Source organism: Telopea speciosissima, chromosome 1, assembly GCF_018873765.1.
Source record: "Telopea speciosissima isolate NSW1024214 ecotype Mountain lineage chromosome 1, Tspe_v1, whole genome shotgun sequence".
NCBI lineage: Eukaryota > Viridiplantae > Streptophyta > Magnoliopsida > Proteales > Proteaceae > Telopea > Telopea speciosissima.
Genome location: NC_057916.1, coordinates 8168887 through 8457244, shown reverse-complemented (window position 1 = coordinate 8457244; position 288358 = coordinate 8168887). Strand labels below are relative to the sequence as shown.

General features: G+C 39.1%; 9 protein-coding genes, 3 long non-coding RNA genes and 2 pseudogenes across 19 annotated transcripts; 10 read left to right on the top strand and 4 right to left on the bottom strand.

Annotated features, from left to right (window-relative positions):
* The window catches only part of LOC122655041, a 15383-nt pseudogene extending 2797 nt beyond the window's left edge, over positions 1-12586 (top strand).
* A 450-nt stretch (positions 12587-13036) lies between these two features.
* Positions 13037-21264, top strand: LOC122654948 (aquaporin PIP2-4-like). The gene is made up of 6 exons (XM_043849238.1): positions 13037-13073; positions 13161-13285; positions 19304-19471; positions 19597-19661; positions 21023-21074; positions 21229-21264. The coding sequence occupies exons 1-6, from the start codon at positions 13037-13039 to the stop codon at positions 21262-21264; spliced, it is 483 nt and encodes a 160-aa protein (XP_043705173.1).
* An 8164-nt stretch (positions 21265-29428) lies between these two features.
* Positions 29429-31346, top strand: LOC122654847 (annotated as a pseudogene).
* Positions 31347-47347: 16001 nt separating this feature from the next.
* LOC122658944 (protein SEMI-ROLLED LEAF 2-like) lies at positions 47348-66193 on the top strand. The gene is made up of 3 exons (XM_043854115.1): positions 47348-47409; positions 65687-65884; positions 66056-66193. The coding sequence occupies exons 1-3, from the start codon at positions 47371-47373 to the stop codon at positions 66065-66067; spliced, it is 249 nt and encodes an 82-aa protein (XP_043710050.1). The 5' UTR covers positions 47348-47370; the 3' UTR covers positions 66068-66193.
* Positions 66194-97093: 30900 nt separating this feature from the next.
* On the top strand, positions 97094-170708 carry LOC122642961 (ABC transporter C family member 3-like). Of its 5 annotated transcripts, none has more exons than XM_043836603.1 (10): positions 97094-98970; positions 99292-99378; positions 99463-100113; positions 129590-129754; positions 132768-133062; positions 133155-133363; positions 133521-133826; positions 166202-166265; positions 166475-166714; positions 170584-170708. In XM_043836603.1, exons 1-10 carry the CDS (start codon positions 97339-97341, stop codon positions 170682-170684), a joined length of 3750 nt encoding a protein of 1249 aa, XP_043692538.1. In that variant the 5' UTR covers positions 97094-97338; the 3' UTR covers positions 170685-170708. The 5 variants fall into 5 exon arrangements, with proteins under 5 accessions (XP_043692538.1, XP_043692544.1, XP_043692552.1 ...); XM_043836617.1 differs by lacking the exons at positions 97094-98970; positions 99292-99378; positions 99463-100113; ... (1 more) ...; positions 166475-166714; positions 170584-170708 and adding exons at positions 126083-128373; positions 128696-128782; positions 128865-129515; ... (1 more) ...; positions 134543-134782; positions 134915-135073; XM_043836586.1 differs by lacking the exons at positions 97094-98970; positions 99292-99378; positions 99463-100113; ... (2 more) ...; positions 133155-133363; positions 133521-133826 and adding exons at positions 158631-160618; positions 160942-161028; positions 161109-161759; ... (2 more) ...; positions 165094-165302; positions 165458-165763.
* On the top strand, positions 138369-153091 carry LOC122642994 (polygalacturonase-1 non-catalytic subunit beta-like). 3 transcript variants are annotated; one of them, XM_043836641.1, is made up of 4 exons: positions 138812-138912; positions 138996-139066; positions 141017-141021; positions 152354-153091. In XM_043836641.1, the coding sequence occupies exons 1-4, from the start codon at positions 138902-138904 to the stop codon at positions 152984-152986; spliced, it is 720 nt and encodes a 239-aa protein (XP_043692576.1). In that variant the 5' UTR covers positions 138812-138901; the 3' UTR covers positions 152987-153091. The 3 variants fall into 3 exon arrangements, with proteins under 3 accessions (XP_043692562.1, XP_043692576.1, XP_043692568.1); XM_043836627.1 differs by lacking the exons at positions 138812-138912; positions 138996-139066; positions 141017-141021 and adding an exon at positions 138369-138538 and having other exon boundaries at positions 152012-153091; XM_043836633.1 differs by lacking the exons at positions 138812-138912; positions 138996-139066; positions 141017-141021 and adding an exon at positions 151856-151916 and having other exon boundaries at positions 152012-153091.
* Positions 138703-139096, bottom strand: LOC122643018. Its single transcript, XR_006330146.1, has 2 exons — positions 139011-139096; positions 138703-138926 (listed from the first exon to the last, which is right to left on the bottom strand). It is a non-coding gene; the product is annotated as an uncharacterized LOC122643018 (long non-coding RNA).
* Positions 170709-171489: 781 nt separating the features above from the next.
* Positions 171490-172837, bottom strand: LOC122641329 (polygalacturonase non-catalytic subunit AroGP2-like). Its single transcript, XM_043834538.1, has 2 exons — positions 172702-172837; positions 171490-172592 (listed from the first exon to the last, which is right to left on the bottom strand). Exons 1-2 carry the CDS (start codon positions 172750-172752, stop codon positions 171615-171617), a joined length of 1029 nt encoding a protein of 342 aa, XP_043690473.1. The 5' UTR covers positions 172753-172837; the 3' UTR covers positions 171490-171614.
* LOC122641337 lies at positions 171730-186087 on the top strand. The gene is made up of 3 exons (XR_006329887.1): positions 171730-171799; positions 181427-181436; positions 186078-186087. It is a non-coding gene; the product is annotated as an uncharacterized LOC122641337 (long non-coding RNA).
* Positions 174936-237719, bottom strand: LOC122641316 (general transcription factor 3C polypeptide 3). Of its 2 annotated transcripts, XM_043834519.1 has the most exons (18): positions 237378-237719; positions 235971-236067; positions 234110-234217; positions 230975-231156; positions 230575-230770; positions 226147-226404; positions 225678-225824; positions 218845-218923; positions 211080-211193; positions 210744-210913; positions 208904-209025; positions 195133-195256; positions 194965-195033; positions 194605-194731; positions 194289-194400; positions 186462-186652; positions 186242-186354; positions 174936-175278 (listed from the first exon to the last, which is right to left on the bottom strand). In XM_043834519.1, the coding sequence occupies exons 1-18, from the start codon at positions 237701-237703 to the stop codon at positions 175012-175014; spliced, it is 2802 nt and encodes a 933-aa protein (XP_043690454.1). In that variant the 5' UTR covers positions 237704-237719; the 3' UTR covers positions 174936-175011. The 2 variants fall into 2 exon arrangements, with proteins under 2 accessions (XP_043690454.1, XP_043690462.1); XM_043834527.1 differs by lacking the exons at positions 186242-186354; positions 186462-186652 and having other exon boundaries at positions 175061-175278.
* Positions 194611-202357, top strand: LOC122641342. The gene is made up of 3 exons (XR_006329890.1): positions 194611-194754; positions 199717-199722; positions 202346-202357. It is a non-coding gene; the product is annotated as an uncharacterized LOC122641342 (long non-coding RNA).
* Positions 237720-242406: 4687 nt separating the features above from the next.
* On the top strand, positions 242407-245847 carry LOC122644592. The gene is made up of 6 exons (XM_043837975.1): positions 242407-242810; positions 243851-243946; positions 244041-244089; positions 244940-245085; positions 245547-245557; positions 245628-245847. Exons 1-4 carry the CDS (start codon positions 242451-242453, stop codon positions 245083-245085), a joined length of 651 nt encoding a protein of 216 aa, XP_043693910.1. The 5' UTR covers positions 242407-242450; the 3' UTR covers positions 245547-245557; positions 245628-245847.
* Positions 245848-247518: 1671 nt separating this feature from the next.
* LOC122648624 (protein BEARSKIN2-like) lies at positions 247519-250884 on the bottom strand. The gene is made up of 3 exons (XM_043841834.1): positions 250722-250884; positions 249579-249856; positions 247519-248321 (listed from the first exon to the last, which is right to left on the bottom strand). The coding sequence occupies exons 1-3, from the start codon at positions 250882-250884 to the stop codon at positions 247680-247682; spliced, it is 1083 nt and encodes a 360-aa protein (XP_043697769.1). The 3' UTR covers positions 247519-247679.
* A 10266-nt stretch (positions 250885-261150) lies between these two features.
* Positions 261151-261960, top strand: LOC122654608. Its single transcript, XM_043848814.1, has 2 exons — positions 261151-261526; positions 261809-261960. Exons 1-2 carry the CDS (start codon positions 261151-261153, stop codon positions 261958-261960), a joined length of 528 nt encoding a protein of 175 aa, XP_043704749.1.
* The last annotated feature ends 26398 nt before the right edge of the window (positions 261961-288358 follow it).

Genomic DNA, 288358 nt, shown 5'->3' with positions numbered 1-288358 from the left:
CTTTGCAATGACAAACACAAGACCTCACTGACTAAGCCAGTCGGTCTCTCCCTCTCTCTCAAGTTCCTAAAGTTAATGTTTTGTGGATGCCATCCTACATAGCATGGAAGGTTTATTTCCAAGGATTGGCTTCTCTTTGTTAATTTTTTTAAAAATATATCTCAAATGGTGTGCCATATTAGATACTCAATTCTTCTCTCTTTCCCTTTCCCTCACATCCCCAAAACAAAAATTCAGGAATATCCGTATTTCTTCAGCTGATCTGCAGCCAAATGTTCCTTTGGGATCCTACATTATGCCTCTGCACCTGTATTTTCTTCCAAATGTTGGCTTTGCTTTGTCATGGGCTGGTGAAGCGCAACATGAATTTTCCCATGAAATGATGCTTGTGCTACCTACAATTCGAGCTTATAGATATGACATTATATTAAGATGTTAACACTAGCACTGTAAATTCTGGAGAACTATAGTAGATGTCGGTTAGAGGGAAAAGCTTGCTTGAAGCTATCTAGCCAAAGAGAAAATGTAGAACCGTAGGACATAAGGTTCTCTCTCTCTCTCCATAGAAGAAACAGATTAACCAGAGCTCAATTCCCTTTCAGAACTCCCTCTTAGTCAAAGAGATAATGTAGAAGTAGAACCGTAGGACATCAGGTTATATCTCTCTCTCTTTCCATAGAAGAAACAGATTTATCAGAGCTTAATTTTCTTTCAGATCTCCCTCTTAGTCAATGTATGTGACAGTTCCACAGCAAATACCCTACTAAATCTGTGGCCATGGAAACAAAGGAGAGAGAGGCTCTTTAAAGGTGGGTCAGAAGTAACCTGTTTATAGGAATTCCACTGACACATTTGGATAGATAACAGCTCAGTATAGATAATGTGAGCCTAGAGTAGATAAAACGGCTCTAGAACCCTAGCATCTCTGCCAAGAAAGTTGGAATGTCTAAGCATGTGGAACTGATAAAGGGACCTTCTTGGTTTATTTTAGCTGATCATATTTAGTTTTTATCTATTGTGCTTCTTTGCGGCCTTATGCAATAATCAACCAAGTTGTGCCTTCTTTAGTTACGCTATATGAATGCTTCATGGAGGGAGAGATTACAAAGTAAATTTGAAATTAGGCCATTGCGAATTTTGCCTTTACCAGCTAAAATATAATGCAAGTCTACCTCTTTGTCTGAAAGTATAGTAAGTTGTGGTTTCAATTTACATTTTGTGAATGCTATCGATGTATTATGGATGGAGACACTCAAAAACTCTGATCAATGTTATCTGGTACATTGAAGCAGGAATGTCCATTGAAATGTGTACTTATATGGTTGTCAATTCACCTGTTTGTTGATCATGCATATATGTCTTACTAAAACATTGTCATTGTTTAAAAATGAATATAAAAAGAATGTTCTCTTTCGGATTTCTTGTGTTGTTCAAACTGTTCTAGATATTTTCGAGCTTTTCTTTGTAATTCCTTAACTTTTAAATCATTTAAGCACTTTATGGTAGAAATGCAAAGTAAGAATTTTCTCCATCAGGATTATTTAGCAATTAATGCTTTGCTTTGTTATTTTATAATCAGACAGCAATGTATGCTTCTAATTTTTTGACTGGGTGTTTCAAAATCACTGATTGAGAATTCCAGAACTCTTATGTTGCCTACAAATATGCATGAAAGATTGAGATTAATTCGAAATGCTTGGAAGGGAGAGGGGTAACCCAATCAGTAGTTGTAAGTCAGCATTCTTCTGTTTCGATTTTTTTATGTGGGGGTTGGGTTATTCTGCAATTATGTTAATGCATATGTACCTTCGCTTTTCTCTTTCTTCATCATTTCTGTCAATTACATATTATAGCTTAATTTACAAAGTACATAAATTGTATGATTGTGCCTATTTTTTACTTCTTTTCTCCTTTATTGATCTCCTCTTTGCTTTAACTCTGATGTGAGCTACTTTAGTTTTCAGAGAATTACAGAATGCCAGAGTATGTCAAAGAAGAAAGTTAGGAATGCTACAAAGGTACAAACTTTCCAAGTTTTATCCATGTTACGATATAATAATCAAGATGCGTAGAATCCATTCATTATTTTCTTTTCTCTCCCTCTTTATTCAATCAGGTAAAGTAGAGAACCTAAGTTGAAGTATTGAACAGGAGGAAAGAAGGATATTTTCCCCCTTACCATACTGATGTTTGGTTTGATGATGGCAGGAGCATCGAGTTCATGTTCTCAGGCATTGATGCAGATCTCACCTTAGACCTTATTGGGCCATTGGAATGGCAATCGGTGTCTCCTGTGCTGGGTGCTGCCTGGTAATCATCCCATCTCTTTGCTTTTATCCCAGTTATTCCTTTTTCTTCGCAGATTTTATTGTGATTGTGCTTGTTTTGGTTGAATTTCTTAGACTTTTCCGTACAACAACTCCTATAATGGGATTTATATTACGGGAAGTAGTTTCATAGGTGCTGCAATTAAAATTTGTTTGCTTTTGTTTCTCTGAATTTGATTGGGTTTGATAATTTATGTGACTGTTCTTTAGCCTATAAATGCTCCTACGTGAATAAAATTCATTCTGCTTGATGGTACAATCTTTACCAGATTTTATTCTGATTTCACTGGCTTTGATTGAATTTCTTAGACTTTTTCCTGTCTCAACTGCTATGGGGAATTTATATTACAGGAAGTAGTTCGATTGGTGCTGCTATTAAAGCTCCATGCATTACTTTGAAGAATTTCTCATTAGACTTTTTTAAGAGGGATGTGATTCTTCAGGTCTCTTAAACAAGACTGATGCTTGTATGAGTGAAGGCATGGTTTTAGGTATCGGTCTTGGATCAGCCATATTAGAGGTAAATGTCCGTAGCAAGCAAGTCCAACAAGAAGGCTATAGTAGATGCAGCCTCATGGATGTTCAATTTTGTCACTTTTTTCAGGATTATCATTGTCAATAAAGCATTGATTTATAGTGTTTTCTCTGTTTTATCCTTAAAACATCAAGTATCAACTTGCCTTGTCCACCTACGGCTTCCTTCAACTCTCTCTCTTTGATTTATTTATAGTGCTTTATCTGTTTTATCCTTAATACATCAAGTATTTGGTTGATTTAGGAAATTAAATTCTTAAAATTATTGTCAAGTTCGTGTTGACTCATTTCATAATGATGTTGATCAAGTTATGTTAAATTATGGAACACGAAGAAGATGCATTTACTTGTGTAATTGAAAAGTGACATTGTTGGCACCTTAAATCTTGGCACCACTCTTTTAAAATTTTGGATAAGGGTCATAGATGTTTATGTGGGTTGCAAGTAGAATTTAAAAAATAGGTGAATCAGCAGAGACAGATTCAAATTTCTTTCGTGTTTGCTTGGCCAAATGGACCCAGAATTTGAATTAATACAAGACATACAAGTGATTCTGACATCCTTTTACAAAAGAAAAAGGAATCTCTGTTTCCTCTTATATTTTTACTTTCCTTTTCCTTTGATGTAGGATGATTAATCCAACTGAGGAGGTAGCTGAGGCAAGGTTGAAATATCTACAGGTAAGTGGCTGAGGAAGGTTCCTTCTGAGCTCTTGTATCCTTGTTTGAGATAGACTCATCTATCTTCTTGTTACATGGTGTTTATAAAAACAGAGTAGTCCTACTTATGATTTTAACGTCCTGGATAATGATGTCTTGCTGTGCAATTTTTTTGAAGGATGCTCCATATGAACGAAAAATTGTCAAATGAGAAAATTACTTGGATACCCCCTAGACTATTGCCTGTTTTCTTACTATCCCCAACTTTTCAAACAATTACTTGACACCCCTGAAATCTGACGGTGTTAGGTTGCTGTTAGTGTTTGAATGAAAAAGTCCATTTTACCCTTATCACATATTCAATAGAAAACAGTGAAATTGACAGATTTACCCCACCACCTCTACCCCGTACTGCATTGCATCTGCAAGTCTGCAACATGACTGTTCAAACAATTACTTGACACCCTAATCGATTTCAGAAAAAAAATCCTCTTTTCTTAAACAAATTTCAAATCAAAATAACCCAAAACCCTTAATCGAATTTCAGGTTGAAACCCTTAATCGGTTTTTTTTTCCGTCTTTGTTAAATCCTTTTACTCTGGTTAGGTCTCAATTTTGCCTTTTTCCTCTTCACATTCATCCCGAGTTTTGTGTTCCTTGAATTTCAAAGTCATAGATAAACCATTATTTGGTGTCTTATTCCTCAAATTTCTGCTGCACATGATTGGCATAATTGATGAAAGATATTAACCAGAGTGTTGGCTTTAAGCCTTGGTTTCTACGTTCCTTGAATTTGAGGAGTGAACATGTGTCGTGTGCAGTTCAGAAATGTTGATATAAGATGGGTAGAACATTTTGCGCGGGAGGAGACCTTTGGGTTCAATTTTTAGGGGGAGCATGCCTCATCCATCCCAGGTCTCTCTGCTCCAACAACTCCTTTGTCTTTGAAAGAAACAACAATGAAAACGATAACAAGATGCTGCAGTAAGGAATGATGATGTGTATCGTCAATTAGAGAAACTGGATTTCCTGATTGCTGCTAAGATTCTTTTCACCATGCCTCTAATGAATAAGAATTTGCATATGATACTTTAGAAGGTTGAATTGGCTCCATTTCAGCTGATGGTTCCAAGGGTTTTCTCAACGAAGCTTTGCTTCGGCCTTTCCGGCTTGACAGTGAAGAGGAGACGAGGAACCCCCAGAGATGGATGCGAGAGTACAGGCGGTGTCGGCTCCATTTTGGGCTTAATCTTCGAGGATGCCCTAATGGTTTTTGAAACCGCAGCCATGGCTGCCGGTTTTTTAATAATAAGAAGAAATCTGTCCAAGTAATTGTTTGAAAAATTGGGGATAGTCTGTCCAAGTAATTGTTTGAAAACATGGGGATAGTAAGAAAATGGGCAATAGTCTAGGGGGTGTCCAAGTAATTTTCTCTTGTTAAATTGTGTGAATATGCTGCCAAGAACCCCCTCCGAATTCCAAAGGTACTCCCTTCTTTCAACATAATTTAACCTCCTTTCGTTATTTCCGTATCAATGGTTTCTACTTGGAGGTTATTTTGGTCCCCTTTTCTTTGCTGTAGATAGCCAAGTATCTTGGACAAAGGTGCTCAAAAGAATTGAGGTCTGAGCATATCAAATATATCAGTATTATCACAGAGGCATACCATAAACTGCTTTGCATATGAAAGGAGCAGATGTAAGTTTCATGGTTTTCTTTTACCCTCTTATCTTTCTTGATTTTTACTTTAATTTTAGTTGTGGAATACAGTTTTTTTTAAGTGAAAAAACAAAAAACAAAATAAGTTTATTTAGGACTTAATGTTCTTATGAAACTAGTCTCATTTCCTATTTTCTTAGAACTTCCAAGTCCAACTACTGTTAGTTCCGTTTCTGGCTCAAGGCAACTCAAGAAGTGTATTCAGTCTCATTTGCTTGACCCGGACTTGGTGTCATTTAAATATTCCCCTCATTTGGAATTATGGAGTAGGTTTCAAGATTTTTTTTTCTTTCCTTTTTGTTCTTACTACTTTATTTAGGGAAGATTTTATCCATAAATTCTTGATACTGTATCTATTTTAGTTGCCGGAAGGTGGGTCTGTTTGCATTCTTTTGCTGCAAGGCCATAGGTGATAGTTCTTTGGCATTATCTCAAATATATTTCTCATGTATGCATTTTGTTCTATAGGGCATACTTCGCTCTCAGTCTACTGATTGTTCTAATTGAACTCTTGGACTTTGGGACTCCACAAAGCAAGACAGTGTTCGTATTCTAGGATGCAAAACCTTGACCAGATTCATTCATAGTCAGGTGATTTTGGGATGTAATTGGCATCGTTTTCTAATATGTTACTTATATATCTTGCTACTTTTTCTTTGAATTATACAAACTGGTTAATCCCTTCAAGACTTCAATGTAAGTGTTGTGTTTGCTCTTAACAATCTGTTGTTGAGAAATCAGGAGATTTTTCTGCTTGGTGAAACATCCATTCAGTGGAGAAATTGATCTTAAATTACATTTCCCCCCCATTGTTGGTAGACTGTATTGACATTTTTCTTGTTCTTTTGGTTGTGGTGGAAAACATAGAGTTTCCTCATATTGAAGGGAAGTGCAAAGATCAAACAATTGAAAGAAAAAGATATAAACTTTGAACATTTAACAGCTTGATAGGCATTCTGCACTTATAGATGCACGTATTTATTTTTCTTTTTCTTCCATTCTTTGAAATTTTGTAACTGGAAACTTAATCACCCATATCGCCAGAGTATAACTATAATACACTTGTGAGAGAAGAAAATATGATTAGTTTTAGAAAGTCTAATCAAGAGTTATGAGATTATGTCCGATTTGGAAGCACCATGTTTGACTTGCCATTTCATACATGGAAACTTCTTAACCATGTTTACAAATAAATTCCTTAACTCCTTGTCTCCACAAGCTCCCCTCCTGTTTGGCCACACGTGCACGTTTACTAGTATGTAGATATAACTTCTTTTTTTTTTGTGGGGGGGGGGTTGGATTGGTTTACATTTGCTATAAAGGGATCCTCTTCAATCACTTGATCTAAAAGTGAAGCATTTTTTTGAGCATCTGATTGGATTTGGGATGATGCTTGGATTGTGGATTTGTGCTAACAGTTTGTGAAGTGCTTGCTTACTAGGATCAGATGCCATCAAGTTATGGATTTGGTTTTTGTCCTTAACAAAGTTTCTGAATTTTGTTTTACTTCTCTCATTTGATGTGTATTTGGCATTGCTTTCCTCTTTTTTTCCCCAACAATGAACTTTATTTTAGTATTTTATGTCTCATTTTTTGAGTGTTGATTCCACCTTTCATGCTTACTTTTTTCTAATAAATGAACAATGAACAGACTTCTTTTATGATTTTACTCTCTTCTTTACTTGTACGGTTACTTCTCCATATGTTTTATGCTGGTTTTGTTCTTACCTTTGTGCATGAACAGGCAGATGGAAGTTATGCTCACAATATTTAGAAATTGATTCCTAGAGTATGCATGCTTGCACGTGAGCCTGGGGAGGAATATAGCAAGGGGAAATTACTTGGACACCCCCTAGACTATTGCCCATTTTCTTACTATCCCCCCTTTTTTACACAATTACTTGAACACCCCTGCATTTTACCATTTCTTTCAAGTAGGTCCTGTCCGTTAGTTTAGTGATGATGTCATCGGTTAAGTTTTTTTGTAATGCCTAAACTGACCCTTTTACCCTCTTCCTCCTCCTACAACCTTCCGATTTCAGATTCAAATCCTAATCGATTTCAGAAAAAATTCTTTATTCTTAAACAAATTTAAAATTAAAATAACCCAAATCCTTCTTCTTCCTGCAACCCAACGATTTCATATTCAAACCCTAATCGATTTCAGAAAAAATTTTATTTCTAAAAAAATTTCAAATCAAAATAACCCAAAACCCTTAATCGATTTCAGATTCAAACCCTAATAAATCTCTTTCTGCCACACGGCTCATACCCCTTTCAGTTCCAGCAATTTTTTTCTGATTCAGAAAATCAAACATCTCCGATAGGCTCTCACCGAGAGAGACGCCAATAGTAACACTGAACGGTGCGAAAGGACCAGATCTCTCAATCGAGTTGGAATGCTTTCCACTCAGCTTCTTAATTTTCCGATTTGAAGCTGAGGATCTAATGTAGTCCTAGATAGGTAAGAGACCTACTAGGAGCCAAACAACCGGATCAAATAACAAAAGAAACAAAGGGGCTGCTGGTTCTGCAGTTTCAGTAGGACAGAATTGCAGTTTTAGGTCAAATCTAGGGCTTAGGTTAGGATAATGGAAAGGGGGCTTAGGGGGTATGGCTAGGCAGGTTTATAGGACTCTAATAATGTAGGTATTATAGAGTTTTAAGTGTTTTGAAAATTCTGTAAAACTGGACAGCAAGATCTAGGGTTTAATGGAGTTAGGGTTTATGGGATTCAAACAAAAAATAAAGGGGATCAATTGGGGGAAAGGATTAGAGGGTTAGAAGAAGAAATTGGGTGTCAAACTTACTGGAGATTCCATTGGCAACAGCTTGAACAGATGTGAAGGATAGAACCACCTTCGAATTGAAGAAGATTCTCCCAGCCGTCATGGCGTAAGGAGTCAACCGGATTCCACCAGTCCCTTTCCACCTTGATAGAACCACAAGGATGCATACTCACAAGGAGCACAGGAGCAGCAACAATGGCAGCCAACAAGCAAAAACTTTTTTCATTAATCAAATTCGTGTTCAATGCTTTGCCCCCTTACAACCTTATATAAAAGACTCAAAAATAGACTTCTACTATAAAAAGGAAAGGCCTAACCCTATCCCTAACCTATTAGGTAACTTAAACTGACTAGAAAACTAAAATACTAAAGGAAATAGACTCAAAACATGGCTGGACTTATAGAGTCCTAATCCAGCCCAACTTACATCACATGACCACTTAACCAAGTCACATGATCACTTAAATTGAACCAATTGGATGCAACCAATTTGAACCGGTTCAATAAGAAAACATAAAAATAAACTAAGTATTGGGCTAATCTCGTATGCAACCTATGTACCCCTAGTTTAGGCTCATTAAAGTGGCCTAATACATAGAAAACCCTTGGGAACAAAGGCCCAACATGTATATAACCCAACCCTAGGCCTATTTCTAAAGAAATTAGCCAATATCTATGATGAACCTGCATCAGGATCACTTTCTTCTTCTTCGTTGGCGTCGTCTCTTACTTCGAATTATGCAGAATACTGCACAAGCTTGGTTTATGGAGGGACCGAGTAATACTGATCAGAAGGAATCCTCGTCTCTGCTCGCCGATTGGAACTCTTACGCGGCCACAAAAGCTTCGGAAGAGACTGAATCCTCCAGCTTAGGGTTTGATCTCGAAGCAGCTGTAAAAACTGCCAACGTCACCGGAACTTTTAACGTGTAAGCGCAAATCTTAAACCACCAATGATATTTTGGCTTTTTAGCATATATATATATTTCAGTTTTACTTCTCTTTCATGGTCTGTTCTAGAGATATGACTTTGTCTCACTTTCCTGTTAGGGACATTTTGAATTCCGCTGGTCTCTACTTGCTTTTGCTCTAGATTCTGGGTTTGTTTTCCTGGTAGGATGTTCCTGGTTGTTTGCTTCGTTTTTCTCCAGTGTCTGCAAATCGCCACAGCAGCGGAAAATGGTTCAACAATGAAAGGGGTGGGTTACAGCAGGTGGTGTGGTTGTAGTAAGAAGAAGAAGAAGAAGAAGAAGCAGGGTAAATAGGTAATTTTAATTTCACTGTTTTCTATTGAATATGTGATAAGGGTAAAATGGACTTTTCCATTCAACCACTAACAGCAGACTAACAACGTCAGGTTTCAGGGGGTGTCAAGTAATTGTTTGAAAATTTGGGTATTGTAAGAAAAATGGCAATAGACTAGGGGGTGTACAAGTAATTTTCCCTATAGCAAGTGCTGTTTGAGGGCATCAAGTTTGCAATGCCTTTCAGCCATGGTATTTGGTGGATTTTTTTTTTTTTGGGTTGTAATGTTTTCTTGTTAGCGCAACATGAGCACAATCATTTTTGAAATTTACCCCCATCTAATTCCTCATCGAGTCAAATTGACTTTTTCACATTTCAGGTGTGGTTTATGGCAGATTTTTCACATGTTCTTGATGGTTTTGATGAGGTGATTAGTATTCTAATGCTTTAGTATGTGTAGGCAATTGGACCCAGTGTTTTATGACTTGTTTCCTGCCACAATATGAAGAAATTGAGCTTTGAAGCTAGTAGCTGGACAATGAAAACAGGTTAAAGTTAGAAGCAACAATGTAGAAATGTTTTAATAGAGGAATGATTAGGGGTTGTGGAGGGTACTTTCTACAACGAGAGTAGTTTCTTCTGAAATAACTTTAGTTGTAGCTCATATCTTGTTTCTTGGGCTGGCATTCCAAGACTTCACACTCTTGTTAGATTTTTGACATGTTAACTCATATTGATGCACGTTTGACATAGTATGGGTGTGTCTGCAGACTGCATTTAATTCTAGGAGATCATTCAGTTTGATATGTATGCATCTAACATTATCTGCGTCTGACGCTAACACATGTAATAGTAGTTACATAGGATCAACAGTTTGTAAACCCGTAGTAAGATATGATTAAAGCATGCTCATTCATGTATATATGCGAGTCTGATAATCAAGTTTCTCTACTTGTGAATATGCTTCCAATTTAAGCTTCTGTTTGTACAACTCAAAATTTTGGCTATTTTAAGTTTAATTGGGTTCCTCAATCATGAATTTCTTTTGATTTAAGGATTTGTACTTTGCGCTGATTGTGCATGCCACACTGGATAACTACGAACCAGATATAAATCTTGTAGATGATGGTGAAAGGGGGGAACCAGATCACAATTGGTTTGATGAAGTAGTTAGATGTGAAGCAAGGGGTCGTGTTGGTGTTGATAGTGATACCAGCCTGAGCTACCTCAGGCCAAGATGAGAAAAAAAGATTGCACTCTATTGACTCGGTAATAATGAGCAACCCCACATGTTTAACTCCAAAAATGAGGTCCTTCAGTGTCATATTCTTGATTCTTTATGCATTTTTCTGGTGGAACTTTTTTCTTTCCATTCCAAAGATAAAAAAAATAATGTAGTGGACTGTGGTTAATACATTGGTTTACTTGCACAACAGAGAAGAGATTGAAAATGCATAAATCTGTGCTCAAATTTATGTTAAGAAAATAGTAGAATTGGCCAAGGAGAGTACGACAATGCACCAGGTTTTAGATCCAATGTTCGCTTACTTTGATAATGGGAAGCACTGGGCTCCTCGGCAAGGGTTAGCTATGGTTGTGTTCTGTATGATATGTGCTACTTTATGGAGATTGCAGGTATTTTGGTGCCTTTTCTATTCTCTCTCTCGCTAAAACTTCTTTTTCATTATACTTGATGTGTGATATTCATGTTTTTTTGCCAGTTGGATGGTGTAGGAGCTTTACAAATGATTTGTAATTAGGCTTCTGATATGAATTCTTCACGATCTGCAGGAAGCTGCTTATTGACAATATCAACCTTCAATTTCATGTTTTAATTCTCTTTCTCATGCATTCTGTTTTTTTTTTTTTAATAAATAAATTTTGTTTTATTAGAAGTGAGATAAGCTATGTAGACATAAAGTAACTTTAATCTTCTCTTTAATTGCTATGGAAATTTTTTCTTTAAGTCGTTAATCACTATGTATATATTTTTTGAACCTCATCACTGCCACAACTTTTTCTTTTGGCCACACCAAGGCATTCCATTTGTTTGAGTTACCGTTTCAGAAGCTCATGTGATACAGTTTAACAATCCTATCCAAACTTCTGAACCATCTCTTTTATTCATTAGTTATAATTACTTACAAATAATGTGGCCCCAATATATAATTATCTGCATACTGTTCATTTCTTATGTATTTTTTACCTGATTTATTTATTTATTTTTATCTTTATTGTTGCCCGATGATCATACAGTAGGGTTGAGCATTGGGCTTCCTGGTTCTATTTGGTCTTGTTCCTTGTGAGTCTTATATTCTAATTTCTAAGCATTGATTTTTCGGTTTAACAACATCTTTATTCTCATTTGAAATTCTCACATTTCATGTTTATACATCTCTGTAGCCGACTTATTCCCCCTCCAAATATTTCTTCCTTATCTGAATCTTATAATATTTGTTTATTTTTACTCCAATTTTGGTTCTCTGCATTGCTTACATATAGGAATTGAGCAGTTGATTCTAGCTGTTGTCATTCGACATCTGATCACAAAAATGTTGCACATGATCCGCAAATTAAATCTGATATTGTTCAGATTGCTAACGCTTTGGCTCGACAACTCAGAACACGAGCCGTAGTCTCTGAAATTGGGATTATTAGTGATCTAAGCAGGCATTTGTGGAAGTCTCTTCAGGCAACAGTTGAATTGGTAGTACAACAAGAGTCAAATTTGAACATTTCACTCCAGACCTTCATTGAAGATTGCTTATTGGAAATTGCTAAAGGAGTAAGTGCAATGCATATTCGCCGCAACCTGCTCTCCCCTCCGAATTGCAAACTCTGTTAAGATTCGCTTCCCTCTGTACTCGTCGCAACCAGCTATCCCCTCCGAATTGCAGAAGACCAAACCGTTTTTCTGCTTCCATCATCAATGTCACTTCAACTCCTTCTTCGAAGCTGAGGAGGTGGTTCTTCGCATCCACCAACGAAAGCCCTCCTCCTGTTTCCGAGACCAGGTTAACCCAACCACAGAAGAAGAAAGAAGTTCCGCTCAATTTCGAAAACATCAGAACCGAAGGTAGAAGAAATTGATTCAGGAAAACAGGCCTGTCCTGCGCATCTTCTTCTACGCCGAATCCCTCCCTTAATATAGCAGCCAGGACAGTGGTTTCTTCTATGTTTAATTGCTTGTAATTTAATAATCTCTGTTCTTTCCTATGATGCAGTGTTCAAAGTTCTTGTTTCATTCCTGAGGGAAATTACTTCGTCGCTACTTATTGGGACAATCGGGTTTTTTGATCGCCGCCTCAATTGAATTTCTTCCTTTTTCCTCTTTTCTCTTCGTTGGTTACTCGTTTAGGTTGTTTTCTGATGTTTTTTTGTTGAATTTTTAAAGGCCCGAGCCCAACCCTAAAGGTCCAGCTCCACCTAGTGCACTTCACCTTATTAACCAAGCATAGCTCAAACCTGCAGCCCTGCACTGCAAAAAAAGTTTTCAGACGGAGAAGCCATCATCGTCGTAGTTGAAACGCTGAGGTTTTCTCGTTGAGGTTCTCTACTTCACTCGGACCAGCATCTCTAGCGACCGCCATTTTCATTTCATTCAAGCCTGCTTCACTGTAACTCGAACTTATCCCTATTTCCTTATTTGTTTTTAATTTTTTGGTATTCTTCTTATTTCCTTCTCGACGCTTGGCCCCTCATAACTGCTGCTCAAATTTTCTCTTATAATCCAGGACATAACTATGATATCTTGGTTTGTTTCATGATCTTCATCCTCGTTTACTGCACTGCCATCTCTGGTGGGTAATCCATTTTTTTTTATTTTTTCTCTGTTTTCTATTGTTTGCAATTTGATTATAAACAGTTGTGTGTGTTTGTGTTTGTAGGAGGGCATATTAACCCAGCAGTGACGTTTGTCCTTTTCTTAGCCCGTACAGTGTCACTAATCTGTGCTGTGATGTACATCGTGGTAGAATGCTTGGGTGCAATGTGTGGTGTAGGGCTAGTAAAGGTGTTGAGAGAACAACTAGTTGATTAATGCTTAAGTGATTAATCCTATCACTTAGCCCTTTATTTATAGTAATAGAATCAAAGAGTACAACTCCTAATCAAAGTAGGAATGCTAATAACAGAAATAGAAACAACTAGGAATGCACACTCCTAGTCAAACTAGGAGTGCTCCCCTTGTCTATTCGAATAGAGATCGACAAGGGGAAAAATACAGAAATAAAAGGCAAATTACAGAATAATAAAAACAGAAAATAAAGAGGGAGAAAGTGGGAGATAAAGTGGGAAAAAGGACCAGAATACCCCTACGGTATTCTGGCCCATATATTCTAACACTTCCCCTCAAGTTGGTGCAAAGATGTCGCACATGCCCAACTTGGCTAGAAAAGGACGAAACACTTTGCCACTCCACCCTTTGTGAACACATCACCAGTTGATCAAGAGACTTCACATAGGGAACAAAGATTAGTCCATTCAAGTTTCTCCTTGATGAAATGTCGGTCTACCTCCACATGTTTTGTACGATCATGTTGGACAGGATTATGAGCGATGCTTATGGCAGCCTTATTGTCACAATATAACATCATTGGAAGTTGGACAGAACCCCAATATCTTGCAACAACCCTTTAAGCCACAACAATTCACAGATGCCATGCGCCATTGCACGAAATTCAGCCTCAAGACTGACCTAGCCACCACATTCTCGTTTACTTACGCCAGGTGACGAGGTTACCTCCTACAAAAGAGCAATATCCGAGATGGACTTCCGATCACATGAACCAGCCCAATCTGCATCAGTGTATGCTTCAACCTTCAGATGACCATTGGAAGATAAAAGAATTCCTTGTCCCGGAGCAGACTTCAAGTATCGTAAGATGCGAAGAACCACCTCCATATGAGAAGAATAAGGGTCATGCATAAACTGGCTGACCATACTAACTGCAATGGCAATGTGTGGCGAGTGTGAGATAGGTAGATAAGTTTGCCGACCAACCGGCGATAACGACCTTTGTCAACGGTGTGCCTTCTTTCTCCTTGAGTCTTGTCGTAGCTTCATGGGAGTGTCGAAGGATGACACCCTAGCAGCCCGTTCGATAGTAGATCCAGGACATAATTTCTCTGAGACAGAAATATGCCCTTTGAAGAGCGCGCAACCTCTATCCCTAGAAAATATTTTAGAGTCCCCAGATCCTTAATTTCAAACTCACGGCTAAGAAACAGCTTCAACCTTTTTATCTCATCACCATCATTGCCGGTCACTACAATATCATCAACATAAACTATGAGGAGAGTAACCCTATCACCCATACGTTTGATGAACAAGGTATGATCAGCATTGCTTTGCTGGTAGCCCACTGAAAGCATAGCCCTGTGAAATCTACCGAACCAAGCTCTTGGTGACTGCTTCAAGCCATAGAGTGCACGCTTCAGTTGACAAACCTTACCCTTGGTAGCAGGACTTGAAAAACCTGGAGGAATGTCCATATATACCTCTTCTCTTAGTTCACCATGGAGGAAGGCATTCTTCACATCCAACTGCTGAAGATCCCATCCAAGGTTCACAGCATAGGATAGCAATACCCTGACAGTATTGAGTTTTGCTACTGGTGCGAAAGTCTCCTGGTAGTCAATGCCATATGTCTGAGTGAAGCCTTTAGCAACTAGACATGCCTTGTACCGATCCACTGTACCATCTGCCTTCTGCTTGACCACAAACACCCATTTACAACCCACTGGTTTTTTTCCTGGAGGAAGAACTACAAGATCCCACGTATTGTTTTTGTTCAATGCTCTCATTTCTTCCAACATTGCTGCCTTCCACTTCCCATCTGTAGATGCTTCCTGCCAATTTTTAGGAATGGAAACAGAAGAAAGGGAGGAAACAAAAGTACGAAAAGAAGGAGAAAGAGAACTATAAGAAACAAAACGGGAAATAGGATGTAAAGTGCAGGTCCTGGTACCTTTGTGATGTGGGATGGGTAGATCAGAAGAGGAGGGCTCACCAGGAGGAGGATCTGGATCCTGAGGCGGCAACTGGATGGGTATCGGTGCTGCAGTAGACTGATTCTGCCCTCTGTTAGAACATCTCCGGTTATAAGTGAGAATGGTGGAATTGTCAATGGTCCTCTGAAAGTTACGAATGGTCCTCTGTACTGGAGTCAGCTCCCCCTGAGTAGGAACATTACCACCACCTATTTCCAAGGTCTCCCCTTGTATTGGAATCCCCCCAGGTGATGGGACAGCAGCCTCGGGAGGCTGGACAGCAGCTACTGGAGGCTGGGCAGCAGCCATGGGAGGCCGGACAGCAACCTCGGGAGGCTGGACAGCAGCCATGGGAGGCTGGACAGCAACCTCGGGAGGCTGGACAGCAGTTATGGGAGGCTGGTTGGTGGCTATAGGTGATGCTGGGAAGGGAAACCCAAGAGGATGAACCACATCTTCACTAGAGTGCTCCCCCTGAAGAGGCGGGGAAGAATAATAGGAAAGGGTTTCATGGAAAACCACATCCATACTGACCATAGTACGGCGGGTAGGAGGGTGGTAACACTTGTAACCTTTCTGGGTTGGAGAATAACCCAAAAAAATACACCTTAACCCCCGGGGTTCAAGTTTGCCAGGGGAATGAGTATCCCTAGCATAACAGACACAACCAAAGACCTTGGGAGGGACCACAAAAGAAGAATCACCAAGTAAAAGGTCAGCGGGGCTACGGGAATCCAGAACCCGTGAAGGTAACTTATTAATAAGGTAAGCTGCAGTGAGAACAGCATCACCTCAATATTGGGATGGAACATGGCGAGCAAACATTAAAGCCTTGGCCACTTCCAATAAGTGGCGATTCTTTCTTTCAGCCACACCATTTTGGGCTGGGGTATCAACACAACTAGTCGATGTAGAATCCACGATCGCAAGTCTTCGTTGAAATTGGGATTTTTATATTCATGCCATTATCACTCCGTAAAACCTTAAGAGTGGCCTGGAATTGGAGTCCGGATCATTTTATGAAAATGTTGAAAGCAAGAAAAAACTTGGTTTTTAGATCAAGAAGATAAATCCAAGTATTACGAGAATGACAATCAATAAATGAGACAAACCAACGGTGGCGAAATAGAGGTCTTACGACTAGGTCCCCAAACATCCGAATGCACCAAATTAAAACAGGAAGAACTCCTTTTATTTGATAAAGAAAAAGTTGCACGTGTCTGTTTGGCCGGAACACAAGCCTCACAAAAAAAGTTATCCTTATTACATTTGGTGACTAAAGAAGGAAATAAATGTGCTAAAATTCCTAATGGAGGGTGACCTAATCTAGAGTGCCATTGGTAAAGTTCAGAAGAGACTAAGGAGTTCTGATGTAGTGGAGAAGTTACCGGTGGAGAGAGATGACCATCATCAAGCAGATACAGCCCACCGTGAACTTTACCCAATCCAATCGTCTTCCCAGACGCCAGATCCTGAAAAACACAATGGGAAGGAAAAAAGGTTACCTTGCAGTTAAGATCACGAGTAATACTACTAATGGAAAGGAGGTTAGTAGTAAAATTAGGGATATGTAAAACAGAAGACAAAGGGAGGTTTGAAGTGCAGTTGATGATCCCTTTTCCAGAGATAGAGGAAAGGGAACCATCAGCCACTTTGACCTTGTCTTTCCCAGAAGTGGGAGAGTATCTATAAAATAAGCTAGAAGAGCCAGTTATGTGATCTGTAGCTCCGGAATCAATTATCCAGGGATGGGAAGCTACAGAAGCACAATGACCACCAAAAGGGATACCTGACCGGGCAAAATAAGAACCTGAAGGAGCCGAGGAATTGGCAGTAGCAGCGGAAGTAGTAGAGGCCGCAACAGCGGAAGACCTGAGTACACGCAGGAAAGCCTGTAGATCATCCTGGGATAGACCAATGTCCGTAGTTGGGGCTGTAGCAACAGATTCAGATTGATGGGCCTTGCTCTTAGGTTTTTTCTTGGCAGCCCGCTTGGCTTCAAAGTCAGCCGGTTTCCCATGAAGCTTCCAGCATTTGTCCTTGGTGTGATAAGGCTTGTGACAGTGGTCACATGTAATAGGACTGGAAGTAGAACTACCAACAGATAACGTACCAATAGGGGCAGCAGCCTGGAGAGCTGATCTGTCGAAACAGGAGGATGTAACATAGCAGCCCTGCGGTTTTCTTCTGAAGAGACCAGGGCATAGGATTGTTCAAGTGTGGGAAAAGGTGAATGGCCCAACACCTGAACACGTATCTGGTCATATTCAACATTCAACCCAGCCAAGAAGTCATAAACCCGAATCTTGTCAACATGCTTCTTATATGCAACTATGTTGGCAGCGGTATCAGGGTGATAATCGGAAAAATGGTCCAATTGCTGCCAGAGGCTGCGGAGAGTGGCATAATATTTAGACACAGTTAGGTCCCCTTGAGTAGTATGAAGAACCTTCTTGCGAAGCTCATAAACCTGAGCATCATTACCAAGCTGCCCATATGTCTCCTTACATGCTGCCCAAATCTGAGAAGCCGTATCAAGTAAAAGAAAACCCTGTGCAAGATCCGAAGTCATAGAACCAACCAAATAGGACATAAGAAGACCATTGTGGGCTAGCCATTTAGTCCGGGCAGCACCCGGGGTAGTCGGCATAGGAATAATCCCATCAATATAATCAGTGAGGCCACGACCAGCAATAGCAAAAGAGGCTGATCGAGACCATAGAAGATAGTTGCTGCCGTCTAACTTGATAGGGTTAGTGTGGAGATCACGAAAATCAGACTTGTCATTGGTAACCTGATCAGATGTGGCAGTGGAAATATCAGTGGAGTCACCCATAGTGCAGAGAGGAGCTGATCAGCAGAGAAAGCCACTGAAGTAGCCAAACAAGGGATGGAAAACACACCACCCAAAAAAGCAGCAGCAAACAAGGAGCCCTCCCCAATATTGATTAAGTTAGGGTTTGGAAGAAACCCAAAAAAAAACAATCGATGGGGGGAGAGGAAACCAAAACTATGCTGCAGATGAAGCCAGGTGAATCAGTCCAAGAGCCGGCAGGGTATGCCTTTGATGAAGAATAAAACCAAAAACAAACAGCAACTGTAATCAGCCCTAATCCCAATATCAATAAGGCTCAGGGTTTTGTTGTAGGAAAACCCGAAAATAAGAGATCGAGTGGGAGAAGGGGTCTTGAACCAATATGAGGCTGGAAAACAGCAGTCCAGTGTCGCACAACAACTGTAATCAGCCCTAATCCCAATATCGATAAGGCTCAGGGTTTTGTTGTAGGAAAACCCTGAAAATAAGAGATCGAGTGGGAGAAGGGGTCTTCAGTACCAATATGAGGCTGGAAAACAGCAGTCCAGTGTCGCAGAAGTGCTCCAATATAGGGAGAAGCAGTCCCAATAAACTCAGGCCTGATCTGCAATAAAATATGGAAGCTCCAATTTCCGCAAGAGGGAACCAGCAGCAGCCATCGAACAGGAAAATTAGGTCATGAATTAGGGGGAAAAAAAAAAAAAAAAAAGGGAGGTGAGAAGGGGCAGCAACTAGATCATAAGATCACCTCTGTAGTGCTGCCCTTAGAAAAGGAGAAGAAGCAAGGAGAAGGAAGAGAAAAGAGATCGAGAGAGAGGGGAAAGAGAAGAGAACACGATGGGAGGGTGGGAAAAAAATTTAGGTTAGATCAATTCGTAGCTCTGATACCATGTTGAGAGAACAACTAGTTGATTAATGCTTAAGTGATTAATCCTATCACTTAGCCCTTTATTTATAGTAATAGAATCAAAGAGTACAACTCCTAATCAAAGTAGGAATGCTAATAACAGAAATAGAAACAACTAGGAATGCACACTCCTAGTCAAACTAGGAGTGCTCCCCTTGTCTATTCTAATAGAGATCGACAAGGGGAAAAATACAGAAATAAAAGGCAAATTACAGAATAATAAAAACAGAAAATAAAGAGGGAGAAAGTGGGAGATAAAGTGGGAAAAAGGACCAGAATACCCATACGGTATTCTGGCCCATATATTCTAACAAAAGGCCTTACAAAAATCCTATGTGCAGTATGGTTGCGGGGCGAACAAGATCGCCAATGGCTACAGAAAAGGTGTGGGTTTGGCAGCTCAAATTATTGGCACCTTCGTCCTTGTCTACATTGTTTTCTCTGCTACTGATCCCAAGAGAAGTCCTAGAGACTCCCATGTCCCTGTAAGTTCACCTGTTTTACTTGAAAAACAGAGTATTATTAGAAGCGATATAGAAATCATTCTCAATTCTCTTGTTAACCCACATAGAAAATGTTCTAATTGTGAACTTTTGCTTTGGATTTACAGGTATTGGCACTACTTCCATTTGGGTTTGCAGTTTTGTTCCCCCCTTTGGTGGGTGGCACAACCAGGTTTTTTGATCGCCTCAACAATTGAATTTCTTCCTTCTTCCACTTTTCTCTTCTTTATTTTTTAGTCATTTCCTTGCAGTGCGCATTCTAATTTGCGCTATTTTGAAGTGAAGATCGTAATCTAATCTTTAAGCATTTCGTTATATGTGTGAAACTTGATAGGTTTTTTAGAACCAATTCGAGATTAAAATCCTTAGTTGACCTTGCAAGATGTATGTAAAATTGTGTGTGGTGATTTTACGTACACGAGTCGTACGAAACTACAGTTGGCATGTATCTCTGATGTCACCTGCTCTATATAAATATTTTCCATTGACCATTTTTGGTTTGCTCCCTTTCAAATCAACTCTATTTTCTCTTCTCTCTCTCTTTCTTTGTTCATCAGAAGCAATATAGGAAGGATCAGATTTTTGAAATATCATTTTTGAAGTTGTAGAAAGGGCTGAAAAAGATGAGATTTCTCTATAGCCATTACTCTTTTCCAAGGCAAATGTGACCAAAATTAGGCTGGAGCTGTGTCCGTATAACAATGATTAACATCTATTTAGCTAGAATGATGACAAAGCTTAATTCTATTCATGTGGTAAGCTAGGGTGATTCTAACATGTTTTAGGCTGGAGGTCATGGGTAAGAGATTCGTTGACAATATGTGACATTTTAGAGAAACCAGGGGGGTAGACGGCTGCATCAGGTGCATCATTCTTGGGTTTCCCAACTTCCACTAATGATTCAGTGGACTCGCTAGGCATGGATGGGTTTTTTTTTTTTATATTATTTTTATGATCCGACTTTTCATCGTTATTCCTATCAGAAAACTGCTATTATCAGCCTGTTTCCTCTTCTTTAATAAACTCACTAGTACTTTAAAGCAACAGCTGATCACTGGTTTACTCAGCCTATATGCCTTATGTTTGCCTATTATATTAGGTCTCAATAGCAGCTCTATGTAAAATTTTATTTTCCAATGCTCTCTATAGGCTCTGAAGCATGATGGAACTGTTCAATTCTTTCTTTCTAATATTAATTCTTTGGTATAGTTCTTTTTATGTATGTCTCATTTCAGGGCAAGTAAAGTGCAAATTGTTCTATATTTTCTCAATTGACAGGTTGAAACAACTGCGTCTGACCTCTAAAGGGAGCAGTTATTGGTTGTGAAAATTTCAGAGCTTGAAGCCAGATAGATCATATTGTGAATCAAGTAACTGGGTTGAACCTTCTGTAGGACTTTGTGGTTGCTTGGCCAAATGGACCAAGAATCTGAATTAATACAAGACATACAAGTGATTCAGACATCCTTTTACAAAAGAAAAAGGAATCTCTGTTTCCTCTTAAATTTTTACTTTCCTTTTCCTTTGATGTAGGATGATTAATCCAACTGAGGAGGTAGCTGAGGCAAGGTTGAAATATCTGCAGGTAAGTGGCTGAAGAAGGTTCCTTCTGAGCTCTTGTATCCTTGTTTGAGATAGACTCATCTATCTTCTTGTTACATGGTGTTTATAAAAACAGAGTAATCCTACATATCTTTTTAACATCCTGGATAATGGTGTCTTGCTGTGTAATTTTTTAGAAGTGTGCTCCATATGAATGGAAAATTGTTAAATGAGAAAATTACTTGGACACCCCCTAGACCATTGCCTATTTTCTTACTATCCCCAACTTTTCAAACAATTACTTGACACCCCCTGAAATCTGACGGTGTTAGTTTGCTGTTAGAGGTTGAATGAAAAAGTCCATTTTAACATTATCACATATTCAATAGAAAACAGTGAAATTGACAGATTTACCCCACCGCCCAACCCCCTGAACGGAAAATTGTTAAATTAGAAAATTACTTGGACATCCCCTAGACTATTTCCTGTTTTCTTACTATCCTCAACTTTTCAAACAATTACTTGACATCCCCTGAAATCTGACGGTGTTAGTTTGCTGTTAGTGGTTGAATGAAGAAGTCCATTTTACTCTTATCACATATTCAATAGAAAACTGTGAAATTGACAAATTTACCCCACCGCCCCTACCCCGTACTGCATTGCATCTGCAAGTCTGCAACATGACTGTTCAAACAATTACTTGACACCCTAATCGATTTCAGAAAAAGAATCCTCTTTTCTTAAACAAATTTCAAATCAAAATAACCCAAAACCGTTAATCGATTTCCCCCCCCCCCTTCTTTGTTAAATCCTTATACTGTGATTAGGTCTCAATTTTGCCTTTTTCCTCTTCACATTCATCATGAGTTTTGTGTTGAATTTCAAAGTCATAGATAAACCATTATTTGGTGTCTTATTCCTCAAATTTCTGCTGCACATGATTGGCATAATTGATGAAAGATATTAACCAGGGCGTTGGTTTTAAGCCTTGGTTTCTTCGTTCCTTGAATTTGAGGAGTGAACATGTGTCATGTGCAGTTCAGAAATGTTGATATAAGATGGGTAGAACATTTTACGTGGGAGGAGACCTTTGGGTCCAATTTTTAGGGGTAGCACGCCTCATCCATCCTAGGCCTCTCTGCTCCAACAACTCCATTTTCTTCGAAAGAAACAACAATGAAAACGATAACAAGATGCTGCAATAAGGGATGATGATGTGTATCATCAATTAGAGAAACTGGATTTCATGACTGCTGCTAAAATTCTTTTCACCATGCCTCCAAAGAAAAAGAATTTGCATATGATACTTTAGAAGGTTGAATTGGCTCCAGAGACAGATGCGAGAGTACAGGTGGTGTCGGCTCCATTTCGGGCTTAATCTTCGAGGATGCCCTATTGGTTTTTGAAACAGCAGCCATGGCTGCTGGTTTTTTTTTGGACGCAGGAAGAAGAAGAAGAAGAAGAAGAAGGGGGTAAATCTGTCCAACTAATTGTTTGAAAAATTGGGGATGGTAAGAAAACGAGCAATAGTCTAGGGGGTGTCCGAAGTAATTTTCTCTTGTTAAATTGTGTGAATATGCTGCCAAGAACCCCCTCCGAATTCCAAAGGTACTCCTTTCTTTCAACATAATGTAACCTCCTTTCGTTATTTCCGTAGCAATGGTTTCTACTTGGAGGTTATTTTGGTCTCCTTTTCTTCGTTGTAGGCTGCCAAGTATCTTGAACAAAGGTGCACAAAAGAATTGAGGTCTGAGCATGTCAAATATATCAGTATTATCACAGAGGCATACCATAAACTGCTTTGCATATGGAAGGAGTAGATGTAAGTGTAATGGTTTTCTTTTTGCCTCTTATCTTTCTTGATTTTTTTACTATAATTGTAGTTGTGGAATACAGTTTTTTTTAATTAAAAAAAGAAAAAAGGAGAAAAGTTTACTTGGAACTTAATGTTCTTATGAAACTAGTCTCATTTCTTATTTTCTTAGAACTTCCAAGTCCAACTACTGTTAGTTCCGTTTCTGGCTCAAGGCAACTCAAGAAGTGAATTCAGTCTCATTTGCTTGACCCGGATTTGGTGTCATTTAAATATTCCCCTCATTTGGACTTATAGAGTAGTTTTCAATATTTTTTTTTCTTTCCTTTTTGTTCTTACTACTTTATTTAGGGAAGATTTTATCCATAAATTCTTGTTATATCTATTTTAGTTGCCAGAAGGTGGGTCTGTTTGCATTCTTTTGCTGCTAGGCCATAGGTGGTAGTTCTTTGGTATCTCAAATATATTTCTCATGTATGCATTTTGTTCTATAGGGCATACTTCGCTCTCAGTCTACTGATTGTTGTAATTGAACTCTTGGACTTTGGGACTCCACAAAGCAGCAAGACAGTGTTCGTATTCTAGGATGCAAAATCTTGACCAGATTCATTCATAGTCAGGTGATTTTGGGATGTAATTGGCATCGTTTTCTAATATGTTACTTATATATCTTGCTAATTTTTCTTTGCATTATACAAACTGGTTAATCCGTTCAAGACTTTAATGTAAGTGTTGTGTGTGCTCTTAACAATCTGTTGTTGAGAAATCAGGAGATTTTTCTGCTTGGTGAAACATCCATTCAGTGGAGAAATTGATCTTAAATTATATTTTCCCCCCATTGTTAGTAGACTGTGTTGACATTTTTCTTGTTCTTATTGGTTGTGGTGGAAAACATAGAGTTTCCTCATATTGAAGGGAAATGCAAAGATCAAGCAATTGGAAGAAAAAGATATAAACTTTGAACATTTAACAGCTTGATTGGCATTCTGCACTTATAGATGCACATATATATATTTTTTTCTTCCATTCTTTGAATTTTTGTAACGGGAAACTTAATCACCCATATCGCCAGAGTATAACTATAATACTTTTTTTTTTGGTAAACTAGTATAACTATAATACACTTGTGAGAGAAGACAATATGATTAGTTTTAGAAAGTCTAATCAAGAGTTATGAGATTATGTCCAATTTGGAAGCACCACGTTTGACTTGCCATTTCATACATGGAAACCTCTTAACCATGTTTACAAATTAATTCCTTAACTCCTTGTCTCCACAAGCTCCCCTCCTGTTTGGCCACACGTGTATTTGCATGTGCACGTTTAGTAGTGTATATATATATATATTTTTTTTTGAGGGGGGAGGGGTTTGGATTGGTTTACAATTGTTATAAAGGGATCCTCTTCAATCACTTGATCTAAAAGTGGAGCATTCTTTTGAGCATCTGATTGGATTTGGGATGATGCTTGGATTGTGGATTTGTGCTAACAGTTTGTGAAGTGCTTGCTTACTTGGATCAGATGCCATCAAGTTATGGATTTAGTTTTTGTCCTTAACAAAGTTTCTGAATTTTGTTTTACTTCTCTTATTTGATGTGTATTTGGCATTGCTTTCCTCTTTTTTTCTCCAACAATGAACTTTATTTTAGTATTTTATGTCTCATTTTTTGAGTGTTGATTCCGCTTTTCATGCTTACTTTTTTCTAATAAATGAAGCATGAACAGGCAGATGGAAGTTATGCTCACAATATTGAGAAATTGGTTGCTAGAGTATGCATGCTTGCACGTGAGCCTGGGGAGGAATATAGCAAGGGGAAAATTACTTGGACACCCCCTAGACTATTGCCCATTTTCTTACTATCCCCCCTTTTTCAAACAATTACTTGAACACCCCCTGCATTTTACCATTTCTTTCAAGTAGGTCCTGTCCGTTAGTTTAGTGATGATGTCATCGGTTAAATTTTTTGTAATGCCTAAACTGACCCTTTTATCCTCTTCCTCCTGTAAGCCTCCGATTTCAGGTTCAAATCCTAATCCATTTCAGAAAAAATTCTTTGTTCTTAAACAAATTTCAAATTAAAATAACACAAATCCTTCTTCCTGCAACACACGGATTTCATATTCAAACCCTAATCGATTTCAGAAAAAATTTCATTTCTTAAACAAATTTCAAATCAAAATAACCCAAAACCCTTAATCAATTTCAGATTCAAACCCTAATAAATCTCTTTCTGGCACACGGCTCATACCCCTTTCAGTTCCAGCAATTTTTTCCGATTCGGAAAATCAAACATCTCTGATAGGCTCTCACGGAGAGAGACGGCATTAATAACACTGAACGGTGCGAAAGGACCAGATCTTTCACTCGAATTGGAACGCTTTCCACTCAGCTTCTTAATTTTCTGATTCGAAGCTGAGGATCACTTTCTTCTTCTTTGTTGGTGTCGTCTCTTACTACAAATAATGCAGAATACTGCACCAGCTCGGTTTATGGAGGGACCGAGTAATACTGATCAGAAGGAGTCCTCGTCTCTGCTTGCCAATTGGAACTCTTACGCGGCCTTGAAAGATTTGGAAGAGACTGAATCCTCCAGCTTAGGGTTTGATCTCGAAGCAGCTGTAAGAACTGCCAACGTTACCGGAACTTTTAACGTGTAAGCGCAAATCTTAAACCACCAATGATATTTTGGCTTTTTAGTATATATATATTTCAGTTTTACTTCTCTTTCAAGGTCTGTTCTAGAGATATGACTTTGTCTCGCTTTCCTGTTAGGGACTTTTTGAATTCCGCTGGTCTCTACTTGCTTTTGCTCTAGATTCTGGATTTGTTTTCCTGGTAGGATGTTCCTGGTTGTTTGCTTCGTTTTTCTCCGGTGTCTGCAAATCGCCACAGCAGCAGCAAATGGTTCAAGAATGAAAAGGGTGGGTTACAACAGGAGGTGTGGTTGCTGTAAGAAGAAGAAGAAGAAGGGTAAGTAGGTAATTTTAATTTCACTGTTTTCTATTGAATATGTGATAAGGGTAAAATGGACTGTTCCATTCAACCACTAACAGCAGACTAACAACGTCAGGTTTCGGGGGGTGTCAAGTAATTGTTTCAAAATTTGGGTATTTTAAGAAAAATGGCAATAGTCTAGGGGGTGTACAAGTAATTTTCCCTATAGCAAGTGCTGTTTGAGGGCATCAAGTTTGCAATGCCTTTGAGCCATGGTAGTTGGTGGATTTTTTTTTTTGGTTGTAATGTTTTGTTGTTAGCGCAACATGAGCACATTCATTTTTTAAATTTACCTCCATTTAATTCCTCATTGAGTCAAATTGATTTTTCACATTTCAGGTGTGGTTTATGGCAGATTTTTCACATGTTCTTGATGGTTTTGATGAGGTGAGTGGTTTTCTAATGCTTTAGTATGTGTTGGCAATTGGACCCAGTGTTTTATGACTTGTTTCCTGGTGCAATATGAAGAAATTGAGCTTTGGAGCTAGTAGCTGCACAAGGAAAACAGGTTAAAGTTAGAAGCAACAATGTGGAAATGTTTTAATAGAGGAATGATTAGGGGCTGTGGTGTGTACTTTCCACAACGAGAGTAGTTTCTTCTGAAATTACTTTAGGTGTAGCTCATTTCTTGTTTCTAGGGCTGGCATTTCAAGACTTCACACTCTTGTTAGATTTTTGACATGTTTACTCATATTGATGCACGTTTGACATAGTATGGGTGTGTCTGCAAACTGCATTTAGTTCTAGGAGATCATTGAGTTTGATATGTGTCCATTTAACATTATCTGCATCTTCTGGATCAACAGTTTGTAAACCCGTAGCAAGTTATGATTAAAGCCTGCGCATTCATGTATATATGCGAGTCTGATAATCAAGTCTCTGTACTTGTGAATATACTTCCAATTTAAGCTTCTGTTTGTACATCTCAAAATTAAGTTTAATTGGGTTCCTCAATCATGAATTTCTTTTGATTTAAGGATTTATACTTTGCGTAGATTGTGCATGCCACACTGGATAACTACGAACCAGATATAAATCTTGTAGATGATGGTGAAAGGGGGGAGCCAGATCACAATTGGGTTGATGAAGTAGTTAGATGTGAAGCAAGGGGTGGTGTTGGTGTTGGTAGTGATCTCAGCCTGAGCTACCTTAGGCCAAGACGAGAAAAAAAAGATTGCACTCTATTGACTTGGTAATAATGATTAGTTTTCTAACTGTTCATGGTGAATGGTTACTTGGTTTCTCTGCTCTATTCCTTAAAATTATATGCAACTGTCTATTATAGATAAGTGTTCCTGTTATAGGTATTTCTAATTTCTTCATTTATGTTTATGTTCATTCAATTGGGGTAAAGTGTTTCAGAAGCATAAATTTTTGTTGTATATATTCATATTGTGATAGTATGTATTTTTTCACATCTTCATTTTTGTTTGGCTTGGGCACTTCCACAAGTGAAATTGTTGGTTCCAGTACTTTTTCATGCCTTAAGTGCTTATCTTATTTTGGTTTCTCAAGTTCACTTGTCTCTTTTATTTTTTTAAAATCTATCTAGTTTGCTTCTCTAGGAATTCTTGTTTATTAGTTATCCCCTTCTTTTTTGTTTTTTTTTTTGGAGGGTAGTGCTTTATCAAAATTTTGTCTTTGGGCTTCTTGGTACTTAACTCTAGTTACTGTTTTAACTGGTAAAGGATTCTATTGCATTTTGTATTTATTTGTCTCAGATTTTCACATTGAATGCCTGTAATTATTCCTGAAATTGGTCAATTGTTATGTTCTCATACAACTCTGCGTCTCCCCACCTTTTTTTGGTTCTTATAGAGGTTTTCTAACGGGACATGGATAGCTTTTAATTTATTCTACAATGTGAACTGATAGATTTTTACCAAGAAAAGAACTGATAGATTGGGTGGGGGGTTTTACTAACCACCCTGATATGAGGTTACCATTTTGCTTTGACATTTTGGTAACGGGGGTGTCAAAAAATAGGGTTCTAACCCCATAGAAACAACCTAATAGATTCACGATAGGATACCTTTAGTCCAATTATGCCACTGTTATGGAATTCTCGATAATGGGTGTTGATATAGTAGTATTGGGAGTCCATTTGCTTCTGTGTTATATCTCTTGCCCCCCCCCCCCACCCCACCCCACCCCACCCCCAAAATAGCTCCATAATATTGTCAAACCAATTTGAGATTATGATTTGTGTCACATTGTGCACAGGTGAAGCGATTGATGGTCTTTGCAATGACAAACACAAAACCTCACTGACTAAGCCAGCCGGTCTCTCCCTCTCTCAAGTTCCTAAGGTTAATGTTTTGTGGATGCCATCCTACATAGCATGGAAGGTTTATTTCCAAGGATTGGCTTCTCTTTGTTAATTTTTTTAAAAATATATCTCAAATGGTGTGCCATATTAGATACTCAATTCTTCTCTTTTTCCCTTTCCCTCTCATCCCCAAAACAAAAATTCTGGAATCTCTGTATTTCTTCCTTATCTGAATCTTATAATATTTGTTTATTTTTACTCAAATTTTGGTTCTCTGCATTGCTTACACACAGGAAATGAGCAGTTGATTCTAGCTGCTGTCATTCGACATCTGGATCACAAAAATGTTGCACATGATCTGCAAATTAAATCTGATATTGTTCAGATTGCTAACGGTTTGGCTCGACAACTCAGAACACGAGCCGTAGTCTCTTAAATTGGGATTATTAGTGATCTAAGCAGGCATTTGTGGAAGTCTCTTCAGGCAACAGTTGAATTGGTAGGACAGCAAGAGTCAAACTTGAACATTTTCACTCCAGAACTTCATTGAAGACTGCTTATTGGAAATTGCTAAAGGAGTAAGTGCTATGCATATTCGCCGCAACCTGTTCTCCCCTCCGAATTGTAAACTCTGTTTAGATTCGCTTCCCTCTATACTCGCTGCAACCTGCTCTCCCCTCCAAATTGCAGAAGACCAAACCCTTTTTCTGCTTCCATCATCAATGTCACTTCAACTCCTCCTTCGAAGCTGAGGAGGTGGTTTTTCTCATCCACCAACGAAAGCCCTCCTCCTGTTTCCGAGACCAGGTTAACCCAACTACAGAAGTAGAAAGAAGTTCCACTCAATTTTGAAAACGTCAGAACCGAAGGTAGAAGAAATTGATTCAGAAAAGCAGGCCTGTCCTGCGCATCTTCTTCTACCCCCAATCCCTCCCTTACTATAGCAGCCATCATAGTGCTTTCTTCTATGTTTAACTGCTTGCAATTTAATAATCTCTGTTCTTTCCTATGGCGCAGAGTTCAAAGTTCTTGTTTCAGTCCCGAGGGAAATTACTTTGTCACTACTTCTTGGGACAACCGGGTTTTTTGATCGCTGCGTCAATTGAATTTCTTCCTTCTTCCTCTTTTCTCTTCGTTGCTTACTCGTTGAGGGTTTTTTCTGATGTTTTTTTGTTGAATTTTTAACAGGCACAAGACCAACCCTAAAGGTCCGGCTCCACCTGGTGCACTTCACCTAATTCAACCAATCAAAGCTCAAACCTGCAGCCCTGCACTGCAAAAAAACTTCCAGGACTTAACTATGATATCTGGTTTTGTTTCATGATCTTCATCCTTGTTTACTGCACCGCCATCTCTGGTGGATAATCCATTTTCTTGCCTCTTTCTCTGTTTTCTGTTGTTTACAATTTGATTATAAATAGTTGTGTGTGTTTGTGTTTACAGGATGGCATATTAACCCAGCAGTGACGTTTGGGCTTTTCTTAGTCCGTAAAGTGTCACTAATCATGCTGTGATGTACATTGTGGCAGAGTGCTTGGGTGCAATGTGTGGTGTAGGGCTAGTAGAGGCCTTCCAAAAGTCTTACTATGTGCAGTATGGGGGTGGGACGAAGGAGATCGCCGATGGCTACAGAAAAGGTGTGGGTTTGGCAGCTCAAATTATTGGCACCTTCGTCCTTGTCTACATTGTTTTCTCTGCTACTGATCTCTAGAGAAGTGCCAGAGACTCCCATGTCCCTGTAAGTTCACCCGTTTTACTTGGAAACTAGAGTATTATTAGAAGCGATATAGAAATCATTCTCAATTCTCTTGTTAACCCACATGGAAAACGTTCTAAATGAGAACTTTTGCTTTGGATTTATAGGTATTGGCACCACTTCCAATTGGGTTTGCAGTTTTGTTCCCCCCCTTTGGTGGGTGGGACAACCAGGTTTTTTGATCGCCTCCACAATTGAATTTCTTCCTTCTTCCTCTTTTCTCTTCTTTATTTTTTAGTCATTCCCTTGCAGTGCACATTCTAATTTGCGCTATTTTGAAGTGAAGATCGTAATCTAATCTTTACGCATTTCGTTATATGTGTGAAACTTGATAGGTTTTTAGAACCAATTCGAGATTAAAATCCTTAGTTGACCTGGTAAGATGTATGTAAAATTGTGCTTGGTTATTATGCAGCTTACGTAGTCGTACGAAACTACAGTTGGCATGTATCTCTGTTGTCACCTCCTCTATATAAACATTTCCATTGATTGTTTTTGGTTTGCTCCCTTTCAAATCAACTCTATTTTCTCTTCTCCCTCTCTTTCTTTGTTCATCAGATGCACTATAGGAAGGATCAGATTTTTGAAATATCCGTTTTGAAGGTGTAGAAAGGGCTGAAAAAAGATGAGAGTTCTTTATAGCCATTACTCTTTTCCAAGGCAAATGTGACCAAGATAAGCCTGGAGCTGTGTCCGTATAACAATGATTAACTTCTATTTAGCTAGAATAATGAAGAAGCTTAATTCTATTCATGTGGTAAGCTAGGGTGATTCTAACAATGTTTTTAGGCTGGACGCCATGGGTAAGAGATTCCTTGACAATATGTGACATTTTAGAGAAACTAGGGGGTTAGACTCGCTAGGCATGATTTTATTATTATTGTTATGATCCGAGTTTTCATCGTTATTCCTATCAGAAAACTGATGTTATCAGCCTGTTTTCTCTTCTTTAATAAATACTTTAAAGCAACAGCCGATCACTGGTTTACTCAGTATTCTTTTTCTTATTAAAAGAATTACATGCCATATGTTTGCCTATTATATTAGGTCTGAATAGCAGCTCTATGTGAAATTTTATTTTGCAATTCTCTCTATAAGCTTTGAAGCATGATGGAAATGTTCAATTCTTTCTTTCTAATATTAATTCTGTGTTATAGTTCTTTTTATGTATGTCTCATTTGAGGGCAAGTTAAGTGCAAATTGTTCTATATTTTCTCAATTGACAGGTTGAAACAGCTGCGTCTGAAAGTGAGCAGTTATTGCTTGTGAAAATTTCAGAGCTTGAAGCCAGGTATATCATATAGTAAATCAAGTAACTGGGTTGAACCTTCTGTAGGACTTCATGTTTGCTTGGCCAAATGGACCAAGAATCTGAATTAATACATGATATAAAAGTGATTCTGACATCCTTTTACAAAAGAAAAAGGAATCTCTGTTTCCTCTTATATTTTTACTTTCCTTTTCATTTGATGTAGAATGTAATCCAACTGAGGAGGTAGCTGAGGCAAGGTTGAAATATCTGCAGGTAAGTGGCTGAGGAAGGTTCCTTCTGAGCTCTTCTGAATTGAAAGGTACCACATGATTTTGTGATAGAAACACTTACTTTCCCAGTTAAGAGAGAGAGAGAGAGAGAGTACATATACAGATGTGTTTTCCTATCTAGTTTGTAGGGTTGTCATGTATCCTTGTTTGAGATAAACTCATCTATCTTCTTGTTACATGGTGTTTATAAAAATAGATTAGTCCTACTTATCTTTTTAACATCCAGGATAATGATGTCTTGCTGTGTAATTTTGTAGAAGGATGCTCCAAATGAACGGAAAATTGTTAAATTATGTGAATATGTTGAACACCCTCTGAATTCCAAAGTTATTCCCTTCTTTCAACATAATTTAACCTACTTGGAGGTTATTTTGGTCTCCTTTTCTTTGCTATAGACTGCCAAGTATCTTTAACAAAGGTGCTCAAAAGAATTGAGGTTTGAACATATCAAATATATCAGTATTATCACAGAGGCATACCATAAACTGCTGTGCATATGCAAGGAGCAGATGTAAGTGTAATGGTGTTCTTTTCTCCTCTTATCTTTCTTGATTTTTTACTTTAATTTAGTTGTGGAATAATTTTTTTTAATTAAATAAAGAAAAAGAAAATAAGTTTATTTAGGACTTAATGTTCTTATGAAACTAGTCTCATTTCCTATTTTCTTAGAACTTTCAACTACTGTTAGTTCCGTTTCTGACTCAAGAAGTGAATTCAGTCTCATTTGCTTCGTCCCAGATTTTGTTTCTTGCTGTGTAATTTTTTCGAAGGGTGCTCCATATGAACGGAAAATTGTTAAAAGACAAAATTACTTGGACACCCCCTAGACTATTGCCTGTTTTCTTACTATCCCCAACTTTTCAAACAATTACTTGACACCCCCTGAAATCTGACGGTGTTAGTTTGCTGTTAGTGGTTGAATGAAAAAGTCCATTTTACCCTTATCACATATTCAATAGAAAACAGTAAAATTGACAGATTTACCCCACCACCCTACTCCCTAAACGGAAAATTGTTAAGTGAGAAAATTACTTGGACACCCCCTAGACTATTTCTTGTTTTCTTACTATCCCCAAATTTTTGAACAATTACTTGACATCCCCTGAAATCTGACGGTGTTAGTTTTCTGTTAGTGGTTGAATGATGAAGTCCATTTTACCCTTATCACATATTCAATAGAAAACAGTGAAATTTACAAATTTACCCCACCGCCCCTACCCCGTATTGCATTGCATCTGCAATTCTGCAACATGACTGTTCAAACAATTACTTGACACCCTAATTGATTTCAGAAAAAAAATCCTCTTTTCTTAAGCAAATTTCAAATAAAAATAACCCAAGACCGTTAATCGATTTTTTTTTTCTTCTTTGTTAAATCCTTATACTGTGGTTAGGTCTTAATTTTGCCTTTTTCCTCTTCACATTCATCACGAATTTTGTGTTCCTTGAATTTCAAAGTCATAGATAAACCATTATTTGGTGTCTTATTCCTCTAATTTCTGCTGCACATGATTGGCATAATTGATGAAAGATATTAACCAGAGCGTTGGTTTAAAGCCTAGGTTTCTTCGTTCCTTGACTTTGAGGAGTGAACATGTGTCATGTGCAGTTCAGAAATGTTGATATAAGATGGGTAGAACATTTTGCGTGGGAGGAGACCTTTGGGTCCAATTTTTAGGGGTAGCACGCCTTATCCATCCTAGGCCTCTCTGCTCCAACAACTCCATTGTCTTCGAAAGAAACAACAATGAAAACGATAACAAGATGCTGCAATAAGGGATAATGTTGTGTATCATCAATTAGAGAAACTGGATTTCATGACTGCTGCTAAAATTCTTTTCACCATGCCTCCAAAGAAAAAGAATTTGCATATGATACTTTAGAAGGTTGAATCGGCTCCAGAGACGGATGCGAGAGTACAGGCGGTGTCGGCTCCATTTCGGGCTTAATATTCGAGGATGCCCTATTGGTTTTTGAAACAACAGCCATGGCTGCCCTTTATTTTTTTTGGATGCAGGAAGAAGAAGAAGAAGAAGAGGGGGGGGTAAATCTGTCCAAGTAATTGTTTGAATAATTGAGGATAGTAAGAAAACGAGGAATAGTCTAGGGGGTGTCCAAGTAATTTTCTCTTGTTAAATTGTGTGAATATCCTGCCAAGAACCCCCTCCGAATTCCAAAGGTACTCCTTTCTTTCAACATAATTTAACCTCCTTTCGTTATTTCCGTAGCAATGGTTTCTACTTGGAGGTTATTTTGGTCTCCTTTTCTTTGTTGTAGGCTGCCAAGTATCTTGAACAAAGGTGCTCAAAAGAATTGAGGTCTGGGCATATCAAATATATCAGTATTATCACAGAGGCATACCATAAACTGCTTTGCATATGGAAGGAGCAGATGTAAGTGTAATGGTTTTTTTTTTCCCTGTTATCTTTCTTGATTTTTTACTTTAATTTTAGTTGTGGAATACTGTTTTTTTTAATTAAAATAAGAAAAAAGAAAATAAGTTTATTTAGGAGTTAATGTTCTTATGAAACTAGTCTCATTTCCTATTTTCTTAGAACTTCCAAGTCCAACTACTGTTAGTTCCGTTTCTGGCTCAAGGCAACTCAAGAAGTGAATTCAGTCTCATTTGCTTGGCCCGGATTTGGTGTCATTTAAATATTCCCCTCATTTGGACTTATGGAGTAGTTTTCAGTATTTTTTCTCTTTGCTTTTTGTTCTTACTACTTTATTTAGGGAAGATTTTATCCATAAATTCTTGATACTGTATCTATTTTAGTTGCCGGAAGGTGGGTCTGTTTGCATTCTTTTGCTGCTAGGCCATAGGTGGTAGTTCTTTGGCATTACCTCAAATATTTTTCTCATGTATGCATTTTGTTCTATAGGGCATACTTTGCTCTCCGTCTACTGATTGTTGTAATTGAACTCTTGGACTTTGGGACTCCACAAAGCAGCAAGACATTGTTCGTATTCTAGGATGCAAAACCTTGACCAGATTCATTCATAGTCAAGTGATTTTGGGATGTAATTGGCATCGTTTTCTAATAAGGTATGTATATTTCTTGCTAATTTTTCTTTGCATTACACAAACTGGTTAATCCCTTCAAGACTTCAATGTAAGTGTTGTGTTTGCTCTTAACAATCTGTTGTTGAGAAATCAGGAGATTTTTCTGCTTGATGAAACATCCATTCGGTGGAGAAACTGATCTTTAATTACATTCCCCCCCATTGTTGGTAGACTGTGTTGACATTTTTCTTGTTCTTATTGGTTGTGATGGAAAACATCGAGTTCGCTCATGTGAAACCCCATATTTCAGAAACCCTGAGTTTCAACCTTATGGGTAAAATAGTAATTTCATCTCATGGGTATTATGGTAATTATGCTATATGATTAATTAGAATTTTTTTTTTTTTTGGGTGAATAAAAATTTCATTACCAAAAGAGAGAAGAAAGGAGAAATACAAAGGGCCCCACAGCAGGAGGGCCAAACCAGCCAGCCTAAGCAATTGCCGGAGCAACCAAGGAAATATTGGAGAGACCCCAGGACTGAACAATGGTCCTGTTCCTAGGGGAGTCTATACAAGAAGAGGGGGGAAGAAGAGATAACTTTGCTTTAATTTCAAAGGAGATGGAGTCCCAAATCTTTTGGTAAGTCCGAGAGTTGGAAGTCCATTTTCTCAAATTTCGCTCCATCCAGATATGGTTGAGGGTAGCACAAAAGGCCAACTTCCCGACCGCGTCACAAGTGGTGGACCCAACAAAAGTCATATCAATCCAAATCCATTCTCTGGAGAAGGGAAGGATGCGTCTTCTGCAGGCCAGCATTTGTGAAGGACTCCCTTCCAAATTGCGATGAGCAGATTGGGCATTCAAAGAAGAGGTGGTTCAGTCTTCATCGTTGTTCCAAAGAGAGGCAAGGTGCACGAGAGACTAAGATCCGGCGGCTGCGAAGAAAAGCTTGAGTAGGGAGACAGCTTGTTGAAGACTCTCCAGGCGTGAAGCAGTGCCTAGGAATGTGGTGCCTGAACCAAAGAAGTCTGTGCCAAGAAACCAAAGGGCCTTTCAGACGAATAAGATCCCAGGCAGCCTTTGAAGAGAAGGAGCAAGAGCTGTTAGAGGACCAAGTAACACAATCTCCTCTAGAAGCAGCTCTTCGAGTAACCGAGTGTAGCTCATTCCAGAAAGGGGTGAGGATGGGGCCAGATGTTAGAGGAGCCCACCCATTGTGATGAAGAATATCGGCCACCAAAGAAAGTCTATGAAGGCCTGAGTAATTAGTGGATTTTGGAGTAACCCGGTGAAGGAGAATTCCCATAGGATGCCAGTTGTCAAGCCAGAGGTAAGTAGATTGACCATTACCAATGCTGGAGCGAATGACTTGAAGGACCAAGGGCCGGCTGGCAAGGATTTTCCTCCAAACCCAAGAAGCATCAGGAAGAGCGGGAGCAATCCAGATGGAATTGTGGCGAATGGGCCCCGAGTAGATCCAATCCACCCAAATGCTCTTTTTTTTTAGGCTATCTTCTATAGAAGCTTGATGATGCCAGCTGAGTTCACTTCTTTAATACGCCGAATACCCAACCCCCCTTCCTTCTTGGGAAGGCACACAACAGCCCAGCTCAAGGGATGAAGGAACCTTGTGGCGTCAGTGCCCTTCCAAAGGAAGGAAGCCATAAGAGGCTTCCAAAACAGATCTGATGAGGACCAACCTGCCAGCATAAGAAAGAAGCTTGCTTTTCCAGAGCTGAAGTCTCTTCCGGATCATATCCAGCAAAGGAGTACAATGGTGAGCAGAGAGCCTAGCAGGGATCAAAGGAATTCCCAAGTATTTGACAGGCAGCTGACCCTCAAGGAACCCAGAGATGGCGAGGAAGCCGGCTTTGTCTATTTCAGAAACTCCAGCAAAGAAGATGAGAGTCTTGGAGGGGTTGATGCGAAGCCCTGATAACTCTTTGAATTGATGGAGGCAAAGCAAGATAGACTCTAAGGAGGCAATTGATGCCTTGGAGAAAATCATCAAGTCATCAAGAAATGCCAAGTGAGTGAGCTTTAGGCCTTTACACTTTGGCAAAGGAATGATGAGCTCTTGGTCGATCTGCAAGTCTGAATTTGCCTGGAAAGGATTTCCATGGCAATAGTAAACAAGTAAGGGGAGAGAGGGCAGCCTTGTCGAATCCCCACAGAAGCTCCAAAGTACCCTGCCGGACTGCCATTGACCAAAACTGAGAACTTTGGGGAAGAGATGCAAGAGCTGATCCAGTGAACAAAGGGTAAAGGAAACCCCATTTGAGTAATCACTTGAGCAATGTAATCCCATCTAAGAGAATCAAAAGCTTTGTGGATGTCAATCTTCAGGAGCAACAACGGAGAGTGATTCTTTCTATCAAAGCCTCTGACAATATCATTACACAGAAGGATGTTATCAGAGATGTTCCTGCCAGGGATGAAGGCTGTTTGGTTGTCACTCACCAATAGGTCCACCACACTCTTGAGTCTTCTAGCAAGAATTTTTGCAATAAATTTGTACAGAAGATTACAAAGGGCAATGGGCCTAAAGTCATTCATGGCGACAGCACCTTCCTTTTTGGGTATGAGACAGAGGAAGGTGTGATTGATCCCATTAACTTGGTTGGGATTAAGGAAGAAGCTCTCAATGGCAGCAATAAGGTCGGCTTTGATGATGTCCCAAGCAGCTAGAAAGAACCCCATACTAAAGCCATCCGGGCCAGGAGCTCCATTAACCTTGAGGGAGTGGATAGCTTTCACAATTTCTTCTTCTTTGGGGATAGCACTTAAGGATTCCAAAAATTCTGGAGCAACGAACTTGTTGAGCAAATGGTTAGGTATAGGGATTTGATCCTGTTGAGGCCCAGAGAAAATACCTTTAAAGTGCTGCATCGCTAGATCTTTAATATCCTCGACAGTGTTAACAAGAGAGCCATCCTGTCTCAGAGAGCTGGATAATAGAGTTAGCATTAACTCGGCTTTGTGCACCGGTGGAAATAAGTGAGTTAGAGTCACCCAAATCCAGCCACTTGATTCTAGATTTTTGCTTGAGAAAGCTTTCTTCCCTTGCTAGCAAGGTGGAGAGCTGGATAGAGACCTCTTTTTCTTCAACAGCAAGGGATTCATTGAGCAAATCAGACTGCAGCCTAGATTGAATGGAAGCAAGTCTGTCCTTACCCTCTTTAACTTGAACAGTAATGTTGCCAAAGATGTTTAGGTTCCAGTCCTTTAGGGCAGCCTTGACATTCTTGAGCCTCTTAGAGAAGGCTATAAGAGGGGTAGAGAAGGCATGGACAGGCTTTTGCCAAGCTTCAAGGACAACCGGGAGAAAGGTTGGATGAGAAGACCACATGTCAAAATATTTGAAGGGTTTGGGGCCAAAGGAAGAAAAGGGCTGGTTAGCAATTGAGATGGGAGAGTGATCAGAGATGCCTGGGTTTTCAAAAGAAGCATGGGAAGAAGGGAAGGAGTTAAGCCACTCTTCATTGACCAGAAATCGATCAAGCTTGTAAGCAATTCTGCTGTTTCCAGACCTTTTATTGCTCCAGGTAAGGGGAAATCCACTCCATCTGAGATCATTAACAGCTATGTCTTCAATGCTATCATTAAAAACATTCATAGCATCCGGGTCAATATGGTAACGCCTTGCTTTTCATTACAGTAGCGGATGATGTTGAAGTCTCCTCCAAGACCCCAAGGCTGGGATCCAATTTGGCTAGCAAGGGACCTGAGATCAGCCCACAAAGAAGTCCTAAGAGCAGGACAGTTTTCAGCATAAATAACTGAGAATAAGGAGTCGGAGAATTTGGTATGAAGGTATTAAGAGGAGGAAGCAGAGAGAGAAATAGTAATTTTTTTGGGATCCCACAGAAGCCAAATACGGCCATTGGTGTGGTGGATGTAGTTGGAAAGCAGAGACCAACCAGGAGCAACTGAGGCTAGGATTTTGGAAGAGTTGGGCTCCTTAACATGGGTTTCCAAGAGGCAACAAAAACTTGAACAAGAAGATCTAATGCGGGAACGAACAGCAGCCTGCTTCGCGGGAGAGTTGAGCCCACGAGTGTTCCAGACAATGCCGTGAATCATTAGGATAGAGGTTGCAGGGGCAGCGAAGGCTCAAGGAGCCTGGTCAGCACAGCACGAGACCTAGTTTCACTATGGTGCCGCCGGCGATAAGAGCTACCATAGGGTGCGATGGGAGGGGGAGGAGGGGGGAGGTGGGCAAGAGATGAAACAGGGGAGCTGCAAGGAGCGGGTGAAGAAGATGATGGGTTCATCGGACATGCGCCAGGTCCCAAAAGAGAGATTAGACCCGCCCGAGAGGAAGAAGAACTTAAGTTTGGACAACCCGACCCATTGGAGGAGTTGGGCAAAGGGGCAGATGGGTCTGGGTTAAAAGAACCCGGTTCAAAAGGATTAGCAGACAGCGGAGAGCCCAAAAGGCCACAAGAGGAGGAAGGTCAACTAGAAGGGGCCCCACATGAGCTAGGTCAGCAAGAGTTGGGGTCGCGGGGTTCGATAAAGCAGGAGAAAAAAGAGAGAGGGTTGCTTCGGAATCAGGCAGGGGCGAACCACAATCACCATAGATCAAAGGAGTAGCAGAGCAGCTCAGAGGAGCAGTCGAGGACTTAGAAGCCAGATCAACACCGTTTTCTAAGCCAAAGCCAAGAATAGAAGGCTCGACAGTAGGATCTCCTGCCATACGAGATCTGCTGCGATCAATAGTAGGATCTCCTGCCATACGAGATCTGCTGCGAGGAAGTATCTCAAACTGGGGTTTCTCGGGGCACGAAAGGAGCTCTGCAACTTCAGTCGACGCCAGGAGACTGAAACGATTTTGACCATCAGCCCAGGGCTTCTGCAACGATTGAGACAGCTCATTGGTGCTTTCCGATGGCTTCTTCTTCTTCCGCCGCTGGTTCCGGTGCCGGGACCTGGATCGGGAACGACCGCGGGAGCTAGAGGGAGCAACCTTGGAGTGGAGGTTTATCGTCTCGACTCCACCATTAGCCGATATCGCAACTCTATCCAAGGGAACTATACTAGCGCTAGCAGGTCCATCGCCAACCAAAGAGACTGAGTTGCATCGGGGATTAGGGCCATCAGCTTCCAGGGGTTTGACGATCGGAGTGCAATGTTGGGAGTCATGGCCAAAGGTTTTACAGACCAGGCACTGAGGAGGCATCTAATCATAGTGCACTTCCTGTTCAAAAGATTGGCCCTCTCCTTCATTTACAGTGATGAACGAAGGCAGGGTCTCAGCAGCAGAAACTTCAACACAAATTCTCGCGAAGGCTAGACGATCCTTCCTGCGAGTGTGCAAATCAGAGAACAAAGGGTTTCCAAAGGCTGAGCCGATCAGACTAAGGCCATCAGTGCACCAGAAATGAAGAGGCAAGCCTGGTAAAGTGATCCACAGAGGAATGGATGAAAGGTCCAGCCGTCGAAGTTGAATTTGTCGAGTCCATTAACGCAAGAAGATAGGCCTTTTACCCACCAGCCAGGGACCTCCTTCCAGGGCACGAGACTTGTCAAGAGAGGAGGAGAATTTAAAAATGAAGAAACCATTGTCTAGCAGAAAGGTATCCAGAGTACCTTGGGGGCGCCATTGCTTGGAAAGAGACAATTTGACTATGGGAAAAGGAGGACGAGGCCCCAGAAAGTTACCCACAAGGCAATCTTCCCATAGCTTAGCTTCATTCAAGAGCAGGTCAGGAGGACAGAAGACCACCTTCGAAGAGCCAGCAGAAGAAGAAGGAACAAAATGCAGAGGGAGTCCATCAGAGGGAGAGGAGGAGCCTGCCACGACGATGGTACTCCAGGGAAGGGGCTGGGAAACCTGGGGATGAAGAGTAGGAACAGGGGGAGGAGAGGGAGAAACAGGGGCAGAACCGGGGGAAGCCATACTAGGAAGAGAGGACGAGGGGAGGATCAGGAAACCTGCCGGAGGGACCGGCAGGGAGAGACAGATGGAAGGGAGGAGCTCATGTTCAGGACTAATCACCTTGGATGATTCAAGTTACTGGGTAGGTAACCATGAGCCTAGTTGTTACTTGGTAGTCAGGCGCCTTCAGGTGCACTCATGTTGCCTCATATAGACTAGGTACTATCATTTCTAAGACAGCATGAGTTCATGAATACCGACGAGTCATGCTCTGAACTTCACATTTTTCTTTTGTGGATAATTTAGCGCTCCTTGTCCTTGTGTCTCCTCTCTAAGGTTTTATGGTGGTTCTTTGGCATTTCTAATTAGAATTTATTATTTGTCATTAAATGTGTTTTAATGCAAAAAGTAATGTTTTATAAAATTTTAGGTTTTATGTACATACACGTAGTCATAGCTTATTGGTGTGTAGTTGCTTTGTTTGTGGGAGGTACATGGTTCAATTCTTGTGTGCAACACATTAAGTTTAATTTTTTGTTTATTTTAGAATTATTATCAAAATTGAGGTAAATTCAATTTAGAAGGAGAGAAGTTCGGCCAGCTTGGTGGAAGGAGCCCCTTATGGGCCCCACCTTGAGATTTCGTGACTTGATGCAAAAAAAAAAAAAAGAAAGGAATAAACAATGATGATAATACAATATAAAAAAAAAAAAGAAAAAGAGGAGAGAGTAGACTATAGGGCAGATTACTTGGAAGAAAACAAATCCAATTGGGAGATTTAGGGAAATTAGAGATAAATTAGGAATCAAAGGGAAATTAGAGATAAATTAGGAATCAAGTGGTTGACTAACTTGAGATAAATTGAGATAAACTAGGAACAACCGAGAGAGAAGGAACGAGAGTCATCGCACATAAGAAGGAAAATAGAGATAAGAAGAGAGAGGGAGAGAGAGAGTGAGTTAGAGATTAGAGAGAGAGTGAGTTGGAGATAAACAAGAAAGAGGAACTGACTAGCCGTTTAAGAGGAGATATAAATATAAGGGTGGACTCCAAGGAAACCCCAAACCTAGATCGTGGGAGTAAGGAAAGAAAGGAAAAGAAGAAGAAGAGAAAAGGAAGAAAGATAGAAGAAGTGAAAGCTTAGAGAGTTCAAGTAAATTTGGGGCTGCACAAACAAAGAGTAAGTTCTTCTAAACCTAATTTAATTTTTGCCTAGGGTAGGAGGGCCTAGATTAATTTTATAAGATCGTATTCTAAGACCTTGTATTGCGTCTTTAGCAAGGATGATAAACTTTGGGAGATTGTGATTCTTGATATTTTCTGCACAAATTTTTCTGTGCACCGTTTTTGTAAAAATCAGAGTTTTTAAACGGCTTTGGATTAGGATTTTAAATTTATATGGTTACAAAATAGACTGATAGACCTTCCTATGCATGTATTTTAAGACCCTAATCCATTCTGGAAGTGCATGTATTTTGGGTATTACATTGAGGTTAATGTATTTCTGTCCAGCGCACTTGTCTGTCCTTGTGACTATTTTTTGGGTTACCTATGGGCCAAATCTGAAGATGACTCCTTCTGATGAAACGTGGCCCTATAACTCTAGTTTCACCCATAAAAAGATCCAATTGAATTGAATTCTGGAAGATGGAAAAATTATATTTTTACTGTTCTGTACTCAATCCTGAGTGCAGGTTTTGTTATAGTTTTGAACCCGAGTTGTGCTCAATTTTGAGCAGACTTAGAGACCTTAAATTAGGTTTATGCCTTTTGATGATTTGTGAATTTATAAGTCTAGTTTAACATATAAAAAACTGAGAGCCATTATTGTAGACACCGATTTTTGTCACCCCCTCTGGCGATGATGACGACGGGACACGGACGATGGACGATGAACCTTCCCTCTTTCCAGACCCCGAAACACCTGGCCCATGAACCCCGAAACATTTTTAACCTAAAAAGGCCCATTTCAGGCCCAAAAATAAAGGGGAAAAGGCACTGCGCTCCCACGGCGACATGGGGATCCTTCCCACGGCACCGTGGAGACGTGTACCTGATTTCCACGGCGCCATGAGGGGGTGTGACATCAGCTTGCTGATGTCACCCACGGTGCCGTGGAAAAGTCTCCCACGGCGCCATGGACACCTCCATGGTGCCGTGGAGGACTTATCCTGCCAGGAGAGAGAGGGGGCCCCTCCCTATAAATAGGAGGGTCCCCTCCCTCATTTCCTAAGGATTCTTGGGTAGAGAGACCCTCCCCAAGTGATTTCCACCCTCCTTTTCTCCATTTTCACCCTTCTTTCCTCTCTTTCTCTTATGAGAAGTGTGAGTGAGTGAAGCCTTCTTCGACGTGGATAGATCCTTTGATTATCCCTTCGAGCATAGAGCATTTTCGCTCATAGGCATTGTTATCCCGTCAGTGTACGGCTAACAATCAAAACTCCTTGTTACGGACGTTATTCTGTCCATTTGTTCCCCATCAAATCACTTGAAAGAACTGTTGCTTTGCCCAGAAGGAATCGACGTCAGTCCATTTGTCCATCTCCCCTGAGCCAAGGGAATATAACCATACAGGTATAATTATTGCATTCTTGTTGTTTTAATGTAGTCCTTTCGTATTTCCTCGCTTTAGTCTGTGTCTTTCATATACGTAAAATAGTTTATTATGTTCTAGTTCAATTTATAACATCTGAATGTAGCTCATAATATCTCCCATCCCCGTAATAAAAGAGAGAGAACATTCGTCCTTATGTAGCATCCACTACAGAGAGACCGGCTTCGGCCGGGCGAGGTGGGTGCCTAACACCTTCCCACACTCGTAACCTGACCCCTTACCCGAACCTTTGGGTCAGACCGTATGTAGTCACGTAGTCCGATTCCATTCACAACGGATAGGGTTACACTTAATGGGTCCTAGGCCCTAACCCTAGGTGGTGACTTCACATTATGTTAGTATATATTATGCATGATCCCAATCCCCTAATATCATTCTTAAACATCGACAATATCACCCGGCATCATTATGCCAGCACCCCCGCCTAAGGCTGAGGAACCCTCGTCCAACATCGAGGACCACGGTACTTACAATTATAATTTTTAACGATTTATTAAGGCACTTTTAGTGCACAAAGGTCATTCTGTTTAGTAGAAAAAGTTCCTGTCAGTACCCTAGTTTTGGCTTGGATTTGAAGGACCTTGGAGGCTTATTCTGGAGATGAGTCCTTCTTATGAATCATGGTATTTTAAGTCTAGTTTAATGGTATATAATTTTTATAACTATTGAATGTCTATGTTAAAAGTTATGGCATTAGGAAGTAACTATGTGCAGAATGGGACAGAATCTGAGAAGATTAATATGATGTGATAGGTGAGGATATCTAGGGATTGTACATTGTACGGGAGAGGAACTAAAGACTTGGTAAAACTGTAATTCTATTCAAGTACCAAAGTGAGTATAATCATGGATTTGACATGGCTTAATATGCCTCTTATACTATGTTATATGAGTGAACCATTATCTCTTATATTTCAGATGTTTTGTGATTGTTTACGATGTTTACAAGCATTGGATTTTTGTTTTATGCTTTAATATGATTGACATGCCATGTATGTATCATGAGTTTAGAATTATATGATGTGATGAAACACCATGACAACATGTGATAGAACCTCATTCAGAATATAAGAAAGAATTGGACATAAGGTCCTAGAATCAGACATTTAGAATTCAGACCTAGAACCCAGACTGCACCCCTTTCCAGCCGGGGGTTAGGTGCTGGATGAGGACACCAGAATAGAATTGAGGATAAGACCTCCCATAGGGGAGCACACTCCAAAACCAAAACCAGATCCCCACAGGGGAGCGTACTTGATCCCAGACCCGGTTCGGTCAGCCGGGGTAAAAGAGAAATGACTCCCGGTAGTGTTCAGCCGGGTAATGCAAGAAATGGCAACCGTCAATTCAGCGGTCGTGTTCCTTACCTTTACTAGAAGTGCACATGCAGTAGAACCAAACAGAATTGCATTAATGTATCTAGTTTTTACCGTAGTTCATGCATTGTTTGTATGTATAAGTTATGCCTATTAATGCATGTATTATCTATGCTTTGTCTCGCTGGGCTGTTTGAGCTCACCCCTTTATTTTTTAGACACAGATGATGGAACATGTCAGTGCACAGACTGCACAGGTGACCAGGAGCAGCAGGATGGCGATTATGATGCTTGATAGACTTGAAGATTTGAATAATGGATATTAGGATACTTTATTGATTGATTTTGGATTTAATGGTTGGATGTAGCACAATTTGACTTGGATACTGTTTATTTTCTTTTATGTTAGCTCTTATGCTTGTGGGATGAACATATAATGATTACTTGGAATTGCCACCAGACTTGGATGAAAACATATATTTATTCGATGATATGTTGCTTGATAATCTTCCGCATAGTTAGAAAAGGTGACATGCTTGTATGCTAATAAAAAAAAAATTTCAGCCAACTTTTAGACACATGCTAAGTTAAGAAACCGATCATAAGATCACCGCCCGCGAGGGTTGTACTCATACTCTTATCCCGGGTTTGGGTCGTCACACCTCGTAATGAAGGGAAGTGCAAAAATCAAGCAATTGGAAGAAAAAGATATAAACTTTGAACATTTAACAGCTTGATTGGCATTCAGCACTTATAGATGCACATATTTATTTTTCTTTTTCTTCCATTCTTTGAATTTTTGTAATGGGAAACTTAATCACCCATATCGCCAGAGTATAACTATAATACACTTATGAGAGAAGAAAATATGATTAGTTTTAGAAAGTCTAATCAAGAGTTCTGAGATTATGTCCAATTTGGAAGCACCACGTTTGACTTGCCATTTCATACATGGAAACCTTTTAACCATGTTTACAAATTAATTCCTTAACTCCTTGTCTCCACAAGCTCCCCTCCTGTTTGGCCACACGTGCATGTTTAGTAGTATATATATATATATTTTTTTGGAGGGGGGGGGTGTGGATTGGTTTACAATTGTTATAAAGGGATCCTCTTCCATCACTTGATCTAAAAGTGGAGCATTCTTTTGAGCATCTGATTGGATTTGGGATGATGCTTAGATTGTGGATTTGTGCTAACAGTTTGTGAAGTGCTTGCTTACTTGGATCAGATGCCATCAAGTTATGGATTTGGTTTTTGTCCTTAACAAAGTTTCTTAATTTTGTTTTAATTCTCTCATTTGATGTGTATTTGGCATTGCTTTCCTCGTTTTTCCCCCAACATTGAACTTTATTTTAGTATTTTATGTCTAATTTTTTGAGTGTTGATTCCGCCTTTCATGCTTACTTTTTTCTAATAAATGAACAATGAACAGACTTCTTTTATGATTTTACTCTCATCTTTACTTGTACGGTTACTTCTCCATATGGTTTATGCTGGTTCTGTTCTTACCTTTGTGCATGAACAGGCAGATGGAAGTTATGCTCACAATATTGAGAAATTGGTTCCTAGAGTATGCATGCTTGCACGTGAGCCTGGGGAGGAATATAGCAAGGGGAAAATTACTTGGACACCCCCCTAGACTAGAGCCCGTTTTCTTACTATCCCTCCTTTTTCAAACAATTACTTGAACACCCTCTGCATTTTACCATTTCTTTCAAGTAGGTCCTGTCCTTTAGTTTAGTGATGATGCCATCAGTTAAATTTTTTGTAATGCCTAAACTGACCCTTTTACCCTCTTCCTCCTCCTGCAACCCTTCGATTTCAGAAATTTTTTTTTGTTCTTAAACAAATTTCAATTTAAAATAACCCAAATCCTTCTTCTTCCTGCAACCCACCGATTTCATATTCAAACCCTAATCGATTTCAGAAAAAATTTCATTTCTTAAACATATTTCAAATCAAAATAACACAAAACTCTTAATCGATTTCAGATTCAAACCCTAATAATCTCTTTCTGCCACACGGCTCATACCCCTTTCAGTTCCAGCAATTTTTTCCGATTCGGAAAATCAAACATCTTCGATAGGCTCTCACCGAGAGTGATGGCATTAATTACACTGAACGGTGCGAAAGGACCAGATCTCTCACTCGAGTTGGAACGCTTTCCACTCAGCTTCTTAATTTTCCGATTCGAAGCTGGGGATCGCTTTCTTCTTCTTCGTTGGCGTCATCTCTTACTTCGAAATATGCAGAATACTGCACAATCTTGGTTTATGGAGGGACCGAGTAATACTGATCAGAAGGAATCCTCGTCTCTGCTTGCCGATTGGAACTCTTACGCGGCCTTGAAAGCTTCGGAAGAGACTGAATCCTCCAGCTTAGGGTTTGATCTTGAAGCCACTGTAAGAACTGCCAACTTCACCGGAACTTTTAATGTGTCAGCGCAACTTAAACCACCAATGATATTTTGGCTTTTTAGGATATATATATATATATGTATATATGCAGTTTTACTTCTCTTTCATGGTCTGTTCTAGAGATATGACTTTGTCTCACTTGCCTGTTAGGGACTTTTTGAATTCCGCTGGTCTCTCCTTGCTTTTGCTCTAGATTCTGGATTTGTTTTCCTGGTAGGATGTTCCTGGTTGTTTGCTTCATTTTTCTCCGGTGTCTGCAATTCTCCACAGCAGCAGCAAATGGTTTAACAATGAAAGGGGTGGGTTACAGCAGGAGGTGTGGTTGCAGTAAGAAGAAGAAGAAGAAGAAGGGTAAATAGGTAATTTTAATTTCACTGTTTTCTATTGCATACGTGATAAGGGTAAAATGGACTTTTCCATTCAACCATTAACAGCAGACTAACAACGTCAGGTTTCAGGGGGTGTCAAGTAATTGTTTGAAAATTTGGGTATTTTAAGAAAAATGGCAATAGTCTAGGGTGTGTACAAGTAATTTTCCCTATAGCAAGTGCTGTTTGAGGGCATCAAGTTTGCAATGCCTTTCAGCCATCTTAGTTGGTGGATTTTTTTTTTTTTTGGTTGTACTGTTTTCTTGTTAGCGCAACATGAGCACAATCATTTTTGAAATTTACCTGCATCTAATTCCTCATTGAGTCAAATTGATTTTTCACATTTCAGGTGTGGTTTATGGCAGATTTTTCACATGTTCTTGATGGTTTTGATGAGGTGAGTGGTTTTCTAATGCTTTAGTATGTGTTGGCAATTGGACCCAGTGTTTTTTGACTTGTTTTCTTGCACAATATAAAGAAATTGAGCTTTGGAGCTAGAAGCTGCGCAAGGAAAACAGGTTAAAGTTAGAAGCAACAATGTGGAAATGTTTTAATAGAGGAATGATTAGGGGCTGTGGTGGGTACTTTTCACAACGAGAGTAGTTTCTTCTGAAGTAACTTTAGGTGTAGCTCATTTCTTGTTTCTAGGGCTGGCATTCCAAGACTTCACACTCTTGTAAGATTTTTGACATGTTAACACATATTGATGCACGTTTGACATAGTATGGGTGTGTCTGCAGACTGCATTTAGTTATAGGAGATCATTGAGTTTGATATGTATCCATCTAACATCATCTGTGTCTGCCACTAACACATGTAATAGTAGTTACATAGGATCAATAGTTTGTAAACCCGTAGCAAGTTATGATTAAAGCACGCGCATTCATGTATCTATGTGAGTCTGATAATCAAGTCTCTCTACTTGTGAATATACTTCCAATTTAAGCTTCTGTTTGTACATCCCATAATTTTGGCTATTTAAGTTTAATTGGGTTGCTCAATCATGAATTTATTTTGATTTAAGGATTTATACTTTGCGCAGATTGTGCATGCCACACTGGACAACTACGAACCAGATATAAATCTTGTAGATGATGGTGAAAGGGGGGAGCCAGATCACAATTGGGTTGATGTAGTTGTTAGATGTGAAGCAAGGGGTGGTGTTGGTGTTGGTAGTGATCTCAGCCTGAGCTACCTTAGGCCAAGACTTGAAAAATAAGATTTCACTCGATTGACTCGGTAATTATGGTTAGTTTTTTAACTGTTCATGGTGAATGGTTACTTGGTTTCTCTGCTCTATTCCTTAAAATTATATGCAACTGTCTATTATAGATAAGTGTTCCTGTTATAGGTATTTCTAATTTCTTCATTTATGTTTATGTTCATTCAATTGGGGTAAAATGTTTCAGAAGCATAAATTTTTGTTGTATATATTCACATTGTGATAGTATGTATTTGTTCACTTCTTCATTTTTGTTTGGCTTGGGCACTTCCACAAGTGAAATTGTTGGTTCCAGTACTTTTTCATGCCTTAAGTGCTTTTCTTATTTTGGTTTCTCAAGTTCAATTGTCTCTTTTATTTTTTTAAATCTATCTCGTTTGCTTCTCTAGGAAATCTTTTTATGAGTTGTCCCCTTCTTTTTTTTTTTTTTTTGGAGTAGTGCTTTATCAAAATTTTGTCTTTGGGCTTCTTGGTACTTAACTCTATTTACTGTTTTAACTGGTGAAGGATTCTATTGCATTTTGTATTTATTTGTCTTAGATTTTCACGATGTATGCCTGTAATTAATCCTGAAATTGGTCAATTGTTATGTTCTCATACAACTCCGCGTCTCCCCACCTTTTTTTTTGGTTCTTATAGAGGTTTTCTAACGGGACATGGATAGCTTTTAATTTATTCTACAATGTGAACTGATGGATTTTTACCAAAAAAAGAACTGATAGATTGGGTGGGGGGTTTTACTATCCACTCTGATATGAGGTTATCATTTTGTTTTGACATTTTGGTAATGGGGGTGTCAAAAAATAGGGGTCGAACCCCATAGAAACAACCTAATAGGTTCACGATAGGGTACCTTTAGTCCAATTATGCCACTGTTATGGAATTCTTGATAATGGGTGTTCATATAACAGTATTGGGAGTCCATTTGCTTCTGTGTTAAATAGGTCATCACTTGCCCCCCCATCCCACCCCCAAAATAACTCCATAATATCGTCAAACCAATTTGATTATGATTTGTGTCACATTGTGCACAGGTGAAGCGATTGATGGCTTTGCAATGACAAACACAAGACCTCACTGACTAAGCCAGCCAGTCTCTCTCTCTCTCTCAAGTTCCTAAGGTTAATTTTTTGTGGATGCCATCCTACATAGCATGGAAGGTTTATTTCCAAGGATTAGCTTCTCTTTGTTAATTTTTTTAAAAATATATCTCAAATGGTGTGCCATATTAGATACTCATTTCTTCTCTTTTTCCCTTTCCCTCACATGCCCAAAACAAAAATTCTGGAATCTCTGTATTTCTTCAGCTGATCTGCAGCCAAATGTTCCTTTGGGATACTACATCATGCCTCTGCACCTGTATTTTCTTTCAAATGTTGGCTTTGCTTTGTCATGGGCTGGTGTAGCGCAACATGAATTTTCCCATGAAATGAAGCTTGTGCTACCTACAATTTTATTCATGAAAGTATTTCAGATCAAGATGAATTCGAGCTTATTGGTATGACGTTATATTAAGATGTTAACAGCCATGCCTCTACTTGGTCTGTTGAGCCTACCACTGTAAATTCTGGAGAACTATAGTAGATGTCGGTTAGAGGGAAAAGCTTGCTTGAAGCTGGCTAGCCAAAGAGAAAATGTAGAACCGTAGGACATAAGGTTCTCTCTCTCTCTCTCCATAGAAGAAACAGATTAACCAGTGCTCAATTCCCTTTCAGAACTCCCTGTTAGTTAAAGAGATAATGTAGAAGTAGAACCGTAGGACATAAGGTTATATCTCTCTCTCTCTCTCTCCATAGAAGAAACAGATTTATCAGACCTCAATTTTCTTTCAGATCTCCCTCTTAGTCAATGTATGTGACAGTTCCACAGCAAATTCCCAACTGAATCTGTGGCCATGGAAACAAAGGAGAGAGAGGCTCTTGAAAGGTGGGTTAGAAGCAACCTGTTTATAGGAAGTCCACTGACACATTTGGATAGATAACCACTCAGTATAGATAATGTGAGCCTAGGAGTAGATAAAATGGCTCTAGAACCCTAGCATCTCTGCCAAGAAAGTCGGAATGTCTAAGCATGTGGAACCAATAAAGGGACGTTCTTGGTTTATTTTTGCTGATCACATTTATCTTTTATCTATTGTGCTTCTTTTCGGCCTTATGCAATAATCAACCAAGTTGTGTCTTCTTTAGTTACGCTATATGAATGCTTCATGGAGGGAGAGATTACAAAGTAAATTTGAAATTAGGCTATTGCGAATTTTGCCTTTACCAGCGAAAATATAATGCAAGACTACCTCTTTGTCTGAAAGTATAGTAAGTTGTGGTTTCAATTTACATTTTGTGAATGCTATCGATGTATTATGGATGGAGGCACTCAAAAACTCTGATCAGTGATGAGACAGAAGATGGGTTCTCTGTCTGCTCTTCCGTTACCAGGTAATCTCCTTTTTCTCTTTCAGATAAATCAATGTATTTATTTTAATTATCAAATGTGGAACCTTTATTTGTGTATTTCTACGATTACATCGCTACACGGGGAACAATCGATTAATTTATGGATGGGAATATACTGTCTCGACACTTGTAAAATTTATTTTCCTTTTTTTTTTTTTTTAAATTTTTTATTTTTAAAGTATGTATATAGCTTAATGAAATGTTTTACTTTCTATTCTGATTAGATCTGGACGTTGTTATTGGTTTTTGATTTACAGATACTGGGTTCTTCTGGGTTTTTGGTATATGTCATAACTGTCGATACTATGATTGCAGCTTTCGAGTTTTCAATTTAGTTGATTTAATTGCTGATTCTTTTCTCAGACGTGATGTCTGCGTTTGGGTTTCTCGTGGTTTTTGATAATTTAAGTTATTGGGTGCGTAAGTCTCAGCATCTGGACATTGATCTAATTTATTTATTTTGTGTGTTCCTCTGAATTTTTTTTTCTTCTTTATATTCTATACAAATGTCTATACCTTGATTGCAGCTTTGGGGTTTTCAGTTTGGTTGATTATTGGATTGATTTTGATCTACGTTAGTTCAGTTTTGTTGGTTCTTAGATTATTCTCTCAGACGGGATCTTTGTATTTGGGTTTCTTTGTTTCTGAAAATTTTAAGTTATCGGTTGACTTGGAAAGTGGGGCAGTGGAAACTTCAATCACTGCCCGTAGATTGGTACTCACTATTCATTTTGAACCAATTCTGGGTTTTCAAAAGGTTGTGGTTTGCATAAATACTCTGACTGCATCTTTGGTTTTGAATTTTATAGATTTTTTTAGGTTGATTTTGTTCTCTGGGTTGGATTTATAGGCTCTCTGATTCTTCTATCACTTGAATCTCTGGAGTTTGGGTTTTCCTTTTTGAAAATGTTAAGTGTTTGGGTAATAATGATAATGAAAGATAGTGTTTTGGCAAACATGGGTGAAAGATAGTGTTTTGCCCGGTGATCATACAGTAGGGTTGAGCATTGGGCTTCCTGGTTCTATTTGGTCTTGTTCCTTGTGAGTCTTATATTCTAATTTCTAAGCATTGATTTTTAGGTTTAACAACATCTTTATTCTCATTTGAAATTCTCACATTTCATGTTTATACGTCTCTGTACCCGACTTATTCTCCCTCGAAATTTTTCTTCCTTAGCTGAATCTTATAATATTTGTTTATTTTTACTCCAATTTTGGTTGTCTCTGCATTGCTTACATACAGGAAATGAGCAGTTGATTCTAGCTGCTGTCATTCGACATCTGGATCACAAAAATGTTGCACATGATCCACAAATTAAATCTGATATTATTCAGATTGCTAACGCTTTGGCTCGACAACTCAGAACAAGAGCCGTAGTCTCTGAAATTGGGATTATCAGTGATCTAAACAGGCATTTGAGGAAGTCTGCAACAGTTGAATTGGTAGGACAGCAAGAGTCAAACTTGAACATTTCACTCCAGAACTTCATTGAAGACTGCTTATTGGAAATTGCTAAAGGAAGTGTTATGCATATTCGCTGCAACCTGCTGTCACCTCCGAATTGCAGACTCTGTTAAGATTCGCTTCCCTCTATACTCGCCGCAACCTGCTATCCCCTCCGAATTACAGAAGACCAAACCCTTTTTCTGCTTCCATCATCAATGTCACTTCAACTCGTTCTTCGAAGCTGAGGAGGTGGTTCTTCTCATCCACCAACGAAAGCCCTCCTCCTGTTTCCGAGACCAGGTTAACCCAACCACAGAAGAAGAAAGAAGTTCCGCTCAATTTTGACAACATGAGAACCGGAGGCAGAAGAAATTGATTCAGGAAAGCAGGCCTGCCTGCGCATCTTCTTCTACCCCCAATCCCTCCCTTACTATAGCAGCCATCACAGTGCGCTTTCTTCTAAGTTTAACTGCTTGCAATTTAATAATCTCTGTTCTTTCCTATGGCACAGAGTTCAAAATTCTTGTTTCAGTCCCGGGGGAAATTACTTCGTCGCTACTTCTTGGGACAACCGGGTTTTTTGATCGCTGCTTCAATTGAATTTCTTCCTTCTTCCTCTTTTCTCTTTGTTGCTTACTCGTTGAGGTTGTTTTCTGATGTTTTTTTGTTGAATTTTTAACAGGCCCAAGACCAACCCTAAAGGTCCGGCTCCACCTGGTGCACTTCACCTAATTCAACCAATCAAAGCTCAAACCTGCAGCCCTGCACTGAAAAAAAACTTTCTGGACATAACTATGATTTCTAGTTTTGTTTCTTGATCTTCATCCTCGTTTACTGCACCGCCATCTCTGTTAGGTAATCCATTTTCTTGCTTCTTTCTCTGTTTTATGTTGTTTACAATTTGATTATAAACAGTTGTGTGTGTTTGTGTTTACAGGAGGGCATATTAACCCAGCAGTGATGTTTGGGCTTCTCTTAGCCCGTAAAGTGTCAGGAATCATGCTGTGATGTACATCGTGGCAGAGTGCTTGGGTGCAATGTGTGGTGTAGGGCTAGTAGAGGCCTTCCAAAAGTCTTACTATGTGCAGTATGGTGGTGGGGCAAAGGAGATCGCCGATGGCTACAGAAAAGGTGTGGGTTTGGCAGCTCAAATTATTGGCACCTTCGTCCTTGTCTACATTCTTTTCTTTGCTACTGATCCCTAGAGAAGTGCCAGAGACTCCCATGTCCCTGTAAGAGTTGAGTTTCAGATTAGGGAAACAATGGAGAAGGAAGGAAGATGTTAGAGAAGAAGGAGACAAGAGAGGGAAGAAGAGAGAGTTACGGTTCAAAGTTGTGTGTGTTAGAGAGACTTCTCCAACCCACCTATATTGCTCAAATAGAATTACTAAAAGTATTACAATCACCTCCCTAGGGAGGTAAAAGGTAAAAAGACATAAAAAGTTAAAAATACATAATAAGGGAACTAGTTAGAAGTCTAGTTCCTGAACTACCCCTGATACATATTTACTATCAACTCTAACACTCCCCCTCAAGCTGGAGAATATATATTATGCATTCCCAGCTTGCTTAGAAGGATATTAAACTGAGGAGAGCCAAGAGCTTTGGTGAGGATATCTGCCAACTGATCACCAGTCTTCACAAAGGGAGTACAAATGCAGCCAGAGTCTATCTTCTCCTTGATGAAGTGTCTATCAACCTCTATGTGCTTGGTTCGGTCATGTTGAACAGATTGTGGGCAATCGATGGCTGCCTTGTTATCACAAGAGAGTCTCATAGGACCTTCATGTCAAATCCCAGCTCTGAACAAGTCTTCTCAACCATATAAGTTCACAAACTCCATGGGCCATAGCTCTAAATTCTGCCTCTACCTGGATCTAGCTACAACATGCTGTTTTTGCTTCTCCATGTAACCAAATTACCCCCAACAAAGGTGCAATAACCGGAAGTAGATCTCCTGTCGTAATGGAGCCAGCCAATCAAGATCTGTGAAACCTTCCACTTTCAAGTGGTTATGTCGCATACAACAATCCTTTCCCTGGAGAAGACTTCAAATATCTAAGAATACGGTAAACGGCATCCAAGTGGCCACTCTTGGGAGCATGCATGAATTGGCTCACTACTCCCACTGCATAGGAGATATCTGGACGTGTCATGGCAAGATAGATAAGCTTCCCCACTAGCCTTTGGTACTTTCCCGCATCCACTAGAGAAGAACCACAATCTTCTCCTAGTTTATGATTTTGCTCAATAGGAGAATTGGCTGGTTTGCAGCCCAACATTCCAGTCTCTGTCAACAAGTCAAGAACAAACTTCCGTTGACATATATTAATTCCTTTCTTGGTCCTTGATACTTCAATGCCTAAGAAATACTTCAAGGGACCCAAGTCTTTAATTTCAAACTGTCGTGCCAAGTAACTCTTCAGGTTATCTATCTCAACTATATCATCTCCTGTGACCACAATATCATCAACATAAACAATAAGGGCTGTAATGGTACCATGGCCCCTCTTAGTAAAGAGAGTATGATCAGCTTGGCTCGGGAATATCCATTCTTTAGAACGGCTTGCAAAGCGCTCAAACCATGCCTTTGGTATCGTTGAGACCATATAATGCCTTCGAGGAGACACACCTTCCCTTCAATGATGGCAGTTTGAAGCCTGAGGAGTTTGCATGTACACTTCCTCTTCCAAATCCCCATGGAGAAAGGCATTCTTCACATCCAACTGGTATAATGGCCATTCTTTATTGGCAGCCAATGACAAAAGAACTCTAATTGAGTTGTGTTTGGCAACCGGAGCAAATGTCTCCTGATAGTCAATTCCATAGACTTGACTGTATCCCTTAGCCACCAACCTTGCTTTGTATCTCTCAACACTCCCATTAGATTTGTACTTGATTGTGTAGACCCATCTGCATCCAACAGGGACACGTCCCTTAGGAAGATCCACCAGTTGCCAAGTACCATTCTTCTCAAGTGCCATCATTTCCTCAGACATAGCTTGTCTCCATTTTGGGTCAGACATAGCATCAATAACATTTTTGGGAGTAGAAGCAGCAGAGAGGGCAGTAACAAAGGCAAGACCTGTAGGAGAAAGAGCATCATAGGAAACAAACTGGGCTATAGGATTAGTACAAGCTCTTTTCCCTTTGGAACAGCAATAGGGAGGTCTAAATCACATAAAGAAGGAGAAGGGAGATCACCGAATTAGAAGAGTGGATCTCGGTTGTGGATCTGGATCCAAAGAGGACTCTTGGTAGGTCTTCTTTCTTTCATTATGCAAGCCTTCACCTTTTCGTATGTAATGTGGTAATCTTTCTCCTTACTAGACCACTGGCGCTTCACAACCACCGAATCGATATGCACATCATCCGATTCACGAGACTTCCCAATGTCAAACATAAAGGGAGAGATAGGTAGTGGGTAATGGAGAGAATCAGCCTGTTCATTCCCACAATTCTCCCCCTGAAGAGGATGCTGAGATGGGGCAAAAAAAGGAATAGATTCAAGGAAGGTGACATCTTTAGAGGTAAAGCACCGGCGAGAAGAAGCATGGTAGCACCGGTAACCTTTAGAAGTAGAAGAGTAGCCAAGAAAAAGACACTTGAGGGCTTTGGGATCAAGTTTTGTGCGATGTGATTTGTTAACATGCACATAACAAACACAGCCAAAGATTTTAGGAGGAAGAGAGAAAGCAGAAACCTGTGGAGATAAGATGTCTAAGGGAGATTTGAAACCAAGAAGTTTGGTTGGCATGCGATTGATGAGGAAAGAAGCAGAGAAGAGCAGCAGACCAAAAGTCTTGGGAACATGCATACCAAACAAGAGACTACGGGTGACCTCCAATAAATGGCGATTTTTCCTCTCAGCAACCCCATTTTGTTGGGGTGTGTCAACACACGCTAACTGATGGAGAATGCCATTCTTAGTAAAGAAAGCTTGGAGACCACTAAATGGCGATTTTTCCTCTCAGCAACCCCATTTTGTTGGGGTGTGTCAACACACGCTAACTGATGGAGAATGCCATTCTTAGTAAAGAAAGCTTGGAGACCACTAAACATATATTCTCCCCCTTTATCAGACCGGACAACTTTGATACGAGTATCAAACTGAGTAAGGATCATTTGATAAAAATTCTGAAATGCCTCACAAACATCACTCTTATTTTTCAGAAGAACAGTCCAAGTGGCACGAGAAAAATCATCAACAAAAGAGACAAAGTAACGAAAGCCAAATAAAGAAGTAGTGGGAGAAGGTCCCCAAACATCAGTATGTATAATATGGAAAGGAGCAGCAGTTCTATTACCATGATATAGATAAGAGGAGCGACAATGTTTGGCCAACATACATGGTTCACATTCAAAAACATGGGAAGATGCAACAGAAGAAAATAAGTGAGGTAAATGTTTCCTCATTACAACAAAAGATGGATGGCCTAGACGCCGATGCCATAACATAACAGACTCCGCTGAACTACTGTCATCACGTCCACACACATAGGACTGAGCTGTGGGTACACTAGGATAAAAAAGGTAAAGGCCTTTCTCCTCACGTCCGCTACCAATAATCCTCTTCGTCACCAAATCCTGAAAGAGACAGTGAGAAGGAAAAAAGGTGACACAACATTGAGGGATTTAGTCAAGTGACTTACGGATAAAAGGTTAACAAGAAGGTTAGGAACATGAAGAACTCGAGGTAAGGGAAATAAAGGAGGTAACAGGGATACTACCTTTACCAGATATCGAGGAAAGGGATCCATCAGCTATCCCGACTTTATCCTTACCAGAGCAAATGGTATAGGTATCATAAGTAGAGGACATACCAGTCATGTGGTCGATGGCACCGAGTCAATGACCCAAGACCGGGCTGCGATAGAGGTCGTAGCGAGACTGCAAGGCCGAGGACGAAGATGAGCTGGCCACGGTAGATGCAGGAGATGTGCTCAATCGGGCTATAATCCGGCGGATCGTGTCAACCAAGATAGGATCATCCTGTGGAGCATCTGCGCGATCGTCACGGAGCGAGCTCGAGCTCCCCTCTACGACCACCACGACTACGTGTGCTAGGGGGCGACCATGAAGGGACCAACACCTATCCTTGGTGTGCCCAGTTCTCCCACAAATCACATTTAAACCTGTCTCTCCCAACTCCACTGGCACCAATTGTCTCTACTACACTGGCTGCCTCACGAGTGGGCCCTGGCCTCTACTACCCCCAAGGGTGTCTCGAAAAAACTGGAATTGAGAGCCGACTTGTCATGAGATGATGCTTGATGTGGAGTCCATAGTGACACGGCGAGTCTCCTCACTCTGTAGGTAACTACGAGACCTCACTAAGAGATGGAAGAGGAGATCGGCCTAAGAGTTGGAGCGGATGGGTTCATAGTCGGTTCGAGACCACCAGTAAAGTGAACACCCGCTCCCTTTCAAAGGTCCGATACACCTTCGCTTCATCCGCCGGGTTAATCAAATGGAGGTCCCTGTGAGTGGTCATATTCTTCCAAAAGACTAAGGAAGGCATGATAGTACTCGAGAGATAGTTCTCCCCTTGCCGCATGGAATGAATCTTTTGGTGCAGCTGATACACTTTGGCAGAGTCACCCACTCTGTCATAGGCCTGAGAGACACTATCCCAGATGGCCTTGGCAGTCTCCTTTCTTATAAATCTTCTCCCAATCTCGGGCTTCATGGAGAAGATCAACCATATGCATGATGTAGAGTTCTCGCCTCCCATTTCTCATAAGTAGGTGCATTCGGCTCTGGAGGCTTGATAGCACCTGTGATGTACCCAAGCTTCCTTTGCTCCTAAGGGAAAGTTTCACGGAATGTGACCAGTCCAAGTAATTTGTCTCATCAAGTTTCACAAAGGAAAGTGAAATCGTGTGCTTTCATAGCAAATTGAGGAGAAGGGACAGTATACCAGGTCCCGAAATCTCGAGAATCAGCCATTGTTGAGTGGGAGTACACACTCTACCCAAATAATAAAAAAACTTCCAAACAGTCCGATAACACGAACCAAGCTGAAGTAAAGGCAGCCTTGTAGAGGCACAAGTAAAGGAAAAAGCGAGAAAAAGGGGCTTCACCCTAGCATTCACCAAGAAATAACATATCCGAAACAATCTTAAGGCCCTCACACAGTGATGTTAAACATTTCAAGAAAGGCAAAGCAATACATAGCAGTCGGAAATAAGAGGAGCAGAAAATGCAGTGAGAAATTGCAGTCCCGATATTACCTAGGCGGAAAACAGAGATTCCACGAAAGAGAGTATTGCTCAGCGAGAGTGGAAGATTGAAACCAAGGCCGATGGGATGAAAAGAACACCCTTGGGTGATTCTATGGAGCCATTCCAAGGTGAAACCAAGGCCGAGAGAGAGAGAACCAGGGGCTCGAACTTGAAGTGGCGGTAATAGTTGCAGGGTGATGGAATGGCTTCAAAACTTCATAATAGCTTCTACCAAGCTCAAAGAACACCTCCAAACAGCTGAGTAGGTTATTTCCAACCTATTTCATACTTCTATACCACAGATTTTTTACATTGGTAGCTTCTCTTTGAAACCCTTTGAATCCTAGGATTCCAAAGAGAAGAAAAGAATAGAGAAGAGCAACCAAATATGACTCTCAAACCAACCTGCTTTGATACCAAGTTGAGTTTCAGATTAGGGAAACAATGGAGAAGGAAGGAAGATGTTAGAGAAGAAGGAGACAAGAGAGGGAAGAAGAGAGAGTTACGGTTCAAAGTTGTGTGTGTTAGAGAGACTTCTCCAACCCACCTATATTGCTCAAATAGAATTACTAAAAGTATTACAATCACCTCCCTAGGGAGGTAAAAGGTAAAAAGACATAAAAAGTTAAAAATACATAATAAGGGAACTAGTTAGAAGTCTAGTTCCTGAACTACCCCTGATACATATTTACTATCAACTCTAACAGTAAGTTCACCTGTTTTACTTGGAAAACAGAGTATTATTAGAAGTGATACAGAAATCATTCTCAATTCTCTTGTTAACCCACATGGAAAACGTTCTAATTGAGAACTTTTGCTTTGGATTTACAGGTATTGGCACCACTTCCAATTGGGTTTGCAGTTTTCTTCCCCCCCTTTGGTGGGTGAGACAACTAGGTTTTTTGATCGCCTCCACAATTGAATTTCTTCCTTCTTCCTCTTTTCTCTTCTTTATTTTTTAGTCATTCCGTTTCAGTGCACATTCTAATTTGCGCTATTTTGAAGTGAAGATCGTAATCTAATCTTTACGCATTTCGTTATATGTGTGAAACTTCACACCCCGGCCCGGTTATTAAGGGTCAAGTGTGGCGGGATGTCTCTGACATCCAACCAATCCCCAAGGATCACAAGTGCAGTACCCTATTCACAATCATTGCTTGATGACATACGAATCGAGGCGCGGAAACAATTTAATTAATAGAGATAACATCATTAGTAAGAGAAGTCTAAATGATATTTCATTTATATAAATGATAAGGCTTGTGATACAACTATACAGTTCTCAAAGGTAGCACAGAGTAAAAGTATACAAGAAACTATACTATAACTATATAAAGCATTTATAAAGCATAAAAGAGTGGGGAGGTAGCCTGGACTATCAGGCCAAGATCAGGAGATTGCACAATCATCACGTGCGCACGAAGTATCGTGCACTTCAAACTCTAGCGCCACAAAGCCAACATTAGAAGTAATTAAATCACCTGAGAAATAAAGATATCCACAGGGGTGAGCTCTCCACTGAGCCCAGTAAGGGGGAGGGGAAGCACACATACACAGTAAATCATAATGCATGTCCTAATTAGTATGCTCCTAGCACAGTTCTAAGTCTCATGAGGTTTAAGTACTACGAGTAGTAGATGCTAGCCTCGAAGAGAACCCGCCAGAAAGCACGACACAAGGCAAACCTAACCCGACAAACCCCAATGACCAACCGGAAAGCATGACACAAGGCAGCCTCAGACGCTCGGCCACCCGAGCGAAACCATTCTACTACTACGAGGACCCGCCAGATCGGTACGACACCAGTGCAATGGACCCGACAAACCCTTAATGACCAACCCCGCCTCGCTTATTCCCACAATGAGCGACACGCTAATATGGGACGAAGATGGCACCCTGGCATGTCCCTTCTACCGTACTTCACGGTTGTCAACACCTTTCCTGGCTTGGTAAGGGCGTAGTATCGGGTTATAAATAACAACCTAACCCAAAGGCAATCTAATTACGATGTTACAATCATGGATTGAGTTATAGAGTACTGATTTCCATCATCAATAATTTCACATAAATAATATATCAGTGCAATGCAATGCAGCATGCTCATATGCAACCTAGTTCACAGTGCATTCTAATGCATTAAAAACAAGCTAGGAAACTATATGTCTCAGATACAGTTACAATGATGCATGGCATGACAATCAGCACAACATAGAAATTAAGATGATAAATACACAGAAATTAAAGTCAAGATCCCCTTACCTGTAGTTGTAGCTAGCCTAGGTGAATAAACTCCAATAGGCAGGCAAGAACAGACGAAGACAGTCCTAAATATGAGACAAGAATATTATAGATTAGTTATAGAAGGAATTCTAGGTCAGATACCCACCAACAATCCAACAAACCGACTAAAAAATAGTAAAAACAGCCCTAAACAACATACCAAACACCATGCAATAGGTTCTGGGATGGTCCAAGGTCAAGTCCCAAGGGGTCTAGGTCATAAGGGCACAAAAATGGGGGAGCCGGATGCAGACTTCCAGGGAGCCGGTCAACCGCCCCTGGGCCTGCAACTCCATCCGGGAGTGTGTCCGAATTTGGGGTTTTTCCTTTTTTTGGGTAGATCTTCACATGCAAGGAAGAAACTAAGTGTTTTAACATTATATAAAGGTGGGTCTACCTATATGGGAGTTCAATTTCATAAATAACTTCATAATTTTGGTAATTAATCAATTAAACCTAATTAATTAGTTTAGGGTTTATAAATTGCTATCAAGAACAACAATACAACTTTCAGACTTGGTAATTTCCCAAATTTCAGGTCTTAGAGAGTCAAAAACTGTTTCAAATCAGTCTAATTATGCTCGATTTCACAACCCAAGCTTGGTCTCCAAGCTTTAATGGTAGAAATTCTTAATAAAGTGAACTAGAGATGGAGAAGAAGGGGAATAAAGAGGAAGACAACAAGTATCCAAGGCTTACCTCAGTTATAGGAACAGATTTAGAGTGCAGGCAGCTTTCTAATGGAGATTCTTGGTTCAGCTCCAAGTGTTGAAGACAAGCCCTAAGGTAAGCTTCCCTTTTCTCCCTCTCTTCTTCTCTTCTCTTTTCCTCTTTCTTTCCTTCTCTCCCAAGTTGGAACGAATTTCTTTAGCTCCCTTAGACTTGTGAATAGTGATCAATTGGAAACTCTTTTGATATTTATCTAACTACTTAAGCACTAAGGGGTAGAATGGTCATTTGGTTATAAATTATTTCTAAAATTAATTCTTTTGTATTTACTACCTTAATTCAGCCATAGAATGATGTCATGCGACATTAAAGGTCATCTGAACACGGGTAATTGTCTGGAACAGCATTCCCCACTAGGGAACTGGGTCCCACGGGGTCAATTTTACTAAAATACCTTTCTAACCCTATTTGGTCGTACAAAACGTTATATAAATATATTTTAAATTATACTTACATTGAGTTTAATTAAGGGGGAGGCCCTACAGCCTGTCCAGCCAGTAGACCCGGCACAAGTAGCTCTGGTCGGGGTCCCACAAGGTAAAAATTGCTATTCTGCCCCTAATAGACTAATTAATTAAAAATACAATATACATACATATAAAATGGGATTCTTACCTGGGATTCGGCCTAAGACAGAGAGAGGCTTCGCAGGCCATCATTCCAGCATGCCAAGCTTATGTGTTGTCTTCCGCTAGACACCTCAGACTCATTTAAGGCCACGGTAGTTGGCTGATCGGAATGCCTTTACAGACGAGTCATGAGATAGGTCTGAATTTCTTAATCAAGACGGCCCACAACTTAGAGGCTAGTATGGGCAAAGTTGAACCAGAACTTGAAATCACACAGATTCTAAAAGTTCAAATTTATTCAAAAATTTGACCGGGTTTCACATGATAGGTTTTTAGAACCAATTCGAGATTAAAATCCTTAGTTGGCCCGACAAGATGTATGTAAAATTGTGCTTGGTAATTATGCAGCTTACGTAGTCGTACGAAACTATAGTTGGCATGTATCTCTGTTGTCACCTCCTCTATATAAATATTTTCCGTTGACTGTTTTTGGTTTGCTCCCTTTCAAATCAACTCTATTTTCTCTTCTCCCTCTCTTTCTTTGTTCATCAGAGGCAATATAGGAAGGATCAGATTTTTTAAATATCCGTTTCGAAGATGTAGAAAAGGCTGAAAAAAGGTGAGAGTTCTTTATAGCCATTACTCTTTTCCAAGGCAAATGTGACCAAAATAAGTCTGGAGCTGTGTCCATATAACAATGATTTAACTTCTATTTAGCTAGAATAATGAAGAAGCTTAATTCTATTCATGTGGTAAGCTAGGGTGATTCTAACAATGTTTTTAGGCTGGAGGCCATGGGTAAGAGATTCCTTGACAATACGTGACATTTTAGAGAAACCAGGGGGGTAGACTCCCTAGGCATGGATGGATTTTCTTTTATTATTATTGTTATGATCCGAGTTTTCATCGTTATTCCTATCAGAAAACTGGTGTTATCAGACTGTTTCCTCTTCTTTAATAAACTCACTACTACTTTAAAGCAACAGCCGATCACTGGTTTACTCAATATTCTTTTTCTTATTAAAAGAATTATATGCCATGTTTGCCTATTATATTAGATCTCAATAGCAGCTCTATGTGAAATTTTATTTTCCAATTATCTCTATAAGCTCTTAAGCATGATGGAACTGTTCAATTCTTTCTTTCTAATATTAATTTTGTGTTATAGTTCTTTTTATGTATGTCTCATTTGAGGGCAAGTTAAGTGCAAATTGTTCTACATTTTCTCAATTGACAGGTGGAAACAGCTGCGTCTGAAAGGGAGCAGTTATTGCTTGTGAAAATTTCAGAGCTTGAAGCCAGGTAGATCATATAATGAATCAAGTAACTGGGTTGAACCTTTTGTAAGACTTCATGTTTGCATGGCCAAATGGACCAAGAATCTGAATTAATACAAGACATTAAAGTGATTCTGACATCCTTTTACAAAAGAAAAAGGAATCTCTCTTTCCTCTTATATTTTTACTTTCCTTTTCCTTTGATGTAGAATGATTAATCCAACTGAGGAGGTAGCTGAGGCAAGGTTGAAATATCTGCAGGTAAGTGGCTGAGGAAGGTTCCTTCTGAGCTCTTCTGAATTGAAGGTAGCACATGATTTTGTGATAGAAACACTGACTTTCCCAGTTAAGAGAGAGAGAGAGAGAGAGAGAGTACATATACAGATGTGTTTTCCTATCTAGTTTGTAGGGTTGTCATGTATCCTTGTTTGAGATAAACTCATCTATCTTCTTGTTACATGGTGTTTATAAAGATAGAGTAGTCCTACTTATCTTTTTAACATCCAGGATAATGATATCTTGCTGTGTAATTTTGTAGAAGGGTGCTCCAAATGAACGGAAAATTGTTAAATTGTGTGAATATGCTGCCAAGAACCCCCTCCGAATTCAAAAATTACTCCCTTCTTTCAACATAAATTAACCTACTTGGAGGATATTTTGGTCTCCTTTTCTTTGCTGTAGATTGTCAAGTATCTTTAACAAAGGTGCTCGAAAGAATTGAGGTTTGAGCATATCGAATATATCAGTATTATCACAGAGGCATACCATAAACTGCTGTGCATATGCAAGGAGCAGATGTAAGTGTAATGGTTTTCTTTTCTCCTCTCATCTTTCTTGATTTTTTACTTTAATTTAGTTGTGGAATAATTTTTTTTTAATTGAGAAAAGAAAAAGAAAATAAGTTTATTTAGGACTTAATGTTCTTATGAAACTAGTCTCATTTCCTATTTTCTTAGAACTTTCAACTACTGTTAGTTCCGTTTCTGACTCAAGGCAACTCAAGAAGTGAATTCCGTCTCATTTGCTTGACCCAGATTTGGTGTCATTTAAATATTCCCCTCATTTGGACTTATTGTGTAGTTTTCAAGATTTTTTTTTTCTTTTCTTTTTTGTTCTTACTACTTTATTTGGGGAAGATTTTGTCCAAAAGTTCTTCATACTGTATCTATTTTTGTAACCGGAAGGTGAGTCTGTTTGCATTCTTTTGCTGCTAGGCCATAGGTGGTAGTTCTTTGGCATTATCTCAAATATATTTCTCATGTATGCATTTTGTTCTATAGGGCATACTTCGCTCTCAGTCTACTGATTGTTGTAATTGAACTCTTGGACATTGGGACGCCACAAAGCAAGACAGTGTTCGTATTCTAGGATGCAAAACTTTGACCAGATGCATTCTTAGTCAGGTGATTTTGGGATGGAATTGGCATCGTTTTCTAGTAAGTTACTTATATATCTTGCTACTTTTTCTTTGCATTATACAAACTGGTTAATCCCTTCAAGACTTCAATGTAAGTGTTGTGTTTGCTCTTAACAATCTTTTGTTGAGAAATCAGGAGATTTTTCTGCTTGGTGATTTAGTGGAGAAATTGATCTTAAATTACATTTTTCACCCATTGTTGGTAGACTGTGTCGACTTTTTTCTTGTTCTTATTGGTTGTGGTGGAATACATGGAGATTCCTCGTATTGAAGGGAAGTGCAAAGATCAAGCAATTGGAAGAAAAAGATATAAATTTGAAAAACTAACAGCTTGATATGCATTCTGCACTTATAGATGCACATATTTATTTTTCTTTTTCTTCCATTATTCGTGTCAAATTGATTTTTCACATTTCAGGTGTGGTTTATGGCAGATTTTTCACATGTTCTTGATGTTTTATGACTTGTTTCCTGGCACAATACGAAGAAATTGAGCTTTGGCGCTAGTAGCTACACAAGGAAAACAGGTTAAAGTTAGAACCAACAATGTGGAAATGTTTTAATAGTGGAATGATTAGGGGCTGTGGTGGATACTTTCTACAACAAGACTACAAGAGTAGTTTCTTCTGAAATAACTTTAGGTGTAGCTCATATCTTTTTTCTAGGGCTTGCATTCCAAGACTTCACACTCTTGTTAGATTTTTGCCATGTTTACTCATATTGATGCACGTTTGACATAGTATGGGTGTGTTTGCAGACTGCATTTTGTTCTAGGAGATCATTGAGTTTGATATGTATCCATCTAACATTATCTGCGTCTGACGCTAACACATGTAATAGTAGTTACATAGGATCAACAGTTTGTAAACCCGTAGCAAGTTATGATTAATGCATGCGCATTCATGTATATATGCGAGTCTGATAATCAAGTCTCTCTACTTGTGAATATACTTCCAATTTAAGCTTCTGTTTGTACATCTCAAAATCTTGCTATTTTAAGTTTAATTGGGTTCCTCAATCATGAATTTGTTTTGATTTAAGGATTTATACTTTGCGCAGATTGTGCATGCCACACTGGATAACTATGAACCAGATATAAATCTTGTAGATGATGGTGAAAGGGGGGAGCCAGATCACAATGGGGTTGATGAAGTAGTTAGATGTGAAGCAAGGGGTGGTGTTGGTGTTGGTAGTGATCTCAGCCTGAGCTACCTTAGGCCAAGACGAGAAGAAAAAAGATTGCACTATATTGGCTCGGTAATAATGAGCAACCCCCACATGTTTAACTCCAAAAATGAGGTCCTTCAGTATTATATTCTTGATTCTTTATGCATTTTCCTGTTGGAACTTTTTTCTTTCCATTGCTCCGAAGATAAAAAAAATAATGTAGTGGACTGTGGTTAATACATTGGTTTACTTGCACAACAGAGAAGAAATTGAAAATCCATAAATATGTGCTCAAATTTGTGTTCAGAAAATAGTAGAATTGGCCAAGGAGAGTACGACAATGTACCAGGTTTTAGATCCAATGTTCGCTTACTTTGACAATGGGAAGCATTGGGCTCCTTGGCAGGGGGTAGCTATGGTTGTGTTCTGTCTGATATGTGCTACTTTATGGACACTGCAGGTATTTTGGTGCCTTTTTTATTCTCTCTCTCGCTAAAACTTCTTTTTCGTTATACTTGATGTGTGATATTGATGTTCTTTTGCCAGTTGGATGGTGTAGGAGTTTTACAGATGATTTGTAATTAGGCTTCTGGTATGAATTCTTCATGATCTGCAGGAAGCTGCTTATTGACAAGATCAACCTTCAATTTTATGTTTTATTTCTCTCTCTCTCATGCATTTTTTTTTATAAATAAATTTTGTTTTCTTAGAAGTGAGACAAGCTATGCAGACATAAAGTAACTTTGAATCTTCTCTTTAATTGCTATGGAAAATTTTTCTTTAAGTCGTTAACCACTATGAAGAAATTTTTTCGACCTCATCACTGCCACAACTTTTTCTTTTGGCCACACCGAGGCATTCCATTTATTTGAGTTACTGTTTCAGAAGCTCATGTGATACAGTTTTAACAATCCTATCCATACTTCTGTACCATCTCTTTTAATCATTAGTTATAATTACTTACAAATAATGTGGCCCAAATATATAATTATCTACTTACTGTTCATTTCTTATGTATTTTTTACCTGATTTATTTATTTATTTTTATCTTTATTGTTGCCCGGTGATAATACAGTAGGGTTGAGTATTTGGCTTCCTGGTTCTATTTGGTCTTGTTCCTTATGAGTCTTATATTCTAATATCTAAGCATTGATTTTTAGGTTTAACAACATCTTTATTCTCATTTGAAATTCTCACATTTCATGTATATACATCTCTGTACCCGACTTATTCCCCCTCCAAATATTTCTTCCTTATCTGAATCTTATAATATTTGTTTATTTTTACTCCAATTTTGGTTGTCTCTGCATTGCTTACATACAGGAAATGTGCAGTTGATTCTAGCTGCTGTCATTCGACATCTGGATCACAAAAATGTTGCACATGATCCGCAAATTAAATCTGATATTGTTCAGATTGTAACGCTTTGGCTCAACAACTCAGAACACAAGCCGTAGTCTCTGAAATTGGGATTATCAATTATCTCAGCCGGCATTTGAGGAAGTCTCTTCAGGCAACAGTTGAATTGGTAGGACAGCAAGAGTCAAACTTGAACATTTCACTCCAGACCTTCATTGAAGACCGCTTATTGGAAATTGCTAAAGGAGTAAGTGCTATGCATATTCGCCGCAACCTGCTCTCACCTCCGAATTGCAAACTCTGTTAAGATTCGCTTCCCTCTATACTCGCTGCAACCTTCTCTCCCCTCCGAATTGCAGAAGACCAAACCCTTTTTCTGCTTTCATCATCAATGTCACTTCAACTCCTTCTTCGAAGCTGAGGAGGTAGTTCTTCTCATCCACCAACGAAAGCCCTCCTTCTGTTTTCGAGACTAGGTTAACCCAACCACAAAAGAAGAAAGAAGTTCCGCTCCATGTCGAACACATCAGAACTGCAGGTAGTAGAAATTGATTCAAGAAAACAGGCATGTCCTGCGCATCTTCTTCTACCCCCAATCCCTCCCTTAATATGGCAGTCATCACAGTGGTTTCTTCTATGTTTAATTGCTTGGAATATAATAGTCTCTGTTCTTTCCTATGGCATAGAGTTCGAAGTTCTTGTTTCAGTCCCAAGGGAAATTACTTCGTCGGTACTTATTAGGACAACCGGGTTTTGTGATCGCCACCCCCAATTAAATTTCTTCCTTTTTCCTCTTTTCTCTTCGTTGGTTATTTGTGTAGGTTGTTTTCTGATGTTTTTTTGTTGAATTTTTAACAGGCTTGAGCCCAACCCTAAAGTTCCGACTCCCCCTGGTGCACTTCACCTTGTTAACCAATCAAAGCTCAAACCTGCAGCCCTGCACTGCAAAAAAAATTTCAGCCGCAGAAGCAGCCATCATCGTCGTCATCGAAACAGTGTGGTTTTCTCGTTGAGGTTCTCTACTTCACTCGGACCTGCATCTCTAGCGACCGCCATTTTCATTTCATTAAGACTGCTTCATTCTAACTCGAACTCATCCCAATTTTCTTATTTGTTTTTAATTTTTTGGTAATCTTTTTATTTCCTTCTCGACGCTTGGCACCTCATAACTGCTGCTCAAATTTCCTCTTATAATCCAGGCCATAACTATGATCTATGGTTTTGTTTGATGATCTTCATCCTCGTTTACTGCACCGCCATCTTGGGTGGGTAATCCATTTTTTTGCTTCTTTCTCTGTTTTCTATTGTTTGCAATTTTATTACAAACAGTTGTGTGTGTTTGTGTTTACAGAAGGGCTTATTAACCATGCAGTGACGTTTTTGCTTTTCTGAGCCCGTAAAGTGTCAGTAATCCGTGCTTTGATGTACATCGTGGCAGAATGCTTGGGTGCAATGTGTGGTGTAGGCCTTACAAAAGTCATACTATGTGCAGTATGCATGTGGGGCGAACAAGATTGCCGATGGCTACAGAAAAGGTGTGGGTTTGGCAGCTCAAATTATTGGCACCTTCGTCCTTGTCTATATTGTTTTCTCTGCTACTGATACCAAGAGAAGTGCCAGAGACTCCCATGTCCCTGTAAGTTCACCTGTTTTACTTGGAAAACAGAGTATTATTAGAAGCGATATAGAAATCATTCTCAATTCTCTTGTTAACCCACATGGACAACGTTCTAATTTAGAACTTTTACTTTGGATTTACAGGTATTTGCACTACTTCCAATTGGGTTTGCAGTGTTGTTCCCCCCTTTGGTGGGTGGCACAACCAGGTTTTTTGATCGCCTCAACAATTGAATTTCTTCCTTCTTCCACTTTTCTCTTCTTTATTTTTTAATCATTTTCTCGCAGTGTGCATTCTAATTTGCGCTATTTTGAAGTGAAGATTGTAATCTAATCTTTAAGCATTTCGTTATATGTGTGATACGTGATAGGTTTCTTAGAAGCAATTCGAGATCAAATTCCTTAGTTGACCTGCCAAGATGTATGTAAAATTGTGCGTGGTGATTTTACGTACACGAGTCGTACGAAACTACAATTGGCATGTATCTTTGATGTCACCTCCTCTATATAAATATTTTCCATTGACCATTTGTGGTTTGCTCCCTTTCAAATCAACTCTATTGTCTCTTCTCTCTCTCTCTTTCTTTGTTCATCAGAAGCAATATAGGAAGGATCCGATTTTTGAAATATCATTTTTGAAGTTGTAGAAAGGGCTGAAAAAAGATGAGATTTCTTTATAGCCATTACTCTTTTCCAAGGCAAATGTGACCAAAATTAGGCTGGAGCTGTGTCCGTATAACAATGATTAACATCTATTTAGTTAGAATAATGAAGAAGCTTAATTCTATTCATGTGGTAAGCTAGGGTGATTCTAACAGGTTTTAGGCTAGAGGTCATGGGTGTGCTAGGGTGATTCTAACAGGTTTTAGTATAGAGGTCATGGGTAAGAGATTCCTTGACAATATGTGACATTTGAGAGAAACCTGCATCAGGTGCATCATTCTTGGGTTTCCCAACTTCCACTAATGATTCGGTGGACTCCCTAGGCATGGATGGGTTTTTCTTTATTATTATTGTTATGATCCGAGTTTTCATCGCTATTCCTATCAGAAAACTGCTGTTATCAGCCTGTTTCCTCTTCTTTAATAAACTCACTAGTACTTTAAAGCAACAGCCGATCACTGGTTTACTCAGCCTATCAGAAAACTGCTATTATCAGCCTATATGCCTTATGTTTGCCTATTATATTAGGTCTCAATAGCACCTCTATGTGAAATTTTATTTTCCAAAACTCTTTATAAGCTCTGAAGCATGATGGAACTGTTCAATTCTTTTTTTCTAATATTAATTCTTCGTTATTGTTCTTTTTATGTATGTCTCATTTGAGGGCAAGTTAAGTGCAAATTGTTCTATATTTTCTCAATTGAGAGGTTGAAACAGCTGCGTCTGAACTCTGAAAGGGAGCAGTTATTGGTTGTGAAAATTTCAGAGCTTGAATTCAGGTAGATCATATTGTGAATCAAGTAACTGGGTTGAACCTTCTGTAGGACTTCGTGTTTGTTTGGCCAAATGGACCAAGAATCTGAATTAATACAAAACATACAAGTGATTCTGACACCTTTTACAAAAGAAAAAGGAATCTCTGTTTCCTCTTATATTTTTAGTTTCTTTTTCCTTTGATGTAGGATGATTAATCCAACTGAGGAGGTAGCTGAGGAAGATTCCTTCTGAGCTCTTGCATCCTTGTTTGAGATAGACTCATCTATGGTCTTGTTACATAGTGTTTATAAAAACAGAGTAGTCCTACTTATCTTTTTAACATCCAGGATAATGATGTCTTGCTGTGTAATTTTTTTGAAGGGTGCTCAATATGAACGGAAAATTGTGAAATGAGAAAATTACTTGGACACCCCTAGACTATTGCCTGTTTTCTTACTATCCCCAACTTTTCAAACAATTACTTGACACCCCCTGAAATCTGACGGTATTAGTTTGCTGTTACTTGTTGAATGAAAAAGTCCATTTTACCCTTATCAAAATTTCAATAGAAAACTGTGAAATAGGCAGATTTACCCCACCGCCCCTACCCCCTACTGCATTGCATCTGCAAGTCTGCAGCATGACTGTTCAAACAATTACTTGACACCCTAATCGATTTCAGAAAAAATCCTCTTTTCTTAAACAAATTTCAAATCAAAATAACCCAAAACCCTTAATCAATTTTTTTTTTCTTTATTAAATCCTTCTGCTTTATTTAGGGAAGATTTTATCCATAAATTCTTGTTACTGTAGCTATTTTAGTTGCTGGAAGGTGGGTCTGTTTGCATTCTTTTGTTGCGGGGCCATAGGTGGTAGTTCTTTGGCATTATCTCAAATATATTTCTCATGTATGCATTTTGTTCTATAGGGCATACTTCGCTCTCAGTCTACTGATTGTTGTACTTTAACTCTTGGACTTTGGGACTCCACAAAGCAAGACAGTGTTGGTATTCTAGGATGCAAAACCTCGACCAGCTTCATTCATAGTCAGGTGATTTTGGGATGTAATTAGCATCGTTTTCTTATAAGTTTTTTATTTTTATTTTTTTTTAACCCGAATATTTCCTGGGACCCGGGCTTGCCCCTAAGCTTTTATTAGAAACTTGAGAAAAAAATAAAGCATACAGGGGGGGACATTCGCCTTACCCCAACCCACGGCCTCAAGAGGACACTCCACTCAGGACAGTCTAAACTCCCCATACAAGAGTATAAAAAAACATCCTTAACATCGGAGGATAGGCAAACCAGCTTTGTCCTCACTTATAATTATTTGGAGCTGGCCCACCGGCATGCTCCCTGTCTGAAACCTGGCAGATGTCTCCATATCACAGGAATACTTGGCTAACCAATCAGCCGCTTTGTTGCTCTCTCGGTACGCAAACACTACACAGGCCCGTGTGGACACCACTAACTCTTGAATCTCCTTATAATAGTACCATCGGCCCCACAGGCTGCACTTTTTTTTTTTACCCCGAACTTCTCTGGGACCCGGGCCAGCCCCTAAATTTTATTAAGACAAAAAAGAATAAAGAATATAGGGGGGGACATCCCGCCTTACCCCAGCCCAAAGCAAATCAGCTCACAAGAACAAAACCAAGCCCTAAGCTCTAAGGACCTGCAGGCCCTCTTTATCCTCCCTCACTATACATTGAAAGCCGCCTAGCGGCAAGTTTTCCAGCTGGAAGGTTATGGAACATTGCGAGACACAAGCCGGCTTTGCCAGCCAGTCAGTAGCCCTGTTGCTCTCCCTGTAAGCAAAGGCCACAGTCGCCCTCGTCGCTTCAATCAGCTGGAGGATCTCATCGAACCAGTACCATCCCTGCCACAGCTACACCTTTTATGATTTATCTGTCTAACCATGGTATCCGAGTCTGAGTGAACAATCACATCCTTGTACCCCAGATCATGGCATAATCGAAGGCCGTCCCTCAAAGCTCTCAGCTTTGCAATAACATTAGTGCACCTCCCATAGCTGTTAGAAAAGGCTGCCAGGATTGCTCCCTCATTGTTTCGGATGACCCTGTGAAACCCGCAAAAAAAAAAGAAAAAAAAAAAAAAAAGAACTTTTGGAACCTGTGTGATTTAGGTTCTGGTTCAACTTTGGCCATGCTAGCCCCTAAGTTGTGGGTCGTCTCGATTGAGAAATCGAAACCTATCTCATGACTCGTCTGTAAAGGCATTCCGATCAGCCAACCGTTCCGGAGTTACCTGTGCCGGATCTGTTGCCTGGAGGCAATGCAGAGGCTCTCCCTCGATTAAAATTATTGTAAGTGTAATTTACATATATTTTTATTTATTGATGTACGACCAAATAGAAATTCAGGGGTATTTTAGTCAATTGCCCCTGTGGGACCCGATTCCGCGATGGGAATCTTTATTGCTAAACGATTACCCATGTTCGGATGATCTTTGATGTAGTCGGCATCATGTTATGGTTAGAATAACCTATAGAAACAGATTTAAAACTATAAATAGCTTTTAAAATCAATTTTAGAAATGATTTATAACCAAAGGACAGAATTGCCCCTTAGTGGTTAAGTACTATATATAGATATCTATTTTAACTTAACTATTCACAAATCACAAACAAGTCTAAGGGAGCTAAAGAAATTCGTTCCAGCTTGGGAGAGAAGGAAAGAAAGAGGAAAAGAGAAGAGAAGAAGGGAGAGGAAGAAGCTTACACTTAGGGCTTGTCTTCCATACTTAGGATTAAGCTTGGATTCTCTATTGGAAGGCTAAATTGCACAAAAGAAGGGCTGCCTGCATCTGTTTTCACTTTTGAAATTCAGGTAGGCCATGCTTCTGTACATATTCCACCTTCCTCTTCCTCTAATCTTCAACATATTAGGCCTAATTGAATTCCTGCCATTAAAGCTCTAAATCTGAGCTCAAATACTAGGAATTCTACCCAATTTCCTGCTGTTCTAGTGCTAATTGGGTTCAGCCATGCCTGAACCTTCATGGCTGTACCTCTAATGAGCCTATTTGCTGATGCTTAATGGCAAATTATGAACCTAAGCTAACCAATTTGAGATTTAATGATGAGATTTCTAAATTTGGGAACCAAATATCAAATTGGAACCCCAAAAAGGAAGACCCACCTTGAAATTGGCTTGGAACACCAAATTTGACCCATGCATGCAAGGATCTGGCCAATTTAAGCCAAAACCCCAAATTCGGCCAAACTCCAGGATCTTTATTGCGGAGGCTAAGGGGCGGTCGACCGGCTCATTTGGAAGTACGCATCCATTTGCCCCTTTTTGTGTGATTGTGGGACTGATTCCTTAGGGTTTAACCTAGACTATTACCCTTACTGATATATGATGTTTTGATGTTTATTTAGGATTATTTTACTCCATTTTTTGTGAGGATTACTTGGCCTTTTGGGTTTCTATCTGACTAGGTTATCAACTATCTCAGGTAATGGGATTTGACCTTAATTTCCTGCGTGTTTATCACATTAATTTTAACTTTATCTTGAATGCCATGCTACGTGCATCATTACCTCTATACCTGGGCGTGTAGTTTTCTAGCTTTTATTTAATGCGTTAATTGCATGTAAAATAGGTTACAAAGACATCTTGCATTGCATTTGCATTGATTATTTATATGATGTGAATTTATGATGATGGAATTCGGTAATTTATAACTCGGATCTACTTGCCTCATCGTGTTTAGGCTTGTTGATAGGTTGATATTCATTACCCAGTACTGCGCCCCTTACCAACAGGGGGAAAGGTGTTGGACAACCCGTGGCAGACACCGATGTGTTAGTTCCGGGATGCCATCTTTTGTCTCATGTTAGCGGGTCCCTAATTTCGTTGTGGGAATAAACAGGCAGGGTTGGTCATTTGGGGGTCTGTCGGGGTCCGATGTGTTAGTTCCAGAACTGGCGGGTCCTCACCGTGGTAGAATGGTTTCGCTCGGGTGACCGAAGGGTTAGTTCTGGGACCGAGGTTAGCATCTATCACTAGTAGTAGTACTTATACCTCATGAGACTTATTAACTATGCTAGGAGCATACTAGTTAGGACATGCATCATGATTTACTGTGTATGTATGCTTCCCCTCCCCCTTACTGGGCTCAGTTGAGAGCTCACCCCTGTGGATATCCTTATTTTTCAGGTGATTTAGTTACTTTTAATGATGGATTTGCGGCGCTGGAGTTTGAAGTACACGATACTTCGTGCGCACGTGATGATTGCGCAATCTCCTGATCTTGGCCTGACAGTCTAGGCTACCTCCCCACTCTTTTATGCTTTATAAACACTTTGTATAGATATAATATAGTTCGTGTATAATTTTACCATGTAGTACCTTTGAGAAATGTATAGTAGTAGCACAAGCTTTATTCTTTATATAAATGAAATATCACATAGATTCCTCTTACTACTGATGTTACCTTTATTATTTAATTGTTTCCGCTGCCTCTGATTACTGTATCTGTGAGCAATGATTATGAATAGGGTACTGCACTTGTGATCCTTGGGGATTGGTTGGATGTCAGAGACATCCCGCCATACCTGGCCCTTAATAACCGGGCCGGGGTGTGACAGACCCCCCCTCCCCCTCCATCTCCAGGATTGCCCCAACAGGCCCCATTAACATTAAGCTTAACAACGACTGAAGGGGGACACCAATAGACAGGGAAGGGCCGTGTGGCTTTGACCGGAGCTACTACTAGCTCAAACCACTGCCGACAAGATGAACGGTCCTGACAAGATATGCTCTCTAATATGATCTGAATCAATGTTATCTAACACCTCCTGCCTCCAGGAGCCGTTCGAGGCCATGGCATCTTTGACCCGCAGCCCCACATCAACTACAAGGCCGTTATCCACAGTGTTTAAAAGCGGGCCAAAGCCCGTCCAGTTATCTAGCCAGAAAAGAATGTTACCTGCCCCTAGTAACCATCTGGAATTATTCAACAGTAGGTCCTTGTGAGCCAAAGTGTGCCGTTAAGATTTTGAACCAGTCACAGCCGTCTCTGCAAGTGCCACATGCTGATTTTTAAAAAACTTGGCTTTAAAAAATTCACTCCATAAAGATTGCTCCCCAAGGACCCTCCACAACCCTTTTAGCCTTAGTGAAAGGCCGACATCCTCCAGCAACCTGATTCCCAAACCACCTTCCTCAGCCGTTCTGCAGACTCTCTGCCAACTGACCCAATGCCATCTCTTCCCCCAGTCCGAGCTGCCCTAGAGGAAGTCAGCAAAGATTCTATAAATGCGTCGAGTGACTGCTTTGGGTGGAGTCAACGTAGAAAGAACATGTATAGGGATTGATGAAAGCACATGCTTCAACAAAGTGATCCTGCCTCCTGTCGACAATAGCTTTTCCTGCCAGCTGGTAACCTTGTTTCTAATCTTTTTAATCAAACCCTCAAACAGGTATATCTTCAGTCTTCCCGAATGGAGGAGTGCCCCCAAGTAAGTGATAGGGAGGGACTTCCTTAGAGAAACCAGTAACCTTCCCTACCATGCGGGCCCTAACAGGAGATGCCAACCTGCTCAAGACAAAACAGCTCTTCTGCTTATTGATAAGCTGACCCGAGAAACCTTCATATCTGCTGAGCATCCCCAGGATCTGCTTAAGTGAGCCCTTAAGCACCCTTGAAAAAATGATAGTGTCATCCGCAAAGAGGCAGTGAGAAACCCCCGGGCACCCTCTAGGCAGCTTGTAGTAAGTAGCATGCCCCTCTACAAATAGGTTTCTAATACCCCTGCTAAGAACCTCTTCTACAATGATGAACAGGGTAGGTGAGAGGGGGTCACCTTGCCTCACCCCTCTAGTTGATTTAAAGAAGCCCGCCTTTTTTCCCCCCCAGCACTGTTGAGAACCAGCAATTAACCACCATCTTCTTGATCAAGCTGATCCAAGCATCAGAAAAGCCAAACTTAGAGAGCACCTGCCAAAAGAAGACCCATTCCAAGCAATCATAGGCCTTCGCCATGTCAAGCTTCAGGATTACATTGCCCCCTCTAGTTTTCCTGTTGATATCCTGTGTAGCCTCTTGACCAATAGATATGGAATCATGAATACTTCTGCCCAGCACAAACGCCCCTTGCTCCTCTGCAATGACAGACGGGAGGATACCTGCCAGCCTGGTTGCAAAAATCTTGGCAATAATCTTATAAGCAAAATTACAAAGACTTATAGGGTGGAGATCAGCCATTACCTTATGGTTTTCCTTCTTTGGAATAAGCACCAAGTTGGCAGAGGTAAAACTCCTTGGCAGCTCGCCCCCTGTAAAAAAGTCCTGGACAGCTGCCCAAACATCCTTGCCTACTACATCCCAGCATGCTGTGAAGAAATAACCTGAGAAGCCATCAGGGCCCGACGCACTCTCACAAGACAAGGAAAAGACTGCCCCCTTGACTTCCTCCAACGATGGTGATACAAGGAGCACAGCATTGTCAGCCTCTGAAACAACGCAAGGAATCACAGAAAGGAGATCTTCATCCACCACACAGCCAGCCCTACGAGGTAAAAATGTCTGCAAAATGCCGCACCGCCTCCGCCTGAATTCCCTCCGGGTCCGTGATCCATTCACCATCCCCCCCTTTAATTCTCTGGATATTAGCCTGCCTCCTTCGTACATTCACCATTGAGTGGAAGAACTTCGTGTTTCGATCCCCCTCCTTTAACCAAGTCACTCTGGACTTTTGCTTCCAGAAAATTTCCTGCTGTAAAAGAATTCTCTTGCAGATTGGCCTTTGCAGTCGAGCCTCTCTGGAAGCCTAGGAGACCTGCTGGTCGAAAGTTGCCTCAGCCCTACACACAAAGTCCTCTGCATCCCTGACCTTCTGGTGGATGTCGCCAAAAACCTCCTTTTTTCCACCTACGCAGTGCACTGCGAAGAAACTTCAACTTAAAAAACAGAGCATACAGAGGTGAGCCGGACACCGACCGTGCCCACTGTTCTCTAATAAAGTCATGAAAACTAGGGTGCCGGCACCATGAAGGAGAGACCCAGGGGCGCATGATCTGAGTAAGTCCTGTTGAAGTGTGTGAAACCCGGTCAAATTTCCGAATAAATTTGAACTTTTGGAATCTGTGTGATTTCAAGTTCTGGTTCAACTTTGCCCATACTAGCCTCTAAGTTGTGGGCCGTCTTGATTAAGAAATTCAGACCTATCTCATGACTCGTCTGTAAAGGCATTCCGATCAGCCAACTACCGTGGCCTTAAATGAGTCTGAGGTGTCTAGTGGAAGATAACACATAAGCTTGGTATGTTGGATTGAGGGCCTGCGAAGCCTCTCTCTGTCTTAGGCCGAATCCCAGATAAGAATCCCATTTTATATGTATATATGTTGTATTTTTAATTAATTAATGTATTAGGGGCAGAACAGTAATTTTTACCTTATGGGACCCCGCACCAGAGCTACCTGTGTCGGGTCTACTGGCTGGACAGGCTGCAGGACCTCCCCCTTAATTAAACTCAATGTAAGTATAATTTAAAATATATTTATATAACGTTTTGTACAACCAAATAAAGTTAGAAGGGTATTTTAGTAAAATTGCCTCTGTGGGACCCAGTTTCCCAGTGGGGAATGTAATTCCGGACAGTTACTCGTATCCGGATCATCCCTGATGTCGCATGACATCATTCTGTAGCTGGAATAAGGTAATAAATACAAAAGAATCAATTTTAGAAATAATTTATAACCAAATGACCATTCTGCCCCTTAGTGCTTAAGTTTCTATAAATATAACCCTCTTTACACTATTCATTATTCACCAACAAAGAGAAGAGGAACCAGAATCGTTCCACCCTTGGAGAATAAGAAAGAAAGAAGAAAAAGAGAAGACGAAGAAGGGAAATGAGAAGCATACCTTGGAAATTCATCCTAGACTTGAGTTGGAAGCTTAGAGACCTCCATTAGAGACCTTGGAGCATAAAGGCAAGGCTGCCATTGTCCCTTCTTGCTGCTGATTTCAGGTAAGCTCTGAGAATCCCTGCTGTTTCCATCTCCTCCTCCTCTAAATTTGATATAATTTCAGCCTAGACTATGCCTAAATAGATTTCTGCCATTAAAGCTTTTAATCCAAGCTTAAACAGTGAAAGTTCCACCTAATTTCTTACTGTTTAGTGCTGTTTAGGTTCAGCTATGCCTGAATCTTCATGGTTGTACCTCTAATCAGCCCAGTTGCTGTTTCTAATGCCAAACCATAAACCCTAAGTCAACTAATTTAGGCTTAAATTACGAAATCCCTAAATTAGGAAGCCAAATATGAAATTGGAACCCAAAATAGACTAACCCACCTTGAAATGGTATTAAAACACCAAATTTGACCCATGCATGTCAAGATCTGGCCATTTCAAGCAAAATCCCCAAATTCGGACACTGACCCGGATGCTGTTGCTGGCCTAGGGACGGTTGACCGGCTCCCTGGAAGTCTGCATCCGGCTCCCCTATTTTATGCCCTTATGACCTAGACCCCTTGGGACTTGACCTTGGACCATCCCAGAACCTATTGCATGGTGTTTGGTATGTTGTTTAGGGCTGTTTCTACTGTTTTCTAGTCGGTTTGTTGAATTGTTGGTGGGTAATCGACCTAGAATTCCTTCTATAACTAATCTATAATATTCTTATCTCATATTTAGGATGTTCTTGAGTCATTTCTTGCACGCTTTATTGAAGTTTATTCACCTAGGCTAGCTACTGACTACAGGTAAGGGGATTCGACCTTAATTTCTGCGTGTTTATCACATTAATTTCAACTTTATCTTGAATGCCATGCTCATGCATCATTACCTCTATACCGGAGTATGTAGTTTTCTAGCTTTTATTTAATGCATTAGACTGCATGTAAAATAGGTTGCACAAAGACATACTGCATTGCATTTGCATTGATTATTTATATGATGTGAATTTGGTAATTTATAACTCAGACCATGCTTGCCTCATCACGTTTAGACTGCACTGGGCTAGGTTGATATTCATTACCCAGTACTGCGCCCCTTACCAACAGGGGGAAAGGTGTTGGACAACCCGTGGCGAGACCGATGTGTTAGTTCCGGGATGCCATCTTACGTCCCGTGTTAGCGGGTCCCTAATTCCATTGTGGGAATAAACAGGCGGGGTTGGTCATTTGGGGGTCTGTCGGGTCCGATGTGTTAGTTCCGGGCTGGCGGGTCCTCACCGTGGTAGAATGGTTTCGCTCGGGTGACCGAAGGGTTAGTTCCGGGATCGAGGTTAGCATCTACCACTAGTAGTAGTACTTATACCCCATGAGACTTAGTATCTGTCTTTGAGAACATGTTCGTTTAGCACACGTGCATCATGGATTTATTGTGTTTGTATGCTTGTACCCCCCTTACTGGGCTCAGTTAAGAGCTCACCCCTGTGGATATCCTTATTTTTCAGGTGATTTAGTTACTTCTAATGTTGGATTTGCGGCTCTGGAGTTTGAAGTGCACGATACTTCGTGCGCACGTGATGATTGGGCAACCTCCTGATCTTGGCCTAATAGTCCATGCTACCTCCCCATTCTTTTATGCTTTATAAATGCTTTATATAGTTATAGAATAGATTCTTGTATACTTTTACTCTGTGCTACCTTTGAGAACTGTATAGTTGTATCACAAGCCTTATCATTTATATAAATGAAATATCGTTTAGACTTCTCTTACTAATGATGTTATCTCTATTAATTAAATTATTTCCGCTGCCTCTGATTACTGTATCTGTGAGCAATGATTGTGAATAGGGTACTGCACTTGTGAACCTTGGGGATTGGTTGGATGTCAGAGACATCCCGCCACACTTGGCCCTTAATAACCTGGCCGGGGTGTGACAAAGTGGGTGACAGAGCTCCTGGGAAAGGCGGCAAGCCAAGGAGTAGTAACCAGGAATCTGTCGAGTCTCGCCAACACTCTTCCCGCCCCAGCCTGATTGTTAGACCAAGTAAACATATTCCCAACATAGCCCACATCAACAAGGCCAACCCTGTTCACAAAAGAACCAAAGTCCTCAATAGAGAACGAACAAGCCAGCCTACTACCCAACTTCTCCAAAGGAGACAACACAACATTAAAATCACCCCCACTGCCCAAGGAAGAGAGACTTCCCCAGAGAACAGCTCCAACCTCTCCCACTAGGCCCTTCTCTCCACCACTGTGCATCGACTGTGGACAAAGGTAACAAGAAGCTTCCCTCTGCTAGGCTCCTCACACTCGAGAGTGATAAATTGGTCATGTTCCTCCACCACAGAGACTTTAAAAGTAGCCCTCCAGAAAACCCAAAATCTGTCCACCAAATGAAGGAAGTCGAAACCTATTTTTCAAAGCACAAAGCGCGCCTTCGAGACCTGAGCTTTAGGTTCAGCAATAGCAACCATATCCACCCTGTGCGTACTCATCAAAGACTTCAGCCGCCTAATCGTGGGCTTATTTCCAATCCCTCGTGCATTCCAGAAAACACAGCTCATAAGGAAACATTGCTGGGGGCAGCCACCGATCGCATCGATCTCGTCACCCGTCTTAGGGATCCCTCTCTGTGTTGTTTCCTCGTCTGATCTTTTTGATGATCTTCTTCCTGTCATACACCAATGCTGCCTCGAGAAAAGACGTTTTCGGGTGCACACGGCTATGAACACGACGTCCTGCTGGCGCCGACTGCTCCCAGCATCCAACCTCCCAAGAGTGTTGCGGACCTCTCTCCAAGAGTGGAGTGGAAAGCTCTCAAGTTGTCCAACGTAGCTTGTCAATCCGGCACCTATCCAGTGACCTCCGAGGTACACCCATCGTCTTTAGAACCTAAAGTCCAAATTCCTTTTTCAAAATATCGTTGTGGCCTGTCTCTATCAGCCTGCGAAAATATACGTTACGTGCCACTGCCCAATTCCAAAGAAGAATCACCTGTTGCCAGTGGGTCCATCATCGTCAAACAGTGGTCATACCTGCTGCCTGCTTCTATTAAGGCCACGTTGGCTTCTGAATCACGAATCTCACCATCCTCCCCGAGATGTGAAACATCTTCCACCTCAGGTTGTGCCACCCGAGGCCCCACGCCATCCCTGGCCACAACGACATCAACACATGGGTTCTTGTCTTCTACTGTTTCAGGTAAAATCACAAGTCGCTCCTCCTCACGAGGCATCGCAACACCCTTATCAACTGAATCCACAGGGTGACGATCCAAAGCTCCACCCGCAGGAACGGCATTACTGACCACCCCTGCCTGCTGAGGCGCAGCCCTCCACTGACCTCTCCTCCAGCGGGGAGGTCTCGGCAGTCCCAGAGCTGGCTCACCGGAGGTCCCTAAAACACCCCGAGATGACCTCTCGCTCCTTGGAATGAATACGCTTGCATTATCCCGGTCAGTCTGTCCTTCACGAGGAATGTCGACGACGGCAGCACCCACCACTGCACCTGCACCTGCACCAGTTGTCCTCCGGGCCACTCTCCTGCACTCTACATTTCTGTGACCAACCTTGGAGCAGATATCGTAGTAGTCCGGTCGACTCATAAATAATTTTCTGATAAAATCCTGAAGCCCCATACCCGATCCAGATTTTCGAGGGGAGAGAGTCAAGCAAAGTCGACCTCCACACACACCCTAGCAGCCACGGTCCTTGTGCGATTTACTGTAGCTCCATCAACACGCAAGACCTTCCCAACTGCACCCGCGATAGAGACAAGGTAATTTCCTTGATACAGATTGACTGGAAGCCCCGACATGGAGACCCAAAGTGGCGCCATCGGAGACTTCCAACTAGAGACGAATCCGGCGACCATCGCATGAACCGAAACAGAAAGCCTTGAATATGCAGTTGCGCCTTAAGCCAGACTTTAACAAAATCACCCTGAACCGCAAACTACAGCAACACATGTCGGGGATCCAGCGTCGAGACAAAGACTTCGCCCTGCAAGAAGAGAGCCTTACGGAGATGCTCCTTAATCTGAAACAGAGGAGGCTTGCCGTAACTGCATTTTGCCACCAGTGTAGTCGCAAAAGGCTTCGTAGAGGCGTCAAGTTCCTCCCTGGAAAAGATTGTTGTGAAACCCGTAAAAAAAAAAAATATTGAACTTTTGGAACCCGAGTGATTTCAGATTTTGGTTCAATATTTCCCTTGCTAACCTCAAGCTATGGGCAGCATCACATCTTTTTCCTGTGCTTGGCATGCTGGTTTGATGGCCTGCGAAGCCTCTCTCAGTCTTAGGCCGAATCTCAGGTAAGAATCCCATTTTATATGTATATATGTTGTATTTTTAATTAATTAGTATATTAGGGGCAGAATAGTAATTTTTACCTTGTGGGACCCCGCACCAGAGCTACCTGTGTCGGGTCTGCTGGCTAGACAGGCTGTAGGACCTCCCCCTTAATTAAATTCAATGTAAGTATAATTTAAAATATATTTATATAACGTTTTATACAACTAAATAGAGTTAAAAGGGTATTTTAGTAAAATTGCCTCTGTGGGACCCAGTTCCCCAGTGGGGAATGTAATTCCGGACAGTTACCCGTATCCGGAGCATCCCTAATGTCGCATGACATCATTCTGTAGCTGGAATAAGGTAATAAATACAAAAGAATCAATTTTAGAAATAATTTATAACCAAATGACCATTCTGCCCCTTAGTGGTTAAGTATCCTATATATATATAACTTCTCTTAAGTTATTTACAAACCACATTACAAGTTAGAGAAGCTGAAAAATCCGTTCCAGCTTAGAGAAGGAAGAAAGAAAAGGGAAAAGAGAAGAGAAGAACAAGGATTAGAGGCTGTTCTTGAAGGCTTACCACCTACAACTGAACTTGAACTTGAATCTCCATTAGAAGTGATTCCAGCATCTGTTCTGCCTCTAATTTTTGGTAAGCCCTAAAAACTCTTGTTGTTTCCTTCTCTTTCTCCTCTTAATTTACTGGATTTCAGTCCAAGTATACTAGAAATAAAAATTCTGCCATTAAAGCTCTAAGTTTGAGCTCAAGTAATAAGAATCTTTCCCAATTGCTTGCTATCCTAATTCTATTTAGGCTCAATTATACCTGAATTTCCATGGCAGTACCTCTAATAAGCCCAATTTCTGTCCCCAATGACTAGTCCATGAACCTTAGATAAGAAATTTAGGTTTAATTGAAGAAATTCCTAAATTAACTAACTAATTATGAAATTGGAACCCAAAATAGATTGACCCACCTTGAATTAATGTTAAAACTCCTAATTTGGGCCGTACGTGCAAAGATCCGGCCATTGAAGCAAAACCCCCAATTCGGACACGACCGGATCTTTGTTGCAAACTGAGGGGCGGTCAACCGGCTCACTGGAAGTCTACATCCGTGCCCCTTTTTGTGTGATTGTTGGATTGATTCCTTAGGGTTTGACCTAGACTATTACCCTCACTGATATATGATGTTTTGATGTTTATTTAGGATTGTTTTACTCCATTTTTTGTGAGGATTACTTGGCCTTTTGGGTTTCTAACTGACTAGGTTTATCGACTATCTCAGGTAAGGGGATTCGACCTTAATTTCCTGCGTGTTTATCACATTAATTTCAACTTTATGCTGAATGCCATGCTCATGCATCATTACCTCTATACTTGGAGCATGTAGTTTTCTAGCTTTTATTTAATGCATTAGACTGCATGTAAAATAGGTTGCACAAAGACATACTGCATTGCATTTGCATTTGCATTATTTATATGATGTGAATTTATGATGATGGAATTCGGTAATTTATAACTCGATATCTTGCCTCATCGTTTAGAAGCTATGACTGGCTAGGTTGATATTCATTACCCGATCTTGCGCCCCTTACCAACAGGGGGAAAGGTGTTGGGCAACCTGCGAGACCGATGTGTTAGTTCCGGGATGCCATCTTCTGTCTCATGTTAGCTGGTCCCTAATTCCGCTGTGGGAATAAACAGAGCGGGTTGGTCATTTGGGGGTCTGTCGGGGTCCGATGTGTTAGTTCCGGAACTGGCGGGTCCTCACCGTGGTAGAATGGTTTCGCTCGGGTGACCAAAGGGTTACTTCCGGGACCGAGGTTAGCATCTATCACTAGTAGTAGTACTTATACCCCATGAGACTTAGTATCTCGTCTTTGAACATGTTAGTTTAGCACATGCATCATGGATTTATTGTGTTTGTATACTTGTACCCCCCTTACTGGGCTCAGTTGAGAGCTCACCCCTATGGATATCCTTATTTTTCAGGTGATTTAGTTACTTCTAATGTTGGATTTGCGGCGATGGAGTTTTAAGTGCACGATACTTCGTGCGCACGTGATGATTGCGCAACCTCCTGATCTTGACCTGATAGTCCAGGCTACCTCCCCACTCTTTTATGCTTTAAAAATGCTTTATATAATTATAGTATAGTTTCTTGTATACTTTTACTCTGTGGTACCTTTGAGAACTGTATAGTTGTATCACAAGCCTTATATAAATGAAATATCACTTAGACTTCTCTTACTAATGATGCTATCTCTATTAATTAAATTGTTTTTGCTGCCTCTGATTACTATATCTGTGAGCAATGATTGTGAATAGGGTACTGCACTTGTGATCCTTGGGGGATTGGTTGGATGTCAGAGACATCCCGTCACACTTGGCCCTTATTAATTGGGCCGGGGTGTGACAATCGCAGGTTCACCAAAGTGCATAGAGGGCTTTTTGATTTCCACTTGGACAGGTGGCAGTGACGCAGATCTGGAAACCACCGCAGCAAAGGAAGCTGTCCCACCTGCAACAACCCCTGTGAGGGGAGGGGGATCAGGGGGGCGTGCCTCCCTAGGGGGGGGACCGCCATGACAGAAGCACGAGGAAAAAAACCTAGCCTACGCCATGGGAGCCAATCCTACGCACCCACCGAAAAAAATCCGATCTTATAAGTTATATATCTTGCTACTTTTTCTTTGAATTATACAAACTGGTTATAATCCCTTTAAGACTTCAATGTAAGTGTTGTATTTGCTCTTCACAATCTGTTGTTGAGAAATCAGGAGATTTTTCTGCTTGGTGAAACATCCATTCAGTGGAGAAACTGATCTTAAATAACATTTCCCCCCCCCCCACCCCCCATTGTTGGTAGACTGTGTTGACATTTTTCTTGTTCTTATTGGCTGTGGTGGAAAACATAGAGTTTCCTCGTATTGAAGGGAAGTGCAAAGATCAAGCAATTGGAAGAAAAAGATATAAACTTTAAACATTTAACAGCTTGATAGGCATTCTGCACTTATAGATGCACATATTTATTTTTCTTTTTCTTCCATTCTTTGAATTTTTGTAACTGGAAACTTAATCACCCATATCACCAGAGTATAACTATAATACACTTGTGAGATAAGAAAATCTGATTAGTTTTAGAAAGTCTAATCAAGAGTTATGGGATGTCCAACTTGGAAGTACCACGCTTGACTTGCCATTTCATACATGGAAACCTCTTAACCTTGTTTACAAATTAATTCCTTAACTCTTTGTCTCCACAAGCTCTCCTCCTGCTTGGCCACACGTGCACATTTAGATTGGTTTACAATTGTTATAAAGGGATCCTCTTCAATCACTTGATCTAAAAGTGGAGCATTCTTTTGAGCATCTGATTGGATTTGGGATGATGCTTGGATTGTGGATTTGTGCTAACAGTTTGTGAAGTGCTTGCTTACTTGCATCAGATGCCATCAAGTTATGGATTTGGTTTTTGTCCTTAACGAAGTTTCTGAATTTTGTTTTATTACTCCTCTCATTTGATGTGTATTGGGCATTGCTTTCCTCTTTTTTTCCCCAACAATGAACTTTATTTTAGTATTTTATGTCTAACTTTTTGAGTGTTGATTCCACCTTTCATGCTTACTGTTTTCTAATAAATGAACAATGAACAGACTTCTTTTATGATTTTACTCTCATCTTTACTTGTACGGTTACTTCTCCATATGTTTTATGCTGGTTCTGTTTTTACCTTTGTGCATGAACAGGCAGATGGAAGTTATGCTCACAATATTGAGAAATTGGTTCCTAGAGTATGCATGCTTGCACATGAGCCTAGGGAGGAATATAACAAGGGGAAAATTACTTGGACAGCTCCTAGACTATTGCCCATTTTCTTACTATCCCCCCTTTTTCAAACAATTACTTGAACACCCCCTGCATTTTACCATTTCTTTCAAGTAGGTCCTGTCCGTTAGTTTAGTGATGATGTCATCGGTTAAATTTTTTGTAATGCCTAAACTGACCCTTTCACCCTCTTCCTCCTCCTGCAACCCTCCGATTTCAGATTCAAATCCTAATCGATTTCAAAAAAAATTCTTTCTTCTTAAACAATTTCAAATTAAAATAACCCAAATCCTTCTTCTTCCTGCAACCCACCGATTTCATATTCAAACCCTAATCGATTTCAGAAAAAATTTCATTTCTTAAACAAATTTCAAATCAAAATAACCCAAAACCCTTAATTGATTTCAGATTCAGACCCTAATAAATCTCCTTCTGCCACATGGCTCATACCCCTTTCAGTTCCAGCAATTTTTTCCGATTCAGAAAATCAAATATCTCCGATAGGTTCTCACCGAGAGAGACGCCATTAATAATACTGAACGGTGCTTAAGGACCAGATCTCTCACTCGAGTTGGAACGCTTTCCACTCAGCTTCTTAATCTTCCAATTCGAAGCTGAGGATCGCTTTCTTCTTCTTCGTTGGCGTCGTCTCTTACTTCGAATTATGCAAAATACTGCACAAGCTTGGTTTATGGAGGGACCGAGTAATACTGATCAGAAGGAATCGTCGTCTCTGCTCACCGATTGGAACTCTTACGCGGCCTTGAAAGCTTCGGAAGAGACTGAATCCTCCAGCTCAGGGTTTGATCTCGAAGCCGCTGTAAGAACTGCCAACGTTACCAGAACTTTTAACGTGTAAGCACAAATCTTAAACTACCAATGTTATTTTGGCTTTTCAGTATATATATATATACGTTTTTTTCAGTTTTACTTCTCTTTCATGGTCTGTTCTAGTGATATGACTTTGTCTCACTTTCCTGTTAGGGACTTTTTGAATTCCGCTGGTCTCTACTTGCTTTTGCTCTAGATTCTGGATTTGTTTTCCTGGTAGGATGTTCCTGGTTGTGTGCTTCATTTTTTTCCGGTGGCTGCAAATTGCCACAGCAGTAGCAAATGGTTCAACAATGAAAGGGGGGGGGTTACAGCAGGAGGTGTGGTTGCAGTAAGAAGAAGATGAAGGGTAAATAGGTAATTTTAATTTCACTGTTTTCTATTGAATATGTGATAAGGGTAAAGTAGACTTTTCCATTCAACCACTAACAGCAGACTAACAACGTCAGGTTCAGGGGTGTCAAGTATTTGTTTGAAAATTTGGGTATTTTAAGTAAAATGGCAATAGTCTAGGGGGTGTACAAGTAATTTTCCCTAAAGCAAGTGCTGTTTGGGGACATCAAGTTTGCAATGCCTTTCAGCCATGGTAGTTGATGGATTTTTTTTTTGGTTGTAACGTTATTCTTGTTAGCGCAACTTGAGCATATTCATTTTTGAAATTTACCTTCATCTAATTCCTCATCGAGTCAAATTGATTTTTCACATTTCAGGTGTGGTTTATGGCAGATTTTTCACATGTTCTTGATGGTTTTGATGAGGTGAGTGGTTTTCTAATGCTTTAGTATGTGTTGGCAATTGGACCCAGTGTTTTATGACTTGTTTCCCGGCACAATATGAAGAAATTATGCTTTGGAGCTAGTAGCTGCAGAAGGAAAACAGGTTAAAGTTAGAAGCAACAATGTGGAAATGTTTTAATAGAGGAATGATTAGGGGCTGTGGTGGGTACTTTCCACAACGAGCGTAGTTTCTTCTGAAATAACTTTAGGTGTAGCTCATATCTTGTTTCTAGGGCTGGCATTCCAAGACTTCACACTCTTGTTAGATTTTTGACATGGTTACTCATATTGATGTACGTTTGACATAGTATGGGTGTGTCTGCAGACTGCATTTAGTTATAGGAGATCATGGAGTTTGATATGTATCCATCTAACATGTAATAGTAGTTAGATAGGATCAACAGTTTGTAAACCCGTAGCAAGTTATGATTAAAGCATGGGCATTCATGTATATATGCGAGTCTGATAATCAAGTCTCTCTACTTGTGAATATGCTTCCAATTTATGCTTCTATTTGTACATCTCAAAATTTTGGCTATTTTAAGTTTGATTGGGTTCCTCAATCATGAATTTCTTTTGATTTAAGGATTTATACTTTGGGCAGATCGTGCACTTGTGCATTAGTGGCGGGGGCATTCGGGTCGAAGTATTGTACTCCTGGAATTGCTGGCATCGGTCTTGGTCCTCCTCCTTGAATACTCGGGATGGGCAACAGAGGTGGTGGCGGCAGGTTCTCTTCAATCAGTGGACCAGATGACTGTCGCACCTGGGATGGGCCTGGTGGCAAAAGCATCGCCCTGGCTGCCTGCCGAGTGATTGGACCTCTCTCCACCCGACCTGCTCCGCGATTTGGGCTCCTTGTTGCCCTACTATTTCCTTGGCGGGAACTGTTTCCCCAATTAGTATCCATGTCACACGGCTGCTTTGTAACGTTCCCACAGACGGCGCCAATTTGTTGTGACAAATTCTGACTCGAGGTCCGGTCCACCTGGTCAGGTCGTCCTACACAGGCAAACCACAAGAAAGACAAAGAAGTGCCGGCCTGAGCCGGTTAGGACACTCCGATGCCTAAGTCAGAGCTTGCAACAGATAGAAATCTCAAGCTAAAGAGCTTAAGCTAGAAGAAGTGAAGTGAGTCCCATACCTAAGCTTGGCATGGCTATTTATAGCTTTGAGCTTCTAAACGGTACCCAAGCTTTACCTGTTTATGGATGATAATCTCAGTTTCAGGTCATCCTTGGTGGCATGATCTCTGGTCGACACGTGTGTGACCTAGGGTCATGCGGGAAGTGTGATTAGGGTCATGCGGAATGCATGTCCTCAATCTGACCGGAATCCCTCACTGGGTTGAGTTAACTGCCAACTCTGGTTAGTTGAGATTATCCTGAGGTCGATATCCCGACCCGAGCTCTTGGCGGCCGAGCCGGAGCTGACCTGTTTGTCCATGTGTAACGTGGGGATTGGTTCTGGTTAATTTTGACCTATCAGACCCAATACCCACCAAGGTATTTCATTGGGCTGAAGTGGAGGAGTGCTTTAAAGGCATTTCAGCCCAAGGGTACGGATGGATAGAGTGGTGAGGCTGATTTGGCAGCCAACCCCATTGGGTATTGTGCAGCTGAACTTTGATGGATGCTTTCTTAATAACCCAGGACCTTTTGGGGGTGGGTGAGGCTTTTAGATTGGCTAGTGGGGCCGTTGGTGGAATCTATTCCGGACCAACTGGAGAAGGAGATTCCACTCTGTTGTCCTTGAAAACTGGCTTGGAGCTGGTTATGTTAAGATGGTATGTTAGAAGGTTTGTAGAAGGAGATCGTGTAAATGTTGTTACTTGTACGGTTGATCATACTCAGGAAACCTTGGAGATTTGCACATTTAGTTGGACGAATTCCTCATCTTGTCTCTAGCCTGCATTGCTCTTTTCAATGACAGCCAAGAGTGGTCAATGAGATGGCTGATGAGTTGGCCAAGCAAGGTGTTTTACTTTTGAGATTCTTTTATGGGAATACCATTCCATTATGAGGTGTGGGCTTTTTATAGGGGGTGGGGGTGTAGTTCTTTGTTGTTGTATATTATCTGTGTTCTTGCCTCCTCGGAGGCCTGTTATACCATATTATCTTTCTTTTAATAAAATTTATGTTACTTGAAAAAAATATATTGTTAGTGTTACCAATTAAAGTGTTCCATATGTTTCAGATTCTTTTTGTCCTTCAAAATATATCCCTGATAGATATCTTCTGAACTTTTGATCCATGAGGAGCTTTCATTTATCTGTTGCTTGATATACTATTAGAGCTTGTGTGGGTATCCCTTATTCTAGGTACACCATACTTTTGCAACATCAGGGTCTGATGGTGCTTTCAATATTTGGGACAAGGACAGTAAACAGAGACTTAAGGTTTGGTTACCTTCTTTCTGTTTTATTCTTATCTAACCCCAATGGTTCTTATTGATTTCGTTGAATGGCAATTATTTTTACATGATATTTTTGACTACTAATTACCAGCCTGTTTGTGGAGAATAAGCAAACTCTTAATGAGAAGATGATGTAGAGAAGATTCACCAATATCTGTGGAATATGAGTTGGAACTAAGAAAGATGCTCACTTTGGATAATTCTCCTGGTGCATGGTCTGAAACCCAACCCTAAATTGAGATTAGGGCAGAATTTGCAAAGGCTCTAAAAGGACAGAATAGGCTAATTAGGAAACAAGAAACACTGACTACAGGAACTGGGTAGGCCACAGAACCAGCATATATGATTAGAAGATTAATGCAGAAATGAAGGAAATCGAAAGCTCATTAACAGAATAGGGATATTGTGTTACTCAAAACTACAAAGCTGTTTGGCCTGAAACTTGGGTTGAGTAACCCTTTAGATCAAACCTATCAATGGTTAAATAGGACAGATATCTCTGGCTAATAATAGCAGGGTGTGATCGGGACTGATATGGGAACTAACAGAACAGAGCAGGGGTGTGGAAAGTGGTAACAACAGGTGTTAAAGTAGTGTTCGAAGATCAGAACCAATAGAGAATGATATCAGAATGCTATATATGAAATATGAAGTAAAACTGATCACAGAAGAAAGAGAGATGATCAAAACAAACTATCTGAGCGATGGCCTGAAAACAAAGCTGTCAATGGTATGTGTTAGAGTGAAATAACTGACCTGATATGGTGGTATAATGAATTAGCATAGGAAAAATAAGGAGTTGCAGAAGTAACAATAGAATCCACCTTAACACACCATGGGTCTACATGGTTTTGCAGAGAACAACAGTTAGCTTTCAAGTCATACATATAAACTTTTGTTTTACATCTTATATATATATATTTTTGATGGAGTTTTACAGCTTATATTGACCTCTATATAAGGTGGGGTTCCAGATTTAGGCTGAATTATGAAACATTTAAACTTTCTATATTCTGAAATCCCCCCCCCCTTTGTTCTGCTCTCACCTCCCTTTGGGGTTTTGGTAATGAATTCTTTTATTCATCCAAAAAAAATAAATTTAGATACTACTTAAATCCTAAGAGAACAGGAATAGAAACTAAGTATAAGGTTCTGGAGCTTAGCTTGCAGGCTAAATCTTTAGCTAAATTCTCTAGTTGATAAAATAGAAAATCAGAAACAGAAACCAAAGGAAATAGGAAAATTGAAACTGGTGCTGCTGGTGGCTTAAAACTAGAAGGCATCTAGAAGCACACCCTGCCTAGGGCTTTCTAGCCCTTTACCCCTTGGCTGCAGCATAGACTCTCCCTGACTTGGAAATAGATGATGGGCATTATGGAGGCTAACTAGATTAATTTAACCCTTAGTTCTTGGATGGTCCTACTACTTGCCTGGGGTAATCCCGTCCTTGTAAGGTGGGAACATTATATTGTTCCTGACAGCTTGGGCCTACAGTCCACAATTCTAGGGTTTTGTGACAACCATTCTGTATCATATATACTCTCCTAGTTTTCAGCTTGGCGGTGATTGATGCTCTGGAGCTATCAAATGCAGCCTATATGACTCCACAATTAGTCTCAGTTTTATAAGTGTGGGACAAATTCCTACAGCTCCAATTAATCATGCCTTAAAGATCAGACAAGATAGAAAACGCTTTCTATTAGGGTCTAGATGGAAATACAGGGAAATGAAATTAGAGTGCTATGATAAAATTAGGGTGAGGGTTTTGAATTCTGGGCTAGTGGATTGTAAGTTGTAACAGCTTTCTGCCATGAATTGACAGGAGAAAGTGTATAATAATCATTCCAATGCTTGGGTGAAGCTTGGTTTAGACAAGGTCAAATTAGGTTTAATGGGTGCTGTGGATTTGGAACGATAAGTTGAGGATTTTATGATGAAAGCAGTGGAAAATTAGGGCTGAATCTGATTCTGTTATGACAGGCTGAAAATTGGACTGAATTTGATTCTGTTATGACAGGCTGAAAATATGAGGACAGTGAGAACTCAATCCCATGGCTAGGTTTATTATGGGGGATGAAAGTAGGATAATAGGTTGCTCTTAGCAGTTTGTGTGTGATGTATGGAGGGTAAGCTGCAAGGAAGAGGAGGGGGGTGATGAAGGTGGGATAGAGTTGTTAATGTGACAACACCAGAACTTGATATCAGTCCCTGTTACCCATGCAAGAATGCTCAGTCTGGATTATTGATCAAGTAGACGTGGATTGGGTGCATTATGGTGGGAGAAAGGAGGCGACGAAAGTCATAGGAGGGGCTGCAAAGGGACGATCCCCACCTGTCGTACGATCATTTACCCTTATTATATCATGAACTAAAATGATAAAATTTTAATACAATTTTAATGGCTTAAAAATGGGGGGGGGGGGGGTCTTCTGTTAAGGGTAAAAATTGTATTAAAATTTTATCATATTAGTTCATGATATAATAAGGGTAAATTTTTTTTTTACATTTCAAAACTAACACCTCACTAACACTGTCAGCCTTCATGGGTACGGATATAATTGTTCAAAAATGGGGAGTCATCTGTTAATGATTCAAACACAAGGGGAGGTATGTATAATTTGCTCTTAAATATATAGAGAATCTTGTTGTGACTATGGTAGGTGAAAAAAAAAATCACAACTTTACTTTTTTGGCCTTTTTGGTAAAATATTTTTCTTCAACATATAAATCGCATCATTTCACATGCTTTTTTGAAAAATATGCAATTTTTAATGATGATATAATGACAAGTCACTTTCAAATTATGTTGTAAATCCCTTTTGACCCATATATTAAATAACTCGCAGGAATAAGGCAAGGGGCAATCAAGAGAAAGCTAGAACTTCTTAGTTTACCATTTTTCTACCACAAGATACACCCTTAAATATATAATTAAAACTTGAAACAACCCTATCCTACAAATAAGAGTTGTGAGGAGATTAGATTCCCTTTGGCCATATGGTTCAACCCACTCTACAAGTCGTCCACCAAGTGCTTCGAAAGTGATGCTTGAGGATATATATTTTGGAAAAAATAACTCTGTCCAGGAGTGTGGCCTACGGCACTCCCATGAGTCTATCTCTCTTCTCCCCATATGAAAAGACACATTTGCCCCTTTGTTTTGAGGAGGAGAGAGATAGACACATGGGAGTGCTGGCTAAAACTAGTTCCCTGGTCTGGTTTCTCTTCATACTGTAGATTTAGTTAGCTGATAGTAGAAAAAAAGCGGCAGAAAGGGAAGAAGAACCAGGTTCAAGGGGTAATTGTGGTATTAAAAGCTTGAGAAGAGAAAAGGAGGTAATTTGATGTAGGTTTGGTGAAAATTTCCAATTGGTCTAAAATGCTTTATTTGGTAAAAAGGTTTTATACAACCGAACTAGTTGAATGAAATATTTGATGTAATGATGTTTTATATATAATTAAGAAGAATATTTTTTTGAAGAACCTAAGCCATAGGTTCTTGAGACCAGAGACTCAGAATAGCCTACTAGATGGTTCTCTATTGCAAATATTGAAATTGCAGAAATTTTTTGTGCAGAACCTAAGCCATAAGTTCTTGAGGTCAGAGACTCAGAATGGCCTCCTAGATGGTTGGTTGTCTATTGCAAATACTGAAATTGCCGCTCTAGGAACTGATTTTGAGATTTTCAGGTCAAATGCATTACCATGGAAGGAAAATTTTGAGAGGAGGGGAAATTCAGAAATTTAAACATTGCTTGCTATCAACAATTTAGACACAGGAAACATATATAACATTATTGTTATTACTTATTCGAGAAAATTTTTACGATAGATAATTAAGATACACCTAATGGAGCAACAAGCCGAATTTTATACTTTAGAAGCTTTACAGAAAAAGTTTTTTTGACTCACACGGTTTGGAAGGAATTTCTAACCGTATTTATACTTGGTATTCGGCTGTCTAGGCATAGGCTATACAACCCCCCCCCCCCCCAACCCCTTAAAATTTTCTTTATATTTCTTAAGTTTTTTTTTTTTTTTTTTTGGGTCTATCCTACCAATCTGTGCAATGGGACTTTAACTATCAATTACAAGAGAATCTACCACTACTGGGGAGGGGGGAGGCCAAGAGGGGTGCCTTAATTTGGTACAAATATACAACTAAGAAAGTCAATCCCTTGACCTCTTGGGGAGCGATGCACTTAACTGGTATGCCACCAACCAACTGACCAAGCGAATTGTTTGCATTTACTTCTTAGTTCAACACTTGAGTTACAATAAGATTTTTTGTATTAAAAATTGCTCACCCACAAGTTGTGTATGTGAATGATCCCTTTTCTTCAACATTTTAGGTGTTACAAAATTATTATATATTTAAAGGGAGAGCCGGAGAGGGGTTGCTGTGACATATACTAGAACGTAATTTCTCATCAATAAATGGGTGTTGATCGAATCATCCAATAGAAAAGTCTTAATGAAAAGAGAGTGTGGGTGAGATCCACGGATAGCCGGAAAGGAATCATAGGATGTGAAAGGGTATGTGAAGAAATCTACACACCGGCATCGTTGCAATCTTTTCCGCAGAACGCAGGATCCACCATCAGTTTCCTATTTCTAAGGATGTACGTGTCGCGATTCGCAACTGGGAGGGATACGGACCCCAACTTTCCTATTTGTTAGGAAGTACCTGCATTCCATTCCATTCCTGGGGTACGAACTATGAACCAGTAACTTTCCTATTGCTCAGGAAGTCAGGTGTTACGAGGCAAAGTCATAAATTCCCATTTCTTCCTTTGTAACTTAGAAATGCTTCCTCGCTCTGGTCACCGATAACTCCCACCACGTTTCAAGTTCTTTGAAGAGATTGAGAGAAAATTTTTTGGTTCGTTGGAGAAGTAAAATATTTTCCATCCAGATTCCAGAAACAAGGGAAGTTTGAAGCTTTTTCTTCGAGGTGCACATCTCTCTCTCTCTCTCTCTCTCTCTCTCTCTCTCTCTCTCTCTCTGAATTCTAGAGAACCAATGTGTGGCTAATCTAGTTGTAAGGTTTAAGACATTAAGGGTTGTGATCGTCAATGAAACATGACATCTGGTTGACTATAGAAAAGATAAAACTTTAAAGGAATAGAAGTGCAATCATGAAGAAACAATGTACAAAATTCCCATGTGAACACTTAAGACTCCGGACCCTATCCAGCGTGTCCAGTGAGTATTGGGTGCACTCAGCATGCATCCCAGTGCCTTGCTCACGAATCTTTATCTCCTCCAGTTTCCTGCCCAGGAAATTGGGGAACTAGGCTGGGCAGGAAACTGGAGAAGATAATTTTCTCCTGTTCACCCGTTGGATGCACTGGCATGTTGGAGAGGATTTGATTTCTCAATTTATTTCAACATAAATTATGGGAAAAGAATTCAACTAGCCTCGCATCTATCTATTAATAAAGATACTACCACGTACTTTTTCCTTGAAGTCCTTCCCTATTCCGTTTGTGATAAACAGGATAAGGTGAGAGAGAGAGAGAGCAACGAATTAAATAACCATTGAGGCTACATTAAGGCTGGTTTACTTCTTTCAGTTTTTTTTATCAAACAAAAAAACAAATTTCTCATGGGAGATATCCATTTTTATTTTTGTAGTTTCCAAAGAACCTTTGTCACACGAGTTGATTGATTTAGTCCTTAAGAAAGCTTACTGTCTTTATTATATGGGGGAAGTTTTCATACATGGCCGTGTAAACATGTACGGTCGTGTTCCCACCCATTAATTAATGCCTTGAAACTTCCACCCTCTATACGACTTACGCAGCCGTGTATGAAAACTTTTCACTTATTATATTATACACCTACTTGTTTAGTATTTATTGATTTTATTTTTTTTTTTTTGCATTTTGCTCCAACTTGTTAATTCTAGAAGAAAAAAAAAATATTGGTTTACTATTTAACTACAAAGTTTGTATTCTCTCTATTGATGTTCTTAATTGAACAAGTACTAAATCATATATAACCACAATTTTTTTTCAATTCTTATCTTCCTATAAAAAATTTATCTACTGTCTTTCTCTTTATATATTTTTAAACAGTTTCAATATTTTTTATTCATTAGCAGGTTCAACTATATCTAAGAGTGATTAAGAGACTCCAATATCGGGCTAAGTCTTTGTGTAACACAAGATGAAAATGGTTGGTATCTAAAAGCCAGAGCTTCTACAACATTATTGCAAATGGATCTACATCAATTCAAAAAATGGTAAAGTTGGTAGGAATTGTATTGGACCTGCCTGAGCTAAATCACCAAATCAAGAATAGAAGAAAATAAGATTTGCAAACATGGATGCTTTTGAAGAGTCAAAGAATGATATGCATATCTGGACTTTATCTTTTCAGTTTTCTACAACCACTTTCCTGCACGGGTTTTCTGCTTCTTCACACTTATTTGTGTTGTTAGTTTTATCCATTTCTTGGACTTGCAAGAGACACACAGTGCCTACCCTTGAAAATTCAAAACCAAAGTTAAAGAATACATATTTTTTGTACTGTTGGTCATCTCTTATATCTTGTATGAGTCTATCATTCTATTATCTTCTCCTATGTGTGTTAAACTACCTCTCTGGGTATAGACATGGTTGGTCTGATGTAAAGGTTTTTGCCCAGTTAGATTTTACATTCAGAACATTTACTTGGTTTGTGATCTCCGGTTACTTGCACATCCAATTCTCTCATTCAAGTGAGTGTAGGTTCCCCACTTTACTAAGAATTTGGTGTGCCTTTTACTTTCTAATGTCTTGTTCATATCTTGTTATACATCTTGGTTTGTACTGGAAAAATTCCTCCTTACCATTCCTACCATGGGTTTCCGATGGTATATCTGTTATTGCTGGATTGTTCTTTTGTTGTGCTGGATTGTTCGGTAAAGAGAGAGAAGACGCCGATCTTCATCTTGTGGAGCCTCTTTTGAAAAATAGTTCCAATATAAGCAATGATGACAATGGGAAAGAATCGAGTGTCGGTGGAGATAGTGTAACTCCTTATGCAAATGCCAATTTTCTTAGTATTTTTACTTTCAATTGGATGGGCCCTTTGATTGCGCTTGGGTATAATAAAACACTGGACCTTGAAGATGTTCCTCAACTTGACAATTATGATAGTGCCAATGTGGTGTTTGCTCGTTTTATAAATAAACTTGAATATGATGGTAATGGCAGTCAAGCAAGCACACTTAAGCTAGTGAAGGCATTGATTCTCTCAATATGGAAAGAAATTTTGTGGACGGCTCTATTATCCATTATATGCACATCGGCTTCTTATGTTGGACCATACCTTATTGATGTCTTTGTTCAGTATCTCAATAGCCATCACCAGACAAAATATAAAGGCTATGCGTTAGTGTTTATTTTCTTTCTTTCAAAGCTCATAAGGTGCATCTCAGAGAGGCATTTGTTCTTTCAATTGCGAATGATATCAATTAGGGTTCGTGCTGCCTTGTTCGCAATAATCTATAAGAAGTCTCTCAGGCTTTCAACCCTATCAAAGCAAGGCCACAGTAGTGGGGAGAATGCTAATGTATTGAATGTTGATGTTGAGAGGACTAGCCTTTTCAGTTGGTATTTGCACAATATATGGAGGGTGCCTGTTCAGGTTGTTCTAGCATTGTTGATCTTGTACAAAAGCATTGGGCTTGCTTCACTTGTAGCTTTTGTTTCTACAATGATTTTATTATTAGCAAATGTACCATTGGGAAAACTACAAGAGAAATTTCAAGGAGAATTGATGGATTCAAAAGATCGACGGATGAAGGTAACATCTGAGGCTCTAAGGAATATGAGGATTCTCAAGCTCCAAGGATGGGATATGAAGTTCTTGAATCAAATAATTAAGTTAAGGAACTTTGAATCAAGAAGGTTAAAAAAATTACTTTATTCATCAGCCATGATTGCCTTTGTCTACTTGTCTACTCCTATGTTTGTATCCATGGTTACTTTTGGGTTCTGTGTGCTTATAGGAATTCCGCTAGAGTCAGGGAAGATTCTATCTGCACTTGCTATTTTTGAGATATTGCAAGGGACCATTTATAATCTCCCAAAACTAATCTATATGGTAGTTCAAACTAAAGTTTCCCTCGATAGAATATCATCATTCCTCTGTCTCGATGATCTTCATACTAATATAGTACAAAAACTTCCAAGAGATAATGTTGAGGTTTCAGTTGAGATAGTTAAGGGAAATTTCTCTTGGGACCTTCATTCCTCTAATCTCACATTAAAAGATATCAATTTTCGAGTGTACCATGGTACAAGAGTAGCTATTTGTGGTTTTGTTGGGTCAGGAAAATCAAGTCTACTTTCATGCATATTGGGAGAAGTGCCAAAAATATCTGGATCGATTAAGTTGAATGGAACGAAGGCCTACGTTGCACAATCACCTTGGATACAGAGTGGCAAGATAGTAGATAATATATTGTTTGGAAAGGAGATGGATAAAGAAAGGTACAATATGATCCTTGAAGCATGTTCACTGAAAAAGGACTTAGAACTGTTTGCCTTTGGGGACCAGACTATCATAGGGGAGAGGGGGATCAATTTGAGTGGTGGGCAGAAGCAAAGGATCCAGATTGCACGTGCTTTGTACCATGATGCTGATATTTATCTTCTTGATGATCCTTTTAGTGCTGTGGATGCTCACACAGGAACTCATCTATTTAAGGTAGTTTCTCTTTGACTTTTATTTCCAAAGCTTTCCTTGATGAAATGGCTTGAAGCTATACATCTTGCTTACATCTCAATTTCATATAGCAAAAAATGATTTTGATCTAAAAGTTGATTTAAGAATAATGAAATCATGGTTTTTTGAACAAACAAGACATATAGACACATGATATTAAACGATGAATGTTCTTGGTTAACTCCTATGGTTTGGTGTTATCATTATGAAAAATAAAAGTATAACTATTTGGTTCTTTTAAGTAGTTGGAAATTTTTTTTTTTTTTGAATGCCTAAACGTTAACATCTGAACTTTTGTGACAGGAATGTTTATTAGGAATTTTGGGTTCAAAAACAGTAATTTATGTTACCCACCAAGTAGAGTTTTTACCTTCTGCTGATCTTATCTTGGTGAGAATATGTCATCTTTCTCTCCCGACTTCAATTCAGTTAACCTAGTTTGAGAGTAATTATTTACCTTCTCTTGTTTGGCAGGTTATGAGAGATGGAAAGATTACTCAAGCAGGAAAGTATGAAGAAATCCATAGTTCAGGAACTGACTTTATGGAATTAGTGGGTTCACATAAGAAAGGTTTGGCAGTCATTAACTCTGTCGAACGTCAAACTGCTTTGAATAGTTTAATTATTGATGAAGAAGATGCTAATATTCTGTGTAGCGAGAAGCTTATTAAAGATGATCAGGATAGTGAACCCAAAAACTACAAAACAGAAAAATCGAATCAATCGGAAGGACAACTTGTCCAAGAAGAAAAGAGAGAAAAGGGTGGAGTTGGTCTTTCAATATACTGGAAGTATGTTACTGCAGCATATAAAGGGGCTTTTGTTCCATTGATATTGCTGGCACAATTTTTTTTTCAGTTTCTCCTAATATTTAGTAACTACTGGATGGTGTCGGCTACTCCTGTTTCAGTGGATGTGATACCTTATGTTAGAGGAACAACTGTTATCTTTGTTTATGTTGCTTTGACTCTTGGAAGCTCTCTTTGTGTTCTTATAAGGTCCATGCTCATTGCAACTGTTGGATACAAGACAGCCACTCTGTTTTTTAACAAAATGCATTTGTGCATTTTTCGTGCTCCCATGTCATTTTTTGATTCTACTCCAAGTGGAAGGATTTTGAATCGGGTTAGTACATATCATCAGTTACTCCTGATCGAAATCGAAAGAATGTTGTTTGGTCACTATAAAATAAATTTTAATAAATTCTATTTTTGTATACAGGCATCCATAGATCAAAGTGCACTTGATACCTCTATTCCAAATCAAATTGAAGAATTTCTTATGTCACTCATAGAATTTTTGGGAACTACTATAGTGATGTCACAGGTTGCATGGCAAATGTTATTACTTTTTATTCCGATGGGTGTGATATGCATCTGGTATCAGGTAATTCTACAAATCACTTCCATTCCTCATGCTTAAAATTTCTATTCAAGCTCAACCATATTTTTCCAATGCTTAATAGTCTATTTAATATAAGCTTTTTTTGGTAGAATATAGGTTATAATATAAGTTGGTTCTTGCCTTGTTTAATTCTTTGAATATTGAATTTGCTTTGTTCACATTAAAATTGATTTAATGGTGGATGCAAATATGCTTGGGTGTGAAAGACGTGATTTAAACCTTAACATTCTTCTTAAATTTATAAAAAATAGGGTAAATTACATGTCACCCCCTGATTTTCAAACGAAACTCAGATCATCCCCTGGTTTTTGAAAAAACTCAAATCACCCCCTCTACAGTAATGGTGTTAGTGTGCTATTAGTTATTGGTGTGAAAGGACTATTTTACCTTGTACTAAAACATTAGAATTAAATTTACAATACTACCTTTCCTTCATCTTCAACATTGGTCAAGGATAGTTTAGGGATTTAAATTTATTTAATTGGCTGACATCATCACTTAATAGCATAAAACTAACGGTAGGGACTAATTTGTCATATTGGGATCTAAACCAAGGGGTGATTTGAGTTTTTTCAAAAATCAAGGGGTGATCTAAGTTTTGTTTGAAAACTAAGGGGTGACATGTAATTTACCCTAAAATATATGTAACAAATTCCTTTTCTCAATTACATATTTTCATGTAAATTAATACAGTTGTAATTTTCGTATACCAAAATTGTTTGAGAAGAAATTACCAAACAATATCAATGTTGTCAAAATGCTAAGTGCACCAAAAGCAACATGATGGTGCTTTTGATATACATAAAATATTTTAGATATGTTTGGATAAATATAAATGATCTTTTAGCTTGTCGGTAGCTCTCTCAGGTGGAGCCCATATTAAAAATAAGATTTATTTTTTATGGAATTAAAAATAAGATAATTATTAACAAAGTTAACAAAAAATAAATTAGTGAATAAATACTTAATTTTGCACTAGCTAAATAATTCAGGGAAGAAGAATGTTGCCCAGTCGTGTGGCCCTTGCACTAGCACAATGCCAATGAGGGGATGTGTAAGGGAAAAAAATTCTCTGTAGTGCACCGATCTTGGGGTGCACTACAGTTCGGGCTTGGTAGCTCGATACGTGGAAGATGCAACATCCAATGGTGCCGAGCTCGAGAAGAAAGACAGAAAAACAGGGTCAATCGAGCTCATACTGTTGGATGAAACATCTTCCATATGTCGAGCCCGAACTACAGTGCACCGCAAGATCGGTGCACAACAGAGGATCGATCAAGGGGTTTTTCATTTTGTGGGAGGTGGGATGGTCATTTCAGGGGCTGTGTCTGGGCGTAGGGGCCACGCGACCAGACAAAGTTCTTTTGCCCCAATATAAGTGGCCCATATTAAAAGTTGGAGAAATTAATTTTACTCTCTTGTATATACTTGGCCTATATTTACTGACATTCCATTACTCCAAACTTCTTTTTGTATTCTTCATAAAAATAAACTTCCACCCTTCTTTCTCACCAGATAATTCAAAATCCCTAAATTAACCTTCATGATGGTCCCCCTCCAGAATTATCTCCGCCCTCACCACCCTCCCATACCCTATGCACCACCTTCTCCATCGGTTCCACTAGGATACCTGTTAAGGTTCGGCATGTGGTACCGTCGCATGCTTCCTCTTCCAATTTGTTCTCTATATTTAGGACACGATAAGGTGCCATGGCCTTAAGACTCATTTCTGATGGTTGTGGCCATGATAGTAGGCAGCATAAACTCTAGCCGCAGCCGGTACAAGTTCAACACTCTATAGCATGGTTCATGGTTTGAGGAGTCGATATCGGATTGGATGTATTGGCTGATTCGTATTGGTATTCGTATCAGTATCATAGGAGATCGATATTGATTTCTGATCGATCCCATAATGGTGAATTGGTAAGGATAGAGGTAAAAAAAAATTAGGGCTCATGTTCTCTGTGCCGCAGCGCAGGCTGTGCCCAGGCACATGGGTCTGCCACTCAGGGGGCAGGGTGGTCATTGCGCCCATCCCTATGTGTCTGGGCACAGCCTGCGCCCCTTCCCAGAGAATATTCTCCCAAAAAACATAATAATAATAAGAAATATGAGCAAAACTGTCTTATCCAGACCTTAGTTAGTAAGTTCGGGAACGGCAATTGAACGGGAACGGATACGTACGGAAATTAAACGGACTAGACGGTAATAATACTTTTAAAAAATCCGGCTTCATAAAACGCATACGGTAATAATACGGTACGCGTTTAATACGGGTATAATATGGCATAGACGGCAATAATACTTTTAAAAAAACGGACATATATTCATTATATAACATGCATTCACCACCTAATAAACAAAATAATATCATGATTTTATTAACTAAAATAAACACAATAATATAATATGCTATATAACATCTCTAAGATTATCATTTAACATACCAAAATATCAATAATCTATAAGAAATGAATGTAGATTGTCTGAAAATGACATGAGCAAGTTGAAAGACCAGAGAAACAAGAGGAGAGTACAAGAGTTAAGTGCCGCTTTGTTGAACGGAGATGGCGAGGATGATTGGAGATGGAGGGCGGCTACTTTTGCCTGCTACGGTTGGATGTTCAACGCAAATCGAAAGGGACGAAAGGGAAAGTGAAATCGTTTCCCTAAATTCTAATCTTTTGGGTACTTTTTTTTTTAAAAAAAAAAACGTATAATACGCGTATTATATGAGTATAATACGCGTTTGATTAAAAAACACGTTTTTTTATAAAAATAAGGAAAAATATAGAGACGGGAGTATTATACGTTTAAAAATACAGGAACGCGTATAATACGCGTATGATACGCGAATTTACTAACTAAGATCCAGACCGATCAAATCTATATCAGCCGACATTACTAAAACCCCACTCCGTGGCATGTAGTCATCATCAGGATTTATTTTCTAGAATCTCATTTTTACTCTTGCAGCTTTGACATGTTCAGACGGATAGACAGCTAGAGGCTCCCCAATCCATGGTGCTGTCTGTCTAATTGATTTTTCCGACAAACATTCTGGTAGAATAGACGTTTACCGAAAGAAAAAAAAAAACAAATGAAAAAGAAGTTGATCCATAGACGGATTTCTGAATCTCGCTCTCAAACTTCTTTTCTGAGAAAAAAAAAAAAAGTTTAGAATAAGGGAGTTTGAGAAAATATGTCTATTGGAGAGTGATAAAAACTTTCCCTAATTACTTTAAAATAAAAAATTAAAAAAGTATTTTAAATTAATAAGTAATAAGTTAATAACTAATAAATAATTCTCAATAAAATAAATATTAAGAAATAAAAGAAAATATCCATTGCAAAACCTTGTCTTAGTAGTTTAATAATTTTTGATCATACAGGGGTGCGTAGTTGTTTTAGTCAAATCAGCCATTGGATTGTTCTTCCTTATTTGGATTAATCACAGATCAAGTTTTCAACCCAATCTCTATTGCTGGAAACAACATGTTTGGGCTTTCACCCCTATATTTTCAATGACTGAACTTAAGTTATCCAATATTACGAAGTTGAATTCTTAACAAATTAGGGCTCAAGTTTGATAGATAGATAGGTGATTATTTGAAAAAACCCACATCAACAAATTTCATCCCCAATGGAATTGCCATGTGACAGATATTTGGATGCATGAGATTAGTAAATACAACATTTAGGATATGGTCAATATTAAGTTTTTTTTTTTTTTTTTTTTGGGGGGGGGGTAAGTAACATCAAGTATTAGAGATATAATTCAGTCAACATCTAATGAATAGAAAATAGTAAGCATTCGAAAGTGAACAAGTGAAATAAATAAAATAAAATAAATTATTCTTATACAGTTTCTTCATGATGGTGTCACTATCAAGCATGTAAGAAGCTTATATTAAAAAATCCCTAATAAAAAAGACATGTATCATTTTTTTACTAATTATACATTTATTACACATTTTTTATATTGTACTTAATTTTTTTTTTTATGAATCTTGTTTTGTAGCAATACTACATATCTGCAGCACGAGAACTAACACGGCTATGTGGAGTATGTCAGGCCCCAATTATACAACATTTTACTGAATCTATTTTAGGTTCGACTACAATCAGGTGCTTTGATCAAGAAGAGAGGTTTATAAACACAAACCTCAAGCTGGTGGATGTATATTCTCGACCCAAATTTCATTTTTCTGGTGCGATGGAGTGGCTATGTTTCCGCATGGATATGTTAGCATCCGTCACATATGCAGTCTTTTTAGTTTTCTTGATCTCAGTGCCAAAGGGAGTTCTCAGTCCTGGTAAAAGTTGAACTAGAGATCTAATAAAATTATCCTTTAGAGCAACCATGTTTGATTTCTCATATGGAAGCATGATTTTTATTTTTTCTTTTCTTTTCTTTATTGAAGGTATTGCAGGTTTAGCAGTCACCTATGGGCTTAGATTTAGCATGCATGGGGTTATATGGGATCTTACTATGCTTGAGAATCAAATCATATCTGTTGAGAGAATATTGCAGTATGCCTACATCCCCAGTGAACCTTCTCTGTTGAAAGAAGAAAATAGGCCAAACCATGAATGGCTATCACAAGGGAAAATTGATATTGTTGATCTGCAAGTAATGCTCAATATAGATTCCTCATGTCTTTATCTCCCTACTTATTTCCTCACTTTATGGAATACTCCATTTGAAACCTAATTTACTAGATAATTCTTCCTTCTTTTTGGAATTCTATAAAGTGTCATGATTTGATAATTTAATATGCATGTAGGTCCGGTATGCCCCACACCTTCCTCTTGTCTTGCGAGGTCTCACATGCACTTTTCCCGGAGGGATGAAGATTGGCATCGTTGGACGAACGGGAAGTGGTAAATCAACTCTCGTTCAGGCTCTTTTTCGTATGGTTGAACCTGAAGTCGGTCAGATTTGGATAGATGGTATCAACATCTCTAATATCGGCCTTCATGACTTGCGATCAAGATTGAGCATCATCCCACAAGACCCCACAATGTTTGAGGGGTCTCTTAGAAGCAATCTTGACCCGCTTGAAGAGTACACTGATGAACAAATATGGGAGGTGAGATTATTTTTTTTTTCATTTGATGAATAATATCTAATTTGTGACAAACATAAGATGGACATATCATTTGCTTACTGATGATTCGCATGCCAAATAAACACGTCATAGTTAATTGGTTGGAAAATGTATTTCTATGAACTTCATTCCTGTGGTCTTCTTTTCATCTTTTGTTAATTTTTAAAATCCCTTATCCTAAGATGTTGAAATCATTTTATTAGATATAATGGATCACTTTTTGGGCAAAGTTTGGCCTAAGCGATTATCTTAGTTACAACATGGAAAGTGCACTACCATGTTTTCATTTTCCACTTCGTACCACTTGCTTGTTCATTTCATCTTTTGTTTAGTTCATCTTTAACAATTAATTTTATGTCATCTAGAATAATCAAGTAAGATAGTAAGTTGATATGGACTTTTTGTTTTTTTCTTAGGCTTTAAATAAATGTCAGCTTAGTGATGAAGTTAGAAAGAAGGAAGGGAAGCTTGATTCTGCAGGTTGGTTTCTTCTCATATTTTCTCTATATCAAAGTTTCTCAACATCAATTTATTCATGAATCATGACATCATTTTATGATGTATCAAACTTCTAGTGCCTAACCCAAACCTCCCTGCCCCCAGCCCCTTCTGTGACAAGTAAGAGATGAAAAGTTAATGAAAATAAGATCATGAGTAGCTAACCCATTTTCATATGGTGTCTGTCACAGTGGCTGAGAATGGGGAGAATTGGAGCATGGGTCAGAGGCAACTAATCTGTTTAGGACGAGCAATACTCAAGAGGAGCAAAGTATTAGTACTTGATGAAGCTACTGCATCCGTGGATACTACAACTGACTACCTCATTCAAAAAACACTAAGTCAAGAATTTTCAGGATCTACTGTCATCACAATTGCACATAGAATCACATCAATTCTTGATATTGATCTGGTCCTCCTTCTCGATAATGGTCAGTAACTAGTGATTATCAATACACCAAAATTGTATGGGTTAAGTTTGGTATTGTGTTTCCTCATCATTTTTTTTTTTAGTTCTTGTCTAATCAAATTGACATATTTTCTTGTCTTAAGCAGGCCTTGTAGTGGAATATGATTCTCCGGTCAAATTGCTAGAGATCAAGACCTCGTCATTTGCAAAGCTTGTTGAGGAGTATACTCGAAGATTTAGTTCCTAGTTTTGGGAAGGGTAAATAAATGAGTTTAAATTTTCAAAGTGAGGAGGTTGCATTGGAGGGAGATGCATTTCTATTTTGAGTAGAAAATAATTTGTAGGAAAATCGAGGCTGCATTAGAGGGAGGTACAGAAACTGTTGTCTTCAGTTTGCATGTCATGCTAAAGATCATACCATAACTTTTCACTCTGATATCAGATTGTCTTCATTTAATTTTTTTTTTCAAAAAAAAAACTAATCCAAATACCTTCACTTTTCATGTTTTGAGTTCCTCCAAATTTTGACTAGAAGGCATCCCAAAAAAAAATCCACAAAATTATTGCTATAACTTGAACATACAGATTTCAGCACATAAGAGCATCCTTCACCTTTGGCAACACCTTCTCACCTTGAGCAACACTACCTCATGCACAATAGGACTTACACCTGCCTTCTCATCATACCAAACACATTTTGCCACATCTAAGTCATGATGATGATGCCAACTTTATCACCCCTAGTATCAACTGTCAGCCAACTACAATGAAATGTTGATGCCTTGCCAATTGTAATAGCTCAACTCACGGCTATCAACCAATTCTCCGATTATGCCAACTAAGCCATCACAACCAACCAATTTGACATTTCAGCCATCTCGTTAATATTAATTAATACTTCCAAGCATCAACTAGGCTTAACCATATAAGCCCATATCTACTCAGCCTATGCTCTTTCAATGCACATGTCACATCAGCAATATGCCTGCCGGCCTCTCTATGCTCTGTTCCGCTCTATTCTATCTCACATGTCATCTACCAATGACCTTCCATAGAAATACCGAAGCCACTCTGTGAGTGTGTTGACCAACTAACCCTGTTGACAACAATGAAAACATCAATGTGCCATAACTCCCCAACATTTTATAATGAGTGCATGTGATATACCAATTAAGAATAGGCAACTCAAAAGACATAATTGGTCTTACAAATCAAGTCAAAAAATACACTAATATCAAGAACAAGACTGCTAAGGCCACAACTGGACTTAGGTAGAAATGGCAAATAAGCACATGAGTTAGAGATGCAGCGAGTGTGGGTAGAATACGATTCAGCCACGGTAGTCAATGGCATTCTAGCTTCTAATATTTCTTGGGAGTTCATTCAACGCTGGTGGTCTATTAAGGTTTATCTTAATTCCATTCAATGGCGTATCTCTCACTGTTACAGAGAAGGGAATGTCCCAGCAGATGTTCTTGCCAATCGGGTAGCATACACTAAGTGTTATACCCGCACCCCGGGAGTATAATTAATTATTAATTCTTCCCCGTGACGTGTAGTTATCACTGCCACGTATGCCGGTGAGTTTTTCTCACTGGTGGTCAAACCCAGCTATAAAATTATTGACCATAGTACGAGTTTGCCTGTGGAAACTAGTCGGGATCACAGAGGTTGCACCTTGACATGTCAGGGGTAAGTAGTTGACCAAGTTTGTTGTGTGCTTACTGCCCTCTCAAAGCCCTCGAAGTGTGGTCCAAAGGCCCTGACCTCTTATGGTGGGAACCACCTTCCTACTCGCATCGGAGGCAAGGTTACTGGCTGCCTCCGACCCTGCATCCAATGCTGCTAACAAGGACCCTTGTGGGTGAGACCCTGTGGCTAAGGTACTATTGGCGCCCTGCCATGTTTGACCCTACCCAAATAGACCCTAGGGTACACTATGAGGCCTTATCCAAACAGGCCATTAATAGTGGTTTTCTATAAGAGAGAGGTGGGTAGGACTATTCATTAGTCTTGGCTCATTTCTACCTAACCTAACCTAACCGTGCTTGAGAAGGGAGTTATGAGGAGAGAGGGCTAGCAAGGAGAAGGAAGGGAAGAAGAAGAAGGAAACAGCTGCTGAGTTTGGAGCTTTAAAGAGGGCACCTCGTGTGTACCTCAAACCAGGTAAGCCAAGTGCCCTTTTCCCCCCTTTTTCTCTCTTCCCCCTTGCTTGTTTGAGCTTGGGTGGTTCATTGGTTGCAGCCCCAAGATGGGGTTTTTCCTTTTGAAACCCAAAGGGTTAGCTTGAACCATGTTTGGTTTCCCCTTGTAGGATGCTGTCCTATTTTCCCCTACATCCTTTGAGATCTCCAACTGGGTCTCTTGGCCTAAGGTTCCAACCACCTAGGAACCCCAAAGCTGGACTCGAAGTTGTTGGCTCCTTTAAAACCCCCCTTAAATCTTTGAATGTTGGGTGTTTCTAAGACCCAAATAGACTCCAAGACACCCCTCCCTAGTCCCTTGAGGCTTAGAGAACCAAATGGGACAACCCTGGGCTTTTAAAGACCTTGAAATCACACTTGGGTTGCATCGGAGGCAAGACTGCGTGAGTCCGATGTTTGCCTCCGATGTGTCCTGAGCCTGCAGGGAAGGTCGGAGGCAAGGTCGGAGGCAAGACTGCGTGAGTCCGATGTTTGCCTCCGATGTGGCCTGAGCCTACAGGAAGGTCGGAGGCAAGGTTGGAGGCAAGCCTGCTGAGTCCGACGTTGCCTCCGATGCAGTTTTTAAGGCTTATAACTTATGTAAACTGTGGGGTTTCTCTATGAGGCCTCCCCTACACTCTCTCACACTCTTATTCACTTCTATAGGCGCCAACATATGTGCAATGGAGTGATTTTGAGCGGGAATCGTTGCACTTATACAAATTCTATTTGAAGTAATTGGTGAGTGGGTTTGGGTGACTGTTTGAGCTTGTTTACTATTGCTTATTCATGCATTTATGAATTATATTATGACATTATCATTCAAGCATGATTGCATATTTGCATTTATTTTTATTTGATGATGATGATTGATTAGGATGATATGGATTTGTGTTGGGTTACGGTGCCAGGAAATACTGGCACCGGAACCCCCGAATTACGTGGAATTGTATATTGCATCTCATTCTTGCCTGTATGCGTCGTGTTGTGCTGGTACCCGGGTGTTAGATGGAATGGGACGTTGACACACCCGGATGTACCTCTCAACACGATATGATTCATGTAGTATATCTGTGGTTAGGCTCAGTTCCCTATGCTACGACCCTTACCAACAGGGGTTTAGGTGTTGGGTAGCTAGAGCACCTGCTGCCTGTGGAGAGTTAGAGAGGCCAGGCCAGGGGTAGTAATGGTTATCGGGTCTGCCTCGGGTGGTGATGACTACGACCGCACGGGCTCCATAGTAATAATTGAGGTTGCATTGTGGTGAGAATGGAAGGATCCATAATGTCTTCTCGAGTTATTGCAGTAGCATATACCCATTGACTTAGCATTGTGTGTTAGGTGGTAAATGAATTAATAATAGCATGCACCATGGACTATTTGTGATTGTGTGATTGTGCATCCCCTTTTCTCTCTCACTAGCTCGGTGGAGCTAACCCCGTGTACACATTCTTTTTAGATTTGGATGCGGATGATACTGTGGAGCCGAGACCGTGACTAAGGATCATGGCGATGGTTGCCCATGATGATTGTGCCTATGGGCTATACTGTTACTTGGGATCGTTCCCGTTTTATTATTTTTGAGCATTGTGTTTTGTATAAACTTTTATGTTTTACCTTTTTGGTAGCTACTTGATGGTCATAGGAATTTTGTAACTATGTTACTTATTATTATTAACCAATGAACATCTTATAATTATTTCTTTTACGCTTTCACAAACTCTGACCTATCTTGGAATGTAATATTCCTTTGTCTTTCGCACTCTGATATTATTGTATTGTAATATTGGTTTATGACTGTGAGTTGGCCACTGCATCGAGATCCTGGCGGTGAGGTGGGATGACGCGTGTCACCCCAATCATACCCTGATATTGTATTTTATCCCTTGTCGGGATACGGGTGTGACAACATGGTATCAGAGCAATGATGCTCTGCACCAACCACAGTCTTGCGGACTCTTGATTTACTCTCCACAATTAGGTTCTAAATTAAAAATCTTCAAGAACATAAATGATTGTGTGCAGACATAGGAGAAGACTGATTGTGGTGAAACAAGGACTTAGAAGATAATAGATAACATGGAACTTAGGACTTGAACCATAGGCTGTTAAGCTACAACTATGTAATTGCTTGGTTGAGTCTTAAGTAGGTCATAGATGGGCAACTATATGTTAAAATTCATAAATAATAATGAATCAATTATAATCACCCACAATTATCAACAATAAATTAAACAAGAAAGAATTAAGTAAATACATAGAGATACATATAAGATTAATTACAAATATCAAATTGTTCCAAATTTTCTTGGGAGGCAATCACATCCTTCCTATTTCAACATTCATGATTTCATCTATTCCAATAAAAACATATGACTCCATCCTGCTCAATCAAGAGATACCAATCTAAACACCATAATTGTTCTAGATTCTCTGTTTGGGCATAACTGTGCCTTTCCCAACTCAGAATGCAAGACCCCATTTGTTCCAATTCGAAACATTTGATTCTGGTTATCTCAGATTAAATATACAAGTCTACCATTTCTAAAAGTTCCCAGTTGTTCATCCTAAGACAAGAACTAGAAGAACTGATCCGGGATAACTTCAATTTGTTGAGAGAAAGCTGGGCTAGTCATTTGCACCACCGCCACCACCGCGACCAAGAAAGGTGTTGATGTCATCTACCCCTCTCTCGATACCCTCTAGGCGCCGAGTCTGGTCGAAGAGTTGCTTCGTGACCTCATCGAAGTCATCCACCACTCGTAGGTTCAACCGCCTTATGGTCGTCAGAATGTCAATACCTCTCACCTGATGAAGGTATAGGGATTCCTTCTAGGTGAACAATAGGCCTTTGCTCCTCCAATGGACATGTTGATAACGCCGACCAACCGTGCTGCAGTGAAGGCTATAGGAACCCCCTTGACATATGAGACAACCCGATAATTTTGTATGCCCGGGTTCTCGGTGTCCAGATTTGTATAGAAATGGCGAATGAGTTTCAAGTAATTTGGTTCAGGAAGGTTGAGAATGTTGGTCCACCCCAATGCCTCAAATCTCTGCCCCACCTTGTAAGCTTGAGATCATCCAACACTACATCCCGCCCTTCCATTATATTTCTGAAGCGGAAGTAGTCTTGGTAAAGCTCTTGGTCCTCTATCTTTTGGAACCATAGTAAATCTAGGACAGTTGGTGCAATTTGTTCAACGCATGCACGTCGTGTTCTTGGAGCCATTGATTGTTTTAACCTGCAGTCAAAAGCCAAGTAGATAGCAAATTAATACCTTGAATGCTAAGGCCTAAGTAGATGATCAATGTAAGGTTATGGGGTTTAAAACCTAGCCTTTGATTCCTTTCCCAAGGCAATTAAGTTACAGCAGGATTCTTAGGCTAGAAATTTCTGATTTTTTTTATCAAATTGTGACCTAAGAAGTTGGGGAAAAAGGGAATGCATGGCCACTATGTGAATGCAATCATACATGATAGAGGTTAATAGCCATTTTATGCCTAGAAAGTAATATTTTATACAAAACAGTGGGTTCAAGCAAGAAATAGGTTTATTCAATCATGGAGCATGCCTTGAACTTCAAAGAAAATTTTCAGGTTTTGTGGTTGGAAGTTTGAATCTTGGGAAACAAGTAAATATGGTTTGTGACAACTCAGAGAATGTAAGCTAAGCCCTATCTAGTAAGACCGAATCAAATATGGCAAAAGAGAAGAGGAAAGATTCTAAGGATTTTATCAACAATCATGTATACAAGGAAATATGTTTGAAGATAAGACAATGTGATAATTTTCTATGAGATTTTATGGCATGTAAAAGAATTAGATTTGAACTTGGAGAGTTTTCCCAAAAGATTGTGAATTGAGAACTTTACCACAATCAAAACCTGAACATAATCCTAGTAAAATTCAACTAGACTTGACAAACATAGCAACAATCTCTAAAATGCTTGCAAAGACTTGAAAATTTATGAAAGATGCAATAATCAAACAAGGATCCAACAACTTAGTGCCATCGATCAAATAGGGCTTGATTTACACCTAAAAACCCTAGTTCCGGCCAATCAATTTTGGCATGGACTTGGTGTACATGGCTATGGGATTACAAGCAAAATCAAGACATGATCACAACTTGAGATGATTCATCCCAAATCCAAGAAAGAGAAAGTAAGAATGGGAAGAAAGCCATATCTTGAACAACTGAGAGTTGAACCTTGAGGCTTAAGATTATAAGAAAACCACCTAAGGGGAGCTTGAACGGAAGTCCCTATAGAGCTTTTTCTCCCTGCGGTTATGTCCTTTTCTTTGGAGCCAAAAATGAGTTTTAAAACTCGTGGCTCTGTTTTGTTAAAATTCTACGAACAAACGAACGAACGGATCCACTTGTCGTGAATCTGCTCCGCACAAAACTTGAAATTATCATTTTAAAACTGTGCGGATCAACGAACGGATCCACACTCATGCGTCCATCCGTAGATCCATTTGACTTCAACTCTCTCGGCCTTTGAGACTTCCGAGACCGAACGAACGAACGGATTTGCATTCCACATCTGCTCGTTAGTCCACTCTACCTATTTTCACGGAGGAGCCACGAATGCACCCGGAGTGCTGACGTCGCTCGTGAGTCCACCCGATTTTTCTTTTAAGATTTTGAGCCTATTTTGGAGACCTTTTGACCACACCTATATGTGATGATCATGTGCCTATACCCTAGATCGGACACCCCTGTTGTGTGACCCATTTGTGGGGACCACATAAGTCTAGTTAATACCTTGAAATTGAAAGAGGTTAGGACTTGTACCCGACTGGGCCAGCTAATAAGAACTAGCAGGCATTGGTAACCGCTGTGACTCCTCTCTTACCTAAAAGGAGAAGAGTTACCCTTGAGGATGAAGATCCATAGACCCTATGAATGTAAGGACTCAAACCTTATGGATAGGGAAACCTAAATCTATGCGGGTAGAGACCCTTAAGGGGGTGCGTAGAATCTAAACCTGTGGGTAGGTACTAGGAAAGGAAAGTAATAGGCTGGTTTGGGCTGTTTATTTGAGTAAGCCATGAAGGTCACATGTATTTGGAAGTCACTCATAACACCTCAAGCTAGTACGACTCTATTTGAACTTTACTTAGTCCATCCAAACCTTGTTTAGACTCATAGAGAAAGTCCTACACCGTGATTTGACTTTCCAAAGAAAAGACTTAGCGAACCGTACCTGAGAACTTCTTAATCTGGTGGATTGACCTAGATGACAGATATGTCCATAGGAATTTGAATGTAATTATTGAATCTATGCCTACATATTGGTGTGATAAATATATATATAGATATCCCTTAGAACCTTGGACTTGTGTGACTAGAGTGATTCTCTGGTACTACAAGTATGACTTACCTCGACCTTGCTGTGAAACTAGTTGGAGCCCTGACCTTGGTTGACCAAACCTTAGGGTAATGAATAATGAATTTAATGACCGAGTAGGTTAATTTATTGAGACCTGCTTGAAGAGTTGACTTGGACCAAAACTATTAAAGGGTTATTGGTTCTCGAAAGAGGACTGATGTGGACTCTTCCTTGTGGGATAACTGTGTAGTAGGTTTAAAGGTTGTGAAAGCTGAAACTGAAGGATGTAACAAGACCTTCTCCAACGACAGATATGAATGGGGTAATGGATCACCAAATGCGTTCCCTCCGTACTGGGAGTGAACAATAGGAGATTCCATCAATATTCCAAATCATTCTAAAGTTGGGTTAGGTAATGAGACAACTAGATGTGAAAGCCTTCAGAATGTAAACCCTATGTTGGGTCATGGACAGGTTAAATCCTGTAACCCAAGAATGACCAGAGTAGTGAAGGCTAGAGTGGTATCACCTGATCTGGAAGATCTAGGGAACCTTTGTTCCTTGAGACTTAACTTAGTAGTTGGAACCCTATTTTCCTAGGGTTATTGTGAACCACACCCCTGTGGTAATGTGACCCTGTGAGGAAAGGAGAATTGTGGAACCTGACTTGCTGTGACATGTAGGCACTGCCTCATCTTGACCCGACCTTTGACTTAGTTTAAGATGTGGGTGACTTGGAATGTTGTTATCCAACAGCCCTTATCACTTGAGACCTTAGCTGCCTCAAATTTCGGGGACGAAATTTCTTGTAAGGTGGGGAGAATGTTATACCCGCACCCCGGGAGTATAATTAATTATTAATTCTTTCCCGTGACGTGTAGTTATCACTGCCACGTATGCCGGTGAGTTTTTCTCACTGGTGGTCAAACCCAGCTATAAAATTATTGACCATAGTACGAGTTTGCCTGTGGAAACTAGTCGGGATCACAGAGGTTGCACCTTGACATGTCAGGGGTAAGTAGTTGACCAAATTTGTTGTGTGCTTACTGCCCTCTCAAAGCCCTCGAAGTGTGGTCCAAAGGCCCGGACCTCTTATGGTGGGAACCACCTTCCTACTCGCATCGGAGGTAAGGTTACTGGCTGCCTCCGACCCTGCATCCAATGCTGCTAACAAGGACCCTTGTGGGTGAGACCCTGTGGCTAAGGTACTATTGGCGCCCTGCCATGTTTAACCCTACCCAAATAGACCCTAGGGTACACTATGAGGCCTTATCCAAACAGGCCATTAATAGTGGTTTTCTATAAGAGAGAGGTGGGTAGGACTATTCATTAGTCTTGGCTCATTTCTACCTAACCTAACCTAACCGTGCTTGAGAAGGGAGTTATGAGGAGAGAGGGCTAGCAAGGAGAAGGAAGGGAAGAAGAAGAAGGAAACGGCTGCTGAGTTTGGAGCTTTAAAGAGGGCACCTCGTGTGTACCTCAAACCAGGTAAGCCAAGTGCCCTTTTCCCCCCTTTTTCTCTCTTCCCCCTTGCTCTTTTGAGCTTGGGTGGTTCGTTGGTTGCAGCCCCAAGATGGGGTTTTTCCTTTTGAAACCCAAAGGGTTAGCTTGAACCATGTTTGGTTTCCCCTTGTAGGATGCTGTCCTACTTTCCCCTACATCCTTTGAGATCTCCAACTGGGTCTCTTGGCCTAAGGTTCCAACCACCTAGGAACCCCAAAGCTGGACTCGGAGTTGTTGGCTCCTTTAAAACCCCCCTTAAATCTTTGAATGTTGGGTGTTTCTAAGACCCAAATAGACTCCAAGACACCCCTCCCTAGTCCCTTGAGGCTTAGAGAACCAAATGGGACAACCCTGGGCTTTTAAAGACCTTGAAATCACACTTGGGTTGCATCGGAGGCAAGACTGCGTGAGTCCGATGTTTGCCTCCGATGTGTCCTGAGCTTGCAGGGAAGGTCGGAGGCAAGACTGCCTGAGTCCGATGTTTGCCTCCGATGTGGCCTGAGCCTGCAGGAAGGTCGGAGGCAAGGTCGGAGGCAAGCCTGCTGAGTCCGACGTTGCCTCCGATGCAGTTTTTAAGGCTTATAACTTATGTAAACTGTGGGGTTTCTCTATGAGGCCTCCCCTACACTCTCTCACACTCTTATTCACTTCTATAGGCGCCAACATATGTGCAATGGAGTGATTTTGAGTGGGAATCGTTGCACTTATACAAATTCTATTTGAAGTAATTGGTGAGTGGGTTTGGGTGACTGTTTGAGCTTGTTTACTATTGCTTATTCATGCATTTATGAATTATATTATGACATTATCATTCAAGCATGATTGCATATTTGCATTTATTTTTATTTGATGATGATGATTGATTAGGATGATATGGATTTGTGTTGGGTTACGGTGCCAGGAAATACTGGCACCGGAACCCCCGAATTACGTGGAATTGTATATTGCATCTCATTCTTGCCTGTATGCGTCGTGTTGTGCTGGTACCCGGGTGTTAGATGGAATGGGACGTTGACACACCCGGATGTACCTCTCAACACGATATGATTCATGTAGTATATCTGTGGTTAGGCTCAGTTCCCTATGCTACGACCCTTACCAACAGGGGTTTAGGTGTTGGGTAGCTAGAGCACCTGCTGCCTGTGGAGAGTTAGAGAGGCCAGGCCAGGGGTAGTAATGGTTATCGGGGTCTGCCTCTGGGTGGTGATGACTACGACCGGCGCGGGCTCCATAGTAATAATTGAGGTTGCATTGTGGTGAGAATGGAAGGATCCATAATGTCTTCTCGAGTTATTGCAGTAGCATATACCCATTGACTTAGCATTGTGTGTTAGGTGGTAAATGAATTAATAATAGCATGCACCATGGACTATTTGTGATTGTGTGATTGTGCATCCCCTTTTCTCTCTCACTAGCTCGGTGGAGCTAACCCCCGTGTACACATTCTTTTTAGATTTGGATGCAGATGATACTGTGGAGCCAGAGACCGTGACTAAGGATCATGGCGATGGTTGCCCATGATGATTGTGCCTATGGGCTATACTGTTACTTGGGATCGTTCCCGTTTTATTATTTTTGAGCATTGTGTTTTGTATAAACTTTTATGTTTTACCTTTTTGGTAGCTACTTGATGGTCATAGGAATTTTGTAACTATGTTACTTATTATCATTAACCAATGAACATCTTATAGTTATTTCTTTTACGCTTTCACAAACTCTGACCTATCTTGGAATGTAATATTCCTTTGTCTTTCGCACTCTGATATTATTGTATTGTAATATTGGTTTATGACTGTGAGTTGGCCACTGCATCGAGATCCTGGCGGTGAGGTGGGATGACGCGTGTCACCCCAATCATACCCTGATATTGTATTTTATCCCTTGTCGGGATACGGGTGTGACACTAAGGCTACGGAGAGGTGGAATGATTTCCCATCTTTCATAGCACACTCGATTGATTGGGAAGCCACGGGCAGATCGTACTACCGCTTCTACTAATTTGTCTTGTTTTGGTTGAGACTTGGATCTTTTTCTGGCATATAACCTCTTGTACATATTTATCATTTCTTAATATACATGCTGACCTTTTAGCAAAAAAAGCAAATAAGCACAAGATATCATCTTGTGTCTCAAATAAATATATTCATACTGCCAAACATGGACTTGTCTAGATATCAATACCAATCTCAAAAGAAGACGTCTAAAGTCGTAAGCTTGAGCTCAATCATAAATTAAAGAGTTCGAATCAAAGGACTACTTACATAGTAATCAAAGATATAACCATTTAAACACAAGACTACTAAGGCCGTAGGTGGACTTATATAGAGAGATGCATCCCCCATAAGATGAAAAAAAAAACTTGGTCCTACAAAGAAAGGAACATGCCCCATAATATGAACCAATCTAAAACAAAAACTTAGTCTTATAGAAAGACACATCCCCCATAAGATGAATCAATCTTAAGCCAAAAACTGGACTTACATAGTAATCCAAATATATCATTCAAATTCAGTGATACCTATTGCTAATTAAGACAATGGTTTTATATAGGTATCACAATAATTTCAGTTTAAAGAAATCATTCTCTTCATGCTTACCTATACAACCTTGGGAGAAGTTTAGTAGTCCAGTAACATCTTTAGCTTGCCAAAAATATTACCACATGGCCACATTGCATAGAGCTGAATTTTTGTGGACAAATATACTCAAGATCCCATGCACATTTGTCAAGTTTTCCTCAAAATTTAATTGACCAAGTGGAAAAATAAATCTTTGAAATTTAGTAAAAAAAAAAGAAGCAATTTTTAAAAAAGAAATAAACAATTGAAAATATAAATGAATCTTCCAACATATGGGAGGATATATGCTCGAATATGAGTCTAAAATTTGACTTGTATCCAACCATAGACCAATTTCTAAATATCAATATGCTTGAATTAACCTGTTGCATCATCTATCCATGTCCATTACCGGGGAAAAAAATTATATCCATGTGCTAAAATTGGCGCCAGTTTAGAAATGCCCTCAAGTGCCTGCCGGTCTAAAAACTTTTGCCATAAAGCTTCTAAAACAGAAAATTTGGCATGTTGCTTCATTGGGCAAATCTTAATTATCTACTACCACATTTTCTTTGAATAACAATTGTGCTATCTTTTCTATGCCTAAAATTTTCTTGCCAATTCCTTCTATGAAAAAATTTCTGAATTTCCACTCCTCTCAAATTTTTCCTTCCATGGTCATGCATTTTAACCCAAAAGTCTCAATATTAGTTCCTACAGTGGCAATTTGAATTGTTCCAAGAACCAACCATATGGGAGATTATTTTGACTGAAAAAATGTATGGTGTAGGTTCGTCCCTTAAACTCTCTATATTCATAGTTGTAAAGGGAATGTACCTACCTATCACAAAAAATTAGGTTTCACATGATTAAAAAGGTTATACAAAAACTAGTGCAAGTCCAATAAGCTTATACCTAATTGCCATCAATGAAAAAAAATAGTTTATGGTTTGCTTAGCCAAATCCACTAATTATCTACATTGTGGAGGGCTCTTCCACAGAGATTATTTGTGTGGATGAGAAGGTCCCACTTTGGATCTGACCTATGTTTAAAAAAAATCAAAGCTCCATATCTATCATATGACCCACCATGATAGGGTTTCTGCCATTTCATTCCAATGGTTGCCCTAAGTCTATCAAAGTTGAACTGTCAACCAGCTTTTTGACATTACATCTCTACTAGGAAAATTAAAGTAGATTCCTTTAAAACCTCGTAAATGGGTGGATGATCTAAGATATCAACAAGTCCACAAAATTGAAGTTGTAACTGATCGAGCTGTTGTTACAAAAAAAAAAAAAACTGATCGAGCAACCTTATCATAGCAATAGCTTCTCAGAATTATCATTTTTTGTTTAGGAGGGAGGGAGGGGGGGAGGGGTGTTAAAGGTTAGTAAAAAAAGGGAAGGTAGAGAACCTTTTCCCAGATGATTACAATAAACAACTTAGACTGAGAAACCCAACCTTCGGCAATGTCATTTGCAATTCAGCAGGAACTACTCGGACCAACAAAAAACTTAAACAATTTAACTAGAGAAAATTAAAGTCCTTGAAGATTTTGTTTGCTTGCAAAAGCTAACCTTTACACGAATTGATGGTATTTTTGGTGTTTAAAATTTGAGGGCTAAAGAGCAGTTAACAGTATAATAAAGAGGCGGGTCCTCTACTGCCAAGCTGCCCCTACTGCCGTGTGTACCCTATATAAAGCAAGACAGCGCAAAGACTGCCTACCCCTGCTGAAGTTTTTCACCATTTAGGAAAATTTTGGAAATTACAGATTACATTTCCAATTAGGGTACTGACAAAAACTTTCCCCACCCCTCCTATTTTATTTTTATTTGTTGGCAATATAAATTTTCTGAGGAGAGTTTTCTTACATGACTGTGCATGGTATATGATCATACTTTCAACCGTTGGATGACATGATCGTGTATATTACACGACCCCTATCCCCATCCAACAATTGCAGGCACAATTGTATACCATGCACGACCGTGCACAAAATCTTTTACCATTTTCCCCCCGCCTTTCTATATAAATTCAAACGCTTGCCTCTCCATGCACCAAACCCAACTCATTCCCAAGGAAGGCACAAACCCAAATCTTTTGGTTCTCTATTTCAGTCCCACCATGATGTATCCTATTCTGTTGCTTCGACTTCTAATAGTAGCATACTTTAGTGTAAGAAAATGATGCTTTTCTCCTTTAATTTCAACATTGTATTGCGTGTTCCCTTTTTTATATCTTTCTTATTTGGTTGTTATTGTAGGTTTCTCAGGCTGCAAATTCTTTCTCACAGTACTGGGAAGAGCATATTGGTCTTCCATACCCTCCTCATTGGTTAGCTGCAAAGGCTTCTCCATTAAGCCTTGATCAGGCGGCAATGTTTATGAAACTTATGGAGGAAAATGAATTGTCTTCTCACCTGCATTCATTTTGTAAGCAAGCTAATATTGCTTGTTCTACAAATACACTAGTAAAGAAGACAACAGATGACACTACCCTACCACCAATAGCCCACTGGATTGCTGACAGAGTTGTTTATGAAACCTCTCCAAAGAACACACCCCTCTCGGTTGCCAAACAAGGGGGATTGCCGTTTTTTCGGGAGTCAATGGTGAAAGAAGGAGGTTTCATGCCTGTCCCTGATCTTAGAGACCCAATGTCATATAAATCATTCTTACCGCGATCTTTGGCATCGAAAATCCCATTTTCTTTATCTCGGATCAACGAATTAAAGAAGATTTTTGGTGTAGTGGATGAATCAAACATGAATGAGTATATTCAAAACACAATCGAGACATGTGAAAAGAAATCCATTTACGGGGAGCAGAACACCTGTGTGACTTCTGCTGAGGATCTTATCGATTTTGCTGTCAAGAAATTAGGGCATCATGTACGTATCTGGAGTACTGAGAGTATCGAAGGATCCTATGAGAATGTCACGATTGGAGCTATGAAACTCATATATGGAGACCTCTCGGAACCACCAGTTATATGTCATAGTCAGCCATTCCCATTTCAAGTCTACTATTGCCATATTTTACAGAAAGTAAAGCTATATGCGGTTGATATACAAGCTCGGAAGAAAGTGAATCATGCGATCATGGCATGCCACTATGACACATCAATTTGGAGTCCAAACCATCATGCTTTTAAGATGTTGGGTCATGGCCCTGGCTTAATTGAAGTTTGTCATTGGATAAATGAGAATGTAGTGGTATGGACAAAGACTCTAGGTTGAGCAACATTTGAAGATATGATTATCTGCCATTTCTCTCTCTCTCTATCTTTTTTTTTTTTTTTTTAGTGTGTGTACTTCTTATGCTATTTAAAATATAAATAATGGCATGTTATATGTTACTTTTTTATGCTATTTAAAGTAAAAATAATGGCCTATTTTGGCTTGCTTATTATGTCGTTTAAGTTTCAATATAGTTTGAAACTTGTTCAAATAAGAGATCATTTCGATTTCTATATCGAAGATATGCTTACAAAGTTCTTCCAACTTGTTGGTTGACACTAACACTAGATCCTTGCCCCTGAGAAATAAATCAGTATTTTCTGCTCAAGCTCCATCATGTTCTATTTACAACCTAACAATGTAGGGGTACTAATGGAACAAAAAAATTATGTCGAGCCATGAGCATCATTATTCCTTTAGAAAATGGTGGATGTAAGAATCCACAAAGGACCATCTCCTGCAAGTCACACGTTGTTTCTACCACATTGTTTCAAATGAAGTTATACCATAACATTCTTTTAAGAGAAAATTACTTGGACACCCCCTGTACTATGGCCATTTTGCTTACGATTACCAACGTTTGAAACAATTACTTGACACCCCCCGAAACTTGACGGTGTTAGTCTGTTGTTAGTGTTTAATTGAAAATGTCCATTTTACCCTTATCACCTATTCAAAAGAAAACAGTGAAATTGACAGATTTAACCCACCTTCTTCTTCTTCTTCTTCTTCTTCTTCCTCCTCCTCTTGCAACCCCACCACCCCTACCCCCTATGATTTCAAACCCTAATTGATTTCAAACCCCAATCGATTTCAGAAAATTTCTCTTTTCTTAAACAAATTTCAAATCAAAATAACCCAAAACCCTTAATCGATTTTCATATTAAGGGTTTGAACCTGAAAATCGATTAAGGGTTTGAATCTGAAGAATGGTGGATACTATTGTTGACGGCGATGGAGAAGGAGGAGTGGTAGCGGCAGATGTTCTCTCGGAGATAGAGGCGGAACAATGAAGGAAGCAATTGGGGGTTTCTCTCTCGTCAGGTTCGATTCTTCTCCACTGCTAAATGCTTTCAAATAAGACAAAGAAAATTAAGGAGATGTTTACAGATGCCTGCATTGGCTGAGAGTTCACACACAGCCATGGCTGCCGGTTTCTGAGAGTTCACACACAGCCATGCTGAAGCATGTAAGCAGACAATGGATATGCTCCAAAGCATTATAATTTATCACTTCACTAGATTTCAAATACGAATTATTAGTGATGTCCCCATGTGTATATAAGCCATTTTTTACATATACAGGAAACAAACCATGGCAGTTACCAAAAAAAAAAAGATAAAAAAGAAACAAACCATGGCTGTCGGTTTTTAGTGAACTCTCATATAAGCCATTTTTTACATGCATCAATCCAATCACCCACGAAAATGCAAGGTCTGCAAAAGGGTCTTGGATCAGGAAAGGCAATCACCCAAGAAAATGCAAGGTCTGCAAAAAGGGTTTCGGATCAGGAAAGGCTTTGGGAGTTCACATGAGAGTTCACACACAGCCATGGCTGCCGGTCTATTTTTTTTTTTTTTGGTTGCAGGGAAAGGCTTTGGGAGGTCACATGAGAGTTCACACACAGCCATGGCTGCCCTTTTTTTTTTTTTTGGTTGCAGGAAGAAGAAGAAGAAGAAGAAGAGAGGGGGGTAAATCTCTCACTTCAGTACCCTTTTAGGGTAGTTTAGGCATTACAAAAAATTTAACCGATGACATCATCACTAAACTAACAGACTTGACCGACTTGAAAGATATGGTAAATTGCAGGGGGTGTTCAAGTAATTGTTTCAGATGTTGGGGAGACTAAGGAAAATAGCCATAGTACAGGGAGTGTCCAAGTAATTTTTCCTTCTTTTAATTTGGTATTGGCATGGAACTGATTTAATATGGAATCATGTATAGTCATTGGCTTAATCAATAGTATCGTAATCTATATTTTTATTTATAGGGAAAAAGATCTCTGTCTGGGAGTGTGGCCTACGTCAGCACTCCCATGAGTCTATCTCTCTCCTCCCCATGTGAAAAGACACCTCTGCCCCCTTGTTTTAAGGAGGAGAGAGATAGACACATGGGAGTGCTGGCGTAGGCCACAATCCCGGACAGAAAACTGCTTCCCTTATACTTGATATTTAGAGAAATATACATTTACCTGGAGAAGTCTCTGCAAAAATTCAATGTAACCATATTTTAATATTTTGTTCTTCAATCTATAGCGCACATTTGGGTACAATTGAAGCATAGTGATGGGCAATATGGTAATTTAAACAAGGTTACTCTAAGAGTTAAATGATTGGGGTATTTCAATCGATTGTGATGCCATCTTGATTATGGACCAACCGGATTGGGTCCAAATCGAAGCAATATGGAAAATGAATTTATGTGATGCTAATAAGCAGGGATGTATGAATTTAATTTAACCCATGAGTCAAAATTAAATGCCTCTCTTAAGATTCTTTGTTGCAACCATCCACAGAAAACCGCACCCTTGTATACATTTTACTATTGTATTTGCAAATATTACATGAGCATAAAAATTACTGAATTTTACTTTGATCAAGTACCCAATCTAAATTTTACTAAATTTGTGAGAAATTTTTAAAAAAAATGGGAAAATGATGGGTGGGCTCCTAGATCTTGCATGTCGCGGATCAAGTAGAGCAGAAATTTTGTCATAACATGGGAAAATCAAGGACTACCAAAGGGAGCACCGGATTATATGGGAAGGCATGGACATAACAAAGAAAGATATGTTATTAGATGGGATGATAAATGATTGAATTTGAGGCTAATTTTTTACATTTACTAATTTAAATATTATTTATCAATTATTTTGAAAGTAAGTGTGACATGCATAAATATCCAAATCTTATGGGTGTTTTTATAGATACCTGATACCTCAGGAGGTACGTGTACAAAACTCAATATAATAAAATACTAAAAATGAAACGGATAGGTGAAATCCCCAAAATATTGATTAAAATATCCAAAAAAATGAAAGTATCGGATCGACCAATCCAACCGAATTTATCGATCCAGCGAATTGGAGGGGATAACGATTCACTGAAACCATGAATAATTATCACTTTCAATTCGCTGCCCACTCCAATTTCCTCCAATTCAAAATCATACACCACCATTTCTTTGTAACTTAAAATTGCTCGTTCTGCTCACCGGTCCAAGTTCTTTGAAGAGGTTGGAGGGGAAATTTTTTGGAAGTTAAAACGTTTTCCATCCAGATTCCAGAAAGATGGGATTGTTTGAAGCTTCTTCGTCAAGGTGCACACCTCTCTCTCTCTCTCACCAGTGTGTGATTCCTGTTTTCCTTCCATTCCGTTGAGTAGGATTGTGAACATAATATCCAATCCTTCCATGTTCTGTTTATGAAAAACAGAATAAGGAGACGATCAAAGTCACAAGCTAAAGTTGGGTCAAAAGTCACCCCAAGACAAATTTTCTGGTGCCTTACTACATTTCCTCCCTGTTGGTACAATCTAGTACCACCGATGGATCTTTATCCCCTCTAGTTCTTTGCCCAGTCCAGTTCCTCTAACAAGAGGGGTTGGAATGACCTGCCCAAACACTCTGCCTGGGTGGGGTTCACCACCCCCTATTGGAGGTACTGGGGAACTGGCCGAGCAGGGAATTGGAGGAAATAATTGTGTGAATCACACGGGGAATTAATTGTCAGTCATCCCCTATTTTATGGGGTTCCCAATACCAAAACATATTTATGAAGTGTTTTTATTTGAAATGTGAGCGATGTCCCTCACATACTGAGCCCGGATCCTCTCCAATGACATTTAACCACTAGAGTCAATCCACACCCCATGGATGGTGGGAGATCGGCTTTAGTGGTTAAATGTCATTGGAGAGGATCGCGGGGGGGGGGGGGGTTCACCAAACATGGGGTTCCCAATACCAAAACATATTTATGAAGTGTTTTTATTTGAAATATGAGCGATGTCCCTCACATACTGAGCCCGGATCCTCTCCAATGACATTTAACCACTAGAGTCAATCCACACCCCATGGATGGTCGGAGATCGGCTTTAGTGGTTAAATGTCATTGGAGAGGATCGCGGGGGTGGGGGGGGGGGGGGTGGGGGGATTCACATATTATGTTTGGGTAGAAAAATATGTGAAGGCCCTAAGGGGCAATAGGACTTTGATTCCCTTTCAATTTATGGAAAACTAAAAGCGTGTACCTGTAGTAGTAGTACTACATATGAGAGAGAGAGAGAGGTACATTGTGAAAGGGAAAGGAGGGTCACATGGATAAGCAAGTGTGGAAGGGAGTACGTAGAATTGATTGCTCCAACATGTTAATTCTAAAATATTGATTGGTTTGTTACTAAATTTCTATTCTTTCTATTGATGTTCTTAACTGAACATGGAATAAACCATATATAACTGCAACTTCTTTCAATTCTTATCTTTCTATAAAAATTTGCTAACTATCTTGCTCTTTATATATTTTAAACAGTTCATATATTATCTGTTCCTTAGCAGGTTCAACTACATCTAAGGATGATATTGAGACTCCAATATTGGGTTAAGTCTTTGTGCAACACATAAGATGGAAACGGTTGGTATATCTATTTAGAAACTTGAGCTTTTGCAACGGTTTTGCAATTGGGTCTGCATCAATTCAAAAAATTGTTAAGTGGATAGGATTCATATTGGAGACTTTCCTGAGATGAGTTATCAACAAAACATGGATGCTTTTGAAGAATCAAAAGATATGAATATATGGACTTTAATTTTTGAGCCTTCTACAACCATTTTCCTCCACGGATTTTCTGCTTCTTTACACTTATTTATGTTGTTATCTTTATCCATTTCTTGGGCTTGCAAGAGACGCACATTGCCTACCCTTGAAAACTTAAAACCAACATTGAAGAATACATACTTTTTATACTATTGGTCATCGCTTATATCTTGCATTGGTCTGTCAATGTTTGATCTTCTCCTATGCTTGTTAAACTTCCTCTCTGGGTATAGACATGGTTGGTCTAATCTAAAATATTTTGCCCAGTTGGATTTTGCATTCAGAACACTTACTTGGTTTGTGATCTCCTCTTACTTACACATCCAATTCTCTCATTCAAGTGAACGTAGGTTTCCCATTTTACTAAGGATTTGGTGGGCCTTTTACTTCCTCATCTCTTGTTCCTATCTTGTTATTCATCTTGGTTTGTATTGGAAACATTCGTCCTTACCATTCCTACTATGGGTCTCTGATGGTGTATCTGTTATAGCTGGTTTGTTATTTTGTTATGTTGGAATATATGGCAAAGGGAGAGAAGACGAAGACCTTCATCTTGTGGAGCCTCTTTTAAAAATTAGTTCCAGTCGAAGCAATGGTGACAATGATAAAGAATCAAGTGTCAGTGGGGATAGTGTAACTCCTTATGCAAATGCCAACCTTCTTAGTATTTTTACATTCGCTTGGATAGGTCCCTTGCTTGTACTTGGGTATAATAAAACATTGGATCTTGAAGATGTTCCTCAACTAGACAATAATGAAAGTGCCAATGTGGTGTTTGCACATTTTAGAAATAAACTTGAATATGATGGTAATGGCAGTGGTAATGACAGTCAAGTAAGCACACTCAGGCTGGTGAAGGCATTGATTCTCTCAACATGGAAAGAAATTCTATGGACAGCTCTATTATCTATTATATGCACATTGGCTTCTTATGTTGGACCATATCTTATTGATGCTTTTGTCCAGTATCTCAATAGCCATCACCAGACAAAATATAAAGGCTATGTACTAGTGTTTATTTTCTTCCTTTCAAAGCTCATTAGGTGCATCTCAGAGAGACACTTGTTCTTTCAACTGCGAATAATGTCAATTAGGGTCCGTGCTTCTTTGTTTGCAATAATCTATAAGAAGGGTCTCAGGCTTTCAAGCCAATCAAAGCAAGGCCACACTAGTGGGGAGAATACTAATTTAATGAGTGTTGATGTTGAGAGGACCGGCCTTTTCAGTTGGTACTTGCATGACATATGGAGGGTGCCTCTGAAGGTTGTTCTAGCATTATTGATCTTGTACAAGAGCATTGGGCTCGCTTCAGTTGTAGCTTTTGTTTCCACAATTATTTTGTTGTTTGCAAATGTACCATTAGGAAAACTACAAGAAAAATTTCAAGGGGAATTGATGGATTCAAAGGATCGACGAATGAAGGTGACATCTGAGGCTCTGAGGAATATGAGGATTATCAAGCTACAGGGTTGGGATATGAAGTTCTTAGCTCAGATAATTGAGCTCAGAAAATTTGAAACAAGAAAGTTAAAAAAATTACTTTATTCATCAGCAATGTTTGTCTTTGTCTACTTGTCTGCTCCCATGTTTGTATCCATGGTTACTTTTGGGTTTTGTGTGCTTAAAGGAATTCCACTAGAGTCCGGAAAGATTCTATCTGCACTTGCTACATTTGAAATATTTCAAGGGACCATTTATAATCTCCTAGACCTAATCTCTATGGTAGTTCAGACTAAAGTTTCCCTCAATAGAATATCATTATTCCTCTGCCTCGATGATCTTAATCCAAGTATAGTACAAAAGCTTCCGAGAGATAGTGTCAAGGTTGCAATAGAGATAGTCAAGGGGAATTTCTCTTGGGACCTTCATTCCCCTAATCTCACATTAAGAGATCTTAATTTTTGGGTGCACCATGGTATGAGAGTGGCTGTTTGTGGTTTTGTTGGATCAGGCAAATCAAGCCTACTTTCATGCATATTGGGAGAAGTGCCAAAGGTATCAGGAGCCATTAAGTTGAATGGGACAATGGCCTATGTCGCACAATCACCTTGGATACAGAGTGGCAAGATAGTAGATAATATATTGTTTGGTAAGGAGATGGACAAGGAAAGGTACAAGAAGATCCTCGAAGCTTGCTCATTGGAGAAGGACTTGGAATTGTTTGCCTTTGGGGACCAGACTATTATAGGGGAAAGGGGGATTAACCTAAGTGGTGGACAAAAGCAAAGAATCCAGATTGCACGTGCTTTGTACCATGATGCTGATATTTATCTTCTTGATGATCCTTTCAGTGCTGTAGATGCTCACACAGGAAGTCATCTAGTTAAGGTAGTTTCTCTTTAATCTATACTTTCAAAAATTTCCTTGATGAAATTGACTTAAGCTATACATCTCACGGCTCACGTCACAATTTCATATAGCAAAATCTTAATTTGATCTAAAAATTGATCTAAGAAGAATGAAATTATGGTTTTTTGAAGAAACAGACATATAGACACATGATATTGAGCAATGAATGTTCTTGCATAAAACCTGTAGGTTGGTGTTATCGTTATAAAATGAAGTTTTACATATAATTATTTGGCTTTTTTTAGGTACTTGGATATTATTTTTGAATGCCTAAATGTGAACATCTGAATTTTTGTGACAGGAATGTTTACTAGGAATTTCGGGTTCAAAAACAATAATTTATGTTACCCATCAAATAGAGTTTTTACCTTGTGCTGATCTTATCCTGGTGAGAATATGTCATCTTTCTTTCCGGTTTCCATTAAGTTATTTTAGTTTGATATTAATCATTTACTTTTCTTGTTTGGCAGGTTATGAGAGATGGAAAGATTACTCAAGTAGGAAAGTATGAGGAAATTTATAGTTTAGGAACTGATTTTATGGAATTAGTGGGTTCACATAAGAAAGGTTTGTCAGTTATTAATTCTATCGAGCGTCGTACTGCTTTGGGTAGTTTAATTATTGGTGAAGAAGATGATAATATTTTGTGTCACAAGAAGCCTATTCAAGATGATGAGGAAAGGGAACCCAAAAGCTACAACACAGAAAAACTGGTTCAATCAGAAGGACAACTTGTCCAAGAAGAAAAGAGAGAAAGGGGTGGAGTAGGTTTTTCAGTATATTGGAAGTATGTTACCGCTGCATATAAAGGGGCTTTTGTACCCTTCATATTGCTGGCACAAATTCTTTTTCAGTTTCTTCTAATATTTAGTAGTTATTGGATGGTGTTGGCTACTCCCGTTTCAGCAGATGCGATACCTTATGTTAAAGGAACCACCCTTATCTTTGTTTATGTTGCTTTGACTCTTGGAAGCTCTCTTTGTGTTCTTATAAGGTCCATGCTTATTGCAACTGTTGGATACAAGACGTCCACTTTGTTTTTTAATAAAATGCATTTATGCATTTTCCGTGCTCCTATGTCATTTTTTGATTCTACTCTGAGTGGAAGGATTCTAAATCGGGTTAGTAAATATCATTAGTTACTCCTGCTCGAGATCGAAATCAAATTTGAATAAACTCTATTTTTTGTATGCAGGCATCCATGGATCAAAGTGCACTTGATACCTCTATTCCAAATCAAATTGAAGAATTTCTTATGTCACTCATAGCATTTTTGGGAACTACTATAATAATGTCACAGGTTGCATGGCAAATGTTAATACTTTTTATTCCAATGAGTGTGATATGCATCTGGTACCAGGTAATTCTATAGCCACTTTCACTTCTCATGATTAAAATTAATTCAAGCTCAGCCATATTTTCCTTATGATTATTTATTTCTTTAAATACTGAATTTGTTTTGTTCACACCAAAATTGATTTAGTGTTTTGGATGCATATGTGTTTGGGTGTGAAAGTGATGATTTAAACTTTAATATTCTTCTTATATATATATATATATATATATATATATATATATATATATATATATATATATATATATATATATATATATATATATATATATATATATATATATATATTTATTTATATATGCAAGCAATCCATATATATATATATATGCAAGCAATCCATTTTCCCAATTACAAATTGATAAAAAAAAATTTGTAGTATTTTGTTTGCTCAAATTATTTTTGAAGAATGTTATCAAAATGAAAAGTGTACCAAAGGATGGCTTTTTATATACATAAAATATTATAGATATGTTTGGATAAACATATAAATGGTTTCTTTTGCTCTATTGGTAGCTCTGTCATTTGGAGCCCATATTAAAAATAATATAATAATTAACAACGTTAACAAATAATAAATTAATAAATAATTTCTCAATTTTGTAGTAGCTAAATAATTAATTAAAAGAAAATACTTGGCCTATATTTACTCAAAGCCCGCAACACCCTCCCATACCCTATGCACCACCTTCTCCATCGGTTCCACTAGGATACTACTTTAGTGTTGCGTGTGAAAACCTCCGGTACTTGGTTCGCCCGTGGATGAACCTGCAAAAACCAAGCAATGAGCGCAAGAGGGCCGGTGTGGCTCCGGCCTAGGACTCTCCGATGCTCAAGTCAGGTCTTCAACGCGACAGCGTAACTGCGTAGTAAAAAGCAAGATGTCGAACAGAGCTCCATACCTGGGTATTTATAGAGTATGGAGGAGATGAGACGGCGGGGAGAGTCCTAGTATGGTAGGAGTCCTTCTTTCGGAAGGTTCTCTCGCGTAGAGCGGAGTGGAGAGTTATTTTCGGGGTCGGACTCTTATTAAGGTAAGAGTCCATGTAGAGTATGATTCCGTGTTGCGCTGGGATCGTGGTTCGGTCCTTATCCCGTGATTCTCGGGATATGCTGACGTGGCCCGGAGATCCCCGGTGGGGTGCTATGAGTGCCTCCATGGAGTAGGGCTCGGTATACGAGGTCGGCCCGTGGGGTCGGCAATGGAGGTCGGCTAGGGAGGAGGTCGGTCTCGGCCATGAGGTCGGCTAGGAGTCCATGGCTGACCCTTATGATCTCGGCCTCAGCCACCGGCCAGCTCGCTCAAGCCAGGCTTTGTCAGGTGACATATCGGATATGGGGTCGGCCCAATTTCCTGCTCGGCCCAACTCGGTTCTCGGACTGAGGTCGGGTCGGCCACGTGGCAGACTCTGATAGGTGGGGTGTTTTATGCCTCATCATTTAGGATCGGCATTTTTCTGGAATTTGATATTTTTCATCCATAATTCTCGTTTCAACAAACACATGGCAATTTTTTCTGGAATCTGATCTTCACTCTTGCAGCTTTGACAAGTTCTGGTAGAATGTCATGAAGTTGGATCCATAGACCTGATTTTTTAATCTTATCTTGGTCTTTTACTTCTTTACCTTCTGTGTGTGTGTGTGTGTGTGTGTGTGTGTGTGTGGAGTGAATATTCTCCGAACCACCATGGTGGGCTTCAGATCACTCTGCCTCTGTATGAGGAATGTAGAAAGTTGCTGCAAAGAGGCCATTTCATAGATGATGATGCGGGTTACTCCCCAGTCACTCCAAATAGAGATTGGGTGTTCTTGCAACCTCCCTCTTTGAGTATTTTTGCAGCTATTCACAACACCGATCAGAGAAGGTGGTGACTGCAGCATGCTTGGGTGTTTCTTTTTAACTAGGCCCTCATTTGGTGGTGATCCCATGTGAGGTGCCGGAGTCTTGCAGAACCCATATGGCCAATCCTCATCCCCTCTGTGGGCTGTGGCTCTATCTCTATTCCCTCCTTCCACAGATGTACTGGAATCGGATGGAGAGAGTAGCGACGTGTGCTACTGTAAAAACTTCAACAGTTTTCCTACTTAATTTCCCTCAGCTAGGAGGGGGTTGTCGGAGGGGGCCATTGTAAGAGGTAATTTGGATATTTTGAATTACAAGAGGATAAAGAGAGGTGAAAATTTAGTTTTCGAGCGGGGGAATCAGAAAAAAGTTTTGACTAGGGCAGGTCACGATCGGCCAAGTATAGGGGAGTGATAAAAAAATTCCAGATAATTTTAAAATAATAAATTGGTAAACTATTTTAAATTTGTAAGTATTAAGGTAATAAATAATTTTCAATAAATAAATATTAAGGATTAAAGGAAAATATCCATTGTAAAAGCCTTGTCTTGATAGTTTAATAATTTCAGATCATACGGAGGGTCGTTGCTTTAGTCAAACCGAGCATTGGATTGTTATCCCTCATTTGGTTTAGTCATGCATCAAGTTTCAGACCAAACCTCTGTTGTAGGACATAATATGTTTGAACTTTAACCCCTATATCTTCAATGGCTGAACTTAAGTTACACAAAATTGCGAAAGCTGAATTCTTAACAATTTAGGGCTCAAATTTGATAGATGGATAAATGGTTATTTGAAAAATCCACATCAACAATTTTCAATCCCAATGGAATTGCCATGTGGTAGATATTTGGACACATGCAATTAGTAAATACAAAATTTGGAATATGGTCAACATTACGTGATATATATATAATTCAATCAACAACTAATGAATAGAAAATAGTAACCATTCAAAAGAGGACAATTGAAGTAAATAAAATAAAACTATATATTCTCCTATAGTTTCTTCCATGATGATGGTATCACTTCAAACATCTAAATGTAAGCCACTCACGTTAAGAAATCCCTAATAAAAAAAAAAAGACGACCTATATCATTTTATCACTAACTATACATTTATTATACATTTTTTACATTGTATCTAATTTTCTTTCTTTTATGAAAATTGTCTTGTAGCAATACTACATATCTGCAGCACGAGAACTAACACGACTATGTGGAGTATGCCAGGCTCCAATTATACAACATTTTGCTGAATCCATTTTAGGTTCAACCACAATCAGGTGCTTTGGTCAAGAAGAGAGGTTTATAGACACAAACCTCAGCCTGGTGGATGTGTATTCCCGACCCAAATTTCATTTCTCTGGTGCAATGGAGTGGTTATGCTTCCGCATGGATATGCTGGCATCTATCACATATGCCGTCTTTTTGGTTTTCTTGATCTCAGTGCCAAAGGGAGTACTTAGTCCTGGTAAAAGTTAAACTAGAAATCTAATAAAACTATACTTTTGGGCAACCATAGCATGATTTTGAATTTATTTTATTTTCTTCTCTCTATTGAAGGTGTTGCGGGTTTAGCAGTCACATATGGGCTTGGTTTCAGTATGTATGGAGTCATATGGGATCTTACCATGATTGAGAATAAAATCATATCTATTGGGAGAATACTACAATATACCAACATCCCTAGTGAACCTCCTCTGTTGATAGAAGAAAATAGGCCAAGTCATGAATGGCCATCTCAAGGGAAAGTTGATATTGTTGATCTGCAAGTAATGTCCAATATAGATTCCTCAAGTCTTTATCTCCCTACTTATTTTCTCATTTTATGGAATACACTTTTTTTGAAATCTAATGTTACTAGATAGTTCTTCTTATTCTTTGGAATTCTACAAAGCTTCATGATTTGATAATTTAAAATGTATGTAGGTCCGGTATGCCCCACACCTTCCTCTTGTCTTGCGAGGTCTCACATGCACTTTCCCTGGAGGGAGGAAGATTGGCATAGTTGGACGAACGGGAAGTGGTAAATCAACTCTCGTACAGACTCTCTTCCGTATGCTTGAACCTGAAGTCGGACAAATTTTGATAGATGGTATCAATATCTCTAAGACTGGCCTTCACGACTTACGATCAAGATTGAGCATCATTCCGCAGGACCCCACAATGTTTGAGGGGACTCTTAGAAGCAATCTTGATCCGCTTGAAGAGTACACTGATGAACAAATATGGGAGGTGGGCTTTATTTTTTATTTTTTTTTCATTTGATGAATAATATCTAATTTGTGACAAAGATAGGATGGACATATCTTCTGCTTACTGGTGATTCGTATACCAAACAAATGCGTCATATTTGGTTGGTTAAATGTATCTCTATGAACTCCATTCCTGTGGTCTTTTTTTTTTTTTTTTTTAATTTTAAAAATACTTTTTGCTGAGGTATTGAAATCGTTTCATTAGATGCAATGGATCATCTTTGGGCAAAGTTTAGCCTAAGCAATTCTCATAGTTACAACCTAGGAAGTGCAATGTTTTTACTGCTTTGTTTTTCATTTCAACTTGGCACCCCTTGCATGTTCATTTTATCTTTTGTTTCACTCATCTTTAACCATCAATTTTATGTCATATTGAATAATCGAGCAAAGTGGTAAGTTGACATGGAACTTTTGTTGATTCAGGTTTTAAACAAATGTCAGTTTGGTGATGAAGTTAAAAAGAAGGAAGGGAAGCTTTATTCTATAGGTTGGTTTTCTCATATTCGCCCTATATCAAAGTTTCTCAACATCAATTTATCCATGAATCAAGGCATTATTTTATGATATATCAAACTTTTAGTGAATAATCTAACGTCCTTGCCCCCAACCCCTTTTCTGACAAGAAATATGGGGAGAAAAATTAATGAAAATAAGATCCTTAATGGCTAATCTATTTTCATATGATGGCTGTCACAGTGACTGAGAATGGAGAGAATTGGAGCATGGGTCAAAGGCAATTAGTCTGTTTAGGGCGGGCATTACTCAAGAAAAACAAAGTGTTAGTACTTGATGAAGCTACTGCATCTGTGGATACTATGACTGACTATCTAATTCAACAAACGCTCAATCAAGAATTCTCAGGATCTACTATCATCACAATTGCACATAGGATAACATCAATTCTTGATATCGATCTGGTCCTCCTCCTCGATAATGGTTAGTAGTTATTGATTAATATACCCAAATCATATGAGTTAAGTTGAGTTTGGTAATATGTCTTAATATGTCTTTTCATCCTTTTTTAGTACTTGTCTAATCAAAATTGACATGTTTTCTTGTCTTAAACAGGCCTTGTATTGGAATATGATTCCCCAGCAAAATTGCTAGAGATCAAGACCTCGTCATTTGCAAAGCTTGTTAACGAGTATACTCAAAGATTTAGTTAGTTTTTGTAAAGCTAAATAAGTGAGTTTGAATTTTCAAAGTAAAGAGGTGTATTAGAGAGAGGTGCATTTCTATTTTAAGTAGACAAAAATTTATTGAGAAATCAAGGCTGCCAATAACCATTTGATTTGGCTTTGGCATTCAGTTGAAATATTGGGAGTAGAAATTAATATGAGAAGATTAAAAAGAGATGAAATTTTTTTCTTCATGCATGTCTATAAATCTTGCGAGAAGTTTTAGTAGTCTAGTGATATATTTAGGCTGCCACCAATATCTACAATGTGGCCCATTGAATAGAGATGAATTTTTGTGGACAAGTAGAGCTCTAGGTCCTATGCCTCACATATAAATTCTTAGTCAAAATAGAATTGTCTGAGTGGAAAATTAAATCTTTGACAATGCTTTTTTTAAAATGGACAGCTGAAAATACAATTGAATCTTCCAACATATGGGAGGTCATATTTTTTAATCCAAATGTAAAATTTGACATGTGGCCAACCCTAAACCCTTTTCTGAATATCAAGATAGTTGAAATTGTCACATCAGCCCTCCAAGTCTAAAACATGGTGCCGGTCTAGAGCTGCCCTCTAAAGCTTGCAAGTCAAAATATTTTTTGACATAAACTACTAGAACGGAAAACCTGGCCTATTGTTCCATTAGACATATCTTAATTTAAGAATGTTAATTTAGAACCAAAATCAAAACGACCGTGTAAAACCTAACTGAACCGAAATAAATCGATTCGGTGTATTTTTATTTTGAGTGTGACAAAAATAAAATTAGAGTGAGGTGCATTTTTATTTTGAGTACGACAAAAATTTGTAGGGAGATCAAGTCTGCCTGCAATCTTTTGAGTTGGGATTTGGCATTCAGTTGAAGTATTAAGTTTAGAAAAGAAGATAAAGGGGGGGGGGATAAATTATTCTCTTCATGCATGCCTATAAACCTCGGGAGAAGTTTTAGTAGTCCAATGACATCTTTAGACTGCCACAATTATTACCACATGGCACATTGCATAGCACTGAATTTTTGTGGATAAGTATAGCCCAATATCGCATGTACATTTGTCAAGTTTTTTGTTGAAATTGATTTGGCGAAGTGGAAAAATAAATCATTGAAATTCAGTAAACAAATGCAAATTTTTTTTAAAAAAAGAGGACAACTGAAAATATAAATGAATCTTCTTATGCATGGGAGGGTATATGCTCAAACCTGAGTCTAAAATTTGACTTGTGGCCAACCCTAGACCAAATTCTAAATATCTATATAGTTGAAATGCTGCATCACCTATCCATGTACTAAAATTTGGCTCTGGTCTGGAAATTCCCTGTAGAGTCTGGCAGCCTAAAAACTTTTGTCGTAAAGCTTCTAAAACAGGAAATTTGGCATGTTGCTCCATTAACCTCCCTACAAATTTTTTTTACCAATTCTTGCTAGGATAAGTTTCTAAATTTCTCCTCTTAAAAATTTCCTTCCAAGGTCATGCATTTTGACATGAAAGTCTCAAAATTGGTTCTTAGAGCGGCAATTTGAATTGTTTCTAGAGCCAACCATATGGGAGGTTATTATGACTAAAAAATGTATGGTATAGGTTCGTCACCTAAAAGTTTACCTTCTTAATTATATAAAACGCCAGCACAACAAATTTTCATTCACGTGTTTTTGTTTCAAAAGAATTCAAAACATCCAATTTTTGGTAAATTAGGAATGCTAGAGGAATTAAGTGATCTATAACCTCTTGAAAATGGAAGATTTGGATCCCTTCCATTGAATCCACTTTTCTTGTTTTTGTTTGCAATTACCTTTCTGAATAGAAAATATTTGTTGAGTTCACATTTTTGGATTGTGTACATTACATGTCATTGTTTTAGAGGGTATAATTGTAAAAGAGAATTTAATAATTTGGTTGCAATCAATGTTTTCTAGGGTTGCAATAGGGTCAGGTTGGGCCGGGCCTTTTAAAACCCCAGCCCAAACCTGAGCTCCCTTAGTTGGACCCAAGCCCGGTCGGGTCCTGACTCAGGGCCAGGAAAATCCAACCCTGACCCTTCTTCAGGGTCGAGCCGGGCTGATCCTAATTGACCCTAACCATGGGAGGGAAGGGAGATGCATAAGCTGGCCAAGCTAGGAAGAAAAAAAAACATGAAGAAGAAGACAGGGTCAGGTTGGGCTGGACCAGGCTCAGTCCAAGGTCTCAATCCTGGCCTAACCCGGTCCTAACTCAGGGCCAGGAATTCTCAACTCTGACCCGCCCTCAGGGCCAAGATATCTCAACCTAGGCCCTGTTTGGGCTTAGGGTAGGCTCAGGTCGTCAGGGCCAAACTTGCACCCCTTATTGTTTTCCTTGTCTAGCTACTCCCCTTGTGATAGACGACAAGAGTGTAATCCGTTTTTCTTAATATTCCCAAAAAATAAAAAGAGGTTTTCCTTATCACCTTTTTGGACAATAAATGCCCTTTCTTGAGTGGATAGAGGCTCCAATAGTTGGAGTAAAATATAAATTTTATTAGGGGAAATTGATCAGATCTACTAATTAAGAAAATTAATTATAAATTTACTTGGTTTCAAATTTGTTTTACAGTCAAATTTGTGACTGCTACTTAGTATCGGCAATAAATCTAAAAAAGTATCTAAAGGGTGACATTTAGATATTTGCACCTGTCAAAGATTACCCGACCTTACCTACATGTATATTTGAGGCGCCGTATGTTCTGGCTTTTGATCAAGGCTCGTTGATTTTCTACGTTCATAGTTGCAAGGGAATGTACCACTTGGAGGAAGTCCTTGGTCCCAATGAGACCTACCTATCATAAAAAATTAGGTCTCACATGATTAAAAAAGTCATACAAAACAAGTGCAGGTCCGATGTGTTTATACCTAATTGCCATAAATGAAAAAAAAAAAAAAAACAAAGAAGTACTTTCATGGTTGGCTTAGTCAATTCCACTAAATATCTATCTCGTGGAGAGCTCCTCTATGGTTCTGTCCTTGCATTTCAATGGTTGCCCCAAATTTATCAAAGCTGAATTGTCAACCAACATTTTGACATTACATCTCTACCTGGAAAAGTAGATTAATCTAAAACCTCACAAATGGATGGATGATCTTGACCATTAAGTCCACAAAATTTTAATTCTAACTGAGCTGCCCTTATAATAATAATAGGTTCCTCCATTCTCTCTTCTTCATATGAAATGACATCTCTGTGATGTATGATAATGTTATATCGCATCTCATGGATACACTTCCCTGTACTGCTAGCTCAGAATACCCTCTCCTATTGGAAAATTACAAAATACATTTAGCCGTTTAGGGTATTGACAAAGACTTCCCCCACTCTCTCCCTTTTTTATTTGTTGGCAAAATACAAAATTTTCCTTATATAAATTCACAAATCCGCCTCTCCATGCACCAAACTAAACTCATTCCCACAAAGGCACAAACCCAAATCTTTTCACTCTCTGTTTCAGTTCCACCATGACACATCCCATTCTATTGCTTGGATTTCTAATAGTACCATACTTTTATGTAAGAAAAATTATGTTTTTCTATTATCCATTCATTTCAACATGGTTATTGTTTGTTCTTTTTTTATCTTTCTTATTTGGTTGCTATTTTCTCCCATTAAATTGCAGGGTTCTTAGGCTGAAAATTCTTTCTCAAAGTACTGGGAAGAGCATATTGGTCTTCCACACCCTCCTCATTGGTTAGCTGCAAAGGCTTCTCCATTAAGCCTCTATCAGTCAGCAGTGTTTATGAAACTTATTGAGAAAAATAAATTGGCTTCTCACCTGCATTCATTTTGTACACAAGCTAATATTGCTTGTTCTACAAATACACTAGTGAAGAAGACAATAGATGACACAACCCTACCACCAATAGCCCAGTGGAATGGTGATAGAGTGGTTTATGAAACCTCTCCAAAGGACAAACCCCTCTCTGTTGACACAACCCTACCACCAATAGCCCAATGGAATGGTGATAGAGTGGTTTATGAAACCTCTCCAAAGGACACACCCCTCTCGGTTGCCAAACAAGGGGGATTGCCATTTTTTCGTGAGTCAATGGTGAAAGAAGGAAATGTCATGCCTGTCCCCGACCTAAGAGACCCAATGTCATATAAATCATTCTTACCGCGATCTCTGGCATCAAAAATTCCATTTTCTTTTGCTCGGATCAATGAATTAAAGAAGCTTTTTGGTGTGGTGAATGAATCAAACATGGATGAATATTTTCAAGGCACACTTGAGACATGTGAAAAGAGCCCCATTAGAGGCGAGGAAGGAAAGCACTTGTGTGACTTCCGCCGAGGATCTCATTGATTTTGTTATCGAGAAATTAGGGCACCATCTACAGGTATGGAGTACTGAAAGCGTCAAAGGATCTTATGAGAATGTCACAATTGGAGCTGTGAAATTTGTATATGGAAACCTCTCTGAACCACCAGCCTTATGTCATAGTCAGCCATTCCAATTTCAAGTCTATTTTTGCCATGTTTTACGAAAAGTAAAAGTATATACAGCTGATATACATGCTCGAAAGAAAGTGAATCATGCGATCATGGCATGCCACTATGACACATCAACTTGGAATCCAAACCATCATGCTTTTAAGTGGTTGGGTTTTGGCTCAGGCCAAATTGAAGTCTGTCATTGGATAAACGTGAATGCACTGGTGTGGACAAAGACTCTAGGTTGAGCAACATTTTGAAGATATAATTCTCTTCAAGTTCTCTTGTTTGTGCTATATGTTACTTCTTATGCTATTTAAAGTATAAACAATGGGGTATTATATGTTACTTTTTTTTATGCTATTTAAAAGTATAAATAATGGCCTATTTTGGCTTGCTTATTATATCGTTCAAGTTTCAATATAATTTTGTTTGAAACTTGTTCAAATTAGATCATTTCGGTTTCTATATCAAAGATATGCTTAATTTCGAAGTTCTTCCAATTTATTGATTGACACTAACACTAGATCTTTGCCCCTGAGAAATAAATCAGTATTTTCTACTCGAGCTCCATCCTGTCCTATTTACAACCTAACAATGTAGGGGTACTAATGGAACAAAACAAAATATGTCGAGCCATGATCATCATTATTCCTTTAGAAAATAGTGGATGTAAGAATCCACAAGTTTTCTACCACATTGTTTCAAACAAAGTTATACCATAACGTTCTTTTAATTTGGTATTGACATGAAATTGATTTAATATGAAATCATGAATAGTCATTGGCTTAATCAATAGAAAAACGATACATATCACCCGATATGAACGATACGATGCCGATACTTAGAACCATGACTTCAATCGACTATGATGCCATCTTGATTATGGACCAACCGGATTGGGTCCAAATCGAAGCAATATGGAAAATGAATTTATGTAATGCTAATAAGCAGGGATGTATGAATGTAATTTATCCCATGTGTCAAAATTAAATGCCTCTCTTAAGATTTGTTAACATCCACAGAAAACCGCACCCTTGTATACATTTTACTATTGTATTTGCAAATATTACTTGACCATAAAAATTACTGAATTTTACTTTTATCAAGTGCCCAATCCAAATTTCACTAAATTTGTGAGAAATTAAAAAAAAATGGGAAAATGATGGGTGGGCTCCTAGATCTTGCGTGCCACGGATCAAGTGGAGCTGCAATTTCGTAGATAGGTAGGCCTCAAGATCATCTACTCATCACATGTCAAGTTCTTACTAAATAGGAGTTGTTCATATGACAAAACAAAACATGGGAGAATAGAAGATTACCAAAGGGAGCACCAAATTATACGGGGAGGCATGGACATAACAAAGAAAGGTATGTTATTAGATGGGATGATAAATGATTGAATTTGAGGCTAATTTTTAACAGTCACTAATTTAAATATTATTTTTCAACCAAAAAAAATTTTAAATATTATTTATCAATTATTTCAAAAATAAGGATGATATGCGTAAATATCCAAATCTCATGGGTGTTTTTATAGATACCTGATATCTCAGGGGAGGTATGTGTAAAAAACTCAATATAATAAAATACTAAAAAATGAAACGGATCGGTAAAAAAATCGGTTAAATCCCCAAAATATCGATCAAAATATCCAAAAAAATGAAAGTATTGGATCCACCGATCCAGAGAACGATCCAGGAGTACCTTGCCAGATCGGTCTAATCTCAGATTCCGATCTGAGCTATCCGAGCCAAGATTACAAACCATGTTCAGACTACAGGTTCCAACGGAAACAGAACCATCACATTCCTATTTCTCAGGAAGAACGCGTCTCGCGACTCAGAGGATACGACGGACCCAAACTTTCTCAACTTTCCTATTTGCCAGGAAATACCTGCATTCCGGAGGTATGAACCACTCAACTTTCCTATTTCTCAGGAAGAAATCAGGAGCTAAAAGAAGCAAACACATACATATATATGCCCATTTCCCTTGAAACTTAGAAATGCTCCCTCTGCTCACCGATAACTTACCTAGGCTCTTCCACCATTTTCCAAGCAGGGGAAAATTTTTGATTCGTCGAAGAAAGTGCACCAAGAAATAAAAAGTTTTCCATTAAGATTCCAGAAACAGGGTATAATTTAAGCTTCTTCATCAAGGTGCACACCTCTCTCTCTCTCTATCTCTTGGAAGTGTTTTTTTTTTTTTTCCCTTTTTCCTCTTGTCATTTATCTTGACTTTTGTGAGAGGTTTACAGGTGTTCAAGCAAATTTCTCGTCAGAGATATCCATTTTTCTTTTCGTAATTTCCAAAGAACCTTTATCACATGAGTTGGATTGATTTAGTCCCTAAGAAAGCTTACAGCCTTTATTATATTACACACCTAATTTAGCCTTTTTTTATTTTTTTTTCCTGCATTTTGCTCCAACCTGTTAATTCTAAATCATATATAACTCCAACTTCTTCCAATTCTTATATTTCTATAAAAAATTTACCAACTTGTCTTCTCCTTATATATATATATTAAACAGTTTTTGTATTATCTGTTAATTAGTAGGTTCAACTGTTCAACCACATCTAAGGTGATATTGAGACTCCAATTTTGGGCTAAGTCTTTGTGTAACACATAAGATGGAAATGGTTGGTATCTAAAATTTGGATCTTCTACAACAATTTTGCAAATGCCTACATAAATGTTTTTGAAGAATTGATATGAATATCTAGACTTTATCCTTCTAGTTTTATACAACCACTTTCCTACACGGTTTTTCTATTTCTTCATACTTATTTGTGTTGTTAGTTTTATCCATTTCCTGGACACCGGTGCCTACCCTTTTTTTTTATGAAAAAGAAAAATAAATTACTAATTAAAGGATAAAATCCAAAACCAATGTTGAAGAATACATATTTTTTATGCTAATGGTCATCTCTTATATTGGTCTATCATTCTATGATTTTCTCTTGTGTATTAAACTACCTCTCTAGTATAGACATGATTGGCCTATGTAAAGGTTTTTGTTCAATTGGATTTTGCATTCAGAATATTAGTTTATATTGGAAACATTCGTCCTTACGATTCCTACTATGGGTTTCCAATGGTATATCTTTTATTTACTGGTTTGTTCTTTTGTTGTATTGGACTTTTCGGTCAAGGGAGAGAAGACGAAAAAGATCTTCATTTTGTGGAGCCTCTTTAGAAAATTAGTTTCAATAGAAGTAATGATGACACTGGGAAAGAATCAAGTATCGATCGAGATAGTATAACTCCTTATGCAAATTCCTATCTTCTTAGTATTTTTACTTTCGATTGGATGAGCTCCTTGATTGCACTCCAGTATAATAAAACACTGGACCTTGAAGATGTTCCTCAACTTGACAATTGTGATAGCGCCAATGTGGTGTTTGCTGGTTTTAGAAATAAACTTGAATATGATGGTAATGACAGTCAAGCAAGCACATTCAAGTTGAAGGTATTGAAAAATTCTATGGACTACTCTATTATCCATTATATGCACATCGGCTTCTTATGTTGGACCATACCTTATTGATACCTTTGTTCAATATCTCAATAGCCATCACCAAACAGAGCCACAGTAGTGGGGAGAAGGCTAATGTATTGAATGTTGATGGTGAGAGGACTCTTTTCAGTTGGTAGTTGCACATTATATGGAGGGTGCCTCTTCAGGTTGTTCTAGCAATATTCATCTTGTACAAGAGCATTGGGCTCTCTTCGCTCGTAGCTTGTGGTTCCACAATGATTTAATTGTTAGAAAAATGTCCCATTGAGGAAAGTATAGGAGAAATTTCAAGGGGAATTGATTGGTTTAAAAGATCGGCAGACGAAGGTGACATCTGAAGCTCTAAGGAATATAAGGATTATCAAGCTCCAGAGATTGGATATGAAGCTATTGCCTCAAATAATTGAGTTCATGAACTTTGAAATAAGAAGGTTAAAAAAATTACTTTATTCATTAGTTATGATTACCTTTGTCTATTTGTTTGCTCCCATGTTTGTATCCATGCTTACTTTTGGGTTATGTGTGCTTATAGGAATTCTATTAGAGTCGGGAAGATTCTCTCTGCACTTGCTACATTTGAGATATTGCAAGGAACCATTTATAATCTCCCAAAACTTATCTATATGGTAGTTCAAACTAAAGTTTCCCTCGATAAAATATCATCATTCCTCTTGTCTCGATGATCTTCATACGAATATAGTACAAAAGCTTCCAAGCGATAATGTTGAGGTTTCAGTTGAGATAGTCAAGGGGAATTTCTCTTGGGACCATCATTCCCCTAATCTCACATTAAAATATCTCAATTTCTGAGTGTATCATGGTATAAGAGTGGCTACTTGTGCTTTTGTTGGGTTAGGAAAGTTAAGTCTTCTTTTATGCATATTGGGAGAAGCGCCGAAAGTATGTGAAGAGATTAAGTTGGATGGAACGAAGGCCTATGTTGTACAATCACCTTGGATACAGAGTGGTAAGATAGTGAACAATATATTGTTTGAAAAGGAGATGGACAAAAAATGTACAATATGATCCTTGAAGCATGTTCATTGAAAAAGGTCTTACAATTATTTGCCTTTAGGGACCGGACTATCAGAAGGGAGAGAGGGATCAACTTGAGTAGTAGGCAGAAGCAAAGAATCCAGAATGCACGTGCTTTGTACCATGATGCTGATATTTATCTTCTTGAAGATCCTTTTAGTGTTGTGGATATTCACACATGAACTCATCTATTTAAGGTAATTTCTCTTTGACCTATATTTTCAAACCTTTGCTTGATGAAATTGGCTTGAAGCTATACATCTTGCTTACATTACAATTTCATATTGCAGAGACTGAATTTGATCTAAAAAGAGCAAAATCATGGTGTTTTGAACAAACAAGATATATAGACACCTGATATTAAGCGATGAATGTTCTTGGATAAATCACTTTGTTTGGTGTTATCGTTATAAAAATAAAAGTATAACTATTTGATTCTTTAAGGTAGATGAATTTTTTTTAAATGCCTAAAAATAAACATCTGAACTTTTGTGACAGGAATGTTTACTAGGAATTTTGGGGTAAAAAACATAATTTATGTTACCCACCAAGTCGAGTTATTATCTTCTCCTCAATCTTATCTTGGTGAGAATATATCATATTTCTTTCCTGACTTCAATTCAATTAACCTAGTTTGAGAGTGGTTGTTTACCTTTTCTTGTTTGGCAGGTTATGAGAGATGAAAGGATTACTGAAGTAGAAAAGTATGAAGAAATTCATAGTTCAGGAAGTGTATTTATGGAATTAGTGGGTTCACATAAGTAAGGTTTGGCAGTCATTAACTCTGTCGAAAGTCAGGCTACTTTGGATAGTTTAATTATTGATGAAGAATATGGTAATATTCTATGTAGCGAGAAGCTTATTCAAGATGATCAGGAAAGGGAACCAAAAAACTGCAAAATAGAAAAACCGGTTCAACAATTAGAAGGGCAATTTGTCCAAGAAAAAAAGAGAGATAATAGTGGTTCCTCTAACATAAGTATCACATTCGTTAAAATGGGAGTAGCCAACACCATCCAGTAATTACTAAATATTAGGAGAAGTTGAAAAAGAATTTGTGCCAGCAATATCAATGGTACAAAAGCCCCTTTATATGCAGCGGTAACATACTTCCAGTATATTGAAAGATCAACTATGAATTTCTTCATACTTTTCTTCAATATACTGGAAGTATGTTACCAATGCACATAAAGGGGCTTTTGTACCATTGATATTCTTGGCATAAATTCATTTTCAACTTCTCCTAATATTTAGTAATTACTGGATGGTGTTGGTTACTCCCGTTTCAATGGACGCGATACATTATGTTAAAGGAACCCTTTGTTTATGTTGTTTTGATTCTTGGAAGCTCGCTTTATGTTCTTATAAGGTCCATGCTCATTGCAATTGTTGGATACAAGATAGCTAGTCAGTTTTTAAACAAAATGCATTTGTGCATTTTTTGTACTCTCATGTTATTTTTTATTCTACTCTGAGTGGAAGAATTTTGAATCGGATTAATAAATATCATCAGTTACTCTTGAATCACCATAAATTAAATGTAAATAAACTCTATTTTTGTATACAAACATTCATAGATCAAAGTGCACTTTATACCTCTATTCCAAATCTTGAAGAATTTCTTAGCTCCCTCAGATAACTTTTGGCAACTACTACAGTAATGTCACAGATTACACGGAAATTTGATGCAAACTACAACTCTTTCATGGGATAGTACAATTGAAAAATACCACTTGAAATGTAGGATAAGCAAGTTAAACCAAAATTGACTCTCTCTCTCTCTCCTTAGATCTCAAAGATCATAATATTTTTAAATTAAAGCTCAGGAAAATGTAGTGCATTGGATTATTTAAAAGGTCTTACTAAGTCCCATTCTATAGCCACGATAGAGTTCTCAAAAAATGACCATGATTTTTGGAAGTTTAAAGTGCCGCAGATGTTTGTCACTTTATCGTGGACTTAACAGATGTCCATCAGGTTCCTATGGTCATTAATAGAGTTGTTTAACTCCAGCGGTCATATTAATGTCTCTTTATGTCGGACATTCATGATATCTTGCATACTTCTCTCAGATCTGGCCACTGAAGAGTGTTTGAACTCCACTCCTTTTCGCTTTGACATCTGCGAGTTACCTTGGATGGCCACGATGACTCACGAACTTCCTCTGTTATTGGTGAATCTTGATCTCTGGTCAAAAAGTGTAGTGGGGATCTTCGGAGGATTGTTTCAGCTTTAAAACGTGCCAGAAAGGTCTAAAAATACATATATCAATGTCAAAGACGCCTATGGAGCTCGTCGAGACCTTCGAATCGATATATATTTCAACATACGTTTAAATCTTGTGCGAATTAGACCGGGTGGGTCTTTTGGGCTTTTAGGAGCACTTCTATACTTTTCTGGGTTAGGGCTTTCTAATAAAAGGTTCTTATCTCGTTGAGAGGGTTAAGGTGAGGTTTTAAGGTTTGTAACTTGCTTCAAAAAAATAATGAAAAACAGTTCTATCGCCGACTGTGTTGTGTGTTTGTCTTCCTTTCTATTTTCGTTTTCTTCTGCAAAATCTCATTCTGGGCATTATTTTTCTAATACTTTAGATAGAGTTTTTTTTTTTATGAGAAAACTAAAAATATATTTTAAGTCTAAAATAAGTTTACAAAGAGTTTATAAACAAAAGATGATTATGAATCCGGGCTTTGCGAGCCCAGAAAAACGAGAGGGTTAACAAAAAATTGTTCTTAGTATGAACAAAACTAATACTGTTTATTTACACTCTCCTTTGCTCGGACATTTGTCTCTTTTCACGGTTGTCCGTGAGATAGAGGACATGAGTCGAAACCAATTACATTCTAATTTGGGGTATTATTCCATTAAGATTTAGGTGAGGTAATTAAGAGTTTTGAAGGCCATGAGAGATACACATAGGATTATAAATGAATCAACAAATTAAAAAACAAAATCCAATATCTATGGAGCTTGAAATCTTTATGATGCGTCCAAATCTTGAAGTCTTGAACCAATGATAGATTTAGGACTTAATGAAGCTTTCCAATAACATTATCCATAAGATGAACCACTATAAGGCCAAAACTTGGTCTTATAAAGAAATAATCATCTCCCATAATATGAATCAATTTTAAGCAAAAAATTGGATTTACATAGGCATCCATATATATCATTCAAATTCAATAATATCTATTGCCAAAACAATGGTCTTATATAAACATCACAATAAGTTCAGCTTAAAAAAACCATTCTCTTCATGTTTGCCTATACACCTTGGGAGAAGTTTTAGTTGTCCAATTGCATCTTTAGATTATCACAAATATTACCACGTGGCACATTGCATAGAGCTGAATTTTTGCGGACAAGTATATATACCCAAGATTCCATGGACATTTGTCAAGTTTTTGCCAAAATTGAATTGACCAAGTGGAAAAAATAGATCTTTGAAATTTAGTAAAAAAAATGCAATTTAAAAAAAAAGAAAATGGACAATTGAAAATAGAAATGTATCTTTCAATACATGGGGGGGGGGGGGGGATATGCTTGAATATAAATCTAAAATTTGACTTGTAGCCAACCGTAGACTAATTTCAAAATATCAATATGGTTGAAATTGCTCCATCACCTATCCATGTGTTAAAACTTGGTGCCAGTCAAAAAATGCCCTTTAGAGCCTGCTAGTCTAAAAACTTTTGCCATAAAGCTTCTAAAACAGATATTTTGGCATGTTGCTCCATTAGGGAATTTAGCTCGTCTCCAAGGAGCCCAGCACTCCCAGGGTGCTGCCAGCCGTTGGGCTGTGCCGCACACATCCTTAGGCGTGCATTGAGATGTGTACAACACAGCTCAACCACTGGATGCCCCCTGACAGCACGTTGGGCGCTGGGCTCCCTAGAGACGATCCTGATCCTCCATTAGGCATATCTTACTTATCTATTACCACATTTTCTTTGAATAACAATTATGCTATCTTTTCTATGCCTAAATTTGTTGTTATCAATTCCTGTTATGATAAGATCTCTAAATTCCCCTCCTCTCAAACTTTTCCTTCTATGGTCATGCATTTTTTCAACCTGGAAGTCTTAAAATTGGTTCCTAGAGCGGCAATTTGAATTGTTCCTTAAGCCAATCATATGGGAGGTTATTCTGACTAAAAAATGTATGGTGTAGGTTCATCATATAAAAGTTATCTTCTTGATTATACAAAACATCAGCACAACTTTTTTTTCATTCACGTGTTTTTGTTTTACAAAATTTCTAAAATCCAATTTTTGGAAAGTTAGGAATATTAGAGGAATTAAGTGATCTATAACCGGTTTGGATTCATTCCGATGAGTGTAGTTTTCTTAATTGTCTTTTCTTGTTTTTATTTGCAATTACCTTTTTGAATGGAAAATATTGTTGAGTTCACATTATGGATTGTGTATGGCACACATCATTGTTTTAGTGAGTAAAATGGGAATTTTGTTATGGGTAGAGTTGGACATAGAATTGAATTTTTTTCCTGTCCAGTACGGTTGTCCAGTTCTTTTCATAGGAAGACAGAAATAACGACTTAATCGCACTTGGGCAGTGTGTTCGGATAGGGGATTAGATCATCATTTTTGACCCTTTATGAAAGGAACCGAACAACTGTACCGGGCAACTGGGAATCAAAAGGATAATGATCCCATAGAGTTGAGTGGCGGAAAGGTACAATCATTATCCGACCTTACTTACATGTATAGTGAGGTGCCGAAGCTTCTAGCTTTTGATCAAGGACCGTAGCTAGACTCTCTATATTCGTAGTCAAACGTACCTCTTATGGGTTTATACCTAATTGCTATTAATGGAAGAAAAAAAAAAACCGATGAAGAAGCTTTTTTGTGGTTTGCTTAATCAAATCCACAAAATAAATATTTGGAGTCTTTATAGAGATTATTTGTGTGGATGGGATGGTCACTTTGGATTAGACACATAAAAAGAAAAAGGGAAAATTATGTTTACGATCCCAGTAGTTTGAAAAAATTACACTGATCCCTCTTAAAATTATGCCTCTCTCCCTCCAAAGGGGAAGTAAATGTAATTTTGAGAGAAATCAATGTAATTTTTTAAATTATAAAGGGTTTTTTGTTATTTTCTCAAAGAAAAAAAAATCAGACTCTATATTTATTGTATGGCTTACCATGATAATGTTTCAATCCTTACATTTCACTGGTTGCCCCAAGTCCATCACAGTTCAATTGTCAACCAATATTTTGACATAAGGTCCCCATTGGGAAAAGAAGATTCGTCTAAAACCTCGCAAATGCTTGGATGATCTTGGAAATCAAGTCCACAAAATTTAAGTTCTAACTACCTTGTCATAGAAATAGCTCTTCTTCCATCGCCAAATAATCACCATGTGTCAAATCAGACGGACCAAAATTTCTGGGCAGGTAGGGGTAAAGCAATCAAATTAACCAAATATAGGGGACAAGGACCTTACATCGTTAGCCATACTTGCATCAAATTACTTCCCTTACTCCTCCCAATAATTTAATACTAAAATTATCCTTTGGATTCTCTCCAGAATATCTGGTAATGTACTCAAGTGATAAAAATGGCATAGTCAGTTCATGAGGCTGTTGTCACTGCAGAGCCTTTGCGGGTTCTAGGGAGGGTTATAATGTACGCAGTCTTACCCCTGTTTTCACAGAAATACTATTTTCAGAGTAATGTACTCAAGTCATGTATACCATTAATTATTAAGTTCGATCTTGAAGCTTTTCTTTGATTACAATGATTAAGCTTTACATGAATTGATGGTATTTTGGTATTTAAAATTGAGGGCTAAAGAGCAGTTGGAAGTTTTCTTTGAGCATTTCACAGTATCATAAAAGTGAGGTTTTCACTTTTTCATAGGGAAATTTGGTTAATGACTGAATACATTTAGCAACTTAGGCCGCCTAGTTGGAAAACTGGATTTAAAAAACTCATTAAACTATTTCACTTGAGTAAAATGGTAAAAACCCTTGAGTCCTCCTATTTGATAGTTCATTGAAGGAAAATGAAACCCCAAGTCCTCTACAACTTGTCAATGATTAACAACTGGTACTCTTTTTGCATTTGATTATCAAATTATTTCGAAACCAAATGATGTACAAAATGGACTTGTATAGAACCTGTATTACAAGAAGAATACACATCTATTTAATCAATCACATTTCTGCTTTCCGGTTGATGAAACCATAATACACTTATTAAAAAAAAAAAAACTAGATAAACAATGAATAAACTTGATAAACTATGAATTCGTAACATATACAACAGAAGTTGAAATTTTCTATTAAACTTTTCAATGAAGAACAACAAATTGTTACGTTTTTCTATGTTTTCATATTTCTCTTTTCTATGGGTAATTATTAGCGTAATAAGGGTCTGTTATTTATCCAAACATAACAAGATAGCAACTACCTTCTTAAAAGTACTATTGGGGACACAATTGAAAAAAAATTCATGAGGACAAATGAGTGAAATCAAATTCATTGCTAAAAGTAGATAAACAAATTCAAAAAAATTAAAACTTTAAATAAATTTCTTAACTAAGGGTTAATTAGTAATTCAACACACGATTCATTCGCCCCTTCTTCCTCTTCCCAGGTGCTACACATTGAATATCAATCCCGGCGACCCCTTCATAATCTCTATCTCCGATAGCTTGCAGCGATCCCAATCAAGGAGGAAACAATTCCAGAGTTAAATCGTAATTTAGCACACGGTTCCTTCGCCCCTTCATCCACTTATTCCAGCCATTGATGAGAATCCCATCAGGTGTGGGTAAATAGTTGCCACGATCAAGTGAAGCCCTCAACTCCTGTGAATCAAATCCACCCATTAACCATTTTCTTCCTCTCAAGAAACAGATCAGATCCAAGGTTTAAAGAACAAAATATTCTAATAACAATAAAAGCCTACCCGGTGGTCTGCATTGTACCAGTCTCCGATCAAGACATTGAATTCTTGATGGGGAGGAGAGAAGGGAACCGGAATTACGACCCGATTGTTGATACGGACTGCTCCATACCCATCCGAGGCTTTCTGAAGAAGTAGCGAAGGGAAATAGAAAAAGCTTCCAATCTGATCCTTCACTTGAAAACTAAGTCCAGTTCTTCCCCGGCGTTATTGGGCAGTTCGTCCCTTCCACTCTGTCCTGCCATGAATTCCTCCTCTGTTGTACTCCATTCCTAAATAGTTTATAGAGAACAGAGAACAGAATATAGAGAAAGACATCAATTAATCACAATTTAACATCCAAATTAACTTAAAGACGATGGTTGCAGCGGCGATTTGGATGGTAGACGATTATGTGTCCGTTGAGAGAGATGGAGTATGCTGTGGAAAGACGTAAATGTCATTTAAATGTCAATTTAGAATATAATTATGAGATTCTAATAATAGAAACTGTAATGTCTAAATTGCCCCACCAATTGATCCTTTAATATCTCATTACTTATTACATACTAGTCTTTTCACAATTTTGTTATTGTTTCAAATGTAACCTACCATTGTTACATGAATAACAACCCTTTTTCTATATATTTTTACTCATTTATACTATCTATTATATTTAAAAATAAAAAAAACACGTGACTAGATTTGATTGACCGAACCACCAGGTTTTTTGAAAGGAAAACTTCGTTTTCCAACTTTAGTTAGGGTACTGACAAAAAAACTTTCCCCACCTCCCTTTTTTTAATTTGTTGGCAATAATTTTTTTTTACCCTTCTATATAAATTCAAACACATGCCTCTCCATCAACCAAACCCAACTCATTCCCACAAAGGCACAAACCCAAATATTTTCGTTTTTTAATTGTTTCAGTTCCACCATGACGTATCCCATTCTGTTGCTTGGACTTCTAATAGTAGCATACTTTAATGTAAGAAAAATGATGCATTTCCATTATTATTGTTTGTTCCTTTTCTTTATCTTTCTTATGTGGTTATTATCCCCCCCCCCCCAATTAAATTGCAGGGTTCTCAGGCTGAAAATTCCTTCTCACAATACTGGGAAGAACATATTGGTCTTCCAAACCCTCCTCATTCATTAGCTGCAAAGGCTTCTCCATTAAGCCTCTATCAGGTGACAGTATTTATGAAACTTATGGAGGAAAATGAATTGTCTTCTCACCTGCATTCATTTTGTATGCAAGCTAACATTGCTTGTTCTACAAATACGCTAGTGAAGAAGACAACAGATGACACAACCCTACCACCAATAGCCCAGTGGAATTCTGGAAGAGTGGTTTATGAAACCTCTCCAAAGGACACACCCCTCTCAGTTTCCAAACAAGGGGGATTGCCATATTTTCGTGAGTCAATGGTGAAAGAAGGAGGTTTCATGCCTATCCCTGATCTAAGAGACCCAATTTCATATAAATCATTCTTACCGCGAACTCTGGCATCGAAAATCCCATTTTCTTTAGCTCGGATCAACGAATTAAAGAAGATTTTTGGTGTAGTAGATGAATCAAACATGGATGAGTATATTCAAAACACCCTCGAGACATGTGAAAAGAGACACATTCAAGGTGAGCAGAATACATGTGTTACTTCTGCTGAGGATCTAATTGATTTTGTTGTCAAGAAGTTAGGGCACCATGTAGGTGTCTGGAGTACTGAGAGCATCGAAGGATCCTATGAGAATGTCACGATTGGAGCTGTGAAACTTATATATGGAAACCTCTCCGAACCACCAGTTATATGTCATAGTCAGCCATTCCCATTTCAAGTCTACTATTGCCATATTTTACAAAAAGTAAAACTATATGCAGTTGATATACATGCTCGGAAGAAAGTGAATCATGCGATCATGGCATGCCACTATGACACATCAATTTGGAGTCCAAACCATCATGCTTTTCAGATGTTGGGCTTTGGGCCTGGCCTAATTGAAGTTTGTCATTGGGTAAACGAGAATGTAGTAGTTTGGACAAAGACTCTAGGTTGAGCAGCATTTGAAGATATGATTATCTTCCAGTTCTCTTGTTTGTGTTAAATGTGTTACTACTTATGCTATTTGAAGGATAAATAATGACCTATTTTGGTCTACTTATTATGTCATTCAATATGTTACTGCTTATGCTATTTGAAGGATAAATAGTGACCTATTTTGTTCAATCTAGTTTCAATGGAATTTTGTTTGAGAGTTGTTCAAATTAGATTCTTTCGATTTCTATATAGAAGATATGCTTACAAAGTTCTTCTAACTTATTGATTGACACTAAATCTAGATCCTTGCCTCTTAAGAAATAAATTAATACTCTTTGCTCGACCTCCATCAAGTCCTATTTACAACCCAACAACATGAGGATTCTAGTGGAATAGTACAAACTATGTCAAGCCAAGAGCATCATTATTCCTCTGGAAAATGGTAGATGTAATAATCCACAATCGATCATGTCCTTCAAGTCACTTGTTTCTTTCTACCGCATTGTTTCAAACGAGCTTTTACCATAACATTCCTCAAATTCAAAAACCGACATGGAATTGATTCATTACGGTATCATGAATAGTCATTAATTGACTTAATCAATAGTATAGTAATTTATTTTTTTTCTATTTATATTATATTTAATATTTGGATGGATATGCAATTATTTGGATAAGTAAAAGATCGAGCTACCCAATGCACGAGGCTCCCAATATTGCAAGGTCTAGGAGTGGCAAATGTATGCAACCTTATCCCCCTGCTTTGCATTTATTTGGAGAAGTCTCTGCAAGAATTCAATTTAACCCATATTTTAATATTTTGTTCTTCGATTTTGCTGCATAATAATTGACAACTTGAAAAAATGAAAACCTAGCCCAACCTGACCCAATTGCTCTGCTACTACAAATTAATGATCAATTCTGCAACACATAAGGACATTGAAAGTTATAAATAAAAAAGGAAAGGGTTCCCTGAAAGGCAGCAATATCCATGCACTAGTGCGGGGGCCAATGGCAGCATGCACAGAAGCATTAATAGGGGTGGGATTTCCACCTTTCATGGGGGTGGGGCAGTCATTTTGCGCCCTTCTGTGTCTGGGTGCAGGAGCCACGCTGCCTTTCAGGCTTCTTTTTCCCAAATAAAAATTATACACCATGACAAGGCAACCTTTAAATATACACCAGTCAACTCAGTTGAACGAGTGGAACAAAAAAAATCGGCATGAAGGATTGTCTAAGATCATTGGGGAAGTTATTAAGAAAGTAATGACGAAGAAGCATGCTCTAAGTTTTTGATTCATTTGATATAGGGGTGCATGTTTGGCCCTGTTGGCCCAAACAAGGCCTGGGTTGAGATACCTGGCCCTGAGGGTGGGTCAAGGCTGGAAATTTCTGGCCTTGAGTCAGGGTCGAGTCGGGCCAAGGTTGAGGCCTCGGGGTGACCCTGCCCAGCTCGACCTTGTTTTAAGTTAATACTATAAAATATATATCGATATACTATATATTATGGGAGAAAGAACGGTAACCGGTATTGTGTATGGCGTGTACCTGTGCGGCTGCGCCCAAACACAGCCTAGCGCGAAAAGACCGACGCACCCCCTGGAAAGGTGGAAAGGTCAAGGGGTGCGCCGATCTTTTCGCATCGGGTTGTGTCTGGGCATAGGTACATGCCCAGATACAACACCAGTTAGCGTTCCTTTTCCCACATATTATAAACTTTAAATGTCACATATATTGTTATATAATATATTATATATGAAGATAACAATGATAATATATTTTATTATAGTGGTATTTAATTACCAAAAAAAAATTATAGTAGTATTTTATGTAAAATTGATAATTTTCTCCCTGACCCAGCCCAACTCAGTCCAGTCCATGTATCTCTCCCTTTCTCCAATCCATGATTTGGGCCAATCAGGGCCAGTCCAACCCGACACTGAGGGTGGGTCAGGGTTGGATTTTTCAGGCCCTGAGTCAGGGTCGGGCCGGACCTAGGCCCAGCTAAAGGAACTCAGGGTTGGACTGGGGTTTTAAAAAGAAAAGCCCAACCCGATCTTGTTGCATTCCCATTTTGTTATGGTCTAATATTTATTTGGTAAACATTTGATAGTGTTTTTTTTGGCGACGGTAATAAATCTCTCCCTAAAAAATAAATCTCTCGCTAAAAAAGCGAATCATAATTCATAATCAGCAATTGACACATGTATTGGTGGTGTGTGACATCTTTTGTGACGATTATAAATCCGTCGCTAAAAACGGAACATGTGTTTTTCATAGTAATAAATCCGTTGCTAAATCTACCCCCAAAAAAATTCCGTAACTAAAAACAAAATCCTAATCAGAAATTGACCGATGACCGATGTAGTGACACGTGGATTTTGCGATGGTAATAAATCACTCGCTAAAAATGAATCCTAATCAGAAATTGACACGTAGAGTTAGTGGTGTGAGACGTGTTTTTTACGATGGTAATATTTCAACGCTAAAAATAAAACCCTAATCAGAAATTGACAAGTGGAGTTGGCAACGGTAATAATCCGTTGCCCTAAATTGAAATGGGAATTTAGTTTTGGACTTATAGTGGCGGTTTATATTATTGCGACTAACTAAAGATGAGGCCCTCAAATGGTATGAAATGGGATGGTCACACTTGGCATCATAAATTGACATAGGAATTTGGTTTTGGACCTGTAGCGATGGTTCTCATGTATTGTAGTGTAACACGTGGATTTTGTGACAGTAATAAATCCATTTAAAAATTAATCCTAATCAGAAATTGACACATGTATTAGTGGTGTGACATGTGTTTTTCACTTTGATAATATTCCATCGCTAAAAATAAAATCCTAATCAGAAATTGACACGTGGAGTTGGCAACGGTAATAAATCCGTTGCCCCAAATTGAAATAAGAATTTGGTTTTGGACATTTGGTGGTGGTTTATATTATCGCGGCCTAATAGGATACTACACTTGGCATCATACGATTGACATGGCAATTTGGTTTCTTAGAACCACCTAAAGATGAAGCCCTAAATAGGATGCTTATAGGTGGCCATTTTCACATGTAAGTGCTGACACGTGTCCTCCACCAATTTGAAATATTCAATCAATTGTCGACACGTGTCCAAAGCTGCTTGAGGTACATTAGTTTAGTTTAGGTTTTAGGGGTTTCGAGTATTGTTTATAGGGTTTAGTCTGATTCTTATTGATTTTGATTATTCAAAATTTTTTTAAATACATTGTATAAAAAGAAACTTGTATAGTGTCCCTAATTTTAATTTTAACCGATTTGGACTAATACCTATGGTTCGTTGCGATTATACCTAAATTGGTTCGAACTAATAAGCTTTGGTTCGGTCCTGTTATAGCATTCGGGCCAATAAGCTTCACACTAGTTCGGCCTAATAAACTTTGGTTCAGACTAAACTTAAACCTGAACCGATCCAAACTAATAAGCTTTGGTTCAGTCTGATTGCACCGGCTCGGGCTGATTTGATCCAATTTCTCCGGTTCAAACAAAACACAAAACCAAAACCCCAGACATGAATCAGTTCGTAATAGTACACTTTGGTTCAGCCTGGTTACACTAGTTTGGCCAATGCTTTGCACTAGCTAGGGCTGATTCAATTAGGTTTACTGGTTTGGACTAAACATAGAACCCTAAACCCTACCCCTGAATCAATTCAAGCAAATAAGCGTTACACCAGTTTGGACTAATAGCTTTGGTTCAGTCCAATTACACCGATCTGTACCAATAAGCTTTGCATTGGTTCGGGTTAATTCGTTCCAGTTTCACTATTTCATACTAACCACAAAGGCCTAAATCGAAGGAGATCGAATCCTCAATAGAGGGGTTCTAATGAGGAAAGAGAGTGTAGGATCCAGGATGGGATGTGAGGGCGCAGAGATCTGCATGCGGGCTTCGTAGCAATCTTTTTCTCTAAAAATTAGTTACAATGGATGTGGACCAATCACTTTCCCACTTCTTAGGAACTACGCGTAGAGATTGGAAGGAGATTGACCCAAATTTACAGAAAAAAATTTGCTCTACTTTTGTAACAGGAATGTATAGCCAAAAAAATGGAATAATTCACTTTTCCTTTGGGTTCATAAATATCTTCTCAGGTTTTTGTATTTTCTAAAATACCCCTTAAGATCTCATTTCCTTGGCTGCCTGCCTGCCTATTTTCCTACTACATGTATAACAGCAAAATTTTATCCCAAATTTTCTCATTTGTCAGGAAGTACCCGCATTCTAGGGGGTATGATGACTGTACAAACCAATCACTTTCCTATTCTTCATGAAGCCAGGAGTTACGAGGCAAAGTCATACATGCCCATTTCATTTGTAACTTAGAAATCTCCCACAGCTCACCGATAACTTATCTAAGGCGCTTCCACCACGTTCAAAGTTCTTTTGAAGGGGTGCAGGGGAAGTGCACGAAGAAGTAAAACGTTTTCAATCTAGATTCAAGAAACAAGGGATAGTTTGAAGGTTCTTCGTCAAGGTGTCAAGGTGCATCTCTCTCTCTCTATAGAGAACCAATGTGTGATTCCTGTTTTCCTTCCATCATTCCATTGAGCAGGATTGAGGTTTCGTGATGTTGACTAACCTAGATTTTAGGTTAATTCAGACATGGGTTATGATCATCAATGAGAGAAAGAGAGAGAGAGAGATTGATTGAGGGGCTACATGGAGGCTGGTTTACTTCTTTCAATGCTTTTTTTTATCAGAAAAACAAAAATCTCGTGAGAGATATCCATTTTTCTTTTCGTACGCAAAGTACCTAATCACACGAATTGATTGATTTAATGCCTAGGAAAGCTTACTGCCTTTATTATATTACACACCTGCTTGTTCAGCCTTTATTGATTGTGTTTTTTTCCTGCAACCTGTTAATTCTAGAAAAAATATTTGATTTACTACTAAGTTTGTATTTTCTCTATTGTTGTTTTTAATTGAACATGGACAAAATCATATAAAACTATAACTTCTTCCAATTCTTATCTTACTATATAAAGTTTATCAACTATCTTTCTCTTTTAGCAGGTTCAACTACATCTAAGGATGATATTGAGACACCAATATTGAGCTAAGTCTTTGTGTAACAAATAAGACAGAAAATGGTTGGTATCTGATAGCTGGAGCTTCTACAACATTTTTGCAAATGGATTTGCATCAGTTCAAATAATGGTAAAGTTGGTAGGATTTGTATAGGACCTGCCTGAGCTAAATCACCAAATTAAAAACAGAAGAAAATAAAATTTGCAAACATGGATGTTTTTGAAGAATCAAAGAATGATATGTATATTTGGGCTTTGTCTTTCCAGTTTTCTACAACCAATTTCCTGCACGGGTTTTCTGCTTCTTCACACTTATTTGTGTTCTTAGTTTTATCCATTTCCTGGGCTTGCAAGAGACACATGGTGCCTACCCTTGAAAATTCAAAATCATTGTTAAAGAATACATATTTTTTATACTATAGGTCATCTCTTATATCTTGTATTGGTCTCTCATTCTGTTATCTTCTCCTATCTTAGTTAACCTACCTCTCTGGGTATAGACATGGTTGGTCTGATGTAAAGGTTTTTGCCCAGTTAGATTTTGCATTTAGAACCCTTACTTGGTTTGTGATCTCCGGTTAGTTGCATATCCACTTCTCGCATTCAAGTGAGCAAAGGTTCCCCACTTTACTAAGGATTTGGTGGGCCTTTTACTTCCTAATGTCTTGTTCCTATCTTGTTATACATCTTGGGTTGTACTGGAAACGCTCGTTCTTACCATTCCTACTATGGGTTTCCGATGGCATATCTGTTATTGTTGGTTTGTTCTTTTTTTGTGTTGGATTGTTCGGCAAAGAGAGAGAAGACGTCGATCTTCATCTTGCGGAGACTCTTTTGAAAATTAGTTCCAGTAAAAGCAATGATGACAACGGAAAAGAATCGAGTGTCGGCGGAGATAGTGTAACTCCTTATGCAAATGCCAATCTTCTTAGTATTTTTACTTTCGATTGGATGGGCCCTTTGATTACACTCGGATATAATAAAACACTGAACCTTGAAGATGTTCCTCAACTTGATAATTATGATCGCGCCAATGTGGTGTTTGCTCGTTTTATAAACAAACTTGAATATGATGGTAATGGCAGTCAAGTAAGCACACACAAGTTAGTGAAGGCATTGATTCTCTCAATATGGAAAGAAATTCTATGGACGGCTCTATTATCCATTATATGCATATTGGCTTCTTATGTTGGACCATACCTTATTGAAGCCTTTGTTCAATATCTCAATAGTCATAACCAGACAAACTATAAAGGCTATGTGTTAGTGTTTATTTTCTTTCTTTCAAAGCTCATAAGGTGCATCTCAGAGAGGCACTTGTTCTTTCAAGTGCGAATGATGTCAATAAGGGTTCGTGCTGCCTTGTTCGCAATAATCTATAAGAAGGGTCTCAAGCTTTCAACGCAATCAAAGCAAGACCACAGTAGTGGGGAGAATGCTAATTTATTGAATGTTGATGTTGAGAGGATTAGCCTTTTCAGTTGGTACTTGCACAATATATGGAGGGTGCCTGTTCAGATTGTTCTAGCATTATTGATCTTGTACAAGAGCATTGGGCTCGCTTCACTTGTAGCTTTTGTTTCCACAATGATTTTGTTGTTAGCAAATATCCCATTGGGAAAACTGCAAGAGAAATTTCAAGGAGAATTAATGAATTCAAAAGATCGACGAATGAAGGTGACATCTGAGGCTCTAAGGAATATGAGGATTCTCAAGCTCCAGGGTTGGGATATGAAGTTCTTGGCTAAGATAATTGAGCTCAGAAACTTTGAAACAAGAAGGTTAAAAAAATTACTTTATTCATCAGTTATGATTGCCTTTGTCTACTTATCTGCTCCCATGTTTGTATCTATGGTTACTTTTGGGTTCTGTGTGCTTATAGGAATTCCACTAGAGTCGGGAAAGATTCTATCTGCACTTGCTATATTTGAGATATTGCAAGGGACCATTTATAATCTCCCAGACCTAATCTATATGGTAGTTCAGACTAAAGTTTCCCTTGATAGAATAGCATCATTCCTTTGTCTCGATGATCTACATATGAATATAGTACAAAAGCTTCCCAGTGATAGCGTCGAGGTTGCAATTGAGATAATCAAGGGAAATTTCTCTTGGGACCTTCATTCCTCTAACCTCACATTAAAAGATCTTAATTTCCGAGTGTACCATGGTATGAGTGTAGGTATTTGTGGTTTTGTTGGGTCAGGAAAATCAAGCTTGCTTTCATGTATATTGGGAGAAGTGCCAAAGGTATCTGGAGCCATTAAGTTGAATGGGACGAAAGCCTACGTTGCACAATCACCTTGGATACAGAGTGGCAAGATAGTAGACAATATATTGTTTGGTAAGAAGATGGACAAGGAAAGGTACGAGATGATCCTTGAAGCATGTTCATTGAAGAAGGACTTAGAATTGTTTGCCTTTGGGGACCAGACTATCATAGGGGAGAGGGGGATCAATCTGAGTGGTGGGCAGAAGCAAAGAATTCAAATTGCACGTGCTTTGTACCATGATGCTGATATTTATCTTCTTGACGATCCTTTTAGTGCCGTGGATGTTCACACAGGAACTCATCTATTTAAGGTAGTTTTTCTTTAACCTATACTTTCAAAGCTTTCTTTGATGAAATTGGTTTACATGTATATACATCTTACTTATATCACAATTCCTATATAGCAGAAACTTAATTTGATCTAAAAGTTTATCTTCGAATGAATGAAATCATGATTTTTTTTAACAAACTAGACATATAGACACGTGATATTAAGCGATGAATGTTCCTGGATAAATTCTATGGTTTGCTGTTATCATTATGAAAATAAAATTATAACCATTTGGTTCTTTCAAGTTGCTAGAAATTTTTTTTTTTGAATGCCTAAATGTGAACATTTGGACTTTTGTGATAGGAATGTTTACAAGGAATGTTGGGTTCAAAAACAGTAATTTATGTTACCCACCAAGTAGAGTTTTTACCTTCTGCTGATCTTATTCTGGTGAGTGTCATTTTTCTTTCCTGACTTCAATTCAGTTAACCTAGTTTGAGAGTGATTATTTACTTTTTCTTGTTTGGCAGGTTATGAGAGATGGAAGGATTACTCAAGCAGGAAAGTATGAAGAAATTCATAGTTCAGGAACTGACTTTATGAAATTAGTGGGTTCACATAAGAAAGCTTTGGCAGCCATTAATTATGTCGAACGTCAGGCTGCTTTAGATAGTTTAGTTATTGGTGAAGAAGATGGTAATATTCTGTGTAGCGAGAAACTTATTCAAGATGACCAGGAAAGGGAATCCAAAAACAGCAAAACAGAAAAACCAGTTCAATCAGACGGACAACTTGTTCAAGAAGAAAAGAGAGAAAAGGGTGGAGTTGGTCTTTTAGTATACTGGAAATATGTTACTGCTACATATAAAGGGGCTTTAGTACCATTTATATTGCTGGCACAAATTCTTTTTCAGCTTCTCCTAATATTTAGTAGTTATTGGATGGTGTTGGCTACTCCCGTTTCAGCGAATGCATTACCTTATGTTAAAAGAACCACTCTTATCATTGTTTATGCTGCTTTGACTCTTGGAAGCTCTTTTTGTGTTCTTATAAGGTCCATGCTCATTGCAACTATTGGATACAAGACAGCCACTCTGTTTTTTAACAAAATGCATTTATGCATTTTTCGTGCTTCCATGTCATTTTTTGATTCTACTCCGAGTGGAAGGATTTTGAATCGGGTTAGTAAATATCATCAGTTGCTCCTGATTGAGATCGAAATGATCTTGTTTGATCACAATACATTAAATTTAAATAAACTCTGTTTTTGTATACAGGTATCGGTAGATCAAAGTGCACTTGATACCACTATTCCAAATCAAATGGAAGAATTTCTTATGTCACTTATAGAATTTTTGGGAACTACTTTAGTAATGTCACAGGTTGCATGGCAAATGTTGATACTTTTTATTCCGATGAGTGTGATATGCATTTGGTACCAGGTAATTCTACACTCATTTCCACTTCTCATGTTTAAAATTTCCAATTAAGCTCAACCATATTTTTCCTATGTTTAATATACAGTCTATAATGTTACCAATATATAGGTTGGTTCATGATTTGTTTTATTTTTTAAATACTAAATTTTCTTTGTTCATACCAAAATTGATTTAGTGGTGGATGCATATATGCTTGGGTGTAAAAGTGGTGATTTTAAACTTGGTGGATGCATATATGCTTGGGTGTGAAAGTGATTTAAACCGTAATATTCTTCTTAAATTTATAAATTTATAAAGAATATATGCAAGGAATCCATTTTCTTAATCACATATTTTCATGTAAATTAATAAAATTGTAGTCTTTCGTAAACCAAAATTGTTTGAGAAGAAATAACCAAACTATGCCAATGTTATCAAAATGCAAAGTGCACCAAAAACGACATGACTTTGCTTTTGATATATTTAGATAAAAATATAAATGATCTTTTGGCTTGTTGGGAGCTCTGTCAGTTGGAGCCAATATTAAAAATATGGGATAAAGATCGTTGCTTGGACCTCTAGAGCATGCACGTGTGCGTTGGTCAATGGGAACGCACACATAAACATTGCTCTAGACGGGATTTCCGCCTTTCTATGGGGGTAGTGCGGTACTTGCGCGTGTTTCTGTGGCTAGGCATAAGAGCCACGCGACCAAGTGGCATTCCTTTTCCCTGAATATATATATATATATATATATGATAATAATTAACAAAGTTAACAAAAATAAATTAATAAATAAGTTCTTAAGTTTGTAGTACGTAGCTAAATAATTAAGGGAAGAAAAAACGATGCCCGGTCGCGTGGCCCTTGAACCAGCATGGGGGCCAATGGGGGGATGTGCATGAGTAATTTTTCATTTTATAGGAGGTGGGGTGATCATTTCAAGGGCTGTGTCTGGGCGTAGGGGCCATGCGACCAGACAACGATCTTTTTTCCCAATAATTAATTAGAAAAACTTGGAGAAATTTCTTTCACTCCCCCATACTTGACAATATTTACACTCAATCCAAACTTCTTTTCTGATTCTTTTCTCCACCTCTCTTTCTCCCCTGATCATTCAAAATCCCTAAATTAACCCTAATAATGGTCACCTCCAGCAGCATCTCCACCCGCATCCCTCCCATACCCTATGCACCACCTTCTCCATCGAAAAAAAACGAAATATAAAAAACTCACACTGGATCAGGACCTTGAAGCTAGCACCCTTGTCACCCCTAATTCTGGTTTCGACTGAGTGACACATTCTCTTTTTTCAGGAATCTGATCTTTACTCTTGCAGCTTTGACAGGTTCAGGCGGGGTAGACTGCTAGAGGCTCTCCAACCCATTATATGCTCTGCTTTCTAATTGATTTTTCCGACAAACATTCTGATAGAATGTCATGAAGTTGGATCCATAGACGGATGATTTATGATTCTCGATCTCTAACTTCTTCTCCTTTTTTTTTTTTTTTTTGGAGTAAATATTATAAGAACCACCATGGTGGGGCTTGAGCTCACTGTCTCTAGAATGTAGAAAGTTTGCTGCAAGGAGGCCGTTTCATAGATGATGATGATGATGAAATAAGGGTATTTTTGAAAATACTCAAACCTAGGAGGGTATTTATGAACCCAAAGGGGAAGTGAATTATTCTTTTTCCTTGGCTGCCAGCAGGGTAGCAGCAAAATATTTCCTCCATGTGCGGTGTTGGAGTCTTGCGGAACCTTCCCTCTGTCTCTATTCCCTCCATCCTCAGATGTACTGGAGTTGGATGGAGAGAGACTGTGTGTTATGGTAAAGACTCCAAGAGTTTTCCCATTTAATTTCCCTCGGCTGGGAGGGGGCTGCCGGAGGTTCTGTTGGAGGCGGTTATCAAACCGACCATTGGATTGTTATTAATCTTTAGGGGAAGGTATTTGTACATGGGAGATTCTCTCATCAACTCCATCAAACAAAGGGTGCAGGAGTTTTTATGTCATTTTAGATTAGCATTTATGTCAATCCGACTGCATTTAATGCAGGTCGTGCACATACATGACCGTGCATGAAAACTTTTGCCTAATCTTTATTTGAATTAATGCATAAAGTTTCCGGCCTTATCTCTGTTGTAGGGCACAACATGTTTGGACTTTAACTCCTTGTGTTTTCAATGATTGAACTTAAGTTACTAGAAAAAACCTTAAGTTACCTGAAGTTACGAAAGTTGATTTCTTTACAAATTAAGGTTCGAATTTGATAGATAGATAAGTGGTTGTTTGGAAACCCACATTCAAGGCCCAGTGCAACTGCCAGTTGGTGAATGTAGCAGATATTTAGATCCATACAATTAGTAAATACAAAATTTCGATATGGTCAACATTAAGTGTGTATATTTTTTTTGGTAAAAAAGTGTGTGTATATATATATATATAACAATTGATGAAGTAAATGAAATAAAATTAATTATTCTCCTACAGTTTCTTCCATGATGATGATGTTACTATCAAGCATCTAAATGTAAGTAGCTCACGTTAAAAAATCCCTAATAAAAAAAGGCCTATATCATTTTCTTATTGGTTATACTTTTGTTTTTTTGGAGGGGGGGAGTGTTTAAATTCACTAACTATACATTCATTACAGAATTTTTACATTGTACCTAATTTTCTTTCTTTTACGAACCTTGTCTTGTAGCAATACTATATATCTACAGCACGAGAACTAACACGGCTATGTGGAGTATGTCAGGCTCCAATTACACAACATTTTGCTGAATCTATTTTAGGTTCAACCACAATCAGGTGTTTTGATCAAGAAGAGAGGTTTATAGACACAAACCTCAAGCTGGTGGATGTGTATTCTCGACCCAAATTTCATTTCTCTGGTGCAGTGGAGTGGTTATGCTTCCGCATGGACATGCTGGCATCCATCACATATGCCGTCTTTTTGGTTTTCTTGATCTCAGTGTCAAAGGGAGTACTCAGTCCTGGTAAAAGTTGAAACTTGAGATCTAATAAATTTATCCTTTAAGGCAACCCGGTTTGGTTTCTCACAGAAAGCATGATTTTGAATTTATATTGAAGGTGTTGCGGGTTTAGCAGTCACATATGGGCTTCGTTTCAGTATGCATGGTGTTATATGGGATCTCACCATGCTTGAGAATAATATCATATCTGTTGAGAGATTATTGCAGTATGCCTACATCCCTAGTGAACCTCCTCTGTTGGTAGAAGAAAATAGGCCAAGTCATAAATGGCCATCACATGGAAAAATTGATATTGTTGATCTGCAAGTAATGCTCAATATAGATTCCTCAAGCCTTTATCTCCATATTTATTTCCTTATTTTATGGAATACACCCTTTGAAGCCTAATGTTACCAAATAGTTCTTCCTACTCTTTGGAATTCTACGAAGCTTCGTGATTTGATAATTTAATATGTATGTAGGTCCGGTATGCCCCACACCTTCCTCTTGTCTTGCGAGGTCTCACATGCACCTTTCCCAGAGGGAGGAAGATTGGCATTGTTGGACGAACAGGAAGTGGTAAATCAACTCTCGTACAGGCTCTCTTCCGTATGCTTGAACCTGAAGTTGGTCAGATTTTGATAGATGGTATCAACATCTCTAAGATTGGCCTTCATGACTTGCGATCAAGATTGAGCATCATCCCACAAGACCCCACAATGTTTGAGGGGACTCTTAGAAGCAATCTTGACCCGCTTGAAGAGTACACTGATGAACAGATTTGGGAGGTGGGCCTGCTTTTTCATTTGCTAAATAATATCTAATTGGTGACAAAGATAGGATGGACCTATCTTCTGCTTACCGATGATTCACATTCCAAATAAACACGTCGTAGTTAATTGGTTGGGAACTATTTGTTTATGAACTCCATTCATGCGGTTCTTTTTTTTTCAAAAAAAAAATTAGAAATACTTTTTACTGATATATTGAAATCGTTTCATTGGATGCAATGGATCATCTTTGGGCAAAGTTTGGCCTAAGCAATTCTCATAGTTATGACCTGGGAAGTGCTTCTTTTTTTTTTTTTGCCTTGTTTTTCATTTCCACTTGGCATCCCTTGCTTTTTCATTTCATCTTTTGTTTAGCTCATTTTTAACAATCAATTTTATGACATCTTGAATAATCAAGCAAGGTGGTAAGTTGACATGGATTTTTTATTATTGCAGGCTTTAAATAAATGCCAGCTTAGTGATGAAGTTAGAAAGAAGGAAGGGAAGCTTGATTTTGTAGGTTGGTTTCTTCTCTTATTCACTCTATTTCAAAGTTTCTCAACATCAATTTATCCATGAATCATGGCATTATTTTATGCTATCGAACTTCTAATGCATAACCCAATCTCCTTGCCCCCAATCCCTTCTTTGACAAGAAGTAGGGGAAGAAAAGTTAATGAAAATAAGATCTTGAATGGCTATTCCATTTTCATATGATGGTTATCACAGTGGCTGAGAATGGAGAGAATTGGAGCATGGGTCAGAGGCAATTAGTCTGTTTAGGGCGGGTATTACTCAAGAGAAGCAAAGTGTTAGTACTCGATGAAGCTACTGCATCTATGGATACTACAACTGACTATCTAATTCAGCAAACGCTTAATCAAGAATTCTCAGGATGTACTATCATCACAATTGCACATAGGATAACATCAATTCTTGATATGGATCTGGTCCTCCTTCTCGATAATGGTTAGTAGCTACTGATTAATACACCAAAATTGTATGAGTAAGGTTGAGTTTGGTAATAGGTATTCTCATCATTTTTTAATACTTGTCTAATCAAATTGACATATTTTCTTGTCTTAAGCAGGCCTTGTTTTGGAATATGATTCTCCATCCAAATTGTTAGAGATCAAGACCTCGTCATTCGCAAAGCTTGTTAAAGAGTATACCCAAAGATTTAATTCCTAGTTTTTGTTAGGCTAGATAAGTGAGTTTGAATTTTCTACGTAAAGAGCGGCTGCATTAGAGGGAGGTGCATTTCTATTTTAAGTAGACAAAAATTTGTTGGGAGATGAAGGTGCCAATAACCAGATGAGTTGGATTTGGCATTCAGTTGAAATATTGGGAATAGAAATAAATATGAGAAGCTTAAAAAAATGAAATCTTTTTCTTCATGCATGTCTATAAACCTTGCGAGAAGTTTTGGTAGTCTAGTGATATCTTTAGACTGCCACAAATCAACCATGTGGCATATTGAATAGAGCTGAAATTTTGCGCACAAGTAGAGCTCTAGGTCCCATGCTCACATGTAAATCCTTGCCAAATAGAGTTGTCTAAGTGAAAAATTAAATCTTTGAAAATGCGGTAAAAATGTAAAAAAACAAAAAAAATAATGAACAGCTAAAAATACAAGTGAATCTTCCAATACATGGGAGGGTATGTTCTTAAATTCGAGTCTAAAATTTGACATGTGGCTAACCCTAGACCTTTTCTAAATATCAATATACTTGAATGTGGCTAACCCTAGACCTTTTTCTAAATATCAATATAGTTGAAACTGTTTCACCAACCTTCCAAGTCTAAAACATGGTGCCAGTCTAGAAATGCTCTCTATAGCCTGCAGTAAAAAAACTTTTGCCATAAACTATTACAACGAAAAATCTAGCGTACTGCTCCATTAGACATATCTTAATTTTAAGAGTGTCAATTTAGAACCGAAATTGAAATTGACCGTTTAAAACCAAACTGAACAAATGTAAGTCGGTTTGGTTTTGGTTTCAAAAGCTTGAATCCTTTCTTGGTTCGCTTTGGTTTTGGTTTCATGACTAAAACTGTTGAATTGAACCGAAGTATCTATTTTCAAACCGAATAAGGAGCTGGGTAAAATTATATTATTTTTTGAACATTTCAATAAATGTGGTGAAAAATTATATTCATTTTTAATATTTCAATCAATATGGATGAAAATTTCTATTCCTTTTTAATGTTTGGAAAAAGTTTGGTGAATTATAACCCTAACAATAAAATTTTTTTTTGGTTGGTGGACCTAAACTGAATATGGAACTGAATAAAAACCTAATTGACCTGAATCGATTCGGTTCTTTTGTTTTGAAAATGTGTTCCTATTCTCGGTTCGATTTGGTTTTGATCTCTACATGCCTCTTGAACCGAATCGAAACTGAATCGATTGACACCCTTATCTTAATTATCAATTACTAAAATTTCCTTAAATACCAAGTGTTTTATCTGTTCTATGCCAAAATTGTTCTTATCAGTTCTTGCTAAGATTAAATTTCTGAAGTTCCCTTCTCAAAGTTTTCCTTCAATGGTCATGCATGGAAAGACCATGGATGAAGCCAACCATTGGGGGGGGGGGGGGTGTTATACTGATCTAAAAATCAATCCAAAATGTTGTAAATTTTGTTATAGTAGAGTTGGACATAGAGTTGAGCAGGGACGTGTAAGTCCGTTACCCCGACCTTACCTACCTATATAGTGAGGCTTACCTACAAACAGCTGCACAGTGTAATTGGTGAACTGTGGTGTGCTTCATGCTCGTGCTGGTGAATTCGAATCTCCCGACTGGTACCTACCCCATCCCTATCCCCCCAAAAAGTAAGATATATATAAAAAGCTCCTAATTCCCACCCCCCACCCCCAAAAAAAAAAAAAAAAAACCCTCAAAATGTTGAATTATCAACCAATAAGAGCAATACTGGATGCAACAACGTAGGCATGGACAACGGAATAATAGATCATCAAAAAGTTGCAGAAGAAAGAGAAAGGAGTTGTATAACGGGTTTGATGTCTTGCATAGGTTGGAGACTGGTATAAAGATTGAGATTTGTGTTCACCGGCAGCAGGAACTGGAGAGGTTAAAGAATCTCTCTACTTTTTCACATAAAATCTGTAACTGATCTGTTAGGGTTAGAGGTTTCAGTTTTTGTCTTGTCTGTTCTACAAAGCCATCATAGAAAAACTAAAATGTAACACAAAAAAAAGGAGGGGTGGGGGGGGGGGGGGGGAGAGATTCTAAGGGTGTACAGAGAAGCAGGGGAAGTAGAAAAAACAGAGCGAGCTTCACCAGTTGTTCTGCTTCATCTTCACGGGTTCATATAGAGAAGAGAGGGCAGAACTCAAATACGCGTTGGTTGCACGTCCCCATCATCCATGCCCTACTCATTCATTCCTGTTCCTTTACTTTTTTGGTAAAATTTCCTGTTCCTTTACACCAGTGGCTCCTCTGTACAGAGGACCGCCGACGTGGCAAGAAATTGGTGGTGATTTAGGCTTTTGTTGTCCGTTTCTTATTCTGCTTCGGAAACCATCACAATAAAAGGTAGAACTGAATTGGGTTTTCTTTACTTTGCTTGAAAATTACGCAAGGCGTGTTCACACTGGACAAGAAGAATAAGGAGCAAACCTAGCCATTCAGTCAAGAAAAAGAAGAAACTGTGAGCGTATGTTCTTCCGGTAATCTTATTCTGATCAGCTTCTTCCTACACCTGAAAAAGAGAGCATGCCTTACTACTCCGAGCAGTTTCTCTCAACATTTGGCTTGTTAATGTCTTGTCTTCTTATTATAATTGGAGGTTTTTTTCTTAATAAGTCGTACAAGAAGCGAACAGTGATCAGTGCTGGAGAGGAGAGCACAGCAGCACCACTGGACTTGGTGTCAACACGTACAGTCCTTTTCTTCATCCACCAATGGACGGCGTTATGAAGTGTTCTTGAGTTTCAGAGGTGAAGACACCCGCACCAATTTCACCGATCATCTCTACACTGCTTTGGTGGATGCTGGAATCATTACTTTGAGGGATGATGATGAGATCCGCATTGGAGGAGAGATCAGTTCAGAGCTTCTCACAGCCAGCCAACAATCGAGAATTTCCATCCCAGTTTTCTCTAGAATTACGCTTTTAGCAAATGGTGTCTCATCGAGCTCGCTAAGAGAGTCGAATGCAGAGAAAAAATGGGTCAGATTGTGCTGCCCATTTTCTATCATGTTGAACCATCGGATGTTCGGAATCAGAAGGGAACCTATGCGAAAGCTTTTTGGGAGCTCCAGAAGCGTTTTGACAAAAAGATCGTTGAGGGGTGGAAGGGAGCTTTAAGAGTTGCTGGGGAATTGAAGTGAGTAAACGTAAAGAATAGGTAATTTCTTAGAGTCTTGGTTTATTTTGAGTATTTTTCATCTGTTAATGGGATTACTTTCATAGTGGTTAGCTATGGCATACTTTCCTGCAATGATTCATTCTCTTCATATGCTATTAATTCCTGTTCCAGAGCGTAACGACCATTGACAATTAGTCTGTTTAGGACGGGTATTACTTAAGAGGAACAAAGTGTTAGTACTCGATAAAGCTACTGCTTCAGTGGATACTATGACTGACTATCTAATTCAGCAAACACTTCATCAATAATTCTCGTCTACTATCATCACAATCGTGCATAGGATAACATCAATTCTTGATGTTGATCTGGTCCTCCTTCTTGATAATGGTTAGTAGCTAGTAATTAATACACCACAATCAAATTGATTATGTTGAGTTTGGTAATATGTCTTCTCATCATTTTCTAGTGTTTGTCTAATCAAATTGACATGTCTTAAGCAGGCCTTGTATTGGAATATGATTCTCCAGCCAAATTGCTAGAGATCAAGACATCGTTATTTGCAAAGCTTGTTAAAGAATATACTCAAAGATTTAGTTCGTAGTTTTTGAAAGGTTAAATAAGTGAGTTTGAATGATCAAACTAGGAGGCTATATTAGAGGGAGTTGCCTTTCTATTTTGAGTATGACAAAAACTTGTTGGAAGATGAGACTGCCTATAATCAATAGAGTTGGTTTTGGCATTCATTTGAAATATTGGGTGTTAAAAAGTATACGATAAGAAAACAAAAAAGAAAAACAAAAAAAACAAAAAAATAAAATTTCTGCATGCATGTTTAATTGTGTATAAATCCTTGGAGAAGCTTTAGTAGTCTAACGACATCATTACGCTACCACAAATATCTACCATGTGGCACATTCAATAGACCTGCAATTTTGTGGACAAGGAGAGCTCTAGGTCCCATGCTCACATGTCAATTTTTAGCCAACATAGGCTTGTCCAAATAGAAAAATAAATAATTGAAAATTGACTAAAATTTTAACTAAAAAATATGGACTTGCAAGTTAAAAAACTTTTGCCATAAACTAGTATAATGGAAAATTTGGCCTACTGCTCCATTAGGCATGTTTTAATTATAAACTACCAAAATTTCATTAATAACAACTGTGTTATATTTTCTCTATCTAAATTGTTCTTATCAATTTTTGCTATAATTAAATTTCTGAATCCCCCCCCCCCTTCTCAAAGTTTTCCATCCATCGTCATCAACTTTGACTCGATAGTCTGAAAATTGGTTCCTAGAGAGGAAAATTGAATTATTCCTAGAGCCAATCATATGGAGGTTATCCTGACCTCAAAAACATATGCCTTAGGTTCTTCACAAAAAACCTAAGGCAGAACAAAAATTCCATTGAAACTTGAATGACATAATAAGCAGTCCAAAATAGATCATTATTTATCCTTCGAATAGCATAAACAGTAACATATAACACAAACAAGAGAACTGGAAGATAATCATATCTTCAAATGCTACTCAACCTAAAGTCTTTGTCCAGACCACTACATTCTCGTTTATCCAATGACAAACTTCAATTAGGCCGGGCCCAAAACCCAACATCTTAAAAGCAGTATGGTTTGGATTCCAAATTGATGTGTCATAGTGGCATGCCATGATTGTATGATTCACTTTCTTCTGGGCATGTATATCAACTGCATATAGTTTTACATTCTGTAAAATATGGCAATAATAGACTTGAAATGGGAATGGCTGACTATGACATATAAGTGGTGGTTCGGAGAGGTTTTCATATATGAGTTTCACAGCTCCGATTGTGGCATTCTCATAAGACCCTTCGACGCTCTCAGAACTCCAGATACGTACATGGTGCCCTAATTTCTTGACAACAAAATCGATTAGGCCCTCAGTAGAAGTCACACAGGTGTTCTGCTCGCCTTGAATCGGGCTCTTTTCACATGTCTCTAGGGTGCTTTGAATATACTCATCCATGTTTGATTCATCTACCACACCAAAAAGTTTCTTTAATTCCTCAATCTGAGCAAATGAAAATGGGATTTTTGATGCCAGAGTTTGCGGTAAGAATGATCTATATGACATTGGGTCTCTTAGATCAGGGATAGGCATGAAACCTCCCTCTTTCACCATCGACTCCCGAAAAAATGGCAATCCCCCTTGGCTGGCAATCGACAAGGGTATACCACTTGGAGTGAGTTCATAAACTACTCTGTCAGTTATCCACTGGGCTATTGGTGGCAGAGTTATGTCTTCTGTTGTCTTCTTCATAAGTGTATTTGTAGAACAAGCAACATTAGCTTGGTTGCAGAATGAACGTAGGTGGGAAGCCAATTCATTTTCTGCCATAAGTTTCATAAACATTGACACCTGATGGAGGCTTAATGGAGAAGCCTTTGCAGCTAACCAATGTGGAGGGAGTGGATGATGACCAATATGCTCTTCCCAGTATTGTGAGAAGGCATTTTCAGCTTGAGAACCCTGCAATTTCATGGGAGGAAATTACAACCAAATAAGGAAGATAAAAAAGAAGGAACAGCAATAACCATGTTCAAATGAACGGATAATGGAAAAGCATCATTGTTCTTACACTTAAGCATATAATTATCAAAAATCCAAGCAACATAATGGGATGTGTCATGGTGGAATTGAGATAGAGAACAAAATAAGTGGGATTTGTGCCTTTGTGGGAATGAGTCGGGTTTGTTCCATGGAGAGGAAGGTGCTTGGATATATAGATAGTGGGAAAATTTTGTAATACCAACAAATAAAGAGGGAGGAGGAGGAGGAGGAGGAGGAGCAGGCGGGGGGAAGGGGGGTTTGGTAGAAGGTGGGGTTTGTCAGTGCCCTAATTGCTAAATGTATTTTTTTAAAAAATAATTTTCCCTATTTTCCCTTTTGGCTCTGTTTGTTTCGGTGTAAAATTTTACCTGAACTTCAAAAAATTTGACATGTAAAATTTTACTTGTTGAAAAGTTTTCTAATGTTTGTTTTTTTATGGAAAAAAAAACAATTAAAAAATTTTTACATTTACGAAGTAAAATTTACCAACGAAATTTTTCCAAATAAAATTTTACGCCAAAACGAACGGAGCCTTTGGCAAAAAAAGTGAATAACTTCCCTTTTAAAATGGGAAGGTTTTGGTACCTTTCGTTGAACAGTCTCCTTTTTCTTGCCAAAAATTGGTTGTTAAAAATTTTCTAAAACAAAAACATATGAATGAAAAACTTCATGTCATGATGTTTTATATAATTAAGTAGAAATTTTTTTTTTTTAAGAACTTAAGCCATACATTTTTGAGGTCAGAATAGACTCACATATGGTCATCTCTTGGAACATTAGAAATTGCCACTCTAGGAATCAATTTTGAGACTTTCGAGTCAAATGCATGACCATGGAAAGAAAACTTTGAGTGGAGGGAAAAATTCAGAAATTTAATCATAACAAGAATTGGTAAGAACAATTTATGCATAGATAAAAAAACACAGCTACTATTCAAGAAATTTTTTGTAGTAAGATATGCCTAATGGAGCAACAAACCAACTTTTCTACCTTCGAAACTTTACGGCAAAAGTTCTTCGGCTGGTAGGCTTTGGAGGGTATTTCTAGACCGACACCAAGTTTAAGCACATGAAAGGGTAATGTGGTAGTTTCAACCGATATCTAGAAAATTGTCTAGGGTTGACCACATGTCAAATTTTAGACTAAGATTCAAGAATATACCCTCTATATGTTGGAGGCTTTCACTTGTATTCTTGTATTTTCAGCTATCCATTTCTTTTTTAAAAGCAATGCATTTTGGATTGGATTTTCAAAGAATAATTTTTCTACTCGGTAAAAAATTGATGTGCGATCATGGGACCTTGGATACCCATGTCCCCTAAATTTCAGCACTATTTAATGTGCCACGTGGTAGATATTTGTGGCAAGCTGTAGATGTCATTGGACTAATAAAACTTCTCCCAAGGTTTATAGATATTTGTTGCAATTTAAAGATGTCCACAAATTTTTTTTTTTATTTTCTTTCTCATCTTCTTTTACCCCGTATGCACGTTACACTATGAACAAATTTTGTAGTCACTCATACATAATTTTAGTAGTTAACGTGGGAACAAAAATTTGTGTGATTATATTCAGGCCCCATTGAAGGAGTTAGGTGAATTACAAAAGATCACAGTACACCTCTTATCAGAGTATTGAGAAGATACGGTCTATTTCAGGAGGTGGAACTTATAAATTATAAGGACTATTAATGCTACTGCTTCATGATCAAATAATCTCCCAGTCACATTTGATGCTGCTGCTTCTTTGCCTACAGAAACGAGAAGAGGGGAAATAAAAAAGAGCTTTTTACCTTTCAGATTTCTTATGCGCGGTATAGAGAATGTACGTAGGGTAGCTTAGATGATAATTTTATTGATAGGTTTCCTTGGAGCCTATCAATAAATACATTTCAGTAATAAAATTGAAGAAAGAATTAAGGTTCTTCCAGGTTAAATCCTCAATTTGGGAGATCTGTTTCTAATGAGGATAATGTTATGCTTTATTCCTGACAATGAGGAAATAAATAGGGCTGATTTCCACATAGGATCATTGAAATCCCCTGGCCCTAATGGTTTCTACCTGTGAGTAATGCAATTCATATCTTTACCACAAAGGTAAATACCACTCCTTCAAGGGCACGGATAAGGCCATTATCGAACCCTACACCACCTTTTGGTGGCCATAATTTCTTCCTTTTGACAAGGCCCCAAGTTCAACAGAAGTCAGTTAGCTATTTCAGCATTCAAGGTCCCTTGAGTTTTGGGAGTAAAACAACACAGTAGAAATCCATAAAATTTCAGGTTGGTATGAGCTTGTATTTGAACCATATAATACATGTTAACTTTGAAAAGTTTTTTTAAGGAGTGCAATGGTCTTTGAGGACCTGCCTAGCAAGATCTAAAGCACCACTTTGCTTGTATATCAAGTGCAAATTGTATGCAGCCTCTCTGCGTAGGTCACAATAACCTGGCTTCTGAATTTCTGTAAGGCTTGAATCCTCATTAGGAAGCTCTGGGATTGGGTAATCCTTCTCATGAATTGCTAGCACTTTCTCATAATATGATACGGCAAGTGTAACGAGTCCAACATGATGACAAGCTCGGGCAATGTTATACAAGGCTTCCTGCAAACCAACCCAGAAGTTAACTCAATACAAAAGATCATGGATTACTTGCACTTCCTACCCCAAATTCTTCATGCCAGACAATCTAAAATTTTAATATTTTATTACGACAACTGGGATGTGTATCAAAACGGAAAAGAATAGCTTTGGTTTCATGTTTGACATTGATCAGCAAGTGAATTTCACACATTCTGCTTGAACAACCACCAAATGGGTGGATGTTTCAATTTCATGGAAACTACTTAATTGTGATTGGAATATAGATGGCAATAACTAAATATAAGCATATATCCTCAAATGCTAGGAGTTGAAACTCCCATGATCCAAACTGATGCCAAAAGAAGAGAAATTAAGTGATGGAGGTCATATGCATAGGCTGAAACCTTGTAACAGGCAAGATGCAAAAATCTGGACATCAAATGAACCCAAAAGACAAGCTTAGAGGTCCTAAGAGGTGTGGCAACTTTTAGATTGCTTCCTCTAGGGCATGATACAAGCAAACCCAGATGCTATTGAGTTCTAAGGATTTATATGGTAACTTTCCAAAAAATTGATTCTGGAGTTTTTTCTGAATCTGGGGGAAGAATTGAAACAGATTATGTATGTGTTGTCCGGCCTGTTTCTGTGATTTTTTGAAAAGGACCGGGTGATATAATAGATTCTGGCAGGGTTTTGATAAACACCAAAAAGATGTTTCTCACATTTTAGAATTGATTCTACGAAATGTCGGAGAAACAATGTGGACTTGAGTGAATCAGGGACATTGGTGGAATTTACCATCAAAACATAACAAGACCTAAAACAAACCCTAAAATCTCACAAGGTCGACATTCTCACAAGAGAGGCGCTCGACTTCTGCAACTCAACTTTGCATCTTCAAGCTCGATCGATTTCCATGGCTGGAACGCATACTTGAATAGTGACCATCATCTCCACATCTTCTCCATCTCCAGCGAGGAATCCTACAACACCCTAATCGTAGGTAAGCCAGCCGAACCTTCTCCTTTCCCTCTGATCTTCTTCTTCTTCTACTTCTTCTTTACTTCTACATCCAAAATCGAAACCCATCCCTTTCCCCATTTCCTAACCACTGAACCGAACCATTCACCATCTCCATCTATCCTTCCCATCTCCTATCCAATAACCCCAGCCTCTATTAACCATAACCGACACCTTCTCCCTCCAGCTTCTTCCAAATTCCCAAACCCTAACCTACCCATAGCCACACACCCCTTTTCTTCCACATCTCCGACCACCACACCACTACCATGGCATTATCACCATCTCCATCTATCCTTCTCATCTCCTATCCAATAACCTCAGCCTCTTATCAACTATAACCAACACCTTCTCCCTCCATCTTCTTCCAAATTCCCAAACCCTAACCTACCCATAGCCACACACCCCTTTTCTTCCACATCTCCGACCACCACACCACTACCGTGGCATTATTATCAACACCATCGTCTCACATCCCAATCGCAAGGTACACTACAGCATACCTAGAATTTCAAGAAGAGGAAGAATCGAGTCTGGTGGGTTCTTACCTGGAATTTCAATTTTTTTACCAGGTCTACCATACAACATTTGTTGGTACAGAATTACTCCAAAAATCCAGAAACAGAAAAAACAGATTTTGATTCAGAACCAATTTTTTGAAACAGAATGGTTGCCATACAGATCCTAAGTGAATATTCGAGGGATTTCATTTAAGCACGTCAATCATCTTTGGTTCTGAAAATATGTTACTGACTCATTCTTAAGAGTTCCTCTGAAGTTAGTTCTTGTTGATTGGATTACTTTTGTTAATTATCACTGATAAGAGCATTTTATCCAGATCTTTTTTTTTTTTTTTGAAAGGAGGAGGGGGGGGGGGGGGGGAGGCTTAAGGAAGGGTGTTAGAGGCCTTTTCTTGTTGTATCTCTCCTTCCCTTCTCCGATAAAATTGTGTCCCTGTTGCTGATTTCAGGAAAAGAAAAGAAAACGTTTTAACATCGTTCTGCGTTGTGACTTCATAATTGTTGTAATATGGGTACAAGGGTTTATTAGACCAGTAGGGTTTAAGTTGTGTCGCCCTAAGGGTATTATTGTAACTTGTATTTCATAGCCTTTATTATAAATAAATAGGGCTTGTGTCTCATTGGCATAAGTTCAATTCCCCAAATTTTCCATCTCTCTCTCTCTCTCTCGCCCAACCACCACCAACCCCACTGACCTCCCTTCCGCCTCTCTCTCTCTCTCTCTCTCCTTTTTCACCACCAAACCCCACCGCCTCCCTTCCACCTCTTCTTCTCGGCTTCTCTTACCGCCAAACACCACCGTCTACCGCCGCCGGAGCCCCTTCTTCTCTCCGCCTTGTTTCTATTCTCGTTTCTCCCTTGGTGGTGATTTTTTTGCCACCAAGGGATCTTTCTAACCCATGAACTAAAATCTTCCTTCCCATTTTTTGAAGATTTTCATGTGGTAAGTATTTCTCTATCGTTTCCCATATCTTGTGATCAGCAACCATGTCGGATGAGTTGGCTGCATCTACTGGACAGGAAGGAGTAGTCCATCAGTGTGAACACGACTTTCCTTCGTTCCCTATGAACTCCATCAAACTTGATGGGAGTAACTACTTGATGTGGTTGAGATCCTGCTCTCTTGTCGTGGGTTCCCGTGGTCTCTCTGGCCATCTTACCAGGTCTCTGTGAAGCCTACTACTGCTGGTCCTAGTTAAATTAAATGGGAGACCGATGAATGCTTGGTCATGTCCCATCTTCTCAACTCAATTGATCCTGCTATCGCTCAGGAATATCTCCTACTTGACTTTGTTGCAACCATCAGGAAGGTTGCCAAGGAAATATATTCCCAAATTGGCAATGATGCACAACACTACGAACTCCGTAGAAAAATTTACAATATGCAACAGAAGGATATCTCTCTCCCAATATTATTCTACTATGCAAGGTCTATGGCAGTATTTGGACTTCTATGGGAGATTTACTGCGACTTGTGATACAAACATTGTTACCTTTCGCAAGTGGGAAGGTTGCCAAGGAAATATATTTCCAAGTTGGCAATGATGCACAGCACTACGAACTCCGTAGGAAAATTTACAATATGCAATAGAAGGATCTCTCTCTCCCAATATTATTCTGCTATGCGAGGTCTATGGCAGTATTTGGACTTCTATGGGAGATTTACTGCGACCTGTGATACAGACATTGTTACCTCTCGCAAGTGGGAAGATAAACTCCTGATCTATGATTTTCTGGCTGGTTTGAATATCGAGTTTGATCAAATCCAGGCACATGTTCTCAATTGAGATCCACTCCCTACTCTCGAGCAGGCGTATGCTATTGTTGCTTCTGAGGAGAGTCGGCATACTGCTATGGTTCACTCTGTACCTATGGAGAGATCTGCCTTTTACACCGGTACTAGCACTTCTTCCTGTGGGACCTCTTCCCAGGGACCTCCTGCCCGGGGATTGATTGTCCTAGTTCTAAGAAAGCTCATGTGAAGTGTGAGTATTGTGGGAAGAAGCATTACACCAAAGACAAGTGCTAGAAGCTTCATGGCCATCCTCCTCTTTCTCACGGAGATGTCCAGGGTCGTTCGAGTGGTGGTGCTGCCCATCACACTGATGCTAATGATATCCCTCTTCAGATGAGCTTCACCACCAGCGTCGTTTGATGTCTAGGCTCGAGACTGCTTCTTCAGCACCATCTACCAGTGCAAGTGTTGCTTCTGCTACTACCACACCCCAACCATTTGACTCATCTGCTTCTCCTTCCACCTCAGGTATCTCTTTCGGTGGCCAGTATTCCTTCGTCGTGTCCGTCCCATGGATAATAGACTCGAGGGCCACTGACCATATGATTGGGTCCCATTCCCATTTTTTTCAATATTCTCCGTTAGCATGTAACAGTAGAGTTTGTGTTGTTGATGGTTCCCTCTTTGTTTCTGGCAAAGGATCCATCAAATGTTCCTCTACTTTATCCCTCTCCTCTGTGTTACATGTCCCTAATTTTTCTAGTCACCTCTTGTCTATTAGTAGACTCACAAGGGATTTAAATTGCAAAGTAATATTCTTCCCTTCTTATTGTATTTTTTAGGACCTGGAAACAAGAAGTACTATTGGTTGTGGTAGGATGGATGGTGGCCTATATTTGCTTGAGAGTTATTCATCAGCTTTGTCCACTATTGCTTCTCTCCCTGGGTCATCTACAATTGCTCTATCAGATCTTCACCAATGGTATCGTCGGTTGGATCATCCCCCTTAGGGACATTATCTAGACTTTTCCGGGTTTAGTTAAGATCCAAATGTGTAATTTGAATGGCTTTATTTGTGATGCTTCATGTACTTGCACTTTAGCAAAGCATACTAGACATACTTATCCTATTTTAGATAATAGAAGTTTGATTCCTTTTGGTGTGGTTCATTCTGATGTGTGGGGCCCTACCCGATGTATGTCTACTTCTGGTTTTAGATGGTTTGTCACATTCATTGATTGCTTTAGTCGCACTACTTGGATTTATCTGTTACACCAGAAGAGCGATGTGTTTCACAGTTTTCAGTCCTTCCATAAGATGGTGCAGACTCAATTTGATGCCAGGATCAAGATTCTACACATGGATAATGGTAGAAAATATATGGTTGGTGCCTTTCAGTCCTATTTATGTGATAATGGGATCATTCACTAGACCAGCTGTGTTGACACACCTGCTCAGAATGGAGTGGTTGAGCGTAAGAATCGCCATCTGTTGGAAGTGGCTTGCTCTCTTATGTTTGCCAAGAATGTCCCTCCTCGTTTTTGGGTGATGCAGTGCTTCTGGCAGTATATCTAATTAACCGTATGCCTTCTCGTGTGTTGGATAACCGCTGTCCCCTTGACCTTCTCATGGGTTTTTCTTCCTTTATTGTTCCCCCAAAAGTGTTTGGTTGTGCTGCTTTTGCGCAAAATCAACATGTACATGGCAAGTTTGACCTCAGGGGTCTTCGGTGCATCTTCTTGGGGTACTCTACAACACAGAAAGGGTACAAGTGTTATCTCCCTCCTTCGCACAAAATGTTTGTCACCATGGATATGGTTTTTCAAGAAATTGTTCCTTTTTACTCCTCTCCTACACCTCTTCAGTGGGAAACTAGTCCAAGGGAATAGGTGCCTTTACTAGTTGCTCCTATGGAGATGCCCTTAGAGGATGAAGGATTTGAAGATGGTGTAACAGGATAGGAACAACAACTCATAGTTCAGGGGGAGCAACCTTCAATTCGGCCGGTTCAGGGGTAGCAACCTCAGCCTCAATTACAATCTCCTCTTAAGGTGTTTGTTCACTCTCGAAGAAAGAAGCAAGCTCTCAGGCCCACCACTGTCACTTCCAAACCAATCGGTCTTGCCGGATCCAAGACCTACAGATGTTCCTTCGACCGGTGAGTCTCTTCCTCCTAGTGATCCTAGCTTGAATTTACCTATTGCAATTCAAAAATCCAATAGAACATGTACCCAACACCCTATTTCCAATGTTGTGTCGTATGATGCTCTTTCCCCTTACATTTTAAACATTTTCCAATGGTGTGTCTTGTGATGCTATTTCCCCCTACATTTCAAACATTTGTTTCTTCGTTGTTGTCTGTGTCCATTCCTAACATTTGGCAGGAGGCACTGGCTAACTCACAATGCAAAGAGGTGATGAATGAAGAAATGAGAGCTCTTGGCAAAAATAACATATGGGAATTGGTACAGCTTCCTTCTGGAAAGAAAGTTGTAGAATGTAAATGGGTATTTGCAATTAAGCATAAGGCTGATGGAACTGTGGAAAGGTACAAAGCAAGGCTGGTTGCTAGAGGATTCAACCAGACGTATGGGATTGACTACCAGGAGACCTTTGCACCAGTGGCCAAGATGATACAATATGGGTTATTCTCTCATGTGTCCTAAATCAAGGATTGGATCTCCAACAGTTAGATATAAAAAATGCATTCTTGCATGGAGAACTTGTGGAAGAGGTATACATGGATACTTCACCTGGATTTCATCGGAAAAAACCCATGGAAAAGTGTGCAAGCTTAACCGAGCTTTGTACGGTTTGAAGCAGTCTCCCAAAGCCTGGTTTGGTAGGTTCCATAAAGCTATAGTCTCCATTGGTTATAAGCAAAGCAATGCAGACCATACTTTGTTCATAAAGAGGATAGCTGACCATATTACCATTTTGATTGTTTATGTGGACGATATAGTCATTACTGGGAGTAGTGTTGCAGAGATCACTTCCTTGAAGTTCTTGGGAACAAAGTTTGAGATTAAAGACCTGGCAAAGTTCAGATATTTTCTGGGCATTGAGGTAGCCTATTTAGCTCACAAGGAATTTCCTTCTCAGAACGGAAATACACCCTCGATCTCTTGTCAGATACAGGTATGCTCGGGTGTAAACCAGTTGACACTTCTATTGAACCTAATCCTCATCTCATAAATAAAGATGTTGAGCATGTGGACAAGGGTAGCTACTAGAGGTTAGCTAGAAGACTCATCTATCTCATACTTGACCAGATATTGTTTTTGTTGTAAGTATGGTTAGTCAGTACATGCACGATCCCTACTCATCTCATTGGATGTTGTGTATCGAATCTTGAGATATTTAAAGGTTGCGCCTGGAAAGGGTGTCCTTGTCTCCTCTCATAATCACCTTCGCATTGAGTCATACACTGATGCTGATTGGGCTGGCTGCCCAGATGATAGAAGGTCTACTTCTGGTTACTGCACCTATGTTGGTGGTAACCTAGAGAATCAAGAAACAGGCAGTTGTGGCTTGATCGAGTCCAAAGGCAGAATTTCGGGCCATAGCCCATGGCATATGTGAGTTACTCTGGCTTAGGGGGTTGCTTCAGGATCTTGGAATCACTGTTGAGGTGCCCATGCGATTGTACTCTGACAACAAATCCGCGATCAACATTGCCCACAACCCAGTTCAGCATGATAGAACCAAACATGTGGAGATTGATCGCCACTTTATCAAGGAAAAGCTGGAACACGGTCTAATATGCATTCCTTTTGTCCCATCTAATAGTCATTTAGCTGATGTATTTATTAAGGGTTTACGCACTAAGAATTTTGTTTCTATTGTTAGCAAGTTGGACATGATAGATATCCATGCACCAACTTGAGGGGGAGTGTTGTAATATGGGTACGAGGGTATATTAGTCCAGCAGGGTTTAACTTGTGTCTCCCTAAGGGTATTATTGTAACTTGTACTTCACAGCCTTTATTATTAATAAAGAGGGCTTGTGTCTCATTGACATAAGTTCAATTCCCCAAATATCTGTCTAGTCTAGTTTGTGGAAAGACTCTTAACTCTATCTCCAAAATAAATGACGACCACTCCTCTTGATGTCCTCTTCATTATCAAGAAAGACCAAGTTCCCCAAGATATCCATCCTTTCTTTATTTCTGGTCCTATTATCTGGGATTGATTGTTTTTCCAAATATGAGATCTAATTGCTCTTACCTGCTTCTAATTTGGTTCTACCAACCCATAATTGCTCCTATTTTCCATTTGGACCCCGCAAATTCTCTGTTTCTTTCAAAGTTGCACCTGTTGAAACCCAATTTGATACAGTCCATTTGTATGTAAGCTCCATACATCAAATCTGTTAACCCAGAGTCTTGCCTATAAAGTTCAGTCATAGAGCAGGTTCCCTGTCTAGGGCATTCTAAAGTCTAAACCATAAACAGAGGGACTGGAATAATTAGTTCCATTTTCAAGCTTTAGACAGTCCGAAGAAGAAAAGCTGAACTTCGGACCAGGTAAAATAGAAGTTCATGATAGAAGTCAGAGACAAAAAGTACTAAAATAATTATGTAATATGATATAATTATGCTAGTAATGACCTAATATGAGAAAATCAACATATAGTAAACAAAATATAGGATATCATAATAAGGTTCGAGAACTCGCGAGAACTCGCGAGATCTCGCCGAGTTTCTCGGTTTTTCAAAATCTCAAGTCGAGATCACATACGCATTCTAAAAGTGCATTTTCTCGGCGAGATCTCGGTTTGACATAGGAAAATGCCCATCTAGGTCCTTTACATGAGTGCCAGATCTCGAGATCTTGCTGGAAATTCTTGGTATACAGACACCTATCTATGCCAGGAATCTATGGCAGGAACCAAGACAGACACTTATTTATGCCTAATATCATTTAAGTAAATGCTTTTATTCATAAATAAGAAAATACCCCCCCATTTGAATCCAATAAAAATAGTTAAAAAATCAAACTCCAAAAGGAAAAAAAGTCAACCCCCCTGTTCAAGAACAAAAACTGGATTTTCGATGGTAGATGCAATTTTCAACTTTCTAATGCTGGGGTTTTTCTCAAATCTAAAAATTCCATAAATCTTATTATGGTAAAACATTGCTAAAAACCAAAAGTGCGGTAAAATATTCATTTGTTTTGATGTCCAAAAAATTATTTCCATTCAGAGCGATTTTGACAGCATTCGCGCACACCGAATTAAGTTTGACCGGTACATAACTCTTTCAATATAAATCAGATTTTAGCAATCTTAGACTTGTTGGAAAGCTTTCAAAACAAAGCTTTCCAACAAGTCCAAGATTGCTAAAATGATTGCTAAAATCTGATTTATATTGAAAGAGTTATGTACCGGTCAAACTTAATTCGGTGTGCACGAATGCTGTCAAAATCCAGTTGCGTTAGAAAGTTTGAAAATTGCACCTACTGCCGAAAATCCAGTTTTTGTTCTTGAACTGGGGGGTTGACTTTTTTTCCTTTTGGAATTTGATTTTTAAACTATTTTTATTGGATTCAAATAGGGGGGTATTTGCTTATTTATGAATAATATCTTAAGTAAATGATATATAAATGATATTAGGCATAAATAAGTGTGTTTGTCCTGTGTCTGTCCTGGTTTCTAGCATAAGTAAGTGCCTGTCCTGCTTTCCTACTAACTGAAACTCCTATTTGGACTTAGTTTTTGCAAAATCTGATAGTGCCATTGTGTTTAAATGGCCTAAAATAGGCTGAATACCAAGCTTCAGAATCAAACTAGGTCTAAAACCCACCGAGATGAGGCTTCTAGTCTAGAAAAAAAAAAAGTGCACCAACTCGGCGAGATCTCGCCGAGATCTAGACTCGACTCGATTTTTCAAGGGTCCGAGTTGGCACCGAGACCCGAGTTTTCGAACCTTGTATCATATAAGCATATCCATCGGAAAACAAAGTAATAAATATAAAATCGAAGTAGAATCGTGAAGTGACGACAAGGCGTGCTGTCCCCTTGAACCCAAAAAAGAGCCTGGGTTGATAGTTGCCTACTTGAGACCTAGCCTTAAATCATTTTTCCCCTCCAACGCCTAGGACGCCATAATAACTATGCTTACGATTAATACTAGACTAACTATTAGGATAAATTGGTCACTATTATTATTAAATAATGTATATAACATAACCTGGAAGGTCCTAACTAAACCCTGTTTTATGAATGCCTTGACCAACAAGACCTCGCACCCACACCTAGGCGGTCAACACATTGGCTCCTTGAAAACTATGATAAAAGGGGCATACCCAATGCACGAGGCTCCTGCCACTGCGGGGTCTGGGAAGGGTCATAATGTACACAGCCTTACCCCACTTTGCAGAAAGGCTAATGTAGAACTGTAATTGAATTATCAAACCAGTACCAAAATAGGACCTTTTCTAGAGAATAAAAATCCAGGATTAGGAGAAATCAAATATGATAGTTAGAATGTTCCCCAATTCCAATCGAGTTCACCAAATAAGGGGGCTGGAACAATTGCTAAAAACTTAAAATCGATCCAATGTTTGGATCAGCAGAAATACCCCAATCCTAGTTGAACCAGGAGGGTATAATGGTAATTTCACACAGCAAAATAGAAATCAGAACAGAACAATCAATCACTCGGTTCTGATCATGAACTGGTAATCTCAGCAGAAACAGACTACTAAAACCCAGATTCAATTCTGATGTACAGAACAATAGTAAGAGAAGGGTAAATAGAGAAACAGGGGTTGAAACAAATGATCAAAATATGAGGAGAGTCTAATGACTGGATTTCTCTACTTGAAATTCATGCAAAAAAATGCTTGAATATGAATCCAGATTCAGAACAAGGGTTGCAAGAAATTTCAGAAAACTACTTGTTAATGGAAGAAGAATAAACAAAAATTAAACACCGGACTTCACACTACAAGGTGGTTCAATTGGATCAAAAACCAACCAACCTTGATCGAGCACAAAGGTTTCTTCACCAATGGAGAAGAGCAGCAAAGACACAGCTTTTCATTAATCAATTTCGTGTACAATGCTGGCTTCCCTTACAAATTTATATAGAAGACTCAAAAATTGACTCCTACACACTAAAAAGGTAAGGCCTAATCCAATCCTTAACTAATAAAGTAACCTAAACTGACTAGAAAACTGAAATAATAAAGGAAACTGACTCAAAACAGGGCTGGACTTAAAGAATCCTCATCCAGCCTAACTAAAACACTTGATAACAATTAAAATAAAGAAATCAAGACATCTAACTAAGTAAACCCTTATCCCTAGCCAAGACCCACATTATAGGCCCCTTAAAGTGGCCCATTACAATGAAAAAACATATGATCAAAGGACCAATACATACATAACCCAACACGAAGCTTATTTCTAATTACATAAGCCCAATTGCGTGATTTAACTGCATCAGAGGCTGTTCCCTGACTTCAACCAACGGAGCGACCTTACCATTGTGCCACGATCTGCCCTCTTCCATGAAAACTATGAGAAGAAGTACAAGTAGTGTGAAAACAGAAAATTCATCTTTTACTTGAAAAAATTATAAAAAAACAAAACATAGAAGAATTTGTATCAACACAGTAGATGTGGAGTTTCAAATTTCACAAATGGAAGCATGAATCCGGTAAGGGGGGTATTGTATTTTGCAGAATCCAATATAAACAGAACCTGGCTGTTTTCACAAATTCGCAGATTGTTGTAGAGGAATGCGAAGCCTTGTGCAAGACAATGGTGCTTGTTTTGCAGTCTTAATCCAAGAGCTAAGTTGATTAGAGAAGAACCTACAACAAAAGGAGACAATAATAGTTCCATTTCTTGTGGTGAAGTAGATCAAAGAAAGCACTGTTGTTCTCTACCAAAAGGAGATGAAAAGAAACAAATATCATACCTACACACAGATTTATCAAGGGATTGTCTGGTTGCAACTTATATGCCTGCAAGTATTCCCTTGTGGCTGCTTGATGCTGGCTAATCATTGTAAACTGGTGCCCATAAATGAGCATGGGTGGTACACAATCAGCATATGTGCAACGCATAGAGAGCAAGAATTTTGAATGCTTCGATAACCGATACCCTAGTCTGAAACATAATATTTTTGTAAGCAAAAGCCATAATGTAAACAACCATTAACCACAATCTCAAATGATACCTTAACTAGTAATAGTTCATCACATAGTGTAAGAAAACTGATGAGGGAAGTGGAAACATGTGAATGACGAGGTTTTCAAATGAACTCTATTTTTTTTTTTTTTTTTTGTTTACGCCATATTTTAAATTATTTTTTCCTTTTGATGGTCTGTTGTTATATCTAGTGTTCATAAGTTGCAATCAGATTTATGGGCAACATCTGCTACCAAAGCATAAGACAAGATAGACAACCTAAAGTTGCTTCAGCAGCACCTCCTCTGCAGGCAGACCTCCTGGCCACAAAAGGTGAAATAACAAAAGCTATTTCAACAGAGACTTGAGCCTAACTATATGTCTATACCAAACAGATTGTTGGTGCTATGACAATATGATACCTTGCTTAGACTAGTCATGTTAACCTAATATATAATATCAACTGGAACAAGAAATGGAAAACAAACAGTTTCAGTAGGTGCAATGAGGATATGATGCCTAGCTTAGACTACTCTTGTCAACATGATATACTATCAACTGGTACAAGAGATCGAGACAGTAATAACTGATTTAGTACTACTAGAACATGATTTGAGTTTTAATTGGATGTTGTCTTCTTAAATAGAATCAATCCCTTTTTATTTCCGCGGGAGGGGGGGGGGGGGGCGGGATGGGAATTGGGAGGGGCAAGGTACCAGCCAGGAGACTCGAACTCGAGACCTCCTGGTGAGCATGGGCATGAAGCGCACCACAGCTCACCAACTGCACTAAGCAGCTGTTGGTAATCCCTTAGATATAAGTAATAGAACGAAAATGGAAGGGAGTAGAATCTAGGAATTTTCCTGCTTCAGAGTTCAGACACTGTTTTGCGTGTTTGGAGTGGTTCCTCCATAAGAAAGGCTGAATGTACAACAATTTGTCTTTTTATTTTCTCCATTTTTATTTTTATTTGGGGGGGGGGGTGTTGGAGAGGGGATTGTGCAGTCAATGTTCGAAATTTTGGTCAAAATGGCAGAAATTTCATGAAATACTTCAATTTCGACAAAGGTCGAAACAAAACCAGGTGCACCTAGGATTTACCAAGTTTTGGTTGAGATCCTGCAGTTTCAGTGAAATTTCGACCATGATTCGGGTTCGGTAACCTTTCGATCAAACCCTTCGTATAAAATGCTTAGTGTCAATCGAAATTTCACAGTTTCGGCGTAATTCTGACCAAGTTTTGGGTTTCGGTATCGTTTTTGCTAGTTTCGACAGTTTCAACTCTAAAATGGAAACTTCCTAGAAAACCTCAGTTTTTGTAATTTTTGGCCAAATCATTCCCATATATCTTCGAAACAAACCATGTATAACATCTGATAATTATGAAATGATTTCTAATTTTATTTTTATTCATTCATAATGTATATTTTAGTTGTTTTAATTGAATTATGTGTGCTCTAGTACTAACTATTGTGCATACAGCAGTGTAGAATGTTTACTAGCAACATAAGGTCCGAAGCCAAACTACCATTTTTGGTGTTGTTTTTAAAATATAATCCCACTGTGTTTAGAGAGTTTAGAGGGCCTAAAATAGGGTTTTCTAGAAGTTTTGGAACCTAATTTGACCATTTGGACTTCGACGGGTTATCTTCAGGTGTAAAAATAACTTTGATCCACTCCACATTCTCTCTGGTGGCAGCATTCTCAGAGAGGATGTCTCTTCGTACCAGCTAATACTTATAAAGAGTGCATGTCAGGATCTGTTTTCTTTCAAAAATGGAACCAACCACTCCTGAGAGGTTCAAAGTTGAAACGAATAAGGGAGAAGCAATAATATCTCATTGACGTGAGAATGCATCTGGAATTTAAAAAGGCTGGCTATATTTAATTGAATGTAGCGAAGGGAAAAGCAGCAAATTTCATACAGAGGAGTCACAAGAATTGAAGCTGAGGATGACTATCTCGACGTCTTCGAAATTGCAGTAAATAAGTATGCAAAGAGATTTAGTTCTGCACGATGACTTCAGTTCCAAAGCAATATAAAAATCTACATGACCAGGAGTTGAACTTCTCTAATTAGTCTACCATCTCATCTAAACAGCTAATCTATTGAAACTCTTTAGGAGTAGTTGAGAAAATGAAGAAATCGAAAGATTGGAGGCCTCCAAAATCATTTTATAATCACTGACTTGTTTTGATCCTCCATCTCAGGTGCTTTCAAATTACGGAAGTCAAGATTCCATGCAAGGAAACATTTTAATGTGGGCAGCTGTAAGAGGTAGAATCTACCATAGGATGATCCATATGGGCGTATACTATCCCAGCACGAGCAACATGTCTCACACAAGTTGATTATCTTCCCTTTTGCTCCGAGTATTTGAAGCATCTCATTATCCTCATGGTCCTATTCTTTTTTTTTTTTTTTTTTTCGCTTTTTCTTTTCGTTGGGTATATTACACCTAAGGTACCCTATAATGTAAGGCTAGAATAGCAAGCTAACTAACCCCAATTACCCACAACAACCCAAATCAGTCCACTAACAATAAGCCCTAGCCACAGGGTACAAACCAGACCCAAAATCAGAATTAGAGTTTAAGATGGAACTCAAATTTCAGCAAACTAATGGGGCTGCAACTAAGGTCGAGTGCAGGCTTTGGGATGTCCAACAAGGCCTCCAAATTGGGGCTAAGTCGAATGGCCAGAAGCACAAGTAGGAGCAGGTCAACAAATTAGAAAGTAAGGATTTGAGTGTAGGAACCAAACCACCCAGCAGGTTGGGCTCAAACTTGGATCGAGAGGAGCTGGGAATGGGTAGGGCCTGTGCTCCAAAACTCAGCCAATTCTGATGGCTAACAAGGGAGATGTGAAGGTAGACTCTAAATTAGAAGGTTGGTGAGATCTTGCAAACCAGTGGGACTTTGGATTCCAAACTGGGGATTAAGTGTAGTCCTTGGTTGTGTGATTCAACCCTCAAAACCTCTGCTGGATCTTTGTATTGGTTGCTGGAGTAGAGAAGCTTGAAGTTGCAGGAGCAGACGAGGTAGAACAGCAGAGCCGCAGGGGTATTCAAGGCCTCCTTTGTGTTGGAACAGCAGTAGCAGTCTTTGAAGTAATTGGAGGTTGATTTAGGTCTTCAAGGAGTCTTCACCGCACTTGCAGCAGCAACAAGAAGGGGAGATCGAGTAGGGCAGGAGAAGAGGAAAGAAGAATATAAAGAGCAATATCTTGCCTCTCAAGTGACAAGAAATTAGAAACTCTAACTTAGCAATGTTCTAAATTAGAAACTAGGATTGCATAAAAGTAAAAACTAAATAGGATCTTAAAATCTTCTACCCTCCAGCCAATGCTTGCTCCTTGTGGACACCACTTCTTGAGTGCTAAGTGTTGCTTCCAGTCCTTCTTTATTGGTGGTCCCCACCTTTTAAAATAGCTCCATCAATTGTTGCATGTGGGCATTAAAGACTTGGGACAAAAAGGACAATTATACCCCCACTTAATGAAACAACTAATAATTAAAAGACTATTCTATCCCCCACGATCTAGGTTTGAAAGACCTAGGAACTTCCAGCCCAAAAGGGCTGGCCCAGCTCAAGGCTGGTTGGCTCTATGGCCCGAGGGGTTGGTCCACCAATTGGTTAAGTGAACCAGCACTCTTCTTTCTAGCATAATGCTTGCCAACCATCAGCTTGTCTACATCACCCTAAGATTGAGAAAGTGACATTTGGGGTACCCTAAGTTTGAAAAGTGACATTCGGGGTGCCTTATTGGGTTCATCCTACTCCAAAATGAATATTTCCAACTTCACCCCTCTCAACCCCACTCCCACCCTAACCCAAACCACCACCACCACCACCTCCTCCCCTAGACAACCCTGCTCCCGCCCCACCCTGCCCTCCCTGCAACCCCAGATCCCCAAACCACCCTCTCTGCGACCCCACCATCTTCCTTGCCCCCGCCAAGCCCCATCTCTTCCCCGTTTTCATTGATGAGCTGCAGAAAAGGAGAAGGAAAAGGAGAAGAGGGGGAAAGTGAGGGGCATAATTGTCAAGGCGACAAGGCGACCCAAGGCGGTGCAGGGGTGCCTAAGCGGTTAGGTTTCCCTCTTTTCTAACATTATTTAATATTTAATATGCTACAATATATACCTTATATCATCAAAAATCAACATTAAGCCACATCAAGTCATCAAAAATGAACATTAATCCACACTAGGTCATCAAAAATCAACATTAAGTCACATCAAGTCATCAAAAATTCAATATTAAGCCACATCAAGTCATCAAAAATAAACATAGAACTAGAAGACAGAATATGTGACATCCCAAACTCGGTCAGGGTTCTAGGTACTGACCTTGCAAGCACCGACCCAGTAGGTTACAATGTTAAATTAATATTAATCAATAAATCCCAGTCTCGCTTACAACGTAGCGGAAGCATTAGATATTGGATAACAGTTTAAGTCAAATGTATACACTAGTGGCAATTATCTACAATGTTGTACAACTAAAATCTTGTTCATTTATTCATCAACATTAAATATTTTGAAATAACTTTGTTCTCAAAATATTTCTCTTTGATCTTCTAACATTACCCATAGTTCAAATACTCCGGAGCTGTATAAAACTCCACACCTGAGAGAGAGAGAGAGAATGTGTGTGTGTGTGTGTGTGAAAGAGAGAGAGAGAGAGAGAGAGAGAGAGAATAATTTAATATGGAGGAACTAAAAGAGATTTAATAATCGAGAGATGTCCGTCAGTGGGCACTGGGCAAGACAAAGGAGGAGTTCTTCATTGCAATTGGGGGAGAAAGGGAAAACGCAGAAGGTAAGTAAAGAATCAGACAAAGTTGGTTTTAATTGCGATGCAAGTTAGCATTAGACATTTCCCACAAAATGCATTTCAAGACCTAAATGGATTTTGGATTCCATGTCCTTTCAAATTAGTTTCCTAGGTTGAACTTCCCCTTTTTCTTCCTGTAAAGACCTTAAAAAACTTCTTCCTTTTCCTCCTGCTACTAGTTTTGCAAAGTTCCTGTTTCTGTCGAAACTCATCACTCTTCCTCTAGGAAGAACAAGGAATTTAAATGGATGGAAGAGGATACAAAAGAGGATACACCATACTAAGTACTGGTCATGAGTCGGGATTAGCATTTAATTTCAAAATACTTGAGAAATTTTTTTCCTTCAAAGGTTTAGATCGGTGAGTTATCTACTGGTGAGGCCGTCTCTGTTAAAGATTTTAATAGGGACCCAACTAAGAGGCGCCAGAACGAGGGAACAGGGCTGGTCTTCTCTCCACCGGAGGAGGAACAAGGCTGGTTCACCTCTTCGCCAGAGACATATGGTGAGGTTTGGGGAAGATAATTGGTTTGTTAAGGGTAGGGTGAAAGGGTAAAAGAGTCATTTCATGTTCAAAGTAAAGCTCACGTCATCACTTAACATTTACTTCCTAACGGACTGTTACTTGTGTTTTTTTTTTAAATAGAGGGGGTGTACAAGGTGGTTTTTTGAAACCCCGGGTTTATTATTACTTTAGGCAAAGTACAGCGGGTGTATGCATAATTTTCCCTACCTTTTTTAATTAATTCTCTGATCCTACTTTTTTTGGCGGGGGAAGAAAAGTCACTGATGCGCACATTTATGTGTGAAATCTTAGGGCATAAAGCATACATTTTACCACATTGGACAAAGTTACTTCGGTGCTTTCTTATACTTTTCAGGTTTTAGGTGAATTCTTGTGAAAATGGAGTAAAAGATGCTAAGAATAGCCGGAAGCACCCAGGAGTCGAGAAAATCAAGTTTGGATTGAGCACTGAAAGAATCACGCCAATCAATCAAATGTGAATGTGATTACAGTGGGCCCCTTAGCATAATTTTGAGGTGTTAATAGTATGGATGCGTAGCCCGTCGAGTCAGCTTCGCAACGGTTCAAACGACACTTGATTCCGAGTTGAAACGAAGAAGTTACGGCCGTTTCCGTGGACATGGGTTTATTTGTAATTATTGACAGTCGGCCGGGGATAAAGTAAAGCAAAAGTTTAGATTCCAGGGGCCTTAGTGCAATTATCAAAAGTTATCTTTATGTCAGTCGGAAGATTCCATTTGGAATGCTCTGGAGCAGTCCAACTTCAACTTGAGATATCTTGGGCTCCCGGACTCCAAATTGGACGAAATTTGGGTCTATTTTGGGTGATTTTTCGTAAGGAATATAACAGTGAGACCCATTATAAGCATCCCATGCTCCACGTTTTTTTTTTTTTTAAGGACAGATTTGACATTTCATTAATTGTGAGTGGAATCCTAGTCATCACCCTTACTCTCTCTCTCTCCTCCAACTTTTCAAGGGCACTTTTGGAATTCTACTTGGGATAGATTTCTTTTGAAAGATATTCTCTCATCTATGGAAGGTTGAAAAGTCAAAGATACCTTGATCTCATTGCTTGGAGAAGGTATCTACAAAGAAAAGGAAGCACAAGTTAGAATTAGAAATTTACTTTTCTAGAAATAGAAGGTTTATGCAGCTAGGATTCTTTTCTCTCCCTCTTTCTATTTTTTCTCTTTTTTCTTGGGATTCAAGGCATTGTAAAAGAGGAAGGAGAAGAGAATATTCTCTTTTCTTAGGGAATATTTCTCCTACACTTCCCTCTTCTTCTCTCTTCCCCCTATAAATACCCCTACCCTCTCCTTTGTAATGTTGCTCATTCACTTAGTGAAATTTCTTCTCTTCTTCTCCTTCTAACTTGTGATTTTTGGCTTTTCTAAGTTCTAGTTTGCTTTTATGATTTTTATTTAATGGTTATAATAGGTTTAATTTATACTTTAAATTCATGTCTTCAATATGGTTGTAATAATTCTAGTTTAGATTTTAAGCTACCTAGTCTAAGTTCTTAAGTTAATGACAAGACTTGAAGATTTAGAAGGGGAAGCCATGCAAAGTTTGTTCAAGTATTCAAGCTCTTCAATTACATTCATGCAAGCATATCCAAGTTTACTCTCTAACTCTTAAACTCATTCTCTCTTCTTCTTCTTCTCCCTCTCTTTCTTTTATTTTTTTTTATGTGGTTGTGAAGTCTTTTATTTTTTTATATGGTTGTGAAGTGTGGCTGCATTCTTTTTATTCCTTCCTATTTGCGTTAGTTTGATCCAATTTGCGTTAGTTTGATCGGTTAGATGCAAATGTGTTAGGACGCCAATTTAATCCCTTAGATGCTTGTGAGTTAGGATACGTTAATTTTCATTAGTTTAATTAGTTTATTTTAACACATTAATTTGGTTCACTTTGCAGTAATCTTAAGTTAGTTAAATAGAGTGGCATTTATCTCCTTGTGTTCGACCCGTAGCTGCGATTGACCCGTACGCTTGCGGTATTATTTTAACTCAAACAGTCACCAACCTTAAAGGTGTTCCATTGCATAATTTTTTATAGGCATGTAACCTGCCGCACCGATACTATATACTCGCAACATTTTACCACCATTACATTCACCACTAGATTACAATCACAACATGGTTATCCAAATTTACTAAAATACCCACATTACAAAATGCAACCATAAGTTTATACACCTAATGAAGCCAGAAAAACCTCAGAAGAATGCAAGTATGGCAGGACAATACCTCGAAATCACTTTGTAGTAGTAGTTCCAGGCAGCAAAACTGCGAGGATGTTGTCGAACAATGCATCGTGCAAAGTCATAACCATGTGTTGGATTGGTGTTGTATGCTATTTCTGGAGATAACAAATATTATAGCATGATCAGTGCATACCACATTTTTACATCAATAAGTAGCAAATCCAATAAAATGCCTCTTCAAAATGAGAGATTTTAAGTGAAAGCAACAAATTTAAGATGCTGTGTGTGACTCAATGTGGTTCAATATCCAGAGGAACAGATACGGAAAGACTAAATAAACTTTAATATTCATGACTTACGAGCCCCAAGGGATCGAAGCTCCTCTTTCTTCTCAACAGACAGGGTACTGTATGCTAATCTTAGAGTGTGATTTATGATCTCCAGTGCCTCACAATACTTTCGCAATGAAGACAGTGCCCTGCATAACTATGGATGGCATACAATTAAGTGTAAAAATGATGGAGGTGTCGAACAAACAAAATTAAATGTTTGTATTAAATTAAGGATAAGACTATGACCAGCGCAGGTAAGTTAAAACTATTAGATCATACCATTACCTAATTTAAAACGATAGAAGGCAAGCAATAATACAGCATAAAAGAACTATCAAAAACAAATCAAACAAAAAGTAGTAATGAAGAAAAGGGTAGGAAAATAACGTCTAAAATAAGCTGATAATGCTCCTCATCCTTTAGAAGGTTGGGCAGCGGTAGCTCTCTTGTTTTTTCCTGAAGACATTAAAGAAAACCAATAAGTGTCAAAATTAATATTCAGGAATTTATAATGGAAAGCAAAAAATTATCAGTTCATATACACCATCAGTTTACCACAGGCTCATCATCTGAATCATCACTTTGCCAATCAAGCCCAGCAGCCAATGCTGCGGCTTTCTTTTCTTCCTTCAAAGCAGCCTTCTTTTCAAGTGACTTCTTAGCTCTTGCAGCTTTTGACCTATCAAGAAAAGAGAAGATAGTTTAAAAGCAGAACATAAGATGTCCAAAACGGACATGCTATGGGGATAAAACAACATCTTACTATATAACTGATGATAAATTTATAGATTGCACAATCACTAGGATCACACCCCACAGAGGCTAATAACAGAAGTGAGAAAAACAGTCAATCAGAAATTTTTGTGGATCCATTACAAACTTCATCAATAAATTATGCATTCTGATCAATGATTTAAAGGCATATCTCAAGTCAACACACTATCAAGCCACAAGAGATACAAACAGGAAAGCCTTTGAAGTGTAAAACAAACCCAGACCAAAATGGGCTTCAACAGGTACAGGTCCTACCACTTCTACAGACCTCAACAAACCTGGACCTCTAGCTCCAGCCCACCGACATAAATAGGTGAAATACGGCCTAGAACAGGTCCATGGCCAAACAGTTCAGCTAATGAAGTATTACCTGCTGCACCAGGCACTGGGTCCAGCCACCAAGAGCCTGTAATTAGCACATATCCCAAGGAATTGCAATGAATGGTCAATAAAAGAAGAAGGGCCACGTTGTGGGATGACTAAAAACTTGAACACAGCTCAATCCCTCCTTCTGGTCGTCGATCTGCCAACCATGGTCGGCCAAGAAATCGCCGTCGGAGGAGGTAACGCCTTCGTGAGAAGCCGGCTTCTGGTTCCCCGAAAGGCCACTCCAAAGACCATTGTTGGTCCCTACTGCTAGTCCATAGTTATGCAACAACCAGCGGTAGCAATTGCTTTTCTCCTCTGCAACCACCTGAGGATTCTGACCCTGCGCTGCTCCCAAGGTCGGATCTCCTCCTATCCGTTGTATCTCGGCACCCCCTTTGTCCCTCGACCTGTCGCACTCACCTGGGATCCCCTGCAGCCAGCTCGGAGAACAATCCCACTGCCATTCGCTCTGCCATTGTGCCTTTGTGCTTCGCTCGACAGTCTCTGCCCTTGCCTGCTCCAACCAAGGCCGTATCCTTCGTCAACACTCCCTCTCCAACTCTCCCCACCCCAACACACACCATAGTTATCAAAGCGCTAGACGATCCAAGGTGTTCGAGGGCCAGCTACGCGGTTAAGCAACTAAAGGGCATGCCTAGGCGCTTTAGTATTTATTAATGTATGCTCATAAAATTTGTCATCAACTCAATCTTAAATTGTCCAGAAATACTTTGGAAGCCGTATATATACATTAATTTTTTACTCCTAGTCCTTTTGGTTAGAATAAAATAGAATATTAATATATTAAAATAAGATTGTCATATTAAAGAAAGGGGGTTGAGGGCATTCTCAATAGATTCTAGCACAAATACTAATTAAAGAAGGGGGGTTGAGGGAATTAATATATAAAATAAGATAAACAAATGTCTTATTAAAGAAGAGGGGGAGATGAGGGCATTCTCGATGTCAATGGATTTTAGAAGCGGGGACTGGAGGGCCAAGGGAATAGCGGAGCAAACCACTCGTCTTCCTGGAAACATTGAAAGAATCGCAATTTTGTTGTTGGTTGTTCTCAACGAGGCTGTGACAGAGTTGAAGGGAGTGGTCGTGCTTGTTCTCAACAAGGCTGCGACAGAGTTGAAGGGAGTGACCGCACTCAAATAGGTACACCCCCTCTTTCTTCTTTTACGGTAGTGATGATGGTGTGGCAGTGGCCGCTGCAACTTCTTTTTGTCGGCGGCAATTGTTGAGGCTGCCATTGCTACTGCTTTTTCAATCTTCTTATTCTTCCTCCCCCCCTCCCTTAACATCTTCATCTTCTTCTACTTATTACGCTGCTTCTATTGCTGTCTTTCGCTTTTGCCAGATCTAAAGAGATACTACGAGTCCTCCGTCCCAGATTTCATCAACCACTGTTGTATTGGTCAAAGCAAAAATTCTGATGAAAAGAAGGAAAGAATATCAGAAAGATATGCGGACGACTTGACTATTGTATAGGTCGGATGTTTCTGTGAGTAGTAAGTAGCAGATCTCCCCTAATTTTGAGAAAGCTGGTGGCCGGATGCAAATGCTCTTTCTTCGTTCTGAGCTCAAGTGCTAATAATTGTTTGAGGCCTAGTCCACCTATGCCCGCCTAGCTTATCTCCTTCCGTTATTGTTTTTGGGTGCTAATATCCAAAGTTGAGGGGGGTAAGGGGAGTCGAGTCGCAGGGTTGAGCATGTGCTGCCGATACCAAACCGCCTTGCACAATAAGGCAACAGCTTGCCTTGGCCCAAATTTTCTGCCTGGATTCCTAAGTGACAGCTAGGGGACGCTTTGACACTATGCCCCCCGCTTTTACCTATTCCAATCTCAACCCCTTCAGTGGGTCCCACTATTTTAGTGTTCTACTTCAACTCCTTCGTAGCTAGTGGGGCCCAATCACACAACTTGTTCCTCTTTTGGGCCATCTTCTCGGCCTGGGTTCCCTAATACCTCATGCCTATCTCACCCCAACCATTCACCCATTAGGCCCTCTATTCATTTTAATCCTTCCATAGCCTAAGCCCTGGGCAGAACCCTTCTACCGTCCAGCCCCATCTCGCTCCTTCATCTTTCTCCCATTGTCCTCAGGTCTATTTCCTAATGCAACCCACCTCGGCACCCTCCTTTCTCACCTACCTCCTCTGCCATTGCTTCCTCCCCACCCTGATGGCATCGCCCCTCCTACCCATGCTTACCATTGTCAGCCCCGAAGCAGCTCTTTGTCCCACTCTAGTCTCTCCAACCCTTCATCTGAGGGGCAGTTGTTGCTCTCCCCTCTTGATTCCTACCCATGCTTACCATTGTCAGCACCAAAGCAGCTCTTTGTCCCACTCTAGTCTCTCCAACCCTTCATCTGAGGAGCATTTGTTGCTCTCCCCTCTTGATTCCTAATGAACCAAGGCCGTATATGGAACACTAGGGGCATCAATCCCCCTTCCAAGCATGTTGAGGTTTGTTCGCATATCAAAATCCATCATTCGGCCTTTTGTTGCCTCGTTGAAACAAGAGTTAAAGAATCTAATGCCTCCCACATTGCTTCTTCCATTGCCCCTAGTTGGACACTCATCTCCAACTACTCCCACCACCCGAATGGTCGGAGACCCTAAAAAATTACAATCTACCATGCTTTCTTCCTCCTCTCAGACCCTCCATTTCAAGATCTCAGAGAGCCTCGAGAACTCTAGTTTCTACTTCACAGCCACATATGCTTCTAATTGCCATTCTGAGAGAGTATCCCTTTGGAGTGATCTTCGTAGCATAGCTGACCAGATTGGATCTCTTCCTTGGGGCTTGGGAAGTGATTTCAAAGTTGTTCATTATGTCCATGAAAAAAAGGTGCTGACCGACTAGATTTGGTCTAAGTTGAAGCCTAATGATTGTATTGACGATATTGGTGTGAATGAATCGAGATGGTCAGGCCTCAAATTTCCTTGGCCCAATAGAAAAAATGGAGATTCCTGTATTGATTGTAAATTGGATAGGATTTTGGCTAATGAAGCATGGCTTTCCTCTTTCCCTTCCTCCCATTGCCCCTTTGACACCCCAGGTATCTCTAACCATTGCCCAATCTCCCTGCTTGTCCAACCTTAAATAACCTTTGGTCCCAAACCATTCAAATATTTTGAATTGTGGTCCTTTCACCCATACTTTCTCTCCATTGTTAAGGAAGCTTGGGACAAGCCTGTTCAAGCCTTTTCTACTCTCCTCATTGCTTTTGCCAAGAAGCTTCGGAATGTTAAATGTGCCCTAAATGTAACACCCCATATGCAGGTCATGAATTTTATTATTATATTTGGTGCCCTCGAATATTCTAATGCTTTTATGAATATTTTAATAGTATTTGAATAATTGTAAGTATTTTATTGTATGATATTCTGTTTTAGTATTATATTAGTGGATTGTATAATGTTTTATATTATTATATTGTGAAGAGAATTATTTTATTAATTTTAATATAAGTTATATGAATTATATGAGTTTTATATTATATAATACACTATGGTGTATGTATGTGTATATATATGATTGATATAACATATAGATTGTAATTGTATAATACACTAAGTGGATAGTCAAGTAGGAGGTGGCTTGGCTTGGCTAAATTTGACATGGTTTGGTTTGGTCTGGTCTGGTTTGGTTTGGCTGAACCAAGTGGTTCAAATATGGATAGCTATTAGTTTGTTTGGATTATAGAGATTCAAAAAGGAGCAGCGACATGGTAAAGTCAAAAGGAGGTGCTGGCCTAAGCTGTTGCTGGCTTTGAAGTTAGTGGTGGCCACATTGTAAAGTCAACAGGAGGTGGTGGTAAAGTCAGCCCAGGCACCTAACATGGGAAGTAGGAGGTGGCATCGAGTTGTCATGAGCTTGACTAGGAACTGTCAAATACTTTGATAAGCTAAGTTAACTAGGTAAATAGTGTGTTACTAGTCTAATTAATCTAAGTTAGTAAACGGATTAGTTGAACTAATTAGACCAAAGTTAGATTAGTGATTAAGAGAGGTCAATGATTTCCTGGCATAGTTATGAAAGCGGAAAGGCAACCATGGCATTTTAGAGTAAATAATCAAGGCGACACCACCATGGCGGCAAGGCGCCTGGACGCCATGGCATTGCCTTGACGACGCCTTGATAACTATGTTTCCTGGGTTCCTGAATCATTGAATTTCAAGAGATCATCATGATTCAAGAAGGGTTCAAGTGAATTTATCAAGTATTAGAAAGAATTGGGAAATGCTAGATGAATCTGTAAATGCTATGTGATGGATTTGTGTTGCTGGGATTTTAGAATGAAGAAGAATCACTTAAAGATTGAGAGAAGGAGTTCTGTTTACTAAGGTTGGAACAACTGAAGTTGAGAATTTGTGAATTGGGTTATTGGAACCATGAATTTGAAGAAGAAGAAATTGGAAGAAAGGAAGAAAAAAGGAAGCAGAAGAGAAGATAGAGTGTTGCTAGCTGCTGAAATTGGTGGAATCAAGTGGGAATTTGGGTTCTAGGGGTGCTGAACTACTGAGATCTGAAGAGAATTTGAATCTGGAAGAGGGTTGCTTATGAGTTCAATGATAGGAAGGAGAAGATGGAGATTGGGAATCAAATGTGAGTGAGTTTTCAAGATAATTCTGAAATCAGATTTTTAATTGAAGAAATGTTCAAATTTTAGAAAGGGTTATATTATTGAATAGGTTCAGTATTGAAATAAAGAGAACTGAGAAGAGCTATTGTTGGTGAGTAAAGTTAATGAAGGATTTAAGTTTCTGGGCTGCTGAACTATAAGGAATTGAAGAGAATTGAAGCAAGGTATTGCTGAGAATTGGAATTGAGAAAGAAATCAAGAAGACTTGGAGCAGAACAAGAGGAGATTCTAATTTTTTTGAAAATCCAGAACTGTAGATTGATGAAATTGGATCAAGAATGGAATAAAGTAATGTTGTGTTGCTGAATGTTCATGGGTTAGAAGCTGAAATGGTAGGAGACTAAAGGAATTCAGGAGAATTTCAAGGAATACAAGGTTTAATCACTTGGGCAGAGGAATTGGATAAGGGTTGGTTATATTTGAAGCTGGAACGTGGAATTAAAGTGGAAATTGTAAATGAGATTAAGAGAGGAAGAAGTAAACTGAAGTTGCAGGTATTTGGAGATTGTTGTTGGTGCTGAAATCATTGGAGAATACACTTACTTTGGGTTTGAGCTGAGTCAAGCATTAGTAATAAAAAGGTGAGGGAAATCATGACTATGTACTTTATTATAATGTGTGTATGCTATGTGATGGAAATGGATGAATATTGTATGATTTGATCAGTGTTAGCAAATAAGTTATCAAACTTCTGTTAAATGAAATGCTTAATTCAACAGTACATAAATGATGAATGTTGTGTACTATGAAGCGCGTGTATGAAGTGATATTATGCACATGACCAATGACTGTAGAATGAAATCTGTTATGTGCTATGTGATGATCAATATAAGGAAGTGATTTTATATATCATATCAAATGAATGGAATGAAGAGAAAGAACGAGAAAGTAAAGAAATAAATGTAAAAAGAGATGAAATAAAAAAAGAAAGAAAGAGAATGAATGATGTTCATGTATTTACTGATTTAAATGAAAGTGCATGGATGCTTGGCTTTGTATGTCATGTAATGATAAATGAAATGTTGAAATGTCCAGTTTGTTGGAATGTAAATTAATATCTTAATGTATGTTGTGGAGTATGCTAAGGAATATCTTATGAGTTCCATGAAAATGTTACCTTTATATGCTGAATGAAAATGGAAAGAAAAAATTGAATTATAGTGAAAGAAAGAAAATGAAAGAGAAGCATGTGGTTGATTAGTGGTTATAGTATTACAAACCCTTGTGGCTACCACCCCTTTTAAGTAGGGGGTTATGTACTGGATGAGGGTCTTGAAAGAGAAAGAGAATAGACGAGGGGTCCTCCCCCAAGACTACGGTGCTTGAACACATGGAAGTAGAGCGCGTCTATTATGATGTTTGATTAGACGAGGGGTCCTCCCCCAGGGCTATGATGCCTGGACACATGGGAGTGGAGTGCATCTATAATGCTGGGCTACAGTGCTTGGGAATGTTTGTAGTCGACTACCACCCTCCAAGGAACTAACTCTGGTTTTGACCAGCCAAATTTCCAAGTTGGCTGAGGATCTCGGTCGAGTTGGTATAATTATTTTTTGGGTAAAGAACATGTACCCCCCTATAATGCACCCAATATTCCTCGTACCCCCCTAAGGTTCTGAAAAGTCCATGTACCACCCCTGCAAATTCCACGTACCACCCCTACTATACCCCCCTAATTCCAAATAAGTCCAAACTGTTAAGTTTAGCCGTTAAGTGCTAAAAACTTGACCATTTTACCCTTTCTTCTATGTTTATAAATTTGAAAATATCTAATTGCCCTGACCTATTTGTTCATAATATGAAAAGACCTTTTTGCCCTAACCTAATTTGACAAGACCCTTTTACCCCCACTATTTTTTCTTAAGAACCTAACCCAATCTAATTACCAAAATGCTCTTGTTAGGGCGTAATTACCAAAATACCCTCATCTTTCCCAAATCTCATCTTCCCCAAAATCCATCTTTCAGAAATGGAAGATGGATTTTGGGGAAGATGAGGGTATTTTGGCAATTACGCCCTAACAAAGGCATTTTGGTAATTAGATTGGGTTAGGTTCTTAAGAACAAATGGTGGGGGTAAAAGGGTCTTATCAAATTAGGTTAGGGCAAAAAGGTCTTTTCATATTATGAACAAATAGGTCAGGGCAATTAGGTCTTTTCAAATTTATAAACATAGAAGAAAGGGTAAAATGGTCAAGTTTTTAGCACTTAACGGCTAAACTTAACGGTTTGGACTTATCTGGAATTAGGGGGATAAAGTAGGGGTGGTAGGTGGAATTTGCAGGGGTGGTACGTGGACTTTTCAAAACCTTAGGGGGGTATGAGGAATATTGGGTGAATTATAGGGGGGTACGTGTACTTTACCCTTATTTTTTTTCAACTCAAAGACTGGTTTCGATGGGTTTTAGACCTATTTTGGGGCTGAAACTTGGTACTCAACCTATTTTAAGCCATTTAAACACGATAGCACTATCAAATTTTGCAAAAACAAAGTCCAAATAGGAGTTTCACTTAGTGGGAAACCAGGACAGACACTTATTTATGCGTAATATCATTTAAGTAAATGTTTTTGTATTTCACTTGCTTAAAATATTATTCATAAATAAGCAAATATCCCCCTATTTGAATCCAATAAAAATTGTTAAAAAATAAAATTCCAGAAGGAAAAAAAAAAAGTCAACACCCCCCCCCCCCCCAAGTTCAAGAACAAAAACTGGATTTTCAAAGGTAGATGCAATTTTCAACTTCCTAATGTTGGGGTTTTTCTAAAATCTTAAAATTCCATAAATCTTAATATGGTAAAACATTGATAAAAACCAGAAGTGCGGTAAAATATTCATTTGTTTTGATGTCCAAAAAAATATATTTTCATTCAGAGCGATTTTGACAGCATTCGCACACACCAAATTAAGTTTGACCGGTACATAACTCCTTCAATATAAATCAGATTTAAGCAATCTTGGACTTATTGGAAAACTTTCAAAACAAATGACAGTTTGAATACCAAGGTTAGCATACAAATACAAAAACATTTACTTAAATGATATTAGGCATATATAAATGTTTGTCCTCTGTCTGTATACCAAGGTTTGCACAGATAGGTGTCTGTATACCAAAATGGCAGTCTCAGTAGAACTCGACAAAGAACTCACGAGATCTGTCGAGTTCTGGAAGTCTTTAAAGGGGGAAAAAAAAAAAAAAAGGGTCGAAATATGGGTCGGGTCGAGATATCAACCCGAGATCTCGACTCGACCGAGATATTGTAATTTTTCACTCGGATGCCGTCTCGTCTCGACCTTTGAAAAAACTGAGATCTCGCGAGTTGTTTTAGTTCCAAGCCACCCTCAACTGTTTGTGCACTATGGTAGTTCACTAAGTGGCCAAGACCTGATCTAATTAAATAAAGAGTGAAGTTTTATGAGGTGCCATATATGTCTCTGTTCCATTTATTGTTTTTTTGAATGCTTGTGTGTATAAGATCATGTGTACCTCACTGGATGTAAGTCCATCCCTATATATGTTGATGTTTTTTAGATGACGAATCAATTGTGGAGTCTTACACAACTCCGAAGTACTTATTTTAACTATGGGTAATGTTAAAAGATAATAGAGAAATATTTTGAGAGCAAAGTTATTTCAGAATATTTAATGTTGATGAATGAATGAACAAGATTGTACAAACATTGTAGATAACTGCCACCAGTGTATACATTTGACTTGAATTGTTATCCAATATCTAATGCTTCCGCTACGTTGTAAGTGAGACTGCGATTTATTTATTACTATTAATGTAAGATTGTAACCTACTGGGTCGGCGCTTGCAAGAGCAGTGCCTAGAACCTTGACCGAGTTTGGGACGTCACACTTAAGTAGAATTCTACCTCATTTGGGAATATTTCTTTGAGGGTTATAAATTTCAGAGATAAGCTCTCTGCTATTCCTTTGAGGCTCCAACCGGACACCCACAATGCCCTCTGGGCGGATGAAGAAAAAGTAGCCTCCCTTGAGCTCTCCTCTTTGCTAGCTCTAGAGGAAAGTTTCCTAAGGCGAAAATCAAGGATTAAATGGTTGGAGCTTGGTGATTCCAACTTAGCTTACTTCCATAGATCAATGAAGTCCAAAATAAATAATAACTCTACTCCCAGGATTGTAGCACCAGATGGTTCCTTCACACTGTCAAAGATATTAAAGCAAAAGTTGTTCATTTTTTAAGACATTGTTCAGAAATTCTTCGGCTTCCTCTAGTCCATCCTAGACAACATGATCAACAAGTTCATCCCAGGCCACCTCATCAGTTCCCTCCATGCTATTCCTTCTGAGGATGAAATTGTAGCTTCTATCCACTCTCACAAGAGCAATAAAGCTCCTGATCCCGATGGCTTCACTATGGGATTTTTTCCCACCTCTTGGGATATTATTAAAGATAACCTTCTTCAGGCCATCAACAGTTTCTTCTTCAACTCAAGCTAGATCAAGAGGATCAATCACACTTTTCTTTGCCTCATCTCTAAGAAGAAAGTTGCTTAAGTGCTTCTACCATGTCTGATTTCATGCCCATATCCCTATGCAACCTCATGTACAAGTTTATCGTCAAAGTCCTTGCAAACAAGCTCAAGTTAGTGGTGGATTTGGTAATCATTGATAACCAATCGACTTTTATTGCTGATAAGAGAATCTCAGATAACATTCTCCTTTGTAATGAGATTGTCAAAGGATTTGAGAGAAAATCTCATCTGCCTGCGGCCCTTATGAAGATAGACACCCATAAAGGGTTCAACTCCTTGAGATGGGATTTTATCTCCCAAGGTTTTTCTCAAAATGGCTTTCCAACCCCTTCCCCCCCCCCCCCAGTTTTTGTGAATTGGATCTACTACTGCATCTCCACTCTATGCTTCTCTGTGTTGGTTAATGGTAGTCCAGCGGGTTACTTTGCTTCTTCTGTTGGAATTCACCAGGGGTGCCCCCTTTCCCCTTTTATCTTCACTCTTGCTCTTAAAGTCCTCTAAGATGTCAACAGTCCTGAACAGATCAGCAACTTATCTCTCCCATTCCCAAATGCAAGGCTCTCAAGCTTTCCTACCTTGCTTTTGCGGATGATCTCATGATCTCCTCCAAAGCTTCTATTGTGTCCCGCGAGACCAATATGCCTTGTTTACATCTCTTTGAGGATTTGTCAGGTCTCACATCAACCATAAGAAATCTCTCACAGTCTCATGTTCTTGGTTGTAGTCTTTGATGTTGAAAAAGTTAGTTTGATTGAGGCGACTGATTTTACCATTGGCCAGCTGCCAGTAAAGTACTTAGGCTTGCCTTTGATTCCAGCCAGATTGACAGCTCACCATTGAACTCCTATATTGGACCTCATCAAAAAGAAGCTCTAGCCTTGGAAAGGCAAGCTTCTGTCATATGCGAGCCACTTGGTTTTGATCCGATCAGTTCTTCAGTTTTCCTATATTTATTAATCTGGTATCTTTGGCCTGCCTCAGTCCATCATCAAAGAGTTTCTATTATGGCTGCCTTCATTTGGAAAGGATCCGATGCCTTTAGATTTCTCCATCCAATCAGCTGGGTCGATATTATGTCTCCCCAAGGAGGAGGGAGGTCTTGGATTACGAAGAATCAAAGAAGTCAATTCAGCTAGTATTATCAAGTTTATCTAGAAGCTTGCATCCAAGAAGAAGTATATGGGTTGATTGGGTCTACTCTGGCCTCCTCCGCTCGGATTCTATTTGGACTGTCCCCACCACATCTAATGCATCTTGGGTTTGGTGTAAGATTCTGAAGCTAAGGCCTACTATTATCGGGCCTTTTCTACCCAAATTGATGATGGTGCCTCCATCTCTCTTTAATTGGAGCATTGGCACCCTATGGATATTATCCTTCACTTTGTTAGTGCCAAAGCCATCTATAGTTTGGGCCTCTCTAAGCAGTCTATAGTTTCAGACATTATTAGCCATGGTGATTGGGCCCCTCCAGCTCTCTCTTCACCCTTGCTTTCTGAAATGTGGAATGCCTTGCCCTATATTTCTAAAAGGCCTAAAGGTAGGGGTTATAATGTAATTTGGTCTCCAGTCACTTCGGGTCTTTTCAGCTCCATAGCGGCCTGGGAACTCATCCGATCTCGTGGCTCCCTAGCTCCTTGGCACAAGCTCATGTGGTCCAAAAACTACATCCCCCACTATTGCTTCACAGTCTGGTAGGCCCTATCTAACTGCCTCCCAACGCAGTCTTTCCTCTTCCACTGCCACATCACTGTCTCCCCCTCTTGCTGTCTTTGTTGGAATGTTGTGGAAGATATAGATCATCTCTTCTTTGTTTGTCCCTTTTCCGCTTCAATTTGAAAGGGGTGCTAGCTAAATGTTAGCTAAGAAGTCGAAGGTTCCTTCCGCTTAATTTGGGTGGACATGTCCTTTGCAGGTTCTTCAATCTGTGATATGGTGGGCAAGCTTGCTGTCAATGCCGCCATCAGTCATATTTGGATAAAGCGGAATCTCAAGAAATGGTCCTCTTCCTCCAGATCCTTCCAGAAGATTTGGAACTCTTATCTCCTTTGAAATCTGTCCTCTTCCATTTCACATAAAAGCTCGAACTGTTAGGGAAGGGCAGCCTTAATGTATACATCAACACTCCCCCACACGTGCAAGGTAAGATCCCATAGTCCTTACAAGTGAAGTTTACGTGGCAATTCTTCGTGCAATACCGAGGGAGAAGAAGTGTCGGCCCTTACCCGATGTTTGCACTTTCTAGGAGTCGAACACTCGATCACCTTGCTCTAATACCATGTTCAATACCATTTCACCTAAAAGCTTGAACTGTTAGGGAAGGACTGCGTCAATGTATACATTAAAAAAAAAATCAGAAGCAAGCTTTCTCCTTTCTCCTCTAGATGTACCGATTCCCCAAGGAACAGGCATATTGTTGTTTCCTAGGGTCTTCCTCCTTCCATTCTGCAGGCCTCCTTTTCTGTTCCCTGACGGCTGTGGCTTTGCCTTATTAATTTTGTTGTATTTGCTTTTCTTTCCACTCTTTAGGGGCCCCCTATTTCTCCGGATTTTTATCTGCTCCATTTTTGACATCCTCCATTTTGTTCCATTTCCCCCTTAGATGGTTGACACATGGCATGTTTAAATCCGATGGTCAAAAATAAAGATAATTCAAAACCCAACCAACCCAATTCTAACCATGGTTCTCAAACCCAATCCATTCCTAACCCTAACCATGGTTTTCAAAACCAACCCTCATCTCTCTCCTCCAACTCTATCCTACTCTCTCTGCTGCGGTGGTGACCCAACCCTCCTCTCCTCTCTCAATCTCTCGCTGCCGGAGAACCCATCGGAGAGGTTAAGGGTTCTTAAGAAATCTTCTCCTTGTTCTGTTCTTGGCTCTCCAACCCTCATCGCTCTGCGCGGATCCCATATAGTACACCGTCTGATCCTCACAAGTGAACAACGCAATGTGGGGAACATTTGGTGGGAGTACCGGAGCTGAAGTGGAAGACCAAGAAATTAAAAAAAAAAACTTTGCTTCCATTCCATCCATGCCCCGCTTCCTTTAAAATTAAGTTTCAGACCAGTCATTGATATCGACTTTACTTATAGAAATCTAAAATCAATATCAAATTGAAATATGAATACTCCTCCTCCTCCCTGTTACCTTTCTTCTTCTCCCACCTCAAGTCCAGATGCAGATCGTCTCTATTCTCTCACTCCTACTTCTGCTACTCTCATGGTTCTCTCCCACGACCCAAGGTACTTCCTTCCTTTCTTCAACCTCACAACCCACATTGCCAAATTGATGATTCTGTAAGATTTTAATCTTTAATTTAACATATAATTAATATATTTCCATTTCCATTTCCAGTAGATCATGAGAAATGCCGACGCTGGAATACGTTATGCCGGTGCCGTCTCTTGTATTAGGGGTGAGAGGAGACAAAACCCCATCTGAAGAAATAGAAGAAAGTCCACAAACACCGACGCCAGTGGGAGAAGACAAAGGGGCAGACGATGGTTAGGGTTAGGGTTGGGTTCGAAAACCATGGTTAGAATTGGGTTGGTTGGGCTTTGAATTATCTTTATTTTTTACCATTGGATTTAAACGTGCCATGTGTCAACCATCTAAGGGGGAAATGGAGCAAAACGGAGGATGTCAGAAATGGAACACATAAAAATCCTATTTCTCCTTTCTCTTTGTTATTAAATTCTTTATTCAACTACCCCCCCCCCCCAAAAAAAAAAAAAAAAAAACCTTGAACACCGATTTGATGAAAATCAGTAATCACCAAGAAAGTTTTGGTCTGTTTGGTAAATTTTTGAGTAGGGATTTTCTTTGCTTCCTCAACCATTCATAAGCTTCTTCTTTAAATAAATGAGAACCAGCTCCAGGGCTCTGACTATGCCCTTTTAAACTTTAGTGATAACATACACCATATTTCAATTTAAATAGACCTACATAAGAAGGAAAGCCACAAAAAAAAAGGTTCCAGAAGTTCAGGACCAGATATAATATAATGAAACTAGTACTCACAAATCTGATGCAGCTGCAATTGGTCTAAACCCATGAAATACAGCATCAGCTTCACGATCACCCAGTCCTTTTTTAAGTCTTTCAAGGAGAACGCTTCTTGGGAGCCTTTTTCTGTTTCTCACCTATCAAGGGTGATAATGAGATAAATAACAAAGTATTAAATTTAGTCTTCAAGGAGCACACTTCTTGGGAGCCTTTTTCTGTTTCTAACCTATCAAGGGTGATAATGAAATAAAAATAACAAAGTATTAAATTATTTTGAAAAATGCAACTATTAAAAAAGCAGCACAGAATCATGCATAAGCATTAACTTCATTCCTCTAGGTTTTAGTAAAATCAGAACACACAACTCACACAAGCTCTCAAATCGTTCATAGCAGGTATGATCCATTAATCTTTATTTATAACATCATGGAAATAAGCAAAATACGAAACCCCAATGTATAGTAGAGAGAATCCCTTACAACTTAAGTCTTCTTCAAAATAAAAACTATTCTAGAACCTTAACAAAATAGAAACTAAGTACTTCATCCATATAGGATTTAAATCCCTAATGTTTAGGCTTATAGAATTCGCCTATTACAACAGTATACCCAAAAGTATTAAGCCCTTGACCCACATAACTCATTGGTCACTAAAAATTAAACATATTATTCCATTTTTGGTCCAGCTTGATGGCCTGGTTTGCTGCTGCCCTTGTCGTTCTTTTGAACAGCATCAATTTCACATTAAATCTGTGACAATTATGTTACCATGGTGGGCCAGAATCCCTAACCCTAATTCAGGGCTAAATTAGAACTGATGAATAAAAAATTCAGAAGCCAGGTCAGACGTCAGATATGATAAGAGTAAGAGACAGATCTAAGCCAAAATGAGAGATTTCAGTCACCAACCACAGCTCAGATATGGCTGAAACTCAGCACAGATAGCCTTCAGAATAGAACCTGTCAGTACCCAAAACAGGGGGGAAATCCACTGTCCAAGGGGTACGATTAGGTCTGGTGAGGCTGCGGCCAGAATAGAGTACAGGGTCTGGTTAAGTATGAAGGAGGGTCTAATGGTGGAAATCAGGGGATAAGTTAAGGTTAGAAGATAATAGAATACATTTGAAGTGAAACTGGGAAAATTTGAAAGAATTTGTAGGCATTTAATGGACTGAAATCAGGTTCCAAAAGAGAGCAATTGCATGCACCAGAAACAGAACCAGAATAGAAGAAGAGTAGGGAAGCAAGCCAACAGCAGAGAAGAGCATCAATCAACCAGTCCATGGCCCTGGGATTTTAACCCAAAAAAACTTCAACAAAGCTCCACTGAAATTGCTAACCAGTAACTCCAAAATTTCATTCACTAATCAAAAATCCAGCATACTTACAGTAGCAGAACAACCCCTATTGGAAACTAAGGCAGTGTTTGGTATGCATTCCCATTCTCAAAATGCAGAATGCATTCTTAACTAAGAATGAGAACGTTGTTTGGATATATATTCAGCTTAAGTGCATTCTTACTTTCAAAATGAGTTCAGGAGACAGTCCTGCTGTCAATGTAGAACAGTTGCAGGTGGATGTTTCAGAATTGAAGAAGGTGGTAGAGAACCTTTCAACAAGTCCCACAAATCTAACATGCTTAATTCTGATCATAGACCAGAACAGGATTCTTTTTCCTTTTTTGGTTTGTGTAGCATGATGGTTTAATCTTTTTTGGGTCTTCTTCCCATTCTCCCTCTTGTCTCTTCTATCAAAGAGGGGGCAAAAGAAAATCATCAAGTATTTCTACCCAACATATGCTTAATTATGCAGAAAGAGTGTAGTCTAGTCTTTAACAAACTATTCTAAATTATTACCTTTTGGTTCATGGTTTCAATAAACAAAGTTTCACGAACAGAGGAAAATATTGCATTGACAAAGTCTTCAAGCATCCCTCTGGAATGATAAATTCGAGCTAGTAGCTTTTTTATTTTCCCATTAAGCCACCACTGTGTACATTGTATAGAATTTTTGTCCACTGTTGACCCTGCAAAATTAAGTTGCAAGAAATCATGGAGAAACAATGGACACCAAAGAGAAAAAATGATACTCTTGTTCAAGTTTAGAAAAGCAAAGAACACCAAAAAGTGAAAAAGGAAAAGCTAGAATGAAACAAATACACAATGTACTATCAATCGTCAAGTTAAGGTTACCTGAGTTTTTTGGGGGAGAAAGCAATTGAATGGCTTCATCTTCTTTTTCTTCTTCAAGAAGAAGGGAAGCTAAAGTTAGGCGGGCATCAATATTTCCCTCCATAGAGTTCAGACCTGCAAAGGAAGTATAGGTCAGTGACAGACACAGGACACTTTGTTTTGGAACACAGAACAAAAGGTAAAATTAAAATTCCAATGATAAGCTTAATCCACGAACAACTTAAATGTTAAAAGGCTTCGACCAATACATTGTGAAATGTATTAATTTTACTTCCTCAAAAATCTCAGAGATATTTAAGCATCAGAATAAGTTTATCAGAGATGAACGAGGCAGTAAGTCTACGATCATATTACTATTATGATCAATTATACAATTTCTGAATGATAAGAAGCTTATAAGTGAACATACAAGCAGGTTAATTCAGCACCACTGATAAGTTCACCACCATGACCTACCAAATTGTCGTGGGATGAAAACAGAGGTTAGAATTTTTTGTGGTTTAGAAAATCGACGGCTCTACAAACAAGAGAATGGGGAAAGGTTGAAGTTATACTTGAAGTTTTACATAGAGATTGATCAACATGTCTATTACTTGCGATGTTCAATGAGATGATATTCACTCAAATCGAAAAAAGTATGCAATAAATGAGAGCTACTTTTGTCAAGATTACGGAGTAACGTAGAAAAGCCTCTGAAGAGTTCAATCAAAAGGTTGAAGTTATACTTGAAGTTCTACAACAAGCAGCTGAAGATGAATTGATCGAGGAAGTTGAACATAAAATTATTTAAAAGGAGAATAAGATCGAAATTAGATATGAATTAAATGACCAAAGTTGAGGAGTCTCCCATAGAGTTGTTGAAGAGGAGCAAATCGAGATCCCCATAGAGATCGAAAGCTTGGATATTGTTCTACCCAACAATTCTTTAACAAGAAGAATCCATTTGTTTGTATTGATCATGAGAAGCGATGGATCGCTGAATCAATGAAACTGGATGCAGATCAAGTGGTTGAAATTATCCCATCCTTTAAAACTTAAGGACAAGTTTTTTACAACACTAGGGAAATTACAATGATCCCATATTGAGGCCTAGGTGCAAGCTTGAGAGACCCACAAAGTGCCGGTGGCAGTCCAATCGGCTGAAAACAAGCTTTGGGTAGTTATGCTATATGTTGCGCCTTCTATTATCTTGGGTTTCATTGTGTTAGTATACGGGATTAGTAATTAAGTGTTTTGAGTTAGATTAGGATACTTAATAGCTTTGAAGAGTGAGTTCTATTTTGAGTCTATTTACTTTAAGTTAGTTAGTGTATGAGAGTGATTAGAAGTCCTTTTATGAGTAAGTTTAGGAAATTTAAAAGATTACACACACACCCCATCAATCAATTGGAGATGTTTTGATTTAAGAATTTTGAGTTTTCTTAAGAGTTTTGGTGTTATTGAATAGTGCATACTGGATTGGTATCCTAGACCTAATCTCTTTATTATTTTTCTGATCTACCTTAAATAGGTGTAATCTTTCCTCATTCTTTGTCTTTGTTCTTCATATTTTCTCATTCTGATATTTCCCTCTAATTTTTCTACTTTCTTCTCTTGATTCCCTTCTCTCTTCATATATCAATTTCTATCGCTAGTTATTGAATTGATCCCTTATTAAAAACCACTAGGATTTGCCATCGAATTGCTTGATTAAGTATTACAACCATATTCTTTTTTCAGTCAGTTTTCTCAGCGATTTCTGAAACCCTACTTCAACTAATCTTCTTCAAATCTGAGTTTCTGAACCTGATTTCTGCCTAGGAGTTTCTGGTATAAATCATCTAAATAAGCTCTTAAATGAATCCTGTTTTGAAACCCTAACAATCCATCAATTCTACAGGAGATTAGTTTTCCTTCTCCAGGTAGGTTGCTTCATATTCTGAATCTAACCATCATATTTTGATCTAATTTTACTGGTTTGTTCCCCTGCCTAGTAAAACAATCACCAAAAATTTCTGACCAATCTGGTCTGTTCCGACTTCCGACCGAGTTATCAGGATTTCTCTAACCTAGTTGTGTTTTTTTCCTACAATCCTGTCGCAAGCTGATCTCCCACTGGTTTCCCTGGTTCAGGATTAGTTCGGCATTATTCGGTCTCAAGAATCTGAAAGCAAGTAGACAACTAGAAAATTCAAGTGTACAAGGATCCACAAACTTCTCCCCGTCTTAAATCAAAAGCTCATAAAGCCATGAAATATCTCAAAATGTAGTATGCAAGCAAAAGTTTCTCCGTATGAATAACGTCCAGCTACTGTGGGCTCTTTGGAAGCCCTCGAACATCTTGGAATTCCTTCATTGCTTAGGCCCATCTCATAATATACCTTCCCCAGGCTTTGTCCTTGAAAATTCACTCGTTCAGCTACTGTGGGCCCTTGGAAGGCCTCAAAAATCTTGATCCATCGTTACTTAGGCCCATCTCATAATACACCTTTCCCAGGCTTTGTCCTTGAAAATTCACTCATTCCTTTCCTTCCAACTACGCCACGAGATACCATGGGATATCCATCTCCACAAAACAGATGCATTTGGCTTAAGATTCAAGTTAAGCCAGTTGGTAAAAATCATCTTTAACTCTGGGGAGGAACCCATCCTATGCTAAACATGCCCACGATGCCTCCATATCAAAGCAGTAAATTATGCAAGTGTTTAAGGTTGATCATTTAAGCGAAGGGCTTTCAGTCGCAAATAGGTGCATATAATACTCCCTTCCCCCTCCCCCTCCCCCTCCCCCTCCCCTGATGCAAACTGAAGTCCTACATCACAAGAAGAAGAACAAGAAGTAGTCCAAGTGTCTAAGTAGTTTAGTAGGAATGTCTATGTATAGTAGATTCTCATACTTAGTTTATTTTCCTTACTTAGTTTTTATTTTATGTTTTAAATTGAACCGGTCCAAACTGGTTCGAACCAGTGGTTCAATTTAAGTGATTTTAAATATTCCCTCTGTCTTACGAATATTTAAGTTGTAATTAGGACTCCCAAACCTCTCCAAGATTTTTCAAGGAGGAGGAGTATTGTAATTAAAGTCAGCCTAGCTTTCCAACTCCTAGGCTGATTAGGAACTTAGGCTTTGGGCCCTATAGATAAAGCTAAATTCATGGGGGGTCTTCCTCACCTCACAATTGATAATTTTCTGCTCAAGCTGCTCTGCAGCTTTTGTTCTCTCCATTGGAGATTGTCTTGCGTCTGATCAAGGATGGTAGGATTGGTGTTTGATCCAATCGACATATGCGGTGTGAAGTCCGGGTGGTTCTTTGAAGCTTTCATTCAAGTTCTTGTCCAAGGCTCTCTTTGGTATGCTTTTTATTTTTGATTCTTGCCAATTTAACAAAAATCATTTGTGAAAACCATTTTTGGTCAAAACATAAAAATCGTTTGGTAACCACTACACAGAATAGATTGTAGACAAAGAAATATGTTTGGCATACCTATGTGCATAATAGTTTTTTGAAGAGGATGGTGAAGAGATGCCACCTTTACCCATCTTCCTTCCCAAAACATAAACCCAGAACCGAGTTGTTGGGTATCAATCTCTTTGGATTTTCGTTATTTCATTTTGGGATTTTGGGTTTTGATCACCCATCCATATGCAATTTAATCCCCTAAGATCCAGATCCGAAAGGTTTTTGCAAATCAAAATTGAATTAGAACTGTTCATTTCCATCCAAGATCTCATTTTTATTGTCAGCGACACTCTCAAGTTCCTCGACCAACAGAAACTCGACGGTTTTCCGGCAAAGCTGACCTCTCACGGTGCTTTCTTGTCGGCAACAGTGCCGGGGGAATCTGGCCCACCACGTGGCATGCAGAGCCGGAAAGGCTGAATTACGGCAGGTGAGGGTGATCGGGCAAATATCGATACAATCCTTCTTCGGCGGTGAGGTAATAAGGTCAAGAAGAGAATCTTCGATAACATTGTTGAATCTGTTCTCCTCTTCCTCCAGCAATTCATAGTGAATCGCTGATGCTAACCAAACAAAGCTTTTTTCTTTTTTTCTTTTTCTTTTTGGAGTTTTTTGTGTCTTGTTTTGGATTTTTCTCCATTTTTTTCTTCCATGCCCCAATAATTTTTTGGTTTGGGGATTGAAATTGTAACTTTGAAAGTTTGTTCTCGGCGTTATTGCGCTGATTGTTGTAAAGTGTTGTAAAGATGTTTTGAGAATTTGAGGTCCTCTTTTCCCTCCACCTCTCTATCAGCCAAACAGGTCCGATTACGTTGATGGTTTCATTGATGAGAGATCCTTTTTGAGAGAGGAGGAGGTAATTAATAGATTCTAAACTAAATTCTGCGTATTTGTTTCACTTCTGAATTCTGATCCGTAGAGTTAATTATCGGGAGCAGTAGTTGAGATCAGATTGAAGAAGATGCCCATCGTGTCGTTGGCTAAGACAGATTGGCTGTGGAAGGCGTTCTTGCCTGAAGGAGAAAACAGAGACCATGAAGCAGTGAACGCGACGGGGCCGAGGGCGGTGGATATAAGTGGAATGGAGTATCCGGAGACACTGGTGGTGGTGGGAGGATTTGATCCGTTGCAGGATAGGCAGAGAGAGTTCTATAAGTGGCTTAAGAGATCTGGGAAAGAAGTGAAGTCGATAGAGTATCCAAACGCAGTTCATGGGTTTTATTTGTTTCCTGAAATACCTGAATCTTCTCAGTTTATGAATGAGGTTAGGGATTCGTTTATTCGTTTGTAATGCAGAAGAAGAAGAAGAAGAGGGTCATTTCTAATTAAACAAGGAAATGACGTTCTTACCCTTCTATTATGAGACCTATGAGCACGTGCTCATTAAAGTCCCCGAATAAATGGTCAAAAGTGATTTTTGGCCAAAAACTATAAACAACTTTCGATCTATTTTTTGTTTTTTGTTTTTTTTCAATCTTTTTTAAATAGAAATAGGCTCCATAAACAGTACCAAATACAACCAAAAACGATTTTTAAGGCAAAAATCAAAAATAAAAACTATACCAAAGCTGGCCCAAGATCTGATTTTATTCAAGAATCTACATTCAAACAAGCTGCTGCCCAAGGATTTCTTCACAACAGTGAATTTGAATCATCCCCAACCCCATACATCTTCTCCTAACCTTCCATTCACCCAAACCCTAGTTATCCCCTTTCTTTGTTTCAATTTTCACAAAACCCAAATTCTGTACAGACTAATTCAACCATCAAAATCCCTCCAAATTTGGATCAAATTCTAGCCTCAACCGAAGGGAAACTCGATCCAAGCACCAGCCCTAGTAGACCATTTTATATCAAAATTTAACGTAACCTTCACTGGAAGACTCCCCTACATCAACTTGACCTAACCCTACCATCAAACCCTAACTCACAACAAACCCTAACCCTAATCTTGACCAGAACTCCTATTTTGACCTAGCCGAACTACCCATTCAAGAACAGAACCTGGTTATTGGCTTCTAGTTGGTCTCCTACCAATCTAGAAGACTAGAACTACATTATCCCCCCCAAGAAAAGAGAGAGAGAATAAATGGAAGCCACCTATTCCAACAATGGAACACAAAAAGTCTCACAGCATCTGAATTTGCAAGGAACTAATGGCAGCATATCAGGCAAATGTGCCCCTTCACAAAATGTCGGAGCATTTGGAAAGAGAGAACTGAATGAGATTTTTCTAATGCCTTTTAATGAGTACATTAATTGAATTCATGGAAACAGTAGCGCAACAGCACGGAACTCCCTAATAGGGCACTCAGCTCATAACATATCCGACTATAATACAAGCCCACCCCTACATACGAGAAACTGAAATCTCAAAAAGGCATATTGTTCCCATAACAGAGCACTGGGCATAATGATTACTGCCCGTTGCTTTGCAAAATCATCAGCCACGTCATTAGTATTTCTTAGTTTCTACTGGAACTGAAGGTGCTTTTGTTGCTGTAGTATCATATCTCCTGCAGTATATTATTTTTTGTTCTTTTTTCTTTTTCCTTTTTTTTAATTAAATTATTTGACACCTATCAAAACAAAAATGCAAATTACCAAATGGGTCTAATATAGTGAGCATAATGCTTTGGTTCTTCTATGGCTTCTGTGTCTATCTAATGACATTAAAGCATGGTGAAATTCTTCACCAATCAGCAATTCTACGTCAACCTTCAGTAAGTCAACTCTGTTATAATTGTGTCCCTTCTCCAATCAGACTTGAGAAAGCCCTACAACTCCACCAATCCTCAAATACCCAATGGCCCTGGGTTTCTTAATTAGCATCCATCAACATCCATTTAAACCAGACCTTCCAGGGGCGGTTGCCTATATATATCATGTTACAATACCAAGACCCTGAATCAGATACGAGAGTGAAGAGAAAGAAGAGAGAAGACAAAGTTTCCTAAGAAGGGGGAAGACATGCGGCTAGTGTGGAATGATTAGCCGCAGACTCTCCCCTAAATACTTATAATATCGCAAGCCAAAGGGAAAGAAGTACAAGGACTAAACTACCCTTGTACCCACGACTTATACTAAACCAGAACATAAAACACCAGAATAATAAGAACAGACAAAAACACCCCTAAAACTCAACATATCAGCCTGTCCAAAATCAGAAATCCCCAATCTCCAATGGCTCCTTAACTAAAAAAGCATGAAGAAGTTTGAGATATATGTGGACTTTGAAGAACTTGAGGACAGAAATGAAGCCTCTTTTAAATTCTTGCAGATCCATGCTCTAGGAGTATTACTTTATGATTAGATATTTTATACAGCTGCAAATTTTCTCCTAGAATGGCAAATCCTGAACATGTCCAACAAAACTGAGATTGTAGATTGTAAAAAGAAAGATCCGCAGCGTAAGTAGGGAGAGAGATGCATATCATACATAGAGCACTATATGATAAAGGAAGGGAGGCACATATCATGTAAGGTGAAGATGGGACTCCATCCCAAAATCGGGCAATGATGGGGGACAGACTTTACCAGCTGGCACCATCTCAAATCTCAATTATGTTTCTTTACTTCATTAAAATTCATCTTTTGCCCATATATAAGTTGTCTTTGCAACCATAGTTCAAAGTTTTGTTGAGATACCAAAATTTCGACGAAATATATTGATTTTGACAAAAGTCGAAGCGAAATCCTATGTGAAACACAGGGAAGTCCAAATATTAAAGAAATCTCCTGAGAACTTCAAAACATGCAAGACCACTAGAATAGCCTCAATTTTTGGGCAAAAGCCTTCATTTTGCTGCTAAAGGATTGGTAGTCAACTGTGGAGCATTCACTTCAACATTTAAGTGGATTTGAAACATCATTTGCCCGAATTTTCCACTTAAAAGGCTGTTGTAACTTGTGATAGACTTTGAGAAATTCTTCAGGTAGAGGATGACATGGCCGTCATAATTCATATGTCTATAAGGTTCAAAGCAAAACTACCACTTTGGGGGGTTTTTTTTCAATCTATATAAGCATGTTTACACATTCTTAAATAGGCGCTACAAGAAGTTTTAGGGCAAAATCTCATCATTTGGCCACCAAGTTAACCTGCAAAATGGACCAAATTTCAAGCCCTTCGCAGATTTCAACAGTATATTTTGGTTTTGACCAAGATTGAAATCCTGGTCAAAACTGAAATTTGGACCCTTGTTTGCAACATGAGAAGTTGTAATATCTGAAAAAATAAAAAGAAACTCATGAAATTAAAATTACATATCCCATTGCCAAAATTTTGGCTTCATCAGAACTCCTAAACTCAAAGTCTGACTCACCTCTATGGAAAAATGGAATAGCTTGTACTCTTCTGTTCAATGATAAGTAACACTGAGCAATTTTAAAATGTAAGAAGCCCTGGAAAAGTTTGGTATCAAATAAGTACTCTTTAGTAGTGCTCATCAACCTAAAATAATGCAATAAAACCAACAAAAAACACAGCAAATTTTGACAGCTACAGATGATGTAAGGAACAAGAAAAATAAAAAATAAAAAAAAGAATCTAGTCATTCAAAATGCAAGTGAAAATAAACAACTACTGATAACATGAGGATTTGAGCTTACAAAATTACAAGATTAACAACTTACAGTCAAGGGTAGTGGGCCAGTAGCCTTTGAGAAGGCTCGTACACTGAACAACTTACAGTCAAGGGGTTAATAGCTGGGACAATAGATATTATATGTGTTAGGAGGAAGAAGAATCCGCTTCACATGTTCCCTTGGACTGCATTATGACAGAGATGGTTTGTGAATATTTCATGGGCCTGTTGGTATGTGAAACAAAGGTTACGCATTGGGTCAGAAGTCCTTTGGTGAATAGCAACAAAGGTGCTCTTCTGTGGAAGCTGTTTTAAGACCACTCAAGATCTTTCCATAAAATTTTGTGCTGCTATTGGATCTTAAAATTTGATTGAGCTCCTGCAACTATGGAATTCAGAGATGTTTCCAGAGACTTCTTTGGTCCCAGTTGCTTTTCCTTGACTGGTGATTGATTACTGATAAGACATTTGCATAGAGGGTTTTTGCATATTGTTGTAAAATGGGTTCAAGGGTATTTCTGTCCTAGGGGTATTATTGTCCCTTGTACCTACTCTAGAATGTTCTTCCGTCTATTATAAATAAAGAGGGGCTGTGATCAATTAATCACAAGCCATTATTCTCAATTCTCCACATTGTATCAGAACGGGGATCCACTTCAGGATCTGAACCCTAATGGTTCTCATCACGAAACCTTAGGCTCTTTCTTTCTCCATCGTCTCTCTTTCTCTTTCTTCTTCACGGCTTTGGTGCCACAAGCACCCTTCACCACCATCGCCATCACTCCCTTCCCCTCTTGGTTCTAACACCGCCTCCGCCACCTACACCTTTTACTGCCGCTGCCTCCGTCTTCTAGTGGCTCCACCTCTCTCGGTTCTCTCTCAGTTTCACCCTTGGTGGTGAATTTTTTTTCCTCCCACCAAAGGATTCTTTACCTATTCCATGGTCTGATTAGCCTTTGATTTTCAGAGGGTGATGTTCTTCTTCAGATCCACGAAGCGTTGATGAATATGTGATTTTTCTCTAACCAGCAACTATGGGTGATTCCAAGATCTCCTCTGCATCTACTGGACAGGAAGGAGTCAATCAAAGAGATCTTCTTCCATTCCCTACTAGCTCCATTAAATTAAATGGGAGCAATTATTTGATGTGGACGCGATCTTGCTACCTTGCGGTTGGTGCTCGTGGGCTTTCCGGATTTCTTACCAGAGTAGTTGTTTACCTACTGCTGCTGGTTCTGCTCAAGAAAAATGGATGACTTCAAATTTTCTGGTGATGTCCTACCTCATCAACTGCATGGATCCTACTACAGTCGGGGGCTATCTACTTCTTGACACCGCAGCCAAATTTTGGAAGACAGACAAAGATACATATTCTCAGATCGGTAATGCTGCCCAGTGTTATGAACTTCGCAAGAAGATTCATGCTACAAAACAAGGGGAGTTATCTCTTTCTCAGTATTATTCCACTTTGCATAGCATGTGGCAACAGTTAGATTTTAATGGATCTTATCCGCTACCTGTGAGACTGATGCAACTGCTTCTAAGAAATGGGAAGATGGTGTTCGTGCTTTTTATTTTCTCGCAGGCCATAATATTGAGTTTGATCAGATTCGGGTTCATTTCCTAAATTGGGAACCATTCCCAATACTTGAGCAGGCTTATGCCATGGTGCAATCAGAGGATAATCGACGTAATTCCATGGTTCACCCAGTTTCTCAGGAACAATCAGCCCTTTCCACCAGTTCTCAAAATTCATCCCGTGGTGGACTCTCACGTGGTACTAGTGATCGTCCTACGTCTGATCGTGCTTCTGTGAAGTGTGACTATTGTGGCAAGGAACGGCAATCCCGTGAGAAGTGTTGGAAATTACATGGGCGGCCTATAGATACTTGGGGTCGCGGACAAAGTTGTCCTTCTTCTGCTAGAGCTCATCATACTTCATCTGAAGACACTGTTGTTGCTGACCAATCTATTTCTCACGAAGTTCTCCATACTCTACGTAACCTGGTAACTCAATTGGACTCATCTTCTTAACAGGCTCCATCTACAGCTTCGGCCACCTCCCCGCTAGGGAATTCTGAACCGTCTACCTATTCTACCCCTTCAGGTATTTTTTTTCTGTGGCCATAGCTCCTCTGTAGTCTCTGATTCTTGGATAATTGACTCAAGAGCTACCAATCACATGACTGGTTCTCCCCTTCAGTTTTCCCAATACACTCCTTTATTAGGTAACACCAAAGTTCGTGTGGCTCATGGTTCTCTTTCCTCTATTTCTAGGAAGGGTACCATTAAATGTTCTCCATCTCTATCTTTATCTTCTATTTTGCATGGTCCCAAGTTTTCTACTTACTTTCTATCAATAGTCTTACACAGGACCTCAATTGCAAAGCAAACTCGGGCAAATTATCCTATTTTTGATAATTGTAGTTTGGTTCCTTTCAGTTTAGTTCACTTTGATGTTTGGGGTCCGTCCCGTTGCGTTTCTACTTCCAGTAATAGGTGGTTTATAACTTTCATTGGTTGTTTTAGTGGTACCACTTGGGTTTATCTTATGCACCAGAGATGTGATGTATTTTCTTCTTTTCAAATATTCCACAAAATGGTTCAAACCCAATTTGATGCCAAAGTAAAGATTCTCCAGTCAGACAATGGGATGGAATATTGTAATGGCTCATTTCAGAAATATTTGTCCCACCATGGTATTATCCACCAGAAGACCTGTGTAGACACTCCAGCTCAGAATGGAGTTGCCGAAAGGAAGAATCGGCATATCTTGGAGGTAGCCAGATCACTAATGTTTTCCATGCATGTCCCCCCCCCCAATTTTGGGGTGATGCTATACTGCTGGCCGCACACCTTATTAATCGGCTGCCTTCTCGAGTGTTGTCATCTTGTTGCGACGCTGTCCCATTGAAGTATTATTAGTTCTTCCACCTTTGTGGTGCCTCCTAAAGTTTTTGGGTGTGTTGTTTTGTTTGAAACCACCATGTTCATGGCAAATTTGATCCCAATGGATTGCACTGCATTTTTTTGGTTATTCTGCTACACAGAAGGGATACAAGTGATGTTGTTTTTCGGGAGACAGAGGCGTATTTTACATCTCTTGTTCCTCTTCAAGGGGAATCTACAAGTGAAGAGGTGCCTTTGATTACTTCTCTCGATGTTCCCATGGTAGAAGACACTTTAGTTGAACTCGAGGATGGAATAACGTGACACGAACAGGAGTAATCTATGGTCTAGGGGGAGACTAGGAGATCAGATACCTTGATGGTTTTTACCAGATGAACGTGGCACAAACAGAAGCAAATTGACAACACCACCACCACTGCACCTAACCAGTAGTCGCTCTCTGATCCAAGTCCTTCACCTACTTCTCCTAGTAAGTCTAGATTTACCGATTGCTATTCGTAAACCCCGTAGAACTTGTACTCAGCATCCCATTTCAGTCGTTTTTTATGACTCTCTCACCATGCCTTTGTATCCTCTTGGTCTTTTGTTTCCATTCCTAACACTTCGGAGGAAGCAATGGCCAATTCATGCTGGAAAGATGCAATGAATGAAGAAATGAAGGCACTGGTAAAAAATGATACGTGGGATGTGGTGAGTCTTCCTCCAGGAAAGAAATCGGTTGGTTGCAAATGGTTCTTCACTGTCAAACACAAGGCAGATGGGACAGTGAAAAGATATAAGGCTCGACTAGTTGCTAGAGGATTCACTCAAACACATGGGATCAACTATCAAGAAACATTTGCTCCTATCGCAAAGATGAATATTATCAGAGTTATCATCTCATGTGCAACTAACCAAGGCTCGGATCTTCAACAATTAGATGTGAAGAATGCTTTTCTTTATGGGGAACTTGAAGAGGAGGTATACATGGAGATTCCTCCGGGTTTTGCTGCTAAAGAAACTCAAGGCAAAGTATGTTGTCGCAAGAAAGCTCTATACGGTCTAACATAGTCACCAAGAGCTTGGTTTGGACGTTTCCATAGAGCGATGGTGTCGATTGGTTATAAACAAAGTGATGTTGACCATACTTTGTTTATCAAGAAGAGAGACCAGCATATCACAATGTTGATTGTCTATGTAGACGACATTGTCATTACTAGAAGTGATGTTGATGAGATAAGTAAGTTGAAGACCTATTTGGGAACATAGTTTGAGATCAAGGGTCTTGGAAAACTCGGGATTGAGGTAGCTTATTCAGCTCAAGGTATCTTCCTTTCACAACGGAAGTATACTCTTGACCTGTTGTCTGAAACAGGAATGTTGGGGTGCAAGCCTTCAGATACCCCCTTGGAACCTAATACCCATCTAAAAGGTAAAGATGGAGATCCTATAGATAAGGGCAGCTATCAGAGACTGGTTGGTTGGTTGACATACTTGTTACACACACAGCCTGATATAGCATTTGTTGTTAGTGTTGTGAGCTAGTATATGCATGATCCTCACTCCATTGACCTATAGGCAGCATACAGGATCTTGAGATATTTGGGGTCTACTCCCGGGAAATTTGTTCTCTTTTCTTCCCATCATCACTTATGAGTTGAGGCCTACACTGATGCAGAGTGGGCATGATGTCCGGATGACAAGAGTTCTACCTCGGGATACTGCACTTTTGTTGGTGGGAATTTAGTGACTTGGCGGAGCAAGAAGCAATCTGTAGTTGCTTGATCTAGTGCAGAGGCAAAATTTTGGGCTATGGCCCATGGTATTTGTGAGCTCCTATGGGCTGTGACTGTAAGGACTTCTTCAAGATTTATGTATTTCTATTGAGCTACCCATAAGCCTATACTACGATAGAAAAAATCTGCAATAAATATTGCTCACAACCCAATGCAACATGATTGTACCAAGCATATTGAGATTGATCGTCATTTCATCAAGGAGAAGCTGGAGCAAGGAGTAATATGCATTCCATTTGTTCAATCTAGAGATCAGTTAGCCAATATTCTTACTAAGAGTATTAATAGTAAAAAATTTGTATCCATTGGTAGCAAGTTGGGCATGTTTGACATTTATGCACCAACTTAAGGGGGAGTGTTGTCAAAATGGGTTCAAGGGTATTTCCGTCCATGGGGTATTATTGTCCTTCTACCTATTATAGAATGTTCTCTCATCTATTATAAATAAAGAGAGGATGTGATCAATTAGTCAAAAGCAGGGTTTAAAGTATCGGTCCATATCGTATCATATCGGCCGATACGTATCGGTATCGGCAGGTATCGATCTAATACATCTCTTTTTTTTTAAAAAAATTAAAGTGTAATGAGTGTATCATATTGTATTGGCCGATACGGGTCGATACAATACGCACAATACGTACTTCATTTCCAACATGTATGGCTTTAATACGTATCGATTGTATCTATACCCTTGATACAAACCACTTAAAGTCTTTTTGGTCATAAACTCGACCCAGAAACAGCAAAGGCGGAAAAAACACTCTCCAGCCACTTGGAAAACCTTGAAAACTTGGTTATAAACTCGATTCTTCACACAAATCAACTTAGGGCTTCCATTCAACACTTGAAAACGAATCAGGAAGTGGAAAAACATCACCCTTTACATCATCCAACAAGCTGAAATCAAAGATTGAAGGGGACTTTGTAGGGAAAGGTAGATTTTTTTAAAAACTTTTGACTTTTTTCTTCAAATCTTGCTTTTTAGTTCTGTTTTTTGCTATAAATCCATTCATTTAGGTTAAACTAATCTATTAGATGCATCAAAGTTGAACATTTGCCAGGATTTAAACTCAAATCCATGATTCTTCATGGGTATAGAGTGACTCTACATGTAAGAAATCTCATCATTTATAACAATTTCAATTTAACGCACTTGTCTGGTTATACATTATTCTCCATTTAAGTGTTTATGCATGATATATGTTATATATTGCTTGTTTATATTGTTTTTTGTTTCCAAAAGTGTATTTCCATATGTATTTTGACCATTTTCATGCGTTTCTGCACCGTTCGATACGTATCTCCGACACGTTACTATACGTCTCTTAAAATCGCCCGACCAATACAATACCTTTGCTTTTGTATCTTAGGGCTACATTGTAAAAGCTTACTGATGCAGTTCAAGGAAGAAGGTTTTGTAGTGTCATGTGGATATTGTGTTCTTTTAATCTTTATTTTATCTACCCTAGAACATATCACTTACAAGCTCAGAACTTAAGTTATAGACTTATAGTTATGAATTAATGAATGAGATTTTGCTGTTGCAGATTGAGAAGAACAAATACCTATTGATGTCAATATAACTACTAAAAACATTATCCTTTTTCCAAACCAATCAAATTATGTAAGTACAATATCAATTCCAAACATGCCTAACCATGTTAGCAATCTGCAACCGAGTAAGGAGACTCCAAAAATGCAATCCATGGCGAGTACAAGGTCAACAACTTTAACAAATAATATAATGCAAGCAACAACAAAAATATAAAGTGTAACTATATCTTGTTACTGTATAATCCCCTCTCCCAGTACTACCACCACAGCCCCCCCCCCTCCCAACATAAAGAAAAAAGACAAAGCAAGTAATCATTTTGTGGTTCTACTTACATGGTCATTTCCACCATTTGCTTCAAGCATGCAATAATACTTCAATGCAGATTCATACTGACCAAGATTCATAAATGAATCAGCAACATCACTAATCAACTTAGGATGATCATCAGTATGCTCCTTTTGCAAATCCCTGAAAAGAATCTAGAAAGCATTTAACAATATTCAGTAAGATGGTGGAAGTATTTTTAACCCTATTATCAAAGACAAATCCAGTATGAATGCATCCGCAACTACATGCATCTGAGCCTTGATTAATACTTAAAGCGAATGTCCAAATGTCACATATGCAGAGATACATGTCAATACAACCACTATAAGCAAGAAGTATGTATATAAATGCTAGAAGTCCATAATAAAGCTTTAAAAAAAAAGGAGAAAAAATATTAGTGCAACAGTAGAAATGAGTGAATGTCAAACACAATGGATAAGCAGTTAGCTAAGTTACAAGTGAGATGCAACAAACCTCGGCCTTGTCCAAATTACCCAGATGAATTTCACAAATTCCAGCCTTAACATTTAGATGTAATGGGAATTCCTCTCGAGAGTGGTAAACCAAACGTGCATGATCAATCTGCTGAAGAGCTTCAACATGTGAATTATTTTTCATGTGTATGGCAACTAGAAGATTAACCACATCCAAATCAGTTCGAGTCTGATGATCCTTCATATAATCCTCCAGAATTCGAACAGCTCGTTCATACTGACCACATTTTTGGAACATCTGGAAAGAAAGGGAAAGAAAGCAAAGTCAAATCCTGTGGTAGGTGCATAAAATGTGCTGGTTTAAACTTTGAGCATCATAGATGGTGTTTCAGAACCTAAGAGTACGGAAGAATATACAGCATAGTTAGCAATGAAATACCATTGTAATATTGTATTACATAATTCATGAACTTTAAAACAGAATGATAGAAGCACTAAATGAATATGTTTAACTCGATGGCATTCACTATGAAGAGAAATCAGAACAAACCTGCTCCAATATTTTGAGTTCTTGTACAAAATTCTTAGAAGTTTTAGAAGAGAAATAACCTTGAAGAACAAATAAAATACAAAGAAGACATACAAATAGGGTAAAAAAACTAAATAAATGCTAAAACTTGTTTTACATATCCTTTTTGGAACATGAAAGATTCGGCTGGAGCAAATTAGATGGAGCATGTCTACTGCCCAGTTCATGCATTTGACGAGGATCGCGAGATGTTACTTGAGAATATGACTCCAATCTATTGGTGAAGGTTTGAATCCCATACGCCTCAAGTAACATGAAGGGAAACTTTTTTTCAAGTTAATTAACTAGTGTTCTGTTCCATTGAAAAAAAAATAAAAATGGGTGGCAACAATCTCAAATAACCCAACAAAGGGTCACAGTAGTGGTTAACTAAAAAATCAGGGAACCACATGGATCTGATTTAATGAAACAATCAGACATGTTTAAAATGGCTGTAACTGTTGCAAAGGAACAATCTAGGAAAGGAATTTCATATGCCAATGCCCACCCCTCACTCTCCCATACCTCTTTTGTTATCAGAGTTGAGAAAAGAATAAGGGGTTCATGTCTATCAGAAGCTCCATGCCCACTGCCCACAGCCACAATTCATTTGGTTCCCCATCTGATAAGAGTGAAAAGAGTCTCAAAGACATAAAAGACAAAACAGATCTCGTCCCACACTTCTAATGCATATTTTTTTAGGAATGTCCACTTTCTTGGAATCCAAACTTCTCTTGAACTAGTAAAAGGTTCAAGATCCATAAACATATCAATCAAGCATAAAAGGGCTTCCCTTTCCCAACTTCTTAATCCCCAGCCTTAAGGTGTGAAATATTATGGTTATTAGTTTATGCTGGACACTTGGAATTCCTTTTGTCTGGATTAGAGAGGAACTTCATGATGTATCTCGGCTGTCCAAAAAGACCAGCCGCAGGTGTAGGGATTCCTCCCTAGCGCAGCAGTAGTGTAGGTGTAGGGATTCCCCCTACACCAGCACTAAATCGTGGGATGTAGGTCAGGGTTTTATTAGACTTTTAATTAGCCTTTTATTTAGTCTTATTTAGACTTCTATTTGGACTTGTAATTCTAATTGGAATCCTATCATTGTTGGGAATCGTAATTAGACTTTGATTTTTAGATTTTCTTATTCAGTCTAAAGGCTATATATATGTAACAGCTCTTGAGAGCCCCCACGATTGAATGAATACAGATTTTGCTTAAAGCATTGTTGAAGTCCTGAGATAGGATAGGTGAGAGGCCTAGGATGAGATACCCATTCTTTTCCCAATCCCCCTTCCATCGATTTTCACATTCAAGACCTAATTCCTGCCCTAGCTGAGCTCTAGAAGATTGAACAACTGCTTGAATTTCTATGGAAGGTTCAAGTATTTTTTCATCAGATCTGGTGACTAGATTCAGCCCTTCAAGAGTGCCATTCGATCTCTGTTGAAGAAGGATCAGATCACAGCATTGATTAGAATATGATTTCTCCTGTTGAAGACTTGAGTTGCTTGTTTTCCAAGCTTTGGTTGCTGCAAATTCTGATTTCCAACTTCAGGCTATCGGATTTCATTGATTTTTGGAGCACTGTTTTCTGTCATCATCTTCTTATCTCATTCCAAATCTGATATCCGATTGGTGACTGGTTTGTCTGAAACTCTAAAACTTCTAATTTCATCTTCGACTTTCTAAATCTGTGATCTAGCATATCTTTACATCAGGCCATCAGAATTGGCCCTACTTTGGAGAGTTATTCCTCACTGTTGGACCCACACTCGACCTAAGTTTCAGCCCCATCAGTTGGCTAGTTTCAGATCTCCGTGTCACTCTTAAATTCTGGTTTTACAAGCCCTAATTCGTCTGCCAATAGTAGTTTGTTTGCTGCCTGGGTTTATTTCTGCTATGGTTGACTACTTCTAGTTGGCTCTACATTACTTCATTGAGTAAATACTAGGCTGATGTCTTCTGGCTTCCCCTTCATGGCCCTGGTCATATACATTGATTGCTCTGTCTGCAGTGCATGTGGCACTTAAAGTCAAACTAGAATAATTTATGGTGGACAAAATGGATTATGAGGGATTTCCTATTGGTCCTCTGTAGCTACAATCATCAAGAATGATTTTCTCGCAGTCGCATGCATCCTGATTGGAGAGTACAATGACATTAACATGGATGTCCCTAACAATCACAATCAACCTCTTACAGCGTCAAGGCAATTGTGCTAATTTACACCCTAATTCCGGTCCATCTCAGAGATCTGAGACATTTGGCTTCCTACACCCATTTTATCCCAAGAGAACACCATTAATGGACAGTCTACGGGTCAGCCCTCCTCCACAATTTCCATTATTCCTCTAGGAAGTCACTTAGGTACTGGTTCCTTATAAATAAACCAAGAAAGATGAGGGATCTCAACAAGAGTTTAAATTCAAATCTGAATTTAAATTCAAATCGATGAAGCGAAGACTGATCACCTTTATCCGTTGAGATAAGTGGTGAAGCTACGAGCCTTTCGTCACCATCAATCTTTATTGAATCAAAGGGTGGGAAAGCCGTTGACTCGGCTCTATCAACCCCAATGAACCACAACCAAATCGTGGTTCCTCAATGACTATGCCCAGTGGAGAAGTTTTATTGACTGCTACCATGTAGAGAATTGCCTGACAGACCCTCTTGGGGAAAATGATCTCAATGCTGGCTGGGGTAACCCAAAGCTGGAAGCAAAGCCCTATCGAATATTGCAAGAAATAGGAAAATTTTGGCCAGGAAGTAAATAGCAAAGGGGTCATCAAAGGCTGTGAGCAGGCTATTAGTATCTCCGAGGAACTGGAAAATGGAGTCTCCGAAGTCTTGGATGGCCTACCCTGAAGCAAATCAAATCCATAGAGGGAACTGAATCACATAAGCCTACAGAGTGAACTGAATCACATACAACAACAACCATAACCTTATCCCAACTAAATGGGGTCGGCTACATGGATCCGAAGAGGTCATGCCAGTAACAGAAAAAAGAGAAGTAGAAGGAAGTAAAAAAGATAAAATAAAATTACTAAACAAAAAAGTCTAAGCAGTAGTCAAAGCAGCATCCCAGGAACATCCCCCTACAAGGGGTCGGCTACACGGGTTCTTGTCCTCCAAACAACTCTATCAGCAGTCACACTCGGATCGAGTCCTACCACATGCATGTCCTTTCTTACCACTTCTCCAATAGTCATTTTAGGCCTGGCCCTACCTCTTTTAGCTCCTTCAAATTGATGGGTCAGCATTTGCATCTTCAGGGAGAGATATGAGGAATACACCTACCAAGCCCCATGGGCAAAGGCCTCAACTCCTCAACTTTCTCTCAGGGGGACAAAAGGGGCAAAAGTTGTATGTCAAATGGTGGTAGAGATCCTGTTCTTTGGGTTTGTCAAGGTGCCCAAGGTGTTTAGCATTCCTTTTGCCTTTTTTATTTCTTGTTCACCAACAAAAAAGGAAGGACAAGGATGCATCCCAAGCAAGCCAAAAAGACAATGTCAGTAACGCGCTAGCACAATGAAATCTAGCAACCAAAATGTATCCAGTATAGGACCATACTGGTGTTATCATTCATTTTCTGTCACCAGTTCAAAAGAAAAGGTGAAAAATATAGCATCACTGGAAATGTATCATAATGGTCATGCTTTGAAGGCTTAAACCAATAAAGTGATGCAAGCTTGCAACAAGATGCATAAAGATCTAATGATAACAGGTAAAAATGATGCATCAGTAGATGCAAATTGCGTCAACAAAAATGGTCTATCATCATACAAAAAGGCCACATTGTAAAGTATGGTACAAGTAATCCAAGAAGTAGAAAAGCACAACAAAAACCCATAGTCATATGAAGGAAAAAGAGTCGAATGAACTAAAATACAAAACCTTTGCAGCCATCTTGAGTGCTTCAACATTCTCAGGACCTCGCTTTAATATTTGCTCATATGATTCTGCAGCTTTTTGATAATCCCCAAGCTCAATAAGAAGCAATGCACGATCAAACCTAAGACTGATATCCTCTGGATCAGCTGTTATAGCTTTAGAGAGGCAATACCTGGCCTGACCAGTATTTCCTTGCTCTCTACAACAGAAAAAAATACCAACAGAACTCAGAAGATATGCCATTTTTTCCCCATACTTAAAAACAGAAGCAGTATTTATATACTCAACAATGTATACAAAAAAGAACATTTTAGGAAGTTAAAGCCAGAAAATATTATACATCTAAGACAAGTTTCAGCATGCATGAGCTAGTTTTGCATCAGGCAAATCAAATTACACTCACATGGACCAGGTGAAAAGCAGTTTCCAGAGAGAGGGATCCTTTGGTGACAAATGTGCAGCAATCATGTAAAAGTTCAATGCTTTCTTTTTGTCCCCAATTGCGTTATGAACAAGGCCAAGTGTATGGTATGAATCAGGCAAATTTGGTGCAAGCCGAACAACCTCTTTGAGTACACTAATGGCCTACAGCACAAGTTACTTTCAGACTGCATCAAGTACCTTCATGTCAATACCATTAGCATTAAGAAGGCCAGTATATATGCAGGTTTTAGATCCAGAAGGTTAAAATTGGTGGGCAAGGAAATGTCAAGACCAAACTCAACCAGAACATTAAGCTGATTAAGATTCAGTAATAAGAAAAGCTTGGGAAAAACTGACAGTTCATCACGTTCTTTAAACATAGAATAAAAATAAAGAAGGATTGAATTGTGTCTTGTCAAATTCAGATCAAGTTGGGAACACCCAATCCCATCCTGGATGGAATCTAGACCAGATTGGGATTGGACACGTCGAAACCTGTAAAAACCTGGCTGGCTTAGGGTCAGCTTCAGATTTGGCATCTTCATGTTAAGTTATATTAAGGTAACATATGGCATAATTATTCAAAAGAAACTTGCCAAGGATTAAGAAGGGCTTGCAATAAAGAACCAGATAATTTTTCAGTCCAGGTCAACTCATTCTTCAAATATTTATGCTGCACCCATTTTACCCATAGACTATCCTTTTTAGAAGCAATCTACCAAACTTGTTTAATAATGCCCACAAGATTCATATCCTTTATCCGGTTCACTCCAAGTCCATCTTTCTCCTTTGGCTTGCATACTGAATCCGAAGCAATAAAGTGTGTCTTCTTTTCCAGACTTGGACCCAACAGTAAGAAATTGGCGAAAACAGATTCACGCTTGTTGATTGCCTTACTGACAAGCCAAAAAGCCTAGACCAAAATATATACCCTCTCCTTGGAGCACAGAATTGGGAAGTTGCAGCCAACATGCATATGACATGAAGCAAGCTTTCCAGCCTTCAAGTTTCTTCCGCACCATGTCACAGAGGGGAGAGAAATTATCAACCTTCAATTTACCTAAAAAAAAGGAACACCAAGGTACCAAATAGGTAACTTAGTGCCAACAAATCCTGTTAATTCCAAAATTTGCAGCCTGCTGTCTTGGGTAACACTCCCCCTCCCCCCCAAAAGAAAATAATGGAGGATTTAACCCTATTGATATGCAATCCTGAGTAGGTTGCAACATCATGTAGGGTACCCAAAACAGCTGAAATTGAGACATCGCACAATAAGATTGGAAGGATGTAAGATGCTGAAATTTACAAGGAGTCTCCTATTCCTGAGGTGAATACCACAAAAGTGACCACCTTCCCAAGGCAAAGACAACAAAACAATTGAACATTGCCATTTTCCTTCTTGGAGCCAGGATAAACTACTTCTGAAATTCGATCAAGTTTCAAGTTGGCTATTTTTGAGGGATGAATAAAAGTTCTGGCTAGGTGGCCACATGCATAATGTTTGGGCTGGCAACACCTTTATGGCTTTAACGGTTTCTTGGGTGTGGGCCCAACAATCAAGGGAGCCCACTGGGCAATTGGTGAATAAACTGGCCAAGCAAAAGGGAACCTACTCTCATTGAAGATTAGAGTTCAGAGGGTGGATCAGGTATTACCCCAGCCTTTAGAGTTGTATGCCCACCAGCTTTAAACCTACCAATGGCTCGACCAAACCTGCAAGTGTGATGTTGTCTCTAACCTAAGGATGGTACTCATCCCCAAAACTTGACTGCACCTGCCCCCACCTTGTCATGCATGACAAGAACCATGAGGAGCCCACCAGTGACTGCACAAATGACGGATGTAGGGTGCGATATGCTTAGGAAACTAATATAGGACAGAAAATAGGAAATCTGAGTATATCTATGGAGCATATCAACAATTAAGAAAAGGGACTGAAGCCAAGGAATTATCCAAAATTGAAGTAGGCACATGCTTTGATTATAACTCCAGACGCTGCACAACCCCCCCCCCCTGGTCGATTGTTATACTTGGAGAAATTATCAAAAATGGAAATGCCACACCAAAAATAATTATCACATTGAACCTTTTCCAGCATAGATTCCCTTGATGAAGCTTCCATAAATATCTCCAATTATTGTGAAAATAACGTAGTACCAAGCTTGCAGTGTGGTTGCACATATTGAGATCCTTTTTTGCTCAAAGTATTATCTCTCTGGCTGAGAAAAAAGTAGGTTACTACAAACCAAGAGATGCTCCTTTTGAACTACGCTTTGGCCCCACCACAAAGGACTTGTAATGCCTTCAACTACAAGGCAAACTTTTTGAAAAAAAATGGTTCCACCACTGCAACAATAAATCAGAACAGAGGGTGTGTTTTAATAATAGTTTTCAAAACCCGACCCTAGGGCAAACCGAAAAGCTGCCCGGTTCCAGTTTGGGCAAGTTCAAGCCGGTTTTGACTGAAAGAACTATGGTTTTGACTAAAGGAGAAAATAATTAAATAATGACAAACCGGAGAACCGAACCAGACGGTTTTCAAAAACCGTCCAGTTTTTTACAGGTTTTTTAAGAGGGTAGTTCTTAGTGGGGACCAGACTGAAAAGAGGCTCAGCCCTGTTTTTCAGTTCGACCACAGGCTCGGTCTGGTTTTGAAACGATAGTTCAAATTAACCAACACCCATCTCTTGATCTGCACAAGTGATAGTACAGAATCAAGAGAATAACCGATGAGACACCTATTAAGAAAGCTTCATACTCCCTCAATCCCATATCGTGAGCCTTAATAGAACATTTGTTGCCTAAAAATCAGAAGGAAAAAAAAGAGCACTTTAAAATATTTCTGCAACTATCCTTTCTCTGATGAATTAAGAGGGCCACAATTTTATTTTTTTTCCTTTTACCCTATTTTCCTGTCTTTGTTGTCTCCTATTCTCTTGGATAAAAAAATCTACAGTATCTAATCATTAAAAAAAAGGTAAATAAATAAAACCATATTAGCATTTAGGAAAAATTGAATGTATAAACAACCCATGCAACTTCAACCATCAGAGTTTGACTCACACAGAATCATGAAGCACCCAACAGCAAAATGGGAAACTAATAAACATCTTACCTCTTCATAACGGCCAAATGCATAATGAAGAGTAGCATCTCCAAGTTTCCTAGTGACTTCAGGGCTAAGCTTATTTTTCGATCCCTTCCGCCTTCCCCTTTTCTTAGGCTGCATAAATTAAAGTTAGCCTTCATCCTCCAAACACAGATAACATTTGAAACATGTCATACATCTTGTGTTAAACAGTCAAAGGTATTGAAGATTTACTTTTTACAAAATTGTTAAAATAAAAACTTTACGAGAAAATAAAAAAGAAAAGTAAACAGAAGCCAATGGGAAGCACTAAAACAAAGAAGAAAGAGAGAGAGAGAGAGAGAGAGAAGGGAATGTAATAGGTATAAATAAAGAATATACAGACCAAAGGAAGAATGATTGCTGTTAGCTGAAAGAAAATGAATAGCATTTCTTTTGTCAATGCTTGACAGGTTTATGATCACATCCAGTCCTATCACTTATTTCATTGACGCCATGATTGTTGTTAGCTGAAAGAAACCAATTCTCACTCAATGGCAACCTGGAGACATTTTCTATGCTTTTCCTTTATTCCTTTTTGCTTTTAAAAATCACTGAGACATAAGAATTGATCTCCCTTGGCTTATTTTGGGTTCTCTCATCCATCTCAACAGCATTTCCAGCAGCTTTTTCTTCCCTTGTTCTACTTCCTTTTTTGGTTAAGCATTAACAAGAAACCATATAAACCTTGCATCAAGAAGATTTAATTTTAATTACACGTTATATGACATTCATCTCCCCTTCCCCTCCCAAGAATCAAAAGTTATTTATATAATTTGCATAAAATCAACCATAAAGCAAGGAATACCAAATAAAAGAAAAAGAATTCCTATCAAGTCAACAAACTGTTTATTAACCAAAGCCCAATCTATCAGAAACTGGCCAATATCAACACAAATTCAACACTTAGAATCATCTTCAAATATCCTCCAATTCCACTCTTTCCACAAACCCTAAACAACTACATAAGGTAATAACTTCCACAAGGACCGTAACACACTTCCGTTTTCTTAAAGATAATACTTTATTAGTTTGGGTTTCAACATAAGCCCTGCATATTGAAGTTGTTCACATATAGCCCTAAGACAAATTCCAACAGCTAGTGTTATTCTACTTACAATTTCTTTGGCAATTACATTTAGAATATCCCCACCATGTATGTAAGTTTAGATACCCCACTCCGCCCAGTGTCTAGGAGAGCACCCGGAAGAAAAAAAAAATTCATGGATATGGACCAGCAAATTACTTAGGGAAACTGGTGTCATTAGAGTTGTGTTGTGTGGTATTTTATTTCCTTCAGAGTAGTTGACTCTTTCATTCTTTCTCTTTTCCGAACCCTGTTGCATTTTCCTTCCACTTATTTACGTAATAAAATTATAAGTTACACATAAAGTTGGGCTTTCGCTTCCGTCTCCTCTGTACACATCTTTTTTGCTTTGTTAATGAAATTACAAAGGAAGACAGATATCCGAGTACATATAGGCTCTTCCCATTGGCCTTGTTTTTCTGCCACATGGCAACTCAGCTTCCACAAGAAATTTGTGGACCTATGATCCAAATCAGCCCATAGTCATGTGACAAGTTTCAGCTAGAATTCATTTTCCATGAGAAGTAAAGCTTGGAGAAAAAGGTCGAAACAGTTAAAAACTTTATAAACAGAAGGATCATTGAAAATACATGGTGAACCCAATGCTTAAGATGGACCCAAAGTATTGATCAGCCAAATCAGCTAATCCACATGGCAGAAAACCATAGCCCATCGACACAGGCAGTGCAGATATATTTTCCCAATTATCAAACACAAGACGTCTAAAGAAAATCTAGAAGTACCAAATAGGGAATATTGTACCTTCCTTGACTTTCTTCCCATATAGTTCATTACTTCCATAATTTCAGCAATACTTGCACCAAGCACCTCTTGCCTAGGCTTCTTCGCAGATCCATCTCTGTCAAGGTAACTTAATATTAATTGCAACTTGCAAGCCAATACAGGCACTTAATTATCACCCCACATAACCTCTCCCCCCAAAAAAAAGTATTTGATGATACTACTTTAAGCATATCATGCTAGTCTTTCTATCAAAAAGGAATAATATTTTTCAATTCAAAAAAAAAAAAAAAAACATAAATGCTGAAACTAGATGCATGAAATATAGAACCACCCTCTCCTTCAACTATGAAAAGGATAAGATGAAAATAAAATCTTTCTCAAGCTTTTCTGAGCAAATTTTTGTTCTAAATATCTGAAATAGGAAACTATGTATCATTCATTGTAACGACAAAAAGATGCATACACAAGACAACTCTAAAGACACCAGTATAATAGAGTATGGCACCCTCCTCAGCTGAGCCAAAGAGGAAGATGGCTCTACTGATCTATTCTCCTCAAGGGTGATTGGAGCATTAGGTGGGAGAGGATAACATGATCTTAGAAATGCTCACAGAAACTATATCCAAGTGGTGGAGTCTATGATGATTCAGGAACCTTGGTGAACTACCACCATTGACATATATAGAGGAACTTCAAGAGGTTCTACCATAAGAGATTGGAGGAGATTAAGACATTCCAGACTGAAGCCATGGAAATTATAAGATTCTGGATCCCACCATACACAGATAGCTTCCAGTTTAATTTTGATCGATGTACTTTAGGCAATCAATGCCAAACTGGTATCTGGGGCAGTATTTCAAACCTAATTCTGATGAGATGCTTAATTACACTGTCCCCATTGATGTGACCAACTCCCAGAGGAAGAAATTGGTGCAATTTTTTAGGGCTTGGATCTAGCAAAATCTGTTAAGTGTGTTAGTATTATGGTGTTAGCACATAGATATATTGGGGAGATAGTTCGTTTATACTTGTTTATGTACTGTTTAGTCCTGCCGTCTAGATATTAGGAGTAAACTTGTAATTGCTCTTTAATTATTATATTATATAAGCATTATAGATTTATAGAGCTCACGGTTTTGTCATTCTGTACAAAAACGTAAGCCTGGTTTTCTCTCTAGGGGCAACGACCTCGGAGAAAGAAGGAAGTCTTACCATTCTACATAATAGACACAGTATTTGAGTTTTATTTTAGCATGACAAGTAAATAAAAAACATAACAAGCATAGTATTTCACTGCCTAACATAACAAGAAAAACAATAAAGGTGCTTTATGTCGATTTCAGCTTCCAGAAATTGATCCCAATAAAGCAAACATGAATGTGTAATAGACTCTTTAAGTTCTGTATCAGGAGGAAATGGTATTACCGTTGGGACTGGGCAAGCGCTTTTCGCTTTTTCTCAGCCAGAGCTTCGTACTCGAGGCGCTCAAATTGCTGATAAGGCTGGTATCCATTGGCATCATCCTCCGTGAAGTCCAACGGATCCATCTCACCTTCAAACCGCAGTGTGTACTCCCCATCTTCCATATCTTCTTCACCTTCTTCATCATTGTCTTCTTCTTCCTCCTCCTCTTCTCCTTCTTCTTCGTCCTCCACGACCTCTGCATCTCGTTCAGGGTTTATCACAGAGGCAGATATTGAAACCTCCTCCTCTTCTTGCAAGCCACTGGTTTCAGCCTTTTTTTCCGCCATAAAAAATTAGTCCACGAATGGGTTTTTGGTTAAGAAGTTGAAATTATTTGGTATTGGTAAACAGTCTCTCAGCAAAGCGCAAGCCTCGTGCACTGCGTACGCCCTTTTCTTTAACTGCAACTATTTGGTAGAGAAGAACGAAAGAATTAAGATTTGGAAATCCAACTCCCCTTGACCCTGGGTGAAGCTAATCTTACCTACAACTGAAAAACAGCTTCGCAGTGGCGACTGACGACAAGCTTAGACCCATATATAGTTTCTATAGGGTTTTGATACCGACCGACTCATACCTCTTATACTCCGCCTCGCTCCGACAATTTTCAGCCATTCTCGAATGCTTATCTAATCATGATGGGCGGCGCTTCCAAGTTGTTGATGCTTCTTAGCAGTGGCGATTTCAATTTCAACGCGAGGGGTTTGCGAGCAGGGATAATGGCGGGAGGGTTTTTAAGCATGAATGGGGCAAAGGAGAGGGCAGGGAAGGGAGGGGTTTACGAGCAGAGGTGGATTTTGTCCCTCTAAGGTTCCCTCACCCATACGGTTGTGAGGCTCCTTTTACAGATGTTCGACATGTGTCCGAACCAAATCCAACGGCTGGCTTTTTAAAATCCAGCAGAGGTGGGGCAGGGGATTCGGATGTGAGAGAGCCGAACGGTATTCATTTCGCGTAAAAATCATATCAATCAAACACATTAAAAATTCGAAATCATCACCTGAATGTGAAATTGAATTCGAACCAAACAGCTTGGAGAAAAAGGGAACGAAATTGAAATAACCGTTTCTGAAAAGGTTAAAATCCGAATCGGATCAGTATCTTCCGTGACTGATCCTTATTGAGGTTATGTGGGTCGGGCCATGTGGAACGATCTGATTTAGCGATTCCCTGAAAATGCCATGTGGCAATCAAGATCCATCTGCGCAAGATTGGCAAGTTAGACGTAGCTTGGAAATCTGTTTGCACCCCTTCCACGGATCCAGATCCTCTACCTGCCGAGCTGCTCGGTAGGACCGTGTTGTCCAGACACGGTGCTGCATGCAATATCTGCCTTACCCCTGCTCGAGTGCCTTGTCCAAGTGGGAATAAGACGATCATTGTACGCAGCACCGTGTCTGGGCAGCACAATCCTGACAGGCAGCTCGGCATTAGAGGATCCTAATTGCCCTTTACACTGAAGGTGATCGAGCTCAACATCCCTTGGCTCGTTGACATCAATTCTACGGCTCTCACTAAGCATTTATGGGACCTGATTTCTGACAAGCCTTACCTATGGATCACTTGGGTAAAGAAGCGTTGGTTCTCCTCCACCTCCATCTGGTCTACGCGCATACCCCTTGCCGCCTCTCACACTCTTAAGCACATCCTGCTCTCCTGCCCCATTGCTATGCGCAACACCTCCTATTTGATTCATGATGAAGAAAATACCTCCCTTTGGTTTGATCCTTGGCTCAATCAATCACGGCCCTCTTGCTCAGTCTAGCACTCTCATCTCTTTAGCCTTTGATAGATCTAAGGATGACAAAGTGTCTTCTGTGATGTATGATCTCTCTTGGAACTCCATCCCTCCACCTGATCTGATCCTACGAAGCTTTTGGGTCACCATATGCAACCTCAAGATTCATTGGGGCATCCCCCAAGGCACCCCGATTTGGAACTACCACCCTAAGGGATCATTCACTTGAGCTTCCAGTTTAAATTCCATTTGCCAATCATCCCCGACATTGGATGGCATGTGTTAATCTGGTTTAAAAACCGAATGCCTCGATTTAGCTTTATTGCTTGACGTGCCATGAGAGGTGCCCTCACTACAAAAGACAAATTATTTGCCTGGGGCATTTCTCAAGATCAACAATGTGCCTTTTGTTAAACCCGGAATCCTTCAAGCATATCATGTGCTCCTACCACTTTGGTTCCACCGTTTGGCGTGAGATCCTCGAAATCAATGGCTATAGAAGATCTCCAGCCAACAATTGGCCTGATGGATTATCCTGGTTGCTTCGTCGCTTCTTGGGTAACCAACCATCTCAACTCATTAAGAAATACAGCCTTTGTACCACTATCTACAAAATATGGTTGGAGCACAAACACCAGGTTACACTCTAATTCCATCCAATCTCACACCACAATCATACACACCATAATCAGAGATACCAGATTGAGATTCTACAACTACAATGGTAAAGTCATCAATAATGCGTACAATCGGAGCTTCTTCAATGAACGGGGCATTCAAGTCCACTTCTTTCCAAAAAAAATATCTCTTCATAAAAGTGGATTCTTCCCTCACAAGGCGTTCTTGTGATCAATTGTGATTATTCTCTTAGAAATGGGCTAGGTGGTTATGGTTGCATTGTCAAACTCCTAGATGGTTCTATTCTTTTTGCAAAGGCTGGTGCTTGTTCATTTATCAACATCTACCAAGCTAAGTTATTGGATATCCTTCGAGGCCTTCAATCAACTAGTTACATGGGGTTTCATAATATCATTATGAGAAAATTACTTAGACACCCCTGTACTATGGCCATTTTGCTTCATCTCCCCAATGTTTGAGATAATTACTTGAACCCCTCCTATAGTTTACCATTTCTTTCAAGTAGCCCTGTCCGTTACTCAGTCACCCTTACCATGGGTTAAATATTTTACAAATGCCTAAACTACCCTTAAGGTGTAATGAAGTCACATATTTGCCCCCCTTCTTCTTCTTCTTCTTCTTCCTGCTGCAACCAAAAAAAAAAAAAACCCAGCAACCATGGCTGAAATCACCAACCCGGAATTTGGGTGGTTTCAGAAAATTAGCAACTCAAGGTGTCAGATTGACACCAAACTAAGGTCGAGGGAGCCTTTTAGGTAAGCCAATAATGTCCAAAAATATCAGACATAACTGATGGTCTGATTGTAAATAATCTCACATTCAAAGCTGTCCAAAAAAACCAAAAAAACAGGGCATCGCCAGCCCCTTGGAGAAAATTGATTACACAACATCAAAAGCTTGAATCAGCCTCTGATTAGGTTCGAAGGTCCTTACCATATGAGGGCCAACAAATTCAGATGTAGATACTCTGGACTTGCGTAAGATTCAGATGTAGGGATCATACTCTGGAGCGAACTTCATAGAAAAGAGTCTAATCTGTAATAGTAACCTACAGATTAACCTGTTTTAGTATTCTTGCGTTCTCTCCTAAATGTTGTATGATTTTAAGCATTTATTGTTTCGTCTGCAAAAGAAATCCAAGACAATTTAGTACAAGATAAACGAAATAAAAACAGGGGGAATGCAAACCCTAACCCTTTAAAATCAAGAAACTAAAGAAGCGAAAACAAAAGGCAGATAAAAGAAAAACCCAGAGCCGTTCGCAGCAAAGAACGATTGAGAAGATTAAAAAAAGGGAAGGAGAAGAGGAATCAACTTACCATCTTCTTTTTGTTATATACCATGGGCTTGGAATCGGATTCGTTGGGAGAGAAGGAAAGAGGGGTTACAGGACTTGAAGACTCGACCTTGAGGCTCGATTTGCTGCTATTGTAGGAGTTAGAAAGCAGAGGTGGAGATGAAGTAAGATGAGGAGGTAATGGGTTTGAATCGGCGGCAGATTGCCTTCTTTTAGCACCCCAAGAGTACGAAAACGAAGAACCAAATCCATTTTTCTCTTGGGCTATCAGCTGCGGCAGTTGAAGTAGGATTTCAGCGGCTTCAAATTCGTCATCATCGAAGAAGTTGTTGTTGCTAAAGCTCCCACTGTTGCAATGCAACAGTACGACAGATTTGCAACTCCATTGTTACCGCCAGGTACAGATTCAGATGTAGGTACTCTGGACTTGCGATTTAGGTGAGTTAATACCTGGACTTCAGACACACAAGATTTGGGCATCTAGTTCTAAAATCCCCTTTTGATTGGGTTCGTATGAAGGGTTAAGAAGAAGAAGAAGAAGGGTACTTTGGTAATTTTAATTTTACTGTTTTCTATTAAATAGATGATAAAGGTATAATAGATATTTTTATTTAAACACTAACAACATAACAACAGACTAACACCGTCCGAAAAGGTTTCGGGAGATGTCAAGTAATTGTTTCAAATGTTGATAATCATAAGCAAAATGGCCATAACACGGAGGGTGTCCGAGTAATTTTCCCTATCATTATATACTCTGATTCCAAATCAGCAGTGGATGGCATCAATGGGACAGCCTCTGTGCCTTGGCAAACTTGGGACACTGTACATCGGATTAAGTACATAACCTCCCCCTTCCTCCTTATTTTTTCATTTTTGCTACTGAGCATACTGGCTTGCGAATGTTGTGCATTTTCCTCCATCCTCCATTGCATATTGCATCTAAAGATGCTTTAGGCCAATTTTACCATAGGATGTAAATCCCCTTATTAATATAATTCTTTCATTTTTTCTAAAAAATAAAGATTGGTTATTTGGCACATACTGTGAAGGAACCCTTTGCCGGATCATCGGACGGCTGGACAGGTGGGCACGCACCCAAGGACAGCTCCAGCCGTGAGATGCGTGGTGGAGAGGATCTGAACACGATCAACCTTTAACAAAGAATCTAATTAAAGTGGTGATAGTATGTAAGTCACAATTCACAGTGACATAAAGAAGGGTATATTCTTTCTGAAACTTAGCATTTCAAAATGGCGCGCGAAGAACTTTCTCTTCGGCCATTCGACCTCCACCCTTCGTATAAATAGCAAATACCGCTTTGGGTTCCTCCAGTCGCAGAGATTTCAAATTTCAAAAAATGCCAATTCAGCGAGGCAAAGGCAACACAAAGATGAAGAAGAAAGTTGTAGAGGATTTAAGCCCGGACTTTGAGATTTCTCCTTTAGCTCTTCAGCTATCAGGCGATTCTCCTAATGCTTTTGGATTAAATCTACAGAGTTTCCAGTCTAAGAAGAAGAACAAGAAGAAAACTGCAGCTCCAAGGCATGCTACCGTTCAACTGAATGGATCTCCTCAGAAAATCACTACGGATGTGACACATGTGAAGGATCTCGCCTCCTCTCGCATCGATGCCATTAAGAGAGAACTCGATCTCTACAATTCGGAGATTCTTAAGGAAGTTGAAGCATCTCATTCAAGACTTTCCAAAAGATTCAAGGTAATTTCGCCATTTCTCCCTCTGTCATTATACAGACGGAATTTATCAGATGTTTAAGCAGAATTACTGGATTAGGATTAGAGATCTAGTTATACGTCTTGTGATGGCTTCGATCGATTCCTCATTGTTAGAGATTTGATGTGTTCTAATTATTTACGTTGAGTGAGTTTTAGTTTCTTTGTCTAGATTCCTCTGTCTGATTTGATGTGTTCTAGTTATTTACGTTGAGTGAGTTTTAGTTTCTTTGTCTAGATTCCTCTCTCTCTCTTCTTGTCTCTGCGTATACATGTACTCTTTTGGTGCTTCATCCTGATATATTACTGATCGTGGTATGGATTTCAAACATTTGCACTTTTACTGTAACCTCGTTAGTGTTCTCTTTGGAAATGGATGTGTACAACCATGAATATTCCTTTTTATTGTTTTCTTTTGATCTTTTCTAAAATGGATGCTAAAACTAAAATATTGACTAAATAGTAATTGATATTTTGATTCAGATGGTTTTATGTCTACATATGCGATGAAACAAATGAGTACATGGAAAGATATGGTGACACCAAATGAAATGAGCTTTAAATGGCTAAACAAATTTTGAAGGTAGAAACATTGTGGGGATGTAAGCAATAATCTACTGCTAAGTGAGATGTTAATTAGTATGTCCAGTATTCTTCATCGTTCCATGCTATAACTTTATGTTTCATAATGCATCTTTCCCACATGATAATAGGTAAGCGCACATAATCAGTTGCATAAATAAGTTAATACGATTTAATGGTCTTCTCCTTCAACTATAGGTTCTTTTACATGATACACAACTTTACTCTGATTTATGCCTGATTCTACAATCAAAGTTTCTGGTTTCCTGCAAATGTGCAGTCACCATGTTATATACCGATAGAGTAGCCTTAATTCTTTCATATTATCTCCTTCTTCCCATCCTTTCAGAGTGGCTGTTATTAGTTATCAGAAAGAACTGAGGTGTTGACGAATGAAACTATACTGGTCCTTTAACTTGTACTTCATGTATTTCATCACTGCAGATACAGACAGAGGCATGCCAACAACTAGTGGATGAAGCTGAGAAGGAATTTAAGAAGATGCATGATTGGATTTCTGAAACTATGGAAGCAATGAAGGTGTTTCCATGGCCCTTTTATACAACATAAAATAACAGTCCTTTATCTCATGTCCCTCATGAATATGACAAAAGTGTTGTGGTTTATCTGCCAGGCTACTTTCGAAGAACTTATCACGGGAGCACAGGGCCCTGCATCTTATGGTTTGTAGCATGATATTTGTTTATTTGTTTTAATTCTGAACTTTGATGGACAGTGGATTGTGCATTTTTTTAATACATTCTTTCTGATACAAAGACTATCATGGAGATCTTTGGTGTAAATGATAAACCTATAGGACATATAGAAGATGGGCCCTCCAAGGCTCCAAGTACATTCTAGCTAAAGTATGTACTATGCCAGTAATTGGCCTCGGATGTCGTTGATGTTTGCTGCATTTTTGTTTAGTTTAAATGGTATTTTTCACTTGTACTTTAAGGCTCAATTGTCAGGTTGATTGTTATTACAGATTTAAAGTCAACTCAGAGAGTTAACTTTTTCTTTGGACTTACTAAAATTATGTATGTAAACCAAGTAAACTACTTTTGTGGAAAGATGTTGTAATAACTTCTGTCTTCAAAAAAGTAAATGATTTTAGTAGGAAACTTGCTAAAAACAAATTTTTTTTTCACATGGAATTTGAATACGCTGAGAGCCACAATTCATTTTATTTGGGTACATGACTCAGCTGAATCAATTGTTTGGAGATCAAGTTGTTGAATGCTCAAGATGATGCCAACATGGAGTTATTAGCTTGAATTGGCTCCCTGGGCCTTGGGTTCAACTGAACTTGCGAAGTACGTGATGGAATCCTACCAGGGAATTGGGAATTTGATGGTTTAAAGTTCATGTGTCAACAAGTCTAAGAAGACTCATACAACTCTGTCTGCATCTTGGTTAAGCATATGACACCAAGATACTCTGCATCCTCTGATTGAATTTTTACTTTATACTAATTTGTATTATTCAGGATAAGTGCTAGTTTAGATTGTTAACTTTGTTTATAATATTCAGACCAAGAAGAATGCAAACCCAAACGTCTTAAAGAGTCCAATAAGGGAGTCAAGCAAGATTCAGTGTGCAAAAAGTCAATTCCTGAGCTTAAGCAATCCCTGGAAAAAGCCATTGAAGCTCTCCGAAGTGGTTACTCAATCACATAAGTACATAACAACTATGGTCAGTCAACTGCCACAGGAATCTCTCAGTAAGTACAGAGGACTGCTAATTAATACTTGTTCTGCTTTTTTCCTTTCATACAACTGTTGTCCAAAGAGGATTGCTTTTAAATGCTCAAAATATTAGTCAGTGAAATAATGTATTTTTATAAATTCTCTTTATCACCTCCCTCCCCCGCACTTTTGGGGGGGGGGGGGGGGAAGGTTTTTGTCTTTCACCCAGGGATCAGTTCTGGATTGAGCCCTAAATTGTATGGTTATACTAAAATCAATATTTCCACATAAATCCTTGAAAGTTTAATGTCTTTTCTGGTGTTAGGTCTTCATTTTTTTAATAGGGTAAAATGAATTCTGAGTTGATGTGATGAGAAATACTGATCCCTATCACTGATCTCACTGTGTACTTTTTTGCAAATTACTTTTCTAAGAGGACATCTCAGGACAAACACTACGGAAGGTCTTTTACTCCATTTCAGCTGCTCAATATATTGGGTAAGAGAAATACTGATTGTTGGAATTTATTCTTGGTTTTCAGCCGTGTTCTGCCCTGGCAACAAAAATTTTCACAAGGCTGCAGAAGACCATATAGTGCAATTTCCAGATATAATTGAAGAGAGAGTTTTAGTTCATTCATGGATTTAATTGTCTTCCATGATAGGAGTATCTTTCATTTACCTTTGTATATTGATTGTCATTACTTGGCAAGCTGTTACCTACACTACATATTGGGATGTACCACTGGTTCTACTTTTTGGCTCTGTCAACAACCTTGTTTGGTGAACCAGTGTGATTCTTATGAATAAAAGACAGCAGTTTTGCTCCCAAACAGGTGTCCCATTAGTTAACTGGCCTGGTTAAGAAATCTACCCAAACACACACACACACACCTGGTATGGATTAGAAATGTCCATGGTCATTTCCTCTTTTCTCAACCCCCCCCCCCCATATACTTATTATCTGATATCTCAATCCTTAATCTATCCTGCTAATTCAGCCCAAATTTCTCCCATTATCCAAATATTTGACATGAAATTAGTTTTTAAGACATGGGTTTCTAGTCTTGGCTTTGTAAAGGAATCCACCTCAACCTCCAACTTTCTAATGGAATCTATCTTAATACTTAAGAGTGGGGAAGTGGGGTTTAAGTGTATTCTTGCTACTCACTAGAATTAAAATGTTTTATATTTTCCTTAACCAAAGAAAATAACAGCTTTCAATGAGTGATAGCAACAATCCAACTCCATGGCTGTATTTTGATTTTCATGAGGTTGAATGTGCCCATAAAATTGTAGGTATTATATGATGGGCGTCCGAATGAGTCCTGTCCAGTCCAGGCAAGCCAGAATAAGAAGTCTGAACCTCTTTGCATGAGACATGGTTCCTGATCTTGACATACTCCACTATAGGTACATGATCAAGGAATAGTGCGCAGTCAGATGGGTGAGTTCAGTGTATTTACATGGTCTAGAATTCTGGACAGAATAATTAACTGGAAAGTGGACTGATTATAAATATTTTTTTTAGCTTATGAAAACAAGAAGTTGAAGGAAAAAACAATCAATCTAGTTTCAGCCGATTGACCAACCGGTCTGATCTTTGTCTTTAGATCTAGAGAAACACTAGGAATTGGAGGCAGATTATAATTTATAAACCCTTTATTTTCATGACCTGCCTTAAGCACTTTCTAGTGTGAAATGCAGCATCTACACTGCAGGTAGTTGACAACATCTTAAGGTAAAGAGGGAATACGTTCTACATATTTTAATGGTTAAGTTGACAACATCGTAAGGTAAAAAGAAAAACTATACATGGGTGACTTGGCATAATCAAAATAACTAAAAAGTTAGAAAATGAAAATTTACCTTGATCTTGCCAGTAAAGAAAGAAATGGACTAAATCTTTTTTACTATCAAAATAATTAATTCTGGCTTTGAAGAGAAGCAAAATAATCACTAGAGCTTCCAACAATTGTGCTGATTGGTGTTAAGTTTTAGAACATTCCTTTTTACCCTCCAAAACTTGCAATAACAATCTCCATTCCGTCAGCAAACTTAAAATAAACTCACTTTGGTTACACTGGAAGAAAAGGATCCAATGTTTTACTGTCGTAGGGTTTATATATACAGAAACAGCAGCTTGATCAAGAGAATTGAAGGGGTATATACTAAGGGTATCTTGGTAGAGAACATAGCCTGTTAATTATTCTTAATATCACCATTCCATAGGAACAAGATTAAAAGTAAAAACAAGTGTAGACACAAGGGGGAGAGAAAGAGAGAGAGAGAGAGAGAGAGAGAGAGAGTCTAATTATCATTCTAACAGATAAGAAAAAAACTAATTCGTTGTGTTGCACACTGAATTTAGAAAACAAAGAAAACAAATACAAACAATCAAACAAGGTACAACAAAATTAGTTTAGGCATGGGAAAAGAAGCTTAAACCCACATTAGTTTTACTTCTTTTCTCACCAACAATAGTTCATTAATCACATCTAAGAACAAATATTAATAGACCAACAAATTCTTGATAAATTTTAAGAAATAGTTTTGGATTGGTTTACATCCAAAAGTCCATTATTTCTACTTCCCATAACCCCAAAAGTCCATCATCTCTCCGCGGAGTGAAAGCTGATTGATTTGGTGTACTGATGTAGGATTTGCATCCCCAAACCTCACTTCTTTGGAGGAATCCTCTTGACCAAGATGGGAATTTACTAGCATGGCCCAGTCATTGATGCCCTCCTGATCTCTTCCTCCCACCATGTGTTGTTGAGTTGCTTCGCATGTTCCAACCTCTAGACCTGCTTCACAGGCTTGATGATGAGGTTGATAATGTACTTGCCCGGCCCCGAGGCTCTCGCTGCCACCACCGCTGTCGCAATCTCTCTGGTTTGACAAGAGGTTCTTGACCATTGATGGGTTGTTTGTAGTGTCTGAAGGAAGAAGAGTGGAGAAGTCATGGAGAATGGGTTGAGGTTGCATATTGGAGTAAGGAGGAGCAGCTGGGATGTGGGAGTAGTGAAGGGCAAGGCCATGAATGTGTTGTCGATGGAGGTACTCAGTGTCTCTGAGAGTGAGGGTACCAGGCTGGTTGGAACTCAATGTGTTGTTGAGTTGGTGATATGATGAGTAAAGACCACCGCCACCGCCACCGCCACCACCATTTTCAATTTTGAATAAGTGCTTCTTCTTGAAAACTCGGCAAACTACCCAGCCATCCTCCTACATAATAAAATAATATATGTAGCAATGAGATGGAAAAGTCAATGTTATCATGCATATATGTTGCCATGTTGGCTAAAAGAGAAAATTTGCAAATATCTTAAACCAATGAGATGCGTCCATAAGATTCCAACGTTTCCCAAGAGGATACAACTTGGCCTGATCCTTGGTACTAAAGCAGATCTTTTCCTACTCTTTCTCACGAGTTAAGAGACTAGGAAGGACCACTTCAATGAATAACCTTTAATTCCATATCGCTTCATTCTTACTTAACCTCGTATCTCCAATTTATTGTGAGGTTGACTGAATTCACATGCACACGTGCAAGAATAAAGGACCTACCCCACCAGTCAAACTCATCACCCCACCTTAAGAGATCTTGTCACATGTATAGAGATGGACCACATCAGATGCCATGCATACACTTGGTGCACATGCACTGGCCCTCATGATGGGTTATTAGTATTGTTGAGCTATGATGTCTTGAATTCTGTGGTTTGCATAAGTGGATTGCTTGGAAACAGATCCTCTACGGCGTGTTGTCCCGTCTGGTCTGTGCTGTGCAGACACAGGATTGCATGCAATGACCGTCTTACCCCTGCCCAAGCGGAGGTAAGGCGTTCATTGCACGTGGTCCTGTGTCTGTGTGGCACAAGTCGGATGGGCAACTGTGTCATAGAAGATCTAGATCCGGGCTGCTTCCAAAGGGTTATGTTAAGAGGCCGTAGGTACGGCCTTAAGCTCGAAGGAATTGGCTTACTTCACAATTCTTTGTAGCTGGCGGGTTCATGCGGGGGGTTTTGGGGTGGTAGTTCTTGAGAATTTTTTTTGCGTTATATTGGTAGTATTTCAGTAAATTATTTAAGTAGGACAGTTTTCACTACAAATTTATAGTGAGTTTTTTTATTCTTTGAAACAATTGAAAGAAGTGTGAGGACGAGCGGCTATAATCCTATTCTCTATAGATAAAGAAGCAGATCTTATCTCACCGTAGACATAAGCAATCTTGTTGAACCATGTCAATCCATATGTTTGATTGTGTGACTGTTTGTTTGTAATTTCCATTCTTTTCTACATGGTTTTAAGTACTCAATTTCCACAATTAGATGACCACATGGTTCACAATGTAGAATTATTCACCAACAGGTAACCCTTTGAGAGAGGGAGATTACTAGTTCTCTTAGTTTAAGAGTGAGTGGTTATTGGGTTGAAGCATAAATGGCAGTAATTAATTGTTAGGATTATTGGATGTCTTACATTGAGGTTGCCTTGAGGATCATCGCTGTCTTCAAGCCGGTACTCATGCATAATCCAGTCAGTCTTTTGGCCATGGGGAGCTCTCCCTCTGTAGAAGACTAGGGTTTTTCTCATACCAATCTTCTTGTAGCTGTTCCTGATGCATTTATCTCTCCCAGTTGCCTTCCAAAACCCTGCATTTGTGGCTCTATTCGTCCTTGAACCGGTTGGGTATTTCCTGTCCTTGTGACTGAAGAAGTACCACTCGTTCTGTGGAGCAGATCCTATCCTACATCTCTCTATGAAAAAGAAACAATGCAAGCTCATTAGATCAGGTACTGTGGCAGTGTTTGTAATATTGCATTAAGTGACACTTGAATATACTAATAAAGCACAGTTTGGTATGTATTCTTGGAATGCATTTTAAGGTCTTTATGGAAGTTTCATTTTAACAGCACCTAAATTAATCCTCCAAAAATATCTAGTGTAAGTACTTCATTTGGGCTGTGTTTGGAATGCATTTTAAGTCGATTTTGTATTCTCAAACGATAGGAATAATTGTTTTTTGTCATCCAAAAATGCAAGATCGATCAACCTAGAATACATACCAAACACAACCCTTGTATCAAATATATATTTTTTCCTATAGTCAATGTGCTAAGGATAGTAATTCTTCAATAAACATTCCACTTATAAAAATTATTGGTGTGGACTTGAGATATTTCAACTAATATTTGACATTTAGGATCATTAAGGCACACCGTCGGTCTACGGTAAACTAGCTAGTGAGTGGCACCAATGGGAGCAGAGATGGGACAGAGCATCATACATGAGGGTAAGGGGGTCATTTCAAAGAGAGGGTAGAGAGATACACATAGAAGGTGCTAGCTTATGGTACACCACCGGTGGTATGCTCAGCAACTACCAAAGACAGTGAGAGAGACTTCACAAAACAATTGAAAACGAGCAGAAACACAAAAAACAATCCCCTTACAAAGAAGTAATGTGTTTCAGTTCTAATTACTCCAATTTTTCGTTAGGTGGGTAAGTTAGAATTGAAACCCAAGCTCAAGAAGAGCAAATTAAAGGATATTTTCTAACCAAAAGTGCAGAAACTGCTCATCCCATAGTGATCCAATCAACTTCATAAGCTATTCACATTACCTTGCAAATCCCATGGTTCCATCTTATTCAAATCCACCTCCCTAATCACCTCCAAATCAAACTTCTGGAATGAAATCTTCTTCTTAAGATAGTAGTGAAGGAGCTCTTCATCCGTCGGATGGAACCGGAACCCCGGTGGAACTCCACTATTCGAAGAATCCATCCTTGAGCCAACGGCGAATTCTCCGAAACAATTTAGCAGAATTACAGTCTCTCTTCCCTGTGAATCAGCTCATGACCCTTAAAAAGGCTTGAACAAGCATTTATATATCATGTGTGTCACAGAAGTAAGTGATGTCAAACGTTGACGCCGGTGACGACGCCGGCGGGTCTGGTTAAAGATATCGTAGAAAGCAAGGGATCAAAGGAATGAGAGATTAAGAAGATAATTAAGTGATTTTTTCAGATTAGTTTAATTTGAACTGTTTAATTAAAACAATAAACGATCCCGAGAAAATAAAAATTAATATAATTATGAGGAATTTGATTGTTCCCAAAGCAACGCTTGGAAAGAACTGCAAGTCCCTTATTGGGATTTTCAAATTTTTTTTTCTGTAATAGTAGAAACTAAGAACAGTAGGAAATGCAGCAGCCATAGCTTGAGCATGGGCATGTGGGGACGACTTTGAGAGGGTTTTTAGATTAATTTTTACTTGACTGAGATACGCGTTTTCCTTGATTTCTGATTTGTTTCTCTCAACTGCTTGCTTGGGTGATTCATGCATGGGAAAAGATAATCTGAAAGAGTTCTTGTTGCCATGCTAGCTAGTCTCATGCAAGGACCACCTTGTAATTAATATGCAGCATACTCTAGACCTGAGAGGGCGGGCCTTGGTGCAATGTTGCACCATTGTGATCAATTAGTCATGGATTTGGTCTGGAAACTGCCTCTGCGAAAATTGGGATAAGGCTACATACATTATGATCCACTCCAGAACCCGTAGTGGTCGGTGGGAGCCTCCTGCAGTGAGTACAAAACACAAGGCGGGTGCAAGGGCAATAAGGGCGTGCAAAATGACCGTGCACGCTCTCATGGAAAGGCAGAATTTCCTAGGGATGCAGCGGTGTCATTACGCACACCCTGTGTCTGAGTGCAGGGCCAGCGCCCCGCATTGGCCCAGGTTGCATTTTCTTTTCCTTTTATTCAATTCGCATTTATATAGACGATAGTGTTGTGAGGTATGACCACAAAGTCTTCACAACTAGGGATGAAGTTGGGTTTTCTATTAATATGGTTGTCGCATTGTGTGTTTATAAGAATGGAGATTCTAGACACAAATGCGAGTCCACATTTGTATGTCTTAGACTCAACCATTCGAAAACCCTACAGAACTTAAACATAACTAGGAGGAATTGGGATCCTTATCTTAAATAATAATAATAAAAAAAGATCTTCCTGCGTGCAAAATTTAAAGGACCTTGGTTCCTACTAGGGTTTAAAAACCGAGAATTGGGATCTAGATTGGTTCCAGCCAATTGTGCTCTGATCTTGGACTAGAATTGACCAAAAACCCTTTAAACCCTATTTTCCATATTGGTGGATCAATAGGTCTTGTAGATAAATCCTGAGGTCTTAAGACTAATAGTTTGATTAATAAACACTTAACAAAAAAAATTGATTACTAATTACATAAACTGTATAAAGTTCTAGTATTTTATGAAAAATAAGTAGATTTGTAGGATTCGGAGATGCACAGCTTCAAAAGGATGCCAAATCTGACATCTAAAAATTACAAAACTTCAGTTAAAGGTACACTTAAATGAAAATATAAAACTTAAGTTTTCAATTACAGAATTGTCAAACTTCAGTTGTAGGGTGGAGTTCGTTTGGATAAACTATGCCATGCATCAATGATGGCATTTAACACATCAAAAAGATTTACTTACATTGAATATGACTTAAAATGGTTTTACCATATCAATATAGAATCCAGATGGGTTCAGATAAAGATCATATTGGCTTTGGGTTATGCCATGGACCTTTCACGGCGAAGACTCAAATAAGCCTTTTCCTGCGCTTTGATTGCATCATATCCTTTGGGTTTTCTTGGAGCTGATTGGGCTTTTACCTTCCCAACTTGAGATGATACTTAATGCTTGGCCTGACTAGGCATTTAAGCATGCAGATCTTCCACGGCTTGGGCTGCCCGTCCTGCGCAGACATAAGGCGGCACACATTTACCGCCTTACCCCTGCCCAAGTGAGGGTAAAACGGTCATTGTGTGCTGCCCTGTGTCTGTGCAGCACAGGCAGGACAGGACAGCGTGCCGTAGAAGATCTGTGTTGGGCATTTAATCCCAGAGCTACAATTTTATGGAAGCTAATCCCTTAGGGCTTTGTAAAATTTGACATGCTTTTCCACTTTGTTTCTGAAAAATATGTAAAATATAATTTTCAGGCCTTCTCTTGCTCCGTCAGAGATTCATCGGCTTCGACATCTTGAATCACAATAATTAGTCACCGGAAGTTGCAGAAAATATTAGAGTAGTGCTTCTTGCTGTTCAACCTAGAAATTTTCTACCATCCACGTTAACCTTGATGATGGAGGATCCTCGATTAGCTGATGCTCAGCCGTACCCGCTTTCTAACAAACTAATCAGAAAAAAAAAGAAAAAAGAAAAAACTGAGAGACTTATGTCACAAAATTCACAGTACATGCTCATTAACAACTAAAAGTATCCATCTTTCATCGGCTGGGGACTGTCTGCAAAATCCAAATGAGGGACTGACATCTCATCGTCTTCTTTGTTGCAAAATCCAAATCCTGTCAATTGAATGAAAATCCTAAATATCGAATGAAGCTGAAATGGAATTGGTGAAATTGAGGATTGAAGTCAATTCAGAACCTCTGAATCAGAAACAAAACCCTAAAACACAAAATCGATGAAATTAAATTACAATACCGAGAGAACTAATGAGAGACTGATTGAACACAAAAGCAAATACAAAATGAAAATATCGATAATTGGGTTTTTTTTTCCTTTAAAAGAAAGGTAGTCATGGATTGTGAAATATGAGTTGTCTGATCGACGAATCCGAGAACGGCGGAGGACGATGAACTGCAGAGACAAACAGAGAGAGAGATAGAAAGGAGAGGAGACTCCAACGAGACACCACTGAAAACTGGTTCCAGAAAATGGCCCTGGGAAGATGAGGAAGAAGCTGGGGACGAAGTATCAAAGATGAGAGCCCAGAGTGAGTGTCAATGAGCATAGGAGCAAATGATTGAGCAAAGTGTTAAGCAATCACGCATGTGATATTAGCCAAAAAATGAGTTAATGGATAAATAGGAGTTTAATGTACATTATACCCAAAAAATGAGTTTCAGGGTTTGTAGACAGCTGAAAGATAAGCCTTAGCATGTCTATAACCTCCCTTCTCCCCTTCTCTTTACTGGGTATGACCTTTGTGTTCATTTCAAGCCAGATCTTTTGAAAGGGGGGGGGGGGGGGGGAGAAGACGGTCAAATTGCTGATGGGTCATTTTCATTAAATATGTGGGATATGGAAATCTTAAGTGCTTCTTGCACAGTTCTAACTTTGTTCCTCACGTATTTGGTGCTACCTTTCCCTGCTCATCGACAACAACCAACAACCAACAACAACCATAACCTTATCCCAACTAAATGGGGTCGGCTACATGGATCTGATCCCTGCTCATCGACAGTGGTAATGAAAATGGTGATCTTTTTCTCTCAAAAATATGAAGCCATAGCTAATCAAGTGAAAACTAAAGCCTCAATCTTCAAATTTGACATCGAGGACTTGTCCTGAGAGAGGCATATTAATAGCAGGAGGAAAATTATCAGCATATACAGAAAAAAGCCAAACCCCCATACACTCTTCAGCATTAACTGGTGTAATTTCGAGGATGAGTTGGGCAAATAAGAGGATTGACAGTGGTAATGAAAATGGTGGTCTTTATCTCTCAAAAAGTTAGTGGCATTTTTCAGATGCATTTTTACAGTAATAGTACTTGTTATTTATATCACAATGTTTACCAGTTTTGGCTGCTAGACTGATATAGAAAACTCATTCTCAAGTGTTGAACTAAACATAGAATGATCACACCAAACAGCACTCCTTAATTAAGCAGGTGTTAAACCCAACAAAAAAAAAATAAGGCAGCTGATAACACTGAGTAGTAAACATTCTTATCAAGTCTGCCTTGTTACCTTAGTATAAGGGTGGAAAAAATAAGGTGAATGCGAAGCCATAACTAATCTAGTGAAAATTAGAGCCTCAATCTTCAAATTTGACGTCGAGGACTTGTCCTGAGAGAGGCATATTAACAGCAGGAGGAAAATTATCAGCATATACAGAAACACAAAAAAAAAACAGAAAAACAAAACGCAAGCCCCCCTTTTACTCTTCAGCATTAACTGGTTTGACTTACACTTAATGCCTTTTCAATTCCAGGAACAAGGGACCCAATGTGCTCAGCTAGGCAATCTGGTAAGACACCTACAAGTTCCTTCAAAACTGAAAATGCACCAACCTGCCAAGGACAAAAGGGTTAGGGAAAGGAAGGGACAAGATTCTGTTAGGTATAAGCAAAGAAAATTATTTCTCTTGTTCCCACCTTGGTTTTGATAGACTTTTCACGCAGTTGCTTATTTATAGATTTAACAATTTTTGGGACTTCTTGTTTCAGTAACCACCGTGTACTGCAAATGGGTAAAATGTAGTATCAGCTGCAACTCACCGATAACTACTAATCAGATATGATTGGATAGATATTAATATGAAGCCTAAGCTAAAGTCAGTTAAATAAATGAAGGCATGCAATCTACATGATGCAGAAAAACGTTGTAACCATGGAAGTTATGGGCCCAGGATGCAACCTATGAATTAGGGTTACTGAACACTTGGAGAGAGTGAAATAATTAAGGAAAAATCATAAAGAACTTCTAAAAGAGATGTATATGGGAAGTGGACAATATCTTAGAGCTCAGAAAGAGAAAAAAAAAAAAGAATGCTTTTGGCAGGGAAGGGATTTCCTATCGGTTTGGTAGGAAAAGTTACACAAACTAATGAAATATAATTAATAACTAAAACTTTGAACATCCTGGCATTTTCGGGAACATCGAGTGTCATAGTCATTGAATAGATAAGCCGCCATTCTCTATAATAAACTACGTAATGTACTTATCTGCTGGTTTACCAGTGGGCATTTTACCATAGGTTCTAGTATCTATCTACCCGTGTTTGGTTACCATCGAAGCTTAGGAAGAAAAATGAGGAGAACCAGTTGCAAGAGAAAACTATTTCATCAATACAATGGTGGAACAGCTCAGGGAAATGGGGGTGAGACTTGAGAGAACTGATTCTTGAGGAGAAAAAGAAAGCAGCAACAAAAGAAGAGGAAGATACAACAACAGTTAAAAAAAAATTAGAGTAAAGTTCAAGAATAAATTGATTTTGTACTTTGCATGATAGGGTTCAAAAATTAATTAAGGGTTCAATCAGATCATACTAAATAGGGACTAAACACACCAAAAATAAAAGAGACTGCTTTCTATAAGTCAAGGATTTATAAACAATCATTAAGTCTTGAAGGATATAACCAAAATGGGAGAGGGTTCTCTGAGTAAGCACCATAGAGGAGCACACCAACAAGGTGCGACGGAACAGTTTCATACATAGGAGGACAGCAAGGTCATTTCATGAGAGAGAGAGAGAGAGAGAGGATGCTAGTGTAACCTCCCCTGGCAGCTCAGAGAACCTTTTCCAATCCAAAATAGTGAAGATTCAATAGGCAGATTCAAGAAACTAAAGAAGAGTGAAGACAAAAAAAGCCAGCATGGAGTACCTAAAAAAATCTGCAACTATGATCAGAGTAAAAATCAAGAGAAAAAAAAAAGATCCGTAACACAGCAGTTAGAAATCAAAATAACAGCAAGAACAGGTAATAAAACATGTTCTTTGAAATCATTTATTGGTAAATTGGTCAAACAAGGAAGGTGGGACTTTGAAGGAGACAAAAATGATGTGGAACGAGATGAATACTTGTATTAAGAAGGTTGCTAAAGATGCCTTAGGCGAATCAAAAGGAAAACACCATTCATTCGGGGAGACTTGGCGGAGGGATGATGAGGCTCAAGCAGCCATTAAGGCTAAGAAATCTCATATTAAGACATGGCACAGGATTAAAGATGTACAGGATTTAAAAAGGTATAAAGTTGCTAGAAATGAAGCTACGAAGATTGTGGGAAAAAACAAGGGCGAAGAAGCATGAAGATCTTTATAACAATTTGAGCACAAAGAAAAGGGGGGGGGGGGGGGAGGAAAGCTATCTATAAGATAGCTAAAATGAGGGAAAGGAAGAGTAAAGATTTCGACTATGTTAGATGCATTAAAAGCAAGGATGATAAATTACTAATAAGGGATGATGCATTAAAAGTAAGGATGATAAATTAAGGAGAGATGGAAAAATTATTTCCACAATTTAATAAATGAAGTCATTTCCAGTAATAGTCTTGGAAGGTTGCATTATCCATCAAGACATCACATGTCGTAGATATATACGAAAAATGAGGAAGCCTGAAGTAAAATAAGCTTTAAGGAAGATGAAAGTAGGCAAGGCAGCAGGTCCAAATGGGGTCCCAATAGAAGTGTGGAAGATCTTAGGAGTATGTGCTTTTTCTTGGCTAACCAAGCTGTTTAATAAATTATAAGCACAAGGAAAATACTAGATGAATGGAAGATAAGCATTGTGGTTCCGATTTACAAAAATAAAGGTGATATTCAAAGTTGCAATAACTATAGAGGCATAAAACTAATGAGTCATACTATGAAATTATGGGAGAGGGTTATTGAAACCCACTTGAGAGAAGAAACTATTATTACGGAACTTGAGACAAGAAACTATTATTACGGAGAACCAATTTGGTTTTATGCCGGGAACATCCACGACGGAAGTTTTTTTTTTTTTTTTGGTTGAACGACGGAAGCTATTTACCTAATTAGGAGACGTACGGAAAGATTTAGAGATTGCAAGAAGGATCTCCATATGGTCTTTATTGACCTAGAATAGCCTATGACAGAATTAATTTGATATGTACTAGAGACGAGATGTGTTTCAAGTAAATATTTGAACATAGTTAAAGATATGTATAATGGTGTGGTGACTAGTGTAACAATTGTAGGGGAGGGGGTCAAGGTAGTGAATTCCCAACTAAGATTGGGTTACATCAAGGATCAGCTTTAAGCCCTTATTTGTGTACTTATAAAGGATGATTTAACTAGAGGCATTCAAGATGAGGTTCTTTGGTGTATGCTTTTTTCTGATGATATTGTTTTGTTCGACAAACAATAGCAGGGATTAACACAACTTGGAATTATGGAGATTAACCTTGGAATCAAAAGGTTTTAAGATAAGTAGAAGGGAAACGAACTATATGGTGTGTAATTTTAACTACATTAGGACGGATAATGAGGTGATGTAAAATCGATGAGAGGGAGATCCCGCAAAGTGATTATTTGGGTATCTGGTATCAATCATAAATAAAGGAGACAGGATAATGTTACACAAAGAATTAAATTAGGATGGATGAAGTGGAGAGGTGTGTTCTGAGTGTTGTGTGTGTTAGGTTTTAGAGTAGATGGAGAAGAAAGGGAAAAGCTCTAAGAGAGCCAAGAGTTCAAACACGATTCTTGGGGTAAATCTGTTATGTCTCAAAACTAGAGACTAACAAGCTTATATTGAAAAGAATGTATAATTACACTGAGGCCCTTGGCCTAATACAAATGAAACATAGAGCACATAAGTAGGGGTTATGTACATATTGTAGCGACCCAAGTTCTGGGCGCGACCCGAGAGCCAAATGGGTCGCTACGCAAAACCAAAAAAAAAAAAAGGGGAAAGAAAAGAAAAGGAAAGGAAAAAAAAAAAAGGAAAGAAGGGAAGGGGGGAGGAAATCGTGCTTGATTTTTCCAGACGTTTTTCCAGAGGAATTGCCAGGCTTGCCTCCTGTAAGAGAGGTAGAGTTCACTATTGAGTTGGTGCCTGGGACTGCACCTATTTCTAGAACACCGTACCGTATGGCCCCTTCTGAACTTAAAGAACTTAAGAATCAACTGGACGAGCTTATGGATAGGGTTTTATCAGGCCGAGTACTTCACCCTGGGGCTCTCCGGTCCTTTTTGTGAAGAAGAAAGACGGTAGCATGAGGATGTGCATAGACTACCGATAATTGAATAAAGCAACAATTAAGAACAGGTACCCTTTGCCAAGGATTGATGACCTGTTTGATTAACTTCAGGGAGCAGAATTCTTCTCTAAGATTGATCTCAGATCTGGTTACCACCAGTTGAGGGTCAAGGAGGAAGACGTGTCAAAGACGGCATTTAGAACAAGGTATGGACATTATGAGTTCACCGTTATGTCTTTCGGGTTAACCAACACGCCAGCAGCGTTTATGGGCTTGATGAATCGGGTATTCAAGGCCCACTTGGACCATTTTGTTATTGTATTCATCGATGACATCTTGGTATACTCAAAATCGGAGGTGGAACATAGTGAGCACCTGAGAACGGTGTTGCAGTTACTGCAGAATAACCAATTGTTCGCCAAACTCTCGAAGTGCGAGTTTTGGCTCACTAAGGTGAGCTTCTTGGGACATGTAGTGTCTAAAGAAGGGATATCTGTGGATCCAATAAAAATTAAAGCGGTGGTAAATTGGTCAAGGCCGGCGACAGCATCGGAGGTCAGAAGCTTTTTAGGCCTGGCAAGTTATTACAGAAGGTTTATGGAAGGGTTTTCTAAGATTTCAGCTCCGCTAACTAAGTTGACCAGGAAGAATGAGAAGTTTGCCTGGACAACAGAGTGTGAGGAGAGCTTTGTGGAATTGAAGAAGAGATTGACAACAGCCCCTGTACTCACCCTACCTTCCGGAAATGAAGAATTAGTGGTTTATTGTGATGCATCGAAGAGGGGTTTGGGTTGTGTCTTGATGCAAGGAGGAAGGGTTATTGCTTACGCGTCAAGGCAATTAAAGACACATGAAGTCAATTACCCAACTCATGATTTGGAACTGGCAGCTGTGGTGTTCGCTTTAAAGATATGGCGACATTACCTGTATGGTGAAAAATTTGAAGTCTTCACCGACCACAAGAGCTTGAAGTATATCTTCTCGCAGAAGGAATTAAACATGAGGTAGAGGCGTTGGGTGGAATTCCTTTAGGATTATGTTTTTTCAGTTAATTACCACCCTGGCAAGGCAAATGTAGTGGCCGATGCCCTCAGTAGACAACCAGCTGCAAGATTGGCAAGCTTGATGAGCAAAGAATGGAAACTATTGGAAGGGTTTAGCGAACTGGGTTTGCATGTGCATTGTAGGAAGGAGAAATCTCTGATTGCGAGTTTCAGAGCGCAACCAACTCTTATGAGTCAGATTAAGGCAAAGCAGTGTGGAGATCCTTTCTTGGAAAAAGTCAAGTCAAACTTAGCTTCTCATCCAGATTTCTCAGAAGGAGAAGATGGAAGTATATGGTTTCAAGGGACACTTTGTGTTCCAAAGGATGTTGAACTGAGGAGAACAGTTTTGGAAGAGGCACACAACTCTAAGTATACTATCCACCCAGGTAGTACGAAAATGTACAAGAATCTGAAGGAAACTTTTTGGTGGGGTAACATGAAGAGAGAGATAGCAAAGTTTGTGTCTACCTGCTTGGTATGTCAACAGGTCAAGGCAGAGCATCAGAGACCAGGAGGGTTGCTTCAACCTCTTGAGATCCCAGAGTGGAAATGGGAAAATATCTCTATGGATTTTATTGTGGGGTTACCAAGGACAAGAAGTGGCAATGATGCTATTTGGGTTGTAGTTGATCGACTGACTAAATCATCACATTTCTTGGCCATTAAAGAAAATTGGTCCTTGGAGAAATTGGCAGAAATTTATGTGGCGGAGATAGTACGATTGCATGGGATTCCAGTATCAATTGTATCCGACAGAGATGCAAGATTCACATCGGAATTTTGGAAAGGTCTTCAGAAGGCTATGGGGACAAGACTAGATTTCAGTACTGCTTTTCACCCTCAAACTGATAGCCAGACAAAGAGGGTTAACCAGATAGTAGAAGACATGCTTCGCGCCTGCGTTATGGATTTCCACGGAGATTGGGATAGACATTTGCCATTGGTGGAGTTCTCATACAATAACAACTATCAATCTAGTATTCAGATGGCTCCCTATGAGGCTTTGTATGGGAGGCCTTGTAGATCACCTGTGTGTTGGTCTGAGGTTGGAGAGGGAAAGCTCCTTGGGCCAGAATTGGTACAGTAGACCGCAGATAAAGTTACACTCATACGGGAGAGGATTAGATCAGCTCAGAGCAGACAAAAGAGTTATGCAGATAATAGGCTACGAGAATTGGAATTCGAAGAAGGCGATCAAGTGTTTCTGAAAGTCTCACCCTTCAAGGGTGTGATGAGGTTTGGGCGGAAGGGCAAGTTGACTCCAAGGTACGTTGGGCCGTATCGGATCACTCAGAAAGTGGGCAAGCGAGCTTATCGGTTGGCATTGCCTGCAGCGATGTCAAGGATGCACAACGTATTTCATGTTTCCATGCTCCGGAAGTGCAATGCAGATCCATCTCAGGTGATTGACCCAGAACCAATAGTCATTCAAGAAGTTGGAACGCACGAAGAGAATCCTACTCAGATTGTTGATCGAAAGGAGCATACCTTGAGGGGTAAGGTGATTCCATTAGTTAAAGTGAAATGGCAACATCATGGAGCAGGAGAGGCGACATGGGACCGTGAGGAGGACGTAAGAGCAAAGTACCCAAAGTTATTCGAATCAGGTACGAGTATTTAAATTTGGGGACCAAATTTCTTTTAAGGAGGGGAGAATGTAGCGACCCAAGTTCTGGGCACGACCCGAGAGCCAAATGGGTCGCTACGCAGAACAAAAAAAAAAAAAGGGGAAAGAAAAGAAAAGGAAAGGAAAAAAAAAAAAGGAAAGAAAAAAAGAAAAAGGAAAGAAAAGAAAAGGGAAAGAAAAAACAAGGAAAGAAGGGAAGGGGGAGGAAATCGTGCTTGATTTTTCTTTCCCTATCTCTAATTGAGTTTTGGATTTTATATAGAGGAGAATAAATCTTTTGGAGGGATTCCATCTTGGCCGGAAGACTTCAAGAACAAGAGAGGGCTAAGAAGATTGGAAAAGGATCGGAGGAAGGCTGAGAGAAGAGCTGCTGAGGAGAAGAAGAAAGAGGACGTTGGCTTCGTTTTGAGGTAGGCTCCCTATCCGGTTATAATGGGTTAGAGCTATACACAAATCTGCCTAAAGCTATTGGTTATGGTGTCTTTAAAAATCTGATTTAGCTTCATTCCTATGAAATTGTTTAGTATTGCTTTTATACCTTGCCTTGGTCTGACCTCATATATTTTAAAAATTTCTGCTTTAAAGTTACCATGTTGTCTTTGTTTTTAAAAAAAAAAATATATATATATATATATATATATATATATATATATATATATATACTGTCATGATGCTTAAAATGCTGTTTTGGTACCATATACCGTTATGATGCTTAAAATATTGTTTTGATTCCATATACTGCTTAAAAAAAAATACTGCATTTCTGTTTTAAATTCTCCTTCTGAAATTCTGTTTATAAAAATTCTGCATCTCTGCTCTAGTTTCTGTTCTGGAATTCTGTTCATAAAATTCTGCATTTCTGCTTTAGTTTCTATTTCTGAAATGCTGTTTATAAAATTCTGCACTTCTGCTTTAAATTCTACTTCTGAAATTCTGTTTATAAAATACTGCACTTCTGCTTTAAATTCTGCTTCTGAAATTCTGTTTATAAAAATTCCGCATCTCTGCTCTAGTTTCTGTTCTGGAATTCTATTCATAAAATCCTGCAGTTTCGATTTAATCTTTGATTTGAAATTTTATCCATTAATAATTCTGCAGTTTTATTTAAACTCTGTTTTTTTGGTCTATGCCGAGTTAGGTAATATTATAATTCTGTTTTTGGCACACATGCTTTTACATACATTAAAGATATGCTTGGTTTTATTTCATGAATCGGTTCAGTACACCGATATATGGTTTTACGCTATTATGTTTTGAGAATACAATCGAGCCGAAAGTGGGGCTGATTTATTAGTCCTTGGGGGTGGCTGCCCAAAAAGATGGTTATGGTCCTACCGGTAGAGTCCCTTTTGTTGCTTCTCACTAGAAACCCCGTACGACGGTATGGGAGGTGAAAGCCCTTTGCCTTTGGAACAATTGTTTTGCAAGTCCTGTCCCACCTTATGATGGGTACGGAATGGGAATAGGCCGGCATTAGTATTCGTGTTGTATTGATAAAAGAACCTAATGGGCTATACTCGTACCACTAGTTATTTTTGGTGAGTTTTGCCCGTCTCTATGAGTTTTAGTATGGTTGTCATTTGATTTGAATCTTTTTGAAATAAAATTCATGAGTATCGTATTTTTGAAAAATTATAGAAGAAAAAAATACACTTGCATACATTACATTTCGTCCTTGTGCCATTGATATCATATCTTCGCAAGCATTTCTTTCTTTATAAGGTAGCCTATTGAGTTCCACAACTCAGGCAGAATGTGATGTTTTGCAGATGAGGGTTTTGGCCAAGCTTGAGTTGAGGACATAGATATAGCTCGAGAACCTTGGGGAAGTGTGCTTGAGCGCGAGTGATTCGGAGGAGTTTGCCCAAGAGAAACCTTTTGGATTATTTTTTCCAGAGTAGTACTTTATGTCCCATGAGTTGGACAGTCTATGTTGAACTTGACATTATTTCAGTTTATTTGGTTTTGGAATATTGGTTATGTTTCTCTTTTGAAGGACTTGGACGTTTATTCAGTTTTAATTTTAATGACTGTCTAAAAGAAAATTTTATCTTAGGTGTCCATTGTGTTGTTTTGAGGTTCAACAGGTTAATTTGAGTTAACGACCCGAAATCCGATTGTTCGGGTTTTAGGGCGTTACACATATATACCCCTGATACAACTATTCTTAACAGTGTGATCAACGTATTTCTTTAAAACATAAAGGAAACTTTTATAGGACAGTCATATGACCAGTTATGATGTATGGTGCAAAATGTTGGACTGTAAAGAAACATGTAGGAACCGCTTCCTCTAAAAGGCCGACCTTGTAGGAAAGGGATGAAACAATATGTATATAAAATAGGAGCTCTAACACAACGGACTATCTAAAGGTGGATACGGGTAGATAAATGCATTTTTTTAATAAAACATATTAGTGATAAACTCGGTGTAGCTGAGATGAGGATGTTGAGATGGATGTGTGGCAATACTAGAAAGGGAAAAGTAAGGAATGAACAAATTAACGCTGATTTAGGAGTAAATCCAATACATGATAAGCTGCAAGAAAGTTGTTTGAGGTTGGCGTGGCCATATACAACAAAGGCCTTTAGATGATCCAGTATGGAGGAGTCATTTGATTCAGATTGAAGGAGCTAAAAGAGCCAAGGGCAAACCTCAAATGACTCTAGGAGAAGTGGTGAGGAAAGACATGCATAGCTTAGGCATTGTATCATGTATGGCTCAGAATAGAGCTGATCGAAGGGTAGGGATCCATGCAGCTGTTAGAGTTACTAGTAGTTATGTTCTAAGGGTAGTTTGGGAACTAGCCTATTAACTAGTTGCCCTGTTTTGTAATTTCTATCTTTTTCCCTTTTTTACTGTTTACCTCCTTAGGGAGGTGTATGTAATTCCTTTACTTCTACTAATGAATCAATATAGTTGTGGAGAGACATCTCTCACATACACAAGTTACAACCGAAATATTATTCCTCTATTCTCTTCTTCTCTTCTTCTTCTCCATCTTCTTCTCCTTCACTTACCTATATTCCCAACCTAAAAACCAACTTGGTATCAGAGCCAAAAGGTTTGAGAGTCGTATCACCACTCTTTTCCACATTTTTTCCCTCTCTTTGAAATCCTTTGAGTTCTAGGATTTCAAAGAAGAGGTTCATATGTAAATCCTTTGCTGAAGTAATATGACATAGGTTTTCTACAACCTATTTGGTGATTGAAGATGGTCCTTGAGATAGTGTGGAGCTCCTTTGAAGTTATTTTCAAGTAAACCAAGCAGCAGCCTAGGGTTCCGCCAGTTCAGGTTGCAGACCATCTCGATCCTTCTTTCGATACCTTTTGGAGCTTGGAATAGCTCAATAGAATCGCATGGGTCCCTTCTATGCTCCAAGTGTGCCTCCTTGATGAATGAAGGTATTGTTCAAGCATAGCTCGGTTCGTTGGAACTGCTACGCCCTAGATTTTCGGCGATTCAGGTTGAATCCATGGCTCGGCTTCATTTCAAGCATGGGTTTGATGGACCAGCCCACTAGGATCGTACGGGTCCTATTTATTGTGCTTGTGGTCCTCTTTGATGGATGAGAGCATCTTTTGAGCCCACCTCGGTTTCGTGGTGACAGATTTTCTACCCGTAAGCCCGATAATCTTTGTATTGTCCTTGTTCTTGCATTTAGGGTATGTTGGGCTTCTTGCGTTGAGAAGTGATTATGAATATCTGTATGTGAGTATTGGAGCTTGTTTAAGCTGCTTTTTCTTATTGGGGAGTGTGGGAGTGAAGCTTTTTCTTCTGGAATCTCTGCTTTTGTGTGTTGGGATAATTTACGTGGGTTGAGCGTGCCTCCCTTGCCGGCTGTTATCCATTTTATGGTCAAGTGCTATTTCCCATACACTATGGTTGATACACCTACATCTGAACTTGGTTCGGCTACCTCACCTCTCCCCACAGCTCCTCCAGTTGTCATGAGAATGTGCCACACGATTTCCTTTGTGAAACTTGATGGCACTAACTATTTGGATTGGTCACACTCAGTAAGGCTTTCACTAAGAAGCAAACGGAAACTTGGCTATATTACCGGTACCATTACGGCTCCCGAGCCTACCTCACCTACTTATGAACAATGGGAAGCCGACAATTCTACGGTCGTACATGGCTGATTTTCTCTATGACCCGAGATTGGATGGAGGTTTATAAGAAAGGAGACTCGCCAAGGCCATCTGGGACAGCGTTTCACAAACTTATGATCGGGTGGGTGACTCTGCCAAGGTCTACCAGCTTCACCAAAAGATCAACTCCATTCGACAAGGCGATAGGACCATTTCGAGTACTATAATGCCTTTCGGCCTCTTGGAGGAATATGATCACTACAGAGATCTTCACTTGAAGGACCCAGAGGATGAGGCTAAGGTCTATCGGACTCTTGAAAAAGAGCGTGTCTTTATCTTACTTGGTGGTCTGAATCCTGACTATGAGCCTATCAGACTTCAGATCTTAGGCCGGTCTCCCTTCCCATCTCTTAGTGAGGTCTATAGTTACTTACAGAGTGAGGAGACTAGACGTGTTGCTATGGAGCCAGCTTCTGTATCTTCTCTTGAGAGGTCAGCCCTCAACTCCAGTTCTTCCCGCGACACCCGTGGAGGTGGTCGTGGCCCCAGGCCTAGCCGAGAGGTAGCCAACACAGTAGAGACAGTGGGTGCCAATAGTGTTGGTCGGGACCGTTTTAAATGTGACCATTGTGGGAGAACTGGACACACCAAGGATCGGTGTTGGTCTCTTCATGGTCGTCCTCCTAGCACACGTAGTCGTGGTGGCCGTAGAGGGGGAGCCCGAGCTCACTCTGTGATGACTGAGGCAGATACTATACCGGATGACCCCACCTTTATGGAGACAGTGGTTTGACGGGTCATGTCACGCTTTAGCACATCTTCTACACCTTCTCGAGCTCCTCATCATCCTCGGCCTTACAGGTCTCTACTTCACCTCTACGCAGCCCGGTCTTGGAGTCATCGACTCAGTGCATCGACCATATGACCGACGTCCCATAATTATGATTCCTATACCATTTGCTTCCGGTAAGGATAAGGTTAGAATAGTGATGGCTCCCTATCCTCCATCTCCGGTAAGGGTAGTATTCCTGTAACCTCGTCTATTTCTCTTTCTTCTCGTTCTTCATGTTCCTAACCTTACAGTTAATCTCTTATCTCGTGAGTCACTGACAAAATCTTTGAATTGCTCCGTCACATTTTTCCCTTCTCACCTGTCTTTTTCAGGATTTGGTGACGAAGAGGATTATTGGTAGTGGACGTGAAGAGCAAGGCCTTTATTTTTTTGACCCTTTTCTACCCACAACTCAGTCTTATGTGTGTGGTCATACTGAGAGTAGTTCTGTGGAGTCTGTTATGTTATGGCATCGGCGTCTTGGCCATCCATCTTTTGTTGTAATGAGGAAACAATTGCCTCACTTATTTTCTTCTGTTGTTTCTTCTCATGTTTTTCAATGTGAACCATGCATGTTTACCACACATTGTCGTTCCTCTTATCCATATCATGGTAATAGAACTGTTGCTCCTTTTCATCTTGTGCACACTGATGTTTGGGGACCTTCTCCTACTACCTCTTTATTTGGTTATCGTTATTTTGTGTCCTTTATTGATGATTTCTCTCGTGCTACTTGGACCATTCTGATGAAACATAAAAGTGATGTTTGTGATGCGTTTAAAACCTTCTATCAGATGATTCTTACTCAGTTTGACACCCGAATCAAAGTTGTTCGATCTGATAAAGGGGGGGAATACATGTTTAGTGGTCTCCAAAACTTCTTTACTGATAATGGCATTCTCCATCAGCTAGCGTGTGTTGACACTCCCCAACAAAATGGGGTTGCTGAGAGGAAGAATCGCCATTTATTGGAGGTCACCCATAGTCTTTTGTTTGGTATGCATGTCCCCAAAACCTTTTGATCCGCTGCTCTTCTCACTGCTTCTTTCCTCATCAATCGCATGCCTACCAAACTTCTTTACTACAAATCTCCCTTGGACATTTTATCTCCCAAAGTTTCAGCTCTCTCTTCCCCCTAAGGTCTTTGGTTGTGTTTGTTATGTGCATGTAAAGAAATCTGCCCGCACTAAACTTGATCCCAAAGCTCTCAAGTGTCTCTTCCTTGGGTACTCTTCTATTACCAAGGGCTACAAGTGCTATCACCCTTCTTCTCGCCGGTGTCTTATCTCAAAGGATGTCACCTTTCTTGAATCTCTTCCTTTCTTTGCCCCTTCTCAGCATCCTCTTCAGGGGGAGAAGTGTGGAAGTGAACAGGCTGCTGATTTTCTTCATTCTCCTCTTCCTATCTCTCCTTTTATGTTTGACATTGGTACACACAGGATTGTGGATGTGGTCAATACTAGTGATCAATCTCAATCAGATGTGAACACAGAATTGGTGGTTGAAAGTGGTCCTAGTAAGGAGAAGGATTACCACATTACATACAGAAAGGGTGAAGGCGTACATAATCAAAGAAAGCAAACCTACCAAGAGTCCTCTTTGGATCCAGATCCACATCTTGAGCTTCATCACTCTCAATCAGGTGACATCCCTTCTCCTCCTTGTGATTTAGACCTTCCTATTGCTGTTAGAAAAGGGAAAAGAGCTTGCACTAATCCTATAGCCCAGTTTATTTCCTATGATGCTCTTTCTCCCACAAGTATGGCCTTTATTACTGCTCTTTCTACAGCTTCTATTCCCAGGAATGTCATCGATGCTATGTCTGACCCAAAGTGGAGACAAGCTATGTCTGAGGAGATGATGGCCCTTGAGAAGAATGGTACTTGGCAATTGGTGGACCTTCCTAAGGGACGTGTCCCAGTTGGCTGCAGATGGGTCTATACAATCAAATATAAATCTGATGGCAGTGTTGAAAGATACAAAGCAAGGTTGGTTGCCAAGGGATACAGTCAAGTCTATGGGATTGACTATCAGGAGACGTTTGCTCCTGTGGCCAAGCACAATTCTATAAGAGTCCTCTTATCCTTAGCTGCCAATAATGATTGGCCTTTATACCAGTTAGATGTGAAGAATGCTTTCCTTCACGGTGACTTGGAAGAAGAGGTGTACATGCAAACCCCTCCTGGCTTCAAAATGCCTTCAGCTGAAGGGAAAGTGTGCCTTCTCAAGAAAGCACTATATGGTCTCAAACAATCTCCCAAGGCATGGTTTGAGCGCTTCCGACAGGCTATTCTGAGAAATGGGTATTCCTAGAGTCAAGCTGATCACACTCTCTTTACCAAGCGGGGCAATGGTACTATCACAGCCCTCATTGTTTACATTGACGATATTGTGGTCACAGGGGATGATATAACTGAAATAAGTAAACTGAAAGACTACCTGGCACAGCAGTTTGAAATCAAAGATCTGGGTCCCTTGCGGTACTTCTTAGGGATTGAAGTATCAAGAACCAAGAAAGGAATCAACATATGTCAACGGAAGTTTGTCCTTGATTTGTTGACAGAGACAGGGATGTCAGGCTGTAAACCAGCAAATTCTCCCATTGAGCAGAATCATAAACTGGGAGAAGATTGTAGTTCTCCTTTGGTTGATGCGGGAAAGTACCAACGGCTAGTGGGGAAGCTTATCTATCTTGCTATGACTCGCCCAGATATCTCCTATGCAGTGGCTGTGGTGAGCCAATTCATGTATGCTCCCAAGAGTGGCCACTTAGATGCTGTGTACCGCATTATTAGGTATTTGAAGTCTTCTCCAGGGAAAGGACTATTATATGCCAAACACAATCACTCGAGAGTGGAAGGCTTCACTGATGCTGATTGGGCTGGCTCCATTACAGACAGAAGATCTACCTCTGGCTATTGTACCTTTGTGGGAGGTAATTTGGTTACTTGGAGAAGCAAAAAACAGCATGTTGTAGCCAGATCTAGTGCAAAAGCAGAATTTCGAGCTATGGCTCATGGTGTTTGTGAACTCATACGGTTGAAAAGGCTTGTTCGAACTGGATTTGCTATCAAGGCCCTATGAGACTCTACTGTGACAACAAGGCTGCCATCAGTATTGCCCATAATCCGGTTCAACATGACCGAACCAAGCACATTGAGGTTGATAGGCACTTCATCAAGGAGAAGATTGATTCTAGCCACATTTGTACTCCGTTTGTGCAGACTGGTGATCAGCTGGCAGACATCTTCACTAAGGCTCTTGCTTTTCCTCAGTTTAGTACACTCTTAAGCAAGCTGGGAATGCATGATATATATTCTCCCGCTTGAGGGGGAGTGTTAGAGTTACTAGTAGTTATGTTCTAAGGGTAGTTTGGGAACTAGCCTATTAACTAGTTGCCCTGTTTTGTAATTTCTATCTTTTTCCCTTTTTTACCGTTTACCTCCTTAGGGAGGTGTATGTAATTCCTTTACTTCTACTAATGAATCAATATAGCTGTGGAGAGACATCTCTCACACACACAAGTTACAACCGAAATATTATTCCTCCATTCTCTTCTTCTCTTCTTCTTCTCCATCTTCTTCTCCTTTACTTACCTATATTCCCAACCTAAAAACCAACTGCAGCTGACCCCATTTAGTTCGGATAAGGCTGACTTGTATATATACTATATGTCACTATAAATTAACATAAGGAACCTAGGCTTATCCCTAATCCTACTAACCCTCAAACCCAAAGGCCCAAAGCATCTAGCAAAAACCCCTGATTGGAACTTGAAAGCCATGTCCCCGTTCCCTAAAGCAACTAGGTGAATGTTGATTTCTACAGGAGAACATTTGTGGAATTTTATGGATTGTGTAATTGACTATTTTGTGCTTGTTTATTAGGTTCTAAGGAAATATATAGTATTCTGTCCATATCATATTTCGCTAGTTTCGACATGCGCGAGATAAAGCGGGAGGCAAAATCCAGAAGCAGCATAATTTCAGTTGAAATTTCACTAATTTCGTTCTCAAAGATGCACAGTTTCGTCAAACTTTTGGTTGAAAATTCGGTCATTTCGTCAGTTTTCCCCGAAATGGCCAAGCGAAACCCATGGAAAAAATGCGCTGTTTCAGTCGAAATTTCGCTGATTTCTGTCTGATCGAAATACAAATTTTGAACTATGATACATATTGATAATATTTATTTTGTTTGTTAGGAAAATAATGGAAACTTTATTAAACCCAAAGGTTTTCTTACTCATACCTGATAGGATTAAAGTTCTACTTTGACTAGAAGGATATGGGTAGGGCCATTACTGCCCCTACCTCCTCGTTTGAAGCCCTACCGAGGTTCACTGATATCCCTTACCATGTTCTTAGCAATGCAAGCACCATTTTATTTACCCTGTTCCCTTCACACCCTTCTCATCTACAGTTATTTAAGAAAACCTTTATTTATTTCCTGTGATAGTTGTACAGCATTCATCTGTGTCATCAGCCCTAAACCTCACGGGGTTGTAGCCTAGGCCCATAACCTGCAGGGTTACATAGGTTGTCAAATGTCAAACATGTCCAGCATCACTCCATTATGCTACATTGTGCATCTAAGTATTGAAGATAATTGTTGGTACCATCTTGTCAGAGATTTTTTTTAAGTTTCAAAACATATATTCTATTTTTATCAATCTCTTGTGGTACACCCCTCCAATATTTACTTTTGAATGTCACCTACAAAATTCACACATCAGTGAAATCATTGGACACAAACACAAAAACACAGAAAGCAAGGTTGAAAAACCTACAACCCACACAAGCAACCAAGACAAGGGGGAAAATACCTAATGACTTCATAACCTTCTTGCCCACCAACATGCATCACAGTAAGAAAACTTGCCACAGCCCCAAATCCTAGAGGATAACTACTACAACAAGCAAAATGCAATTGCGAATAGTAGTTCTATAAGGCCTTTTTCGGTTTTGGACAATAATACTGATGGGTCTGGAGTATTAGGTTCTGAGCAAAATGTTTTGAGACTGTTCAGAGCCAGAGCAAGAAGCTTCTGCCATCCTATCGAGTCAAGGATCTAAAGATATGTATCAGTCACCATTCATATCCCAGGTATTGACCTTGATCATTTAGGATTGAAAATCCACAAAACCATCTTCTGCCCTAGAAACCATGACTGGAGTCACCCTCCAATTTTCTAAAATATTTTTACATTACCAATCAAAGAACTACTAACAATAGTTCTATTGGAGATAAAACTAATTTACCTCTACTCATTTATGTCAATCGGAGCATTCTAGCACAGATTCTCCGGTGATTTGGCGATGGCATTGCAAAGATATCTCTTGAAGCGAAGCCATGAAGCTAGGGAGAAGCTTCAACCCTTGTTGTTCCGTAGCTTTTCCTCCATATCTACTCCTACGCTACCTCCCTTCGATTACGAACCGAAGGCTTACAAAGGACCTCTAGAAGACAAAATTCTTCAGAAATGAAAGAAGTATCTTGGTCCCTCTCTGTTCCATTACTATCAGAAGCCCATAAGTCCTGCTCGCTTGCTTCGTCCATGTAAATCGCTAGAAGAGTGGAAGTAAAAAACTCGCTGGTGTTAAGGAGTGACATTCTCTCATGTCCCTTATAAGACCCATAAACGAATATATACCAATGAAAAGTGTTAGAATCACTTTTCATGTGGGACTCTGCTGATTCCTCCTGGGTCTGGCGCAAGATTCTTCTTCTGCGCCCTCTGGCCCTTAGCGCCACCTCCTCCTCTATATATCTGACGGGTCCTCTATCTCCCTTTGGCTTGACCCTTGGCATCCCAACGGTGTCCTTTATAATCTTCTTAGAGCGAGAGCTGTCTACTCCACCGGCATTCCCAAGTCCGCCCCTCTCTCAGTCATCATTGCCCATGGTACTTGGACCCCTCCCTCCCCCTTCCCCCCCTCCTTCTCCCGGTTCTGGGACTCTCTCCCTCCCCTCCCCCCCATCCCCCCCTATCCATGCGGACAAGACCATCTGGCTTCCCTCCACAAATGGCCTCTTCTCCTTTAAATCAGCCTGGAACCTAGCTAGACCCCATGCCCTTCATGTCATTTGGCATAGACTTATCTGGTTCAAAGGCCACATCCCCAGACATAGCTTTCTAGCCTGGAGAGCCCTCAAACTTTGCCTCCCAACCCAAGCCTTCCTTCTTCACAGAAAAATCCTAGTCTCCCCCTCCTGTATCCTTTGTTGGACCGGACATGAAGACATAGATCACCTATTTTTTGACTGCCCCTTGTCTTCTACCATTTGGAAAAAAGCCCTTACCTTCATTTGGCCTCGCATTAGGAGACCTCTTCCCTTTGCCAGAGAGTGGCTTTGGTTGGACACGAGCTTTTCTGGGCAAACCATTTGCGATACTAGTGAGCGACTTGTTTTTGGTGCAACTCTTTATCACATTTGGATGGAAAGGAACCTTAGAAGATGGACCTCCAACTCTCGCTCGTTCAACCTGATTTGGAAAGCCATCTTCTTTGATGTCTCCTCCAAGCTTAGTGTTTTGCCTTTGAAGGCCGTCCCGGACACCCCAAGGAACAGGCATATTGTTGTTTCCTGGGGTTTAGATGTCTCTTTATTGAGAACCCGCTAGCGGGTTTGCTCTCCCCCCCCTTCCTCTCTTCCCCCTTGTATATTCCCCCCCCCTTCTTGTCCCTTTTCCTTTTGGTAATACAATTTTTTATTCACCAAAAAAAAAAATAGAATTTACAAGAACATTTATTTTAGACAGAAAAATTTGGGTGGGTAAATCCTTGAAGACAACAAAATAAGGAAATAATTTTGAAAAGGATTTTTTGAAATTACCTTTTTCAATAAAACAAAAACAACAATTATTTTTGTGTGTTTCGAGTGTTGAATGAAGCTTACGATCCTCTTAGTGATCAGTGATCCTAAAGAGGCTGGGTAGCCTATAGGTAATTTTCAAGTTAAAAAAAAATATATATTAATATATTAATTTTAAATAGAGTCCAATATTGTCATATGGCACGACAGTACTGTTGGTATAGATTCTCTACGGGTGTATCCAATTATTCAAAAGTGACTTGAAGCCCTTTTTTATATTGAGAGGGGCCAGGTTTCCTATGTTTACCGCCAACAAGATATATTTAGATAGGCATCTTGAGAGACTTCTGATAAAAATTTGTTGAAGTCTAATGGTTGTCCTCCTCCTCCTTTCTTTTTCAAGGTAGGAGATTGAATTAGAGTAAGTGGTTGAATTTTAAGAGCCACACTCCAATTACCAACGGGTGGATTTTAATGAATTGTAATTAATGGAACGTTATTATTTGGTGATTTTTCCTGACTATGTTGAAGATAGGATTGTTTCAAGTTTTAATTATATATTTAAGGGTCTATCTTGTTGTATAAAAATAGTAAAGTGAGAAGTTTAACTTTCTCTTGATTGCCCCTTGCCTTATTCCTGCAAGTTATTTAATATTTGGGTTAAAAGGGATCTACAAAATAATTTGAAAGTGACTTATCATAACGTCATCACTAAAAATTGCATAAGAAAATTACATGTACCTCCCCTTGTGTTTGAACCATTAACAGATGACTCCCCATTTTTGAACAGTTACATCTGTACCCATGAAGGTTCACGGTGTTAGTGAGATGTTAGTTTTGAAATGTAAAAAACATATTTACCCTTATTATATCATGAACTAAAATGCTAAAATTTTAATACAATTTTTACTCTTAACAGAAGACCCCCCCCTTTTTTTACCCATTAAAATTGTATTAAAATTTTATCATTTTAGTTCATGATATAAGGGTAAATGATCACATGACAGGGGGGATCATCCATCTGAGCCTTTGCAGCCCCTCCTATGACTTTCGTCGCCTCCTTTCTCCCACCATAATGCACCCAATCCATGTCTACTTGATCAATAATCCAGACTGAGCGTTCTTGCATGGGTAACAGTTGCAGGGACTGATATCAAGTTCTAGTGTTGTCACATTAACAACTCTATCCCACCTTCATCACCCCCCTCCTCTTCCTTGCAGCTTACCCTCCATACATCACACACAAATTGCTCAGAGCAACCTATTATCCTACTTTCATCCCCCATAATAAACCTAGCCATGGGATTGAGTTCTCACTGTACCTCATATTTTCAGCCAGTCATGACAGAATCAAATCAGTCCTATTTTCAGCCTGTCATAATAGAATCACATTCAGCCCTAATTTTCCACTGCTTTCATCACAAAATCCTCAACTTATCGTCCAATCAACAGCACCCATTAAACCTAATTTGAACTTCACCAAACCAAGCTTCACCCATTGGAATGATTATTATACACTTTCTCCTGTCAATTAATGGCAGAAAGCTGTTACAACTTACAATCCACTAGCCCACAATTCAATATCCCATTATACATTCAAAACCCTCAACCTAATTTTATCATAGCACTATAATTTTAGACCCTAATAGCAAGAGTTTTCTATCTTGACTGATCTTTAAGGCATGATCAATTGGAGCTGTAGGAGTGTTAAAAAATTTTTTATCCACCCGTGCCCCCCTTTGGATAGTCCGCCGTGTTAAAAGCTCCTGTATGATATACATATTGTTTCCTCCCTTTCCTAAATGGTCGGCCTTTTAGAGGAAGCGGTTTCTACAAGGTATCAGAGCTGGTTTGATCTCGGTTAGAAAAAGAGAAAAAACCCTACTCCATCTCTCCAATTGACCTCTCCTTCTTCTCTCTCTCTCTCTCTCTCTCTCTCTCTCTCTCTCTCTGCTTCTCTTTCTCTGGTTTTCTTCTTCTTCTCCTTGTAAGGGGGCAGCACTAATGAGGTAAAATCCCTGACCAATGATTTAGTTGCTGCCCTCGTCCATTCTGTCTACTTTTTATAATAAAATACTGCTGGAATCATCTTTGCGATTTGGGGTTGTCCAGAATTTTTTGGAGATCGACTTCCTATTACTATTGAAGGCTGACCTTCCACCATTGGAGCTCCCTATGCACCCTTCTCCAGCCCCTTTGTACCCTATTCCATTATCCTCATTCCCTATTTCCTTTTTCTCCAAGCTTTAATTAACTCCAGCCACCATACCCTAATCTCGATCTCAACTTGTTAGGGTTTTTCAAAACCCTAACTCCAATCGATTTTGGTGTTTCTTTTTTCAGATGCAGCTGATCTTTTGGGAGTGATTCCCTATTACTACAAGCCTTACTCGACCTAAGTTTGGACCCTTTCTGATGGCTGGATTTGTTTCTATAGCAAAAATTACTTAACCTGCTAATTTGGTTACCTGCCAAAAACCCTGACTTTCAAGTTTCAGTTTTTGCTAATTTTTGGAGGGCAGATTACTCCCATTTCAAGGACCAGTCAACCTCAATATTGCACCTATCCAAGTTTTTTGAAGACCCTACCCCAATCGATGGTTCTAACATTAAAAGAGAACTCTCCTTCATCAGTTCAAGGCTTGAAGAAGGTCCTTTATGCTGGTGTAGTGCTATAATGCTGTCCTGCTCTACTTCTGCGATTTTTTAGAGTCTCTCCCCTTTGAAGATCAGGTCTCACTCTTACTGGAGATTGATTGTTCACCTTGGAGGTTCCATTCTAGCAGCCTTGGTCAGCATCTATTACATGTCTACATCAGCAATTATAGCCCCCTTTCCCTAAATCGATCTCAATTTCAGGGTTTTCTAAAACCCTGACAACAATCGATTATAGGGTTAGGGTTTTCCTATCAAGCTCATATTTTAAGGAGAGTCTTATACATATCAGAGGAGTATTCAACCCATATTTCAGCATCATTCATCAGTTATTTTTGAAAAAAATTCAGGTTCATTCTTATGGCTCGATTTTCCAATTATCAACCTATTTTCCTTGTTCTTGTGTGGCTGGGTGCTTCAACTACCTATTGGATCTACTGAGTGATTATCTTATATTTGCTGGTTCTATTGAGCTTTACTACATATCTAGCTGGTTCAATTGATTGGCTTATGTAAGCATGACTGGTTGACATGTTATTACTGCCTTTATGTGGACTACTGCTGCCCTATTATTGAGACTGAGTATCCTACTATTGGAGATCGAATTTCTTTCATTATTGAAGACTCGAATCTACTACCTTGGAGATCAGCGTATTTGAAATTACAATAGTGTGTTCCAAGGTTATTGGTTGCAACTACGAACCTATTCAATTATGTGAAGCTTTTTTGGTTCATATCTGGCTTACTTTGAGAGCTTGATCCTAGCCTTATTCACTAATTCAGATCTGATCCAAGTTTTTTGTTGAAGCTTCTTACATCCATTGCTGTCCAGATATCTTCGTTAATTCTATTTAGCATGTGGGAGTTTACAGTTTGGAATTTTGCACACTGGTTCTTCCTTGTGTGAAGATCGATCAAGTTTTAGAAGAATGGTGCCTTCTCCTTCTAAAAATCAGACCTATTTTTTTATAATTCAGATCTGATCATTGGAGATTGGTGTTTTGGAATTAGTTTGATCAATTGAAAAAGGTTGAAGTTTACTGCGTTGCATTGTTTTTGTCCATGGTTCATTATCCCATTGCTCTTTTCACTTCACCACCTCCCAAAACATACCTTTGGCATTTACCTATAACCCCTTTGGAAGTTAATGGAATTCTCTAATTTGCCATTTCTTCTTTTTCCATTACCCTTAGCACCTCTTGGAAAATTTTGGAATATTATGTTTTTGCCCTATCTCTTACATCATCTCTGTTATGTCCATGTGTACTACATGTGAGGGGGGGGATTATGTACAGTACACCTGCAGACATTGTAGAAGCAGAACTTGCAGGAACACTTGGTGCAAAACGTAGAAGATCAGAGTTTTCACCATTGCCAATGGGCTACTTTGTTATTGGGTTGAGTTTGCCGTAAGGGGGAGATTGAAGTATTAAAGTATTGAATATGTTTGGTTATTGCCTGCCTATATGAGGTTCTACAGTTGGGTTGATTTTTTCTGCTGCTTGATCTTTTCTACAGCTTGATTCATCTGCTTGCTGCCCTAGTTGCTTATCTTCAAGATTATCAGTCAGAGATTCATCACTGGACAGCTGTTAAAGATTTGTGAAAGTTTGCTGCTCAAGTCTGCCCAGGTTTTGAAGACCTATTTTTTTCATGTTCTTGAAGGTTTATTTAGGAGCTGCATTCATCTGTCAAGCTGGATTCTGCTACAACTTAGTTTTTTTCCTTTTTTTGTTCAAGTTGGGCATTAGTACCTTGTATGCGCCAACTTAAGGGGGAGTGTTAACATTATTAGGAGTTATTTTTTCTTTGGTTCAAGCTGGATCTTCTTTCTTTGCTTATTTGTATAATCCAGCTTGAGGGGGAGTGTTGGAATATGTAATCCAAAATACCGTGGGGGTATTCTGGTCTTTTTGGGGTAGTTTTATTCTTCTTATGTTATTAAGTGTAAGAGGGCTATGTGGGTTTTAGTCCCACATCGCTTAGTTTAGTCTCTTTGTAATTTTTCCTCTATTATAAATAGAGGGGCTTACCTATCAATGAATACAACACATTATTTTCTCTCATTCTCTCTTTCTGATCCACGGTTCTGCTAACATGGTATCAGAGCAGGTAGGGGTCACGGTATCGAGTCCCCTTGGGAGCGGGCAGGTGTTAAAAAATTATTTATCCACCTATGTCCCCCTTTGGATAGTCCGCCGTGTTAAAAGCTCCTGTATGATATACATAGTGTTGCCTCCTTTTCCTAAAAGGTCGGCCTTTTAGAGGAAGCGGTTTCTACAAGGAGTTTGTTCCACACTTCTAAAACTGAGACTAATTGTGGAGCCCTATAGACTGCATTTGATAGCTCCAGAGTATCAATCACCGCCAAGCTGCAGGTAAAGGAGAGTATATATGATACAGAATGGTTGTCACAAAACCCTAGAATTGCGGACTATAGGCCCAAGCTGTCACGAACAACATAATGTTCCCACCTTACAAGGACGAGATTACCCCAGGCAAGTAGTAGGACCATCCAAGAAATAAGGGTTAAATTAATCTTGTTAGCCTCCATAATACCCATCATCTATTTCCAAGTCAGGGAGAGTTTATGCTGCAGCCAAGGGGTAAAGGGCTAGAAAGCCCTAGGCAGGTTGTGCTTCTAGATGCCCTTCTAGTTTTCAGCCACCAGCAGCACCAGTTTCAATTTTCTTATTTCCTTTGGTTTCTGTTTCTGATTTTCTATTTTATCAACTAGAGAACCTCAACTCCAGAACCTTGTTCCTAGTTTCTATTTCCTGTTCTCTTAGGATTTAAGTAGTTTCTAATTAATTTTTATTGGTGAATAAAAGAATTCATTACCAAAACCCCAAGGGAGGGGAGAGAGGAACAAAGGGGGGGATTTCAGAATATAGAAAGTTTAAATGTTTCATAATTCAGCCTAAATCTGGAACCCCACCTTATATAGAGGTCAATATAATCTGTAAAACTCCATCAATATATATATATATATATTTAAGCTGTAAAACAAAAAGTTTTATGTATGACTTGAAACCTAACTGTTGTTCTCGGCAAAATCATGTGGACCCATGGTATGTTAAAGTGGATTCCATTGTTATTTCTGCAACTCCTTATTTTTCCTATTCTAATTCATTATACCACCATATCAGGTCAGTTATTTCACCCTAACACATACCAGTGACAGCTTTGTTTTCAGGCCATCGTTCAGCTAGTTTGTTTTGATCATCTCTCTTTCTTCAGTGATCAGTTTTAGTTCATATTTCATATATAGCATTCTGATATCATTCTCTATTGATTCTGATCTTTGAACACTACTTTAACAATGTTGTTACCATTTTCCACACCCCTGCTCTGTTTCTGTTAGTTCCCATATCAACCCTGATCACGCCCTGCTATTATTAGCCAGAGATATCTGTCCTGTTTTAACCACTGATAGGTTTGATCTAAAGGGTTACTCAACCCAAGTTTCAGGCCCAACAGCTCTGTAGTTTTGAGTAACAAAATATCCCCTATTCTGTTAATGAGCTTTCGATTTCTTTCATTTCTGCTTTAATCTACTAATGATATATGCTGTTTTTGTGGCCTACCCAGTTCCTGTAGTCAGTGTATCTTGTTTCCTAATTAGCCTATTCTGTCCTGTTGGAGTTTAAGTGTAGGGGCAGATATGACTTTTTAGATAGTTTACTTACGTTATTATTTCATCTCTTATTAATACTAAAGGAGCAGACCTGCGTGTGAACATTCTGTTCTACCACAGGTCTCCCTCTCTCTTGGGACTTGCGTGACTCTTCTCTTCTTTCTTCTCCCTCTTCTTCTTCTGATCTGATTAAGAAGTTCTTGGTATTATAACATGGTATCAAGCCTTCGCTAACTTCTATGGTGCCTGCATGAACTCTATTGCTGAACTTCATGCGTTAAGGGATGGCTTAATTTTATGCTGTGACATAGGCCTATCCGGGGTTGTGGTTAAATCTGATTCAGTCACCACCGTGAACATGGTTGGGCTAAAGAGATGTACTCTATGGAGGGGCTGGTACTGGTTCCAGGAAGCACTGGAGTTGATTGGGTTGGTCAGCCCTTGTATTTCTTTTGCTTTTAGGGAGAGTACTAGAGCTGCCAATTGGCTGGCTAACCACGCCTGCAATATAGAGTCTTCCACCATTTTTAAGCAGGGCAATTTGCCTCTAGGTGAATTCCAATGTATCATTCGGGAGGACAGGGCTGGTTTGCCAGTTCTCAGATTGTAACTCCCAGGTTCGTGTGTTTATACCTTGGTTTTTGGGCTAGGGGTAAGGTGGCATGTCCCCCCCTTGTATTCATTCATTCTTTTTGGAAATCAATAAAATCCTAGGGGCTGGCCCGGGTCCCAATTAATATTCGGGTTAAAAAAAAAAAAACATGGTATCAGGGAATCTTTAATCAAATTAGAGTATTCCATCGATCCTCTTCTGATCTCCTCTTCTTGATTTCTCCTTGTGGTGTGCAGCCACCTATAGCTGCCTTTCCTATGATTTAAATCCACTCCTTTCATAAATTAATGGAGTGTTTTTTTTTTACTACTTATCTACTTCAAGTGCTGATTGGATCTCTACATCAACTACTATCAAGGCTGCCATTATCGATCTCAAGAGAAAACCTTGACACCTATCGATCTCTTCTGGGAAGCTGTTTTTTTTAAGTTCTGTGATTGGTTCTGAAATTATATGATGGTTGCATTCTCCTGGTGATCGATTTCTACAACAACTAGGTGTTTCTGTTGCTGCATGTTTGAAGGCCCAAATATTTTTCCCAGAAGTTCTTCCCAGGAACCTTAACATCGATTGCCTTTGTCTAGCTTTTGGGGTTGTGGATAGCTGCTGTTGGGCTGTATTTTCTGCACCTTAATGAAGCCTCTTATCCTGCTGGAGTCAGTGTGTGGTTCTGTTCCTTGTTCACATTCTCAAGACCCTAGACTGCTGCCTTCTAGATGTTCGAAAATTTTCTGAACCATGGGTGATACGAAGAATACCACAGATAATGTTAATCTGCAGATTACATCCATTAAACTGAAGGGGAATTCCAATTATCTTCTCCGGGCACAAGCTGTCCAGGTCTACATTATAGCTAAGGACAGACTTAGCTCTATTACTTCTGATCCTCCGGCTCCTGACTCAAAGGACTATAGTACCTGGGCGAAGGAGAATGCTATTGTTCACATTTGGTTATGGAACAGCATGGAACCAGATATTGCTGCTAATGTCATGTTCCACACCACTGCAAAGGGAGTGTGGGATGACCTGAAGGAGACATACTCTAAAGAGAAGAGTATGACACGTATTTTTGAACTCTATGAGAAATTGTTCCATTTTCAACAATCGGATAAATCTCTCCAAGAGTATTACAATGCTTTTAATGGCATGGTTGAAGAATTAAATGAGTTTCCGCCACTTACTACTGATATTGAGAAGTTGAAGGCCCAGAGAAACGAATTTTTTGTCTCCAAATTTCTGGCTGGTTTGAATCCTAGCTTGAAGAGTGTTAAAGGGCATCTACTTGCTGGTGAATCGGTGCCTACTTTGAATGATATCTATTCTAGGCTGCAGCGCATTTGTTCTCCTAACTCCAAGCCTGACACCAACCCCAAGGAAAATTCTGCTTTTACTACTACCAGAGGCTGTAGTAGAGGCCGTGGCTTTGGTGATCGTGGTTCAGGTGGACAACACATTGGCAAAGCTGCCCGGCTGTGTTCTTACTGTGGGAAGACAAATCATACTGTTGAGACATGCTGGTCCAAGCATGGGAAATCAGAATGGGCTCAAAACTTGGCCAATAATGCAGTTCCTGAGGATGGTTATGATTCAGTAGCACCTAGTGATACAAAATCTGGTCCAACCGTGGGAGATTCGTTTTCCAACCTTCGTGATGAGGTTCATCAACTGATGCGCCGAACAAAGAGTCTTGCATCATCCTCTTCCATTACAGGGTCATCTACTTCCGCTGCTACTTTGGCTCATGCAGGTACACCTGCTCTTCTCTCCACTACCTCTACACCCTGGATTATTGATTCTGGGGCTTCTGCCCACATGACTGGTAAGTCATCTACTTCTCATACCCCTCTTGTTATCATCGCCAATGGATCCTCCACTCCTGTTACTGGACATGGCAAGGTTTGTCTTGGTTCTAATTTTTCTCTCCCTTTTGTATTGCATGTTCCTCAATTTTCATTAAGCCTTCTCTCTGTTAGTCAACTTACAAAAAATTTGAATTGCTCCCTAACATTCTTTCTCTCTCATTGTGTTTTTCAGGATCTCCACACGAGGAAGAAGATTGGTGGAGGGTGTGAGAAAAATGGATCATATTATCTGTTTGGCACTGCTTTGTCTGCTTCGGCTGCAGCTACTACTGTAGATGGAGAATCCCTTTTTCAATGGCATTGTCAGCTAGGACATTTGTCTTTATCCAGATTGAAGATTGTATTTCCGCAGTTTAAATCTTTAGATAGGTTAGAGTGTGAGGCTGCGAGTTGGGTAAGCACCATCGTGCTACTATCCATCTCGTTCTATGCCCCGTAGTACGTCTTTATTTTCCTTAGTACATTTAGATGTGTGGGGTCCGTGTCGTGTAAGTAATAGACATGGTTTTCGGTATTTTGTCACTTTTGTGAATGACTCCAAAACTACTTGGTTGTATCTCCTAAAGGATCGGTCAGAATTTTTGCATGTATTTCAAAGCTTTTGCAATGAAATAAAGACCCAATCTAATACTTCTATTAAAATTTTTCAGCCTGATAATGCTTTGGAATTTGTTCAGAATGATATACCTTCTTTTTGTGTTGCAAATGGCATAATTCACCAAACTAGTTGTTCCTACACCCCTCAACAAAATGGGGTAGCGGAACGAAAGAACAGACATTTGCTTGAAGTTGCCCGGGCCCTCATGTTGCATATGCAGGTGCCCAAAAAATCTTTAGTGAGATGTAATCTTTACTACTTGTTTTTTGATTAACCGAATGCCTTCGTCTTTGCAGATAAATCCCCGTTTTCTATTTTATTTCCTGACCTGCCCATTTTTTCCTTCACTCCTCGGGTTTTTGGGTGCATCTGTTTTGTTCATAATCTTCAACCAAAGGATAAGTTGGATCCTAGGTCTACCAAATGCATTTTCCTGGGTTACTCTCAGACCCAGAAAGGATATAGGTGTTATGATCCTCTGACCCGGAAGCACTTTGTTAGTGCTAATGCCACCTTCTTTGAAGGAACATCTTATTTTTCTGGTCAAACCACTTCGGTCGATGATCTTCTACCTGTGTCTGAGCCTCCTCCTATTCTGGCTGTTGTCCCTATTTCTACTTCTCTAATACAGGTGTATCAACGCAAGAGGAATGTTGAGCAACTCCGTACAGATAATCCTAATCCACCCGCATCACTTCCGGTACAGTCATCCTCCTCTGGTGAAGATCTTAGGTTGCCTGTTCTCACTGACTTACCAGTTGATCCAGATCCTGATGACTTACCCATTGCCACTCAGAAAGGTAAGCGTTCATGTACCCAAAAATCCTTGGTTGCCTATCCTATTGATAAATTTGTTTCTTTGTCTCACCTTCCCTCATGTTATCATAGTCTTGCTACTTCCCTGTCTACCTATACCATTCCTCGTTCCCATACTGAGGCTCTATCTATCCCTACTTGGAAGAAAGCTATGGATGTGGAAATGGATGCCTTATTGACTCGACATACATGGGAGTTGGTAGATTTACCTCCTGGTAAGAACCTAGTAAGGTGTCGGTGGGTGTATACTATTAAGTATCACTCCGATGGTTTTGTTGAGCGGCTTAAAGCCCGTTTGGTTGCTAAGAGATACACCCAGACTTATGGAGTTGATCATTTTGAGACTTTCTCTCCTGTGGCTAGATTGAACTCGGTTCATCTCATTATTTTTGATGGCTGTAAATTTTGATTAGTCTTTTACCTGTTGGATATTAAAAATGCTTTCCTTTATGGAGATTTACTTGAGGAGGCCTATATGGAGCAACCTTCAGGGTATGTTGCTCAGGGGGAGAATGATGGACGTGTGTGCAGGCTTCAAAAAGCCATTTATGGGCTGAAACAATCTCCTCGGGCATGGTTCGAGAAGTTCAGCTCCATTGTAATTGGTTATGGTTTTTCTCAATACTTCTCAGACCATTCTGTGTTTGTCCGTCGCCAAGGAGAGAAACTGGTTGTTCTTGGCATCTATGTAGATGACATTATTGTATTAGGAAATGATGAGGTTGGGATATAGGAAGTGAAAAATTACTTACAGCAGCACTTTCAGACTAAAGACTTGGGCTAACTTCACTACTTTCTTGGGATTGAGGTCATTAGAAGCAAAAAGGGAATTAGCCTGTCCCAAAGGAAGTATGTGTTAGATCTCTTGACCGAAACTGGTATGCTTGCTACAAAACCAGTAGATATTCCTATGGATCCCAATCAAAAGTTTGGCACTGATGATGGTGAGTGTCTCAAGGATGTTCATTCCTACAGAAGTCTAGTTGGAAAGTTGTTGTACCTGACTATCACTAGACCGGATATATCTTATGTCGTTAGAGTTCTCAGCCAGTTCATGCAATCCCCTTGTAAGTCTCATTGGGATGCTGCTATTCGGATCCTTCATTATTTGAAGGGTTTTCCTGGAAAGGGAGTTATATCGTCCAAATAGACATATGGAGCTTGTTGCCTACTCAGATGCGGATTGGGCAGGATCGGCTAGTGATCGTAGGTCTACCACAGGGTATTGTACTTTTGTTGGAGGAAATCTAGTTACATGGCGAAGCAAGAAGCAGACCATTGTTGCCAGATCCAATGCTGAAGCAGAATACAGAGCTATGGCCCATACTACTGCTGAATTAATGTGGGTTAGATCTCTCCTACTTGAGATGGGTTTTTCAGTCCCAACTCCTATGAAGATGTTCTGTGACAACCAGGCAGCCATCTATATAGCCAGTAATCCGGTCTTTCATGAGAGGACCAAGCACATTGAGGTGGATTGTCACTTTGTTCGTAGCGCCGTCTTAGATAAACTGGTTGAGACACTGTTTGTCGCCTCTTTTGATCAGCTTGCTGATGTGTTCACTAAGTCCTTGTTTGCTCCTAGTTTTCAATCTTGTTGTAACGAGCTGAGTATAGGTGATATATATGCTCCAGCTTGAGGGGGAGTGTTGGAGTTTAAGTCTAGGGGCAGATATGACTTTTTAGATAGTTCACTTATGTTTATTTCAGTCTTTAGTTCTGTTGGTTTAGTGTAGGGGCATTCTCCCTCTCTCTAGGGACTTGCGTGACTCTTCTTCTGATCTGATTGAGAAGTTCTTGGTATTAAAACATGTCCTTTTAGAGCCTTTGCAGATTCTGCCCTAATCTCAGTTTAGGGTTGGTTTTCAGACCATGCACCAGGAGAATTATCCAAAGTGAGCATTTTTCTTAGGTTCTAACTCATACTCCACAGATTTTGGTGAATCTTCTCTACATCATCTTCTTATTAAGAGTTTGCTTATCCTCCACAAACAGGCTGGTAATTAGTAGTCAGAAATATCATGTAAAAATAATTGCCATTCAAAGAAACAAACCAATAACAATTATTGGGGTTATTATTGGGGTTAGATAAGAATAAAACAGAAAGAAGGTAACCAAACCTTAAGTCTTTGTTTACTGTCCTTGTCCCAAAAATTGAAAGCACCATCAAAACCTGATGTTGCAAAAGTATGGTGTACCTAGAATAAGGGATACCCACACAAGCTCTGAAAGTATATCAAGCAACAGATAAATCAAACCTCCTCATGAGTCAAAAGTTCAGAAGATATCTATCAGGGATATATTTGAAGGGCAAAAAGAATAACTGAAATATATGGAACACTTTAATTGGTAATACTAACAATATATTTTTTTCAAGTAACATAATTTTTATTAAAAGAAAGATAATATGGTATAACAGGCCTCCAAGGAGGCAAGAACATAGATAATATACAACAACAAAGAACTAAACCCCTGACGAAAAAAAGAAGTGGTTAACACTCATTGCGATGGGTTTTCAAAGCGAAACTGGGAAATCCACAATAAATTTGAACTTGGAACTTGTGTGATTTCAGGTTCTAGTTCAGTGTCGATGGTTGCCTCGATGTTGTAGGCTGCATCAGTGGAGGATGCAGATCAATTCTCTGACTCACTTGTGGAGGATTCCGGGGAGTCATCACAGCAAGCCATTCTTGATTCTGAGGGTTCTGCAGGCTGGCTGCATCTAAGCTACATGTGTCAGACATGCTTGGATGCACACATGCAGAAACTCTCCATTTCATAGACTGAATTGTAAGTATTATTCTATTCCTATATGTTTATATATAGTTTATTTGTTTAAATTGTGTATTACGGGTAGAATGGTAATTTACCATTGTGGGACCCACATCCCAGTGTGGAATTCAATTCCCCATAACCTACCCTAGTTGACCCTCCTTAATTATGTCATATGACATCTAATAGATGACTTAGATATAGGTAATAATACATTTAATTCTATAAAATCAGATTAGGGAAATGATTTTTCAAAACTAATTCTAATTAGAACTAAGCAAACAGCCCTTAATTGAACTAAGTATATAAACATAACATAGCCATTTATTTCATTCCTACCATCTAAAAGACCAAAACTGATTCTGCTCTACAAGAAGAGAAAAAAAAGAAGAAGGGAGAAGGAGACCTAGAGCCTTGGAATTGCTTGAACTTGGAGCTGAAACTTTGGGAAAGCTTGGATTGGGACTGCTAGCCTCATCTCCATCTCAAACCTTGGTAGGTCTTTCAACCAGATTCTGATTCTGCCCAAAGTCTCTTCCTCTTTGGTATTCTTGCCATAGTTGTCATGGCGTCGCCATGGCGTCCTGGCGCTGGAGAGGGTTGCATGGCGACCTACGCCATGGCGACCCTCTTTGATTTCTTCTTCCTGTCTCTCTTTCCCTCTTCGATTTCTTCTTCCTGTCTTCGATTTCTTCTTCCCTCTTCGATTTCTTCTTTCCCTCTTCAATTTCTTTCGATTTCTTCTTTCCCTCTTCGATTTCTTCTTCGATTTCTTCTTCCTGTCTTCTTTCCCTCTTCGATTTCTTCTTCCTGTCTTTTTTCCCTCTTCGATTTCTTCTTCCTGTCTTCTTTCCCTCTTCGATTTCTTCTTCGATTTCTGAATTTTCTTAAAACTTGAGAAACAATAGAGAAAAAATAAAACATGGCTTGAGTATACATCTATTAACACATTAAAAATAGAGAAAATAAAAAATAAAACATGGTCGACATGCTCGCCATGGCAACGCCATGGCGGGCGACATGTCGATATATCGACGTGACACCCCTCCACTGACTTGGATCGCCGTGACGCCGTGACAACTATGATTCTTGCTGAGTTCTTAGTTCATCTCAGCCCATGCTTAAGAATTTAAGCAAATTATTGTAATGTTCTTGATCCAACCATCCAAATGGGTTGGAATAACCCAATTAGTGTGCCCTTTCTTCCCCATTAACCAATTTTGAGTTTAATGGCCATGCATGTGAGAATCCAGGAACAATTGACCAAACCCGCAATTCTGATTTGGCAGCCGGATGGAGTTGCAGGCTCCATGGCTGATGTCCGGTCCTTCTGGCAGCCTGAATCCGGCTGCCCCTCTGTTGTATTTTGTTGGACTGTTTCCTAGTGGTTTTGACCTAGACTTCTACCATCACTAATACACATTATTTAATGATTATTTAGGACTGTTTGACCCCGTTTTGGTGAGGATTACTTGGGTTTTGGGGATTCTATCTGGCTAGGCTTGTCTACTATCTCAGGTAAGGGAATTTGAGTTTAATTTGGTGTGTTTGTGCTATTAATTTCTCTTTTATTATGACTGCCATACCATGCATCATTACTATAACTCTATTCATATAGTTTGTTAGCTTTGAATTTATTTGCATTAGCTGTGCATGAATTAGGTTGCATCTTCATAATGCATTGCACATATTATTTGATCTTGGAATTACTTGGTTTATGATGATGTTACTGGACAGCTTACTGTACTACTCTTATGAATGCATATTGCCATCATATTAGAGTTGCATATGGTTAGGATTGACATGAACCCAATACTATGGCCCTTACCAACAGGGGAGAGGTGTTGGATAACCCGTGGTAGGTCCGAAGGGATGATTCCGGAATGCCATTCATTGTCCCATATCCGAAGAGTATTGCAGGAATGGGAATAAACAGTAGCATTAGTCACTGGGGGTTCGTTAGCGTCAGATGTGTAATGCCTAAGCTGCCAGGTCTCCACCGTAGTTGAATGGTATCACTCGGGTGACTGACGTCTGGTTATGTGTTTCCGGGACCGAGGTTATCATTCTACTACAGTAGTACTTATACCCTATGAGACCTAGTATCCATGTTAGGAGC

Bases quoted from the DNA above. Each gene is read 5' to 3' on its own strand.
- LOC122654948 (XM_043849238.1), top strand. From the start codon at position 13,037: ATGATCTTCATCCTCGTTTACTGCACTGCCATCTCTG. The intron at 19,662-21,022 runs GTTTTTTGATCG...CCTTTGATGTAG, and splicing joins TTGGTGGGTGGCACAACCAG to GATGATTAATCCAACTGAGG. The intron at 21,075-21,228 runs GTAAGTGGCTGA...GTAATTTTTTAG, and splicing joins CAAGGTTGAAATATCTGCAG to AAGTGTGCTCCATATGAATG.
- LOC122658944 (XM_043854115.1), top strand. From the start codon at position 47,371: ATGGCAGATTTTTCACATGTTCTTGATGGTTTTGATGAG. The intron at 47,410-65,686 runs GTGAGTGGTTTT...TACTTTGCGCAG, and splicing joins TTCTTGATGGTTTTGATGAG to ATTGTGCATGCCACACTGGA.
- LOC122642961 (XM_043836617.1), top strand. From the start codon at position 126,097: ATGTTGTTATCTTTATCCATTTCTTGGGCTTGCAAGAGACGCACATTG. The intron at 128,374-128,695 runs GTAGTTTCTCTT...TTTTTGTGACAG, and splicing joins CAGGAAGTCATCTAGTTAAG to GAATGTTTACTAGGAATTTC. The intron at 133,063-133,154 runs GTAAAAGTTAAA...TCTCTATTGAAG, and splicing joins AAAGGGAGTACTTAGTCCTG to GTGTTGCGGGTTTAGCAGTC.
- LOC122642994 (XM_043836627.1), top strand. From the start codon at position 138,488: ATGACACATCCCATTCTATTGCTTGGATTTCTAATAGTACCATACTTT. The intron at 138,539-152,011 runs GTAAGAAAAATT...ATTAAATTGCAG, and splicing joins TAATAGTACCATACTTTTAT to GGTTCTCAGGCTGAAAATTC.
- LOC122641329 (XM_043834538.1), bottom strand. From the start codon at position 172,752: ATGACACATCCCATTATGTTGCTTGGATTTTTGATAATTATATGCTTA. The intron at 172,593-172,701 runs GTAAGAACAATG...ATGAAATTGCAG, and splicing joins TGATAATTATATGCTTAAGT to GGTTCTCAAGCTGAAAATGC.
- LOC122641316 (XM_043834519.1), bottom strand. From the start codon at position 237,703: ATGGCGGAAAAAAAGGCTGAAACCAGTGGCTTGCAAGAAGAGGAGGAG. The intron at 225,825-226,146 runs GTTTGTTGCATC...AATGCTTTCTAG, and splicing joins GTAATTTGGACAAGGCCGAG to ATTCTTTTCAGGGATTTGCA. The intron at 194,401-194,604 runs GTAAGTCATGAA...TGTTATCTCCAG, and splicing joins GCTTCGATCCCTTGGGGCTC to AAATAGCATACAACACCAAT.
- LOC122644592 (XM_043837975.1), top strand. From the start codon at position 242,451: ATGCCAATTCAGCGAGGCAAAGGCAACACAAAGATGAAGAAGAAAGTT. The intron at 242,811-243,850 runs GTAATTTCGCCA...TCATCACTGCAG, and splicing joins GACTTTCCAAAAGATTCAAG to ATACAGACAGAGGCATGCCA. The intron at 244,090-244,939 runs GTTTGTAGCATG...TATAATATTCAG, and splicing joins ACAGGGCCCTGCATCTTATG to ACCAAGAAGAATGCAAACCC.
- LOC122648624 (XM_043841834.1), bottom strand. From the start codon at position 250,884: ATGGATTCTTCGAATAGTGGAGTTCCACCGGGGTTCCGGTTCCATCCG. The intron at 249,857-250,721 runs GTAATGTGAATA...TCTTTTTCATAG, and splicing joins GGAACCATGGGATTTGCAAG to AGAGATGTAGGATAGGATCT. The intron at 248,322-249,578 runs GTAAGACATCCA...TTTATTATGTAG, and splicing joins ATCCTCAAGGCAACCTCAAT to GAGGATGGCTGGGTAGTTTG.
- LOC122654608 (XM_043848814.1), top strand. From the start codon at position 261,151: ATGAGGTTTGGGCGGAAGGGCAAGTTGACTCCAAGGTACGTTGGGCCG. The intron at 261,527-261,808 runs GTACGAGTATTT...GATTTTATATAG, and splicing joins CCCAAAGTTATTCGAATCAG to AGGAGAATAAATCTTTTGGA.